We start from the raw sequence: 286035 nt of genomic DNA on the forward strand, positions 1-286035 counted from the left end.
GTTGTACTGAAGCAACAAATGTGAAATTCCTGGAGATGATGTTTGGTGCTGGGAGACTGACATTGCCACTAGGACCTTTTCCAGGGCTCCAGCCTCATTAGAGACTTTCTATTCCTCTTTTTCTCCCCAGTCCCTCATTTCCTTGAACACTGGAGACTGCTGTATCACTATGGCTGGTAGCACTCCTTATATGCCTTTTTTTTTGCTTTCTAATGGAGATGTTGTAAGCTTGTGTAATCTTTGTGCCCCGGGCAGGTTGACACAGTTGTGGTTTGCAAATGAAAGAAGGCTAGAAACTTTCATTCTTTGCTGTTGTTAGTCACAAGGCTATGGCACAGTCACCCTGTTTAGATTGTGCCCTATGAAGTTTGGCAGAGGTGCTCAGAGAGTGATTTCTGGTTTACTGCAGAATATACTGAAGTCCTATTTTATTTTCCTCTTATCTTTTATGCAGGTTCCCAGTTTCTTCTTTCCACAGAAACCACAGCTACCATTATTCTTTGCCTAAAAAGAAATCCCCAGCCAGTCATGAAACAGATTGAAATCTGGGAGTGGCCATACATTGGTGTCAGATTCAATGCACATCCTTTTCATTGGCATTAAATTTGGGATCACGTGGAGCTGATTTTCACAGACTGAGGGCAGGGTATGAACATGCATGTGCAATCACAGGATTTATCCTTCAGTCAGTGGGAATACAAAGCCCATCCCCAGGCCATTATTCATTCGAAGTCCTGCCCTTTGATCCATTAATTAGGACCTACTTTTGGATGACTCTGAGTACATCTAAACTTTGGGTTACTTCAGTGGAAGCTAAGACTAAGGTTTCCAAGCACTGAGCACAAAAGAATAACAAGTAAACCTATCCCTGACCAGGTCTCATTGCTTGGTTGGTTCCCTGCTCAGAAGTGAGCTTGTCACCCAGCCTCAGAGTGGGTTGTCTTCTTGTCTTACTTGGTGAGACTGATGCAGAAGAGGGTTTCTGCTGCAGATTCCAGCCTGAGCAGCTCCTTCTTGGAATCACTCCTGAAAATGAATTTACAATTTCAAGACTACACCTGCACAGGAGATGCCTGTGGCAGTCAGTAGGGAATGTGGCTAATTAAATAGGAACAGATTTTCAAAGATTACTTCATCCAAGAAGCGAAAGCTAAATAATTATACGGAACAAGATGATTACCTGGAACAAGATGATAAAACTGCTAATGTTCCTGTTTATAATATGACTGTGAAGCTTCTCTGTTAAAGCTGAGATGCAATGTATTATAGTTTATTGTCTAATAATGCAGGAAATAATGCTGCCTGTATTCTGTGAGAATCATGTTTTTCTTCCAAATAAAATTCCACCTGGAACCAACCTATCCAAGTAACTCCCATGATTTTCCCTGGTTTATCCTCACCTGGGAGGAAGGAAGGCTTAAAAAGGGAAAATTATGGGTTTGCCTCATATATTAAATATATCTGGGAATTTTAGTAGATTTTGAAGGATTGGTCCCATCTTTACAGGAAGAAAAAAGAAACAAACCACATTTCTGCAAGATGGCAAATTGCAGTCAGAGGGTAGATCTGTGACCCTGTGCCTTCTCTTTTGTGTGATGAAAATGTGCTGATGTAATGGCCATAGCTATCCCTCTCTCCTGGATTTTGTTTTAAAAAGGAGAGCTTTGCCACTGTGTGCCTGCGGTCAAAAGCTACCGGAGATCTTTTGTTCACCATCAGCAGGGGCTGTGATTGCAGGGTGTGCCCAGTCCATGCATTCAGCCACTATACAAGCCAATACAGCAGTTAAAATGTTGATATTCATGCTGATTTAACTCCTCTGACCTCTCCACGGCTGAGTTCCAAGCCGTGTGCAGGCTCCTCTCTGCTATCCACCCAGCCTCTATGCATTTCTATTTATATTTACTCTTTTTCTATCTTTCTCTATTTCTTTAGAGAAACCTTAGATTCTGGAGAATAAAATACCAGCTCATGAGAGGTGCCAATGTGTCATAGCACAAGTATAGCTCAGTACAAGTGCTGTCTAAACTCAACCACAGTGCTCTCCATATTTTACTGACAACCCTTTGCAGGACATTAAATTACTGCTCATCTCAAAACCAATCCTTCCTCCTTTACTGTCTCTCACATCTTCCCTGAAGCCATTTATAATGATATCTGCAGGTGGGCTTCAAAAATTTCAAAGTATCTTGGCATCTGCCAGTCTAAGTGGCCTTGATGCTGTAGCTCCACACTCATGTGAAACCCCTCCTGAAGTGAACCTTGACAACGGGGATCAGCTCCACTGGGGTTTCAATACACCACTTATGTCTTTGGAAATTTTTTAATTTCTGTTAGACAGTTCATGTCTTGAGAGCTAAGAATGACTTGAAAAGGCTTCTTGGATCAGGACTTAAGGTTTTACCTGGAACAGTATCTCAGGATTGGGACTTGCATTTCCATATGGCCTTTAGTATGCCTGCATAAAATCTCCTGCAGACAGGGATCCTGAAGTCTCTATGTTATATGGCTGGGCAGCCTATTTCAAGTTTAAAAAAACACTTTGGTGAATAATGGCTCTGTTTCAGTTGCTGTTTCTTTTTAACCATTTATGCAATACCTCAAGCCAATTGGCAGGATTAATTGGTTAACAATGCTATATTAATTAATACCATAAAATTGCTTTCAAAGAAGGAAGAGCTAATTAACTACAAAGCATTAATACTCCAACTGTGAGAAAACCCAAGGGAAAAAATCTACAGTGTAATTAATAGAGAATACATTTTTCTTCCTGCCCTACAGTCTCCCCATAGTCACAGTCACTAATGACTTTCACTTGGCTTTCTGAAAGGTTTTCTGGTCTCTGTCAACCTATCCCACTCTTAAAAATATCCAGAGGTAATTTGTATTAATTTTTCTTTCTTGACCTTTTATTTCTGGCGATACCCTTGATGCAAGGTATGAACTCTACTCTTCCCATTCCTGCTGTGGAATACTTGTGAAGCAGGTTCTCTCTTACATGGAATGGCTGTGGTGGTTAAGATCCAATCTCCAGCCATCAGTAACACAGGCACGGCAGGAGAACAGGGCAAGCCGCAGCAACCCTTTCCATTCTATACTTTCCCTTCCTACTGTACATCCCACATTTTTCCTGTGAATATCAGATGACTCACTGATTTATTACAGCCTTTTTTTTCAATCTAGTTGGCAGTCAGTCTGCTTCAAACCACAGTGCATTTTATTTGTTTGCCATTCTCTAGTAACAATCCTCAAGAAAAAAGCCAAACAAACTGACAAATTATAGACAATTAAAGGGGAAAAAAATTAACAAATATGTGCTTGTTTCTATAAAGTTCCAGCTGCCTTGAGATGGAGTTTGAACTGAAAGCATACTGCCCTGCTTTTTGTGTTTAGACTTCAACAGAAACACTTGTGAAGGTGCCCCCAAGTGAAGAGCTGGGGAAGGGCACATGGACAATTCTCAGAATAAACATCACATATAGTGAAAATAGCTACCTTCTCCCTGTAAAAATATCTCCATGCTAGAGTCTGAGCTGAGCTAACTAATGGCATCCAGGAAACAAATGTTTACAAATGTCTAAACCAGAATTTATAAACACGCAATAGAAGTTTCAGTGAACTAGCCATCAAATCCTAAATCCTTTGTCCATATGAAAATGCTTAAACTACTACAGTATAACTGAAAGGGTAGAACAAACAAACTAATAAAAATTAACTGTAATACTGAAGCATTTCTGCAGCATACAGCTTATTTCCTGGTAAGAAACATTTTTATGCATCTGCAGCAGTGATTATGCCTAAGTATTCAGTTTAAGTAAAAAAAAAAAATAGACATTATTATGCATCTTCTAGCACTGCTTTCTTAGAGGAAAGCAGTTAGCACAACCCATACACACGAGCCAGGTGGTTCAGGTCTGAGTCCAACATGGAAATACAGTTGTGTGATGTTGCCAGGAGAGCGCTGTGTCATTAAAGAGTCTTGTTCCTTCAAAGGAGAGGTTAAATCAAGCTCCCTAATCTCTGGATGAATAATCTCATTATTTTCCTGAGAAAACATCTCACCAAGCAAATATAGTTGAGTCTTGCCCAGACATGTTTTCTATAGGTGGGAACTGGTAATACGTGGATGAGGGTGTGAAATGGCCCTTCTTGATGAAGTCTCTCCCCATTAATCATTACATGTCTCATACACGACAAAAAGTGTTGATGGAACAGGTTTAGACATTCTTTTGAGCTAAAATAAAACCCATGTCACACTAGTACAACTAACATTGGGTATTGTGCTTGTAGTTGTCTGGTATGATGCAATGGAAAATTGTGAATAAAATCCTGATGCACCGTCAGCTCTCATGAACTTTATCTGCAGGCAAGAGGGTGTCACAGAAACAGAGCAGCTCTCCAGGTCTTACCACAGACACCTCTCTGGGGAAGGAGGAGGAGAGGAAGACGAAGATTACCATTGTTCTAGGTGATTTTTCTCACAAAAGGGAGTTTGATCCGAAAGCTTTGTGTCTTTATTTTGTTTACCTAGGGTTGGATTTCCTTTAACACCTTCTGTGAGACTGTTTAATCCACATGGGCCAAATTCACCTGCCTGCCACCTGAGCTAAGCAACACACTGTGATCTCTGTCACTGAGCTAGCATTTCATGCAGTGGAAGGTTCCTGCCACCTCTTTTGAGAAGCTTCAGCACCTTTATTAATTGTTTTATGCTTTGAAATCTGGCAGGAAGAGAGCGATCAGCACAGAAAGTACCTCATTTTTCTTCTGTGAATTTCTCTTCAGGTATTGCCACAATGTAAATGATTGAAAATTTACTGTTTCTTCACTCCTGGAGGAATTGTTGAAAGAAAAAATATTGGCAGCACATCAAAATTGTAGCTGATCACAAATATTCTTAAGAGAGGGATTCATGTACCACCAATGCAGCTGTGAGAACCGATATGGCACTGGCAATGCTTGGAAATTGCCAGAGCAGATGGAACAGCAGGTCTGGGAAGGAAGAGCGAGCACAAACTTCTCCAGCCATCACCTGGTCGTGTTCCTTGCCTGAAAGACACACAGGATCCTCTAAACTATTTCGTCCCCCATACTCTCCTCACATTATTCCTTACCACATCCCATGGGTAAGAGTCTGCCACAGACTCTCCTGCCTGATACTATGTCCTTATCCATTTTTAGAGAATCTAGACCATTCTGTGGGTCAAAAAACCCCCAAACCACCTCCAGATCAGCCTGAAGCTCCTCACCCATTTCACTCTGGTTTGACTGGTTGTTGCCTGAGGGAAGAGCATTGCAATCTGGCACTTACTACTTATCCTGGCTGTCAGCCCAGCTGGCAGGTCATCCATAGCAGCCTCGGGAAAGAGCTAGAATAGGTTTGGGACTGGTGCCAGCTTTCCCCAGTAGGATCAGGGAGGTGGACATAGCCATGTTTTTGAAGTAACTGAAGGTGGAGCTGAGGGTCCCCTCCACTGGGCTGAACAACTGTCTGTGCAAGATAAGGAGTATCCACGGCTCACTGGGATGTTTGCATCTCCCATCTCGAGCTGTCTTGTCACACAGCTCACAAGGTACTGCTCTGCTCTCTGACAGGAGGAAGGCAGCTCTTGGAAATACCTTTGCCACGTAAAACCTCAGGGTGGCAGGTTCAAAAATCAAAACTTTGACAAATCTTTTTGTGATATTTCCTTACAATGCTGTTGTTACCACATACCATCACCAGTAAATTTATTTACTGGACTTCTTACAAAGTAGAAACAGGAAAATGGGTAGAAACACATCCAAAGCAAAGCAAGCCAGTGGGATAACAGAGTTCATCTGGATCTGTGGTGGTGGAAATGAAGTAATGGCTAGTACAAAAGCCATTACTCACTTTTTCTTCACAACTCACCTCCTGGGCTTCTCCAGCTTGTCAAGTTTAGTGCAGGTGCATACTTAATAGCTATGCCTGGAGCACATTCAGTTAAACATTTAAATTGGGACATATTTACGCAAAACCTTCTTACAATATTCACCCAATTTTAGGGCTGTTTTTCTATAATTATTATAAGGGGGAAAAAACAGATAGAAAAACCTATGTTGTGTGCAATGTTCAACATAGTTTTTAAAATGTGGGATTTGAGCCTAAGGAAGCAAGTGACATCTTTTGCTTCTCTTACATTTTTGTAGGATCTGCATGACTCAAGTTTGAATGCATGGCCAAAAAATAATGCAGACTGATGAGCCAAAGGTAATATCCCTGACTTACTGGCATAAAGCACCTTTTCCCTGCAGATACTCTACATTGTTTCATCATTTGGCTCTTTATTTTTAGCAGTTTCCAAAACTGATAAAATGTATATTGCTACAAACATTTTGGATGTACATTTTCAAGGCCTTATGACCATGAAGTCATGCTTGTGTGTGTCATTCTTTCCATTAGTGATGAGCTCAACATGTTGAGTTTATTTCTGAATCCAGATGGGCATTTGGAGCCTGTTTTTTCATCTAGATACATGATCAGATACATTTCCTGGCTAAATACATTTCTGTATATCTATTTTTTGAGTATTTGGAGAAAAATATTGTCAGCTTTGTGTTACTAATGAATGTGACAATCCATATTTCTTCTCACACTGGGGATAAAATAAAGTGCAACTGTAGTAAGTGAACTATAAGTGAAATCCCTATAATCTTCTGAAAACTTTAGTGGGCTATATATCTTTCTGGTTTCAGCATCTTTTTGCAGTTCCTTATTTTTTAGGTTGAGAAAGAAAGAGAAAGTGTTTTCTAGGCAATCTTTGTAGATGATTAATTGTTCAGGAGGAAATACACGGCAGGCACAGATACAAAGATTCAGATGGGAACATTGGTACATATTTGTACACTGTGTCCTGCTGGATAATTCTACCCTTTTGGGATGTGTTTAGTACAGACTGCTATATTGTGCTACAAAGTCACACTGAAGATGATATTTAGGAGTGTTGAGACTACACAGGCTCTGCTGCAAGAGCCCGGGCAGTCTCTTCATGCTTGTCCTTGAATCAAAAGTTGCAGTTCCTGAAGGTAAGAAAATGAAATGGATGTGGTATTTTCTCTGTATGTTATATACATGCCATCTAAGCTCCCTTTGCCCTCAGCTTCAAGATTTATTACTTGTGCAGAGTACTAGTTTCAGCTGCTGTGAAGATCAATGTTCTTGGTGAAGGGCTAGCTGGGGGCCCAGAATGGGTAGAGGGGGTTTTATGTGCACCACTGGCATCCAGCACACCAGCCTTCCAGGGATCATGGCAACATGAATCTGTAAAATGGGCATAATAATCCTAACGTGTCTCCAGTGTAGGAAGCTTAATTAGCAATTTTAAATGATCTTGAGATCCTCAGAGGGATGGTGCATATGCTAACAGAGGGTGTAATTTGGCACAAATGTATTATCACACCTACAACTCTATTACCATGTAGATATGCCAGGGCAAATAGAACAGCAAATGTCCCAAATGCTCTGGAGACAAATAACTCTGGAATTGTCCAAAGACCTCTAGCAGAAGGGAGGGATACACCTACTGAACACAGGCTTTATTATAGCACATACTGATATATCAGCAATCCACAACTTTTCATCCCTGTAGACAGACATCCACAATCACATTCTTTCTGGCAGCATAGAGATACACCTACAGTTCAAAATCTTTTGGGAACCCTTAGGGATATAGTCACAGCCACAACTTACTGGCAATGCACAAAAGATGTAACTATACTGTGCAGACTTTCTGGCAACACAGCTGCATCCCCAGAGCCTGGCTTTCTACAAGCAGTGATACACCAATCATACCACATCCCTCAAGGCAGAGAAATGATACAAACACCCCACATTGCAAAGGGAGATGCTTTTGAAAAACACGTAAAAAAAAAAATAGACTAGATAACAGGGGCTTTAATTGTTGCTTAAGTGCCAACAATGTCAGAGCTATCTGTGTGTGAAGTGAATGCTCAATGTTAATAAAATACATTCCAACTGAGCAGTCTGTATGTTCTGCTGAGCTGTACAAACCATGAGAGCTCTCTGCTCTTGTGGTTTGTGTTTCCACCATGAACCCATAATAATGAAAGTACTGACCCAGCAATCAGCGTTTTGAGTGCAGGCCCTGAGATTGCTCAGTTGGGTACAGTTTCCCTCTCTAGAAGAGAGCATGTAATGCAATTAATCCAGCTAGTGGTACACAGGGTGTTAGGGGATGGCCGCTCCTCCCTATGAACAAAACAGCTGGCGTTCAAGTATTTCCTTATTTCTGAGCTCTTGACTGTCACAGCTTATGATGTTCTTTGACACAGGGAAGACAAAAAGTAAGGGGAGAGTTATTTAATATTATACAGCAGATCCAGATTTGTTGTTATTTAGGATTATAGCTAGAATGAAATACGCTGGGATTTACTTTAATCTCCACAAGGGGCTAGGTCTGTTTGGAAATGTCAGTGTGTATGTTATAGTTGACCTACTGGGGATCACTTAGACCCAGGGCTTTTCTTATGGTTATTGTGCTGATGTTACACTAAAGAACTATTCAAAATGGGGTCCTAATTTCCAGGTGTTTTGCTGGCTGCAGCTGAGTTAGGTGGTGGGAATGTAAAGAAGTTTTTGGTTACCTTGTGGCTGCTCCTTTCAGGTGGGAGGCCAGCCAGGAGTGCTGGTGGCAAGTGGCTGCCAGACTGCTGTTTGTAATCTTGCTGAGTCCAGACTAGCCATGTCACTCCACCAGAACTATGTCCTTCAAGTATTCCAGGAATGAACAGAATACATCATCTCTGCCACTTTCACACTACCAAAGGAGGAGGAGAGTGGAGCCAGTACTCTCTATGCACAGGAGAAAATTATCAGAAGTCGTTATTAATGGCTTGACAAGTAATAAATAATGTCACTTAAATTTTGTCTGTCATATGGCAATAAAATACAGCCTATTGCCCTGTAGGATGTCACTACACGTGGGTCCTGAGGAAATCCAGGTAAGGATTTGGGGTTACTTGCTCAGGCTTGTCTCCAGGAGACATAGCTCACCCAGAGTGACTGCCTTCGCTCTAGCTCATTGCTATAGCCCAGTGGTCGACAGGCTGCACTGCACATGCTGGTGAGAATCACTTGGACTGGAGTGTGCCTTCAGGTGTAAGACTCTGGGTACAGGTGGTATGCACTTGTAATAGATGCTCATTCAACCTTCCTCTGTGGAATGAAAGGCAGGAAAAAGGCCCCATCCATAGGCATTGGAGAGCCACAGTGGCAGAAGAATTGCCCCATGGAACCTCCAGCTCTGGAGACTGAGAATTATGGAGATCTCTGTGGATAGGAGTCAAAGGTGTTGCTTTCCTCAAGAGCCTGCATAGACATATAGGGCTGAAACCATGAGATAAGCCCCTTCTAAGCATATTTGACAGGTTTGGGAAACGGGACTCGGTACAGCTGCTTCCAGCACTATAGCTTGTCTGTGAGGTGCTATATGAAGATGAAAATAGAGATGGATAAGAGAAGACGAGTGTGCACTTACAACACCTTATCTCGGGCCTTTACTCAGTTGTTTGCTGCAGCGTGGTTTGGTGGGGGGACTGACAGCATTTCTCGTGTGCTAGTGGTGCTGGTAAACTGCACTGTTCTGCTGTGTGATAAGACACTATGGACAGTGTTTACAAAAAGAAAATATAGTTCATATCGTTATGGAAAGCCTGTAAAAGAAGTTGCCAGCACAGCTTGTACTTAATGGTAGCGAGAACCAAAATGGACAATAAAAATAATAATAAAAAAATAAGTCTGGTATCTTGGACAGGAAATTGAAAACGAAATATTTCCAGTTTGTTGGGTTATGCCTAAGTACAGTACATCTTGCTAGGCTACGTCAGGCTCCATTCCTACTTCAAAGTTTACTTTGATCTTCCTTTATTTACATTAGCCTTTGCCACAGTATTCACAGAGAGTTTTCAATGACTGCTCCAACTCATATATTACACTCTGCTAAGCCAAGTTTTAAGTCAGTATTGTGACGGTGAACATTATCTGGAATAGCAATATAATACCCCCAGCAGTATAAAGTATTACTTATTCCTTTAGCACACATACACATCAGAATTTATACAACCTCAATTGTGGTTCCACATAATTAGGAACAGTTTCTGACAAAATCTCCCCAAAGTTTGAGAATGTTCCCTTATAGACCCAAGCCTTGTTCTCAATGTGCTTTTTCACAGGATGTGCTCCCTCAGAATGGTACATTGTGGTACATAGTGGTACATGAGCAAACGCAGAGAGAGGAACACAAACAATTGCACTAGGACAACCAGCCAAGTAAGGATCAAGCAAGAGCAACAAGTACAGTGATACAAACTGACTCTACAGCCCACCTATATGTACAGGGTTTTTACATTTTTTGTTTAAGTATAAGCAATTTACATGTTTGAGTACAACAGAAAATCAACCCCCAAACACGGAGTCTCTTTTGCGTCTCTTGGCCCTCCCTTGCCTGATGCCACGCGCCTGGACAGGCAGGATAATGGCTGGCTTGGTTGTTCCCATGGAAATCACAAGACAATGTGGCTTCTCCATATTTCTAAACATCCCAAGGATGAGGCAGGAAGTGTCAAAGCGTTAGTTCTTCGTTATTTCATTACATATAGTCAGGTCTATTTAGGAAGTGTCATAACAATAACATTGTAAAAGGTGTAATGATAAATTCAGTAGCATGCAAAATCCTAGATTTTCCCCCTCCTGTTGACTCTTGGCTGGGTAATTGCAAGGGTGATGCAGTGGACAGACTAGTGAGACGATCAAAGCATTAGGCCAAGAGTTTAGTTTTCATTAAGGCCACCTTAGACTCCTGTAGAGCCAAGGAATCCTAAACCAAGCAAGTATTCCAGCATTGACAGACAGTGTGAGAGCTCTATGAATTACTTTGAATGCAGATTTTGTTCTATAATTTACACTAGTCAGAAGGCTACAATAACTATATCATTCACATAGGGTGTGGAGTTGGAGTATGAATATTCCACCACATTTTCCAGAAGCCAGACAGTTGGTACAGAAGACATTATGCAAACACAAAGCTTCTCGCTCCCATTAGGAGTTTGTTGCAATCCATGTAGTGTTCCAAACTCGAATGTGCTTAGGAAAACACATAATTCCTAAGATTAAAAAATTTAGTTTTTCCTATGTGTCAATCTACCATGTTTCCATTGTCATTTAGAATAACAATAGGAAACAAAAAAACTCTACCGGCCACACTGAAGAGTTAAGGGAGGAAAACCAGTGTCACACCCTGTAACACAATCACAGTAGAATTCTTAGGAAAAGCTACTGTTTACCATAATGCCATTTTAAGAACAATCGTACTCTTACCGGTATCTGTTGTTGCAATAAGTCTGATACTGCATTTACATAACAGATTTTTTAAAAACAAAAATGGCACATTAATTACTGAAAAAGTATCAAGAAGTAATAAATCAGTAATAAGAAGTTTGGCAAAATATTTAGATGGTTGTATTTAAAAATGGAGCTGGAATTAGTAGTTTGTGGTCTGTTGATTTTTCACTTGATTGCATCATTTAAAATGGAATGTTAAACACTAAGCAATTATCATTTGATAATATGCAGGGTGTGCAAAGTGTTAAAGGAATGGATGGAAAATTAGAAATCCAGGAATTTAGATGTGACATTGGACCCAGTTCATTTTTCTGTAATTCTCTTGAATCTTCTGTGTCCTAATTTCTCTGTCTTTCAGTCTGAGAAAATACTGCATTCTTATCCTAATAAAACATTTTGAGATCACCATATACAATTTTATTCATAAATACAAACCATTCCAATTTTACATATAGAAAATGTAAACATTGACAACAGTCAATATTTTCAGTGAATACTGAAAAGTGGATTTTAACTTTTTGTCTCTAACAACATTGCTAGCACTGGCCTTGGAGCAATGATGACTATAAACAAAAGTTACACCCTTCCTGCTTTCCTCATATACCTTAGTGGATGGCATGGAGTTGGGAAAAAGGCCCTATTACAGAGAAGAGGTGTAAAACTGAAGTAGGACAAGGGATGACTACCGTATTCCAAACTGGAGGCAAAAGGGCAGCTGGACACCTTACTCTTTTTGCCACTGAAACCACTCATCTCCACCAATAAGGAAAATAAACAAGTGGAGAGATGCAGCTCATGTTGGATATTAAAAGTCTGTGTCTGCTGTGTTGTCCTCGGTTGACTGGTTATAAAATCAGCAGAGCAGCTAGAAGAAGAGACTGTAGGGGATATTGTCTGTGGGAAAGGAGACCACAAATCTGGCGGAGCACAGAGGCTCCACAAATTAAAGGTAGGATGTGCTCCTCAAGCTCAGATAGGAACATAAACACTGTGGACTTCAGGATTTCATATGCTTCCACTAATAAAATACATGGTGTTTTTTTCAGAACCCAAATCCAAACTCCATCAAGTTCATAAGAGTATGAATGAAATGTTTTTTATACTTCAAGGCATTATCTGCAGTGGTATTAAATTTTTGTAGGTCCATTCATCTCACTGAGAATCTGACCTAAAAGTTTTAATGTTCTCTCTATTTTTTTCCCAAACATTTGTTTAGGAAATGTCAACAGCATTATCAGACAAGGACTGGAAATGTCAGAAGGGGTCCATTAAACCTCACAATGACAAAAATTTCATTTTAGAAATACGTAAGTGGAAAAAAAATAATGACCATATCGTTCTCTTCAGGAGTGCATTATCAACCATAATAGGCAGGTAATCTCTTTTCCAAGATGTCTTTTTTCTAGAGTTTTTATTGAATTGAATGAAATTATATAGGTCCTGCTTGTATGATTTTTTTTCTCTTTCAAAACAAAAAAGCACTGTAATGGCCATGAAAATCGCATTGCTCTGTCAGGTCACCATCACCTGGAGGGCATTTCCATAGTAAGATCAAAGCTTTGCTGACCTGCCATGAAATCATCTTGGGGTGCACAACTGCAGAGCAACACCAGAGATGTTTTAAGAAAAGTATAAACCCTGTTATCCAGTCTGGGTGAAATGCCAGCCTGTTTGGATATCCCCATGCAGTCAGTCCGCCAGGGCATTTTCAGAGTAAACTTCAACTGGGGAAAGGTTTAGTCAGGGAAAATAGAAAGCCAACAATTCTTAAACAAAAAATTAAGTTTCAAGGATCTTTATCAGTGAAATGTCCAGCACCTTCTTGTGGCATTACCATTAATCCAGCCAATTGGTCTTTCTACTGTGAAAACTACTTAACTCTCGTTTTTTCTCCCCTGAAGAATGCTGATCATTATAAAGGAAGAGTACAGCTACAAATCCACTGACAAAAAGAAAGAGCCTAGGATATGGACCTGTTGAAGTGGGTCCAGAGGAAGGCCACAAAGATGCACAGAGGACTGGAGCACATCTTCTATGAAGGCAGGCCAAGTGAGTTGGGATTGTTCAGCCTGGAGAAGAGAAAGCTCCAGGAAGACCCTAGAGCACATTCCAGTACCTACAGGGGGCCTACAAGAATGATAGGGACAAATTTTTTAGCAGTGCCTGTTGTGATAAGACAAGGGGTAATGGTTTTAAATTGAAGGAGGATTGATTTAGATTAGCTATAAGAAAGAATTTTTTTAATAGTAAGAGTGGTAAAACAGGTTGCCCGGAGAGGTGGTAGATACCCTGTCCCTGGACACACTCGAGGCCAGGTTGGAGAGGGCTCAGAGCAACCTGATCTAGTTGAACATGTCCCTGTTCATGGCAGGATGACTTTTAAAGGTCCCTCCCAACCTAAACTATTCTGTGAATCTATGACTAGCAGTATTGCTAGAGATATGAGCTTCTCAAGTTCAGATGGGAACATAAACATTTCAACTCTTGTCATTACTGCTTGAGAAGTGCTTAAAAGCTAAAATTAGGGGATGCTTATAAAATGTCATTAGTCAGGCACGAGACGAGGTGACATCGCATACACCTAAAGCACGATGGGACAAAAGGTGGGAGTGCCCACACCCAGTGTGAAATTTTGCAGCACCTGCATTGCAGGCTTCCTGACAAGGCTGTGATCCGGGTCCTGCTTTCTCTTGTGCTACCAGCATCCAGAGGGGACTGGGAATCCAGCATTCCTTTAGAAATAGCCTGGGGAATAATACTCCTTCTGAAGGCCTGGCCAACATTTCTTTTTCCGTAAGATGGGATCGACTTCGTGCCTGCTGTTACTGAAATAGAGCTGCTGGCACGTTTGCTTACATAGCTAATGCATGACCAGTATATAAGTCATTGTTTGTAGAGTGCTACGCAAGATGTTCTGCATGAATGTGTATATAGAATCACATCATGCTTTCAGATAAGTTTAAAAAATGCTCCCATACAGCTTCACAGCTTCAGCTCAGAGTTAAATTGGGTCAAAGAATGGAAAGATTAATTTCCAGGAAGTTTTCAATTTTCTGGACTAATGCTTCTTTGTCTTACTTTGCTCAAATAACAAAACCACCCAGCTGAACTGCCTTGTTTTCTTCACATCTGTGTGTGAATTAAAATCCACTGTGAGGTGCTTGGTTCACAGTTGGGAGGATTTTATCCAATTGACAGGAAATTGTGGAAGTTCATCATTTCTTGGAAGCTGGTTTCTCTGTTTCTTCTATCCTACTGCTTCTTAGCCCAGAATTTACAAGCTTGCATCTAGGAAAAACATTTTATTTCACCCAGTCTTTGGCCTCTGCTGAGATTGATGAAACATTCCAACATTAAACAGCTCCTTTTGAATATGGTTGAATTATCATTACCAGATTCACTTCAGAGGTCACTCGATTCTTTGGTCTCCACCCAAAAGTAATATGCACTGGTGCAGCTCAGACATAATATCTGTTGAGGATCTGGCTAGAATTTTTTATTAGTGGTCAAAATGTACCACAAATATTGCTAATGCATAATGAACTTGTTTATTAGTATCCATGTGCTTTTTAAAACTTTTGCTTTAAATTTTGAAGCTCATCCAAATCACTTTTATGAAACCGTAAGTGGCAACCTCCCCAAAACAAACAAATCAAACTAACAACAAAAAAACAAACTAACAAAACAAAACCAAAAAAGCCTCACAAAAATAAGTTAAACAGAAAGTCATGATCATGTCTTGAATTAAAACGGTGGCAATCAAGTCCTTCTTATAACAACCACCTGCTCACATTAACCCCCAACTGCAGGGACTGTCCTTGCAGCTGGATGTAGCCCTGCAACCAGTTGTCGCACTTCTTGGTATGCCTTTCCTCAAAAATCAGGAATGTAATTTCAAAGGGAATTAAAACAGGGACTTATAGGCAGTTACTTCTGATAGTATCCTTCTCCCCTCTGAGACTGCATTCAGAGCCACAGAGGATGCCATCCCAGAGCCTGGGGACACAGAGGTCAGGGAACCTCTTATGAACTCTTTGTGACGTGCTCCTGTTCCAGCCACTGGATCATTTATCCAGATACTGGATAAATGCCTAAAAAGGCCTCTGAAGGGTTGATAATTTAGATCTAGAGTAATATTTTATTGTAACAGCCCTTTCAAGCAGGGAGTGAACACAGGTTCTCGAGGTTCATCTCAGCAGTGCTGGCACTTGTGGTCTGCTGCAGCTACTTCTTTAAAAAAGAATAAAAATAAAAATTGGGATAAACCCAGTTGTTGACCAAAGGTAAATGTATACCTACTTTTTTTTTTTCTGACAAAACAAAGTTAATAGATATTGAATCTCAGATGTACTTGATATTTAGTTTAGCTCTCAGTTTACTTGCTATTTAAGTGAGACTAAGGCTGCACTTTACTGTAAAACTTCAAATCCATGGCTAAGGTAACTCCTTCTTTGCCTTTCACAATAAATCAGACAAAGCAGAGCTCTGAAATAAGGCACATGACACATGATTTGTAGTCAGTGACCACTGCAAGATATTTTAAGTCACAAAGCAAGTGGATAAATTACCAGAAAAATGGAAATTTAGTTGGGAATGTATATTAACCAGATGGGTGCTAGCAAGACTTCCCTATGCTTCTATAAAAAATTTTTTCACAGATGTTTGATCTCTAGCTGAAGGGATTACTGAATAAATAGCAGATTTTTCCTTCTAACTGCAGCTTAGTGAATCATCGATAACATGTCAAAGTTGATGCACATCAACAAATTAACTTAATGTGTAAGTTGATGGGTGGGTTGTTTAGTTTTGGTATTTGCCGAATGGAATTCTAACCTGTCAGGAATAAAATACCATGAACTACAGTAATGGAATACATTGATGTGCATGAAAAAATATGGAAGAATTTTCAAAATTCATCATGGAAAATATTTTTCTGATTTAGGCTAAAAGAGCAGACTGTGGCTTTATTAACTTATGCGGGATAACTAAATGAATTCATACTCAGAAAATAATGCTAAAGCTAAAATTAATATATAATAGTGACAGAAAACCTAAATGAAAAAAAAGGTAATTGTTTTATTTGCAAAAATGTTAGAAAAAGGTGAAATATTCAGCAGTCAGTCATTGAAAGAAATGCCTCTGAATGTTTTGGATATGTTTTTAAACAGACACACTCTCTCACCGTTGCCTAACTGAAAATTTGACAAATGAAGACATGAGTTTTTAATGCAGGATTACTGAAAACTATTTTTTCGTATGGTGTTATTCAGCAGCTGCATTTACCTTTTAAAATTAAAATAAAGTCATGGAATTGTCTTTGACAACAAATTTCTGTAATACTGCTTCATATCCATTATCTGCCCAAACCCACAATTGTGCGCTAAGGGAACGGGATGTTTTCTTTGAGAATAGAAATACACCATTTCTGTTTGTCAGTTATGTCTCTCGGCTCTTCCTTGGATCAATGCTTGTCCCAGGATACTTCAGAAAGAGGGAATTATGTTTAATTTGACAAAGAATAGGCCCACATGACCTTACAACCAACCTTAATAGAAAATTGATATGTTTTCTTCCTGTGACATTGAAAGGATTAAGAGCTGAGATTGAATCCAACCCCCTCCCATTAATCCACTGGGAAAGCATAAGATCAGTATGAACACTGGCAGCTTGCTTGAGAAATTATTCTGCCATTGCCCTCTGTGCCTTAAATAATTTTCCACATCAGCAGCCACGGTGTGTGGCACGCCCACACTTCTGCAGGACGTCCTGCTGAGGGATGAGGTAGGTCCTGACTTCACAGGGTGCAGCATCTGTGTGGCTGAGAGGGCTGGCCATGGCAGCCTGCTGCCAGTTTCATCTTCTTAGCCTGGGAAAAAAAAAATCTGTTTTAAAATGTTTTTCTTTTGATTCCCACATCCCTGATTTACCAGGTGGCTGATTGAGGTGATGTAATGAAGGCGAGAATTCCTTTCTCCTCACCAGTGAGGGAACTCGAGCCCTCTGTACCCTCTGTCCCCTGGGAGCAGGTGGGGACCCCGCGCCCCTCTTGGCAGTCTGAGCAGTGTGGTACCCTTGTACTTGGGGTGCTACACAGTGACATTCTGACAACCCCCAAAGCCCTTTGGCTCATTAAGTGTTCCAGACTTCCATGCATCCCAGGTACGTGGTCTCCTTGTGCTTGCTGGTGATCCAGGTGGCCACGTGGGCTTGGCAGGTCTCTGTCTGCACTAGCAGATCCCCTCTGGCTCCTGAGGGAGGGCTCAGGCTGACAGCAGGCAAGAGTGACAGCTCTGCAGTCAGGGTGCATGTCACTGGCACTCTGCAGCCCTCTGTCCCCACAAGCTTAGTGCCCCCAATTCAGCCAGGCATGACCCCTCCAGGCCTGTGCCAAGGAGCAGCCCAGTGCTTCCCAGTATGACCCATCTCCTCACCACTGGTGCAAGGTGTGTCCTAATTTCTTGATAATATCTCATGGAAATCTTAATGCTAACATAGATGTTCTCATGTAGGACCTTGCTGACGGTGGAGTATTCTTGTGGGAATTTTCAAGTGGGAATTTGTTGATGGGGTAATGCTGTTGTGGCATTTTTCTTGTAGGAGTTTGTTGATGGTGGAGTGCTACTGTGGGAGTTTTCATGCAGGAATTTGTTGGTGGTGGAGCATTACTGTAGAAGGACTTCTGGATTTATTTTGAGGTGCAGTGTTGGAGAGGACAACAGTGGTTTGGTGTGAGTTTGTGGAAACAAGATTCTTGTAAGGGACTAGTAGGTGCAGCACAGAGGGCAGTCCTGAGGTTGCCTGTGCAGTGCAACGGAACTGGGAGTGGAAAGCTAATGCAGGTGCTTTTCCAAAAATGAAAGAATTGATACATGGCTGCCTGCTTGAGCCCCTTCCACTGGGGCTCAGGAAGGCCAGGTGGAGATGAAGCGTTTCCCCAGCAACTTGACTGCACCACTCTCTGTAAATTTAAAGTTCCAGAAATCTGAGAGAAAACATAAGATTTACAGAAAAATCTGTTTCTAAGGCATAACATCTATTAAACAGGCAATGAATTTTCCTCTGCATGGAGTGGATTTGGATAGAAGTGACACTGTTTAACTTTATTTCAAGAGAGAATTGCAAAAGATATTGAAGTTCATTTAAATAGAGGCCAGTATAAATTATCAAATAAGATCACTGCTTATAGTGCTATTATAATATAATTAAATAAAGTTCAGAAAGACTCTGGACTTAATTAAAAAAGAGGAAAGGCAACACAACTGTCAGCTTTGCAGTGAAAATGAAATAAAACCTGTTTTTCATGATGTAGGAGGGTTTTTTATTGTAATGCCTTGCCTATTAATTTACTGTGTATAATAGAGACTTAAAGTTCAAAGAAAATCTCACCTAAACCCAAAAGAAATCAAATAAAGCTGGTGTTAAACCTAAATTACACCCACCTGAGAGAAAGGTGGGGGCTTAATACTGGGGTGGAGAAGGCTACAGTCCAGAAGGGAGTTTTCTTTTGAAGAGGTGGGCTGTGATGGGGGTGTGGTTTGGGTAATAAAAGAGCAACACTCAAGGCTTGCCCTCTATTTAGGAGTAGAGGGCAGTGCAGAGGTAGAGGTGGTAAGAAACAAGGAGGATAAGGGTTCTATTCTCTTCAGGAGAGGTGGGATTTGTGGTTCAGAACAACTGCAGGTAGACTGAAGCTTGATGTTTAGACTAGAGATATGTTTCTCAGTCCAGGTCCAGCTGAGCCAGCTGCCCAGGCTCCCTTTGCACTGGGACCTGATCTGGAACCAGGACAGTGTGAAAGAGTAAAACTGTGCTTAGGAGTTTGCCTTATGATGAGAAATTTATACACAGGATAGTAAAGTAAAAAAAAAAAAGTCTTACTAGTGCATACAGGAGTTGTTTGAGCAGTGATTTTCTTCCATGTAGCAGAAAGAGAAACAGTAAAACAGATCTCCAAAGCTCAGGGGATTGCACAGTTGTATTCCAGGTTTTCTTGCAGCTGGAGTGCTTGTTGGCAAGAGGTTGACTGTTGAAAGGCATGGGAGGCACTGGGGGCTCTAGAAAACTCACAGACTTTGCAGGTAGCTGGGACATTGGCTACACGAGCGTGTGGAGAACAAGCAGGACGTTGCCACACAACTTGGACCAATTAAAAAACTCAAACCATAAGAACATTGTGGTCTGTTCAGAAGACAGATATTCTGGACTCCAAAGGAAGACACTGTACTCAGTTGGAGTACTGGTGCAAGTTTACTTCCCTACTTGGCCAGGATATGTCTGATTTCCCCAAATTAGTTTATTTGCACTGGGTTTCTTTTTCTCTATTTTTTCAGTCATCAAAAGACACACAGAAAGTAAATCTCTGTATGAGTCTACAGTGGGTGGTGGTAAGGGAGCTCCTATCTCTGTGGGAAGGGGAATAAGTGCAGCTGTGTGATCTTAGTACACCTGTATTGATTCTTTTAATCTTTCCCTAGTAAAAATAAAAGCTCAGCCTGCCACCTATAAAGATCATAAGAAAAACTGACCTTGATTTCTGGAGGGATTATAGGGTAATACCTGGAACAGCCTTGTACAGAGGCAAAAGAGCATTGCTGTCTTTGTTCCTTTTCTAACTCCAGACAAAAAGCGTTTTCTAGCCTTTGCTTGCAGAAGTTCAGCCTATATTCCCTGGGCTGAGGGAATGTGCTTCATCTACTGGTTTACATTTGTGTGCTGTAGGCTTTTATTCTGCTGGTGGTCTGTAAAACTCAGCATCTCTCATTTTAATCTGGTATAATGACTTGACATTTAAGTCACATTCCTCCTGTCCACAGAAACACAGCCGTAGAGTGCTCTTCCTGACAGGCCAGTGTTAGCAACAAAGTGCAAACAAATTCATTCTCTGGCTCTGAGCTGTAGTCAACTAGGACAAAGTAGTTAAAAAACGAAACTAAAGTTTTAGAGGTCTCCTATAACTAATTATTTCCAGCTACAGACTGCTCCTAGGGTGACACTGGAGGATGTTAAAGTTAATTAGAGGGTATTTTGGCTGTCTGCTCAAATTATATTTCTACATTCAGCTAGGTCAGAGTATCCAAGCAATAAAAATATCTTCTAAAAGTCATGATGGACTGCTCTTTCATTTTCACTACAGATATCTTTCAGAAATTACTTGAGCAAATTTTGTGGTGAGAGGTGTAGGTGGACACCTCAGGAAAGAGCAGCCAGGCCAGAGAGCAGCCTCAGGCCAGGACCCACTCCTTTTCCTGAACCAATGTGCTTCCACATAAGTCAAAAGCAGTCGCATGTTCCAGGTTTTCATTCTGTACTATATCTGATGCATAAACAAGCCTAAAATACCTCACAAAAAGCTTTGCCAAGGGAAGAATCATCTCTGCATCTGCTGCAGCTCCCCAAAGCTTGCAGCAGCAGGCATGTGGCAGCTTAGATTGCATGGAGAAAGGCTCCTCTGGAGAAAGCTCCTGGATCCATCACAAGGCAATGGATGTTTCTTCCTTTTTTGTTTATTTAATATTCATTTTTCTTTATTTAATATTCTTATTTTGCTCCTGTCATCCTGAAAATGAAAAGCCCATGATGTTGTTTTGTATGATATTTCTTCCTTCCATTCTACAAATGCCCACAGGCACCTGCGTGAATACCCAAAGTTTTCTGTTGGGGTGTCCACTGGCAAAAAGCATTAAAGAATGTTGTTGCTATCTACTCTATTCAGATTTAAGGCTTTACATTGTTTGTGCAGGAGGTAAGTACCATCAGTGAAATTCACATCTGGGTGCAGCTCTACACACCATGAAAATCCAAGGGTATTTCTATCTGGATTGCAGGTTGAAGCTTTGATTTGAGAATGCATCACTGTTAATTCCCCACCTGCAGGCTGATCTCAGTGAACCAGATAGAGAATTTTTCCTGGATAGCCTCAGATCCTACAGTGAGAAAATAGTACAAAGAAACCTTTTATTTTCTAGAGCTACTGTATTCTCTCTGTCTAAATAAAACCAAACCAATAAATAAATACAAACCAATTAACACATTGACATTTTCTCTTCTGCTTTCAGATAAATCAGTTTACTCCTGCAATTAGTAAAAAACTGTTTCTGCAGTTGCGAACTGATTTCTTTAATAACATTAAATGCATACCAAAAATATAACTCAGTTGTTTCTGTCACTGAACTTGGTGTAATACCTATGCCCCAGGAAAAAAAAAAGAAGTGGATTAGAAAAGGACTTGAAAAATAAGAGACTGGGAAAAAGGAATGAGTTCTTAAATTACCAGTTCAGGCAGAAATGTTTAAGAGAAAAGGAAGGTATTTAATGAAGTAATAAATAATTCCTTTAACTGGCTAGAATAAAACTGGTACAGGAGCCTGGGTGTTCTGGATGTTGGCATATTTAACCACGTAATATTCTGTCTAAATAGGCTGTTCTTATAGTCCATCTGCAGAAATATCAGAAAGGGAAGGAGGACAACGTTAGATTAAGTTTTGTGGAGCCTGAGCATTATCTTCATTCAACTGTCATCGCTGATGTCCCCCCCCGTATCATCTTTCCCACTAGAAAAACTTCTCCCAGCCTGTTCTCTTTATATCTCATGCTTTCCTTTGCAGACCCACTCCAACTGCAGCTCTAGGCTCACACTCAACCCAAACCTGAAGCCTACACTAAAAATAACCATAATCTGAGGATTATCCTTCCACACATGGCAATGGTAATGGCAACTAGCCACTACCCAGGAAAAAGGTTTTTACAACCCAGTTGTCTCCACAGCCCACACTTCCCTTTTCGTGCGCCTTTCTAGTCCCACTGCAGCTGCAGCTCTCCATGCACTCTCTTTCTCTCAACCCTAAACCTAACTTTTATTTAGGTTGAGCCTGTAGAAAAGACTGCCATTTACTGTCCAGATGAAATATTTCTCATGGTATAGTCTTCTCTGCAGACTACACTTTAGTAACATCCCTTGTGACAGGATTTTATTAAATATTGGAGTTATGAGTGAACATCACACGTGCAAATCCTTGACTTCCTTAACTTTTTTATTTATGAGGAAATATTTATATTCAGTATGTTTAATCAGGCTGATATGGTTAGGCAGAATTTTCAAGAGAAGTAGCCTGAAAGTAGGTAACTCTTGAAGGTCTCTTTTTTGGGCAGATCACTAATTATTTGTATAGCAGAAACCTTCTTCCAAAGCATGAAATGCAAAATCACAGGAAGAAACAATATCTATATCAAAAATAGACTCACCAGCAAAGAGGAGGAAGAAGAAATGACTCCTGAACACACATGTTTCTGCAGAATACTTAATGATGAAGTTGAACTTCTAGGCAGAATTTGCATCCCAAATTTGCATTACCAAAACAAAACAAAAAAAATACTCCCAAAAATCTGGTGAGGTAAGATTCTGAACTTAGAGGGCTAAATGTGGAATAATACAGACATTTATTACCTTATCTTAGCTCTTTTATACTGGTCTGCTTGCATGGATCAGCAGGAACTCTGTCCCCAGTGCCTTTCTGTGAAAGACCCTGAGTAGGAAGAAGTAGCGGGGCACAGCCAGATGGGCTGAGGTGCTGATACTGGACCCCCATGGACATGAGTTACAAGTTCCCACATGAGGTTATCAAACACTCACTGTGTAATAAAATGGATCCCTCCTTTGCCATACCTAAATATTTTGCTTAACTGATTCTACTGGGCACAGATTTTCAAAGGAGTTGCATTTGATTTCTCCAAGGTAAAACATGGCCTGCATGAAGCAAAGTTTTCTATCAGTTCACTGCTGAATTTTCTTTCTTCTCAATATGAACAAGGAAAAGTAGTCCAACAGTATTCCTTTTACATAACTTCTTCATCAACAGGATGCCATATCCCACAAGAGGTACTAATTTATTTATTTAAATAAATCTTGCAATGAGTAATGGAGGTAGGTGAAAGCACTTCCAATGGGCAACGTTCTCCTTTAGCTGAAACTGGACCTTCTGAGGAAACTACATTGAAGCAAGCCATTTTATTTCAGCAGTCAACTTAATTAGATTTATTTATGCACATACCTTTAGAAATTTTATGAGATGTAGACTTCTAAATCTCTGCACTGTTGAAAGGACTTTTATCTTCATTGTCCAGAAGAAAAACTACATTCATGTGTTAAAATAGCAAGTTACAGTTTGACTTTTCTGCTGTTTTATGTTGAGTGTTTACTACCAGGAAGTTATTGTGCAATAACAAATCCCTTGAGTTTTTATTACAACTCAGAGTTACTAAAATTCCAACTGTAAGCTGTGTAGGGGTACTTTCCAGGGGACAACAAGCCAGCGAGGAATAAGACACCTGTGGTTTTGTAGGCATGATTTTGGTTATGATATTAATAACACCTTCCATTTTGTGAGGCGCAGGGGAGGTGCTGCTGCCCTTGCCATCCAAGTGCTGCTGTGGCCAGAGGAGAATGCACAGGGACTGTGACTTTCCCCATCAGCTTTGAGAAGCAGCTTTCAAACTGGTCCAGGCACTCTATTATCTTAGTACAGGCTTGGCCCATTTCTCTTCAAATAAGTGAGAATTTTTGACCTTTATTGAAAAGGAATCAGGACCTTTGAGGTCATGGATCAATGTGGGATCAACAAGGTAAAGTGATGTGCTTTTTAAGAGAAGATGTAGCTCAAGCACTTTAAAAGTAAAGCACCTGGACTCAGAAATGCCAGAATTAAGGCTCTGTGCGCAGCTCCCATTCTCCTTTACATGTGTGCATTGCAATCAGACCTATACAATGATATTCTGCTTTCTCCAGGACAGACTTGTTCTCTCAGATGTACAGGACAGACAGAGAATATGGCAGGAATGTGTTTGGGGTGAGTTGGTTTCTGTAGAATCTTGCTTACCTCACACATGAAGGTTGTTTGGCAGATGATGAGTCATGAGATATGGGGAGAATTGTGCTTGCAAGTCTTGGCTGTGATCTTAATTGTGGCATTTCCAGGTATCTGGTGTTTGGTTATTTGTGTAGAGCAATAACAAACAAACTCAGCTTGATCTTGATGCTGTTGCTTGCATACTTTTTGAAAGAAAACTGAGCTCTCACATATTTAACTCTATGACACTGGTGTGGAATGACAACGGTGACTCCTGGATTCATTTATTAGATTTCTTGGGCTGTTGAGTTCAAGCACTCAGCAAACGAATAAGCTGTTACCTTTTTACTTCATACAACCTTTAGAGGGAGAACTTACACTTCCCAGAGAGTATATATTTTGAAGACTCATGTCTGAATTTACTGCTGTTTAAACAAAAAATTCAGAGGAGCCAATTAAATGCCTTTTATAGAGTGATCTTTATACAGAGTTAAGCATACAGACAATTTCCTTTGGAAATTAGTGTGGTCAAACAGACAAAAATTAAATTCAAGATTTATTTCCTATGCTATGGAACTGAATCTGCAGGACTTAACTGCCACAGGATCCTAGATCAGGATCTGTAGGTTTGCTTAACACTTTAACTACCTGTTAAATTATCATAATTGAAGGAGTTGAAGTTTAAAAAGCTTCCAGAAACCTCAGCCAGTTTTTTCATTGTTTTCTTGCTTTTTCCCCACTCCCAAGGTGGCAGATGTGTGATAAAAGCTGAAGGAAGAGAAGGTCATGGAGATATCCTGATAAAGAGAGTAAAAGCACAGTACTGATGAAATAGCTTCTAGCTTAAAAAGCAGATATTCAATAGGTTTAAGTGGTTGTATCAGAATCTAATCATAGAATTCAGTTGTGCACAGCAACAGCACAAGGAGCAATGTCCGTAAACTAAAACACAAGAAGTTCCACCTCAACATGAGGAAGAACTTCTTTACACTGAGGGTAGCAGAGCACTGGAACAAGCTGCCCAGGGAGGTTGTGGAGTCTCCCTCTCTGGAAAAATTCAAAACCCATCTGGACACATTTCTGTCTCACCTGCTCCAGGTGACCCTTCCTTAGCAGGGGGTTGGACTAGATGATCTCCAGAGGTCCTTTCCAACCCTAACTGATTCTGTGAATTCAGTATGATTCTAAAACTTAAAAAATATCTATAGTCCAGCATTCCATTTTTCTGAAAATCTCACTAAATGTTAGAAACATTAGGTGATTTAAAAAGATGCTTGGCAGGAATATTGTTGGCATTAGCAGAATGATAGATTTTAGGTTAATTGCCATCCCAAAGATAGTTGTAAAACTATTCAAATTCTCCCAAAAACCTGAGCCAAGAAAGACTGAACATGGACAATATTAACCTGAAAAATGAAAACTCGGAAAATTCCTAGCTGACTAGACCCAGAGGTTGAAATTAGTGCTGGGCAACTAATCTCTGGGCCAGTGCAGATACCACAAAACCCTGGCAGAACTAGGTCACGGTGTCCAGAGACCTTATCTAGGATATCTGCTGCCCTCTAACAGTAATATGTAGGAATCACATATTGTGTTTTACTAGTAAATGGGAAAACACAGGATCAGATCCTGTTCTGAGCTGCCGACCCTCCCGTCTCGTGCAACTGCAGAAGTGTGTGCTGCTTCTGTTTCGCTGTAGCTTTATCAGACAACCTGTGTGCAGCTTTTGCCTATCAGACATCACTCCTTTGATTTTAATCAGCTATCAGAAACATAAAAGGACTATCAGCAGAAGCACAGTTTGGAGTCTTCTCCCCAGCGCCATCACATTTTAAAACCAAACCAAAACCAATCCTTCTAGGGAGCAAAGGGTCTTTTGGGTTGATTTTTTTGTATTCCCTCCTTCAGTGGCTCTGTCTCCTATGCACAAAGTCTGATTGCTACTGAGTGAAATGCAGTTTTATTTATTAAAAAAATAATTCCAAACTAAATTTCAGAGGCATGTAATCTCCCTGAACCTGTGAAAAACAATGTAGAGGCTAAGGTATGAATGTCTGTGCTACAGCACCTGGGATATCTTCTCCCTAGAACTACATGGATGATACACAGAAAGACTTAACGCCATTTTTGAGATGAGATTGTGAAGAGGGGGTTGTATTAGCTACTCGGTTTGCTTCCACTTCATGAATGTAATACTCTGATTGACTCTTGAAAGGGCAACAGCATAAATAGAAACACAGGAAATAAAATTTTCTTCCTGAAACCTATACAAGTACAGTAGCATGAGAAGGGAGTTAGGGCTTTTTTATTATTTGAAATTAGTATAATAGGTATATTCAAACAAGATCATCTTGAAATGTTTGTTTAAAATGCCAATTTAGAAAGCCATTTATGTAAGTACTGTAATTGCACTGTTGTTCTGCATGATAAACACACACTGTTCTGTGCAGGAAGTTTGAAAGGGTGAAGAGAAACTCTTTCCCTGCCAACCTAATTTCTTTTGAGAATTTATTTTTCATGCTGTGTAGGTCTCCAAATCTGAAGGAGAAGTCTAGCTAAAATAATGAAGCTGAACAAGACTGTCATCCAGTATTTCAGTTCCAGTTTTAGAAACTAAGCAGCTAATGCTAATGGGATTAACTGTTAGCCCACTGGCACACTCGGTGCTTGTGACACTGGCCAATCTAACGAGCCCATGGCACTATGAAGTTAAATAAATTACATAGAGCTTAAAGCTAGCAGCTGCTCTGTCTGCCTTCTTTATCTAGAGGTTATTTATTCCTCTCAGGAGGCACAAATCATGCAATTTTCATAGTTATAGCTGAGATCTGGACTCCTAACCGTTTCATCCAGCTCAGCAATACTCATCTGCTTGCTTTGTGCATTCAGCACGTCATCTCAGAGACATTTATGGATGTCCCCTTTCCTCGTGTCTTCTAACAAAGAAAGAACTACTTTGGTCTCTCTACTTTTCTGGAGTTACATATAGGAACAAGGAAAGTTAGTAATATCCTACTGAAGTGAACAGATGATGACAGGAGGTAAATTGGTCATATCTTAACAGGCATTAATTCTCTGTGATGATATAAACAGATTGGTTATCCACTGATGCTCCTAACTGAGGATTTAAAGGGCAAATTACTGTTGCTTAGCATTTGAGGAAACATGTCCGCACATCTCTAAATATACCTTAATAAATGGCACTCTGATTCTGAAGTTATTCACTACCTTGGTTTGGTGAGAAGGTGATAGAGAAAGCACTGCAACAGAAATGTTGTGTCCACAGTCTTAATCCAATTTGCAAGTCCAGTCACACTGATCACATCCACAGTATTCACAATAATAGCTGGTGCCAATTGCTTTTCTGCTCTGGCCACAAATAACCACTGCTATGGATTAAAGAGTCAAGAGGACTAGCAAAACATTTTCCTTTCTAAAATATCCATGAGGGTCTCCTCAGAAGCTCACTATAGATTTCTAACTTTCTGTGCATGTGTGGATAAGCCCCTCGCTACATGAATAATTCATAGGAATAAAGCTTATTCTTAGTGTGATAAGGGAAATTCAGTTGTTCCTGCTGATGGAGTGTTTCTCCATGAAAAAAGGAAGTAATTTAGAGATCAGTGCAGAAACATGAAAGAGAAATTACAGACAATATTGTGTATCTGTGTGCATCTCTAGGATATGCTTTCTTTAGTTAGTTTACTTATGATCTCCTCTCTTACTTTTCCTTCACAGTTCTGAATGTGTGAAGTAATAAAATCAACATGCTAAAGAAAGAATAGTAGTTTGCAGGCTTCAGTTTTGCGGAAACTTTTCAGATACTACTACTATCCTGATCTCAGCTGGAAAGGGCTGCATGGCTTACAAACAAAAAATAGTAGTTCTCAAAAAATCACTGAAGTGCACTGCTGAGATGCACTGCTGAGCTCTCCTGTTTTGAAGCTGTGGATGAAAACCAGATGTAATGCCTGTACAGCTTACTCTGGCACAGATGAGGTTGAGATTTGTCTCTGTGTATAGGAAAACATGTCTGATGACTGCTGACCAGATATATTTAAAAACCCACACTATATAAATGTTTTTGTTTGGGGTCTGCTTTTTACTCAGTCCCAGCCTACTTACACCTATGTAGAGTGGATCTGCAACCATACATATTCTCATTTACTGTACAGTTCATGTAATCATTTAAGTTACTGCAGAAAATAACTCAATTCAGCTCTTACAGGTCTTTAACTAGAGTCACCATTTAGGCTGATAGTTGATAGGGAATCCCACTTTTATCATGACCATAGAAACAGTCTTGAGTTTTATAAAAGGGAAGTTAGTTGCATACAGAGACTTAGGATAATTTCTTCTTCCTGATATTGCCCTTCATGATAGATGAAAGCAGATGCAAAGAAATTAAGTGTCTTGCATAAGCTGTGATTAATCAATTGACATTAGAAACAAAACCTGCCATTCACTCAAAAATCTTGTCTGGACACAAATACTAAGAGTAAAGATAACACAAACAGCCTGTGAAATTAGGGACATCAAAAACATGTATAGACAGTACATACGTAGTATTCCAACATCCCTAGGAAATTATATAGGAATACCTTTCCCTGCCCTAAAGGGTTTCACTAGAGAAACATGTGGCAATAAGCTGAAATACCCAAAGAAGATTAAAAGAATCCACTACTTGGAATAAGAAATTTTCTCTTGCTCCAGGGAATTATGACAGTACCTGGAAACAGCAGGGTGTGGATGAATGTAGCTTGATCTGTTCTGTAACAATAGCCTCTGCTGCCCCATATCAAGCTGACTTGCATACCCCTGTGGTTTGACAGCTCCAGCCCCCTTTCTGCTTGCACTCCAGTGATGATTTTCCTACAAGCATTTGTGAGTGGCAATTAGCTCTCTAGCCAGCTGTTATGTTACATGGCATTTGTGCTACATTATTCATAAAACTTTTGCACAAACCCAATATTGTACACACAAAGTTTAGGGAAGCATTTCCCCAGCTTCTTATGAATACCTGGATAAAGACCAATGGTCCTTTTTTCTTCTGGTGATGGCCATATGACCTATGATAGCATGATTTTCATTTATTAACTATGCCTTACTATTTAGTATACATTACTTCCTTCTTTAAAGGGAAACCAAGGGAAAACAAAACAACCAAAACTGAACAAAATTCCCATGCCAATTAAGTAACTAGTCACAAATCAGAAACATATTGAAGGGATGTTAGAGAACAAGCTCTAGATCAAAAATTATTCATCTAAACAATTTCTCAAGTACTCAGAAATCAGGCAAGGTTTGCAAACAGCTTGAAAACTGAAGAACTCAGTAAAAATTTCACTGGATAAGATTTTTGCAGGGAATGCTTTGACTACTGAAAGGTATCCCATTAGATTCACAACACATTCTAAATTTCTCAGCCCTTCAGCCAGATCTATCAGCCCTAAATCCCCCAGATGGCAGTCTGAACTCATCCTCTGAGGTGACAGATTTGCTCTGCTGACATTCAGGTTTTGTCTCATTAGGGATCATGAAGATTAGGCATCCTTTCTTCTCTACAACTCTCCCTGATATTTCTCTCAGATCTATGACATCAAAGTCTCACTGAAATGAATAAAGACACTGAAAAGATGAACTTCAAATACAGAAAATGAGTGGGGTTTTTCTTGACTGATAGCATGGTAGCAAAGCAGGAATGATACAGCATCTATGGGTTTGTCAGCTGCATTCCTAACAATACCAAAACCAAAAGAGAAGTCCCTAACTTTTAAGAACCTCTTTAGAAAGGTCTAGCTTACATGCTGAAATACCAAATACATACAAATATATAATATTTTACTGAAACAAGCAATTATTTTTTTAAAAAGTACTTCAGAGATACGAACTACATAAGAAATCTGTCCAATTGGATTCTGTCACTGAATAAGCCTATGAGATTTAACTATCTTGTTTTATTTAAAACTCTAGGTAATATCTGAAAGTTGTCCGAAAATATATATGTGAACTAAGATTTCTAACAATCTCTTGCAGACATCTAAAAGCAGGAGATAAATAGAAAAAATGATTGACTGATACGAACTACCTGCAAAGCTGTGTTGGTGCAAAACAGTCACCTTTACTTATTTCTCTCAGCCTTTGTTATCAGTGTTCTGAACACCAGGAGAGTGTTGAGTTTGTTCAGATTTATTTGCAAATTAATTGTAACAAAGAGTTATTGGCTTGTAAGTTTTCCAGTCTAAATATTCAATATTGAAATTCTCATTTGTATGGATTCATCATAACTAGACCAGAAGTTCAGTGAGGTGCACATATGTTATATGACTGGGGAGGGTTTGACCAGTAGCATCACAGTATAGTACAGGGGTTTTTTTGACAGTGTTCTTCAATATTTGCATACTTTTTTCTAAGAATACTTCAGCCTATGAAATAGTTTGCTGGAATATTCATAAAAAGTGAACATAGATGGGAATAAGTACTATTGCAGTCAATTAAGGACAAAACATTATAATGCTCAGAAAAACTTGCATAGTTTTTGCTTGGCCTTTGTATGTCTGGAATAATGATGTAAGATATCAAGCCAAATAGCCAATGCGCTTTTTCATGGAATGCTATGATCCAGATTCTGAGGTCTGGGAACTCAGGCAATAAAAAAGAATGAGATTTGGCCATGTTTGGTTAGCACAGAACGTCCTAGTGGAAGAAAAATTATTTATGGGTTGTGCATGAATGCTTAGTGACATTGTTAGGGTTACAAAAAACATATGGTGAGTCCCCAGTAATGATCTGAGGCTGCTGCGAGCTTGATGTCATCCAAGTCCGGGTGGCTCAAGGAGTCAACGGAAGTAGCAATTTCCCAGGACAAAAAAACTGAACTACTAAATTCCCGCACCTTTCCTTCCATACTCTTTATCTCCTAGTGTATCTCTTATGGCTGTGAGGTTGTGTTTAAATCAGGACCAATGAAAGGCGGAGGCGGAAGGTTCTGTGGCAACACTTTTTGTTCACTTCTTTCTATTATGGTAGTGTCCTTGAAGATCCCTAGATTTGAGCTTTGCTAGGTGATGTACAACCAGAGACACAGTGCTTGACCTGAAGAACACCTAATTCTCTATTTATTTCTTCCACTTTGGCCATATATCATTTGCTCTTTGCTTCCAAAATGCCCTTTTCTGTTTGGACACTCTCTGTTCTCTAATGCAAATCACAGCTGCCTTTTATTTTTTTTCCTTTCTCCTGCCTGTTCTTCAGCTGTATCTTGTCTTTATTAAAACTAATTTAGTTAATTCTTCATTTTCAAACCAGGCTATGGTCCTTGGTCCACAGTTGCTTAGCAACAGCTCCCCTTCACATGCAGAGACATAAGGGCAGGCAGGGATACCAGCCTGCAAGTCTGGTCCAGAAAGGTGAGAAAAAACAGGAGCAAGGCAGATTATCTCCCTCTGAGCTTTGATGCTGCACATCATACTGCTATGAACTGGCAGATACGTCAGAGGGCAAGGTTTGCTTTCATTTCCAGAACTGGTTTTTCAAATAATAAATCCTGTCTCAGTATAGGATGGGAGTGAAGTACACACAACAGAGTATGTTCTGATTGCGTGTATACATGATCTGAAACATTCTATTATTAAACATTAGACACAGATTATAATTAATCAAATCCCAACAATAACAACTTTACATGAGCCTGAAGTGTATTAAGGAGGAACATGAGTAACTTTCTTATGCAGAATTTAGGGGGCTAAGTGCTACAATATCAAACCAGGATGTCTGGCATTTTCAAGACCGATATGAACAACTTGTGGTACAGATCTTGTCTCCCAAGACTAACTTCCAAAAATGCAGATGAAACTGTGGAAGAAAATTTTGAGGGCTTTCACCATTCTCTCTAAGTACTTGTGCAGGAATATGTTTCTCTTTTTAAACTGTGTTTAAGTGACATCATTAGGTGAAAATCAAGAAATGCAAAAGATAAGGCTCTGAGAGGGCAGCATTAATCACAAATACTCAATGATTAAAAGAGATCCAGGTTATCTTAAAAATCTTATTACTTAACATAAACCTGTAATATGAGTCTAGGATTCAGGTTATTTAGAGATTGAGTGAAAGTATTCTTGTAGTTGAAGGCCAGGGTAGTAAACGCATCTTTCCAGAGAGCTTTGTGAATAAAATCTTAAGAATAGTCAGGTTGAGACTCTAATGTTCATGCCTTCCACATTACCTCAAGTTGCAAAGAATGAATTTAGAGCAAGGTTCAGCCAGAATTTTTTTAAGCCTTACAGGCTGTTGTAAATAAATTTCAGCTGGAGCTGCCTGCAGTGGCCCACCTCAGTATGCAGAGAGGAAAAATGTTGCTTAAATCCAGGCTTAATACATGAGAGAATGACCACATGAGACATGCTGTCTGTCCCACCACATCTTCACCCCTATCCTGCCTTTGGTGTGAGACAGAACTTCCAGTCCTGGGACAAAATGGATGGAATTTCTCCAGTAGGTTGTTTTGGCTCTGAAATTAAGGTTTAAAATTCCTTTTCTATATGCAAGAAGTGTAATATATAGGAAAACTGAACTATCAAGTGCATCTTTCCATCCTCTGTTCTTCAAATACAACCTTTACTAAATTTCATAAAATGTCCGTGACAGCAATAATGAATCCTCATGCTCCTAGTCCTGCCCCCATTCTACCTTGTGCACATGTAGGAGCTCAGAACAAAGAATTCAATGCCTTGTCCACCAACAAGTCTGTTACAGATATCTTATGAGAGAATATTTTTGTGACAGCTATTTTTATTTTTTTATTTCTGTACATATTGAAGTTGCCTATATATTCGTAAAAATATACCTTTAGAAATTTATACTAAGATATAAATATATAATTGAAGCTGAGCATATATTGAAGCTTTGTGAATCACAGATACTTGGCACATGTGAGACAGACAGGACTTAGGCACATAACAATGCAGTTCTATGCTTAGCTGTGATTAGACAGCAGTGAAAGGCTTGGTATAGGCATGGATGTTTGACTGAGATTCTCTGTATTCTCTCTGTTCTCTGCATTTGATTAAATGCTGATTAATTCTTGCTTCCTCCCTGTGAGTACTAATCGTATTACCCAGATGCTACTTACGCATGTATTTGATAAGGTGTTTGTTTGTATTAGGTTGACATTAGGATACAGATGTGTCTGTTTTAACTATTACTAAATTGCTGGTTTCATTTTCACTTATCAAAGATCAAATGTGGGACTCTCCCTATGACAGAATAATCACATTCATGTATGCTACCTAGCATTAATGATTGACATCTGAAGATCATCACTGATGATGAAGAAGGCAAAGTTTTACTCTCATTACTCCACAGATCATAGAATCATAAGATAGTCTGGGGCTGGAAGGGACCTTAAGGATGATTTAGTTTCAAACCCTCCTTCTATATGCAGGAACACCTTGCACCAGATTGGGTTGTTCAGAGACATGCTCAAAACCTATCCTTGAACACTTCCATTGATGGGGCATCCACAGTTGCTCTGGGAAACCTGTCAGTGCCTCATCACCCTCACAGTCAAGAATTTCTTCCTAATATCTAATCTAAATCTACCCACTTTTGCTTGAAAGTCATTCCCCCTCGTCCTATCACTACTTGCCCATGTTAGAATTCTGTCTCCAGCGTTCTTTAGGGTCCTCTTCTTGCTGGATGAGAGTGTGCAGGCCCCCAGGGCAGGCAGCAGTGCCTGGCTCCCAGCACTGCCTGCTGAGACCTCCCAGGAAAACACCAGATGTTACATCGCAGCCTCTTTGGGAAGTTCGCTGCCACTCTGCTCTCTGCAGCTGTGTACCACCAACTCCACCCCCAAACACATACAACCAAGGAACATGGCTAATGCAGGAAGCATGTGTGTGTTTGGGTGTGGAGGAGCCAATCATGTTACAGACAGGGTGGCCGAGCAGTGAAGTGCAAGCCCAAAAAGCCGAGTGTGCCCAAGCAGCGTGACCCTTCCTGTACAAAGTGCAGTGAAACAAAGATGCAGCACAGTCCACTCTGGCCACATCAGCCACAGCAACACCCTGACAGGATCCATGCCTTTCTGTCTATGAGATCTACTGATGTTCTGGGCTGACAGTGACAAGTGCAGTTGTGGTGGCCAGTGTGCCTGGCCAGGGACATATTGCAATTGAATGCTGTAGGCAGAGAAGGATGCTCCCACTCTCAATCACACAGGCCATTCTCCATGCCATTCTGTGGCAGGAAACCAGGGGGAAAAGAATTTCTTTTAGGTGCAGCACTCAATCAAACCAGAGCAACAATCAGCAGTTTGTGCCTGTGCAACTGGCTCCTCAATCCCCCCTTCTCTCCATTTCCCACGCTTATACTCTCCTCTCGTCTTTCTTGACTCCTCCCTTTCCCTACCCTTGTCTCCTCCCAACTAAAGAGCCAGCCTCTGTGATTTTTTCCCCCTGGTTCCCAAGTTTGGCCCACCTGTCAACAGATTTGGTGTTGCAAGTGCTGATAGCCGGCTCACCTTGGCCTTCCGTGGCATTACTGATGGGGTTTCCTGGCTCCTGCTGTTCCTGCCACGTTCCTCTCCCCAGAATGACCCCAACTCTTCCTTCAAGTATCTGTGAAGTGTGACCACCTTGCACATCACTCCACATTAGCTACACATGACATTTGGCTCTTCCTTAGGACACTGTGACTCCTGTCAGGAGGCAGGAATTTTGGTTGGCATACCCAGGAGTTTCCCAGGTCTCTCCCATGAGCCAAGACTTACAGCACAGCCAAATAACAAGCTTGTGTGCCCTAATGCTGCACCACCCCCCAGAGATGTCTGTGAGTGGCCTTGTTTTTTCCTATCCTCTTCCTAGCCTTGCTTGATGTGCCACTTTCCTCCATCCCATTGTGGATCAGAGCACTCTCCTCTCTGGCCACGCTCAGTTGCAGCCCTTGGGAGAAACTCGGTCCCTTTGTGCCCCAATGCTTCATTTTGCAGGTGCCGAGCATGGAAGTCTATCCCTTGCCCAGGGGGTGGAATTGGAGCAAAAACATGGTTAACCGTGAACACAGGTAACTTTAATTCAACAACTAAGTCAACTTCACTGTTTGCCTGCAGGCAGAAGAAGGGTGTGGGCAGGACAGAGCAGGCTTTTGACACTGAGGCTGCCTTGGGATCAGCAGGCATTGTCCCAGCAGGAAAGGGTTGTGGTGTGCTGCAGCCTGCACTGGATCCTATCTGTCCTGCTGCTCAAGGAGTACTTCCATATGGGCTTGCAGCCATCTCAGCCAGCATCCAATTGTAGAAGTACTGAGTGGAGGTGTAGATTCCAGGCTGCTTTGGTCTTGCGCAGCCTCTTCCCCAGCTGGTCACTCCAACAACCCAGTAGTAGTCAGCGATGTTGTCTTTGCACATGAGAGGACCACCACTGTCCCCCTGCAGTGGAGCAGAGAGGATTAAGGTCATGTTGGGTGGCCCCGGTCAGCACTGGGGCTGTCTCCTTCTCTCTCACAGCTGAGCTGTATTCCCAGCAGAGCAAGGTGCCAGGGATGTATTCACAGCACACCAAGGTGCTGGAGCATCCAGAACCTTGACTGTGAGTGGGTTGGGGTCCTGCAAGGTAGGGCTCTCTCTCATGTCTGCACAGTGATTCTGGATGTGCAAAGGATGGATGTTGCAGGATTGGCATCTGGACCCCAGGCCTGCCAAGAGGACTAGATGGACTTTCGGGGCAGAGTGACAGACCTCTGGTGGCACTGAGCAAGGACACATGGATGGAGAATGGGAGGGCAGCCCCAACAGCACTGTGGACATGGGGCTGGGAGAGTGACGGACTGGCTGGTCAAGGCCCACCCAGGGGCTGTGTTTGGGCAGTGCTGATCAGGCTGCCTGTGCTGCTGGGGGCCGAGTGGCTCATCACACACTCCTTCCTACCTGGCAGGTGTCGATGATGCCCTGTGGATAACCAGCACACACGTTGGAGCTGTGGATTTTCCCCGCATACCACTGGCTGCTGTTGCAGAGCTTGAGATCGATGAGGTGGACCTGGGCCTCCTGCAGGAGATCGCTTGTTCTTGAAGCTGTGAGCACAGAAAGGAATGAGCACTCAGCAGCTCCTTGCCACTTCTCCTGCTCTGCCTGAGGCTGATTCCCATGACTAGGGCTTGGCTTGGCCTCTGGAGAGGCACTGGAGTGCTGTGTCCCTGCTGTGTGACTTTGGGTGCAAGCCAGGCCCATTTGTCCAGAGGCATCTGTCCTACAGCGGGACTCTGGCTTTGGCCTCTGCTGTCAGGAAGCCCAACCTGTCTCCCCAGGGTGCTGAGACTGCCCTCAGAACATGAGTCCTTCTTGGGAACTCACCTCTTGCAGTGGTGGCACCCCAGCCAGCGACAAAGCAGTAGACCAGGTCTGACACTCTCAGTGTCGGGTCAGGCACACAGGCCAGCTGGATGTAGGGGCTGCACTGGACAGGATGGTCCAGTTCCAGCATGGCGATGTCGTTCTTCATGTTGTCTTTATTATAGTATTGGTGAAGGCGCAGCTGCTTAACGTAGCGGACTTGTGCCCCAGGGCCTGGTTGAGTCAATTGGGTGGCCCCGATCACCACGTACACCAGGCTGATGTTGCTGGAAGGCAGAAGCAGAGAAAGGGGTTAGAGGGAGCAGAGCCAGCACTTGCCAGCCTTCAGTGCTATGGGGCACTGACTGCCCTAGTATGCCTTGGGCTGTGGGAATGGTGAGCTGGGGCTGCTAAGAAGCAGTGGCATGAGACCAGCCTTCTCCTGAGCCCAGTCTCTCAGCTGGGCTCACTGCAAGCAGAGGGGATGGGAGTAAGACATGGTGCTGGTGACAGGGCACCTGCTGGTGTTGTAAGGATACCCCCGTTCCCTGCTCCTCCTTACGTGACAGCGTCAAAGCAGTGGGCTGCCGTGAGGACCCATTGCGGGTGGACGAGGGACCCTCCGCACAAATGCCCCGTGTCTGGTATCCACTCATGCTGGAGGCTGACGAGCCAGGGCCAGGATGCTTCGTGGGCACCTGTGCCACCCACGACGCGTGTCATGCCATAGTAGCCGTATTGATAAGCGCTGGCACCGTAGTCATAACCTATGGCTCGGAGCCCACACATCGATCTGTAAGCAGAAAGTCATTACTGTGCTGCTCTGTGCTGCTGATCAGGCTGAAGATCAGCTGTCTGCCCTCCCCACCAGCATGGACAGCAGGCCCGCAGAGCCCATGGGGTGTGTGTCTGTCTGTGTCAGCACCTGGCTTCTGGCAAGGAACTGTGGCTCCCCCATGGGTTTTGGGAAGCTGGGGCATAGCCATAGGGGACAACGGGCCTGCTCCCATGGCCCCTCCTAAGCATCGCCCAAGCTCCCTCCCACAGCGTGAGGCCACTTACCCACAGTTGTCCCATGTGCCGTGCGCAAGCCCGCACGTGGCCAGCAGGACGAGGAGGCAGAGCCAACTCATGGCTGCCAGAGGCACGTGTCAGCTGCAAGAAGTGAGGGCTCCTTGCACCAGCACAGCTGCAGACGCAGTGCCCGCAGCAGCCGCGTTGCCTGTGAAGGCCTCGTCCCCGGGGCTGATGTCACAGCGTGGTGGGTTCTGTGTTCTGAGCATGGGGATGGGGGCAGGAGCAACATAGAATCACAGAACCATAGCATGGTTTGGGTGGGAAGGGTCCTTCCGGATCATGTAGTTCTGACCCCCGTGCTACAGGTGGGGAGGGATTCCTTGCACTAGACCCGATTGCTCAAGGCCTGGCTCCAAACCTGTCCTTGAAGCCTTCCGGGCAGAGGGCATCTGCAGCTGCTCTGGGCAATCTGTGCCAGTACTGCACCACCCTCACACTCAAGAATTTCTTCTTTATATGTGAATTAAATTCACCATCAGACATTTTGAAGCCATTCCCCCTCGTCCTATCAATAGTAGCTCTTGGAAGAATTCCGTCTCCAGATTTCTTTGATGCCTCTTCTTGCACAATGAGGCTTTGCAGACCCTGGGGTGGGCAGCTGTTGCGGAACACATTCTGGGCAGGCAGCTCAGTGTGCAGCTGTAGATTGAGCGCTAGGTGGCAGGAGCCCGAGACAAGAGCCTGTGAACTGCCAACTCTTTGCACAGTGAAGGGCACGGGGACCTGTGGTGCCGTCCAGGTGAATGGACATTGAGAGGCAGCAGGAGCCAATAGCTCAGGAGGGAGAACTGAGATTTTGGTGTGCTTAGACTGTGAGAGGATAAAAGCTCAGTGGTTCCTTTGATACGGTTCCCTCCTTGGAGGCACCAGTTTGAGCTGCTTCTATGTTACTGCATCATGAATAAATGGCTTTATGGAATGGGACATCTCTAACTCTGCTAAGAAAACCTGGTGGCCAATCACTACAGAGGCCTGGTCTCACTGTGTGAGAGTGGGGTGTGTAGGGAATCAAATGGGGCACCCATTGGCTCACTGGAACTGCCCATGACTCCTGAATGGTCCAACATTCCTCACCAATTTGCCATCCCAGATGGCAGCCTTGGTCACTACCTCGGGAGCCTCCCTTCTCTAAACATGCAGCTGACGGCAGCGGGGGAGTACAGCTGGAATCTTTGGAGCAGGGAGGAGCCAAAGGGTGAACGAAAAAATTCCCGGAGCGGATTCTGCATGCATTATAAGGGTGGATTTGAGTCTCTCCATTGGTGTGGCATTTTGTGCAGATTTGGTGAAATTATTGGTAGTGGGTCAAGAACGGGTGTGCAGCCCGGTTGGAGTAAGGCACACATTGAGGAGCTGTGTAGGCCCCTGTAAGGTGCAAGGTGACAGGGCTCGAGTCTCTCGTATGACACAAAAGGGTTGTGGAGACCTGCATGGGGAGAGACTTGTGTCCCTCATGCCGAGCAGGGCATGTGGAGTCTCTCGTACAGTGCAAGGGGAGGTAGGGTCCCTTGGCACATACAGAAAGGGAGCTGAAGTGCCTTTTTAGCATGTAAAAAGGGGTTTCAAGTCCCTCGTTCCCTTTGACATGATGGGAATTATCCCCGGCGTAGATAAGGGGACGTCCTTGGCCAAGGTTGTGCAAAACTGGGAGAAGTTGTTATGTAGAGCAGAATTTTGGAAGGACCGCGCAATAACAATGTGCCAGGGGGATTGGCCAGCTAGACCCTGGTCTGCTAGCTCCTCAGGATAATGACCAACACCAAACTTTCACAACACACTTGCACTTAGTGTCTTTGTAGAGCAGGCAGCCCCTCACATCAGGAAATACTTTAAGAAGCATTTGCCAGGCTGGTAGGGACCAGTAGAGGTGTGGGACAGTTGGTCTCAGCACAGCTCATATTTATTAAAACTAAGGGAAGAGTGCCACCCAGCACGAGACAGGACCCTATTGCCCTGGGAGCCAAGAAAAGTATCCAGAAGCAGAGAGACCAAAGTCAACCTTCACTTGCCTTCACCTGGAAAAGGCAGCAACTGCCTCAGACATGTCTACACCGAGGCTTTACTGGATCCACTACCAATTCCACTTTTTTTTTTTGTTTATAAAATGTAACGGGTTGATTTTAATGGTCTAAACTTACAGGGCAAATTTGTGCAGTATATAGATGACTTGTTAATTATTAGGTTGCGATAAGAAGTTTCTTTCCCATCCTGTGAGGATTATGTGCAGCATGCAGTCAAACCACAGCAACAACCAGCAGTTTGTGCCTGTGCAACTGGCTCCTCAATCCCCCCTTCTCTCCATTTCCCACGCTTATACTCTCATCTTTCTTGACTCCTCCCTTTCCCTACCCTTGTCTCCTCCCAACTAAAGAGCCAACCTCTGTGATTTTTTCCCCCTGGCTCCCAAGTTTGGCCCACCTGTCAACAGATTTGGTGTTGCAAGTGCTGATAGCCGGCTCACCTTGGCCTTCCGTGGCATTACTGATGGGGTTTCCTGGCTCCTGCTGTTCCTGCCACGTTCCTCTCCCCAGAATGACCCCAACTCTTCCTTCGAGTATCTGTGAAGTGTGACCACCTTGCACATCACTCCACATTAGCTACACATGACATTTGGCTCTTCCTTAGGACACTGTGACTCCTGTCAGGAGGCAGGAATTTTGGTTGGCATACCCAGGAGTTTCCCAGGTCTCTCCCATGAGCCAAGACTTACACCACAGCCAAATAACAAGCTTGTGTGCCCTAATGCTGCACCACCCCCCAGAGATGTCTGTGAGTGGCCTTGTTTTTTCCTATCCTCTTCCTAGCCTTGCTTGATGTGCCACTTTCCTCCATCCCATTGTGGATCAGAGCACTCTCCTCTCTGGCCACGCTCAGTTGCAGCCCTTGGGAGAAACTCGGTCCCTTTGTGCCCCAATGCTTCATTTTGCAGGTGCCGAGCATGGAAGTCTATCCCTTGCCCAGGGGGTGGAATTGGAGCAAAAACATGGTTAACCGTGAACACAGGTAACTTTATTTCAACAAGTAAATCAACTTCAATGTTTGCCTGCAGGCAGAAGAAGGGTGTGGGCAGGACAGAGCAGGCTTTTGACACTGAGGCTGCCTTGGGATCAGCAGGCATTTTCCCAGCAGGAAAGGGTTGTGGTGCACTGCAGCCTGCACTGGATCCTGTCTGTCCTGCTGCTCAAGGTGTACTTCCATATGGGCTTGCAGCCATCTCAGCCAGCATCCAATTGTAGAAGTACTGAGTGGAGGTGTAGATTCCAGGCTGCTTTGGTCTTGCGCAGCCTCTTCCCCAGCTGGTCACTCCAACAACCCAGTAGTAGTCAGCGATGTTGTCTTTGCACATGAGAGGACCACCACTGTCCCCCTGCAGTGGAGCAGAGAGGATTAAGGTCATGTTGGGTGGCCCCGGTCAGCACTGGGGCTGTCTCCTTCTCTCTCACAGCTGAGCTGTATTCCCAGCAGAGCAAGGTGCCAGGGATGTATTCACAGCACACCAAGGTGCTGGAGCATCCAGAACCTTGACTGTGAGTGGGTTGGGGTCCTGCAAGGTAGGGCTCTCTCTCATGTCTGCACAGTGATTCTGGATGTGCAAAGGATGGATGTTGCAGGATTGGCATCTGGACCCCAGGCCTGCCAAGAGGACTAGATGGACTTTCGGGGCAGAGTGACAGACCTCTGGTGGCACTGAGCAAGGACACATGGATGGAGAATGGGAGGGCAGCCCCAACAGCAGTGTGGACATGGGGCTGGGAGAGTGACGGACTGGCTGGTCAAGGCCCACCCAGGGGCTGTGTTTGGGCAGTGCTGATCAGGCTGCCTGTGCTGCTGGGGGCCGAGTGGCTCATCACACACTCCTTCCTACCTGGCAGGTGTCGATGATGCCCTGTGGATAACCAGCACACACGTTGGAGCTGTGGATTTTCCCCGCATACCACTGGCTGCTGTTGCAGAGCTTGAGATCGATGAGGTGGACCTGGGCCTCCTGCAGGAGATCGCTTGTTCTTGAAGCTGTGAGCACAGAAAGGAATGAGCACTCAGCAGCTCCTTGCCACTTCTCCTGCTCTGCCTGAGGCTGATTCCCATGACTAGGGCTTGGCTTGGCCTCTGGAGAGGCACTGGAGTGCTGTGTCCCTGCTGTGTGACTTTGGGTGCAAGCCAGGCCCATTTGTCCAGAGGCATCTGTCCTACAGCGGGACTCTGGCTTTGGCCTCTGCTGTCAGGAAGCCCAACCTGTCTCCCCAGGGTGCTGAGACTGCCCTCAGAACATGAGTCCTTCTTGGGAACTCACCTCTTGCAGTGGTGGCACCCCAGCCAGCGACAAAGCAGTAGACCAGGTCTGACACTCTCAGTGTCGGGTCAGGCACACAGGCCAGCTGGATGTAGGGGCTGCACTGGACAGGATGGTCCAGTTCCAGCATGGCGATGTCGTTCTTCATGTTGTCTTTATTATAGTATTGGTGAAGGCGCAGCTGCTTAACGTAGCGGACTTGTGCCCCAGGGCCTGGTTGAGTCAATTGGGTGGCCCCGATCACCACGTACACCAGGCTGATGTTGCTGGAAGGCAGAAGCAGAGAAAGGGGTTAGAGGGAGCAGAGCCAGCACTTGCCAGCCTTCAGTGCTATGGGGCACTGACTGCCCTAGTATGCCTTGGGCTGTGGGAATGGTGAGCTGGGGCTGCTAAGAAGCAGTGGCATGAGACCAGCCTTCTCCTGAGCCCAGTCTCTCAGCTGGGCTCACTGCAAGCAAAGGGGATGGGAGTAAGACGTGGTGCTGGTGACAGGGCACCTGCTGGTGTTGTAAGGATACCCCCGTTCCCTGCTCCTCCTTACGTGACAGCGTCAAAGCAGTGGGCTGCCGTGAGGACCCATTGCGGGTGGACGAGGGACCCTCCGCACAAATGCCCCGTGTCTGGTATCCACTCATGCTGGAGGCTGACGAGCCAGGGCCAGGATGCTTCGTGGGCACCTGTGCCACCCACGACGCGTGTCATGCCATAGTAGCCGTATTGATAAGCGCTGGCACCGTAGTCATAACCTATGGCTCGGAGCCCACACATCGATCTGTAAGCAGAAAGTCATTACTGTGCTGCTCTGTGCTGCTGATCAGGCTGAAGATCAGCTGTCTGCCCTCCCCACCAGCATGGACAGCAGGCCCGCAGAGCCCACGGGGTGTGTGTCTGTCTGTGTCAGCACCTGGCTTCTGGCAAGGAACTGTGGCTCCCCCATGGGTTTTGGGAAGCTGGGGCATAGCCATAGGGGACAACGGGCCTGCTCCCATGGCCCCTCCTAAGCATCGCCCAAGCTCCCTCCCACAGCGTGAGGCCACTTACCCACAGTTGTCCCATGTGCCGTGCGCAAGCCCGCACGTGGCCAGCAGGACAAGGAGGCAGAGCCAATTCATGGCTCTCAGAGGCACGTGTCAGCTGCAAGAAGTGAGGGCTCCTTGCACCAGCACAGCTGCAGACGCAGTGCCCGCAGCAGCCGCGTTGCCTGTGAAGGCCTCGTCCCCGGGGCTGATGTCACAGCGTGGTGGGTTCTGTGTTCTGAGCATGGGGATGGGGGCAGGAGCAACATAGAATCACAGAACCATAGAATGGTTTGGGTGGGAAGTGTCCTTCCGGATCATGTAGTTCTGACCCCCGTGCTACAGGTGGGGAGGGATTCCTTGCACTAGACCAGGTTGTTCAAGGCCTGGCTCCAAACCTGTCCTTGAAGCCTTCCATGCAGAGGGCATCTGCAGCTGCTCTGGGCAATCTGTGCCAGTACTGCACCACCCTCACACTCAAGAATTTCTTCCTAATACATGATCTAAACCATTTTGAAGCCATTCCCCCTTGTCCTATCACTACTTGCCCTCGTAAGAATTCAACCTCCAGCTTGAGCTGCTTCTGTGTTAGTGTATCATGAATAAATGGCTTTATGGAATGGGACATCTCTAACTCTGCTAAGAAAACCTGGGAGTCAATCACTACAGAAGCCTGGTCTCACTGTGTGAGAGTGGGGTGTGTAGGGAATCAAATGGGGCACCCATTGGCTCACTGGAACTGCCCATGACTCCTGAATGGTCCAACATTCCTCACCAATTTGCCATCCCAGATGGCAGCCTTGGTCACTACCTCGGGAGCCTCCCTTCTCTAAACATGCAGCTGACGGCAGCGGGGGAGTACAGCTGGAATCTTTGGAGCAGGGAGGAGCCAAAGGGTGAACGAAAAAATTCCCTGAGCGGATTCTGCATGCATTATAAGGGTGGATTTGAGTCTCTCCATTGGTGTGGCATTTTGTGCAGATTTGGTGAAATTATTGGTAGTGGGTCAAGAACGGGTGTGCAGCCCGGTTGGAGTAAGGCACACATTGAGGAGCTGTGTAGGCCCCTGTAAGGTGCAAGGTGACGGGGCTCAAGTCTCTCGTATGACACAAAAGGGTTGTGGAGACCTGCATGGGGAGAGACTTGTGTCCCTCATGCCGAGCAGGGCATGTGGAGTCTCTCATACAGTGCAAGGGGAGGTAGGGTCCCTTGGCACATACAGAAAGGGAGCTGAAGTGCCTTTTTAGCATGTAAAAAGGGGTTTCAAGTCCCTCGTTCCCTTTGACATGATGGGAATTATCCTCGGCGCAGAAAAGGGGACGTCCTTGGCCAAGGTTGTGCAAAACTGGGAGAAGTTGTTATGTAGAGCAGAATTTTGGAAGGACCGTGCAATAACAATGTGCCAGGGGGATTGGCCAGCTAGACCCTGGTCTGCTAGCTCCTCAGGATAATGACCAACACCGAACTTTCACAACACACTTGCACTTAGTGTCTTTGTAGAGCAGGCAGCCCCTCACATCAGGAAATACTTTAAGAAGCATTTGCCAGGCTGGTAGGGACCAGTAGAGGTGTGGGACAGTTGGTCTCAGCACAGCTCATATTTATTAAAACTAAGGGAAGAGTGCCACCCAGCACGAGACAGGACCCTATTGCCCTGGGAGCCAAGAAAAGTATCCAGAAGCAGAGAGACCAAAGTCAACCTTCGCTTGCCTTCACCTGGAAAAGGCAGCAACTGCCTCAGACATGTCTACACCGAGGCTTTACTGGATCCACTACCAATTCCACTTTTTTTTTGTTTATAAAATGTAACGGGTTGATTTTAATGGTCTAAACTTACAGGGCAAATTTGTGCAGTAATTAGATGACTTGTTAATTATTAGGTTGCAATAAGAAGTTTCTTTCCCATCCTGTGAGGATTATGTGCAGCATGCAGTCAAACCACAGCAACAACCAGCAGTTTGTGCCTGTGCAACTGGCTCCTCAATCTCCCCTTCTCTCCATTTCCCATGCTTATACTCTCATCTTTCTTGACTCCTCCCTTTCCCTACCCTTGTCTCCTCCCAACTAAAGAGCCAACCTCTGTGATTTTTTCCCCCTGGCTCCCAAGTTTGGCCCACCTGTCAACAGATTTGGTGTTGCAAGTGCTGATAACTGGCTCACCTTGGCCTTCCGTGGCATTACTGATGGGGTTTCCTGGCTCCTGCTGTTCCTGCCACGTTCCTCTCCCCAGAATGACCCCAACTCTTCCTTCGAGTATCTGTGAAGTGTGACCACCTTGCACATCACTCCACATTAGCTACACATGGCTCTTCCTTAGGACACTGTGACTCCTGTCAGGAGGCAGGAATTTTGGTTGGCATACCCAGGAGTTTCCCAGGTCTCTCCCATGAGCCAAGACTTACATCACAGCCAAATAACAAGCTTGTTATGCCCTAATGCTGCATCACCCCCCAGAGATGTCTGTGAGTGGCCTTGTTTTTTCCTATCCTCTTCCTAGCCTTGCTTGGTGTGCCACTTTCCTCCATCCCATTGTGGATCAGAGCACTCTCCTCTCTGGCCACGCTCAGTTGCAGCCCTTGGGAGAAACTCGGTCCCTTTGTGCCCCAATGCTTCATTTTGCAGGTGCCGAGCATGGAAGTCTATCCCTTGCCCAGGGCGTGGAATTGGAGCAAAAACATGGTTAACTGTGAACACAGGTAACTTTATTTCAACAACTAAATCAACTTCACTGTTTGCCTGCAGGCAGAAGAAGGGTGTGGGCAGGACAGAGCAGGCTTTTGACACTGAGGCTGCCTTGGGATCAGCAGGCATTGTCCCAGCAGGAAAGGGTTGTGGTGCGCTGCAGCCTGCACTGGATCCTGTCTGTCCTGCTGCTCAAGGAGCACTTCCATATGGGCTTGCAGCCATCTCAGCCAGCATCCAATTGTAGAAGTACTGAGTGGAGGTGTAGATTCCAGGCTGCTTTGGTCTTGCGCAGCCTCTTCCCCAGCTGGTCACTCCAACAACCCAGTAGTAGTCAGCGATGTTGTCTTTGCACATGAGAGGACCACCACTGTCCCCCTGCAGTGGAGCAGAGAGGATTAAGGTCATGTTGGGTGGCCCCGGTCAGCACTGGGGCTGTCTCCTTCTCTCTCACAGCTGAGCTGTATTCCCAGCAGAGCAAGGTGCCAGGGATGTATTCACAGCACACCAAGGTGCTGGAGCATCCAGAACCTTGACTGTGAGTGGGTTGGGGTCCTGCAAGGTAGGGCTCTCTCTCATGTCTGCACAGTGATTCTGGATGTGCAAAGGATGGATGTTGCAGGATTGGCATCTGGACCCCAGGCCTGCCAAGAGGACTGGATGGACTTTCAGGGCAGAGCGACAGACCTCTGGGGGCACTGAGCAAGGACACATGGATGGAGAATGGGAGGGCAGCCCCAACAGCAGTGTGGACACGGGGCTGGGAGAGTGACGGACTAGCTGGTGAAGGCCCACCCAGGGCTGTGTTTGGGCAGTGCTGAACAGGCTACCTGTGTTGCTGGGAGCCGAGTGGCTCATCACACACTCCTTCCTACCTGGCAGGTGTCGATGATGCCCTGTGGATAACCAGCACACACGTTGGAGCTGTGGATTTTCCCCGCATACCACTGGCTGCTGTTGCAGAGCTTGAGATCGATGAGGTGGACCTGGGCCTCCTGCAGGAGATCGCTTGTTCTTGAAGCTGTGAGCACAGAAAGGAATGAGCACTCAGCAGCTCCTTGCCATTTCTCCTGCCCTGCCTGAGGCTGATTCCCATCGCTAGGGCTTGGTTTGGCCTCTGGAGAGGCACTGGAGTGCTGTGTCCCTGCTGTGTGACTTTGGGCGCATGCCAGGCCCATTTGTCCAGAGGCATCTGTCCTGCAGCAGGACTCTGGCTTTGGCCTCTGCTGTCAGGAAGCCCAACCCGTCTCCCCAGGTTGCTGAGACTGCCCTCAGAACATGAGTCCTTCTTGGGAACTCACCTCTTGCAGTGGTGGCACCCCAGCCAGCGACAAAGCAGTAGACCAGGTCTGACACTCTCAGTGTCGGGTCGGGCACACAGGCCAGCTGGATGTAGGGGCTGCACTGGACAGGATGGTCCAGTTCCAGCATGGCGATGTCGTTCTTCATGTTGACTTTATTATAGTATTGGTGAAGGCGCAGCTGCTTAACGTAGCGGACTTGTGCCCCAGGGCCTGGTTGAGTCAATTGGGTGGCCCCGATCACCACGTACACCAGGCTGATGTTGCTGGAAGGCAGAAGCAGAGAAAGGGGTGAGAGGGAGCAGAGTCATGCACTGCAGCAGCCCAGCACTTGTCAGCCTTCAGTGTTATGGGGCACTGACTGCCCTAGTATGCCTTGGGCTGTGGGAATGGTGAGCTGGGGCTGCTAAGAAGCAGTGGTATGAGACCAGCCTTCTCCTGAGCCCAGTCTCTCAGCTGGACTCACTGCAAGCAAAGGGGATGGGAGTAAGACATGGTGCCGGTGACAGGGCACCTGCTGGTGTTGTGAGGATACCCCCGTTCCCTGCTCCTCCTTACGTGACATCGTCAAAGCAGTGGGCTGCCGTGAGGACCCATTGCGGGTGGACGAGGGACCCTCCGCACAAATGCCCCGTGTCTGGTATCCACTCATGCTGGAGGCTGACGAGCCAGGGCCAGGATGCTTCGTGGGCACCTGTGCCACCCACGACGCGTGTCATGCCATAGTAGCCGTATTGATAAGCGCTGGCACCGTAGTCATAACCTATGGCTCGGAGCCCACACATCGATCTGTAAGCAGAAAGTCATTACTGTCCTGCTCTGTGCTGCTGATCAGGCTGAAGCTCAGCTGTCTGCCCTCCCCACCAGCATGGACGGCAGGCCCGCAGAGCCCATGGGGTGTGTGTCTGTCTGTGTCAGCACCTGGCTGCTGGCAAGGCACTGTGGCTCCCCCATGGGTTTTGGGAAGCTGGGGCATAGCCACAGGGGACAACGGGCCTGCTCCCATGGCCCCTCCTAAGCATCGCCCAAGCTCCCTCCCACAGCGTGAGGCCACTTACCCACAGTTGTCCCATGTGCCGTGCGCAAGCCCGCACGTGGCCAGCAGGACGAGGAGGCAGAGCCAATTCATGGCTCTCAGAGGCACGTGTCAGCTGCAAGAAGTGAGGGCTCCTTGCTCCAGCACAGCTGCAGACGCAGTGCCCGCAGCAGCCGCGTTGGCCGTGAAGGCCTCGTCCCCGGGGCTGATGTCACAGCGTGGTGGGTTCTGTGTTCCGGGTACTTGGGCTTTTGGCGTGGGGGTGGGGGCAGGAGCAACATAGAATCGTAGAACCATAGAATGGTTTGTGCTGGAAGGGACATTAGGAATCATGTAGTTCTGACCCCCGTGCTACAGGTGGGGAGGGATTCCTTGCATTAGACCAGGTTGTTCAAGGCCTGGCTCCAAACCTGTCCTTAAGCCTTCAATGCAGAGGGCATCTGCAGCTGCTCTGGGCAATCTGTGCCAGTACTGCACCACCCTCACAGTCGAGAATTTCCTTCTAATATGTGATCTAAACCTACCCTCTGACATTTTGAAGCCATTCCCCCTTGTCCTATCACTACTTGCCCTCGTAAGAATTCTACCTCCAGCTTGAGCTGCTTCTGTGTTAGTGCATTGTGAATAAGTGGCTTTATGGAATGGGACATCTCTAACTCTGCTAAGAAAACCTGGGAGTCAATCACTACAGAAGCCTGGTCTCACTGTGTGAGAGTGGGGTGTGTAGGGAATCAAACGGGGTACCCATTGGCTCACTGGAGCTGCCCATGACTCCTGAATGGTCAGACTGAAGTTTCCTCACCAGTTTGGCAGCCTAGATAGGAGCCTTCGTCACTACCTTGGGAGCCTCCCTTCTCTAAACATGCAGCTGATGGCAGCAGGCACATTCAACTGGGATTTTTAAAGCAGGGAGGAGCCAAAGGGTGAGTGTTAAAATTCCCTGAGCAGATTCTGCCTGCATTTTAATGGTGGATTTTGAGTCTCTCTATTGGTGCGGCATTTTGTGCAGATTTAGTGAAATTATTGGTAGTGGGTCAAGAACGGGTGTGCAGCCCGGTTGGAGTAAGGCACACATTGAGGAGCTGTGTAGGCCCCTGTAAGGTGCAAGGTGACGGGGCTCAAGTCTCTTGTATGACACAGAAGGGTTGTGGAGACCTGTATGGGGAGAGACTTTGTCCCTCATGCTGAGCAGGGCATGTGGAGTCTCTCGTACAGTTCAAAGGGTGTGTCATAGGTTTACTTCTTCTAAAAAGAATCAAGCAGGGAATTTTTTCTTTACCCTGCCTCTCTGTAAAAGAAAGATGTCGAACAGAGGGAGGGGGAAGGGGTAATTGACCCACATAAAAAAACTAACTAGGTGGCCTGCATTCCAAGGGGATGGCCCTCTCTAAGTTTGTGGGAAGGGCTGATGAGTTTTTTTCTTCTCTCCTCGGAAACGGAGGTGCTTCACTTTTGCCTCGACTCAGGCAAGGTGTATGCTGGAAAGGCTCCAAGGTCGTTTTGTTCTCGGCCTAGTCATCTGGCTGTTTTCTGGCCCCGCCTTGCCTGCACCATGTTCTGCCCCCAGCCCAGATCTGCTCAGATATCCTGGGAGAGGCTTGACCTATCTGCAGAGGAACTTTTTGGGAGGAGGTCACCCTTTCCCTCCTCCGCTCCCTTGTTTGGCAGCAGTTTGTGCCCACTAAAAGGGGGAAATCCTGGCCACAGCCAGCAGCAGACAGCGTGAGTTTTTGTGGGAAGAAGCCCTTTTTTCCCCTTTTCCCCTCGCCTTCTCGGTGGTGGGGGGAAAATCTCCACTTTCGGCTTCTCCTGCACACCGGGGCCTCACGTGGCGACAGTCAGAGCCCAAAAGCGCCCCTGCCAACCACCACTGAGCAACTGCAGGCTCTGCTCCTCCAGTGATCCAGCAGTGCCCACTGCTGACTGTGGTTAGAATTGCACCAAAAAGCGGAAATGTACCGAACTGTTTCCTTTTGAAGGGGATTTTTGGGTACAGGATTTGTGTTGGTTTTTTTTGTGTTCTTTTGTTGTTCTGCCAATACACATATATCCTTTAATAAAGGGCTGTTATTTTTTTCTTTCTCCATACTTCCTCGATTGGAGCCTCTTAATTTCGGATTTACAATTGCTGAGAGAGAGGAGTTTGGTCTACATCATAACTCATCCTTCATAGCAAAACAGTTCAGTCTTATTAAACTGAGACACTATCTCTGCTTGGTGTGCCACTTTCCTCCATCCCATTGTGGATCAGAGCACTCTCCTCTCTGGCCACGCTCAGTTGCAGCCCTTGGGAGAAACTTGGTCCCTTTGTGCCCCAATGCTTCATTTTGCAGGTGCCGAGCATGGAAGTCTATCCCTTGCCCAGGGGGTGGAATTGGAGCAAAAACATGGTTAACCGTGAACACAGGTAACTTTATTTCAACAACTAAGTCAACTTCACTGTTTGCCTGCAGGCAGCAGAAGGGTGTGGGCAGGACAGAGCAGGCTTTTGACACTGAGGCTGCCTTGGGATCAGCAGGCATTGTCCCAGCAGGAAAGGGTTGTGGTGCGCTGCAGCCTGCACTGGATCCTGTCTGTCCTGCTGCTCAAGAAGCACCACCATATGGGTTCAGGCCCAACTGGACCAGGATCCAGTCGTAGAAATACTGAGTGGAGGTGTAGACTCCAGGCTGCCTTACTCTCGCGCAGCCTCTTCCCCAGCTGGTCACTCCAACTATCCAGAAATAGTCAGCGTTGCTGTCTTGGCACATGAGAGGACCACCGCTGTCCCCCTGCAGCAGAGCAGAGAGGATTAGGGTCATGTTGGGTGGCCCCGGTCAGTACTGGGGCCGTCTCCTCTCTCATAGTTCCTGCCAGAGGTATATTCTCGGCAAAGTAAGGTGCTGGAGCCTCCAGAACCTTGGCTGTGAGCAGGTTGGGGTCCTGCAAGGTAGGGCGCTCTCACCTCTGCAGAATGATTCTGGACACGTGGAGGACAGAGGTTCCACCTGAACCTCTGGGCTGCCAAGAGTACTCAATGGACTTTCTGGGACAATGGGGGCACTGAGCAAGGACACATGGATGGAGAATGGGAGGGCAGCCCCAACAGCAGCGTGGACACGGGGCTGAGAGAGTGACTGACTGGCCGGTCAAGGCCCACCCGGGGCTGTGTTCGGGCAGTGCTGACCGGGCTGCCTGTGTTGCTGGGGGCTCATCACACACTCCTTCCTACCTGGCAGGTGTCAATCTTGCCCTCTGGGTAACCAGCACACACATTGTGGATGTGGATTTTCCCAGCGTACCATCGGCTGCTGTTGCAGAGCTTGAGATCGATGAGGTGGACCTTGGCTTCCTGCAGGAGATCACTTGATTTTTGAGCTGTTAGCACAGAAAGGAATGAACACTCAGCAGCTCCTTAGCAGTTCTCCTGCCCTGCCTGGGGCTGATTCCCTGTCCCTAGAGCTTGGTTTTGCCTCTGGAGTCCTGTGTCCCTGCTGTGTGACTTGCAGGCCAAGCCCATTTGTCCAGAGGCATCTGTCCTGCAGCAGGACAGAGGCTGCTTTGGCCTCTACTGCTGGGAAGCCCAACCTGTCTCCCCAGAGTGCTGAGCTTGCTCTCAGGATATGAGTTCTTCTTGGGAACTCACCCCTTGCAGCAGTGGAACCCCAGCCAGCGACATAGCAGTTTTCCAGCTCTGACACTGGCTGCATGGGGTCAGGCACACAGCCCATCTGAATGTAGCGGTTGCACTGGACAGGCTTGTTCAGTTCCAGCAAAGCGATGTCATTGCTCATGTCATCTCTATTATAAGATTCGTGAACCCGCAGCTGCTTAATCCGGCGCAATACTGCCCATCGGCCTGGCTTAGTCAGCTGGGTGGCCCCAATCACCAAGTACAACACGCTTATATTTCTGGAAGATAGATGAAGAGAGAGGTGAGAGGGAGTAGATCCAGGTGCTGCAGCAGCCCAGCACTTGCCAGCCTTCAGTGCTATGGAGGGTGGGACTGCCCTAGTATGCCTTAGGCTGTGGGAATGGTGAGCTGGGGGCTGCTAGGAAGCAGTGGCATGAGACCAGCCTTCTCTTGAGCAGCATCTCAGTTGGGCTCTACAGAGCCCAGGCAATGGGCATACTGCAAGGAAAGGGGATGGGAGTAAGGCATGGTGCTGCTGACAGGGCACCTGCTGGTGTTGTGGAGATATCCCCAATTCCTGCTCCTCCTTACCTGACATCATCAAAGCAGTGAGCTGCTGTGAGGACCCACTCTGCGCTGATGAGGGACCCTCCACACAGATGCCTTGTGCCTGGTATCCTGGGATGCTTGATGCTGATGAGCCAGGGCCAGGCCCCTTCCTTGGCACCTGTGCCACCCACAACACGTGTTTCTTCAAAATAATCAGCCAAGTGCTCATAGTCATACACCGCTGGTCGGAGCCCACAGATTCCTCTGTAAGCAGAAAGTCATTACTGTCCTGCTCTGTGCTGCTGCTCAGGCTGAAGTTCAGCCATCTGCCCTCCCCACCAGCTGTTTCATGGACAGCAGGCTCGTGAAGCCCATGGGGGTGTGTGTCTGTTTGTGTCAGCACCTGGCTGCTGGCAAGGAACTGAGGCTCCCCCATGGGTTTTGGGAAGCTGGGGCATAGCCACAGGGGTACAAGCGGGCCCAGCCCCCTCCAGGGACCCCCCTAAGCATCACCCAAGCTCCCTTCCAGAGCATGGGGCCACTTACCCGCAATTTTCCCATGAGCTGTGCGCAAACCCGCACGTGGCCAGCAGGATGAGGAGGCAGAGCCAACTCATGGCTGCCAGAGGCACGTGTCAGCTGCAAGAAGTGAGGGCTCCTTGCACCAGCACAGCTGCAGACTCAGTGCCCACAGCAGCCGTGTTGCCCGCAAAGGCCTCGTCCCTGAGGCTGATGTCACAGCGTGGTGGGTTCTGTGTTCTGGGCACTGGGGCCTCTGGCGTGGGGACGGGGGCAGGAGCAACAGAGAATGGTTTGGACTGGAAAAGACCTTAAGGATCATCTACTTCTTATCCCCACTTTCATGGGCAGGGACACCCTGGACAATAGAGCCTGGCTCCAAGCCTGGCTCCAAACCTGTCCTTGAAGCCTTCCAGGGCGGGAGCATCCATAGCTGCTCTGGGCAACTTGTGTCGGTGCCTCACCATCCTCATGGTCAAGAATTTCTTCCTACTATCTAATGTAAACCTACTAAACTTACTTGCTAAATTATTCATTGCCTTATTTTATGCTTTAATTGGTATCTTGGCAGTTTTCTAACTTGACTTCTTTGTGTACAGCAAACCAGGCGGGGATATGACAGTCTTACACTGTGCACTTGTCTCTAAAGAAGAAGATTTTCATAATGTGATGAAAGCTTCACTAAAGAATGATAAAACTGGTTGTTAATTTAATTACTTGCATATTCTTTATTTATTCACTTGAGATTACTAGTGACTGTGCATGTTACGGGTCTAAAATGGCATGAAATATGTTTTTCCTCACAGGCTTTACATGTTCAAATCTTCAGTGTCATTATCCATTCCTTATAACAGTGTCTCAACCTTTCCTACACCGTGACCTTGTTTTTGAATAACATAATTCCCATTGTTCCATAGCTTCTGATTTTATGCCCAATCAGAAAAACAGCATTCAGCAACTCTGTATTGAATAGCCACAGGATTATTCATCTGTTTAAATTCAAGTCTAACCTGTGTATTGCCTGACAACCCAATCCAGCATGAAGCTTCTCTTATTAAAAATCTGTTCAGTCTTAGAAGGTATTTAAATACCATCCAGAAGACCTAGACGACAAACCAAACTTGCAGAAGGACTTGAACCACTTGCTCAATCATTTCTGCTTTTAACTTCTCAAGACACACGTTATTTTTTCCATCACCATCATCATAGCTAGGCTTTGCAAACAAAGATTTGGGAAGGACTCTACACACATTTGCTACAAGTGTGCTGGTGGCTAAAGAGGCCAATGTGAGACAGACAAGTCTGGTTGCAAAAGGCACAGCAGAAGGACTCCTTGGATGGTATCCAAGGACACACATTGTTATCTATGAAACAAAAGACTCCTGTGTGAAAACAAGAAACTGAATTTTTATATTTATAGATATATAATAAAAAATAGCAAAAATAAATATATATATATATAAATATATATGAAATTTCATGGTCGACTAGGATCCATTTAAAAATTTGCCAAGTCTTGTGTACAGGGAAATTTGTGTTTCTTTGGGGCCCGGAAAACATTCCTTGGTGTTCTTCCCACACATGCTTTTTTTTTCCTCCTTGTCCTGTGGGAAGGTTTTTGAGGCTGAGGATCAGCTGTCAGCACTGTACTGATGTCACTCCACAACAAATCTCACTCATCATAATCACTGCTGCCACTCAGATGCCTCAGCATCCAGAGGAGGAATAGAAATTGGTTGGCAATAAAACCATAAAACCTCTTTGTATTTGCAAGAGCAATTAAGTTTGAAAGAAACCCTGTTCTCACTACCCACTGGAGGTGTTACCTATTCTTCACAGTAACATGGGTGTTTGGGGCCCTGCTAGTTCACCATTAGACCTGGATGGTGAAATCCGGCTGAGGGAGGTGGGATTGTTTACCCCGAAGAGGAGGAGGCTCAGGGGTGACCTTTTGCTCTCTACAAGTGCCTGAAGGGAGGGTGTAGCCAGGTGGCTGGTCGGTCTCTTCTCCCAGGGAAGTAGAGACAGGATGAGAGGATATAGCCTCAAGCTGTGCCAGAGGAGGTTTAGGTTGGACATTAGGAGGAATTCCTTCACAAGAAAGGGTTCATTAGACATTGGGTTGAACTGCCCAGGGAGGTGCTGGAGTCACGTCCCTGGAGATGCCTAAGGAAAGACTGGACGTGGCACTTGGTGCCGTGGTCTAGTTGACACGGCAATGCTGGGTCGGAGGTTAGCCTCGATGATCTCAGAGGTCTTTTCCAATCTAACTGACTCCATGAAACCCTACCAGCGCTTCTCGTTAAACCCCACTGCCTTCCCCTTTAAGTCCCACAGCACCTCCCGGTAAATCCCGGTCCCGCCCCCGCCCCTCATTGACCGCCCCCTTCGCCCCGCCCACAGCTGCCGGCGCCACGTGACAGCTCCCGCGGCGCATGCGCCGTGCGCGGGTCCGCGCCGGGCCTGAGGGAAGTCGTGGACGGTTTCCGGGTTGGGCGGTGGCGCCGGGATCGGGATCAGGATCAGGGATCATGTCCTGCACCCTCGTCCCCTTCGGCCACTTCCAGGACCTGGAGGCGGCCCGCGACTTCCTGTGCCCGCACCGCCGCCCGGGCAGCGCCGCGGCCGGCAGGGATAGCGGTGAGTGCGCCCCGAGGTGCGGGGCCGCGGGGGCCCGGCCTGGCGGGGCGCGAGTGGCGGGGCCGCCCCCGCGGGGCTCAGGGCAGCGGGGCAGGCTCGACCCTCCCGCGGGACTGGCCTCGCGCCGGTCGTGGCCGGGCGTGTATGACGGCGAGGCCGGTGCCGGCTGCACCCCCTCGTCCCCGCTCTCTGAACCCCCCGCCCGCTCCCGGGTGACCGCGGTAGCCCCGAGCGCTCGGGGTCGTTACCGTGGTAAAGGCCCTTAAAGGGCGGGTGTCCCGCCACAGCTGCCACATCTTCACCTGCAAGGTCAGGTTTTCCTGATGTCCAGAAGCTTCAGGTGTCAGTCCTTACCTTGTGGTGTGAAGTTCTCTGGCCGGTGACCCCGCATGCCTCAAACTTCGAGGTGAAAGTTGTAGGTGTCTGAAGATGCTCTTAATAAAGAATCACAGAGCCACACGTTGTGCACGCAAGGTTGTCTAATAATGCATAATACACTTAAAGTATGCTAAGGGTTTAGTTTGGCAGCTTAAATTTAAAGGGAACAAATCTTACAGCAACTACAGTCTGGAGCTGTGGACCAGGTTTCCATTGTGTGAGGCAGGGCACAGCAAAGGCTGAGCTGCCCAGCACAGAAGCTGTGTGTTCTCAGCAGATCCATGCCCAGGATAGACAGTACAGGGAATGGAAACAGTGTTTCTTGTATGGTGTTACTGCCATACTGCGTTAACTGTGTACATATATGTGTGTGTGTATGTGTATATATAAAAACTGTATATGCAAACTGTTTCTGGAAACAGTATGGAAAGAGAGTGTTCAAAATGGTTAATGAGGATGCTCGTAGAAGTCCTCACAGCTGTAAACAGCTTTCAGAGAAAGCAGTAAGGTGCTTATATAAAAAGCTTAAAATGTCTATGGGGAAATTAAAAGAGGGGGAGATCATAGGATGGTTTGTGTTGGAAGTGACCTTTAATCTAGTCCAATCCCACTACCATGGGCACGGACACCCTCCACTAGACCAGGCTGCTCAAAGCCCCATCCAGCCTTGAACACTTCCAGGGATGGGACATCCACAGCTTCTGTGGGCAACCTGTTCCAGTGCCTTATCTTCTTTGTTACAAAATTTCTTCCTAATATGCAATATAAATACACTCTCTTCCAGTTTAATACTGTTGGCGCCTGTCCTGTCAAAAAGATGATACAACAATTGTAAAAAAAGTTTAAAAGGATACTATATGTTCAGCTACTTAATTTTGCCACTAAAACTTCTCTGTGCAAAAGTTTTGGCAGAAAACAGTTTTCTGCTGCTACTTGTGCTTGTTCATTGACTCTGATATTTCTCTGAAAAATCCATACAGGTTCCATATGGCTTTTCTTTTAGTATCTGTATCTAAAGGAGGGATTCTGGAACTGGAAGGTTCTTGTTAGTGTCTTGAATTCTGAAGATAAAAGCAAAGGATTGTTATGGGTTTGTGTTTCTAAAAGTATGTGCTGAAAGAAATTAAAATATATCTCTCATATTTGGTGGTATGTGTGAAAGACATTTTTATAAAATGTCTTTTGGATACTTTTGTTGGATTGGATTTGTCAAATGGCAGCTGTAAAAGGGGAAAATATTTAGTATGTTGTAAAACTGCCTGAGCTGGCAGAAACAGTGATAGAAGCAAAGATGCATGTTCCAAAATGTGCTATTCTGATATTTTAATGAGTGGGCTATATTCTGGACTGTTTTTATATTTGCTCCTTCAGTCATTGAGACAGAGTGTTCTTCAAAATACTGCTCATTTAGATTCATTGACATTTTTTGGATTTGTGCCTGGGATTTTTTGATACCACAGCTGTTTTCATGGTTTGGGATAAATGAGCATAAATACCAGCAAGCGAGAGTTCCCGAAGTGGCTTAGACACAGGATTATAACTTAGTAATTTTGAAGCAGAAATTCTTAGTGCATTTGTCCATGACAGGGAGAAGTGCTGCTACAACTTGCAGAGGTATCTTAACTTAGAAGTAAATAAATTGTGGAGGTATCCTAAGTTAGAAAAGGCTGGGTTTGGCTGTGTGGAACTGGAGCTTGTTTTCCCATTAGGCTCGTTCCTTCAGTTCTGCTTTGCTGCTGCTTTGTGTCCCAACCAGGTGAGCAGCTGAGCTAAAGGGTTGCTTTGTAACTCGGGCTGAGATGGGAGGGTCTGGATCCTGCAGTTACTGCCTGTCTGGTGGTCTTGCACCCTCAGTTCTTGCTCTGATTAGAAATACTTAATTCAGTTTTTCATTCTCTCTTTCTTTACCTTTCCCCCCCCACTAATCTGTTCATTTTTCTTAGTAAGCAAGTGTCTAGTTGCATGGCAGTCCAAAATTGCTCCCTTTTCTCTTGGATGATTGTTGTGTACCTTAACTGTTCTGTTGTTCACAAGGAAGGGCTCTTTGCTGTAAATAAAGTTTAAATGAGGTAGTGTGAGAACATGTGACAAATCGCTGCTTCTCATGTTGTGCACCAAGGAAAGAAAAAAATTTTGTCCAAGCAAATTCTTCATGGTTTTGTTTGTGGTTTTTAAGTGCATATTGCACTTCTATGGCAGAGAGAACTAAGGCAAATATTTTTAACTAAGCGAGATATAAATAAATGGTTTTTAGTAGGGAATACTTCAGTTAAAACTGTTCCATTGACAGAACATACTGTTTTAAAACAGTAGTTTAATAAAGTTGCATGTTTAAAAACTTGAATTTTCATCTCCTTTTGTATTTTTACTCTCTAGGAGGAAAACCTAAGGAGTAGTTTGTTTTTACTGATAAGTTCAACAAAGAAAATACGTTCATTTTCTATGAAATGCAACTTTTGTCCTAAACTGGGTTTATTTGCACATAACCAATAATATAAATATCAGTAAACACATGTCAAAGTTATAAGTTTGTTTTTTTTTATTTCAATCTGGAGGATTAGCACTTTTTATTTACTTCCTTTTTTTTTTTTTGAAGTTACACTACCTTTGTATGGAAACTCTTACTGGTATTTGAAAGTTGTAGTTAAAGGAAAAATGCTGGCTACCTTAAGGAAATAAATGTATATTAAATATTTTTGTCTAACAAAACGCATTTCAGTTAACACTTTTTTTTTCTTGAGTCATAACTAAATGTTTTAGGTGTTTAGTGGAACTTTCAAAAGCCCCTGTCAGGTTTTGAATAACAAATGCTTTTGAAAAGGTGCCTCTGGAATCTTCAGTATGTGGGGTTTAGGGTTTTTACTGGGAACTGAAGGCCTTGTCTTTTTTGTTTTCTTAGTTATAGATCAAAGAAGGTTTTTATGCTGTTTTAACTTTGGCTGTTTTTTCATTCTAACAGAACTAACCACAATATTTTCTGTGAGTGTACTTGCTACAAAAAAAAATATTAACCTGATTAAAGTAAAAGCATTTTTGCAGTAACATTTTAAATGAAGAGAACTTGCTTGCTTCTGAAAATGGAAGCAGTATCCACTTCTAAACCAAATTAAATTTAATCAAATTTTTAGCTTAGATGTCTTTAATATGAATAAAAAAGCTGTATCTTCTCACCTAGTTGTATTTAACATAGCAGCATAATTCATTTATTTATAAGTTAATCTAGGTTGTCTATTTCAAATGTAATTTGAAAAGGCTAAATAAAGTGCTGCATATATTAAAAATCCAGATGTAGGTAACTGAAAAACAGATCTGTATTTCTATTCTAAGGGAACTTGAGGTTTTTTTCCCTTGCTTTGAACAGGTAAACATTAAAACACATTCAGCAGGAGAAAAAGATAATGGAAAGCATCCTATCAACTACAACTTCACTGAATCTTTTCCTGTAGCCACACAGTTTGTCTAGTTTGTGTAAAGGATATACTTGTCTGGTAAACTGGGGAGGAAAATAAAGGTGCCCTCCTCCTTTGAACCTTGTGTAAAGTTAGTTCTGCAGGTACCTGTTCCTTGCTCAGTCAGGAAACTGGAAGGAAGGGTTCATGTGCTTCTGATTCAATCATGTGTTAAAACTGTTAGTCATGCAATGCTGAAATAACCTGAGAAATGTTTTTAGGCTGCTTGAGGTGACCATTCATGTACAATAAAAAAGTAGCTGTATTCTGCTTCACAGCACATATTAGAATAACAGGTGCTGGGGTGGATCTTACCTCACATGGCTTAAATAAATAAACCCAGTAATACAGAGTAAGTTGGTTAAAGGTGCTTCATATGGATTTGCCATATCTTTATTCTCTAGAAAAAAAAATTGCTTTGAATGCTTTTTCATATTTTAGTGAACAGGACTAAAAAAGCATGAGAATTTAAGATTCTTGGAAAAAGTAAATGCTGCTAATAAGGCACAAATCCTCTGTGGATCCTGAGCCTAGTGGTACCTAAGTGGCTTTGAAAACTGCTGCTTCAAATGTGCAAATACTGAGAGTAGGAAGTATTTGCATCATATTTAATTTGACAGCTTGCTGTGTTGAAGATGTTTTGGGATGCCTGTTGGCTAGATCAGAAAACAGCTGTAACAGTTAACTCCATTATACAGCTGTCTATAATAAGGCATACATGTGAACAAAAAAGTCCATCTTATTTGCAAGATGTAATAGAGCTTTGCAGGCATAACAATTTTAGCATTTAGAAATTAATGGATATTTAACTGAAAAGAGCAGAAAACAGAGCAATAAAGACAGATAACATTTTCTATAATCTTTATAAATTGAGGAATTTAACTGCAATTTATTTGGAGTAATGTGTGTCTCTGTTCCTTCAGTAGACTCTCAGCTTGAACTGTGTTTCGGAACATTTGATAGGCTTGATGACAGCAACTCAGTGACATAACCAGGTAGGACTGCTGCTAGATATGACTTGGAGGTGTTAAGGCAAAACAAAACAAATCAGTACTTTCTTGATGTTTTTAGTTCCCAGGTGTTTTTATCTCCCATTACCTAAATGAAATTAATAAGGAAAAAAGCCAGCAAAACCAAACTTGACCTTGGGGATTCCTAAGCAATGATACCTGTATCTATGATAGCGACTCTGTGCTTATTCAGGGGAAGAAAAAAATTGACCCCCTGATTTGGGGGGTTACTCAGTTATGAGGTGTCACTTTGCTGCTTCTTTTTTTGGTAGAAATGATGACTTAAGCCTGTAAGAGAAACTCTTTTCCAAAATCCTGCCCTGTTACGTTGACACCATCGTACTCTTCAGCCCAGTTCCTCTAAACAATGTGTTTGGAGTTGTGCTTGTACACTTGGCCTTATCTGGATCAGCTAATTTAATTCAGAAATATGGAAGGCCAGGCTTTTTATTTCTGAGTTGCCAACAAGGTTACAAAGAAAAAATTACATTACAAAGTCAAATTCTAGATTGCATTTAGCGATAGAGTTGCTCTGAACTGTTTCTATATCAATCTTATTGAATTTGGTATATTCTCATATTAGACTGTTGTGACAAGATCTTTTCTATTGCCTCATTAATCAGATCCTCCCTCTCCAGATGGTATTATGTACATTTAAGATTCCTTTCTTTCAGTTTTCATGTAAAATATCATAAAAATATGCGCTCTGCCTGAATTGTGTTACATCTGTAATTGTTAATACATTCTCAGATGCGGGGAAGACTAAATGACATGCTCTCAGTATAGATGACAGAATGGTGTCAGAGTGCTTCATCCAAATTATCTTCTCACCTAAGTTTTTCAATTCTTTAACACCTCTTTTACTGGATAGACTTTCTTCATTCTTGCTGTAACTTCAAGGTGTTACTTGCATCTGAAGAAAAGCCGAAACACTATGTAGGTAATCTATTCCATTTGTTTCCTCTGTGCTTTTTCCCCCCCTCTACGGCATGTCGAACTTTGCTGCTGGAGTTAAGTTACAACTGTAAGCCATGGAACTTTGCAGCATTTATTTAAGAAATCTGTGTAGTACCTGGATTATTTTTAACTTCATCATCTCTTATTCTGTTGAAAGCAATTGTGACCACCTTAAAGAGGAAAAAATGCTCAAGTGGTTCTCTTTGAGATTAGAGAGCTAACTTAGTTTGAGTGGTTTGGGTTTTTTTTTTTCCACTTACGAATGTCTGAAGTGATAAGAGAAAACAAATGTAATACTAGTCTCAAAAGAGGCAAAATAGCCTAATATATTTGTCAGTCCCCACAGTGGAGGAGGTTTGGGAATAAACAGCCTGTGATTACTGAACAGCAAGAAGATTCTAAACTATTTCTAAAATTCCTTGACCTGGAAAGAAAAGAAACTGTTTCTATTTCTTCATTAATTATGCAATGCAACAGTATCAGAATTGTAGTAAATGTACATAGAACAAAAAAATCTGCAACTCTTGCACTTAAGCAATCTTTTCTTGAGCTATTACCTATTGTTTTTTTATATTCTTAAAGCATGGATGGGAAACAAACTGGAAGATCATAAATCCAACAAACTACACACTTCTAAGTGCATATGTCCAAGCACGTCTTCTGATAACCTGCTCTGTAGAGCTGGAACATAGATGTGAGGGCAGGAGGAAAAGGCTTCTGCTGCCTACCCCAGAACTTCTTGCTCTGGAAGGGAGGACAGTGGCAATTTTCTGTGCTCAGATTTATATTCTGTAATCTGGGGAGAAAATGTTAGACTGAGTGAAATCATCTTTCATCTTGAGTTTGACCTGTAAAATGCCAGTTAGACCTCGTTGGTCTAGATCTGTTCCTATTGTTTCTCTGTCCTCTGTCCTTGTCTTTTAAGCAAAACATGCTTAGTAGAAATTGTTCTTGTGGGTATTAAGTTTATGATAAACATGCTTGAAATGAATTTTCTTCTGGATTAACGTGAGTGTTGCACATGTGCAGTGTTTAAACCAACTGTGAAGTTTCAAATGTGCTGCTGGAGTTTTAATGCTGTATGCTTCAAATTAAAGGATTAAGTGATTCTTGTAGACCCAGTAGAATGGACTTTTATTTTTACAATCTCTGCAGTAAAGCAAAATCTGGAATATTGCTACTGCTTTATCCCAGTAAGGAGAACTGTTTATAAGACATCTGCTACTAGTAAGAGGTAGAGATGAAATGGAAATACAGATTTGTGCAGGAAAGTTTAATTTTTTAAATTTTTTTTTTCCCCAGTGGGGAACTGGAAAAATGGACATGTTGCAAGTGAAGAATTGTTTAGGGCTTGTTTAAGTATTGATTTCTAGATAACATGTTACATTCCACAATTTCTAGTTAAGATCTGTAATGTTACTAAAGGAAATGGTGGGGTATTTCTTAATCTTCATTGTATCAGAACTTGGACCCTGTGCCATCTCTCACTTGACTGACTTTATCAATCGCTGGTGGATGGGGAAGTCTCTGCAAGCTGACAGTGTCTATGGAATATTTTGTAATTCATTGGCACAGGTGAATAACTGTGTGCTTTGAGTTCCCGTATGACAGTGTGTCCTCTGTGCCTTCTCTGTCCATTGTTCCAGAGATAGTTGTCTGTTGTTTAATACCTTGCTTCAGTAGCCATTGCATAGGTGAAGTATCTAAATAACATGAGTAAGAAATCAGTTGTAATTTCATTTCTTCTTAAAAAAAGAAACAATATATGGAAAGCCTGGATGCAAAGGCTTGAGAAATACATACGAAAGCGCATGCAGGGGCAATCTATACGATGTGGAGGATGGACATGAAGGAGGAAACTTGTAAACCCTGGTAAGCTGGAGGAGGTGCTGGCTTTGCAGAGCAGGTCACAGCTCCAAAAGATCTCTGCAGTTTTGTCAGTAGAACGGTGACTCACCGTTACGTAATTTTTCCATGTTTTTTGGCTGACTTAGTATCACCCGAGGAAGATGACAACCACCGTGAAAGTGCAGCTGTTCTCAAAGAGGCAGCCAGAGTTCTCGCAGATGAAGTTTGCTGTAGTGGGTGTTCAGTCTCAGAACTGAAGTGGCTGATGTTTCTTGGGAATGCTGGTCTGCTCTGTGCCATAGGGCCAGCATTGGCACCCCGACTGTGTTCCTTGGATATGGTTGTGTTTCTCTCTGGACTGTGGCACGCTGACAGATTTCTTTCCTTCGTGAGTTTTATAGGAAGAAGATTTTCTTGCCTTCTGAGATAATAAAATGCAAACACTAGCAGAGTTTTATTAGGTATCTTAAACCAAACATTGAAGTTAGCTACTGTTTTCTTCTTGTGGTTTATATTCAACAGTATCTGCCATAATTCTCATTTATATGTTTATATTTTTACACTGGAAAATTTTCAACCTCAAGTACAGGATGAGACCGTGACCCTTGGAAGCTTGTTGCTTATATAGCTACGCCTGAAATAACCACGCAGTTATTTCTGTATTGATGATGATGCAGTAAAACTGTCTGACTCACCCATTTTGTAAATGATACAGACTTTTTAATTTTACAAAGATTGTTCTTGGAGTGGGCATTTTGTCTTCTACTATCTTGTGAAATACTGTCTTGCTGTTCTCAACAGCGTTGGTAAAAAGTTTGTTTCTTAAGCTAAAATATTTTTTTCAAAGATTTTTTTCAAAGATTTTTGTCTTCATTAGTCATACAAAAGTTTTAAAATCTGCCTATAAAAGACATTCATTCTACTGTACACTATTTTGTTTTTCCTTGCTTGGTGGTAAAGGAACTAGAGTTTTTAAACCAAATAAGATTGGAGTGACCTTGATACAAGCCTTATTGTCTGTACTGTTTGACCGTCCAAAATGGTAAAATCTTGCTTGTTTAAAACTAAATTTAAACTAATTTGAGACACATTTAAACTTCTTAAGGTCAAATTAGCCATGACAACAGCTGATGGAAAAACTTGAAAGAAATCCTTGGAAAACTCTTGAAGTCTTACTGGTGTTACTGCTTCCATAGTGCATGCTGGATGGAAGTCAGTCCGTGGCCTTTCTACTGGACTGCAGTGATGCTTGTTGATTTATTGAGGGTCCCAATAATGGTGGTGTTTGAGAATTGTGTATCTGCTACTACTAAATGCCAGTGGCTGTTAAATTCACATCAAGTTCTGTATTTTTAGGTGAAAAAATTTCAGATTTTTTATAAGGCTTCTACGTTCACTCTTGTAAGACAACTGAGAAAGTAGACCTGTCTCTATGAATCTCTTTTCTGAGGTGTTTGAGGTATTTTGTAAGGTTGTCATTTCTGAGGTTTCTGAATGGCATAATTGAAACTGATTAATTTTCCTCTGTGTTGTCTTGCTAAGACTTGAGTAGCCAAGAACCTTGTGCTTGTTTTCTTCTCAGAGGCCATACCTTGAGTTTTTGCTTTGCTTTGGTGGTGGGATCTGCATTATTCTGGGCTCAGATGTTTTGTGGTCACGGATGAATTTCCGTGTACAATCATTCCCTTGTAAAATGAACTTATGTTGCTGTTGGCTGGTCCTGTAATTGACTTAAACCAAATGAAAATCCACATTATGAAAAGGAAAGTACTATACTTAAGTATAGAAATACTATCTCTCATGAAATGATACATTTGTGGTTCTTGTAGTGTGTTACAGGTTCTCTTAGTAAAGCATCTGGGGGCATGAGGGGTTGGAGGGAGCCTGTTGTCCCTTCTCCCTTTGTAGCTGCCTAATATGTACAAGATGGGGCTCTTCTTGTCTTTGGAGTAGTAGAAATTAGATAAATCAAGCTAAAGCTTAGATTTTTCAGTGAGGCTTTAGGTCTCTATACCTGCTGGAGAGAGTTTTTGTCAAGTGGACACTTGGGCTTCCCCTTTGCCCTCACTCTTCACTTCAGCTTACAACATAAAACTACAAATAGATCTTGGCTCTCTTGAAATGTCTGAAAATTGAGAAAACACAAATTTAATGGAATAATTTTTTCTAGTGAAGTGCAGAAAGGCCCTGTTGAAGGATCAGTGATGTGTTGTCCCAAGCACTGTTTGCTGTAAGTGTCAGAAATGGAAGTAAATAACATACAGAGAAATAAGACAGCCCTTTGTACCACTTTAGTGTTCCTTCTGTAGAACTCATTTAGTATCTGCTATAAACAAAGTTATAATGCATTGGTGAGGAAAGAAAAATGACCACCAGCAATCATCTCAATTGTGATTTGTTTTGGTTTGGTTTGGTTTTTTGCCTATGCTGTATGCATGTTACAAATCTTTTTTCACTTTAAGCAGGCAAATCAACAAGCTGGGAAGATGGTGGCTGGGGAGCCTGGGATGAAGCAGAGTTACAAGAACCTGTAAGTTCATCTAAATGAGTTTTCATTGCTAACTTGCCTATTCTAGAAAACGTTCCGCAGTTTGTGTGTGTGATTTTCTATCACCTAGGCAAGAAGCATCTTGACCTGTGTTTTAAGTTTGACTGCTTTTTTATCCCTTGCTCCTGTAATTGTTTCTAAATATAGCTTGGATGTTACCTATTGTGATATTCTTGTGTTCTGTAGGCTTTTTTCTCAATAGAGTATACACACATCTTTCTGTGCTGCTGCAGCTGGGGGCATCTCTTTTGTCCTATAGCTAGCCAGAGGCAGTAGGGCATGGCAGTGAAGTTGTAATAATCTCTCATGAATTAATAAAAATCAAAAGCTACTCAATCGGGAACCGCTGGCACAGACATCTTCCTAAAGATCATGTAATACTCTTTTTATGTTGTCATATGGGGATGGTGTCACAGGAGGGATTAAGCTACATATGTGGAACAACATAGTTGCTCTTTAAAGGGGGAAAGCATTCTTCTGCCCAACTAGTTCAGCTAAGAGCAGCATGGCTAGTCTGTGAATTGCTTGTAAGACTGAGACTTCTAGCTACCAGCTGACTTGAGATGTTAAAGAAGCTGTCTTTGTGGAAATCCTTTGCAGCTGAATGAGTCATCTCAACAGAATTGTTTGATTAAATCCCTCTAAGAGCTCATGGGGTAGACTGAGGAATCCAGACCTCACTGTGCTAACAAAATGCTCTTATCTGCTGTCATCATGTCAGTGGGCAGGAATTATGCCTAAGGAGTTGGGCAGTATCCTTGTGACTGCTTATTTCAGCAGGGAAACAGATATTTCAGCTGAGGTGACAAGTTGAAATGAGCACGGTGTTGCTCAGGGATGAATCGCTGACACTGATGTCGGGAATGACAGGAGTATAAAAAGTTTTAAATAGGATTGTTACTCAATTCCTCTATAATTGGCATGAAATTAGTGTGTTTCTCAGGCCACATCTTTGTTAGATGTGCTGTAATGTGTATAACTCTCTGAATGAGGAGAACAAATGCTTGTTTTTTTCTACTTCATGTTGTAATTCGATAGAAGCAGCAGGTGCTGCTAAATCGAAATCGTTTAAATTTCTGCTCTTTAATTGTCACACTCTTCCAACAGGTAGTTCACATCCTTCTTGCTAAACGTGTTTTTCTCTAAAGTCACTAGTGATTCCAGGTCAAACTCTTCAGAAGGAGTTTGCTGTCATACACAACAAACAGGTTGTTCTGGGTAGGAGCATATAAATACGTGAGTCTCTGTGTCTGAACACACAGAAAAATGACTGCGTGAGTCTAGCACAGAGTTGAGAATTATAAGTATAATATAACAATGACTTCCCTTGTTAATGCCTATAATACTTAATTTGTATTATAGTTGGCAAAAAAAGTAATTGTTTTTTGGAATTGCTTGTCCCCTGACAAGTATCTCTTTCATGGAACATAACTTCTGAGAAGGTATTGAAAGTGGAAAAAAGTTTTGGTTTTTTTCCATAAGGTGTTCTTTTGTGGAACTGATTTGCTGTGTTGTACGAATGATGATGTTGATGTCTTTTCTTAAATGCTGATTTTAATCATTCTGTTTTTCACCTTTAAGTAATTTGTTTTGACAAGTTCAGTGCTTTTCTTGTTTTAACCCTCAGCTTATTTTTGTCACTAATATGAGGTGGCCATGTTTTATGTCTTTAGATTTCAGGTTCTTTGTTTATGTTTACAGATAACTTGAAATTTTCTGTCTGAAATACAATTTTAATTCCTTTTAATCTTTCAACAAACCTTTCATTTCTGTTTCTTTTTCCTCAGTTTGAAAATCATGCCATTAAAAATTAGTACCAGGCTTTTCTTTGGCTTTTGCTTGTGTGTTTTTGCGCATAATGCATTTATCTCTGTCAGGAGGAGTTAAAGTTGTCATGAGTATCTCAGAAAACTTCACTGCCTTTTTGTAAAGTCTTGAAAAATGCCAGTAAATAGGGAGTAATTGTTGCTATAGAACTTGACATCCATCAGCAGACAAATATGACATGACAATAGGTTCTCCTCTTGCACAAATTGAGAGTGTGAACAAAGGTAGTTAGCAGAATGTTTCAAGTGTGCTAATGTAGACTTTATGATGCATATACAGAGTATTGCTCTGTGCACAATGACCATTTTTATGATACAACCTTATGAAAGGAACTAGATACAATGAATAGCTGATTAAGAGCATGATATGCAATTTATTCTTGCAGTTTGGTGTTTATTTTTCTACTGGGATTAAATTTGTGTGTTTTCAAGCAGGTGCAACTTTATTATAAGAGAATAAATAGTACAGATCAGAAAATGATTGCACTGGAGTTGTTGGGTTTTTTATTTGTGCTTAGCTGCTTTGAAATACTAGAGGATGGAGTAATGTTTTGGAGAGAAGGACATAGGATTGAATGTGTGGCTATGGAAATGGAGTGTGTGGACAAGGGAAAGTGTGTTGCTGGTATCGGGTAAGGGATGGATCTAAGGATCAACTCTGAGACCTTGCAGCACTTCACTCAAAACCTGTTACTGCCTGCCTTTGAACTGTGGTTAGCAGGAGCTACTATGTTACATGAGCAAATATTTGGCTTGTTGCTCCCAGGAAAAAAGATGCAATTTTTTGCTTTTATACATGAGGATGGTATCTAAGTTTTTACTTACTCATCATTGTACCATTAAAACTTGGCACCACTTGGTTGGGATTTGTTTCATTGTGAAGTTACTTTGTGGAAAGGCACCTGATACATGTTACCATGAGGCCTTAGTGTGAATACCAGCTTAATTACATTCTTCCTATGTGCATGTGTTTACTTAATGCTGGTCAGTGTGTGAGCTTGGATAAATTGTTCATTTTGAGTATGGATTGTAATGAGAATAACTCAAGAGATTCTCTCCAGTCTTTAATCGATAACTGTAAAACTTTAGATCTCATTTTCCTAGTGTCTCTTTGAAAGGAGAAGATTTTGAAGAGTAGAGCTAGTGATGAATACTTCTTTGTTTTCTGTTTTGTAAACACACAGAATTAGTGCAGGATTGATGCTTTTCTCATGACTTCATGCAAGGTGGAGTTGTGTGATGTGATAAATAATAGTCCATTTAGTGCTGCTATGGAGGGCAAGCCAAGTTGTTGTCATGAGTCTTGCAAGTTCTTCTGTGTTTAAAAATTATTGCATTCATTGACTAAAGCTTTACCTGTAGGAAGAAGAGGAATCTAATTCCAAGAACCAGAGAAATTACTGGCTTCAGGACTGTGTGTTGTCCTTGTCACCAACAAATGACCTGATGGTAATAGCTAATGAACAGAAAGCAGTCTTTCTAGTGCGTAAGTATACCTACTGCTAACTATGTGTTCTAGTACACTTTATAGGAACCAGGGCAAGATTTGTTTCCCCCACCCCCATCTGCTTATCCCCCAAGTCATGACTTCAGGAATTTTGGAGTGTTTTATAGTGCACATCATGCATTTTCTAGGTATTGATTGGCAAGTAAGTTGATTTGTTTTTGCTTCTCAGCTATATTTTGACCAAGAACTTTTTCATCATGTATATTCATTTGCACTATAACTACCCAGTTGTTTGAGATGCTTAAAGATATTGACATTAATTTTGCTAAATAAGAAAAACAAAACTTTTGTGTTAGTTTTAGCCATTAAGAAATACTTGACCTTATTTTAATTTTCCCTTGGAAAACATGGCCCACCTGAGCCAGTGTCACTTGGAGGAGGGAATATTACTGTGAATTGCTTTTGAGATTTCCACCTTTGATAGAAAATTCTTCTCCATGTTGAACAATGGGTGGCTTTATATTTTACTCCAAAGTAGGGCTCTGGGAACTTTTAAAGGTACCTCCAGCTACTGTTTACATATGTGCTGTTGTCTGGGGTGCTGGTGCTATTAACAGCTGCATTTGGTGGCACGTGAGCGCGATGAAGAGAAACCTCCTGGTAAGGGGAATATTAAACCAAAAAACTGGCTGTTGAAGCTCAGAGTTGCATAATTGGTGAGATTGCATGGAGTTGTCATGCTGCATTGTCATTCCCTGCAAAGTTGTGTGTTCCAAGCCTGATGTAGACTAGTTGCTAATTTGTCACCAAAAATGAAAAGATAGCGGTACTACTTATAACGTTCTTATTGCATCAAGCACAAAGAAGTGATTTAACTCACTTTGCTGGAGAACTGCCTCTGCTGAACTGCACAGTGGCAGCTGTACCACACAGTGGCAGAAGTGTCCCCATGTGTCAGGTTCTTTAGAAAAGTCACTAAGAATGTCTTGTTGCTTTTATGATTTTCAGGGTCTGTAATTGGTACTTAATCTAAGTGTGGTAGGATGTATTGTACAAAAGAGAAGGATTGTGAAATGCAAAACATTACAGTTTTATGGATGGTGTCTTTATTCTTAATGGCAGCTAAATGGAAGCACAGTGACAAGGGGAAAGAGGAAATGCAATATGCTGTTGGCTGGAGTGGCTCTCTGAATGTTGAAGAAGGGTAGGTGTTGAAATGCAGCTGTGATTAAAATGTTCTTTTCATGTTTAGTAATTAGTAAAATGCTTTGTACTTGTGCTTTTTTTCTTTTTTTTTTTTTTTTTTGTCTGAGTGCATTTGTGGTCTTATGTATTTTATTGTTGGAAACCTACATAAAGTAACCTGGGTGATCAGAAAAACTGTGTGCAAGGGTCACTCATGCATTGTGTGATGTCTCAGGACAGGTTCATACAAATTAAAAGAAATGTTCTCTGTGCAGATCAGTGTATTTGTGTATACTTTAGGCATTTTAATAAATCTGGGTTATCATGCTTTCTGTAAGTTCTTGTTCTAGTAGGAGATAAAAAAAGAGTATCCTTTTTGAAAAATCTACTTTTATAGTAGAGAAGAAATTTTGTTGGGGGTGTTGCAAATGGAAATGTATGAAGTTGTTTTAGAAATACTTCTCTTCATTTTCAAAACCTCAAGGAATTTTAAAGTCATCTCTCTGATCAAGAAATGGGTTTGGGCTGTAAGTCATTGGAAAATTTGCTTTGATCATGTGTTTGGTATTTATACAATATTTTTGCTCAATCTCTCTTCAAACAACCAGAAAGACCTTTTCTTGAATGTCCATATGGAAGAAGATTTTGTACTTTGTTATTAAGTTTGCAGCCTTGAGTTGCTGTTTGCCTTTGAATGTGCTCCCTGTTGGCTTCAACCCTCTGTTGTGCTGCAGGAGGTGTTGACTTAATCAGCTTCTCTCCAATCTGTAAAAATCCTAACCCTTTTATAAAACTGCTGCTGCTACACATTTGAACTGTTATGTATGTGCATCTTTGAATTTGTGGGTTTTTTTCCTCCCATGTTACCACTGCAATTACCCTGACATCTTTTGTTAAAAAAAAAAAAAGAAAAGAAATTCTGTTTGAGAGTTTGTTTCTCACTGCTGTTACAGCCCTGAGGGACACTTCCATTCAGAACAGATAGCTCTCTATAGATAAGTGCAGTTATATTCACTACATTTTGATTTGGTTTTATTTATTATTCTGTGGAAGTGTAAATATGTCAATTACTGTCAGGTTGTCAGAAGACTTGACTTTTTTTGGTTGATTTTGTTTTTTTTTTTCTTTCCTTAAAGTTGTCTACAACGTTCTGTGGTGGCTAAGCTTTGCTATTGGTAGATGAGATTTCACCAAGATAAATAATGTTGCTTTGAGGATGTAATGGAATTGCATCTCAAACTTGCATTTGGAAAGCTTTCTCTAATTGTCTAGCCTGCTTATCCTTGGGGATTGGAGGTGACCTGAAATGCAAATAATAAACAGTAATGTGGGCATTTATGCTTTAAATGCTGTTTGGGGTGCCATCTTGAATGTATATGTTGTTTCATAAAACCTTTGTACTGCTTCTGTTTCCCCAGACAGTGTAAAACTTTATACCATGGTAACAAGTAAATCTGCTTGCCTTCTGCATGCTTTGCCTGTCGTGCATTGAGCATGCTTGGTTATTGCATTATCTGGGAAGATCATATTAGCTCTTCTAATGCTCTCAAATTATAAGGCAGTGAAATGCCTAATTGCATAATGTATTAAAAAAATTTATTTTGGTAAGTATGGTTCCACTGGATTTTTTTTTTTTTAAATGGTTGTTCTTGGTATATCATTATAGATCAGAAAAAGTTATTTACCCTTAGGTACATGAAATTTAACTGGAATCTGCTGAACAGGACTGACAGAATAATAACTCTGTGATTTATGAAAGACATCATTAGCAAGGTTGTAATTAGCACTCATGCAATCTACTTGGGCATTCTTGAACTTGAACTTGAAAATGTCTTTAAAATGGACTTTTTTTTGCTTCTTACTATGAATATATATGATGTGCTGCATTAATGTATTATTAAATAATTAAAACGCTGACTTGGCAAGATGTCTTGTGTAGAGCAAAATTGCAAAACTGGAGAAAAACTCATTAATTTTATCTTTCTGTTTCTAGTGAATGTGTGAGTAGTGTACTGTGTATTCCACTGGCAAGTCAGAAGAGGTAAGGATTGACATGCATATGCATCACTCATCTCTTTACATTACACTTTTATACCCAGATAGCTTAGAACAGTTTTTAACTTCCAGTCTGTCTTTGTGAAACAGGAGTTCCACAGGCCGCCCTGACTGGACCTGCATTGTGGTTGGCTTCACCTCTGGCTATGTTCGTTTTTACACCGAGGTATGTTCCTCAGCATGGCAGGCCACGGGCAAGATGGTGTCATAAACGTCTGTGTATTTTAAACTTTAGTTTCTGCAGGTAGTGCTTTTGGCCTTCCCTAAGGAAAAGGGCAGAAACGTTCATGCTTATTATTCTTTCTCTCCTAGAGTGGAGTACTGCTTCTTGCACAGCTTTTGAATGAAGATCCTGTCCTACAGCTAAAGTGCAGAACCTATGAAATTCCCAGACATCCTGGTGTCACAGAACAGGTTTTGTCAGATTATTTCAAAAGCGAAGTGGCAGTGTTATGGGGTATGGAAGGGAGTCTTCTCTGTGAATCCTCTGTGTCCTTTACCAGTTTTTGATGGGATGGACAGTTCCTTAGAACAGGAGACTCTTGATTTCTTGTTCTGTGAAGTATCCATGCCTGTATAGTTTGAGGATTCAGAATGTCTTTATTTTTTGGAGTCTTTTTCTCTGTAATAGCCTTGCAAAGGAATCCTTCATTCGTTTTCTGTTTATTCATCTGTGAGCACAAAGTACAATAATGCATTGATGGAGGGAGAAAATGTTACGTGACAGGTGCCAAGAGCTATGTGTACTCATTCATAAGAACTTATCTTAATTATTTCACAGAGAAGATGGCTGAAAATTAAAAAATATTTATAGGACTAGGAACCTGCATGTCACTCTGAGTATTTCCTGCAGAGAAGGTTCTGCAGAGCTCAGGCTATTTAGTAAAGAATGCAGCTTTCTTTTGCCCTTGGCTGAATTGGCTTGCTTTATGCAGAAAATTAATGAAGTTACAGAAATTTCCAAGTTTGCTTTGTAGAAATGCTCGTGTGACTTAGCGTGGCGTTTTTGGGATCAGTTTTAAAATACAGAAGCATTAAGGAATTTGAGTCTTCAGTTTGTATCAGCAGGTTAGCATCTACATGCCCAAGTGGTAATTCAGTGGCTAGTCCACTTTCAGAATTTGGCTCTTGCATTCTAGAGGAACCTGTTTTTCTGTGGCCTTCACAAGCTGCTGTAACTTATGCGTTTACTTCCTAAGCCGTAAAATATATTAAGCAAACAAGTTATTAAAAGAAGATAAAAATATAAAACTATGTGCCTAAATAATTTTTTGGACAGTTTAATACTGACTTCCAGTAGTTTTGCCTTAGTCTGTTGCCTGTGGCTTGTTAGATATTAACTCTCTGGATGTAATCCTCATCTTTGTGTAGTTAATAGTATGAAATGCCAGAAAATAAACTGTTCCAACAGTAACAGTGATCTGTTTTTTGTCTCTGTTCTCTTATTTTTTTCCACAGAATGAAGAGCTAAGTATCTTGTACCCAGCAGCAATTGTGACAATTGATGGTTTTAGCCTCTTTCAGTCCCTTCGTGCGTGTCGCAATCAGGTAGCAAGAGGTACGTTTAAGGGGAGGTGTTTATTTTTGACTCTGTGAATAGTACCTTATGGTATATGAAGTTTACTTAGGTTAAATATCAAATCAAGGTGGAATTTAGGTCTTCCTTGCTTGTCCATCTACTGTTGACACCTACTGCATACAGGAAAGTTTTGTCCTTTACCGAAAGAGTTGTCCGAGTAGTATTGACTGCCTTGTACATGCTCACCATAACACTGTACGCTGTTTCTGGCTGGGATAGAGTTCATGTTCTTTTTAGTTACTTGTATGGGGCTGAGTTTTGAATTTGTGATGAAAACAGCACTGATAGCATGCCAATGTTTTAGCTATTGAGGAGTAGCACTTACGCAGTGTCAAGCCTTTTTTTGTTTCTTACACTACCCTGACAGTGGGGTTCACCAGAAACTGGGAGGGGACACAGCTGGGACAGCTGATCCCAACTGACCAAAGAGATATCCTGTACTATATGATGATATGTCAGATAATAAGAGCTGGGAGAAGGAGAAAGGGAGAACCTTCAGGGCTATAGCATTTGACTTCCCAAGTAACTGTTATGTGTGATGAAACCCTGCTTTCCTGGAAATGACTAAATACCTGTTTGCTTATGGGAAGTAGTAAAGAAAATTAATTATTTTGCTTTATTTGCATGCTGTCCTTATCTCAGCTCCCAAGCGTTCTCCCTTTTGCTCTTCTGACTCTTCCTCATCCCCATAGGAGGAAGTGAACAAGTGGCTGTGTGATGCTTAGCTGCCCACTGACATTAACCCACAGCAAACTGCTAAGGTGCTTCTTAGCATGTCATGGTGCTGATTTCATTGTCAGTGGAATGCTCTTTAAGTAAGGATTTTATTGGAAGTGATAATGCTGTGATGATTTCAGTAAAGGTCACTGCTCTTTGTGTTCGTGTCTAAGAGCTTTGGATACCTGGTTTGATTGTGCAGACTTTGATCCTGTTCCTTTAGCACAGTCCCTGTTCGTACTCTAATTTGGAAACAAGGTCAGTTTTCAAGCATGAGAGGAGAACTATGTGACAGTACAGTGTGGTAGATGGCACAGGTATGGTGCTGTTACAATTCTGCATGATAAATCCTTACACAAGTGCTGTTGCTGAATTGTTCTCCTGAATTTCCTGATGGTTGTTCTCATTGAACTTCAAATTTGTGAGATTCTTGTTTCCCCTCCAGCAAGTCACATCAGCGGACAATCATGAGGGTGAGCATGGGTGGGAAACACAATGGATCAGCCAGCTTGACAGCTGTCCTGAACTGTTTGGGCAGCAACACCCTTAAACTAAGGCTTGAGTCTTGTCTAGAAGGGATGAGTGATAAAGAACTGAGAAACGTGGCTGTGGTGAAAGAGCTCTTCTCTGAACCACATGGGGATGGCCAGTAGGAATGGATTGCTCCCTTTTTCTTTCAGTTCAGGGCAAAGTGGCATGAAATGAAGCTAGGTGATAGTAAATTGAAAATAAAAAGTTGGCATGTTTATGCAGTGTGAGGTAAATTGTGGAATTCTTTGCCTGAGGTTGATGTGGATGCTAAAGGTGCGCTTGAGCTCAGAGGGAAATTGCCAAATTAGTGAAGAAAGCTGTGGAGGTTACTGAGTGCTTAGAGCTTGCTTCTTTTTGTCTTCAGAAGCTGTTTTAGAGGAAGCATCAAATATATGTCCTTATTCTAATATTCTTCCCTAGACATCTGGTTTTAGCCTTTCTCAGATCCTGATCTGCCCTGCTAAATTGTTCCCTGGGTCTATCTAATAATGCGTGTCCTTAATGGAAAGCTAGTGCTTCCATGAAAATATGAGAGAAGACAAAACTCTTGAAAATCAGAAATTTAAAACCTGATATTCTGTGAATCATACAACAAATGCAAAAGAAAACAGACTGTAATGAGAAATACCCACCCATCTACTTTAACAACCAAGACACGCTCTGCTCTTTCAGTGAGAGATCACCATTTGCAGGGAAGCACTTACAGCTTGTTGCAATATCTGCAGCTGGAGTGCCGTATCTTCCTTCATTCTTGATCATCAGTGCTTGTGGTAATAGGTATTTTGAAAGTTTCAGTCATTCATTTAGTTTTACCACTGTTGTTACCGCTCACTGTTACACATCTAATGAATGTGCTGACTTTGCAAGTACGTGGGCAAAGGAGTTTGCACTTAAACATGCCCAGACCACAGAATTAAATTGTAGTTGCTTTTTAAAATTGTACAGAATATTATACCATAAATAACTCATGAAACAAAGCGCTCTGCAAGTATGAGATATAGTTGTGATGGAATATCACGTGCAGTTCTATTCAGTTATTTTTTTAAATATTTTAATTTCATGGAAGCAAATATTTCAAAAGGCCATTTTCGCTCAGCGGGTGTTTAAATGTATGTGAATTTAAAACTAGGTTATTTTTTGACTTCAGATTGCATCAGGGTTTTCCCTCTCTGTTATGCTATTCCTTTGTCTTTGACTCAGTAGAAATTTTTTTGTGTTTTGTCAACTTTTGTCAGCTGCAGCATCTGGCAATGAGAATGTTCAGCCTCCACCATTAGCTTATAAGAAGTGGGGTTTGCAAGATGTGGATACGATTGTTGACCATGCTAGTATTGGTAAGCATTTCTGTTTAATTTCCAGTATTTAAATAAATGAAATTAATGCTTTCATACTGTTAAATTTGGGTTGAGAGCACTTAGTGGTACTGGTTGGATAGGAGTAAATAGTGAGAGAAGGCTGTCATAGTGAATGATCTCATTAACCATTATAAAAAATACATTTTACTTTCTTTTCTAGTCTGACTGAGCCTTCCCTCTCCACTTGAGGGGAGAAAGGATGTTACAGCTGTAACTGTCTTGTCCTTTTGTTGTTTGGTAAGAAGCAGCTGAGAGAAACTAGATCCAGATGCATTTATTGCCATTTCTGTGAGGTCAAAGAACCATCTGGCAGGCAGGTTAAGACTGGTAGGGGTCTTTCCTGAGTCTAACACACAAAGAAAATAAAATTTGAGATTGTTCCTTTCCAAAAAATTCAAATTGACTTTTAGGCTCTCAAAGACTTTTACCCCTCAGCCTAGGTTCTTGTCAGAGGCAAATCTGAGGGACAGTAAGCTTCATTTCTCTTCCATGCTTTCTACAAAAGCAGGTAAGAGGTCAGAAGGCTGCTATCAAAACAGCTGAAGTGAATTTGGTACATGTATTTTTGCTGCTGAACTCTCCTGATTTTTTTGATTTTTTTTTTTCCCCCTGAACAAATGAACTGTGCTTCATAATTAACCTAAGTACATAAGTTATTTCTGATGTGTTCTTTGGAATTTCTGTGGTTAAAGCTGTTTCTCCACCCTTCCCCCTGAATGTTGGCTGGTCAGTCCAGAAGGCAGGAATGTATTTAGGCTTCTATAGCAATTGCATGCCTTTGTTCTGGAAGTATAAGACATTCACTTTAATGTTTTTGTTAGGCATCATGACACTGTGTCCTTTTGATCAAATGAAGACTGCCTCCAATATAGGAGGATATAATGCAACCATAAAAAACAGCCCACCTGCTATGTCTCAGTATGTTACTGTTGGAGCCAATCCTTTCACTGGTTTCTTTTTTGCCCTGGAGGTATGTACTACAAAGCTGACTTGCTGAAACTTTGAATAATTAATCCTTCTTTTTTCTGTATGACTATTTCTGAAGTATTCTTATGCTCATTTTATGCTGACATTTCCCCTTCTTGTTCTTCTAAAACTGGAATGATTTGGAGTGGATATGATAGTAATGTCTGCTAATGAGAATTTTTATTTTCTATCCTAAAATGAATGTGATAGTCAAGTAACTTAATTTTTAAAAAAATTTTACTTTATTGCCATTTAAGTGACTTAAATTTTTTTGAAAAATTAAGTTGATATTGTGTAAACATGCATCTGAAGAATTTTTTGAGGTCTTTGACCTTTGATCGTGTACACACGTGGCCTGAGTATACTGTAGTGATTTCTTGTAGAAGAAAACTGAAATTTATGCTTAACCTGTGGCACATTTACACCATCTTCTGTTGTATTGGAGGAAAAGGATGTCAGTGTAGCTGTGTCTTGTACATTCAGACCCTATGTGTGTGCTGTCCTTATCAGGATCGAAAGTTGATTGACCATGCTAGAATTGGAATTCAGATTTTTGTACTTGCTTTTCCAATATGTTTATGAAAAAACTGCTTATATAGATATTTGCAAGGATGCCAAAGCCATGCACCAGCTAACTCTCCATGATAAATCATACACAGGGTTTTTTTAACTTCTGTTGCAGACAAACATACTGAGCTACCAAGTGACTTGCAGGAGGATTTTGAAATGGTAAAGAGATGTCAGAATGGCTTTTCTGGGGGCAATGAATTAAAATTTTGCAGAGTCTTAAAGCTATGCTTTCTGAGCTGAAAGTCCATAGGAGGCCTGAAAAACTATTCTGCAGTTGAGTTCAGTGTAAGAACTATTTCTTGGCTTTCTAAAGGCTTTGTTCCTTCATTTCAGGGTGGCTCGCAGCTGACTGTTTCTTGACTTTCTAAGCACTTCATTCCTTTCTTTCAGGGTAGCTCACAGCCACTGCTGTCTCATGTTGCCTTAGCAGTTGCAAGTAAACTGACTTCAGCATTGTTTAATGCTGCCAGGTAATAAAATAAATTACCTTTTTTTGCTTGTTTTAGTAATAACTGCATAATAGTTTGAGGATTTTTAGGACCACTGGTGTAATCCTGCTTATGTGGTTTTCTATTGCAAGTGGCTGGCTTGGTTGGAAGAGTAAACATGAAGAAGAACCTGTCCAAAAACAGAAACCAAAAGTGGAACCTGCAACCCCATTGGCAGTGAGGTAAGTTGGCTTTTTTCAGTCTCAGTTGCTTTAGATCTTGTATGTTTTTATGTATTTGAATGATTTTGAAAAGTGAATAATTGCTGAATATGTTTATTTTTCTTGACTTGAAGCAGTGATGATAGTTTGCAGGTCATTTGTTTTAAACTTTGTTTCATTTCAGTTTATTGTTCTGGACAAATGATTTCTCATATCTTTCACTTCTGATGCATGGACTCATTGCTACTGTACAAGAACAGTGTGCACAGTTTAATGACAGTATAAGTACACAAATATCATTCCTGAAGTTTATCACCAAAGTGTTTCAAAGAAGCCACATGAAATATTTGCTGATTATGATAGTTTAATGCCCCTCACAAAAACTAGCAGGTATCCCGTTTCCCTGTTGATTGTGGAGAGAGGAGAATGGGAACAACAGACTGTAACCTAATGTTGTCAAGAAAGCTGATAAAAGACTAAATTAATTCCTGATGGTTCTCCCTTGTTTTTTTTAAGTATTCTCAAGACTCTTGAGCAGTAAGAGAGGGCATATAGAATAACCCAGTGCTCTGAGATCCTTGCCTGACAGTGCATGACAAGACCATCACTTATCCTAGTTTCTGAACTTTGATTTTTCAGTAGGACTTAGACAGATCTGTAATATATCCTGGTAGGCAACACAAGAACTCTTTTTATAATTATCTCTTAATTTTACCAGTACCTTATGTTACCTTAAAAAAAGAAATTTTAGTCCTTATAAGAAAATCTGTTAACTATTTCTGAAGAAAAAGAGGTATCTAGTGGTTTTGCTTGCTTATTGTTTTTATTTTTTAGGTTTGGACTTCCAGATTCCCGTCGCCATGGTGAAAGAATATGTCTTTCCCCGTGTAACACTTTAGCAGCAGTAACAGATGAATTTGGAAGGGTTATTTTACTGGATGTTACAAGAGGACTCGCAGTTCGCATGTGGAAAGGTATGATGGTGTATATTAGTGTAGCAAATAATACTCCTGAAAACACTGTGGCTTCTTAGGTTCAGACTTTAAATGTCAAGAATTTTAATAGGTTGCATTATTACAAACCCAAGTCAGGTGTAATATAAAGTCTATAAGGGTATTATTGTAAATTCCTGAAATACTTATATGGCCTATAGTTTCTGTTTGTATTATATAGATTTTTCTTAATTTTTTATCTTCACAGACTGTTTCTCAAGAGAAAGGTTTTAACATAACGATTTTTTGGAAGAGCTTTAACTCTGTTGTCCAAGGTTCTTTATTTTGATAAGATCTAGTACCCTATTTATTTCTGCTGAGAAAGTAAACATTTTGAAAAATGGGTAAGAAGGTATACAGCTTGTTAGATTGAGCAAGAAAGGAGTCCTTAAACTCTTCTAAATTGAGGGCTCTTTGAATGTTAAGCTCTCAAATTTTGATTATATCTAATGCCACTACATTTTTTATTTCCTCTGTAGAATCACAATTTTGAAGCTTTTTATGAGGTGGAAAATAAGTTTTAAGAATAGATGGAAAATCTCTAGCTCTTTTCTCTCTCTTCCACATAACCAATTCAGAAGATTAGTGGTCATGAATATAGTAGCTACTTCAGTGACATATTGGCAGTGTCATAGCTGGAGTAATCGTGTTTCCCTTGTGCATTTTTCTCTTATATTTTGAAGCTTATTAGTTATAATCTATGCTTTCTGATATTTTCTGGTGTTTTTTCTTTGTTACTGAGAGCTTCATGTTATCTAGGTAGTACTGTTAGACTCCCAAGGTTTATTTGATAGTTGGATACATATTTAGAATTTGCCAGCCTTTCCCCAGTGAGGTTGTTGAGATGTGAAGTAGCTGCTTCTTTTCTAAGCAAAACTGTCTGCTGAATTAAATGTTTTGGATCATACCTTTTGTCATGAATTGAGTTGTGAATACTTGTCAACCTTCTCAGTATAATATATCTTGTTATAAACTTGGTTTATACATTAGTATTTCTCTTGTGGTTTAGAGTCTTCAGTTCTACTTGCTAAACCATTACATGGTTCAGTGATGTCATTATAACATCTCTGCCTTTTTTGTCTAGGATGATTTTATGTGGCAGAGAGAGAAGATGAGTATTTTTGTCTCTGTAAAAATGCATTTTAATGATGAAAACAGATGAATAAAAACTTATCCTATTTAATAGGTTATGCAGTGTATAAATTGGTGTACGCTAATGAACTTCTATTTTCTCTTACCAAGGATACAGAGATGCAGAAGTTGGTTGGATACAGACTGTAGAGGACCTTCAGGAGAGGGAAAGTGAGAAGATGGATTCTTCTCCTTTTGGAAATGCACAGGGTCCAAGCAGGGTAGCTCAGTTCCTTGTGATCTATGCTCCAAGGAGAGGCATTCTGGAAGTGTGGAGCACGCAGCAAGGGCCTCGAGTTGGAGCCTTCAATGTGGGGAAATATTGTAGGTAAGAAACAGGTGGTAGCAGGCTGTGCTGCAAGTGATATGGGGATATGGTAGAAGTGCCAGCGGTGCTGGCAGGCACCTTTGTGCTGCCCACAGTATTTCTACTGAATGCAGCTTGGTGTTGTTTTATAGAAGGAGACTTTGACTTATTTTATCACTCTACAGTCTTTCCTTAAGAACATGTTTAGCCATTGCTAAACCTTAGCTTTATAAAACTTGTTGCCTTTTTATCTAGTGTATGAAAGGGGAAGGTTGATAATTTTGTTCTTCTCCTTAAAGGCCATTTTTTTTCATTTCAGGTTGCTGTATCCTGGTTATAAAATAATGGGTCTAAACAATGTGACCAGTCAGGGATGGCAGCCCCAGACTTACCAGATATGCCTTGTTGATCCAGTCTCTGGAAGTGTGAAAACTGTCCATGTACCTTTCCATTTAGCACTGAGGTAAGGACTTTCTGAGCCCTATATAACTAAATTAATTTCATTATTGTTTTTGGAAACGGTATTTTATTTAGAGAGAGCAATTCTGTTTTTGGTTTTCAAGTTGAATAGTACTCTGTAATAGTCCAATTGATTTGTATGTATTAACTTGATTTTCATTAATATGGTTACCTTAAAATAGCATAAATAATTAAAAAAATACAAGTCTTTTGAATCATTCCCTTTAATTCTCTTCACTCATACAATTAAAATTCTTGTCCTTCAGTGATAAAAAGAGTGAGCGAGCAAAGGATATGCATCTGGTGAAGAAATTAAATGCTCTACTCAAAGCTAAAACCTCAGATCCAGGTAGGTTCTTTTGTGTAGTTTCTTAAGATTATATGTTATCAAATGCTGCTTGGGTTATCTATCCTGTAAGTGTACAAACACGGGGTGATTGTGGTGCATTCTGACAGGTGTATGTGCTGTGGTTACAGGATTCAGGTAGCTTGTTTTTTGTTTGTTTCTTTGTTTTGTTTTTGGTTTTGTTTTGTTTTGTATTTTATAATAAGTTACCAGATTAAATTTGTCTCATACCAGAATCCAGTATAAGCCTTGTGTGCCATGTAAATCTTGTGCCACGGTTAAACACTACTTTGGGTGCTTGCATAAAACACATTCTATTTCCAATTCTCTGTGCTTTGTAATCTAGTTCAGCATTTGAGTCTAGATATCCTTCTTCCTCTAAGTAATACATATTTCTTACAAAAGACAGACTTGGAGTAAGAGATGTCACTGAGCTGTTATTTTGTTTCATTTTCCCCAAGCTTGGCAACTTCTTCATCTTGATAGCATGAAGGCATGTGCATGTTAACTGTGGTGCAGGTTGACTTGGTCTTCATAAGGCATTTGAGAAAGATGAATTGAAGTTGTGATTATGTCTTTGTTTGCAGATTTAATTGAAGCTGAAGCAAAGGAATTAATACTTGATATCAAATACCCTGCTACAAAAAAACAGGTGAACATATAGAAGCCAGTATACTTTAATATTAGAAAAAATACTGCATTATCAGATTAGAGTGCTAAATCTTTTTAAATGGTTCAAAATCATTCATTTTTTCCCTAAAGCTACTTGAGGCAAATAATTGACATGTTTGAGGTTTGGTTGTTTTTTTCGGGGTTGTTTTTTTACAACATGTTGGCTGGAATTAATTTTGACTTATGATTTCCCCAAGGCATCTTCCATGATAAAAGTCAAAATAATAAAAAAAGGACAGACCTTTCTGTATTATGTGTGAAGGCAACATACAGATGAAAAACTATAGTCCAAGCTATTGTTGGCTTAATTTATACTTTTTTATGGTAAAATTAAGTAAATTTTTAATTCTGTTGAATGTCTGCTTAACAGGCTTTGGAAAGTATATTGACAAGTGAACGTGTGCCACTTTCATCTCTCACAAACATCACTCAGACATTAATGGATAATTTAAAAAAACAGGGTAGGTGGATATTTATTTTGCAAATATGGAGAGGCATTTGCACTTTGTCTGCAGTGCTGTAAGACTACTGTAGAACTGTTCTGTTCCACAGGGAGACCAGACTTGGTCTGCTTAGTTTTGCTGCTAGATATCACAGGCTGTTGCTTTCACGTGCATTTTTTTAAATGCAGACTGCAAATAGCTTGCTAGGAAGTATGCTTTGCTATGCTTGCTATGTGCCTAGTAACTTGTGATTATATTTAAAAACAAACAAACAACAACAACTGGGCTGGTCCAGTAAAAACTTCCTCCAGAAAAAAGCTTTCACAGGCTTTTACCTGTGGATGTTTCAGTTTATTCTTTCTCCAAGGAAGGAAGTAAGGATTTGGTACATTGGATTTGTGAATTTTAATGTAGTGGAAGCACAAAATCCTTATCACTGAGAATCTGAGCTGTGATCAGATGCCTAGTATTTTTTTTTTTTTTGTAAACTTTGCTGAAGTTTATAAAATACTACATGTTTTGCTAGAGATTTCAGAGCCTGTGTCAGGAAATGGCATTACCAATTCAAAATCTTGTTGCTAAAATTCTGCAAGATTGTTTCTTTGAAATTCTGCAGTTGGATCTTTCTAAATTGGGTGAAACTTCTTTGTGCTTGAGGTGACCCCATTTTGGAAACCCAACTGAGTATTGAGGATTAGAGTGGAGAAGCATGTGCCTGCCACTTCCTTTGCATGTGCTGGACCTTCTCAGCAATAGAAGCCTGCTGCCTTTTGTTGTTGTTGTTATCATTGGATTCATATTGTTTTGGTAGAGGATGAGTCTTTAGCAACAGGAGTCAAGAAGTCCCTACCACTGTTGTGTGCAAGTACTGAATAAATCATTTGTCCCTTCTCCTGCCTGAGTGAGACTCACAATGTGTTTTTGTGGTTTCTAACCCTTAAAGAAATCTTTCCTTCATTTATATCCGTGGTAGGGTTTTTTACAGTTTTCTTGAAGAAGATAGAGGGAATTGAGAGCTTCACACATGCAGTTCTCTACCTAATTTTGGTTTGGCATTCTAAATTGCTAGCATTATCCATTTCTGTTAGAACTCTTAAAAAACCCAAACTAAAAGGGAAACATGCCCTTTAACACTGAAGAGAGATTGACAGAGCTGTGTACTTCCTGAGGCCTGCCTGTTTGTGTATTTTTCATCATTAAGCTCCTGTTGTCATACATAGCAGTATTTCCCAGCAGTCACAATAAAGAACAAACTTGACTGATGTTCCAGCCTTCTAATTTCATAAGCATATATCTCCACTTCTGTCTAGTAGGTGAAAGATAAAGCAAAGCAGGTGCTGGGCTCTGTGAATACTGTGGTGTGAAGACAAGTTTAAGTGACTGTGTGACAAGCTCTATATGTTCCTCTTTTGTTTGTAGGATTTTTAATAGCAGTGTGTCAAAAGTGTTTAAGGGTTCCTAGGGTGAAAATCATGTCTAGAAGCAGTGTCAGGTGAAAATGATATATTCAGAGGTATCTTTTGTATAGAAAGGTCCTTTTAGGATCTATCCAAAATGCTCTGTTAAATAAATAAGTTGGAACAGAGGTTTTGACATTGTGTTGGTGTTAGTGTCGTATATTCTGGTTGCTTTAATTCTTACTGGAATTTGAATGTCAATAGATAATGAAGTTTCTGAGTCAAAGATTGTCAAAATACAAAAACCTGAGATTTCATCTTGCTGAGATGAAATTTAATTCATGTCAGTAGGTACCTAAATTTCTTCTGATGCAAGAAATATGCTTACAGTGTTGGCAGAATGAATAAAAGACTATAGGTTGTTGTTCTTGGTAAAAGGAAATAGGAACTGTATTTCAATTTTTGACAATCTCTGGTTTGGCCTTAACCCAGGAAAAGACAGTAGATTTGCCTTGGTTCAGTTCCACATTGTCAGCCTCCTTCAGTTTAAAAATGAGCCTGATATCTTTCTCCAATACCTCTTGTAAAAAGAATTCTTGTTTTATACTGCTGTGAAGGGAATATAATCATTGCAAGCAGCAGTGCATCAAAAAATTACCCTGAGAGACAGAAATCCTCTGAATCTCAGTATGTTTCACTACTCCAGGCTATATATTCAAGTTCAAATGCAGTTTTGTTTCTCCTCAGAGCTGGAGTGTGTGGATGAAGGACTGCTGCAGTTCTGTGCAAACAAGTTAAAGCTGTTACATCTTTATGAACTAATTAGCAAACTAAATTCCCAAAGCGTACAGAAAGATACTTCACCTTCAGATAATGTAAGTAAATTGAAAATTCAGTTGTCTTATAAAATCAAGTGATGATTTAAGCATAAAATTATGTTTTCAAGGCCTCGGGTAAAATAAATAGGTAAACAAGTTACCCATTTTTGTGGTCTGGGACTTTTAATGAAATAATGGTTTATTATACCTTCCCTCCATCCTTGTAAAAATGTCTAGTAATTCATCTACCTACTGTTCTTTGGGAGTCACATGAAGTTGAGATAGAAATTAAAGTAGAACCAGGGTCTCCTGTTTTCAGTCCTTTATCGAAAGTACATAGCGTATTCTTGGTTTTGGAGGGATATTCTGGGTCCAGTAGAAGTTAAAAATTTTGATATTTGTTTTTGTAACAGCATAATTTGACTTGCTTTTGATATAATTTGTAAAGCTGCTTATACATTTATAAAAGCCATACCGGTATTATATAGGCTTTTTTGCTTGATGGGCAATTGTTATACCATAAGCATGATCTAAAAATGGGAAATATATCTGCTCTAGTCCTTAAAAAGGAAGCTAGACAAAGGTCTTCATTTGAGCTATGTGAATAACTGCTTTGGAGATTATTCCATCATTTTGGACCTTTTGAAAGACCTTTTTAATGTTCAAGATGAAATATTTTGACTTCTGCCTTTTTTAGTTTTTACTATGTTTTGAAAACCATCCATTTGTGTAAGTCTTGTGATGTGGCATTTTTTTTGGCTTTTGCTTTTAAGGACTTGGCTAAACTGCTTCGGCTTGAAGAAAAAGATTTTCATAGGCTCGAAACTTTACTGGAGAACTACAAGAAAGAAAATACTCAAACCACTGTACAGTTTTCTGATGAGAAGGATGACATACTGTCTGTGAAAATGTTCTTGGAATATTTGGAATATGAAAAGGATGTGATTAATGTGAAAAGTATGGAAGACAGAGAATATGTGGCTTTAGGTAAGAGGTGTTGAACTGTTTGTCAAATTACTCAGACTGATTATAATCTAAGATTCTATAAATATCTTAGCCTTAATTCGGGGGCCTTCAGCCTGTCTTGCCCTGAAGAAGTATGTAACAGTGCCTGTCACTTTGCCATGAAATCCAGAAACCTTTACTTCCCCTGGAGGGTACTGAGCAGTGTTGAACAGAGAACGATTGTGATTCACCTGGAGGAGAAGGGGAAGGTGGAGGAAGTCATTTCCCCCTGGATGGGCTCTTGGAGGAGAAAAGGTGTAATTGCGAAGAGCTTCCGCTGGATGGCTCCCGAGGGACAGAGATGCTGAGGACAAATACCATTGAGTGTCATGACCAGGGATCTTACTGCGTCGCTGTAGCCTGAACCCAGCTCCCAGAAGTGACAAACAGCACAGCAGTGAACATGTACAGCAATTAACGTGTTGCATAAAAAGCAACTCTGAGAGCAAATACATCAGCATTGTGACCACTGACTATTAAACTAGTATAACAAATTGCTTATAACAAATTTATTTTAACATGCTCTGGTCAGATCTGTCATCATGTCAACCCTTTGTGCCCCATGTTGGGCATCAGAAAAGACTGTTGTGGTTTAACCTGGTGGGCAGGTGAACACCGCAGGTGAACACTCCCCCTTCCCCTTCACAGTAGGGCGAAGGAGAGAATTGGGAAAAAATCCCAAGAAGCAAAATTTGTGGGTTAAGATAAAGACAGTTTAATAGGACAGAAAAGGAAGTGAAAGTAATAATAATGATGATCATAAAAGAATTATAGTATACAAAACAAGTGATCCACAATGCTCACCACCTGCTGACAGATACCTAGGAGCCCCCAGCCACCTTTCCCCCTGGTTTATGTACTTAAAATTATGTCATATGGTATGGAATATCCCTGTGGCCAGTTCAGCCAGCTGTCCTGGCTGTGTCTCCTCCCAGTTGTTTTGCTCCCCAGCCTGCTCACCGGAGGGGTGAGCAGTGGTGCCAGAAGCTGAAAAGTCCTTAAATTAGTGTAAATAATACCTAACAACAGCTAAACCATCAGTGTGTTAGCAACATTGTTCTCATCCTAAATCCAAAACACAGCACTGTATCAGCTACTAGGAAGAAAACCAACTCCATCCCAGCTGAAACCAGGAGATACAAACAGTACAATAACCTTTGTTTTGTTATAAATCCTGCTACTGCAGGAGTCATGGAAAGTAGAACACTTGTGTCCTGTATAACGAACCTTCTTATCCACTAAGGGTAAACCATCAGGGTATCTTGGATGTAACTTAGTCCTTTGTATTGCACTCAGTGTGATCTGATCAATAGATCATCTTTCACATAAGTGTGAGGGGAAAGACTGTGACTTTAGATGCCATTTATAATGTCAACTGATTTTTTGCTTCAGGCAGCTTTTTCTTCTGGAAGTGTTTGTGTGGGGAGAGTTCCATAGAGGAAATGTGTGATGCATTGGAATCAGCAGGTTTTACTCCACAAACCTTGTTGGTAAGATACTTATTGTGTCATTTAAAACTTTGAATTAGTATTTTGAAAACAAAACATTGAAAAGAAAAATTCTGCATGTTGATTCTTGGAATAATGTTGTGTTCAGGCTGTGTTCAAATCCTCCCACATTCAGTTCTTTAGTTGCTCATATTTGTATTTCTCAGCTAAGAGATACCAAAAAAAAAGAAAAGAAAATTCTCTAGTAGAAAATGTTGGAATGTCTAGAATATGCATTTAGAACTGCAAGTGTTATAAAATTTTGCTGAACATTTCTTCTACAAAGAAGCAAAAATTATGAGAGTAGGTAATTTCAGGGACTAATTAATTTGTTAGAATTCCTTTTTGCAAGCAAATAAGGAAATTTAAAAGAAAAGTAAATTTTTCAGAATCATTAGTAGTGTTCAGACAATCATCTTTATCTTTCATCCACATGTAATTGTAGTTTTGTGCTACTTTATCTCCATCCACTACTTAATGATGGAAATGTTTATTTCAGTATTATTTGCCCATGTTAAGGTTTTCAGCTGTAACAATAAGAACTACTAATGTTTGCCAAGTTGAGCCTTTAAAAGAGAATGTTTTCTAGGATATCTTTCTAAATTAAAACTAGAGATGGTATTGTTTAATCTCAAAGTCTGTCACAGTGTGCCTTATGCAGTATATTTTTAACTTCCTGTGTTAATATAATGGTTCATGGATGTAACATTTATGCTCTGTAACACAAAATTTGTTTGAGAAAGTGTTTGCATTAGGTATATTACAATATTAGACTTTCATTCTATTGCTTTAATTCCATATTCTCTCTTCTTACAGTCACTCCTTCTCAATTTATGGCTTTCTAAGGAAAAAGATATTCTAGACAAACCAGATTCTGTCAGTTGCCTTCACACAATGCTGTCACTTCTGAGCAAAATGAAAGGTGAGCTGTGCCTTTGGAATACCTAAATGCAACTGTTACTATTATTAGAAATCTACTACTCTGACTAGCCTGTATTATCAGTTAGGGTTTTTCTGCCTCACAAATTATGTACCAGAACTAAGTGCTGCATGTTTATGGACTAACTAAAAATACAGTAAAAATCTGAAGAGTGCCACAGTTAAAGGCCTGTTTCATGCCTTGTATTTTCACTCAACACTAAGTTGACACAACTTCTATTTGGCACCAGAGGGCAGCTGTCCAGCTCACTTTCCTCACATTTTTGGGATGTATAGTCCTGTCTCTACTTGGTGCTGACTGACTTTCAGATGTTCTTGAGACACTGTTATTCTAGCAGCATTTGTATATTAAACATCTCTAACTCGAGGAGTACTCTGTAAAGTCAGTTTGCCATTGTTGGGGGTAGGTTGTACATATAAATGAATATTGATTCTCCTACCTCACACAGAGCTGCTATGGGTAAGTCTGTGCCAGGTTCCCTTATATATACTTCACCATAGGGGCACCATTATCAGTTTGACACTGAAAGCATGAATAAGCTGCTGCTGCTGTCTGAATAAATTAATGCTGCTGAACATGAGGCAGGCTGAAGAGAGAGAGTTTGAGTGCACGTAATGTGGTATCTTGAAATCACAAAAGAAGCTGTCTACATTGTGAAGTGCCTTTTTGTACTATTCCTTAGATCTAGTAAGCATACAGCAGGTTTGCTATCTAGTGATCTAGATCTACTGTCTGTTTCCTACAGATGAATTTTGGAGAATGAGTGATTCGCATTCCATTTTCAATTGAAGTAGAATGTAGAAATTGTACAATGTAGAAATTTTGTGCTACATATATAAAAATGATAATGTAGAGTAATTGGAAACATGTAAAAAAATAATAATGTAGAATGATTGGAAATTGCTCCTAATACAAGCTGTATTAATTAGTACTGGTTTCAGGGTTGGTTGCTACTGTACTAGTTTTGACACCTAGTGATCCAAGTTGTTTCCTGCTCTCCCTTTCCCTTCAGTCGCTATAGATGAGTCATGGGACACTCAGTCGGTTTCCCCCTGGTGGCAGCAAATGCGCACGGCCTGTGTTCAGTCTGAAAATAACGCAGCTGCCTTGCTGTCTGCTCACGTTGGACACTCTGTAACTGCACAGATAATCGACAGTGTGACAGAGAAAAAGGTGAGTCGCCTGGGACCTGCTCCTTCTATTTTATTTAATATATCAGTTCCGTGCAAATTGTTGTCTTTGTAATAGAAGAACATCCTCAGCGTTCGTTTGTTGCCATTCTAACATGGGCACAACCATGCCATCCTGCAAGCCTGAAAATTTGCATTTGAACTTAAAGAATACTATGCTGAGGTGAATTAATGATATATTGAAATAATTGACAAAACATATTTAAATATGTGATGGAAACTGTACATTGAGTTTTTCTTGTGATAGCAAAGGATGCTGACAATCTTAAAACCTACACAGCTTCCACATAAATTTAAGTGCACTGAACTTTGGGTGGTAAACCTGTTTTAACACGTTCATGTGATTTTTTTTTTCTGTGATTTTATTTTTTTAAGCATATTGTTTAATTTTTATAGGACTTATGTTACTATCCCTTCTTAAGGTGATGGGTGTTTGGTTTTCTTGGCAATAAATATCTTCACAAAGTTGTGATTAAGACTGTGAAACTGCACAGCGTTGCAATTCAAGATGGAAAATGTTAGTCCATTTCTAAACAGTATTGGGCATATGTGTGTTTTACTACAGATTATATGGGGCTTAGCTGATATGCAGTCTTGTAAATAGAACCTTGGTTTGGTTTGGAAGAGACCTTAAAGATCATTTGGTTTCAACCCCAAATGATGCTGTGGGCTAATGGACACTTTCCATTAGCCCAGGTTGCTGAGAGCCCCATCCAACCTGGCTTTGAACCCTTGCAGGGATGGGACATCCACAGCTTCTCTGGGCAACCTGTGCCAGTGCCTCTACACCCTCACAGTAAAGAATTTTTAGTATGGTGGTAGGATGTGGAAATATAGGTGGATTATTCATACATGTAGCAAAGGTGTATAGAGTGAAGGATTTAAAAGGAAATATTTTTTGAAGGGATTCTAAGCCACTTTTTGACTAAATAGAAAATTATAAAGGGAAGATGATCTTTTAGATTGTTTTATTCCCTTAGGCTTTTATTTAAGGATCTGTGCATCTTTTGAGAAGTGCGAGATGTTCATTTATCTTTGCATAGCAGTTAATGCATATTTTGAACTAAATTATTCTTTAAAAAGCAGTAAGCCTTGGGCTATAGCCCAAGTTATAATTTTTTTGTAAACAAAACTGTGCTGCTTTAAGTGAACAGACCTAAATCAGTTCATATGTTCTGTTAGTTTTCCCAAATAGTTGTAGGTTCAGACACGGAATCCTGGGAAGCACTTTCCCTTGATACTGAATATTGGAAGCTTCTGCTGAAACAGTTAGAGGATTGTCTGATACTTCAAACACTACTGCACAGCAAAGTGACCAAAAGGACAAAGAGAGTTTCATCACTCCAGACTGAGCCTTTGGGCAGGCTGTCTGTAAAGAAATTGCTTGAAGCTGGAAAAGGTACATTTTTTTTTTCTCTTGGAGACATTGTTAATTGTCTTTCTAATAGACTTCTGAGCCATCCTTACCTGTGTAATGATGTACACTGCACTGGAAATTGTTCTACTGGCTACCATTCTTAATTAAAAAAACAATGCACATGGTGTAGAATAGTGCTTTAAAGTTGTAAAAATGTATGACTTTAAAGTTCTTAAAATGGTAGAGTTATCCTTATGTAATTAAAGGTAGTAGTTAAAATTCCTGTGTTTTTTCTTGCCCTTAGATTCTGAATCATAATCTGCAATACATTGGCTATACCTCATACTTTTTTTTTTCTTCTTTTTTTAATATCTTAGGAGGTATTGCTGACACTGTAGCAAAGTGGGTTTTTAAGCAAGGCTTCAGTCCTCTTGTACTGAATTTGGCTCAATACAAAACCAATACAGATAGTACTGAAGAATCTGTGGAAATGCATAATAACCTTTTTCTTGAGGAACCAGAAGCAGATGCAGGCTTGGAAACAATCCTAGGTAAGAAAAATAGCATGAATTTTCCAATTATAAATTTCTGCCAGAGGTGTTTCAGTTGCTGCTTTGTAGCAGAAATTACAGTGGAAAGAAGTCTCTCTTCTAACTTCAGATTTTCTTCTTCTAGAGCTGCTGCAAGTTGCATATCAGCAATTTCCGTGTAGTCTTGAAGTGGATGTACTCCATGCACATTGCTCTTGGGAATATGTAGTGCAGTGGAATAAGGACCCAGAGGTAAAAAAAATTCATTTGCACAGAGTAATGAGTTCATAAAAACATGAATTGCATGAACTGACTTTGAAAGCAGTTACTAGTTATGATTTTTCTGTTGTAAGTGGTAAGCAGAAACTGAATTGAGAAGATGAATGTAGGTCCTGAGGCTGAATGGCACCTCACAATGCCAGGACTATCAGACTCTCAAAAGTGGAAGTGTGGAAACTGGGTAAAAGAAAGTAAGCAGCTTGAAAAAGGATTTTGACTGTATTTTGTGCAAGTGTGGAACAGTTTAGGTACTGTAAAATAGTGGTGAACTTTTTCTCCATTCTAGATATGCTGAAAGAGATCACAGAATACTAAATTTTTTAGACTAGAATCCATTCTATTTAAGGAGGAGAGGGATTTCTTGAATGTTCTTGGATTCCCTGGCCACTGCTGGGAATTGTCATAAAAGATAAAAATTTTTTCCTTTTCTGCTCCTGTCCTATAGTTTCTCTAATGGAAAACGTTGTCCTAAGTTCAGATGATATTAAAACTGAAATCAGCACTCCTTAGATCTGTGCAACATAACTTCCTGTAAAATAGAACTTACTCCATCATAACAAAATCGAGAAAATTTAATCTATCAAAAGGGAATTTTGTATATGAAAAATGACTGTAGTCATTGGAGGTGCCTTTCAGCAAAGAGTGTGTTAGCAGTACATATATTAAAAAAAAAAAAACCAACAAAGAAAAACCCTAAAATTACAATACTGAAACAAACTTTGCCATGTGCACATGGCATTTGTCAGATACGGGTAGAGAAAGTTGCAATATCAGTAAAAGTTACAACTTTTATAACTCTCAAAATAGTAGCTGTAGGATAATCTACCTGGACCCTTTAAGAATTAATAATTTACATTTCAAACAAGTTTTGAATAATGTAATGATTTGTTCTTTTACCTTTTTTTTTTACATAAGGAAGCATGTTTTCTCACAAGGTCTATAGATCATCTCAGATGCATCATTAATGCTCACGTTCAGCATGGTAAGTACAAAATTATTATTAATAATTAATTAACCTTTGTTGAAACTGTAAAATGAAAGAATGGATGTTTGTTGACTAGGGTAAATGTATGCAGTACATAGTAGTGATGGCCATTTTGCCTTAAAAAAAAACAAAGCACCCCAAAACTTTCTGCTGGCATTCAAGCTTTTGTTTTTCACAATGAGTTTCCATCAGAACTGCGAAAATAAGTTGGTTAGCTAGTCAATATGTTTAACTAAAAACATTTTAAAATAAAATTGCTTTGAAATGATTTTTTATTTGTATTTAAATAGTGAAACATGTCAATTGCAGTAATTATTTTTCATATATCTTTTTATACCCTGTTTTAATGAATGCGATGACCATTTTCTTTTTTTTGTAGACTATGTGTGTATGCAAATGAGGTGCACTCTTTCTGTGTACCTACAGTGTTTAACCCAGTCTGCATAATACAATATTTTTAACCAATGATTCGTTGCACTTGTGACTGTATTTGATCACCAAGGGAGCCTCCTCCTGAGAAATCTAAATTCTAAGTATAAAGCAGTGAGGATAACTCACAAGTCCTTCTTGTTTCATTCACCATCTTGTAAGATCCCTTTTCTATTCATGTGGAGTTTAGAAGTGTGATTGTTCCAGGTATCGCTCTGATGATGTGGAATACATTCATAGTAAAAAGGCTTTCTTCAGCTACATATCTCATGGACAAGGTGAGTGCAGTATTGGGACAGTGTTTTTGAGGCTGTGCTTTTGTTTTTAGATGAAAAGTGAGACTAGTATTTATAAACAATTTTATAAACAATGTTTTGGTTTTTAAAAGTATTCGGAATATCATTCATTTAGCCATGGAAACCCCCACTGTTTATTTGCTTTATGTAGCTAACTCTTGAAATTGATGAGGAATGCATGTTTTAAAATACCAAATCTGTTGAATGATCAGCTCTAGGCAGCTGATCAACACTGGCTGATGTGTACTGAAACTTAAGTGCACTATTGGTTTGTAGTTGCTAAATGAGAAATATTTGTGAAACAGTTTTTGTTTCTGTTAGAAAACAACAAACAGCTTGAAGTGTTTTCTCTGTGCCTATTTCCTGTTAAGTTACTACCACGAAACTACCACAAGCAGCAAATTTTCCTAATCTTGGTCCAAGGTTTGCACATATAAGCTCTTATTCTGCAAAACACAGAACACTTGGTGGATGTTGTTGAGCACTTTTAACTATTGCTACTATTGTAATTCAGCTTTTGTTCTAGTATGTAGCTTGTTTACTTTGAATTTTAGCAGTCTTTTGTCCTTGCTAAATTTCAGTTTTTTCATGCTAATAACTAGGCAGTGGATCTGTTTACTGGAAGACAGTTTAGGAAGAGTAGTGCTAGTAAGTGATAGATCTGTTTAAATTGTTTGGGGAGAATCTCCCTGTTGCTTTGCCAGATGTGCAGCAGCAGCTGAGTGTTTTTCAGCACAAAAGTCAAGATGCAAAGAGAAGTGTTGACAATGATTAATTCTCAAGGTTTATGTTATCAAAGCAGTAGCACAGCTTCCAGAAAAATGGAGTTTCCGTATTTGTTGGCATTTAATCAGTCCCAAAATCGACAGCTGAAAGTTGTCTTGAATTCAGACTGTGAAACAGCATGATGGATCCCTTGAATTTGAGTTTAAATAGTCCCATAATTTGGGACCCTGGAATCTCACTTCAGCTGTTGTTCAGACTCTGCCATGATTTTGTAATCGTTGCTTTTATGTTGTGCTATGGAATAGAGAACTTCCACTTACCTGTATGAGCTTCATCCTGTGCAGCATTGTAGAAATTGGACCTCATAGTAACATTCCTAAACAGAATATGATTGAGGTGTCACTTCTGAAGAGTTCAGATGGGAAAAGCATGGAAACCATGTAATAACTTGCTTGTTAGATCTTATCCATGTCAGTGAATATGGTGGAGTGTTCACTCTTCCTTTCCTTTTCCCTTATTCCCTAGTGTTTCTTTCTAATATCACACTTGGTGTTACAGCTTTAGTTCTGTATTCTAGAAATCACTGGGAATGTCTTAGCTGTCTTTAAGATTTGGATGAGGACCTTGGGGCCTTATTTCTAATCCTGGGGTTTAAGAAGGATGAACTAAATATGGACATCAGTGTTGTTAATTTCTGTACAATCTGCATCAAATCTTTGGCTGAAAGCAAGATATGCGACATGCTGTAGTGAACTATTTTCTCATTTTGTATTAGGAAAATAGTAATAAAAGGTTAAAATGTGGGTAATAGATATTACAATGAAAATTACTTAGTTATGATGAAATTTTTTTTTTAAACAGGTTGGAAAAGCTCCAAAGGACAGATTATGCAGACGGGCAAGTAATACTACTTTTGCCTAAGTGGGGAGAAATAAATAGAAATCCCTAAATTTAATGCTGACAACTGATGTGATCAGGAAATAAAATTTACCAGATGGGATTACTTGATTCAGTCTTGGAGATACAGTACTGTAAATGGCTTCATTTAACTTTATTCCAATTTTTCATGTTACTTCTAATTCTTTGTTGTACTTCAGTGAGTATTTGTTTATATTTAAATATAACAGGTTAATAAACTGAGCCAAACTTTGTGTTTTATGTTAACAACTGTCTTCTCAAACATACAGAGCTAATAAAATCATGTTTCAATTCCAACTGAAACAATTTAAATCACACTGTTTGTTAACAGGATGTAGGTATGAGTGACACAGCGATGACAGCTTTCCTTGGCTGCTGTTCAGAACTTCTGCAAACTTTGCTGGAGGTAAGTTTTTATTTTTCCCATAGAAAGTCAGGAAATAATGGATTCACATTTGATTTTAAAGGCTATGGTTTTACCAACTTCAGTACCGTTCAGTTCAGACAAATATTAATGAACTTTTAGACGATAGGAAATTTTCATTTCAGTGCAGAGAACTTTGTGGTTAAAGCTGTGTCCTTTGGAGAGAAGGCCAGTATAGATAACATTTTGTGCATGACTGCTTTTCTGTGTTGCTCTGGCAGGCAGATGTTACTAGTGATGAAATGCAGGCTCCTGTCTTGGACACTGAAGATGCCTGGGTGTCAGTAGAAGGACCAGTATCCATAGTAGAACTCGCCCTGGAGCAGAAACGCATTCACTACCCACTAGTGGAACACCAGTTTGTGTTGTGTACTGTCTTATATGCCATCATGAGGTTTTCCCTGAAGAGTGTGAAGCCTCTGACGCTGTTTGATAGCAAGGTATGACTTTTGAAAGAATATATTTTCATATTGCTATCCTTCTTCTTGGTCTCTATAATATATGCTAGCTTTCACTCTTTAAACAGTTCATAATTTTATGAAAGATGCTTAGTCCACTGTGGTGCATTAATGAAGTTGTCACCGGAATTCAGAATGAGACGCAAAGTTGGTGTGTTTCCTTATGAATAAAAGATTTGTAGTGACCTTAGATGCATGAAGATCAGCTCTTTAATAACTAGCTGGCCTGAAAATACTGCATGTCAAGAACACTGGATGGCAGGTTTTTCTAGTTGCTTTGAGAAGTGCCAGATCAGTGAAAACACAAATATTTAAAGGTCAGAAATGTTATGTTAGTGTCACTGTTGTATCCATTATTGCTCATGATTATTTCAGAATTCTGAGCATCTCAAAGTGAGTAAGCAACTTGTCATTTAACCCATATAAACCACTTACAAAAAGTCACTGCACTTAAAATGCAGTATATCTACAGTCAGAGCTTGACCCTGATACAAAGCAGGTACCAGAAATTGAGCTTTCCTCCTCCTCCTAGCTTTACCACACTAGAATTTTAAGAAAATCTAAACACAGAGTACTTGTGTACAATGTCATTTAATTCCTGCTGGGGAGAAAATGATTTAATTCTATAAGACAGCATGGATTTCTTAATGATTTCCTGAAATTTAATAAATGCAGAATATTGCTCTCCTTTTGCCATAGGTTCTTGTTTGTCTGTAAACTGATGAATATCTGAGTCTGGTTGCCATTAGTCAAATTCCATTGGTTTTATACATTTTTCTTTTTGCTTATCTGTTAGCAGAAGGCATTTTACTACTTTTTGTCATTTAAAAATGCAAAATTGGGTCCTGTTCCTGTCCTACCTTTCTTTTGCACACAACTGTTATTCTCAGCCGCTGCCTTTTTTCCTTCACTTGACTCAAGATTTCCATTTGCTGTGTGAGCTTTCTGAGAGAATCTCTAACAGGTCTTTAGAGAATTTTGACTGATGGCTGAAAAGGTGGTTAAAAGTTTCAAAGACTGTTTACTACCTAATTTGTGATAGGGCAAGTCACTAACTAAACCTACACATTCAGTGCTGTCCTTTAACATAGCACTGGTACCAGTTTCCCTTCTGCCTGCAGTGGTGCAGAGCAGGACTTCCAGAGATATTTGGCATTGAGCATGTCACTGCTGGAGCACGGTGGGCTGGAACAAGGGCTACCATGTTCCTTCATTCAGGACTTTACCTGAAATTTGATTGATTTGTAGTTCAAATGACCTTACAATTAAGCAGTGCCAACTATACCAATAGGTAATACATAAAATGCATATTCCTATCAGCTATTTTGCATTTTTTCCTACTTGACATGTTGGTGTAAAGTCAGGGACTATGAAATATATCCAAATTTCAACTCCAGCTGGTATCAGCTACCTAATTTAGTAGGCAGGTGGTTTTAAGTTTGAAAGGAAATCCTTGACATGTTACGATTGCATGAACAGAAGTTTGGATTTTTCTTTGGCTTTAACTTACAGTACTAATTTTTGTCCTCAAAGCAAAACAGAAGATGCAGTGCAAATTAGTAAGTGGGCTGCTTAGTATTAGATCAAAATGGATTGTTTGTATTCCCCTGTATCCCTGAGGCCTGTCTCTGGTTCTCAATTTTAGGGTAAAAATGCATTTTTTAAAGACCTCACATCAATTCAGCTGCTACCTAGTGGGGATATGGATCCAAATGTGTTATCCATACGACAACAGGTAGGTGTAAGTTTTGCACTCTAAATTCTTAAACTTATAAAATTTCAAATAATACTGAAGTAACCTGCAATTTTTGCTTCCCAGTTCTTGCTCAAAGTTGTGAGTGCAGCGGTTCAAACACTGTGTTCATCACAAAAGGACAAAGAAGTCTCAGAAGAGGAATTGTTTCCTTTTGAAAAGGGGAAGAATTGGCCAACTTTGGCTGCAGACCTGGCTCAGTATCTTCAGATCTCTGAGGATCTGGTCAAAAGGCATTATGTCTGTGAACTGTATAGTTATGGGATGGATCATCTCGGTGAAGAGGTAATAGCAGCTTTTAGAGTTTTTAAATCAGTACAACATTATGTCATATATTCTGCTAAAATTACTTTTTCACTTACTTAAGATGCCTGGAAGGGTTAGGCAGGATTTATCAAGCTCGACAAATCCCCAGGCTGAAAAGTTAGAGACTGTAAAAGTATTTTTTTAAGACCAATAATTACCCAAATTTTTCCTTTCCCCCCAGTGAGAATCTGTGTATACATGGAAACATGTATACACATGTTAAGAGTGTATGGCTGGTCTAAACCAGCATGGCCTTTTTTATTTTATTATATTTGATAGTTTCAAGAATTTGCTTTTTTTTTGCCTGTAATCTCTTTTAGAAAAGAAAAAAAAAAAACTTAATACAAAAAACCCTCCCCTTCCTTGAAGGTAAAATCAAACAAGAGATTATATGGAAGTTAGGAATATGTTGCTGAACTGTAAAACAGATCTTGTGCTCATGCTAATCACTGTGTAAAGTACAGAGCAATTCTCTGCCTTTGTTTACCCTTCTGCTGCTCTGAGGCTCTGAATGTGCTTTGTTACAGTAACACAGCACAAGAAACAGTATCAAAAACTATTTGTCCTTTTAGTATTGAGCAACTCATTTTGATACCACTTTTCAGGCCTCCAGATGAGTGAGCTGTGTCATGCTGAAATGGTTTCTAGTGCCTTACATTTCTGTTTTCAGGCCTTTCTTCAGGTGGCTGACAAAGAAGTGCTTGCATCACAGCTGCTCATCCTGGCTGGGCAGAGGTTGGCCTTTGTTTTACTCCATGGGCAGACAAAGGAGGGCATGGAACTCCTCACTAGGCTTCCTCCAACACTCTGTACGTGGCTCAAAGCCATGGTAAGTTAAGCTCAATTTTGGAAAACAGGTTGATTTTTCAGAAGCTTCTGTTCATCAAGACAGAGATTACATCTCAATGGCTGTTTCTTAGTCATAGAAACAAGGATTTGTTCCCGATTTTCCTCATGCAAACTCTGTTTCAGGGAGGGTAAAGCAGTTTCATGGGTCAAAGCATCAGCTTAATTGTTTATAAACCTAAGCAATCCGTTTTGTGCAAGTTCTGGAAGGCTAATCTGCAAAATTACTCTAACGCTGCGTTTACTCTGTTATACAGGACCCCAAGGAACTTCAAAATGTAGAAGTGCCAATTGCAACAACAGCAAAGCTGGTTAACAAGGTCATCGAGCACCTGCCGGAGAACCACGGGCAGTACAGCCTGGCCCTGAACCTCATCGAGGCTGTGGAGGCCATCCCGTCCTGATCTGCTGCACAGGGACAGTGCATGGTTTTACACAAAGAGGCTGAACTTTACAGGGGAAACTTCCATGTAGCTCTTGTTAAGCAGTGAAAAGAACAAATGCTCCCCACCCCAGAATTTCGGAAGGTAATTTTAAATTGGAGTATATTTTAAATTCTGCACTAGTACGAATATGTTTAGTTCCTAGTACACTTGTCAGTATCTGAACTGCTTTGTTATTTATTTCTAACTTGAGTGCTTTATGCAGTTGTTTGAATTGGGTATATTTGACAGCAGTTTTAGTCTCTTAACAAAAGCACATCTTGTGAAATTCCGTATTTCATGCTGGCAGTAACTGCTGCTGTTTCAATGTTCCATGTATGATTTGTTTCTCAAAAGAAGCTTTAGAATTAGACCCAAGAAGAACTTCAGTCTCTGAAGTTACCATGTAAAGCCAATACTGCTTTTTCTGAAGCTAGAGCTGGTGTTGGGCTCATGCCTTGTAACTGCATTACATGTGAGAATGACAACTGCACTAGACATAGGATCAAATGTGCTGGGGCCTCATACAAAGGGAGAACAGCCTGGGAAGGAGAATCCAATTCTGCAGACATGAATATGGACTCATCTTTTAGTCTGGATCTCCCAGTATTGTCTCTAGGCTGCTGGGCTTCAGCTAAAACTGGATTTATATCCCTCTCCATTATTATTAAGCTCTGCTGAGTTTAAGTAGGTCAAGGAATGTCTTACTGTAAGATTGTTCCTCCATCCTATCACTGTAGAAGACGTAGTATTGCTATCCATCTCTGCACATGTTAACTTGTAGTCAAAAATGCTTGAAAAGTTGATCCAACTTCTCTGAAGATCTGTAGTACTGAGTACTTTAGCCTTAAATAAACACTTTTATTGACGGTACCTACAGGGAACCACATAGTGAGCATCTTCACTATTGGAGTAGAATTGAACATGATTATTTTGCATCAGTTACTGTTCACTGTCTGCCTGAAGGAAGCCAGGAGAGAAAAATGAAATTGGTGTAAACTGGCTTTGTCTTGAAGTCAGCTGAAGTTAACAGCTCTGTCTTGTAACCTGCTCCTCTTGCATTATGTGTAAGAAACATTCGTAATATTCTGCCTTGCTGGAGACAGAATTTAGAATTTGGTCTTTTTCCTTCTGAAGTATGTGCTGCTGTCATCTAAGGATTAGACTTCCCCCCACAAAAAAGGTTATGCAGGTGGCTTGTTCCATACAGCCTCCTTCATCTGTTCCACATCCCCACTTCCTATCCCTGCACTCCTGATGGCAGCTTCTTAATTTAATACCAAATGTTTGACTTCCTGCAGATGGAGCAAAGAATAGCAGGAATTCCAGTAAAAGTAAGTGCCAGCCCTGGTCTATGTTCCGTGTACTTCTCTACTGACTTCCATAACTGAGGGTAAAACAGCTGTAAGGGAGAAATGGGAGATGGCAATATTGTACAGGTGACTTGACCACCTTGCCTGGCAGCACTTCATACTTAGGCAGAAAGGAGAAGGCTTGAGATTTGGTCATCATGGAACCCGAGGAGAACCAGAAGTGCTTCTTAGCTGCATTACATTCCTTGATTCTGGTACAGCTGTGTAAAGGATTTTACTGTAACTGAGTATCACATCAGAGCTGACACACTACGCCAGTCAAATCTGTAATGTATTGTAAGTAATACTCTGTATATAGTGCTATTTTGTGTCTAATTTGCTGTGGATTTGTGTAAATTGATTAAATAAAATTTGAGATTTCATTGTGGTTTTTTCCTTCTTTTTTGGGAATGGTGGTCATCACTTTTTCCTCTGCTTTTACAAGAGTACACACTCCAGTGTAATGGGGTTCTCTGGGGTTCTGCAGAACTACTAGCTGACAGTATAAAAGTTATACAAGAGCTAGTTTATGGGGGAGTTTCACTTAAATGGAAGTGCTAAGAACAAGTAAATCAGTCAGTTATTTTTAACCACCCTTTTTATTAAGCTGGAAAGTGATATACACAAGTAGGTGTGTGTATATATATACACATATATATATATACACATAAGGTTCCCCAAAATACATGATACTTCTGCTCAGGCTGGGGCTCAAGCATCTGGTTCTACAGGTTTCAGTATGCAGACCTGCTGGTTAGCCATTGCTATGTTAGACTTCCATACTCAGGACTTGGGAGCAGCTTGAGCACAGACATTTTGTCTTCATGTGCTCCCTTTTCCAGCAAGGACGTTCAGGCACCGTGGGCAGGGAGTGCTTGAGGAGTCGGAAGTGTATTTCCTGCAGCGAGGACATTTGGCTTTGGCAATTGGTCGGGCTATAACTTTATAGGAAGATTGTTCACAGATGTCACCACCTGTTAAAAGAAGTGTTATTGCTGAGAGAGAGGCTGTAGCTGTAGGTAAAACTCAGCTATATATATAATGTGAACAGCAAGTATGTTGTAGTGCAGGAAAGAACCACCTGCTTAGTGCTGTAGCCTGTCTGGAATAGTTCTCTTACCTTCCAAGTTAATCAGAAAGGTCCCTTTGGTGATGTTTGCATCTGCAGGTGTTTCTTTGGGTAGCTCGCTCAGCAGGGTTGTCTGGGAAGCCATCATTATCTCATTCAGCTGTGAATCAGTAGAAGTTTCTTCAGCCTGCAGTGCCTAGAGAAGAGAGGGAACATAACATTCAGACTTGCAACCTGTTTTTGTTCCTTCTGCTAGAAGATGTTAAAGCAAAAATCAATTGCTATGTATGTGATTGCAGCAGCTGTCAGAGCCTTGTCAGGGAGAGAGCACAAGTTTGTTTACACACGTGTCTAAATATGTGTATATCTATAGTTCTGTAAAGTCCAGCACCCAAACTGGCATCTACCCCTGCAAACTCTAAGATGTTCCATTCTATAAAACAAATGCAAAACCATGGTTCCTACTCGAGTGGATGATTTGAACCAAGAGTCTAATTTCTTTACTCCTGCCAGGAGCAGGAGTACAGACTTGAACTGCAGTGTAAAGGTTCTCTCTGCAGTTTACTTTGGCCCTCACATCAAGAAAGCAGATGACTTTGGAGGAACACTGGCACTAGCACAGGTGCTTTAAGGAGGCCAGTCACTAGTGGTGTAGCCCAGGGGTCAATATGGGGTCCAGTACTTTCTAATCTATTCACTAATAAGCTGGGTGCTGGGGCAGAGCACACCCTCAGCAAGTCTGCTGCTGACAGTGCTTCAAGGAGGGGCTGACACACCAGCTGGCTGTGCTGTCAATCAGAGGAACTTCAGTGGGATGGAGAAACCGGCTGGCAATCTCATCGAGCTCTGCCCCAGCTGGCTGGAAAGCTGGTGGCTACACAGCTGACCATGAGCCAGCATTCTGCTCTCCCAACGGGGAAGGCTTAGCAGCATTCCACAGTAGGATGCTGCATTAGAAAGAGCACTGCCAGCAGGTTGAAGATGATCCTTCTCCAAGAAAACACAAACCCACTTTTTACTGTGTGGGTGGTCAAACACTGGCACAGGTAGGCCAGAGTGGCAGTGGTGTCTCCATCCTCGGAAGTATTCAAAACCCAACTAGACACAGTCCTGGGCAACTTGTTCTAACTAAGCCTGCCTGAGCAAGGGGCTCGGGCTTTACAGGCTCCAGCAGTCCCTTCCAACCTCAACTCTTCTGTGGATTTCTGGCAAGTAAAAAGCAGAAGAAAGTTTACAGAAATTAGTATTTTTCACACAGACAACACTATTCTTAGTTGCATTTTTTACCTCCATTAATTCAAACAGCAATCCAGGCTCAATTACAATGATGACTTCATATTCCAAAGCATTCTTGCCAGAGATGGACCCAAGGAAAGAGTCTCTCATTGCACAAGCACCTTCTATTGCTTCCTCAATGCCAGGCTTCTTCCATGCTGAGCTTGCATTAATCCAGCCGGTACGAAACACACCCTCTGAGTCTTGAAAGCAAAATAAAGGAATTCTTAGTTTATTCTTTCTATTCGAGTGTCTATTAAATGAATAAAAAAGAATGGCACATCTCTGCATTTGCATTTCTTTTAACTCTGCAATTAAACAGTGCACTAAAAAAAAGAACTCTGTAGATATTGTATGTGCTTTACCTTTCTTATAAGGGATGTGCTGGAAAACCTCCTCTGCCAAGTGAGGAAGGATTGGTGCAAAGGACCGGACCACTACATCTAAAGCCTCTGCTAGCACGGTTTGACACGAGCGACGCTTGGGATCTTTTGCTTCTTCACAATAGAGCCTGCAAGACAGCCATGAAACTGGGAAAGTATTCCTGTGTTCATGTCACTGTTCCTGCTCAAGAGCCACACTTCCAGGATAGCCATGAGAGTACAGAAGTCTGACCCTAAGAAAAGCTTCTCTTAAGAGCCCTTCCTAGGCGAGCACAGTGGGCTACAGACAGGACCATCTGCATATACAGCCACATTGTCACAGGAAAGGCCACTTTGTACCTGTTAATTTGTACAGAGAGAATCTGTCATCAGGGAGTTGAGCCTGCAGCTGTCAGCCCTTTGTTCTGGTTCAACTGTAAAACTTGGCATTAGGGATTTTTTTTTATCTCCCCCCTCTACCACCCTTTACTCACATTCTGGCAACTAAAGACCAGTATAACCCCCCATCTCCTACCAACATGAAACAGCCCTTTCAAATTTACAAAGGTATCTGTCACACCCTTGGGATTTTTTGCTGATTGAAAAAAAAAAAGATAAATGCATTCAGTTGTCCAGGTAAATGCTAAAAGCCCTTCCCCCTACCTTCCCAAGTTCAGATGTACACCCTTCTGTGGAGAAATACAGATCCAAGATTATCTTCAAATATTTATTTGGTTTTAAATGTGCATGTTTGATTACCTTTTAAAGCCATCAGTACCCCCAGTGGACAGAACACTGAAGCACAATGATGACAAACAGCTGAGAGCAGCTGAGCTTTCACGGGGAGCTGGAGTGCACTAGGGCACAATCTCAGAGGTTCTCTGAGATACCTGTAGTCACTCAGCATTCACCTGCAATGTTACTACCTCCATCTCAAACCCATTAACGTGTTTTCTCCCTTTTGAAGGCAGCAGGAAGGAAATTACCTGTCTTTGATTACGCTGAAATAGAAGTTAGACAAGTTTCTGGAACAGAATGCTTGCAGTAATCGGACAACTTTGCTAAACTCATATTCTTTGTATGCGTCTGTAACCTGGGAGAGGAAGCAGAGGCCGGTAAGAACAGCGTATCAGTTTCCATCACATGGCACATAATGACAGCCCCTGATAAACCCAAACTTAGAGAAACTGTAATCAGTAACACAAAGTCTGGGAGAACCTTTTCTTTGAAAGGTTGTTGGAGAGGAAAAACAATATTAGTTCAGTTAATGATTAGGCCAAAGAAATAATTTCAATTTGAATTTGAGGGGAGCGAACCAGGGGAACCCCAGGAATTATGCCCATAGTTTCAGCAGAATGGTTCTGAGTGACAGAAGTGACAAATTTCTGGACTACAGCAGATTTGCAAAGCTCTAGAATTCTTTGGATTTGGCTTTTTATATCCTTTTTTAGCTATTTCTAGAGACTTCTAATTTGACACCTTGGGCAGGGGTGGGGAGTGGAAAAAACCGGTTGATGTCAAAACCAAGTTAAGAATGTTAAAACAAAGCCTTCCTCAAAAGCTGAAATGGGCTTGAAGAGAGCACACACTGCATCTAAGAATCCTCTGTGGTTGTAATCTGCCTACTTGACACATAATCTACTTACAGACTTAAAAGAGTTTTCCCTAGAGGTTCTAACCAATGAAAAACAGTACACACACATTTATCTAAACACAATTTACCCCCACCTTGTTGCCGTACTCATGCAATAAATGCAGCATGTACTGATCTACTATGTACATCTCTGAAGGGGGGATGGAATCAGTCTCTGGATTGAAGCCTTCCAGGTTTCCCAGCATGAAGCGCAGTGTATTCCGGAGCTAGGAACAACCCAGAAAAATTAAACACTATTGGTCTGCACTTCAGATGAAAAGCAAAATGCTCATATTCTATGAAGAATTAACTATAATTGGTTACTTTTCAAAATGACTGAATAGTTACAAAAGCATGATGGAGAACATATGCCAAAAGGACCTACAGAAGAATAAAGACTGGCTGTTACCAAAACGTGCTGCAAAAATCAGTCCTTTTCTTAGTACACTCTTTGATCCACAGATGTGAGAAGCAGTAGTACCTCCCTAAATGAGTTTGGAAACGTTTCCTTCAGTCTAAAGCCTGAAAAGCTTTGCAGCCACTACAAAGAGGGCCTGTCATTAGAGTGATCAGCGTTAGCATAGGTGGCTCTTACCTTGTTGATGTCATCTCTGGCAGCATTAAGTACCACGGGCCCAATCAGCACCTCCGTAAAAACGTTGGATTCTGCCACCCACCAGCGGAGAACATCAGCACCATAGGGAGGATCCTTGGTGTGATCCTAAGGATGGACAGAAAGGCACACAACTGCTGGGGGTCCTGCAGCCTGGTGAGCAGTGCTGTGAGCTGCAGAGCCATGGAGTATCTCCAGCTGTAAGGGACCCAGAGGGATCACCAAGTCTAATTCCCTGCTCCTCACAGGGCTACCTGAAACTGTGTACGTGTGCCCAGAAGGTCACTGTGTTTGGAAGCCTTCACCCTCTTTTTGCAGGATTTACTGTTCAGCAGGACTACAATAGATACTTGCAGCAGTCTGTGTTCAGGCAATGCTGGAACCCGGGTGAGTTGAGATAAACTCACCTGCAGCCTTGAAATTCTTCAAATGCTTATCATTAAAATAGCAACATTAATATCTAAAACTATATACTTTTTTCTTCCCCTTCAGACTGTTTTCAACTCTGAAAATGGATTCTGCCCTTTTCAAAAGAATAGGAGCAATTGTGTGTTTTAATGAATCAGATAAGTCTTTGCAAGGATTGATTCTTTTGTCAAGAGAGTTGCAAAATCTGCTTTGCAGCCTCAGATGGAGCAACAGCAGGACTGGAGGGGGGGTGGGGGGGAAAATCGGAGCATCTCCTGCAGTGCAACATTCCTGACCATGGAATGAAGTTTCCAGAGTCAGTAACAGTCTAGGTTGAGAGCAGACAGATTGCTGGGGTGCAACTGCTACATCTGACAGCTCTACTGCCAGGACCATCTTGTAGGTTTCAGTTTGAAAGCAAAGGTCAATTGTTTTAATTTTTTTTTAAATGTCCTCCCCCCCATTACTCCATCAACAGCATTGCCAGGTGTATTGGGTTTCTGTGGCCATGTAAAAAGGAACCATTCTACACCCTCTGCATAATTTTCTTTTCTTTTAGCATTTTCTCTCAGCAGAGAACAAAGATGTGGGGGTTTTGGCACTTCAGCTGAAGCAAAACAACTCAAGGTTTTCACTCCAGCCAAACAAACTGCAGTGTAGCCAAAGCCTTTTGAAGATCCTTACAGAGTTCTGCTACGAGACAGCTGTTTAGAGACAACCAAGCCACAGGACAGCTGCAGAATCTGGTTGTGAAAAACTGTAACTAGTGATTCTAAGAACTCAAAGAGTTTCACTTACTTCGCCTCCATTGATAACGACATCAGGGTCAACCACATTGCCAACAGATTTAGACATCTTCTCCCCTTTTTCACCAAGAGTAAATCCATGAACTACCAGAGTCCTGAAGAAAAGACTTCAGTGAAAACCAAATCCCAGTGAAATTCTGTGTTCAGAATAGATTTCTACTGAGGATATTCCTAAGTCGAAACATACAGAAACCCTGTATTTCAGTAAGCCTGAGGCTCCATCCCTGGAGTTCAACCAACCATGAATACACTGTACTACCTTCCAGGTACTGCAAACAACTTTATTTTTCTCATTTAATATTGCCGTGCAAGCAACAGATTGTTTAGATATCCAGGACACATGGATTTCAGATTTATTAAAGACTAAAGTATTATTTACTTGGTAAGCCAACACTTTTCCCAAAATTGTGCAGCCTTCTTGCCACTGATCCGCATTACCCTTCCCTATGCTCTTCATCTTCCAGGGGACAAACTGTATTCCACAGCTCCAGCAGGAGATTAACACACAGTCATTCCAAATCCCCTACAGCCTAACATTAAATTCACAAGTCAAGGATTTTAGGAGACTTTCACACTGCAATTCCCACAAGAATCCCTTTGATTACGGGACTGGGAGAGATGGCAAAAAAACAGACTTGTATTTGATAATGTAATACCTAAAGGACTGAGAAATAAAATATCTATTAAAATTATGATGGAAAAAAATTAAAGAGTAAATTCCTTCCAATCTAATCTGAAAAAACTTTATACTAAAAATATAAGAACATAAATCAGATGCTAAGTAATGGTTTGATGTCTCTTGTTTATATACTGCTGTGCACACTACCAAAAGCCTGATACTCAATGAAAGGAGTAACAATGTGTTTGTAATCCACACACTTACTTGTACGGTGCCTTCTTCCTTACTGCCACACTAGTTAATAGAGAGGATTGAAACCAACCTCCCAGTTGGTCTTTTCCTTCAAGGTAGGTATCTGCTCTTTGCTCTGCACCTTTAAAAGCAGAAAATTTTGTTTGAAATATTAGCCTGTATCTTCAAACAATTAATACACAAAATGTGATTAGTATCATTTATTCTGCTGTTTAAACTCAGTGGATAAGTCACTTTCATAAATGGTGTGTGGTTACTGAACCGTGATACAAGGGATTAATTAATGTCACATTTTTAAAACAAAAAACAAGACCCACCTCTCCCCCAAAACCAAAATAATAAAGTACGAAAACAAGCTATCACACTCAGAGTGCTTCATAAGGAGTTCAAAAAATACTTTCCAAGTACTCCTAAACGAAGTGAAGGACCCAAGAAAAGATCACATACTTTGGAATTAATAAAAATCTATGCCACAATCCAAAACTTCACAGTTTGGAATTACTCAGGACACAAACCACAGCGGTAAAGTGCTTGACCAGCCTGTGTAAGGCACAGCTATTTAGAGGGGACCAGAGAGCTTTGGCAGTGACCGCAGCTCACCTGTGACAGAACTTCTATTTCTGGTCACTGGTGTTCCAGGAAAATTAAAAGTTTCAGGAAAGGGTTGGGACAACATGGGAAACAAGAAAGCCTGTTGGGAGACACAGGCATCTGGAGGAGCCTGGTTTGTTTAGCTTATCCGGGTGAAGGCTGAGTGGAAATATTATTCACTATAAATACACACACATAAAAAATAGGAATGCTAGGGAAGAACATCTGGATCTAATGAGTGCTGTTGGCATCAGAGAAAAAGGGGCTACGAGGCACACAGGCTGGGTATTAGCTGACTCCATACCAAAACCAGAAGAACAAACCCAGCTATCCCCCAGGGTTGAGAGAGGACAGCAAAGTTTAAATGGCTTTACTGGTGGAATTGAGTCACTGTACAAAAAGGTACAAGACTTGTTGACTCAAGAAGTCTCTCCTTGTCCTAAGAAATCCCAGACAGGTCACCAGAGTGAGAACAGAATAACTTAAAACACAGCAGAACATGCAAGTCAAAGCCTACAAATGTGCAAAACCATACACATATTTGTCAGGAATTTAGTTTTGATTCCAAGTATTCAACCAAAAGTCTCTCTACTCAGTTTTTATCTACTAGCTCCTTTTATCCTCTTCCTAGGACCCCTGAGACAACTCTTCTTTCTGCTGCTGACACACTTAATTTATTTGTTTAACTTAATGGAAGTTTCGATATTTAGATCCATCCTGCAATAAAAGGAAGTTCAACATTACAAAGGTCAAGGCCATACAGAGCCAGTTAGCACAGGAAAAATGTGTGGGTGGATGTTATGGTTTTTAGCACATTTGCTTATTCATTCAACAAAATCTACAAAGAGTTTGGGTTTTAAAAGTAGAATAAGTAAGGATTGGCCTTTATATTAAAAGACTGCAAAAATACTCGTGGGGACAAGATAAAAGAGAATGTTTGTGGTAAGGAAAACAGTAACATTGGAAAATCTGTAAAAATGTGTTCATTATTTACATCTAGTTTGCTAGCCACTGGTTTTAGAGAGGAGAACTTTTCATGGAAATGCCAGTAGTTACAACTTAGAGAAGAGTTTAAACAAACTGATTACAAACAACAACCTGTATTGGTCTTTTCTGACAGAAACCTGTACATCTGACAAGCTGGCTACTGTAGCTTGCAAAGTTAATGGAGGCCTGAACATTTTATCTCTGTAACACACGAACATGGGGTTTGCATATACAAAGCCTGCCTTTTAAATAGCTCCCCCACCTCAGTTTCATTAAAGTTGAGATTTTATATATAAATTAATTCACTGCCCTTTTTTTTTTTTGTAAATGGAAGAGTATGTCCAACAACCCTGAAGAGACTTTCCAGTTGTTTATTTTACACTGAGGTGTAGTACATAGGTCATTAAAGGGAATTAGAATTTATGATCCTTCTGGTTTGGATTTCAAGATTCCATATCTTTGATCTTACAGACTTTGACTTTTAGATTAAATGTATTTTATTTTAATGCCAGGAATGAACCAGCTAAGATAAATTCAATGCTCTCAGTCAGCACAAAAGTTTAAACACTTAGATAGGCAAGCTGTAAAATAATCACATTCATTCAGTTAAATATTAGCCAATAAGATAGGGAAAAAAAGTTATGATGTTGAAAACTACATAATTGTGATATAAAACTATGGGTAAGAAGCTGTGTGACTTTTACCAATGGCAAATCAGATCGCAATGGAGTCCAGTGTGCATTTTATATGAAATATTTTAAAAAATAATCATCTCAGGGTTGTAGTGCAGATGGCACTCTGTCCATGAGGAAAACGTCAAGACCCGTAAGGGAATTTTAAGATAGAAAAGAGTTCTCTAACATGGATGCTCTAAAAACAGCCACTGAAATAAGCACTATCGAAAGGCTGAACTTCAAAGCAAAAGAGCAACAAAAAAAGTCCTGGGCATCATGGCACTGAGTATTCAAAATTAGCACATGCTTTTGAACAAAGTTGCTTTTACCACACTTTGTTTTTGGAGGTAGTGGATTAACACTCTTCTACCTCACAGCAGCATTGTGAAAATGAATTTATTCATGTATGAGGCATTTGGACTTAAATTTTAACACTGCATAAAACAGTTTTTCAAAAAAAATATTTGAGGCATGTGTAGCAAGAAACAAACAGAATTAGCAGGTACAACTAATAAACTGAGTGAAAACAGTGTTAGGCAAACAGAGCATTAAGAAAGCAAAACTTCAGGAGCAGTGGGTTTTTCAGAGCATGTTGCACTTGTGGATCTGCTCTCAGTGGTGCCAGCAAGCAGCATTTATTTCACACATAATCTAGTTATAACTAAAATTTTGTGTTTGTGACTGTGGGAGCCAAATCTTTGATCTTAGTAAATCACACCTTCCTACCTGCCATACTGCTGATGTAGAACGGTTTGGTTAACTTGTCTTTTAGCTAGAAGTGATACCTTAGACACACCTAGACTGAAAAAAGGAAGCCAATCATAATTTACCAAAACAAGAGCAACCTTAAGTCATTTCCATCAGAACTATGTAAAGTCTCTCGTAGGAAGTGCAGCAGGGCAAGCATTAGAAATATGACTGTGCACGCAACCTACGATTTAGGTCGCTGAGCTTGCTGTCCCTGAGCAGCAATTCCTTTAACCTCACATAGCAAAATCTCTCTCTCTTCTTCCTGTTCTTCACCCCCTTCCCAACCTGCCATATTTTCTGACAGCAACTTGTGTGGCCATCAGCTAAAGGGATGAATTTTGTCACAGCCGCATCTCATTTAGTAAGCTCGGACACAGCTGGTTCAAGTGCAGTGAAAACTCAGGCCCAAGTTCCCCGAGTCACAGACACATTGGAAATAATGACTTATTTTTGCAAGTTGGAACTGACAGGGAAATCTGTAACACCTTTAATTCCTGCTGGTGACTAACAGATCATTGATTTATAATTTTCAATAACTTGGGTTCAGGGTAGAGTGAAACAAATAATAGTCTCAGTTTTAGCCATCTCTTATATCCTCCAGTTGCTCTCAGTGACTCATGTGCTGCAGAAGAACCACTGCCCCACAACCCTGGCATCAGAGGCAGCAACACCCGCTGTTATCGCTGACCTCCTACTGCAAAATTAACAGGCAACAAGTACAGGGAGCATGACAGCTTCCATATACCTCTGTGCTTCCCTGAGTTTTAGCCATGGAAAGTTCTTCTTCCCGTTATGACATTCTCTACTCTAATTTTGGATTTCTCCATGAATTTCATCCATTTTTCTCCAAGAGTACTTTGGAGAAGAATACCATCAGTTAGCCTGCTCACAAGCCTTGCAGATTACTTTCATTGACATTGGAAGAAGTTCTGCAAAAAGTTTTAAAAGCTGGAGCATATCGGGAAACAGAAGTCAAAACTATTAATTCAACAACTTCTCTTGCAAAGTGCATTTTTCGTAAAGGGTAAATTAAAACAATAATTTGATATGAATCACTGAGACTGTACTTCTACTTCTGGCAGTGGCTGGGAGCCTCAATTACATAGAAAAAGGTAACGCAACTTTTGTGTCATTTATGAAGATAAAAAGGGTTACAAGGCCACACTGCTTGTCAGTCAGATCCCTGGCTTTTGAACCAGTGGGGCCACCCATTCAAGTCAGACGGCAAAAGAAGATGCACCACGTTCCAGCAAATTTCATGGAAAGATAGGACTAGGTAGAGAAGAGGAACTTGTAATGATTTCCACGAAAGAAGTCTGCACTGTGAAAGACCCAGCATTTCTTAGACACTATAGAATCAACAGGGGAGCCTTACACAAATTAACAGTGAATCAAGAAGTCTCGATTCTGCTGTTCCTTATTAAAAGATGTCTTTCCTTTACACAGGATAAGAGGTAACTTTTGCAGGCTGAGGTGTTAAGCCCTTGAAGGACACGAGTGTGTAACTGTGCATAAAATACCACCACTTTGTTTTACCTTTCGAAATCAAATCTGAAACATTTTAAACTTCAATATATGTAAAGGTCTTCTAGAAAATTAATGTTTGCTGATGGTACTGTCGCCTGACCACGTTGCTAAGAAATAAAGCCTCTGGTACTAACGTGTTTTATAATTCAACAAGATTGTTATCACGCAATTGTGTACAGAGGGTTTAAAGTCCAACAGACTTGATGTATGGGACCAGACTCCTCCTCTGGAAAGGACTCCTGACTCTGGACTATCCTCCAGGCAAACGGTGTATATTTTATGTACTTTTGGACAAATATATATCTGCTACCTGCTGAGTAGCAACTACCGGTGGTAGGAGCTATAAACAGCTTGTAGCAAGTATAAATATTATAAGCCACAATATACTACTTCAGTTACTGAAAGTAATCAAAAGTGAAAAAGCACACCTACACTTTTAAATTATAAAACTTGGACTCAGCAGCTGATCTCAATCTTGTCCTGCTTCAAATAGCACACACGAGCACAAACTGAAACATGTTACCTGAAAACGATTTAAGAGTTACCAACTAGCAGCAAAATATCTTTTGTGTCATGAAACATCTACACTCCAAAAAAGTATGTTCTGATCAGAAGATACACTGTATGCCACATAGCAGAATCGTTCAGAGTAGAATATTAAAAAAATCTCAACTTTAATTACTCTGAAAATGAGTTTGCCAACATTAAATCCTTATCTTTACAAGCAAAAGCAGCTTTACAAGAAGTCACCACCAGTCTGCTGCTGGCATAATTTGTCTCAGTTTTGCTGACACCAACACTGTCACACAAAACAGTTGTATTTTGTTCTCCGAGTATTTTTAAAGAAAGATCAACATATTAATTCTGTACCTTCCAAAACATGAGCCCAGGAAGTTCCACTGTCAAACCAGATGTCTAGGACATCCTGTCCCTTGACATAATCCGAAACATCATGACCACCAGCCTATTGAGAGAACAATTATTAAAGAAAGCAAATGGAATACTCCGTATCATCAATGCTTTTCAAAGCTAGAAAAAAAAGCAAATTTGGTTTCTGGACCAGTTTGTACAGGCTCTGCTACCAACCTTGAGTGAACATAAAATAATTTAGATAATTATTCCTAATAGTTTTCAGATAACTACTGATAAAAACCCAAAATAAGGCAAGGAAAAATTACAAATAAAAACCTCAAACAGCAGAGTAACACCATAGTTTGCATGCTAGCTTAAGTACGCAATTGTTAAAGTACAATAAAACATCAGGAAGAACTTAATAAAAATTCTAATGTATTTTGATGACAAAGATTTAATACATATTTGGGCTCATAATTTGGTTACTTAGGATGTCACCCAGGAAGGTGTTATGTTTGTCACCCAGGAATGAGGACCTGAACTAAAGGGAGGGGAATGGAGATGTCTGCCCTGAATTAACAGCACAGATCCGACTGCATGTATTCTGCCACACTCAGATCTTACTTTCTGAATATTCTTTTCACAGGACACCTTCTCATGGGGGCACAAGACTGAAAAGGATCATGGGAATATATGAAGGTTTTCCATTATTTCCCATCACTCAGCTGTCTCGAGCACCTTCTGTGTTTGAAGTCGAAAGATTACCTTTGCTACAGCCTCTTTTGAGAGTAGTTGTTCAATAGGAAGGGTCCACCACGCATCTGTCCCTTGCTGCTCCACTACTTTGATGACATCTGTGATAGTTTCACTGGGTTAGAAGGAAGAGGGGATTATGAATTGATGAGTTCATTGTATCTTTCTACAAGTATCCCAGACCCAAAGCAGTGAGACCAATACAGAGACCAAACTATTGGAACCTGTGATTTTCCAGCTTCTAATCCAGACAAGACTCCAGAGCTTTCTGCCTGCATTAAAAAGACTTCCAAGTTTTGTCTTCCACGATGGGTAGAGTTGTGTAAAACATACAGAAACCCACATGGATTCTAAACATCTTTTTCTGCAAATACTCAATAATCAGGTACTCAGAAAAGATGCCAGCAGCTTGAAAACTTTTAAAATCCATTTCACTTGCTATTCACCTTGAATTTAAAGAAACTGCATAACTATTTCCCCTTAAAATATCCGCTCTTTTTGACAACACGCTGGATAAAGACACCTCGAGAACTCATGGGGGAATGAAGTTACAAAATGTACATATATATTAGACTTCCAGTTGCCTGGATGCCCCCTTTTTAGCAATACATATTTTAAATTATAAAATATATATATAAAAATGTATTAATCCCAATAATGTAAGAAACTGAAACCTCTGTACCCAGCAGAGGGGTGATAACAAGCAACCATTCACTGTACACTCTGAAGGCAATCTAGGAGTTCGTATCACATAGCACCAGCCAGGACAAAGGTCCTTAAATAAACAAATACTACGGAAATAAGAAAAATAAAAAACCTAACTAAGCATTTTTTCTGATGTGAACAGATAAGGCAGCCACAAGGCATGCAGTTCTGCACACTATTTATGACACATTCAATCCCTGTCCCCAGCAGGTAAGGCTATGGGGGATTGATTTTTAATATCGCTTAATGCCAAGTCTAGACATAAATTAGGTATCTTAGAAAAAACAAAAGAAACCCCACACACTTTGTTTTGGTGACTCACAGAGCACTTACTGAAGAGATGATTTTTAAGACATCTGCTGTGTTTAAGGAGTACAGCAGATCATCATGACCTGTCAACTTCCAACTAAACCCGCTGTGTTACTCAAGGCACCAGAGTTTTGTTTATAACTCGAGAAATGAAGATTTAATCACTTAAGTAACTTCTTGACACAGTATTGTGAAAGGGGGAAAAGTAAAATAATGGTCTGGCATAACCATCTCGAAAACAAAAAGGCAGATGATCCTCTTTAGTCATCACTTGGTTTTGTATTTGGACCTCAGCACAATATTTTTTCTGCTCTGTTAAAAAGCTGAGCTCCATCACTAAAACATTTAGTGGACTCTTACACAAAGAGTTAAAGAAAGAAAATCCATGTTCTCCAAGAAGCTGTAGAACAAATCATTTCATACAAGAGGTGCAACAGCAAAAAGAAAATGCAGTTTTGCTCTCAACTGCTCGAATTGCAATGATAAAACAACGATTTTATATTAATCAATCACCAGTTAATCAATTTACTTCTCAAAGTAAATTCCTGTAGAACATTCCAGCAGGTTTTCTGGAGAGTAAACCCCACTACCCAGTAACATTCACACATCAACAGCCAGCTAGCACACCACCACAGTTCTTACCCTTTCAGACCAGAATGGATATCATTCACCTTCCAGTTTAATGATGACAGGACAATTTTTGGCTTGGTAATATATCTGCTAACATTTATCTCAGTAAAATAACACTGAGGAGCTCCAGTTCCTAATGGTATTGTTTCTTTTTAGAAATATTTGCACAGAGGCCTATTTGCCTGTACTGTCAGTAGTGAGAGTGTTACTTCTCCACAACAAAAGCAAACACCACCACCAGTCCCGGTAGATTCCTGGCAGATAGCTGACATGTAATCCTCAGGTCCTGCTTCCTTCACACTAAACCTTCAAATTTAGAAAGCTCTCAGGAAAAAAAACCAAAACAAATAAGTCAAGGAGAAGTTTGTTTGTCTCAGCCTGGACTAAACTATCCCACTGAATTTCTCTCTCTCTCTTACAGGGTCAGTACCTCACTTTACACCCAGACCTTCAGTGGCGACGCAAACCATAGCCCCTGGGAACGTTTTAGAAAGAGTAATACAGAACAGTTATTTTTCATTCCTTGCCAATGTTTTTGATTCTTTTCAAATTCACTACCAGTGAAAGAAAGATGGAGAGGGACATTTTACAAGAGCATGTAGTGACAGGACAAAGGGAGATGGATTCAAACTGAAAGAGAGTAGGTTTAGATCAGATATTAGGAAAAAATTCTTTATTTTTTTATACACTTTAGTGAGGGTAGTGAGATACTTGAACAGGTTGCCCAGAGAAGCTGTGGATGCCCCATTCCTGGCAGTGTTCAAGGACAAACTGGATGGAGCTCTGAACAAAATGGTCTAGTGGAAGATGCCCCTGCTCATGGCACAGGGTTGGAATGACCTTTAAGATGATCTTTAAGTTCCTTCCAACCTAAACCGTTCTATGAGTGTATTTTTAAATACAATTATAGAAAACCAGTTGTCTTCAAATGAGTATTTTAAGAGCTCTCTCCACAGTCTCAGTGCCTTCCTGTTAATGGCCAAGACTTACCCATGGAACTCTGCAGCAGAAGACAAGAGTAGCTAAATTAAAAAGAAGATGATTTACCCTAAAATGTGTTTATTACCACATAAAATGTACATGTCTGTTGAGTGATTCATGGAAGACATAATCCAGTGCTCAGCTAATTACTCTGGCCTCACTTAGAGTCAGAAAAATTTTCTAATTAGGAGTCATACCCACAAATATTATGGAAAAACTACCAGCATGCCCCATAAACCAAGCAGAAAATTCAAACAGGAACTAAGCTTGTCTACCACATATCTTTTTTGTATTGCAAATATGCTTCAGTGGAGGGACATAAACTCTAGGGATGAATTCATTTTCAACCTATGCATTTTTAAAGCATTCAACAAGTATTTCATTATATCAGTGTTTGAAGGGATTTTTAAAAGGTGATAAATCCAGCTACAGACCAAAACTAGCAGCTTCCTTGGACAACATGTAGAAACATACTCTTAACAAACAAATTTTTTTCCAGCAACTGTTTGGATTCAGTTTGATCACAGCAGGAATTTCAGTTTGTCAGATATTCTAAACTTTCAGTAAAGTAGATACAGCCTGAAGTGCCACCAATTTCCTGACATTGCAACTGTTAGTGTAATGACACCTCTCCTCAGTGGAAGAGAAATGATTAAGGTCATGTCTATCACATAAATATTTTGAGAAATTAAGAAAGGGTGGGGCAACATGAAAGACTGTGTCAGTGCAAACTGCATTACCTGTAGTGAAGGTGAACTGTTCTCCTTTCCACTGGAAGTGAGGGGGGGGCAGGAGAAGAAGGAAATAAAACCTTGCTATTGCTCACCCTTGGGAAACCATCATAAAACGACTGCCTTCGTTTACAGTGAGGATTGCCAATGTCACACAAGAGTTGTCTACCCATTACCACAAAACATATTAGGGACTAACCTTTTATCAAGTGTATCGTTACACAATGCAAAGACTTACACCATTAATTTATGAAGAGCAGAATGTTTTTCAAGACGCATTTTCATGACACATGAACCAACAGACTCATTATGCTACAGATAAAAGTTTTCAGATAACTAAAAGAAGGTCAGATTTGTGTTATCAATCACTTATAAGAAATAAAGGGTCAATGACTGTTATTACAGTATACAATTTGTTATTGACCAATATTCTCAAAATTCTATCACAGTTTCAAATCAACTTTAAAAAAAAACCCAAACATTTTAGCAGTACAAGTTTTTTTATTATATAGTCTTTCCCTAGAGAATATAAGTGAACATTAACAGGTAATTATTTTATAAGAGGAGATAGTACCTTTTCAACAAACCTTTTTTCTTCCTACAGTTTGAAAAACCCAAGACATGCAAACATAGCCTCTGCCCTTCCGTTTCTACTCTTGTCCCAAGATCCTTATGATTACCTTTTACCACAAAAGAGAGAAATCACAATTTTTAAGGTATCTGTGCTGTGAGGAGAAGGATTTTTGCAAAGTACTTCTCCCTAAGTCGCAAGTGAAAACCACCTTTCTCAAATAACTACTCATCACTTTATAATCTGCAGGCTTCAATGTGAGCATGATAATTCCCCGAGTTAGCAATAAACAGCATTGTAAAACTTTGCCCTGTATTCACGCGCTATCTACAAGAACTTGCATTACGTGTCACTGCTACGTTTTCACAGTGAAACCCCTACGGCAATTCACGCTACCACGACAGCAGCCAATCACTCTGGAGTCTGATATTGATTATGCTGAACACTTATTTAATCTCTTAACAGAAATTAGGCAGCATTAAGATATAGTCAGGAGGAGAAGAATACAGCAGCTGATGTTCTCTCAATCTCTTTTCAAACAGCAGCAAAGGGGAAAAGTTATCTTCTGCTTTATGTGAACATCGATACTGCACCAGTAAGTATTTAGGTAAGTTGCTATTGCTTACAATTCACTGAAATGTCTTAACATTTTAAAAAGAAAATTAGAGCACAGGGTGGATCTACTTCAAAAACATGCTGGGGGTTCCTTTGTCAGAAATTCAAGTTACTTTTTAATCAAAGTCACAGGGAGGCTGACAGAAGTTCTCAGGCATCAGAATAATCTTTGCAATAGTACTATTTATTACCAGCATCTGAATAGTGAATTTGTAAAGAAGTTACTGCATGAGGTCAGATTAAAGTATGTATCTCATATACTGCTCTGAGCTACTACTAGAAATACAATTCTCTCATTTTAGTTTTGGAGTTCTTTCTTCTCTTCCATGAGTTACAGAATTTCCTAGAATCAGAATGCTTTCTCTTGAAATGTTGAGATGTTGAAAGCTGACAAACAGTATAACCATCTATTTGTGCATGTACTCTATTTAAAGTCTTTTTTCTCCACCTTTGCAGAAAAACTACACAAAATCTCACCTCTGTATTCTTACTGAAAATGGCAATAATGAAAAAAAGTTCTCTCTTTCACTTAAGATTTTTCTAATAGTAATTTTAAAATCCCTGATCACAATATGATGCATTATAGGCTACAGAAAGACTTTAATCATCACCGGTATATTAAATTTGTAACCACAGACAACAGTGTCATCGAATCAAATGTCTTTTAGAGCTATGAGGGGTCACAGCAGGAAAAAAGAAGACTCACGGAGATCCTGCATCCAACTTGTTGAATGCAAGATTACAACCTACCTCTTGGCTTTTAAGTTAGAAAGACTGAATTGTTGGTGTGAGAACAATACTCTGTTAGAGAAAGCAGTTCCATCTTGAAAGATGAGCTTTCTCCAACTTTTCACGTGACAAATTCAGGGGCAACTCTCACAGAGGGAAACAGTGGTTTATTCTAGAGGCTTTTTTTTTTTTCTTTTTAAAAGTCTTTTTACAGGTGATAAATAAATAAGATCACTCCAGATCGACCATTGGTGCTCTCATATGTAACAGTAACTCCATGTGGACTACACTGACTTCCAGTGGAGATGCTGTTACTTTTGATAGCCACTGAAAAACTACAGAGCAGCTGCTACTGGGAACATGTTTATCCAGCATTCAGGTTAAAAACAGCTTTTGTTTTGAAATGTAAGTTGTTTACTCTTGTTTTAATTATTCACACCATCTGAATATGAAACTTCTTGAGTGTTGAGAAATATTTCAGCAACCTGTTGTGATAGGATTTTCAAAAGATAATGCAAATGCAACAGAAGATTGAGGCTTAGCTGTTTATTTCAATAAGAACTGGTGTCCAGGAAAATGACCTATGAATTGACAGACTGTCTTCTAAATTTGCCTGTCACTTCTATAGGCCAATATTCTGAGCACTTTTCCTACTCTGGTTACAAAAGTCTCCTATGGTTAACTTTAAATATTAAATTACTGTTTTACTCTAGTCTTTAAAATTTTTACCTAGCGTAAGTTAAGTTAGAAGTAAAGAGTACTGGCTATAAATGAGCATCTGAAGCTGTCAGTCAAACAAAATAAATCTCTTTTCAAGCATAATGGATATGTCTGTTTTTTTCCTTAATGTGTGTCTTTTATTCCCCAGATCAATTCTACCCGAACATGCCATACTGTCCCTTTGTTCCTTCAGGTACATGTGTGACTGCTGGGCCACTACCTACACAGAAAGGTCAAGGTGTTAAACTACTGCAGAGTTTATCACAACAAAATGCCCAGATTGCCACATTTCACACAGCTCCAGCAATAATCACACCCAGCTCAAGCACTTACAAAAGGCATGTTCTTTAATAGAGGTCACTGGCTTTCACGGTAATTTTACTACAACCTAAAGGAATTCCCATGCATTCCTCCTTCCAAATGCCTTCTGTACCCGGCTGGGTCACCTCCTCAATGTTCTGAAGAAGCTATTGCTTCGTGGTGCCCTTCACATTTGACTGATAACTGCTAAACTGGTTTTCATTACACTCTTATTTTCTTGTTAAGCCACATTTTTAACCATCTTAAGCAACACATACACACACTCAAGCCTACTCTTCAGGTAGAATACAATAAGTATTCCTCAGAAATGGTAATTTTTTTATACAGACACACACTTTTTAACATGGTAACAATTTTTGCAGGTAAAGTGATTTTACATCCCTTGAAGTCTCCATCCCTTTATTTATTTCCTGATGTGTGTCAGCATTATTCAGGTACTATAAACGACTATGGCCATTGTGGTCTTTTCTCACAGTTACTGCCTCTGGTGAAAGAGCCAAAGTACATCTCTGTGCACCTACACACCCAGTCACACTAGGTGAAGCTAAGGACTAACTGTTTAAAGTCCATTCCCAGCTCTCCACACCCTAAGCCTCACCTACTACTATACTTGCGTGCTCAGTACAGTCTCTGAGAAACATGCTGGACTCTTGCAGTCCATTTATTCAATATCAGAATAAAAAAAGTTCTGCAACACTATTTAAGTTTATCTCCAGCTATGCAATCTTATTACCCAGAACGAATCTGCACAAAAGGCTGTAAGGTTGAGGTGTATAAAACTGAGTTACACTAGCATATCTCAAGGCAGGAAACAATTATGGAAATAATCAATGAATGTGAAACTCCACAGTACAACTTTTATGAAATCACCTCTTAGAGGCATTCACAACTGCAAAGGAGTAGAAGCAGAACTCTATTACTCCTTAAAGGACAGAAAAGGATCATATTTCATTGAGTTTTCTTGTTTTAAAGCCTAGCCTGGATTTCCTCTGCATTACGTTGTCTGGAATTCCTGAAATGCAATGTTTGCAATATCTGGGTACTATTAACCAAAAGACGGCAGAACCAGGCTAACATGTGAAGCTTTAGACATACCAAATCATACAGCTAAAGGTCATTTACTTACAGTTGAGACTGGCTCTTCAAAACCACTCTCATTTTACTTTGAAACAAAGTGCAGTCATTTATTCTGCAACCAATGTGATTATGGTTATTCCACTTCAGTTATCTCATTGCACTTACTCACCTGTAAAAACCTACTTTGACACAGTACCTGTACTGTTCAATTTACAGTGCTACAATTACAGTTGCAATCTATTGTAACTACTATTTGATTTCACTGCTTGCTCAAATGTAAAGGCCAGTCATGACTGCCAGCTAACTTAACTTGAAGATGAGGGATGAAAGCGGCAATTAATCTCAAGGGGACTTTTCAGGTAACTTAAGTATCTAAGTAAATTGATTCCTTTTACATACAAGTCACCTCCAGCAACAAGTTTCTGACTGTTCTAATTTATAGCTAAATTAGTTCTGTGTATAAACAACTACAAGTAAAAGAACATATTTATACTTAAAATAGTAGGAAGTTTATAACATCATGGAACTGCAGCACAACAGACAGTGCTCCTTCTATAATTTCTCAGTGTATACAGCTAGACAGATACCTGTTTATCAAGCATTCTCCCGTGTTCTTCTGATAAAAAACAGGAATCGGGACACCCCAACATCTTTGCCGTGATATGCACCAAAATGTCCTTCTGTCCAGCATTTCAAGCATCCTGTTCACTGCAGATGTAGGAATAACTTTCACTTTTTTCAGCACGTCCTATAAAGCAGACGGTGAACTGTTGAACACACTTCAGCATTCACACAAACACTGTTTATGCTGCCAGTAAAAAACAGTACAGGTCTATGCTCCCACTCCCAGTATTAAATAACATGTTCTCAGGCAACTGTCATGTTTACTTTGTTTACTTCACTGCTTGCTGCTCTTCAATTTGAACACTGTATATACTGTACATTTCCCCAACCAAAATCCAAAGCTTTTCTGCCAACTCTGATTCTCTAGCAGACACATCCTGAAGTGAGTTAAGAATGGCATCAGTAACTCTATCTAAAATTTTTTTGTGCTGTTATTTGCTTTGAAATCCCACCTTGATACATACAGCCTGTAGTACTGAGTGTGGGCTACCACTCACTCCCAGCCCTGCTGAGTAACCATCACGCTTTCATTCTAGATAAAGATGAATATGGAATATGCACCTCGTGCCCTAATTAGAATGAAATCACTGTTACCCAAGACAGCCTAAGGTGCTGGTCTAAATTTTCTGTGTGGATGTACATAATATCAAAGAGCACTGCATATTTAAAAAAATATTGTTTTAAGTTATTTAAAATAGGACTGTGACAAAATTAACAGGGGAGCAAACAAAGATGTCTGGCCACACAAGGCTATCGTAACAAAAAAGATAATTTTGATAGTGATAAACTTGTCTCCTGATTTAATCCCTTGAAACATTGTCTTTTTAAAGATATTTTGTGGGAAAAAAATCAGTACCTCTAAGAAACCTATACATCTGTAAAAACAATGAGCAAATATGCCAGTCAATGAATCTACCCTGGATTATATCAATATTGACAAAAAAACTTGATACTATCCATAACTTTTACAAATAACCAACACTTTTCAACTAGTGTTCATAAAACCTAGAGAAGAACATATTCTGGAGTGAGCTACAGCAAGATTGTTTTGCTGATGTCAAACAGAATCAGTTGTCTTGAAATGTCCCATAAGAAATTAAAATTACGTACCTGTGCTGCAGCCTTCACATTTGCTGTGTTTACAAACCACTGCTTGCTGGCCCGAATGATCATTGGCTTTTTAGTCCTCCAGTCATAGGGGTAACTGTGCACATACTTCTCCTCTTTCAACAAACTCCCGGCTGCTTGAAGCATCCGAATGACTGAGAGAAAAAAGTGAGGCAAGATTAAAATCCAGTTTGAACATAGGGCTACTGTTAACCTCAACTCAGTCAGTTCCATAATCAACACACAGCAAGAAGGACCTGTACCTCATCCATGTTCAAAATGCGTTCAGTTTATATGAACCCTCAATATATACCTGCAGGACTGTACCTGACAAAGTAACAAGTGGTCAAACATCAAATACTCACCAGCTTCATTCCCCTCTTCGAGGACATTCTTGTTTTTAAGTTCAGGACCTGCAGCTTCAGTAAAAAATCCACTTTCATCCACAAGGCAATCCTAAAAATAAATATATTAATCATGTCAATAAAATATCATATGGTAATTAATTATCATTTCGTATTCAAATGCCAGTTAAATACTCTACTGAGTAACTCCTTTTATGACAAATAACAAAATATTTGGGTACACTTCAGATTTAGTGAACTGCAGTTTAGTAATTTATCAGGCAAGTGAATTTCATGTGTCAGAAGAAATGAGCACCACTGCATTTGCAGATATACAACTGTCTTACATCAAGTCACTGGTATTTCAATGACTTTTCAAATTAACAGTGAAAAATAAAAAACAAACCTAAACCCTCTCATATCCTGCATCTTCATCTCAACCAATCACAAACTGACCATGCATAACTGAGCTACATTTATGCATGTGTTTAAAACAAGCTTTGCTAAAAAAGAATAGCAATAATGACCTACAAAACTGGTGATTTACTTGTCTGCATGTAGCAGACAATTCTGAGTAGTGAGAATCAGTATCTGAGAATTATTGTCTGCGTTATCCTTTAAAAAGCAAAACCACATAAAGAGCAGAAAAATCTGATTCTGTTCTACCACTCCCCTGCAAGCTTTAACTAGGAGAAGAAAAACTTCATCCTTTTATCCTGATACACACTTCTTTAGTCTCGCATTCCTGCAGGTCATTAGTGATACACTTCCATGAATGCTTCAAAACATTTTCAAGTTTTAGGCACAAATTACAACAATCATTTTAGAGGCACACAATCAAACAGTTGCAGGAAATCAAGAGCTGAAAAAATAGACTACCGTGGGTAGCTGATGGTGGGAAGCTACACCATAGTCTTCCATTCCATGAGCTGGGGCTGTATGCACTAATCCTGTTCCTTTCGCCATTGTCACATGATTTGCAGGTAACAAAGGAGAGATTTTGCCAGGAATTGTGGGATGAGCATAAGAACCCTCTACCAAATCTGTACCTGAAAAATAAAAAAACAGAAGATAAAATTGGGCGACAAATTCACGCATTCAGCTTCTTTTATCAGAGAACAGAAAAAGAAAACTGATCAGCAAGTGTATGCACAGGATACTCTTCAGATGTGCTATTTCTTTGTCTGGTCTGTGGGTCCCTGTCCAAATGCTTTCAAATTCTCTGCGGTCCTCATTCTGTGCAGAGTTGTTTTTTGAAGAACAAGCTTTTCTTCTACCTTAGACAGTGGTATTCCTTGAGTAGTGCCATTCCACCTAGAAACACTCCACACACTCCCATTCCTTGGGAACCACTATCTGAGTGTTCTGGAACAGATCTCCATATTCATTTAGTAGGCTAAAAACCATGAATTTGGGATTTACTCCTAGTTTTGCCCCTATGTATTAATATTATCATGAACAATTCATTTAAATTCTCCAAATTACATACTAATAAAGAGACTACAGCAAAAATGAAGCTAGGGACAATTTAAGGTTAAAGAAACGCTGAAGAAATCTTAGTATTGAAGACTTGCTGAAAGTCAAGAATCACAGAGCTTGAGGAATGCTTCCTATGACAAATGGCCTTCACCAAATGCTTTCCTCCTAGAAGGAACATGTTTAGGAACTGCTGTCAGACACTTAGGTATACAAAACCAGAAAGGTAAAAAATATAATTCATTACTGAATATATGGGAAGATAAAAAGAAGAGGTTCCAATATGAAATTTCTTTTTAAGAAGGTTCGACTCCATTGTTGTATGTTATGTGCAAATCATACGATTCAAGAAGGTGGAAGCTATGAGAAAAAACACCTCCAGGTAATTTTATCATTAGGTAAAAACAAGATTTCCTCTATAAAGAAGACATGGAAAGACACCAAAGCAACCTTAAAAGTCATGGAAACAGACTTCTCACCTCCTTCGGATATGCATATTTCCAGCACTGGATCACTGATAAAAGCAAATGAATAAAGCTCACAAATGACGCTAAATCCCAACTCATGACACCGAATCCCAAGTCTGCTATTAAGAAATATCACTGTGCAGTTTGTTAGGATGCCAAGTCAACTGTTTTAGTTTGTCCAGACAGACAACAGCCACCTATGATACTGCAATAGTCATACTTGTAATTAGTCCCTTGTTCTCATCCGCAGTGGATGGGAAGACAAACTGCATTCAGTGTAAATAAGATTTTCATACTGAATGGACTTTCATTTCATGTTTCATTTTTCCAAGCATGAATACAGATTTTAAAATTAATTTGACATCTACAGACAAAAATTTTTGCTACAATACACTAAAAGTAAATCTGACAGACTACTACTCTTCTTTGTATTATTTTAGTAGAGCATGTCCTTAAATTATAAACAAACTTACTAATACATCAAAACTAAAGCAGTTTTCAGAAACCTACCAGGAGGTTTCCAAGCAACTTAAGATTAACAATATTAAAACCTACCTTTACACGTTGATATAACCTCAAACTGCGTGTCCAGAACAGCAGCTGTAGATTCAACTCTATCTGCAGCAAGAATGAAGTGTTCTCCAGTAGTTTTACATTTCACAATTGAGTATCTGCAATGCAAACATGCATTTGTGATACTAAATAAAGAAACACCACAAAGCTACTGATTTCTGAAATGCTTCATCTCTTTAAAAGACACACAAGTACGTTTTACATGTCCAATTCACTTGTAAATCTCCAAAGAGTTTCAAGGTAACTTTGCATCGTGAAGTAAAAAAAAATTAAGCAGAAATTAATATACTAATAGATATAGAACAAAGCTCACAATTGTGTCACTTAAAAAACAAACAAAAAAACCACAAAGCAAACCAAACCAAACAAAACACAAAAAAGATGGTTTAAGTAAACTGTAATGGTAGTCCAGAACATTTTAGCTTTGCTGCTAAATATCAGTAAGACTGACACAGATCACTGAACTAAGTTAAAGACACCTACGCTGAATCTGGCATGTAACAAACTGCTTGATTGGCTGGCACAGTCCAGGGTTGCGTGGTCCAGACTAGCACACTAGCAGGGGATGATCCATCTACAGATGTAAATTAGAAGTACTTTACTCACAATTAGAACAAAAATAAAAGCTGTCAGTCTTTAAATCCATCAAGAAGTCATACCTATCACAGAACTCAGCTTAGGCGGCGACTTTAACAGCGGGAATTTCATGTACACAGACCGACTGACGTGCTGCTCATTGTACTCGAGCTCTGCCTCAGCCAAGGCTGTTCTGGGTAGATATCAAACAAAAGTTAACACACTGGAACACGAAAAGCTATCAATATCCTTGCTAAAATATTGAAGACAAAACAGTAAGTTGATCCTTACTTTGCTGAAGGGGACCAGAATACAGGTTTATAGTCCTGATAAATGAAACCCTGAAGAGGAAAGGAAGGGGAAGAAAGAAAGTCAGGAGAATCAAAACTCAGGACAAATCAAAACACACTTCAACAGAAGTTCAACATACCTTATCATACATTTTATAGAAGACTCTCAGCTGGTTTGCTTCGTACTTTGGATCAAATGTAAGGTAGCAGTTGGCCCAATCTGCCATTACACCCCAACGAATGAAGGCGGATTTCTGTTTCTCAATTGCTCTTTCTGCGAATTCTCTGGCTGAAGGGAATAGTTCCATTAAGCACGTAGTTTAGCCCACTAAGATCAATAAAATACCGTTTAAAATACCCTATTGATGTTCTTCAGCAAAGTCAGAGCTGAACATAGTGAAACTATGCAGTAACTGTTATGGTTCAAAACAAACATTTCAGACTAGTTGTAACAAAATGGCTGCAGAGTAAAGAGATTCAGGAGTGCCACTTTGAATACAACATGGATATTAAGCACATGTCTTCAGAATATAAACTTAACTTTTAAGAAAAAGGGGAAAAATAAGTATATTTTGTTATGAAAATAATTCTCAAAACACATCCTCAACATAAAATAGTGTGAAAGTTAACTCCCTCTGTTGATGCTGATCCAAAATTTTCAAAGTAACAGGCATCTGAAGATAAGTTTGCCCATTTCAGTACCGCAATTTCAAACTAAAGCAGTTTAAATTGCTCACTACAAATAGCTTTGCAGCTGAACGATGATGTGTTTCAACACATATGGTACTTGAAATTATTTCTTCAAAACAGTTTCCATATAATGCTCCATACAGACTTTCTCCAAAGGGATCCCCCCTATAGTTTTGCAGCATTGTTAAAAACACAGTCAATAAATATATTCCTACCTATGATACTGAGCCAAGCTGTCCTGATGGAACCTTTTACATGCATCTTTTTAGCTCCTAATCAAATTCAGCCTTCAAAAACCAAAAGAATGTTGATCTGATAAATACCAGCTTCCTGCCACTGCACAGTTAATCAAAACAGACATCCAAATTCTCTCCCCTCCTTTTGTTTTTTTAAACCCAGGGTCAATGCTCTGCATGTCCATTACAGCAGCAAACTAAGCCTGTTCAATTATCCCACTTCACAGGATTCCAGTGTACTCTATCTGCTTGGCAAACACATACAGTGATCACAGAAAATGTCACCAATAGCTAATAGAAAAGCCCACAATAAAGTAAAAATGTTATTTATAAAGCATAAAATACAAAACACGAGTAGGACATACTAACACTTAAGCCAGCTTTTCCCACAAAGATACTGCAGAGAGCAGTTCATTTACCTCTCTGCCGAATTTCCATCGGTGAAAGATTTTCAGCTCCTTTGACTTCTGACAATGCCTTCAACTCAATTGGCAATCCATGGCAATCCCACCCTGGCACATAATGTACTTTATAACCTCTCATCACGTGGAAGCGATTAGTGATGTCTTTCAAAATCTGAAAAGCCACAAGGGTCTGTTATCACTTTAGCTCCCCCATGTGGAAGAGCTACATTTGTGATCGAGATCCTCCTGTTTAAAAAATACAAATATCAAAGGCTCCATGATAAACTTACATGTAAGACCAGAAGAGTTATGCATTCCCCATTCCTGGGAGTGTTCAAGGCCAGGCTAGACGAGCCTTTGAGCAAGCTGTTCTAGTGGAATGCGTCTCTTCCCATGGTAGAGGGTTTGGAATGAGGTGATCTTTAAGGTCCCTTCCAACCCAAACCATTGTATGATTCCAAGACCATGCATTTGTGATTTTTCTTGCCCATCATTTTGTATATTGGCAGAACCTCAGAAGACCTCTGATCAAAGGAATTCACAACCAGAGTAACTGAGAGATGCAGTTTATACACTTGCAAGACTTGAACAAATCCTACTCACTCTCATTTTTAAATTGAGCTGGATCTACAGCACTGGCCTAGTGCATTTTGCTGCAGCCCAGGCTTTGGTACTGTAAGAAGCCATGGGTGACATTTTAGTCTTTCCCACTTTGCAGCCAATGTAATATTGTTCTTCTCAGGACTGAATCTAAAAGTATCCAAAAGTATTTAGGAATAGCATTTCAAAGCTGAAATTTATTTTTCAAAGTCATCAGCATTTAATCATTGTGGTTCCATGGATCTAAATACTCAGATAAAATACAATAAAGGCGACAGAACAAACTTGCAAAACACTCAAAAGAAAAAAAGAACAGCAAGGCACAGCTCAATCGTGCATTACAGCAACATCATTACACGTACACATATAGAAATGTACGTTCCCTCATGTGTGTATGTGTGGTAAGTTCAATACACAAATAAGTTGTGCATTTAATATTACTTAGGAATAAACAACCGGCTGGACTTTCTCTAAGAAGCTGTTCTGTTCTGACTGAAATGTTCAGCCTCATAAATGAGCACTGAGCACGTGGTATTTATAGCATGGTAGGGTATCCCTGTCACCAGGGCACCACATGGAATCTACATAATCACATTGTTTTAAAAGCCCCATCTACCAAAACCCCAAACATTTTACAGTGTTACTGATTTAAACGTGAATGGAGAACACGGAGCACACGACAATAAGTGTTTACCACTTCAGAACAGTAGAGTACGAACGAGTAAATATTTACTTTGTTTAACGCATGGCCAACGTGAGGGTCTCCGTTGGCATACGGTGGTCCGTCGTGCAGACAAAACTCCTGCTTCGCTTTCCTTTGCCTTTGCCACGAGTACAGCTCTGAAAAACCACATTTCTGTGGAGACAACAAGAAAAAACACCAAAATCGCCACAGGTCTTTGCACTTCCGAAACTTCCAAAAATCCAAATCTGGATTTTGGCTAGACAGCAAAATGCGCAACAAAAGCAGGCGGGCAAAACAAACTTCTCCACAAGAGAAGACATCAGTGGTTTAAAAGCATCTAAAAGCCTGAGGAAGGTGAAATATTAGGTCTGAGTTCAATACCCTGGCACTGCGCTATAAGGAGGGTCGCTACTCTTTCTCCAAAGAAAACTGTAGCAAAGCTGTGGCTCTCTGAACCACAAATACCTCAACACCCCGAACCTTCCCACCCTCAGGCGGCGGGGCCAGGCAAGAGCCCGCACACGAACCTTCGCCGCCACCCCGCCTTCCTGCCGGGCCGGGGCTCGCTCGCACCCCCGGGGCAGCCCCACGGCCCTCCCGGCACAGCCCCACGGCCCCCCGGGACCCGCACCTCAGGGACCCCGCCCCGCCCCGGCCGCACCTGCTGCGTCTCCAGCTCGGTCTCGGGCTGCAGCCGCCCCGGGAGCTGCGCGGGGAAGCGGCTGCGCGGCAGCAGCACCGTGTCCCGGTACCGGGAGTCCTCCCGGGTCTCGGCCGCGGCCTCCGAGGCGGCGGCGCGGCCCCATCTCCGGGCGGCCCCGGCCCGGGCCCGGCACAGCGGCGGCGCCCGCCAGGCCCGAAACATCCTCAGCGCCGCTTCCGCCTGCGCGACGGGCCGCGGGCCGGGACACACCGCGCAGGAGGGCGGGAGGGCGGCAGGGCGGCGACTCGGGGTTCCACAGGGGCCGGGCCAGCGCTCCGGGCCCGCCCGGAGCCGGAAGACTTGGGGCGTTCCCAGGTGTGTCTGTGAGGGCGGCGAGTTCTTTCCGAAGGAGCCGGCGCGGAGGCCGCGTTGCGGGGCCGGGACTTGGGTCCGTCCTTGGCAAGGCGGGGGTCGGGAAGCTTGGAGCGCCCCACGCGCTGCTGGAGAGCGGCGACGGAGGAGATCCAGGGAAAAGCGAGACTGGAGACGGTGAGTTGGCTGCTGCACTAGCAGAGCTGCTCCTGCCACCCACGACCACCCGCGATGTGCCCTGCCCCGCTCCGCTGGATGCACTGGAGAGCCCCGCTCAGTGCTCAGGAATTCCAGCTGCGCTGCAGGCAGTGCACCACGGGGAATACCGATGGCAAGAGAATCAGAACAGGCTTTTTTTTTTTTTTTTTTTTTTTTAAGTACAAATTCAAAAGGCCTCTGAGCCGAAAACCTCAATGTTACCCGATTGGTGAAATGAGGTAACACAGCCCTTTCCCACCTGGAAGTCTGTAGGTGAACCGCAGAGGGAGCCAGGTATTCACACTCCCGAGTCCTAGCCTGCGTCTGCCGGGTAAACATTGTTTCCTGACATAATGGAGAGTTTATATTCTGCTCAATGTGTGCCGAAGTTTATTGTAAAGAAATAGGGACCTCTGGTCACTTGGGTGTTGAAGAGTTCCGAGCAAGAAGTTGTGGCTTAGCACTTGCCTTTAAAGACAACGCTCTGTGTGATGTCCACTTTCTCCTTTCATCGGGCAAAATCATAAATTTGGAAAATGGAAATTTGCATAAAAGGGGCTGAGATAGCAATATCAACAAATCCATTATGTGTGCTTTGATAAATTAATTGTAGCCAGCCTCTAATACTTACAGACATCAAAATTGAAAAGTGGAAGAGAAGCTGGAGAACTCATTTATTTTGATAGCTAGCAAATCAGGCTGATTTGTTGAGGCCATTCAATAATTTGGTTGCTAGGCCAGGAGAAAGGAGGGATAGTCTTTGGAGGACAAGGTGTGTTTTGACAATTATATGCGAATTTAACTTGAGGGACAGTTGCTGTGCAGTCTTTGTACATTGTACAGTTTTCTAGGAGTCGAACTATTTCTGTCCAAAGCAAGCAATGTATTCTTGAATGTCTTGTGGAAGTATACATTAGACATTGCCCTCATCAGAAAGAATGTGCCATAAACTTAAAAGTCAACTAGGTAATTTGATATCAAAAAGCTACAGAGGTGAAAAACTTACAGCCAACTAGCACACACACTTATCTAACCAAAAAGGTCCAACGCACCAGAAGATGTGCCATGCAGGAGATGCAGCCCTGTAAAAATTTAAGACACCTTTTGCAGTAATAACATACTTTGCAATTCAATAATTAGTTACTTTGTATTGCTGAGGAGGGAATGTTGAACCTCCCATTTCAGTTTCTTTTAATAGATTTTGTTTTTTCATAACAATATTTTAACTTTTAAGGTTTACCTAGAGATTTCGGGTTCACCACAGAAAGTATATTTGTTTGCCTTAGGAATGGCCAAGAAAAATGTGCCCAAGAAACATCTTGGGTCAAGCTTCAAGAGTGTAAGATGGTATTCTGTATTGCTTTCTGAGTCTTTTGAAACTTTATGCAAATATTAAATAAATCTAGTCTTTAAAAAAATTAAGTTTTAATCTCATTTTATGAAGCAGGATCAAATGTACAGTAAAAAGTCAAATGACTAATGAGAAGCTGAGCCTAAAATGTTAATTATCTTCTTCTGAGCTCAATTCTTTAATCCAAACATCCCATCTAATATGCTATTTTATTTCTCAGAAATACTCATATTCCAGATAGTATGGATTGAACTACATTCCATTTTTCTTCCTGGTAACTTCTTTCACGTGATAGTATAGACTTAAAATAGTGTCTCTCTGCTCATGTGCTATGACACATATTTGCTCTACAACTTCCAACTGTTTGGGAGCAGCTTTTTGCCACAGGTGGCATTTCCAAAATTTCCTCTGTAACCATTGCTACCAGGCCAAGATAGCCCAGCTGTGCACTTTGGGTATGGACCTTGGCTATTCTACAGAACTCCAGAGCACTTTGCTCCTATCCCGGAGCAGTAAATAATAATTAACATTAGCAACTGTGCTTTTTGAGTGTACTTACACAATCACTCTACTCCTTCAGCTTCAGAGACCTTCTGACTTTAGAGATAGAGGTACAATGTTTCTAAAGTGCTCAAGAAGTTCTTAAATCAGCTAAATTTGGGATTTTGATACCTCTGACATTGCCTTTGCTGTGAATAGCCATGAACTTGGTTTCTCAAGGAAGAAAGGAAAGGTGGTATGTAATGACCTGTTGCCACTTACGCAGTGCTTGCTGTAATTGCTGCAAATACTGATTGTGATATTGGTGAAATGATTGTTATATTACACTTCCCAGGTAATATATCTTCTGTGTGGTGATTAGTGAGTTCCTCTATGTTTTGTTCTGGCTCTGTGCTCAAGTGTTTGCTTGGAAGTGTGTCACACATGTGAGCCCCACTCAAAAAACATGTTATCTACACAGATGGAAAAAACTGATAAGAAAACATAAAAGGCAATTAGCTTTGCATTTTGAAGAATACAGTGTAGTTATCCATACATTTTTTTTCCTGGGGCACAAAAAAAGCTGGGAGGAATGCTAGCCTTTCCAAGAGTGATACTTACTCTTCATTTTGGGAACTGAAGGCACAGTGAATTGCACTGGTGCGTGCTGGGGAACAGATGTAGAAGACAACATGATAGGGAGAATGACAGGTCATGCAGTATTGAGGGAGGAAGAAAGATGTAAATAGATTTCCTTAGAGAAATCAGGAGAAGTTAAAGAAATACAGAAAGAATGGTAAAATTCAATGAACAGACTTTCACATACAAGTTTGCAGTATCTGCATATCATTAACCTATTTTTTGTCCACAATTGGGCCATCTACAAAAGCCTGTATATTTTATATTTAAACAAAGGAAAATAATAGGTGAAGTTGCTCATGTCATCCTCTCTGGCAGCCTTGTGCTTGAATCTGGGCACAAACCATCGCTGTATGTTCAGTTCTGAGAAAACGAACTTATGTTCAAAATGTACGAAAAATGAGTACCGTGTGTTGACTGTGCTTTTTCTTAATATTTATGATAGAGTTTCTGCTGCTGTTCTTTTTAATGACAGATTTTATTTTAGTGAGAACTAGGTTCACTATCAGACAGAACATGGATATTTGCAAAATCTTGTTTAAAATAGCTTTATAATCCTGTGTTTGTTAATTAATTAATTTTTAAAAAAGCCAAAGCTCACTTCGTTACTACTCACATTGGCAGCTACCTGCTTTCCCCTTTCTTATCAGTTTAAGCTGTATCTTTTTGGAATGTTATGTAAAATATTTTACTTTTTGTCTTCTCGTGAAGAGAGAAATGTACAAGTTTGCTCTTTGTTTCTTTTCAGCCCTTAGGATGGCCTCCCCAGCTCTGCTCATGCGTGTGGTCGCCTCTGCGTATTCTGTGGCAGAAAAAGCTGCAACAATTGTTAGAAGTGTAATGTCTACAGGAGACCTGGGGATAGTGGAGAAGGTATTGCTTTTACTTTGTTCCAATTTCTCTTGTTAATGCTGAGTTAGATACAGGTCAAAGTGGTATTTTTGAAAATCAGCAACTGGGGAAGGGAATACAGTCCTCACCCCTCTGAGACAAGAAATATTCCTTGTTAAAGGATTAAAAGAGCACCAGAGAAGTGTATTTTGACCAGCATTTCTAAAGAATGTTCAGACACTTAAAAGAAACACCATAATTTTGTCCTGATTTCCCTCACAAAACACAAGCTCTGGATAGCACGTCAAAATTCATAATAATGCATATTTCCTGTTAGTTTCTATACCTATGTTCTAACACCTTAGTACAGCATAAAATACTGTGCCCTTGATGAATTTTGGATTAGAATAAATCAGTGTTTATTTCCTAAAACAAAGAAGAACCTTAGATTTTATCATAAATCACAGTTTTCAAAATGAAATCAGAGCTTCAAATTTAATTCTAACTAGAAAAAAGAAATTAAATTACAATCATCTACATGAAGTTCTTAATTTGCTGTAAATTAGTAAGTTGCACCGATGAGCCAAGATCTTTGTTTTGATTACAGTACTAGAATAGATGGAATTAACTTCTGAAGTTTATTCTAGATTTACAGGTATGTCACAAGATTATGGACCTCATTAAATATCTTTATTAGTTTTGGTCTTTACATTGAAGTAATTGCTGATATTTACATTATTCAAACGTGATCAAAACTAACAGGTGATATTGGTTCTAAATGAGACATTATATATACTTTTAATTTTTTTTAAATGAATACTACACACAGAAAATTAGATCAAAACCAATGACCAACAGAAGAGGTTCCTGTTTGAGGGACTAGAGATCTTGAAACCACTGCAAGCTTCTTGTCAAAGGTGGCTGCTGAAGAAAGAGGAAGAATGCAAGAGAGAGAACCTGTATGTGCCTTTGCTTTGCAGTCTGGAGGGAAGAGATGCACAACAGAGAGTGCTGCTTCTCATCATTCATCCTCTTTCTGCAGCCAGCAAACATCAAAACCAATTCGACCTGGCCCTATTGGAAGCTTTAGAACATCTAGGAAGGCAATGTTCCACCTTTTCCCTCAATACAGTGACCTCCCATCCATTTATCTAGTGAGGAAAACAGTTCAAGGACAGCTGAATTTTTAGCTAGCTCCTCTCCTTCCTTTCCTTAATATCCAGAATTTTCTTTCCCTCAGTCAGCTTTAAGCTCTGTATTTATATTGCTTCTCTTTGTAGCACTTGCACTTTTTTTTCCCCCCCAGTTGGTAGGTAGACACCTTGTCCAGCCATTGTCACATTATTGATGGCTGTTTTGTAGAACTACTTTATCCTGGTTTATTAGGTTGATGTCCTGGAATGAAGGACATTCTCTGCAGTAAACCTGATCTTTCCGAGTCTAAGCTCAGGACCAATTTCAATCAAATTTATTAGGGGATGAGAAGGAAATGTCAAAGAAAAATATCAAATTTTGCAAAAATTAGCAATTGGGTAATGGACAGACTAGGATTTGAGTATGCAAAAATTAACCCATAACATGATTCCAAACGGAATATTCCATTCCTATGGCTAACTTCCATAGCTGGATAAAACACTTTTCATGTTGTCAGCAAATAAGATACAAGCAGATAAAATAAAACTTTTGTTTGATTCAATTAAGATGCAAATCTTGGATGAACTTTGTCTTTCTTGATGCCAGTGCTAACAAAATTATTTTTTATTAGGATGCTATCTCTGGACCTAAAAGGCTTCTCCATTCATAGATACATGAAGATTAAGGCGAAAAATTGTTAATAAATGACCCACTTTCACTATTTAGCAGATTATCAATATTTAAGAAATTAGTGTAACCCACGTGGCAACGTGTTTGGCTACGTCCTATCTTTTGGGAAGGCTGGCACTCATTGTTTTATATCATCTTGAGACACCAAATCCACTGTTTCTTCTCAAGTATTTTTTGATGGAAAAAATGTATGGATGTTACTGACCAGCTAAATTTCCCTGGTTATCTTCTGGCCTTCCGTGGTCTTTTTGTGCTAGACTAAGGAACCATTCACTAATTAGAGGTTTATACATCATAATTGTTCCTGTTACATTTTTTTAAACAAACTAGATTAATTGGACCTTTAAATGACCTTTGATTAACACTTCCCCTATATTTCTCCTCTTTCCTAATTTTCCACGTCCGTCCAGTTAGCCTTAGAATAATGATTTTTTCCCGTTAACATCTTCATTTTTGCCTTTCCCTCTTCATATGTTGTATCTGGGTTTGTACTTGTATTGATTCATTCTGTACATAGGGTAGTATTTGCACAAATACGTAGTGAGTACAATTGCATGAGAAGAACACAGCAGTAAATGTTGTTCTAATGTCATACCAGTCTGTCTTAGCTCTGGGGTACACAGGGAAACTCTGCTCCTTGCAAATTTTAGCCTGCCTCTCACAAAAATCACTTACTAGGTTGACGATTAATCAAATAAAACTTCTTTTTCATTACAAGGTAGATATTCAGAGTGCTGTATGGGCTACTGTGCTGGTATGGTGTATTTTTTTCATACACAAATTCCTATCCATCCTTGGACAGGCTGGACCCAATGACTTGCAGACCAAAGCTGACCGACTTGTACAAATGAGCATTTGTGCTTCCCTGGCACGGAAGTTTCCCAAGGTGACAATCATAGGAGAAGAAGTAAGTACCTGGTTTATGCTAACAGTATGTATTTCACTAAGTGTTAGTATTTCATACTAACAGTTTATCTTGCTCTCAGTTGCACTGGAATTTACTTTGGCAGGGTTTAGGAAACCTTCTGTTTTAATTAAAAACAACCCAAACAAACAAATTTCCATCCCATTTCACCTTTTCAATTCATTAGCTTTGTCAAGCTGCAAGCAAATACACAGTTCTAAAGCAAATTGAGGTGAGTCCAACACCTTTCTTTAATAATTCTAAGAATTCTTTTGTTAGGATCTGCCCACTGATGATGTAACTGAGGAATTAATTGAAGATGGGCACTGTGAAGAAATACTGAAGAAACCTTGTCCTGCTCAGTACACAGGAATTAAAGAGGAAGAGGTAATACGATAATGTTACTCATATGTTACTGATTTTAGCTAAGAGTGTGTTAATAAAAAAAATTGTGTCAATGTTTCTTTTTCACTTGAAAACTGAAATGTAGTTATGAGAATCACATCTCCAGAACTGGAAATGCTGCATGTCTCTTTGTACAGTAATGGGAAATAGAAATTTGCTTCTTACAGTTTGTGATTCCAATTCATTTGGAAAGAATCTAGTTTGGACATAATGAAGTAATCTCATTTCCATGTTCAGTTTAATCCTTCATACTTCAATTAAGAGATTTGCTGAGACATTCTTGTCAATTTTTAAGCTTTTGTTTTTGGTATAAAATACTATTATAGGCTTCAGTCATATAATAATGTTAAAACTTTGGATGTCTTTATTTCCTTACTGCCATAAAGAAATAAAAGCACTAAAGTAAAATATATACTTTGCGTGATAATTGACATGATTTGTATTTGTTAATTTTATCCTTACTTTTTAATTCTTAAAGCTTGTAATATGGGTTGATCCCCTGGATGGAACCAAGGAGTACACTGAAGGTTGGATTCTCTTTTATTTCTGCTGATTAAAAAAATAGCAATGCAATAAAGTAGCATATACATGTAGATAATTTTATCATAGCAGTTACAATATTGTTTCATAAGGCTGATGTTTCTGTGCTTTCTGAGCACTATAGAATTTTTTTAATCCTTCCTTTCAGTTCTAACCAGGACTGAATATTTCTGATGGGCTGCTGAGTGGTTATCATTTCAGGGTGCAAAGAGCTGCTTTTGACTCCTGGCAGGTTAAGTTTTTAGTTAAATTTACAATTTTGCAAATACTTCGAATTGAAGGACTAAATCTCCCCTTCACACAGGAATATGCTGAATTTTATTTCATCCTCCTCTTCAAACAATCCAAATGCCACAGCTGTATTTGTAGCCTTTTCAAAATGAAACAAACATCTTCCCACAAATCACAGTTCACTTATGGGAAGAAACTGTTTTCGGCAAAGCCTAATTTGTCTCCATAGAAATAGACCTTAAAATGAAAGGGAAAAAAATCCCCCAACCCCAAAAACCAGTAGGATGAAACCTCACTCTAGCCTCCTACTGCAACCTTTAGTTGACTAATGTGAAATTTTTTAGGCAGAGTTTTTTCCCCTTTTCAGCAAAAGAGATATACAACTGCCAACAAATTGCTGGTTTCGAAAATCACTAAAGAATTCCCACCACAGTTATAGAAGAATGTCATCATAGACTGCTATTTAGTTGCAACTTTAAACTTCTTTCTCATTATATGATAATTATAAGGTAGTTCTATTAAGAGAACTCTATCTGGGACATTTTTTAGACCTCAAGACTAAATTACTAAAAAAATCAACCAACTTATTACACCTGAAAATTGTGATTAGTATTGGAATTTTTAAGATACCCCTCTGTGCATCAATTCATGGACTTTTACTGGAAGTTTATTTTTTTATATATATACTTTGTCTTTTTAAACATAACAACATTCATAATATTTCTGTACAGGTCTCCTTGACCACGTAACAGTTCTTATTGGAATTGCGTATGGAGGCAAAGCAATAGCAGGAGTTATTAACCAGCCATATTACAACTATGAGGTATTAAATTGTTGGTTTATTTAAAAGCATTAAGTGGTTTCTAACTGTTCCTTCTAAGCCATTTCGGTTAGGACACTTTCAACTCAAAAAATGGCGTGTAGTTGAGTTAAAGTTGTAATATAAGGTGTTGGGTTTTTTATTAAATATATACAATTTTAAATGTTGGTTTCCAGGAACTGAATGTCAGAGACCTACTAACAGCCATACTGAATCCTAAGGCTTGTGCAATCCACTAATACAGTATATATTGCATACATGCTGTACATGCTACTACAGTATATGTAAAGTACATACTGTAAAACAAGTACAGATCACTGGTTTTGCAGTCTTTGCTAGAAATTTTTTAGCAATCGGTCCATTTGTGATGTGTCATAACTGCTATAAAGCTGCAGCCCTAAATAAACCAAGCTGACAGCTGGGTTAGAGTGTATCATGCCGGGTTTCAGGTGTTAAGTACAGGATGGCCAGCCTACTGGTATTTACACATTTGGAGATTATTTCAGTATTATCCAGGGGGAGAGGGGAAGCTCATGATGCAGCTTGATTAATTTAACTTACTGGAGTTTAAAGAAAAAGGTCTTGAGCGGATGTAATGCCTATCATGTTCTATGGGGTATGTATCACAAAATATTTAAGATTACAAGATATTTTTAGTTGCAGATTGTGCCTGAAGTACAGAAATACACAAATATTAATCTGTCAGTCACTGGAGTTAGGATGTCATGCACCAGCATAACCTTACAGATAAGAAAAGGGTAAATGATGTTATTGCCGTAGAGGGAAAGAGAGCCAGTTTCTCACTCCAGGCCCTAAAGCAGGTTTTTTAAAGTGTCATTGTTTAAGTATATAACCCAGTGTTAATACTATACTCCCTGAAATGCAAAGATGCCTCTAGGTATTCCTTTCGCTTTGTGGTCTAAATGCTGATCACTGTGATTAACCATCACCTGGACCTGTGTACCTTTTTTGCAGGCAGGAGCTGGTGCTGTGTTGGGCAGGACGATCTGGGGAGTCCTGGGCATAGGTGCCTTTGGATTTCAGCTCACAGAAGCACCTGCTGGCAAACACATCATCGTTACCACCCGTTCCCACAGCAGTGCCCTGGTAAATGAGTGCATCAGTGCCTTGAACCCAGACACTGTCATCAGAGCTGGAGGAGCAGGAAACAAGGTATGAAAACTCAAAATCTCCTGTTTTTACTGGAAAGTGGCACCTTTGGAAAAAAAAGAGACTTTTTACAGAAATCATTTGCTTACTTGCATGAATGTACAGGAGACTTCCTCCTCCTTCCCCAGCACAACTCCTTCTAGCATTCAGTCTGCTGTGAGGTAGACAGAATTTGTGCAGGTGTATCTGTAACAGTGGCTGTGCTGGTCATGGCTGAGGTCTGTCTTCCCCAGTATTCTGTTTCTAGGGGTGAAAATAAAAAGTTGTAAGACCAGGATGACTAAATGGGAATTCAATTTAATCACAATTATTAGTCATGTCCTCCAGTTCATGTTAATACAGTTTTCGTTCCAACTATCTAGCAGCACATATGAAAGGATAAAAATACAAGCACACAGTGGTATTTTTTGCAAAACTTCTCTGCATACTCTTTTACTACCAGTTTTAAAGCTTCCTTTTGTCATAGCTGTCAAAACCAGACCTTCTGATCTCTCTTCTCCAATATGTGCAAGGCCCAAAATGGCACTAACACAACAAGTAGACAGTTTCCACTTTATTTTTTTAGTACTTGCACAAGAAGGGAATTTGTTTCTGAAATTAAGAGCAGATTTTCATCCTCTAGAGTGTATTTACAACAATCAAAAATATTGAATTGAGTATGGTAACTCAGTATAGCTTTCCAAAGCTTAATACAATTTCTTGTAATATCAAAGGAAATGGCTGATGTTCCTTTTCTGACTGTAAGTACATAGAATAAGTGGATTTAAACCCTGTTTCCTGGTGTTATTTCTACCCGTTTCTAAATGCCTAGATCCTTTCCAATGATTGCCATGCTCTATTCATAATAGGTCATTCAACTTATAGAAGGCAAGGCATCTGCTTATGTATTTGCCAGCCCTGGGTGCAAGAAATGGGATACGTGTGCACCTGAAGCTATTCTACGTGCTGTGGGAGGTAAGTTAATAGCATTCAAAATTCCAAGATAAGTGAAATTGCATCAATTTTAAGTTATTTATACTTTTCATAGGAAAAAAAAAGAATTCCAAACGTGTTTTTTGAAAGAAAAATGACAATATGTATGTATTTTTTAATAGTTATGACTCACTAGGAGCTTTGAGCCCTCTGAAATCGACAGTAATGCCAATGGGTCAAGCACATTATGCTCTGAAAAGCATGACATGATCTCTTTTGCTCTGGACTAATAGAGTCAACAACTATCAAATAATCAACAAAGCCAATTCCAAAATTTTGAGTATATTAATTTTAATATTTTCAAAACAAATGGCTTTTTTTTTCCTGTTGGCTACTCTCTCACAGTAAAATCCTGCTGCCCTACTAACTGGATATAGTAGTTTATTATTAGTAACATATTATGTAATATGTGGACATTGAATCATTCAAAACAACAAAAATAGGTCAAATCATGTTGTTCCTCAGATATACAAACTCCACAATTGAGTAAAATTAGTGGCCTCCAGACAACATAAGCCACTTCACCTATCTAGGTGTACGGGGTTGAGAAGCTATGAAAAGTCTCACTGGCAAAGATTTGAAGTATATTATTATTTTTTTTTCTGCTGTTCACATTGATAGACCTTTTACCGCTATGTGCTAAAATTACGAGGTTTTATCTCCTCAATTCTGTCAAGCAATGGTAACAGGCTTCGTAATGGCACTATTTAACTCTATTTAACTACAACTATTTAACTCTGCAGCCTCTGGAGTTGATAACTGGGATAGCTTTACACAGGTTAGCTCAAGCACAAAGCAGCCCAACCAGTCTGGAGCAGCACAGTGCTGTATTTAGCCTCCTTGTTAAGGAGGTATCTCCTGGTTAAAATTTTGTGTCAAGATCTCCATTGTTCTTGCCAACTGGTTTCTAGAAACTCATTCAAAACCAACTGGTGTGTTTCTATATTATGTTACAGTTGTATAGACATACCCTGGCTTTTACTTGAACTGAGGATTTTTCTTTCCTTCTTGTCAATGGCCAATGTAAAAGCTAGTCAGGAAGCGTTTTAAGTAATCCATGAGAGAAAAATATTGTTTTCCTTTTTCTGAGACACAAGGAATTTAAGTATCGTTGAAAAAAAAAAACAACAAACCACTAGTTATTTGATTTCAGTCAATAAAAAACCCGTTGTGGTTAAACTGGAAGCAAAGACACTTCACATCTGAAGACAGGTGTGTGTTCACCAAGGACTGCTTCTTTAGTTATATCAGTTGAACTAATAAATTCTCTCTTCCCAACTCTTTTTTGCTGGAATATATTTTTTTCTTTCTTTCCTTTTTTTTTTTTTTTTATTTGCAGGCAAGATAACTGATATCCGTGGAAATTCATTTCAGTATAACAAGGAAGTGAAACACATGAATTCAGCTGGGGTCCTCGCCACTTTGAGAAATTATGACTATTATGCCAGTCGTATTCCTAACACTGTGAAAGAGTCTCTAGTGCCTTAAAGCAGGGAAGCATCTTCACTTGGCCTGGAAGGCTGAGAAAGTGAACTTGGGGAAAAAGAAAGAAAGAAAGAAGATAACTGAGCTTGAAATCTTGTTTTATAGAATCTGAACTGAATTCTTTTATTAAGGTGTTCAGTAATTTCAAAATTACAGAGAATCCGTAAGTAAATGTTGGATCAGATTGTTTTGCTGTTTTTAGCAGGCAACTTTAAAATGGTCACATTTCTTCAATAGCTATATTCTGTATTCACTGGGAGTTTTCATTCTTCATGGCTGTGCATGATATACTGTAAATCATAACACTGCAGACCAAAAATCATCTAAAAATTCTGGGCACAAAATCACGTTAGTCATTCACCGGATCTTGCTCAATGTTTTTTGTTGTATGTAGCCAATACAGGTTATTGTGTTAAATACAAATGGACTAAGGATTTGCCTGGATGGATTAGCTCATTTGTTATAAAGTTGCCAGTTTGATTCTTAGAAGTGAATCCTTGAATTTTTCAATCTGCACTCAGTTTTGGGATGGCTGAAATTGTTATTTGTGGTGGGTTGGGTTGTCTGAGTTTTGCAGGAGGCAGGACACAGTCCATCTAGGCCTTCAACATCCCAAATAGGGGTTCCTGGGTCATTGGATCCATTGAGCATCAGTGAAGCGTTAATACAGCAGGATTCAGGACACCTCAGGTGAGGAAAACCCAAGGAAAAGGTGACAGGGGGAAGAGTTCCAAGCACCTCTCTGATTTGAAATGCCCCTGTCAGGGTTTATGCCATTGCAGTCTTTGGGCGCTTTGGGCATCCTAGTTCACTTTGACATACATGGGGATAACAGAAATTGCAGAACTTAAAATTTGTCATGTCCAAATTTTGAGATAAACAGGTGCCTTTCCAACAGCCCCAGGAGTTGAAGAACCTGACAGTACCACTTGCCCTCCCTGTGAAACATAGGCATGTTAGGGGAGGAGAAAGAAGAAGGACAATATCACAAAAAATTAACTTAAAAATTGGAGAGCCTGTTTCAGTCAGCTTTCCCATAGGTATGGGTGTTAGAAAAGCAGGATTCAACTGCTCAGTCCACTTGAACACAAAAGAGAACAAGTATTAAACTACATACAACTAGCTAAAATTGGCAACCTTAGCCAAAACAGGTGAAGTCTCTTCAAGATGAATTTGGAATTCTGGAGTTAGGATCTTGAACCCCTGAGGCCTCTATGCCCTTTGTTTTCTCCAGATTTTGTGCCCCAAGTCTCTTACTCTCAAATTAAGGAGTCTTAGGGCCTCCCTTTCCCTACCAATGTGACGCGCACTGAGGCATGCCATGAAGAGATGCCAGTTTCAACAGACAACACATAGTTTTGCTTTTCCTTCTGTCCTCAGTGTGGAGAAAAGAGTGGCATATGTCAGGTTCTCGGCATGTGGTGTCAGGGAGGGTGCCTGAACACAGCTGCTCGCTTGCGTAAAGACTGAATCCCTAAGCTCCTCTCCCACGTGGTTTTTTTTGCCATTACCTGTGCTGACACCATAAATGTTAAAGTAGCCTGCAGGCTGCACTGCACCCTTTCTTCCTCTCTGCCCCTCTTCATCCACACAAAACATCTTTAAACTAGCACTTCAAGGTACAAAAGTTATGTTTTTTCATACAGAAGAAAATTTCAAATTTCAGTTTTCAGCAGTATGCTCAAGTTACTTCTTTCTCCTTTCATCACACAAGATGTTTAACAACTCTAATTTACTTAAGAGTCCTTAGATTATATCCTTTCCTCACCACAGGATAACATCAATCTGACTTCACTGGCTGAAAGCTGGCTCTGTTTCCAGCAAGCAGGAACACCTTGACACCAAAAGATATGAACACGGCAACTCTTGCTAAGGTGTTCCCAGTCTCTCCATGTGCACACATGGAACAGGATCTAAGGAAGGTCTTTCCTTAGTGAGGTCATCTTAGCATAACATTTAGATAAATTAGCAAGATTAGGATTTACCTCATTCTATCATGACACTGGATTAAAGCCACATATATAGGAATGATGCATGCTTCTAATCCTTTGATCTAAAGCCTACCTTCCTTCTCTTTCCTCAAGTGCATGACTGGTAAGAGCAGGCAAGACAGATTCAGCCTGCTTTAATTAGAACCTTCTTCATGTTTTGGTCCATTACAAGTTTAGTCATTCCACATATTGATTGTGACTGAAGCTTGAGCCATATAGCAAGTACAAGATTAATCTCATTTCACTGCTTCAGTTTTACATAATTTTCACCTTTATTTTATACGGGATTCTTTGTTATGCATGCTTTAGCTTTCCCATCAAAATCTGCATGTGAATTTGCAAAACACATTCAGATAAAATGTTAGAACAACTTAGACACCGCAAAGCCTGCCTTAATAATTCTTTCCATGTAATCATTAAAGTACTAAGTACAGAACCCAGTTAGTAATCTTCATCTATGTATCTATATCCTTATTTTCATCTGAAACTTGTAATAGGTTTGAAAATCTCTTCAGCATAAGCCTGTTTCTAATTCTGCTGTAATTTCTGTTTCTGCTCTCCCTGAATGGGAGTAGAACATACATAGCATACAACAGCTTCTGCATGATGTGTAAAGACACTTATGTATGGATACACTTTCTATGCTTACAGAAACTGTAAAACTGCTAACACAGGAGAATATTAAGTAACTTTGAGATTAAAGCCAGCAGCACGAATCAATCATAAAACCCAGCACCTAAAGTGCAGTCATGCTCTGTCTGTACCACTGCATCCACTGCACAAAAAGCACCGGTCCACCAGTCAAGCATTTGATAATTTCTCTGCTAGCACATTAGGTGCTACAGTAACAACTATAAAATTGACCGGGGGGGGAGGGGGGGGGGAGAAATCACAGTGACACTGCATTGTCCTTGCAACAAAGTGAACTTGAGTCAGTCTCCTGTGAAAAACCGGTGACACAGCATTTTTGTAATTCGTTCCAAGACTCCAGAGGATGGTTGGGCGCTGGAACAGGCTCCCCAGGGAAGTGGTCACAGCACCAAGCCTCCCAGAGTTCAAGAAGCATTTGGACACTGCTGTCAGGCACATGGTCTGATTCTTGGGGCTGTGCTGTGCAGGGCCAGGAGATGGACCCGGTGATCCTTGTGGGTCCCTTCCCAGTCGGGATATTCTATGACTCATCTGACCCGCTGCAAAATCTGCACGTTTGTCAGGAGTTTAACAAATAACATCCTACCAAAACAGACGTGTCTGTACGTGTTGTGCTGTTCGTTTGTACCATCATACACAGAAAAGGGGTAGAAGGCATCTCCACGGCTACTGCCACACATCCGACTAAGAGCTTTTGCAGCAGCTCCCGCAAAGCCCTCGGGAAGGCTCAGCTATGAGAAGGGAAGCGCCGGCTCCTGGTCCCGCTGAGGCGCAGCCTCCTCACGGCACCCATCCCGGACGGCTTCCCGGGGCCGGGAAAGCGCCCTGCACCGCCCACTCGTCACCTCCCGCCCGGCTCCGACCTCTCCGCCTCCTCCCGGCGGACTTCGGGACAAATCACGTTCCCTCCCCTCCCGCTCCGCTGTCTCTGTGGCTTCTCCCGACGGAAGTGACGGTCCATCCCCCGCCCCGGGGCGGGTCCTGCCGGGCCGCCGTGCCCGGGCCGGCCCTCGCCGAGGTGGCAGCGCTGCGCGCCCCGCCCCGCTCCCTGCCCTGGTTCCGGCGGCGACGGCGGGAATGGCGGCGCTGAGCCTCACCGTGGACGCGGGGAGCCCCCCGCTCGGTAAGTGCGGCCCGGACCTCGCTTCCCGCCCCCCTCTCCCCCCCCCCCCCCAAATCCTCAGTCTCCCGGGAGATCCGGCGGGCTCCGTCCCCTCTCCCTCCCTCCCTCCCTCCCGTGCCCGCCGTGTTGCATCATGCGGCGCCGCTTGTCCCCGCGTGCGGAGGCGGGCACGGGGCCCCGTGCCCGCCCTTGCCATCGCTCCCGTCCTTCCCGTTCCCTCCCGTCCTTCGCGGGGCCGTGTGCCCGCTGCGGCCCTGGCACGGCCGGGCGAGGCAGCGGGTCCCCGGCGCCTCTCGGTGTCCGCTCGGGCAGCGGTGACAGCGGCCGGCACTTGCCAGAACTCGGTCACGGACAGAGCCCTCGAGTGACTTGGCGCGTTGGGGCTGGATTTTAAGGCAGCCCTGGTTCGGACTGCGTGCTTGTGAGCTCTGCTTGGTTGCTGCTATCTTTTATTTTCAGTTTTTAATCTGTTGCTAAAATTCGGCTTGTCTGGGGAGCTGGTTCAAAGTTGCGCTGTGAAATCCGGGCTCTTTCAGTTGCTCGCTCACTGCCCTTCGAGGTTATTTTGCCTTTAAAAATATGAAAGCCTCCTTCATTGCACTTTCAGCCATCTGGAAACAGCATTTTGTATGTGTTACATACCATTTCTCCATTTTGTTACAGCTATTCAAAATAAATTTTCTTCCCATTCTTCGTCATAGTTTATTGATTTCTTTTTCACGTTCTCAAATGCTAGTTGGGAATGTTATTCCCAGAGTTTAATACAACTTGCATGACTACTGATTTAAGGTACAATAACATACAACTTTTAAATAAAATTTCTTCTGATATTTGTTTATAATGGTTTGCCAGAAAATGATGCAATATGGGTTATGATTAACATCAGGTTTAGGGGCTTTGGAGACTTCTTTTCTTGTCATAGCTGGTGAGTAGCACTAGAGATTTAATTCAGGAGATTGCGTGATTGTGTCAGAAATATTAAATGTTACAGATGAACACTGGGGTAAACATTTGTATCAAGAAGACAATCTTGCTCATCCTACTCATCCCTACTTCATACAATTCTTCACGTCTGCTGTGCTCTGGGAGAAGTGTAGTACCTTTTAATGTCATTAGTATTAATTACATAGCTTGGTGCACGTAATACTTGTAATTTTCAAAGCATTTCCGTGCATGTTATTAAAATACTTACATGTCTTCCAAATGTATTGCATAAGGGATGTCATCCTGAATTTCGCAGATGGATAACTGAGGGATGGGAAGAAGAACCTTGACTTACTGTTAATGCCAGAAGAAGGGTTTTCAGCTGAGCACAGGTGAGAGCTAGGGAATTCCTAGCTCCAGTGGTTTGTATTTAGGCCAGTGTATTAATAGCTTCCAGTATCATCTGCCTTGGGTAGTTCGTGCGTTGTTCTAGGGAAGATAAAGTGAACAGCACACCATGAAGGCTGTAACAGGTTAGATGCCTTTCAAGACCAAGAGTATAGTCCTTTATCTAGTTTCATTTAAGTAATATTTGCCTATGCAAAAGCTTGCTCTCTTTGTACGTGCTTCTGAGCAAAGTTGAAGAACACAAGCTCCTCTACTTATGCTCAGCAGGCTGAATCTGGACCAGAGCCAATCCAGAAATACAGCCAAGTTAGCTCAGTGCTTTGTTTGAGCTGCTGTGTTGTGCTGTGTTGTGCTAGAGATTAGAGCAGGTTTGTATCAAGCCACTTTGAATGTGGGCAGAGCTGTCTTCCAATCAGCGATGTAGCCTAAAAACTTGGATAAATATTTTCTTTCTGGAGACCATTTTTTACTGTCACTGCTGAACTACTTATTCTGAGAATCCTGTGTCAGCTTCCTGCACTTTCACATAGATAGAGTTTATTGGTTTTGAATAGCTAATCTTTTCATAAACTTTAATTCAGGTTAAAAATAGTTTCATTCTCTTTCAGAAAGTACTGATATGTTCAGTAATTCATCTCCATTGTTGCATGTGTCAGGGCTGGGATGGAGTGCATTAGTAATACCGTTCAATAATTAAAAGCATTTTGTTTAGCATCTCTACATATATTGGAGGACAATATATGTAATTTTTACAATACCCTTAGGAAGCAAATTGTATTGCTGCTGACACTTGCTGAGCTCACTGCAGATCACTGTGTGCTGGACATTGTCAGCCGTAAGGCTTGCCAAGAAGGAGAAGCCTCTTGCATATAAGACTGAACATTGATTTTTTCCTCTGGGCAGTCTTACCTGAAGGAGTCAGTTCAGTCATCAGGTCCTATTAGAGAAGAAATGTAGCTGCTTGGGTATTGCTGTGAAAGGTATCTTCCCTGGAAGGAAGTTCAGTATCTTTTTCTCTTGTTCTTTTTAAAGGAGCTCTGCTGACAGTGGAGCATGTGAAGAATGATGTTGACATTTCAGTGGAAGAAGGCAAAGAAACCATCCTCCGTGTGTCCGAGTAAGTGACTTTGCATCTCTCCTTCTAGCTTTGGGTCAGCAGTTTTAAAAGTCACATGGTTTTAACATTGACAGTAACCTTTTGAAGTAGGTGGAAGAGAAAAAATACAGTTTTATTCATCACTGCATTACTGTTGTCTCTTTGTAGCGTGGGCAAAACATTTACAGTATATTCTAAACTAGAGCTTTATGGCAAAAGCTCTTGTATTCTTATTTTCAAGCACTTACATATAATCATTTATGCTACACCAGTCACTATTGTTTAGGACTTTTTGTGATGCCATGGATTATCAAAAGCAAGGCCATTTTATATTAGGTAAGATCGGTATACAAGATTTCTTGGACTTCTGTGTGTGTGGTGGACTGGATTTAAAATGTTTATATGACATTATTTTAGGCTCACTGCTACAAATATAAGTGAAGGCATGATGTTATCTCAGAAAAGTGCTAATTAACTGTGCTGTGCTATCCAGTGTATCCCATCTGTATCCTGTAGAAAGGATATTGGAAATTTTTGTAGTAATCTATTGTCTGTCCTTCTAAAAATACTCTGCCATTGGAATGATTAATTTCAGATTTAGGGTGCGAAGATGGTCTTTCCAGTCTGAGTAAGATTAAATGCATATCAGAAATACAGGACTAACACTGTTAGTTTTGGGAAGCTGCATTGTCACATTAGATTCCACATCAGATAGGACATCTGGATATATCAAGAGGAGATATCCTGCTACTTGAAGTACCACTGACATATCAGTGGAAATCTCTGACCTCTAGTATCTACAGTAAGGAGCATATTTGTACCCATAAACATTGCAGTTGTAACTGAAAGCATACTAACACTATGATGAATTTGGAATTAGTGATTATAAATGTAGTTTTTTAATATTGATTAGTTTTTGAGAGATTGGGGGGGCAAATCTGTTGTTCAAAGACTTGCTGACAAACTCTCATTTTGTGAGCTATTTCAGTAGAAGATCCTGTTAAAGCCATCAGTGCACCATAAACTGGTATACCTGCATGTCTGTAGAATGGCTATAAAAGCAACATATTTCATGTTGTGCTGTGGAGTTCCCGACTCGATCCTCGTACGTTAACGCCAGCTGAGCATTTCCACTGTCTTCTAACCCTAGGGAAAGAGCTTGTCACTGTGTGCATCAATGCAAAGAATTGAAGCACAGGAAGACTCACAGTCTTCAGTCATGGTTGTTTTACAGGTTGCAAATATTTTTTTCTGTTTAAAATGTTAGACCTGAACTCAGATATGAGTTCTTACTATAATCTGATATTACATGTTGTCTTTTGCTGTGCCTAGTGATGGCATTGAATTCGTGATTTTTGAATTAAAGCAAGAGAACTGTGACGGGTTGTATTGGGACTTAATTGGTACAGCTTTAATAATTTTCGGTGTGTGTCATGCACATGTGGGATACAGCTTACATAACAGAGAGTTAATTGGATATTTTTCAGTTGCATGAGAAAGTTTTCCCAAAAGTAGCATTAGTCAGGTTTTGGTTTCATTTTACTTAGTTTAGGCAGTGTATGGATGTCTATACCAAAAAATATGCATATATAGTGTACAATCCTTTGACACGTGGGAATTATCTTGGAATATTATAAATTTATAAACTTGGCTTTGAAATAATATTTTATTAAATAATTTTGTATTGCAATGCTTTCTTCCTACTGCATTGCAAAAATACTTCTTTTGGCTGTAATGGAACTTGTCAGAAATGTAAAGCAAATGCTCTTCTGCACTTTGGCCCCACAAGGATAATGTCTAGAGTCATGGTTCCATCAGATGGAAATTTTTGTCTGTTAGTGTCCTTTCAGCCCTGGTGTTGGATTATGTTCAAAAAGTTATTCCAAACCTCAATATGGCATTAATTTTCTCTTGCTTGGTTGTACAATAATTTTAAAAATTGATTCTCTATTTTAAAGTCTGTTAAAAGTGTATCTCTAACGTGGGAAGCATCAGCTGAACTCATATCTCAACTAATGCTTTTGGTAAATGGATTTCATGGCATCAGTTCTGCTGAAGCTATCTTGTTTTGGCATGACTTGAAAATCACTTGGGATGTTTCAGATTTTGTTTTTTTCTTTTCCAGGAATACATTAGTTCTAATGGCTTGACTTGAAATAAAAAAAAGAACATTTTATTTGTGATTCTTCTAGGTTCTATTTTTGAAACTTAGTTAAAATCTGGTAACAAACTTTTCAGCTAACTAACTGAAACTTAGCTGTCAGGTAGTTAGCTGAAAAGTTGACTTTTGATGATAAATCAAAAGTTAACTTTTGATGATATTTTGAGATGATAAATTTTATTTTAAAGGTCATTTTTGAAGCCTTAGCTTCAAAATTTCATATAGTAATAGCTCCTAAGCAAACCACTCAGCTACTTAGCAGTCTGCACTAGCTGGTGGCTTTTTGGAGTGTTTTAGTGTACCTGCCTCTTGTCAGATTACAAACTGCAGTACAGCTTTTCTGTTTTGTGTTGGGAGCAATTACTTGTAGGTAGATGAATCCAACCATTCTGCAATGCTTTTTACAAATTAATTCAATGGAGATTTATTACAATTGGAAATTGTTTGTGCTTTGCTTTGTGTTTCCTTTTTTTTCCTCCCCCTTCTCCCACCTTTTCTTTTACTTCTTGAATATCTGCCCTGGTATTTAATTATGTGGCCTTTTGTGTCACTTTGAAGAGACACTCTTTGCCTGTAACATTACGTTGTCCATGTTCATTCTTCCTTACTTAGCCCTGGAGTTAGCAGGCACTAGCTGCAAAGAGCCTTTTATAACTTTTCCAAAGAGGCCAATTAGCCCCGTTTGGGTGGAAGTATTTTTTTTCCTGAAGAAAATAAACAACTTCTAGAACAAGTAAGATTTTACTCAGAGTAACATTGTCCCATTTCATACACTTATTCAATTTTGCTTGGATAATCATGGGTTTTTGTTTTGGTATGAACTACTGAAAACAATAAAAATACATTTCACAGACTTCTCAAGTGCAAATGTACTGAAAATGTTTTGTTTTCCTCAGTTTGAAAAAGCTTCATTAAAATCTGATAGCAGTGTCAAATTATAATAGGACATACTTTGTGTAAGTTGAACACCCTACTGTGGCTTTTGTTTTTGGTTATGTTTTATGAGTCTTCTATGTACTGGATCCTGGATGCTTGAAAAGCTAGAAGAAGAAAAAAAAAGGCAAAAAATCCCTCTCCACAATGGACTATATTCCTTAGGTTTTAATGCAGTTAACCTAATGAGACTGACTGATCCATCTGTACTAAAAATGGAACTCATTCTAATTGTTAATATATCAAGAAGTCTTCTGTATAATTTTGAGAACTTTAATTGATTTTTGCAAGGTTTGAGGGCTACCAAAAATTCTTTTGATTTTATAAAGGATGCAGGGATGCAGTAGGTATAAAAGGAAGTGCAGGACAGTGACAGAACAGAGTTGTAACCTTGGTTGGAAAAGTTGGAGTGTAGCATTCAATCCATTAAATTGAGTAAATGTTCAGAAGAATACTTAGAGGAACTCCTTTTGTTGATGTCAATGCTGATTTAGAAGCAATTGGAGCTCTGTTTTTCAATCTACACCTACACAAGACTGTAGAGATGAGTGTTATCTGGAGAACTGATGACTGTAATACCTCTTTCTTCCAAAGCTCTTTAGTAAATACAAATATATCTTAGATGAAGTGGAAGCTAGATTTCTGACAGTATGCAGCTTTTTTTAATACTGTATGTAAGGTAGAAAAGGAAGATGAAAACATAGAAGTATGCTCTTTGGAAAGCCTTTTTTCTCCAGATCTATTTCAAATTTTCATAAGAAGAACAGGAAAAACAAATTCAAACTTAGTCTTTTATATGGAGAAGACAGGGTAAAAAGAAGAAATATAGTCAGGCAAGCTTGTTCATCAAGGGATGGTCTCAATGAAGTATGAATTGAGTGAGTAAAAAAATTAAGAGGATTTTTCTTTCCCTGAATCTAGCCCTTAAAACCACAGTGAAGACTTCAGAATTCTTCTATAAATTGTCTAGGAATCCTCTTCAAAGTCACCCTTCTTCTATGAAAAGAAAACAAATATTGATTAGCTCCTTATATTCTGGAAAATACATTGCTCAGGTTATGCTGTCAGAACGTGGAGCGAGTGTTTTGTTATTTGAAAGAATAATAGAGAGTTTTATTTTCTTTATTTCTGTCTATGTTTAGGAGCTTATTGTTCCATCTGGTGATAGAAAAACAAGGACTTATTTATTCTTTTGCTAGGTTTATTCAATATTTTTTTTTTTTATGCTGGTGACCTGGTACCTGTCGGTTCACCCAGAAGTTATTTTGTGTTTGCTTTACACGTGTTTAAGCTATGTGTGTACAATTAAAGTTGAAGTGGAGGTAGTAATTTAATAAACCTATATCTTGCCTCTTCCTTTTTTTAGGCATGTTTCATTTACTGATGTGAATTCGATAGCTCGGTATCTGGCTAGAGTTGCTGCATCTGCCGGGTTGTATGGCTCAAATCTGTTGGAACACACTGAGGTGAGAAGGAATCATAGAATGGTTTGAGCTGGAAGGGACCTTAAATATCATCTAGTTCCAACTCCCTGCTATTGGCAGGGACACCTTCCACTAGACCAGGTTGTTCAAAGCCCCATCCAACCTGGCCTTGAATCACACCCCTCTCTCTTGGTTTTTTTTTACCTTTTTTCTCTCTTGGCCTGCATTCAAAGTTGGGGGGAGAATTGTTTTTGGGTCAGTTGTTTTTGAATTTGTATCTGTTGTTCTGCATTTTACTGTCAGAATGAGGTTCCAACTCTGTGGGTTGCTGAGGGGTTTGTTTTGCTAAGCTTTCTCCTTCTTACAAAGAAGAGTAAAAAGCCTGAGCTTTGAGAGGGTTGCCCTTTCCCACCCCTGCAATAACAACTCCTAAGCTGAGAGTTCACTAAGGTAAGATAATTCAAGTTGGAAGGTGATAGATGTGATTTTCCTTCCTCACTTTTGTCAGTTCTGTTGCCATCAGTTGCTACCTTGTAACACTTCAGTGTAACACCAAGGAACACCTTGTGAAACTGAAATGCTGAAGTCCTTTTTGATGTATTTGACGAACAAAACCCTGAATCCAGTTTGGTCCTGAGTCTGCCTCTGAATAATCAACCAATTTAAGTTGGTAAATGAAACTAACAAATTGAAATTTATTGTGTCTGAAACTGGGGAAGGAATTGAAGGACTTGATTCAGGTCTTTTCTAGAACTACTTGAAACTAGTGGTAATCACTCTTCAGCCCTTATAGCTGGTCTCAAGGGAAGCGTTGTCTTAGTATTTTGCTTTTAAGGCATTTAAAAGGTTGTAGGTTATCTTGTAGCTATTTAGGTACAAACCTCTAGTTTTTAACTTAAGCCCAATCCTCGGCAAACACACTTTAAAGATTGGTGTTGCTGATAAAATGGTTCTTTTTGCTTTGTGTCTTTCAAAAATAAAAGCTGTACTTTGAGAAGATGCATTTGTGGTGTATGTATTTTGGAGCATAACTGCAAATGATTGAACTGAATTCTGTGGTGGTTGTAATTACATCTGTGCCTGCCACGTTGCCTTGAATGTTGGAAAGCTTCCCGTTGCAGTTTACGGAACACTTCCACATGAAATAGGGCCAGAGGACTAGAAGAGACACTTAGTCTCTTACAGGGTTGAGGGATGCAATTTATAGAGAGGGCTACACTATTACCCAATCTAATTCTTAAAATTTTGTTTGTTTGTTTATGTATGACGATATAGGAGAAGACTGCTTTGCATGGAGAAAGGGGTGGGACGTGGCAAAGGAGGGATTCAATTGCTTCAAGTCTGAAAGGAGATGAGGAAGAGAAGATAGGGACTGAGGGGAAAGTGCTATACTTAACCAGTAACAGTACCAGGAAGATCAAATAAGTCACAAATATGGTATCTGAATAGTTAAAGGATAAGGATGATTATTATATGCTCTATGTGATAATTAAATACCTAAGAACTGCTGATTATTTTACCAATGGGAGTAACTTCAATAAAGTTGGTATTTTCAGCAGCTTGAATTCGTGCTGGAGGAAGAAATTAAGTTTAATCATTTAGTATTATTCTGGATGAATTTTTCAGTACAATTTTTTTTAAGCATTCTTTCAACATATATTATGATGCATTATCTGATATATTTAATCCTAATGATCCTGTTAATATTTTCTGTTCAACTATTAAATGGATTGTATGTTATTTCAGTTGTCTAACGAGCTTAATTCTCATTCCTTTAGTAACTTGAGCTATCTTTTGTCCCTTCAACCTAGATTGACCATTGGCTGGAGTTCAGTGCCACAAAGTTATCTGCTGCCAGCCAGTTTCTTTCAGCAGTCCAAGAGCTCAACCACTGTCTGTCCCTAAGAACCTACTTGGTCGGGAACTCCCTGAGCCTTGCAGACTTGTGTGTCTGGGCTGTACTAAAAGGTATCAGTACATGTCCTCTGTTTCATTGGTTTGCAATCAGTGTATAACAGGAATCTCCAAATTTCCTTTTTTTATGGATGCTAGTAGTACCTCTTAGCTGTATGAGAGGCTATATACTATCACATCCACTACTTTCACCTGTGCCTCACTAGTGATGGCAATAGTATAGCTTAGAAACCCTAGATTTTTTTTTTAAAATCATTGTTATATTTGGAAATTTATGAGATGTAATCCCTAGGTGGTTTTTTTTTAACCTCTTTTGTGTTAACTGTAAGAGTGTCTTTTATTGCCTGTTGCCTAAGTATGAAAATGTGCCATGTAAAATTATATACATGGACCTTTCCATGATATTATCTTAGTAGAGGAAATTTCTTTGGTCTACTTTGAATTATTAGAAGAGGTATATGTTACTCTGTGAAATAGCCTTTGAAGGTTAAAAGAAGCTTTGATGATCTCTTTTTATGGGTTTAGTTTTTATATTCTCTTAGCTCTATGTCTAAAGGTGATAGGTGACAATCCACCATGCAGTATAAGCAAATTCCTGTTGGAAGTAAAGTGCATAATCAAGATTAAAAGCTAGTGGCTTTTGGTATTTTTTCAAAGTTGCTGCTCTTGAGAGAAATCTGAAGGAAATGTCCTTTTTTTCTCTCCGTTTCCCGATCTGAATCTTTCTAATGAAGTTGTGTTCCTTGAAAATTAGGTTGTGGGAATACAGCCCCTCAAAAATAAAGGAGAGTATTGATGCAAGCTTCACTTATGATAAAACTTAGAAAATATCAAATGTAGACACAAGAGAGGGATATCCTGTATTTCTGCCTTGAAATAAAGTTGTTACTAATTTTGAAATGGATAACACAAAGAAAAATGTATATTCACCATTCCCTCTCACGTTTTGCCTTGATGAATCCAAGAAAGAATGCAGTATGTTTTGGGTTTGGAGGGAGTTTGTTTATTTAATTTTCTTTAGAATGGCTTGTGTCCCTTTGACTAAATATGTCTTCAGAAGAGAGAGTAAGTAGATTATTTAAAATCATAATTTTTTTTTAGCCTTAAAAAACTGCTATTGGTAATCATTTTATTTTTATAATTTAGCAGTTTGAATTTTTTTTTTTCTAACAGATAATAATGTATGGCAAGAGCAATTACAGCAAAACAAAGCTCCTGTGCATGCAAAGCGATGGTTCAGCTTCCTTGAGGTACAGCATGCTTTTCGGTCAGTAGGAGCCAAGTGGGCTGCTGGTACACCAAAGGTTAAAATGGTAAGGTTTACTGAGGTCCTCTGGAGAGAGTAGCTTTATTTTTGTGGATACACCGCAAGAAAACTTTATTTTGTTATTTTAAGTTAGAGAATTAAAAATTAAAAGGAACCAGTTGTGCAATAAACTAAACTTTTGTAAGCTCTTGTTTACAGCTACAGCTGTCACTTTCAAATTTAGAAAGGGATGAATGGTGTACTCCAGTGCTTAAGTGGAATCATGAAAATTTGGCACCTCTTCTTTTAATCAGCACTGCTCTTTAGATGTATTGTTTCCTTTTTCCAAAGAGCGTTTGAGGTCCTGATTGACCTGCAAAGATTGCACTCTTCAGTTGATTGAAATTGTTGATCATGTTCAGGTTAAGAACACTGAGATATAAAAATTTGGATTGCAACTATTTTCTTTTATGGAATAAATTAGACAACTTGGTGGGACTTTTCAGTCCTCGATCAGACTGAAAGACAGAATAACTTAAAACTCCAGAATTGATCTGGTTTTGGTGTGCTATGAGTAATGTCAAAGTTGTGAATAGATGAATTTGGGGTCCAGTATGGCAGCTTTTTCTTGTCTGGTTTGAAAGGAGGCATTGATACAGAAGCTATTATCTAGAGTTTTTTATCTGATTATATAGCTAATGCAATCTGTAATTATATCTCTTTTTAAGGCAACAGAAAAAGAAAAGAAAGCGGATGTTGGGAAGTTTGTTGAACTTCCTGGTGCAGAGATGGGAAAGGTCATTGTAAGGTTCCCTCCTGAAGCGAGTGGGTAAGAAACATGAATACTTTGAGATGGTTCTATTTGTGTTTTGTCTTAAAAAAAAAAGGTGTGCTTTGGTGAGGAGGTTAATCAGCCTATGAGACAAGGTTGTCAAGCCAAATGAGTGTTTAAAGCTTTGTCTGCATTAGAGCTGTGTGTTCACTTCTCCTCTATACTTCATTGCACTGTTGCCTGAACTTGGAATAGGAAGATTAGTTGCCAGCAGGTAACGTGGTTCTGCACAGCAGTGGGATGAGGAGAAGCCGGAGGATGACATTTACATGGATGATGGTGGTGTGTGCACTGCCAGGAGCTGTGATGTGTGCATACAGGCTTTGTGAGTTGGGTCAAAGGGCTCTGTGCTTTTCAAGGAAGCTTAGATTTGAGAAGGGAAAGATGTGTGGGATGGCCTTCCTTGGGGAACCTTGACACCAGGTAGAGGCCCAGGGGTCTAGACTGTGTGGAATACCAAAGCACAAGCCCCTTAAAGATCACATAGAGGAGATGTGATGAGCCAATGTAATAAATTCATTTTTCAGCCAGTGTTTTATTTCCTGTTTCTTTTTGGAATTGCCTGATGACCTGTAAAATTTCCATGATTACATTCCTTCATTAAACTGGCTGTTCAGCATCATGTGACTTCTGTACCTGTGTATCTTACTCTATTAGTCCAGTATAAAGTGTTACTCAAATATTATAAATTATGTATTATTTACGTGTATGTGTAGAAAATACTGTTCTCAACTTACTTTAGTAGTTTTCAGTGTCTTAATTCTGGTGTTTTATTTAAAACACTGTTCTTCAGGAACACATCACTTTTTTTTTTTTTTTTTTGGAAAGTGATTTTCATTTTGTGGATTTGAGGATTTATATTTAGTTGAAAATGTCAGTACCTTTATAGCTTATGTTAAAAATACACTGCAACCACCATTTCAGAAAATTCCATTCTTCTGAAATTGGGTAGGTTCAGATTATCTGGTAGCTGCGACTGGGTATCATCAGCAGTTGGTTTAAGTTAGTCTGTAAAATTTGAGATAATTGCAGTCCAGTTTTTCTATCCATAGTGACACTCTAATTTACAGATTTAGATAGTTTTAACACTTAACTACTAAGTTTATGGTAGAAGAAACATAATATGCTTTCATAAATGTATAGTATTTCAACAAATGTCCTAGGTTGGCTCTTTCTGTTACACTTAGGTATTGCTTTCCATTCTTTCTCATTCTCTCACAAAAAAAAAAGAAATCTAGCTGAATGATAGCTAGTGTATACATTTATTTTTTATTTCCTTTTTAGATATTTGCATATTGGTCATGCCAAAGCTGCCCTGCTAAATCAGCACTACCAGGTTAATTTTAAAGGAAAACTTATTATGAGATTTGATGACACAAATCCAGAAAAAGAGAAAGAAGACTTTGAGAAGGTATGATAAGACAGCAGAGAAATCCATTCACTGTGCAGCTAATTCAGGGGTAAATGGCATGCAGATCTACTGTTGCACACTTCTTTTGCAGCAATACGGTTTTACAGTATCGGTATTACATTGAAGTCTTATGCTTGGAAGACATTGCTGTCAACTTTACCTTAAGAAGCTTAAAGGCCTTTTACTGATAGCTAAGATATTTCTTCCCTTTCTCAAATGTTTATTTTACGGTATGTAGTTGTGCAACTCTTGCAGTACACTGTTGTTTTCATTGCATAGTCACTCCTTAGTGTGTAATAAGTAATTTGCTTCAGCTTTCATCTCCTTTTCTTGTCCTGCCTCCTTTAAGTCTGATCTCATGTAATTATAGGCTGTGAATGAATGATAAGTGCGTGACTCTCTTTTCTTTCATGCTTATTCTTATGGCTTATCCTTCCTAGGCAGTGGAGCATTAGAAGCATCACATCTGACATGAAGAGAATAAAGATTTAAGAAAACTTGCTTTCCCGAATGTTACAGTGTACAATTTCACACTTTGCAGGTTATTCTTGAAGACGTTGCAATGCTGCACATCAAACCAGATCAATTTACATATACCTCAGACCACTTTGAAACAATAATGAAATATGCTGAGAAGCTTATTCAAGAAGGGAAGGCATATGTGGATGATACTCCTGCAGAACAAATGAAAGCAGAGCGTGAGCAGAGAATGGAATCTAAACACAGAAATAACTGTAAGATATTTTAAGCGTCAGTCTTGCCTTGTTGTCTTTTTGATTTGGCATCAAAACTTGATTTTTATTAACAAATATGAATATGACGACTAATTGCATAGGTTTAAGGTCCTTACAGGAACTTGTAAGCATTTAGTTCTTTGTTCTGCAAGGCTGGAATAAGTGTATATTTAGACAGGTTCAGCAGACTTGCATATGTATGAGTTCATCACCATTTATTACCGCTTAAAAAATTCAACATGTGAAGTGCACGAAGATGAATTCCAGTATCTAAAGAGGGGGGTGACGTTGATTTTTTTGTTACTGCAGTAATAAAATGTGGTTCTATGCTTTCTTTTTGTTGTTCTTAGGTGTTAATAAAAATCTACAAATGTGGGAAGAAATGAAAAAGGGAACAGAATACGGACAAACTTGTTGTCTACGAGCAAAAATAGATATGAGTAGTAATAATGGATGTATGAGGGATCCAACTCTTTATCGTTGTAAAAACCAGCCTCACCCTCGTACTGGAAGTACCTACAAGTATGTCACTTCCTCCTTGTGTAGCTAGTAACTTGCTCTTTTCAGGGCATTTTTCTTTCCTCAGTAAGCTTCTTTTAATACTTGGAACCTGCTAGCATTTTTCCATCCGAATGTGTAAGGAGTCTCCTGACTTTCTGAAACTTCTGCAAATGACTTTTAAAGCCTGTGAGTTGACCGTCATTGTCAGCAGTGAATATTGTTTCAGTTTTGGTCGATAAATACCATAAAATGTATGCAGTGGAGAACTTTGAGTGAAAGTACGATGGCCGTGTCTTGGACAACAAAGCTGTTTGCTCTAGCTCTCAGAGCTTAAACAGAATTATGGCAATTTTACATTGCTACGATTTTATGTTGCTGCAAAACATCCTTGATCTACTTAACTGGATGGCTGCTTCCACTTTCACAGCAACTGCTGTCTCTGTGCAGAATGAATTTTTGCTACATTGTGCATTGAAATCAGCCTACTAAATTGGTCAAGGATATGGTTCAAACCATATCCTTTATGGTTTGAAACCTCTGTTTCCAACTATACAACTCCATTTTTGGAAACACTGATTTAATGTTCTTATAATAGTAAAACTGTTTGTGGGTAGGGGTTTGTTTTTAAGCATGAAAGCTTTGCTCATTATTTGATCTATTAATGATTCCTTTTGATATTTAAGGAGAAAACCCTATAAGTCAACATCTTTTGTGTTTGAAAAGAACAGTAGCAGTGTAGGGTTGGTTTTTTTAGGCTTGAATATTAAGGCTGTGATCAGTTAATTTCTTTAAGACTTTCTTTGTTTTAAAAATACCCTTTGAATTTTTTTGTGGAAAATTCATTGTGTATGTGTTATTTTAGTCTTGATTTGAAAGTTTTCGGGATCATATGTTTGTAAATATTTGTAATACATGAATATAAATTATACTTAGTTTAAATGTTTACATGGGAGGAAAGTGTTTTGTTCTTCTGCCCTGCTAATTAAAGGTCTTTTTTTCTCAGAGTTTATCCCACATATGACTTTGCCTGCCCTATTGTTGATAGTATTGAAGGTGTCACACATGCATTGAGAACAACTGAATACCATGACAGAGATGAACAATTCTACTGGATCATCGAGGCACTGGGGATAAGGAAACCATATATATGGGAGTATAGCAGGCTAAACCTCAACAACACTGTGCTCTCTAAGAGAAAGCTTACGTGGTTTGTCAACGAAGGGCTTGTGGATGGATGGTATGTTACATGTCTCTAGTTCAACATTATTCCCTAAGGTACTTGTGACTGACACATGCATTTTCGCTTTTGGACAGCATGAGTGAATATTTAAACAATATTTAAGAACATGGATTAATTTCAGTGGCTTCTGCATGAACAGTGTTTCTGTTTTCTACTCTGCAGTAACTGTGTGCGTACATATTCATGTCTTGTAATAAACATGAAGTAGCTTATTTTTGGACTCTGGCTTTTGCTGCAGGTGCCACTTACACATTTTCCACTCTGAGTCATTGGATGCATTCCTAAGTAACGTCAGAAGAAGGCCCGGATTGAAGAACTTCCGGTCCTATCCATCTCATCAAATCCATCCTACTTCCCTCCCACCTGCCCTCCCCCTCCTTCTTTCTGTTAATTTTTTCATGTTATTTTGTTTATGCTTGGTGGCCTGGTAGCCTCAGGATTTACCTAGAAAGGATGAACTGTGGGTTTACGCTTCTGCAAGTAGTTCAGAGTCCAAAGGGGTTCCTTTGTCCGTTCCCACAATGAGCTAGCTGTGGGACCACACCATCTGAAGTCATCTTGTAGTACAGGACTCAGCATTATCCATGGATTTCTTCAAAGTTGGCCAGCTGCTGGTAGTGCTTTTCCTGAGCTGGTGTTAGGTGATTCTGTGCTCAGCCCATGAGAGCATCATTTTACACAATTTCCTAGGCTACCTGGTTGTCATGCTCACATGTGCCAAGTGTGCTCTTTTTTTTGGTTGGTTCTATTTGTCAATTGTGTTGGAAGCATAGATTCCTACCTTATGTATGGAACCCCTCTGCTGAAGCCAAATTTATCCTTTTCCCCCCCTGCATTTTCTTTTTTCCTAGAGGTATAGCTGGTCTTATGATGACCTTTCCTTCACTAAGCTTCCCTGTTTTAGGTCCTCAGCGAGGTTTGATTTGTTTTCCCACCAACTCATGTGTTACATTTCAGATTAGGTATTTTTATTTATTTCTTGCATTAGAGAAAAAAAATCATAGAATTCTGTCATGTTATCAAGAGATAACATTGTCATGGTCACTCACCTGTTTCTGGTTTCTCTTGAGCAAGAAAGAATCAAACCCTGTTGTTTCAGGTTCCATTATTCAGTTGCCGTTGGAGAAGAAGTAATGGGATAGGGATATAACTTTTGCCTTGCCCATTTTTGAGAGACTTAAGATTTCACAGATATAGGAAAGGAGCCACTTCACTGATGGATGGCTTCCCTTCCTGAGGTGAAGTAGAAGAAAACCTGCGCAGTACATTTTGTATGGATAAGAGCTCAGTCTTTTCAGTTAGATCTTCTCATCTAGCTCTTAGTTCACTGAGAAAAATACACTGAAGCTGCACCTTTTGTGCGTGGCAGTATTATTTAAGTTTTTTTATCAGTGTAAGTAATAGGTAGAATTTAGCATGTGACACTAATGCAACATTTTTCTACTAGGGATGACCCAAGATTTCCCACTGTACGTGGTGTCTTAAGAAGAGGCATGACAGTTGAAGGGCTAAAACAGTTTATTGCTGCTCAGGTGGGTGTTCTCTTCTGATTCTTTGAATCTCCCTTGATAAGGACAAGCTTTTGTGAAGCTTGTCACTAGGATATTTCTTTTTATGAAGGTTTGCTCCTTTTATGTGTACTGCTTCAACAATGGCAAAATGGACTTGGAGGTTTCTTACTTCAAAAAGTGATTATTTGGCAGCTTAAGATACCTTTCTAAACTGTTTTGATTAAAGCAAATCCTAGAGGGTTTGTAGTTTAAAGGACTTTGTTTTAAATGAATCTAAGAGCTAGAATATTTATATTAATGTGTTGGTTTGGTTTTTTTCCCAGGGCTCCTCTCGATCTGTTGTGAATATGGAGTGGGATAAAATTTGGTCCTTTAATAAAAAGGTATGTGCTTACTTGAATTTGATGCTACTCCCGATATCCTCTTTCTGGGATATGTAGAGAATCCGGCGTTCATTGGAGTGCTTATCACAACAAGTAGCAGTTGCAGTCTGTTGCATCATTTGGCACACTTTCAGGAAAATGGAATGTCCCCACCCCTTTCTAACCTGAAGAAGCACTAATCTTATTGATTGTCCTATGCCAATACTTACTTGCCTTAGTACAGGAAAAGATAACGATATTTGCTGTAAATCTGATATGAAACCTGCATTTCATTTTTCTGCTTTCAAGCTGCGAGCTATCTGTAAGAAGGTATTACTTAATGCTTTTTACCTTAGCATATAGCTTACAGTGCTGTAAGCATACATAGCATAAGCCATCATTTTGCAGCTTCATAGCACAGTCACGTTTGCTTGTATAACAGGAGCTCTACAAACCCACTGAAAATGCATTATTCCTAAGATTTAATTGGAATTGCCCATTTATGGTTTGACTTATTTGTTAACGTGAACACAAATCTTAATCGAATCGATCCACGTTGGCCGCGTTTCCTTTCTGTGGCAAAAGGACTAACGCGCTGCATATCCTGCCTGTGGAGATAAAGCCAGCACTGCTGAAGTTTCTGACTGGATGTCAAATCAGGAATATTGCATCTTGACATGATTAGTCGCTTTTTGGCAGCGGATGCTTGGACACTATAATAAGGCGAATTGTTTCAATGCGGATTGCATATTTTGTGTGATTGTGGAAACACCTGTTATTTTGCATTGGGATTCCTGCTTGGTTTTGCTTAGATAGTAACCAAATCCGTTCATTTAATAGTTTTTGCTTGTCTGGCATGTGTCTTGTATTTCTTCATATATTTTGCATTTTATCTGCTACATACACATAGGTTTATGAATTGGTTCTTTCTGTTGCTGCATAAATACATTTATGGTAACGACTGGTTTGGGGGGAAAAACCCACAATGAACTTCAGGGCTCTTTTTTTTTTAATTGGCTTTTAAACTGAGTTTCTTAGACTCAGCCCCTTGGACAGCACCATAACTTATTAACCAATTTCATTTACATATGTTTTTGCAATCTGCAATATGAACAAAAACAATTAGTTGCTTACAGGTTGCTGAGCTCAAAGACTTCATCAGTGTGAGAGCTCATATTTTATATGTGACACTACTGCCTTTTTAGCATTAGTCATCTGAGGAAGGATTGTGAGTTTTAATAAGTAAAATAAAGAGCCTGGTAATATCACTATAAAATTCAGTCGTTTAATTATCAAAATTATGATATTAAAATTACATAGCACACCTACATTTTGAGATACACACACAAGTGTTTTTTTAAAGTGTGCATCAAACATTTAGGAGTCTGACATCAGTGACTACTAACTTACAAATATGTGACTTCTTTAAAGTGTATCATCATGTCACCTTACTTGCTAATGTCAAGTAATTAGATGCTAAATATTTTTTCAAAAATATAGAAAAATATATAACTGTAGTTTTTCACTTGAGCAGGAATAAACTAAGGGGAAAAAAAGTCACTTCATATTAATAAAAGCAGGTGTTTTCCTTTGTATTAGTTTCCAGTTAAACTGATAGATCTCTGATACTGCTTTTGACCTTAGAGGACTGTTTTACTTGAATTGGGTATATAAGTGCTTTTGAGCCAATACTGGCAAACCAGTATTTCAGGTATGAAGAGTGCTGTGAAAAACTACAGCAGCTGAGTTTGACAAAAGGCAGTAAAAATCCAGGAAGACATTTAAGTGGCACCTTTTTCTTGCCAATCTCATGTTTTAGAAATCCTAATGAAGTCAATGTTACGGTGTTGCCTTATTATAGTATCTAATGTGTCTGTATTAAAATTGCAGACTTAATTGGTGCTTCCTCTATAGCCAAGTCTGTCCCAGATTCTGCTGGAGTACTGACCTGGAAAATAAGTATGGGATCAGGTCTGATGCTGCTGGAAAAAGAACAAACTCCACTGATAAATTACTGCTTTAAATTCAACTACCTAGAGAGAAAGTGTTCCAGATGTAATAGCCTATGTGTGTAGTAAAACTATATCAAAGCATATTTTGATGTCTTCCCTATGAGGCAGTGGGTCATAGTTTTGGTTACTTCAGGTGTCAGTAGTACCCAATTCATAGTTTTTACTCAGAGTATTTTAGTAAAGATTGGAAACTGTGAAGTATTACCACTGTTCTCACTATTCTATAACTTTGGATGAGAGTGATATTAAAGCAAACTTTAAAAAAATGCAGTAACATAAAGAATACCAGTTAATATTCCTTTTTTTGTGGTTAATGTTTTGTACAGCATCTTATTTCTCTGTCAATGTCATATATTCATGATCCACCTCATTTGTTTTCTGTAGGTTATAGACCCAGTAGCACCTCGGTACACTGCTTTACTGAAAGATGCAGTGGTCCCAGTAAATATTCCTGAAGCTCAAGAGGAGATGAAAGAAGTGGCTAAACATCCAAAGGTTCTTGCTTTACTCTCTTAATATTCTGGTATTGCAGATCAGTAAGTTGTAAGTTTGGAAGTACCTTGGCTTGGAGCAGTCAGCAAGGAGAGTCCTGCTTTTACCTTATTCAGACAAGCATGAGATAAACCCAAGGTGTTCTTTTTTTTCCTTAGAATTGTCAAAAACTGGGCAACAAATAAATGTGTTCATTCTTTTAAGATCATGTAGGAAACTGCTTTTGTAAATATGGAGAATGCACACAAAAGGTGCATTGAAAGGCCTCTCTGGGAGTTTTCAGAAGAGTTGAGACATTACAAGTCTGAAGTGCTGCTCAGACTTTTTATTGTTTGATACTATTTTTCACAGAGAAGTTTAAATATAAAATCTTATTCAAGCTTTATGGATATACTACAGTAGACACTGCTTATCCATAACAGTGAGGAATGCAAGAGATGTTTTTTAAATAATTCATAAAATTAGACTTATGTGAAGAAGTGATATATTGGCTTGTTAATTCTACTGTCTCTGGGTTTTGTTTTAATAAGACTTTTACATTTGTATAGCAAATAGTTATTATCAAAGGCTAAGAACTTGCAAATTTGTTACTCTTAGTATCCAGTGAACAGAATAATAATCCGGAAGAAGGGGAGTATGTTACAGATACAATTCTTTTTTGCACTACAATTAACAAAGATGCTTTCCTTTGAGTGTAGCATGTCAAATTGTACTTAGACTTCACTGAAAGCATCTCTTAATTATATATGCACTTACATACACTTACACGGAGAAACAAGTGAATATTGCTGAGGCTTTCCTTTGTTTCTTTGTTTTGATTTTGTTGCTCCAAGTGTTCCTGTAGCCATTTCTTGTAACTGACAGTGGACATCTAGTTTCCCCTCTTCCCCATGGGTGATAACAAGGAAACAGGTTTTGAGCAGGTGCAAGTGAGAACTGCACCTTGAGTTGACCCTTGAGTGACTCTTCAAGGGTCAAAAAGTCTGAAGTTTGGTCAGATGCAAGCTAGCCTATTAAAACTTTGATATTAATAATAAATGCTGCCTCCGGTATATAATGAAATAAATACTGACCAGAAGAAACAAATTGCAAACTCTTGACCAGGTGACAAAGTCCGAACTCACAACTGTCTGCCTTTAAAAAAAAAAGTTTGTCTTGATTGTTGAGATGCTTTAAAGCTGAATATTTTTTAATGTTATAAGTGATATAGTTCTGGTTTCTGTCTTTAAAAATATATGGAAGAAGCTGGAAGAAGCTCCATGTGTATTTCCATATTAATTGTATAAAAAAACAAAAGTGAGAGTTATGAAATTAGTTTTGAAGGGAATTTGCATAGCAAAATGGAAGCATGAGAAAACCTTTGTTTTTACCTGTGAGATCTTAAAGATGTATAGACCTTATGGAAAAGGGATATGCTATCAGTGGTGCTGGAGCTAGTATTTGATAGAAGATAGGATTTTTTCTAGTGTACTGTCAGAGGAATGCATGCAACACCTGTGAACAAGAAACTAGAGAGTTGTGGAAGAATACTGTAGCTCTGCATTACTTTTATTGTCCATCTTCTATCTTCATCTGTCTCCTATCATAAATAAAAGTGTTCTAGCATTGCATTAGCTTTAGTCAGCTTATATAATAACAATCTATCCTTTGAAATTAAATCATCATTCACAGAATGCCGATGTTGGGTTGAAACCTGTGTGGTACAGCTCCAGAGTCCTGATCGAGGGCGCAGATGCAGAGACCCTGACAGAGGGAGAGGTTGTTACATTCATAAATTGGGGCAATATTATCATCACCAAATTAAACAGGTAACCTGATTAGTGGGAGATGAAATTAAATTTTTATTTACAGCTTTTTGTTGATTTTTCTTTTAATAGGAAGCTTATAACAATAAAATATTAATGGTTGCTCATATATGTCCATCCCATGATTCTGTATATAGATCTCTGCTTTGAAATATGCCACAAAGCTGCATTTTAGCATAAAGTGTATTTTACTGCAGATTCAAGTCTGAAATCACCAGTCAGCCCTGATACTGCATGTCCCTCTCATTTCCGTGGTAATATTTCCACCGTGAAACAGTTTTTTCAGACAGAAAAAAACCATCCGGAATTTTAACAACTTTTACCCTGTAACAAATCCTGCTTTTGCATACTAAGGAACCAAACCTGTCAGTGTCAGTTGCAGAGCTGTTGAGGTGCTGAAGGAGACGTTAATGTCATCACAGCATCCTTGAAATGGTTATGTTGAGACAGTGGCAGAGTGGGGTGAGTTGGGATGTTGAACATAAATATGTAAAGATTTTTTCCTGTGCTTTTCACTCTATATTGATATTTAAGAAAACAAAACTAAAGGAAAACTTCAGGAGTGAATACACTCTTTCATTTTCAACATCTCACTTCAAAAATGAACTCTGAACCTTGTTTTTCAGTGAATCTATTCACTGAAATCTGTAGCATTGAATCAGAACTGATCGTTTAGGCTTTCCTCTTATTACTGTTTTCCTGTAGAAATTCAAGTGGAAAAATTGTGTCCATCAATGCCAAGTTGAATTTGGATAATAAGGACTTCAAAAAAACAACTAAGATAACTTGGTTAGCAGAAACTCCACGTGCACCCCTCATCCCAACTGTCTGTGTTAATTATGAGCATCTGATCACTAAACCAGTTTTAGGCAAGGATGAAGACTTCAAGCAATATATCAACCGAAATAGCAAGGTAAGTTATCTTTCTGTCCCCTTTAATTCCACAAACCTTGGTGTTTGGTGGTTTTTTGGTTTTTTTTTAAACGTTCAGTGTTTCTAGTTGGATTAATTTGTCAAGCAAGTAAATCATGTGCTGGTGTATCTAGTTTCCGTTTAACCTCTCATAATTTCAAAATTAAAATTTGACTCGCATTTTCTCAAGTGTTACCTGACTTTCACACCTCTGGGACCAATAGTTTGAGTTTTTGTCTTGATACATTCTTATGATGTGGCATTTTCTTGCTAGTACTTGTTCAGCTGCCCTTGGAGTTAACTGACATTTTAGTACTTCCAAAATGAGAAAACCACTACTATCCTTCTACAGCTCTGCTGTTTTTTGTGCTCTGTTAGACATGGACTGATTTGTTTTAACACTTACAGCAAGAAGAACTGATGTTGGGTGATCCTTGCCTTAGAGACTTAAAAAAAGGAGACATCATCCAACTTCAGAGGAGAGGATTCTTTATTTGTGATCAGCCCTATGAGCCAGTGAGGTAAGCTACCTAAGAATGGCCTAAACAGACATCATAGAATTTGCTTTAGCTTGCTGTGTTTTAGTGTTTTCACACGCACATTGGCAAGAGTAATGTTGTCTGCAAATATTTTCCCCCTCACCATGACCTTTCTGTGGAGTATTTCTGTGGACAGGCTTTTGGCTTGTATGTTCCTGCCTTTTCAAACTGTCTTAAGCCAAGTACATGGCACTTTTGGTGCACCCCACCTAACTTTGACTTCCTTGTGATTTGAAGTACAAGAATTAAGGAACAGTGCTACAGAACAAAACAGGCATTTTCCCAATTAGAGCATGCACATAGTATTGTACACTTCTTTAGCAAGCTATCAAACATCTACACTGCAAGTAATAACATAAGCATATATATTAATATTATAAAATAAAATGGTACATAAGAGGAATCAGTGCAGATCCCCATTTATGTAACTTTGGGTAACTACAGTTGTGTACAAAGGTAAACTTAAAGTTGTGCGTGAGCATCTCCTAGGAAGAGTAGAACATATGTTTCAATAAAGGTTAATGTGTACGTTGTATTTCCTTTATTGTTGTGTTTTCTATAAATCCTCTTATAGTCCCTACAGCTGTAAGGATGCTCCGTGCATTTTGATTTACATCCCTGATGGACACACTAAGGAAATGCCAACATCTGGGTCAAAAGAGAAGGCCAAAGCTGAAACTGCAAAGAAAGAGGTAAACTTGTGGTTTAGAAAAGTGCCATAAAATGTATTACTGTACATCTATTTCTGTACCAGATTATCATGCTGAATACTTGGCTTTCTTTTTCTTTTTTTTTTTTTTTCAAGGCTAGTTCAGCTATAAAAGGAAAATCTGCTCCACTTGTTGGTCACACCTCTACTCCAACCTGTAGTGTATCTGAAGGTCACCTGATCATTTACAACAGAGTGTCTGCACAGGGTGATATAGTTCGTGACTTGAAAGCTAAGAAGGCAGCAAAGGAAGATATTGATAAAGCTGTGAAACAATTGCTGGCCTTGAAAGCAGAATACAAAGAAAAGACAGGCCAGGAGTATAAGCCTGGAAATCCTCCAGTGTCCATACCTGCACAGTCGTCAAAGCTTGAGACCTCTGGTACCCTGGACAGTAAAGCTCTGTATGATAAAGTAGCAGCACAAGGAGAAGTGGTCCGAAAACTGAAAGCTGAGAAAGCATCTAAGGTGGCTGATTTTTTTTGGTCTGGGTTTCCATAGCCCATAGTTCTCTGTTTGTGGAAGTGAACGGGTGCTTGTGGATCCAGGTTTTCATAGTGATCATTGTTTGGACTGGGCTCTGTTCTGTCAAGACTCATGTTTTCCAATACTTACTTCTTCAGTTAGATTTGTATGACAGTTTGTGTTAATATTCATAAAGATACACGTGAGTTTCCCTATTTCTTAGACTGCTGTTCTGAAATATGGACAGGATTCATCCCACAGCATGAGTTGATTAAGTATCCAGATCTGGTCCTTGGAGTTAAAATGCCCTGCAACATTTATTTGTTTATTTAACTCAGTATGGTCAAGTCATGTGACTTCATAGGATTGACTTGTTGCTATTTGGACCTTAAAAAACCAAAGCCCCAAAATCAGAAAGGAAAAGAAAGGTCCAAATACTACAAATATTTTTGAGACATCTTCCCCTCTGGAATGGAGCATAGAAAATGTAGCTATTAGCTGTGTTCTTTCTATTCTTTCTAATGCAGAAGAAGAAAAGGTAGAAAATAACACACTGTGCCTGGTGGTTGAATAATGTTAATAGTAGTGTCTTGGTGACACCATAAAATCTAAATAAATGGGAAGATCTAAACTAATTTATTGTTATAATTTTACTTAGGACAGTGAAGGCTGTATATTACATAGTTGGAATTACTTTATTAAAATAGGAAAGTAGTAGGGAAAACTTCTCTGAACAACTCTACTAAATAGTTAAGAAAATGGAATAGGTGTGCATAAACTGCATGTCTTTTCATGAAAGTTTTTATGCTACACTTGAGAGTCTTATGTCTCTATATCTTTCTTCCTCCCTCTTTCTGCCCCTTCCTTTCTCTTTCAGGATGAGATAGGTGCTGCTGTGGAAGTCCTTTTATCCCTAAAGGCAGCATATAAACAGCAGACAGGCCAGGAGTACAAACCTGGAAACCCACCTGTGGTCTTTGTCCCTCCTCAGCCTTCTCCTGTTTCTACTCTTCCGTCCCCATGTCCAGTAGACAGCAAGTCTCTGTACAACAAAGTAGCTGAACAAGGCGAAGTGGTCCGCAGGCTGAAATCGGAGAAAGCCTCAAAGGTGTACTAGCTGTGGATACTTCTGAGTGCAACAGTATCTTCAGTTTAGGCTAAAACCTAACTGCAAGTTTTGTGAAACTCCAGGAGCAAAATATAAACAAGTTCTGTGAAGTACTTTCCCAAGTTCTCCTGAGCTGATGATATGGCTGACTGCATGAGTTCTGTGATAGTGCATGGAAAATAAGTAACTTCTTTTTTTAGTGATACATGATAAGTGAAGCAGAAGAAAGGCAGTAACTTAAAAAAGACTGTAACTCGAAGCCAGAATGGTGATAATAAATTAGGGACTTATTTGATTGTGACCAAAGAACCATTCTTTATTCAGAGTCTGAGTATTTGCTGCCATTCTCCAGTGTACAACTCATGGACTGCTGTAACTGGAGGGGTCTAAGCCACCTAAATGGGAGGCTTTCAAGGGCACAGAAATCAGCCCCTACATATACTGCCTGGTTCAGTCCTTTGATGTACAACTTGTAGGTGTTCTGCCTAAAAAGTTTTACCACAAAACTCAATAATGGCAACTTATACTAGCAAGATAGCTCTAGAAGTTTTATTACAACAGCTGTGTTAGTGCCATTCTGGTAAAGACTGTGTTAGCTATTGTATTATGTCTCTCTTATTTCTACCTTTATCTGCAACTGCTGTTTTTTCTTTCTTGCTTCAGGAAAAAATAGATGAGGCTGTGAAAATTCTTTTAAGCCTAAAAGCAGAATATAAACAAAAGACAGGTCAAGAGTACAAGCCTGGAAATCCACCTTCAGCTCCTCCTTGTATATCTTCTACTGCACTTCCATCTTCTGTATGCTGCAGTAACTTGGCAACCTGTAGCTTAGTGGATGGGAAAGCACTTTATGATAATGTAGCTCAACAAGGGGAAGTGGTACGCAGGCTCAAAGCAGAGAAAGCTTCCAAGGTATAATAGTAATGTGAGAGTAAGCAATTGTAATTCTTACCACATTTCGCCACTGGAGGGAAATCTTTCACCAAATGATGTTCGAACTCCCCTGTGTCCAGGTCATGCGTGGTCTGATAAGGCCAAACAAGACTATGCTGATGTTGGATACTTTCTTGACTCTGAGGTGTAGAAAGTCAAGCTTAACCTCTCATGTCTAGATGAATAGGCACAAGCATGGCAGATGCCAACCTTGCAGAACTTTTTAATGTATTTTACTTTTTCTTGCTATATTTGAGACAAGTGACTAAAAAAGTATCTAGTGCGCTGCAACAATAGCGAGACTGTTCTAAACTTCACAAAACATCATCAGTGATGATTTGTTGTCTTGCTTTGGTTTTGTTGTGTTTTTTTAAAGATCTTTTTTGAAAGAGGTTTTTGTATTTTTAATGTAAGTTCTGCTGCAATTTTTAACAGGCTATACTGGCCGTATGGGCTGTGGGAATATTCTGATACAATGTGACAGCTCTCAAAAACACTCCTATTGCTTGGGGAAGAGTTCTCCACTTATTATAAAACACTGTTTATTGCTAGGTGGAAATTTTATTTTCATAGCCTGAAAATCAATGCTTCTTGTCAGTTCTCTTTAATTCTCACCAATACATCTTGCTGTTTCTCCCCCATATAGGACCAAATAGATGAAGCAGTAAAACTCCTCCTCTCTCTAAAAGCTGACTACAAGGAAAAGACTGGGCAGGAGTACAAGCCAGGACATCCACCAGCAGCTCAAGGGGCTTTGCCTCAGGCACCAAACACAGTACCCAGTGGTCCAGACACTCCCGAAGCTAAAGCCCTTTTTAGCAAAGTAGCTCTTCAAGGAGATGAAGTTAGGAAATTAAAAGCAGAAAAAGCAGATAAGGTAAGAACATACATACTGTAATACAAGAATGTAATATATGTATTTAAATCTAAAAGTGTATTTGAAATTCAGCGTGATTATGGGAAGTAGAAATGTACATTTAGAATAGGTAGCATTTGAATTATGAGATCTGAAACATACTTTTAAAATCAGTCCTCTCAGATGTAGTCCTTAAAATGTTAACACATGGAAGTTAAGTACTGGCTTTTGCAGATTTTTACCTCAACACTCTGTAAATGTCCATGATGCCATATATAGTTTGGTTTTTTGGTGGGCTAGAGCCATGTTATTCCTGTGATTTCTCTATAAATTTCTTTTTTTTTCTTTTTTTTTTTTCCTCTGCAAGGAAAAGATAGATGTAGCTGTTAAGGAACTTCTTCAGTTGAAGGCCCAGTATAAGTCTGTTGCAGGAGTTGACTATAAACCAGTTTCTGCTAGTGGTGTAGATGACAAAGACAAGAAGAAGAAAGAGAAAGAGAACAAGTCCGAAAAGCAGAGTAAGCAACAGAAGCAAAATGATGGCCCTAAAAAAGAACCTTTGCAAGGACAGAGTGGTAATGAGCGTTCCTCAGATGGATCAGGAGAGGGTCAAGGCCCCAAGAAACAAACAAGGTAAAGATGCAGTCTTAAATCTTATTTGATAGAAACTTCAACTGTTTACCTCTATTCAGATTTAGAGTTTCACAGGTGTCTCATTTCACTGAAAAATGTGGACATCTGCAAAATAACTGTGTTCATAGTTAGGATTAAGCCAAAAGCAAGTTACCAAAGTTTATTTAGTGTCAGCTGTGCCTCAGCATCCTATACTGTTACTGTCATTGAGAACTTGCTGTGCTTCATTATTTGCTTCTACAAATGTGCTGCTGTGTCTTGCTCAGTATAATCCCTGGCGAAAAAACACAAACCCTTGTACCAGGGTTTTCAGAATATTTTTTGTCAGGACCTTGAAAAGTATAGCCCAACCCAGAGCAAGGCACTGCTGGTGGTGGTGGTGGAACTTTTCAGTGATGATTGCTTTGCATTCCCTCTCCTGCTTCCATCCTGAAAGTTTAGAGGTCTTTCTACAGCATATATTATGTATCACTATGTATTTCCTGTTTCATATACATAAATCACATATTAGAGGCAGAGACGTGGTTATTTTGTATAGAAATTATGCCAGAAAAATATATTTTTCACCCTTAAAACTTCTCTGTTTGTAGAAATATTGAAACTTTACTTCTACTACTGTCATTTGAGTTTGGTGAGTTTAACCTTCTTTAGCGTCTTGTAGTTTTTTGATTGTAGTGTCAGTTTTCTATCTTGAACAGTGTGACTGATATTCACATGAATGGTAAATTCAAGTTGCATATCTTCCTGAAAGTGTAGCCACTGTCTAGGTAAGAAGTTTTAAAATAAGGAGTAAAACAGCTTACACACAGGTCTGGTTAGTCTTAAGTTCTTACTGGAGGAGATTGGATTTTTTAATGCATCATTGTGAGATTCTTTGATACAACCACGGTGAGAATTAGAAGGGTTCAAGCAGTAGTAAAGAAACTATTTTTTATTAAATATTCTTGTTAGCCAAGGTAAGGAAACACTAACAATTCCTCTCACCAAAAGTTAGCTTTATAAAATAAAACTAAAATATTCTGGTTCATGGCCCTCTTTTTCTGACCCTCCTCCACCCTACACCTGCTTCCCCCCCAAAAAAAAAAGGATTAGGATAAATTTCACTGGTAAATGCTGTACAACACAAATCTGGTTCTTTTCTAATACCATAGGTTGGGTCTAGAAGTTAAAAAAGAAGAAAATCTTTCAGAGTGGTTCTCTCAGGTAAGTGCATATCAGTTTAATTATTTAATTCTGTTATAAATCAAGGTCTGTTTTGAATTTATATCTTATATTTATGGTTTTGGGTTGTTGTTTTTTTTTAAGACACAGCAAAGTACTTTCCCTTTTGTATGTCTTACATTGCTATCATGGTCTAAATAGAAGTGCCTGGATTAAAGAGCTGAATAAATTTAGGAAGCTGTAAAAAGGAAGAGTCAACCACCCCACTCCATATATATAATAAATATATATGATTTTCTTAATTCATACCTGAATTCCTCTTCCCATTAAGAGTGTAAAACTTCAGTGAAGTGATAGGAATTTCACAGACTTGGGAGTTTTATTTCAGCTCAAGGTGATGCATAATAAAAGTTAGAATCTGTTGATACTGAATGAGTTTTCTGGCTTGTGAGATTCAAAACAACTGGAGTAGAAATGATTAGTTTAGATTAGTCTGCTTAGGAGAGATTGTAACTAGGTATCAGTGGTCTGTACATTGTCTCTCAGTAGTATAATTTTTGCACAAGGAATAAAAATCTCTTCAGACATGAGTTAGAGACATTTCTTACGAAAGTGCAGTTTTTTGGTTCCTGGAAATTAGCTTTAGTCTCTTACTTGGATTCAAAAAATTCAGGTTTAGTTAAGTGTTTACATTATTCAGATCTATTATTAAACTTAATGTTCCTGATTAACTTTCTCTAGATAATACAAGCATCTTAAAGTATGTCTTAGTTGCTCACTTTCTGAGCACAAATACTTTTGAATAGCAGACTTCTCTTAAACTGCATGCCACACACTTGAATTACTGAGCGTTCTTTGTATAAACTGAAACTTCAGTATCCAAATGATCTTTTGAAAGGTGATCACAAAAGCAGAGATGATTGAATACTATGATGTGAGTGGCTGTTATGTTCTTCGTCCTTGGGCTCATGCTATTTGGGAAGCTATCAGAGACTTCTTCGATGCAGAGATCAAGAAACTTGGAGTGGAAAACTGTTACTTCCCCATGTTTGTGTCCCAGGCTGCCTTAGAGACAGAGAAGTCTCATATTTCTGACTTTGCTCCTGAGGTATGCTTTAAAAATTTGTTTTAATCTGACTGTAAGAAAACCCAGCCACCTAGTCTGCAGCTGAATATGAAAGTTGGGTTTGGGTTTTGTTTTTTTTTTTTTCTTTCTTTCTTTTAGGTTGCTTGGGTCACAAGATCTGGGAAAACAGAACTGGCTGAACCAATTGCTATACGTCCCACTAGTGAAACAGGTAGGCCTCTTTTCATGTAGTTTGGCTGTAAAGAGAGCAGTTACAGGTATAGCGTAGCTGATAGACAAGAGTCCCTTTTGAAAAGTGGAAAACCCCATTTTTTTAGAATGTTTTCTGTAATTCCTTATAAAAATTTCCTCATTTTCCTGCTGCTTACAGGAACTCTCACAACTATACATTCCCTTAAATAGACTTATTAAGGAAATGCACAGTTTGGGAATTTTTTTCATTAATATCCTGGAGACTGACTTGCTTTGTCTGAAAAATGTATTTGCTTTTTGGTTTAGAGTATAAGAAAAATTCTTCAACTGATAATTCTCTCCAGTTTTGCATATATTTTGACTATAGTTGTGAAACGAGCCTTTACTAAAATGTCCTCTGAGTAATTTAAGGAAGCATTTTAAAACCTGAGGCTGGATGACTTCCTACTTGAGTCAGGTCTAGTAAGGCATCCTGAAATCGTGAGGTCAGTGAATTCCTATTTGTGAACTCAGATGTATTTACATATTATAAGCCAGTGACTCAAAATTGGTGTCATTAAATAATAAGCTTGGGGTTGTACTTTAACCAGCAGCAAGGAAGCAATTTTGCAGAGACTCAGGATGGAAGTGAAAGTACTCCTTTGAAAATATTATGTATTAGGACAAAAAATGTGTTTTAAAGGAAATTAAACATAAAAACATAGTTCTCAAGAGCAGAGGGTGTTAAGTTTGCATGTATTAAAAGGAAAGGTTTGACATAAATGTCTGGGTTGTGCAGAGACTCAAAGCTGCTTTCTTTTTACAGTCATGTATCCTTCCTATGCCAAGTGGGTGCAGTCACACAGGGATCTTCCTATCAAGCTGAATCAGTGGTGCAGTGTTGTGGTATGTGTGCACACGATTCCTGGGTATCATTATTATGGTTATGTTATCGTAAGTACACTGTAAGAGAATTATTTTATGTGGACTTGGTATGGTGATACTGATCACAGCACATAGTTCAAGACAAAAGTGTTAATGTGCTTTATATGATTTGTTTTTCTCACTGTTTCTAATAAAACATTGTTTATCAATGTATACTGTTGATTATATTAAGTAGAAATCTGTGAATAGTTGACTTTTTATCTTTATTGAGAACTTTCTAGCACTTGCTTATAATCATTATTTTTAACAACAATTTGACACTTCAGTGTTAATCATAGTGTTCAATTTTTTTTATTTCTGCCCCTCCAGCGTTGGGAGTTCAAACATCCCCAACCCTTCCTTCGCACTCGTGAGTTCCTTTGGCAAGAGGGTCATACAGCATTTGCAACATATGAAGAAGCAGCAGAGGAGGTAAAAAACAATGCACTGGTGCTTTTGCTTTCAGGAAATTACCTTACTCCATAGCAACACAAACAGATCTTTTACTGTGACCACATAGAAATCTCTCTTCTTTTCTTTGGACCCCTTGTGAAAAATGCAAAGTATACTCGAACCCATTTTTTTCTCAAATGTAACCCATGTCTGAAACTTTAGTCTCTACAAACAATATGGGGATTTTGAAGAGTGATATAGAGAGTGCTTTCCTTAAAAATTATTTTCCTTAAAAATGAATTTTTCTTAAAAATCTAAATAATGCATTCACATGTCAAGTGCTGGAAGTTTTAACATTTTCTTTGCCCACAAGACAGCTGTTTCATTGAGTGTCATGACATATCTTTATTTAGCAGATGTTCAGACTCTTAGGTGAAAACTAGAAGTCAGTATAACCATTGGACTGGCATTTCTGCTGTGACTCTTCTTGAAGTTTTCTATCATGATTTATAGTTGTCGCTATTTGATTCATAGAAAATAACATCCAAATATTAAAGTAATTGATTAGTTTTTAAATACAGTCTTGAGAAAATGTTAAATTTTTAAGATTTCAGACTCTGTCATGTAAAACTATTTCATGATGTAACAAATGCAAAATACTGAGTAATTCTTAAGAGAGTACATTCATCATAGGTGTTGCAGATACTTGAGCTGTATGCTCAAGTGTATGAAGATCTCCTAGCAATACCTGTTGTGAAAGGAAGGAAGACAGAGAAGGAGAAATTTGCTGGGGGTGATTATACAACCACTTTAGAGGCATTTATATCTGCCAGTGGAAGAGCTATCCAGGTATTTATCTATTAAAATAATTTTTTTTCAATGAACACAGGAAGGTGAAAGATTTAAACCGATGCTTGATAGACTTAACTTTCCATTGAGTAGAATTTTCTGTGTGCATCTGTTTTAGGGAGCAACATCACATCACCTAGGACAGAATTTCTCAAAGATGTTTGAAATTGTATTTGAAGATCCCAAGAAACCAGGAGAAAAACAGTTTGCTTATCAGAATTCCTGGGGCCTTACAACTCGAACTATCGGTGTAATGACAATGATTCATGGAGATAACATGGGATTGGTACTCCCACCTCGTGTAGCCTGTATTCAGGTGTGTAAAAATGCCTTAAACTACCATTTTGTTTCCTTTCTTGTCTTGTAATTCAGGAGCATTTCATATTGAGCAGCTGGAAGACTTAACATGGGATAGGAGCTGATTACAGAGTGTGCTGTATAAAGTTTAATACAAATCATCAGGGAACTTGCAGTGAACAAGTCCCCTTTGATAGTCCATCCATTTAAAATAATGTTATCTGTATTGTTTGTATGAAAAGGGAAATGCATCCTTTATTTCTGAGAACTTGAAGGAAATTACTGGAATATAGGGCCACAATATTGGTTTTAATTTTTTCTAATAACTAGGAGCTAATTTTTTTATGAAGTAAAGTACATGTCATGTTTTCTTGCAGGTTGTGATTATTCCCTGTGGCATCACAAATTCCCTTTCTGAAGAGGACAGAGGGGCTCTGTTGAAGAAATGTAATGAGTATTGTAGTAGGCTGCTTAGTGTTAAAATTCGTGTCCGGGCTGATTTACGAGACAACTACTCACCTGGTTGGAAGTTCAACCACTGGGAACTTAAGGTACATTTCTTTCCAGGAGGTGTTTTGAAGCCTATGTATGGGGTATATATACAAGATATGTTACATGTGCCTTGTATTCTGTAGGCAGATATTTTCTCTAAATGAAGAATTACTGCCTGATAATCAGTGATCACTTTCATTAATAAATGAAGAAAAGATATTTTCTGAGACTTGTTCTGTTTGTGAGGATTTACATGTCAGTAAATTAATATTATAAATTACTTGCATGTTTAAAAATTTATACTAGTACTTAAGTGTCTCCAGGCTCACAGCAGTGCCTTCTGTGCACACAGTGGAGCAGAGAAGACAGACCTGGACAGCATCAACAAAGAAAGGAGCAATTTTTTATTTTTTTTTCAAAATTGCCATGTTCCCCTCATATAGCAGTTGAGAGGAAAAGTTCTGCTTCTTCAAATATAAGAGGCTTTTATAAAACAAAATTAGTGACCAGAATGAAACAGTGGTAGTAATGGTAATTAGAAATTGAATGATGTGTTGTGATGTTATGGGATATTGTATTTTTGTTCTGAATTTAAAGTTAGTTTCGATATATTAATTTTTAGTGTAAGAGGATTGAAGCTAACCAAGTTGTTCAAAGTTCCCATTTTGTCCAACTCTCTTCCCTTGATGTAGCTTATTTTTTTTTTAAAGGGATTTCTAATACCATGAATCCATGTTGGAAGACTTTATAAATTAAATTAGGTTTATCAGAGAGGCATGGTATGGGGCAAACTTGATGTTTTTTATAAAATCTACTAATGTGTCCAACATGATACATAAACTGCATCTTCACGCTCATTGCAGGCACAGTACACTCATTTTATTGAGTGTATAAGAATTTCATAAGGTAAGAAACACAAAGGTGCTGGAATAAAAAGTACAGGAATTAACTGGAAAATATTTTGCCTTATGTACTTTTCAGCTTAACAGATTTCTAATGTTACTTCCTAAAAGAACCAAGTTATTGGTACTTCGTTTATAATGTCTGGTATTAGTTCTGTTACTTTCTTTGGAAATTTTCCTGAGAGATCATTAGGCATTCTTCTTTCACTGGAAAGTACCTAATACTTTCCTGTAAGTTTTAATTATGGAGACAGCTTTTTGTGTGTCATAAATTAGAATGTTCTGTTTAAATTGCTGTTTAATAACAGTTCTGAATGGCTTTTTATATAGCTTTGTAGTAGGAGTAGATACCTCACCCTTCAAATAGATTTTACTACATCATTCACCTTTTTAACATAAATAAGGTGGGAGGGCAGGGGAAGTATAGGGAATCATTTGGAAGCTGTGAACTTGAAGCAAATGCAAAGCACACACAGAAAGCTTGGGTACAGGTTTTGATTCTCCTGTTCACCTCTTGAATAGTTTTAACTTATAAGTTTACTGATTCAATTTCCCCTGGGTAGGGCAGGAAGAATCCCCCAAAATGTATTTGCATTTACTTTCTTCGTTTTCTGTGAAGAAATGTGTACAGGTTGCAATACATGTTAGGATATAGAGACAGTAAGTTATACTCAGTGGACTCTTTACTTATTAGTAAAATGGAGACTCTTTTTATCTGATGGTATCTGGGAGATGAGAAATTACGTGGTTCTATCACCAAAGTTTATGAAGCATAAAAGCTTTGCTAAGGTAGTTATCTGTTTGTAGTCAAAGGTTCTATGCAAATAATGTTGATATTAGGGCTATTGCTATTTGCTGTTAATACAGTTGAAAGTGGTCTGTGAAAACAGAATTGAAATGTATTACTGGATGAGCAAGAACATAATTACTATAAAAGACTTAACAGTTCAGACTTCATAAACCTGATTTGCAATATCTGGGATAACTGTCTTAGGGCACCATCAGTTGTGTTTCAGTATTACTTTAATGTTGGCACGAATGCAGTCTCGAAGGTAGTGAAGCAAGGTAATGCACAAGTGAAGAGAGTGTGGATGGGAAAGAGAAAAATTACATAAAAGCTGTGGAATACATGGTAATTTATTTTTTTTCCAGAGAAACTTAAATGTGTAAAATGATTCCATGTTAAGACTGGTCTTAAAAAACCAAACAAAATATTACTCACACAGAGAGAGAGAGAGAAAATGAACTCTCCTGAATATTAGTTCTTCATCATAACTTCTGATTTTTTTTTCATGAAGGGTGTTCCAGTCAGGGTTGAAGTGGGACCACGAGACATGAAGAGCCAACAGTTTGTAGCTGTTAGAAGAGACACAGGACAGAAGCTGACCTTGTCTGAACATGAAGCAGAAGATAAACTGAAGCAGATTTTGGAGGAGATCCATGCTAACCTTTACAACAGGTAAATTGAGAGGTACAGTGAGTGGCTATGCTAATCACAGATGCACTTTACCTGTCAGAAGAATTTCTGATGTTGTTGGTTTATCTGTGAAGACAGACAGGTTAGGCACTTCTTTCTGTTTGTGACATATAATTTTTCTGCCTCTTAAACTTCTTCACATACAGTGATAGAAGTTTCCTGTTGTTCTCATGAACTTATTTTAAAAAATACTTCTGTGAATTCATGTGAAGTATTAATAAACACATACACCATAAATAGTTCATGGAACAGTGTTGTCCCAGTGAAGTGTCTGGAGTACAAGTCTTATGAGGAGCAGCTGAGGGAGCTGGGGGTGTTCAGCCTGGAGAAAAGGAGGCTCAGGGGAGACCTCATCACTCTCTACAACTCCCTGAAAGGAGGTTGTAGCTGGGTGTGGGTCAGGCTCTTCTACCAGCTGACAAGTGATAGGATAAGAGGAAATAGTCTCAAGTTGAACTGGAGGAGGTTTAGAATGAATGTTGGGAAAGTTTCTCCACTGAAAAGGTGGTCAAGCATTGGAACAGCATGCCCAGCAAAGTAATGGAATCACCGTTCATGGTAGTGTCCAAGAAACTTCAGTAGTTGAAGTTCTGTGTTCAAAAGTGTATTTTAAGACTCTATTGACTTCCATAGGATTGTTTTCTTGTAAGCAATGAAATGCTTTTGGAACTGTTATTTGCCCTTACTGCGTATGCCAGAATCCCTCACTTCTGTCTCTGCAAATTGTTGTTCATAGCTGCACTGAAAAGAACAGGGTGCTGATGCACATTTTCTTCTGTGGTTATCAAAGTTGTTTACAGGCAGAATATTTTTACCTAGTTAAAAACCATTTTGTGATTTAGATTTAGAACATAATTTAAAAAGAAAAGTGTACCTCTGTGATATTTATTTCTATCTACATCTGGTTAGTGTTGAACTGACATGCACAACAGTGTGAATTAACATGGTGAAAAGTGCAGCAGCTTGGAGAATACTCCATCAGCAATTAATCAAAATTTTAGCACTTTGGGAAGCAGTAGAAAGACATAAACTGATTAGGAAGACTCTGATGAATCTATAATTGTTCTTGTAACTTTTTGTTTTGACTGACTCTGAAAACTTAATTTGGCCAGTGACATTATGTGCATGAATCTGCCCTGACTCAATTTTTTTTGCCTTTTCTTAGAGCCTCTGAGGACCTAAAAAGTCATATGGTGGTGGCCGATAATATGGAGGACTTTCAAAAAGAGCTTGATTCAGGAAAGGTAAGGAAATCTACTACTTCTAATGCTGTGCCTCCACACACTTTGTATCCCTTACAAATAATCAGGGGCTAGAAATTTCAAAGCTTATATATAAATGCTACTGTCATTTTTATGGGACTCCCCCCTTACAAGCGGGTGAAGCCTCTCCTGTAAAGCTGCACAAAAATAAATTACCTTTACCAAAATTTGTGATACATGCTACTTTCTTCTCTTGCTAAAATATGGTATTTACTGAATACAGTGTTCGCGTTACCACCGTTCAAAATGTAGTCCTGTGCCAGAGGTGACAGGGGGTCTTGAAGTGACTTACAGTGTTGCAATTTGGTAATTTGCATATAAAATGTGATGTTTTTATCAGAATGTGCTTTTCAGAGGGATTGATGTAGACATTTTATTTGGGTTACAATAACCTTACTGTCATTATTCTAATTCCAACAGTGGCAAAACACTTATTAAGTCTCATAATAAAGTCCAAGTAAGAGTTTAAAGTACGATCTATTTACGTCAAAGAGGTTTTACCTTTATGACCCCTGAGTAGAAGCCATTGGGTTCATTAAGAGTTACTGCAAGTCAGAAACCTCCTTGGGATGATAGTAAGAATAACCCATCATGTGGATGGTTGAACTTTACTGATCTAGACATCTGTGGGAAAGTACTGAAGTTTAGATGAGAGGTGAAGTCTTTAGTACAGAATTGAGCTACTGTTTCTTTTTCAGGGATGCACTGACAGAATTTTTTAACCCTGAAATTCTGTCACAGACCAACTTGTGAAATTGTTGATGTATTTAAAGTGTTCAAGTGGTAGGATCCCCAGCATAAGTCATTAAGGTTGTGTATTTTATAAAGTGAGATCGGGGGTTTTGTTTACCAGTTAGATCTACTCTGAAAATTTCTGATGAAAAATGCATGAGTGCCAAGAATTCACAAGTACTTATTCCTGGTTAGGCTTGACCTTCCGTCACACTATTTTCTTACATTTCTATTGCCCTTAAATTCAATTTAGAACAAGATTTAAAGGAATAATGATGAACTTCAGAGGAGGGGCTGATTTAGCATGCTTATGAAGCCAAGGATACAGATGTCTTAAATGTCATTCTGTGCATAGGTGCTATAATAGTAGTACTGCCTTATTTTCCTCCACAAAACTAAACACAAGTCTTTAGTCTTTATTTAACAAATAATTGTGCTCTGCAGAGATGTTTAGCTAGTATTACCGCTCTCATGTGTCATGATTTCAAGATGTGTCATCACATATCTTTCATCTCTGAATTAAACAAGCACTCTGAAACGATGATTGACTGCCTTCAAATATTTTTACTTTCCAAGTTGGATACTCTGACCATTATGGTCCTTGGGTTATACAAGTTTATTATAATCAGCATATCTGAATTGAAGAAAATTGAAAAGATATGTCATTTTGTGTTTGTTTCACTCTCGACCTATATATGTTATATGAACAAAATTTATAGCACTCTGTTAACACTAGCTACTGTTTAATAGGAAAATTTGTAAGCTGACATGCCCCTGTTTAATTCCTGTTGCTGTTTTTCCCTTAGTGGAGTTGCAGACTCTTAGCTCTTTAAAAATGAGGACTGTTTCTGTGTTCTTTTAAGTTTCGTGCAAAGTCAATTGAAACTCAAAGGGTAATTACACAGATATTTAAGCAATTTCATTTCACTAACAAAAGATTAATGCAAGAACAGTGTAGTAGAGTGGTAATAGTTCCCTTTTTCAGTTGCAAGAAAGGGAAGCTATAAAGTGAAGTCTATTAATAAAGGTGTATACACCAGTTAATGGCAAATTGAGAATTTTGCAGTAAGAATGTAAATTTGGTGAAAGACATAGTGAATAAACCTTATTCACAGTTTGGATAGAATTAAAATGAGATTCTGAAGACTGAATTTAGTATCTGGTGTTACCCTCAGCTATCAGCATTACTTGAGTGTTCAAACGTGTGTAGGGGGTGTCTTTTTAACAATAATGCTACTTCTTAGTAGCAAACTGAATTTTCTCTCTGAAAGTCCATTAAAAATGAAAAAAAAAATCAGTAAAACTGAATATAACGGTTGGGAAAAGAGATTTGCTACAATAGCTAAGAGTATTACTAAGAGGAGTGTATAACATTAGCATTTCAACTTTACTTTCTTGATTTTCCTCAATTAAACTAACTGAAGGAAACAGCAGGAAACCACCCCCACACTCCCAAGAAAAATGTGCTGTTGGCAATTCTGTTTTCTTAAAATACGTACATATAAAATTGTCTTGCTCAGAAAAAAATGAAAATTCATAGAAATGGAATTAAAATGGAAACTTTGTTAGGATGGCACTGTCTTGCGGTGTGTAAGCGAACATTTGTTCTGCAGTTTGAAAATATGAAACTTTTCCTAAACAAAAGAAATGGAACATTTCAGGGGAAAACTGTTTATACTTTCCTCAGAAGGAAGATGTATTGGGTTAAAAAAAATCGATTTAAATTTAAATGCTACTTTGGGTTTGTGTATGTTTTTCCATGCTGCACTAGGAGGGATGACTGTGCTTATCTATTTCTTTGATGAAAAAGAGCTATTAAAATTTAGTTGTAACAATTGGAACTTTTCCCAATTTGAGTGTATATGAGATCTGAAGGTTTAGGAATCTTCCAGAGACAAAGATGATTTTTTTTAGATGTATAACTGTTGGATTTTTTTTCTCCCCTCCTCTCTTCCCTTCAGATTGTACAAATCCCTTTTTGTGGGGAAATTGAGTGCGAGGATTGGATCAAGAAGACCACTGCCAGGTAAAATATAAGTGTAACTGAACTGGAAAGTATCTACCAAGATCAAAATCAGGATGTTTTGATTATAAAACAGGAATGCAAAGTGCCTCTGGGTGTAACACATACAGTTCTCGGCTTTGACTGTTACTTTCCTGCATAATTCAATATGTTTACTTCCCTTGGTTCTGGAACTTTCAAATTAATTACTGTGATTTTAAGATTTTATGTATAATACACCTTATTGCACCTTTATTTTTCAATAAAAGTATTTATTTATGAATATACTTTTATTTCAGGGATCAAGATCTTGAGCCTGGTGCCCCTTCCATGGGAGCAAAAAGCCTCTGCATACCTTTCCAGCCTCTCCGTGAACTCCAGCGTGGAGAAAGATGTGTGTGCGGCAAAAACCCTGCCAAGTTTTACACCCTATTTGGTCGTAGTTACTAAATTATTAGAGAAAGAACCTTCCTCTTTATCTGTGAATTGAACTTTTTTTAATAAGACTGAAATAGCCCCTTAAACTTTAATCGGTTTTGTGACTTTTTACATAATTCAAAGACAAAGCCATAAACCATAACCCCCCACCCCAATTGTCAATCTTAGGCTAGCAGTAATTCACAGACTTTTCTGTAAACATCTCTAATAATAAACATGTATTGTGAGCTGTAATATGCTGTGGTGGTTTTTGCTGTGTTGCTCGGGGGGAAGGAATAGGTACCATTTGCTCATGTCTTTTTTCTGTTTTGGTACATGTGGTTTTTTGTACATTGAGAAAATTCCTGAAAGATTGGAGAGAATGTCATAAACACTACAGTTCAGTTTAGCATGCTACGTCTACTTTATAGGAAAAAATCTTTTAACTTTGCCTTCAGATCTTTCAATTTTCATAGAGACTTGCTGCTAACCTGTAGGTATGGTAAATACTACCCTTTTTGCAAACTCCTTCTGGAGTCAGGTGTTTCAAGGAATATTTTCATAGAAACATAGAATGGTTTGGGTTGGAAGGGACCTTAAAAATCATCTAGTTCTAGCCCACCTGCCCTGGGTGGGGACACCTTCCATTAGACCAGGTTACTCAGAACCCCATCCAGCCTGGTCTTGAACACCTCTGGGAATGGGGAGTCCAGGACTTCTCTGGGCAACCCGTTCCAGTGCCTCACCACCTTCATAGTAAAGAATTTCTTCCTAATATCTAATCTGAACCTACCCTATTTCAGTTTAAAGCCATTCCCTCTTGTCCTATCACTACCTGCTCATGTAAAATGTCCCTCTCCAGCTTTGTTGTAGGCTCCCTTGGGGTACTGAAAGATACTTTGAGGTCTATCTGCAGACTTGTCTTCTCCAAGCTGAACAACCCCAATTCTCTCAACCTGTCCTCACAGGAGAGGTACTCCAGCCCTCTGAGCATTTTTGTGGCCTTCTCTTGACTCTCTCCATGTCGGTCTTTTGTTGGGGACCCCAGAGCTGGATGCAGTACTCCAGGTGGGATCTCGCAAGAGCAGATGTAGAGGGGAGAATCACCTCCCAAATTTTCACCCCATTGTAAAACAAGTTTGAAAGGCTTTCTTAGATTAAATACCACATTTTTAGCATGATGCAGGTGGATGCCATTTCTTCCAGATATTTTGCAAAGCTTGTTTCTCTTATTTTATAAACTGGCCCTTATAGCTGTCTGAGAGTGACACTGCAAAGGCAGAGGTAATGCAGAGAGAGATATTTTCCATGCTAAATATTTTAGGCTGTGATTGTGTCTACAGCATTTCATAAAATCTTCTTTGCTTTTCCTGTACTTGCTAAGTGTTGCTTTAGCAGAGGAGGCTGGATGTCACAGAGTTATGAAATTATTTTAAAAATAACATTGCTTCCACTTTGGGCACAAGATTGGCTTTAAAAAAAAAAAAAAGATAGCCCTGGCACAAAATAACTTTTGGAAGACATATGCATAATATATTAGGGTTTTTTCTCCTATATGGTTTTAAGGCTGTCTATATAAACCCCTTTCCCTGAAAATTGTTGAGTAAAAACCTGGCAATTAGAAAGTTGGACTAGTAAGATCCTCCCCCAACTCTTACTGGGACAATACTCAGTGGCTGCCTGTTCCAAACCCCTACTTTTATGTAGTAGCCATAGACTGAAGCATACAGGAGACTTACAGAATGCTATTCCCAGATCTTCACCCCCCTCTGCTTTTCAAAAGCATGCAAAATATTTGCTTTTGCCCAGATTCCTGTGGTCAGCCTTCCTGGTCGAAATTTTGAACATTAAATTTGAACCAGTGGCCTGTCCAGTTTAGGATCATGCACCTTGTGATAATACCCCAATTTTCCCACAGAAAAGTACAAAAATGGTTAAATATTTCAGATCAGCTTGATCAGAGCGCTTGAACACTTAGAAATTCTCTGTAATATTCCTTATGTGATGGTTAGTCTTGAAGAGTTTGCTTCAGTTGCATCTTAAGATCAGTGCACGCATTCATCTTTGGTTTCAGTTGACAAACCAGAGGAGTGGCCCTAAAGGGCTATTCTATTGTGGTGGAGGTCTCTCCTGGGATGCTGCCTCTAATGCTGGCTGGGATTGTACTTTGAGAAAGAGGGTGAATAGTAACACCAGAGTGATGTTTTCACAGCCTGAAATGACGGGTAAGAGTAGCCTTTAGAGGGATTGCCATGGCAGCTCTCTAGTGCTGGGGAAGGGGAAAGGCAGCAACCCTCAGCTTCAATGTCTGCAGGTGTAAGAGACAGGAGTGTACCAAGGTTTTTTGACAGAGCAAACCAGATTTCTAAGAGTAGATGGGCTCTTTCAGCTCCCATTGAAATGCTCTAGAACACCCATATTTTTAAAATGAGTGGAAGCTGTTAAAGCTCAGAACAAAAGAAAGGCAAAACTAAATGCAGCCTCTAACAGTGCTGCAGCCTTATCACTTTGAACAAACAACCAGCCTTCAACCAGTTGATCAAATTCATGAGTAAACATGTTGACACACTGTTCTTAGAAGTGAGTTGCTCTGAACCTACAGATGGGTTGGTTTGAAGCCAGAGATTTCACGGAAGGCCAGCCTTTGTTTTTTCTTTTGTTTTTCCCTTACTTTTCCCAAACATGTTTCTTCCTGGCCATAGTAAGTGCCTGGAATGTGGATGACTCAAGTGCAGATCTCCCTGTGATTATCTTCCACAGGGAGGCTAATGTTTGCCTGGGAGAGATAATGTTCATGTCAAGTATCCTTTCAACCAAAGCACAATCTGAGTTATTTGTGAAGCATTATAGAAAAAAACTTTCAGACTCTTAATAGGTTGTCTGTTAGAAAAATAGGTGTATGAATTGGAATAATACACCACTGTTGATTAAATAATACTGTTTTATGTTAATAATTGAATTGCAAATTTCGTGATGTTCCTTAGTTCTTGTATATTGATAAATTTGGGTTGAATAGTAAGGGGGAATGTAAGGGAACTGCCTTAACATGGTGTTAGCAGCTCCTTATTAAAAAATAGAGCACAGGTGAGCAAAGGAAGTGCTTCATTTAGCTCTTGTTTTGGTAATCTCAACCTTGTGTAAGGCAGGAATTTCGAGACCTCTGAACTTTGACCTTTGACTGTTCCCATTGAAAGGAGAATAACTTGAAAAAAAATTCTCACTTTTCATGCTCTGTAGTTAAGATAATAAAATAAATAGTTAAACATCACTTTAATACAAGAAGGAAAAAACTACCATAGAAATAGCTGGAATAGAAGTAGTAACACAGGTGGGACACGATGAAGAGGAATAAATACCAGTTTTCAATTTTATAATTAGTTCTACTAATTCACCCTTCCAGGGTTAATAATGGTGTTCTTAAAGTGAAGGGGAGGGAAACCTCCAAGTTGCAGCTGCACTGTGTAGGTAGACAAATGACTAGATGTTAAAAAATTACATGTATTGACAGTCAAGGCTTCTAACAAACTGGACTTTAAACATAAATATTTTGGCAGTTGAAACCCTGTGAGCAAAAACCCAGATGAAAATTGGGGGTGGGTGTTTGAGTTTTTAATGTAAAGTTAATTCACCTTGGGAAGTGTGAGGTCAGCAGGGACAGTTGGTTAGCTCAGGTTATCAGTATTATTATCTTATCTCTCCAGGGCTGTACTGCATGTAATTTTCTTCCGTTTTGACTGTGTATGTATGTACAAAGATGGGCATTTTAAACAAAAAGCTGGACCACAAGCTTTTCAGGAAGGCACGTGGTCTTATGGCCCATATTGCCTAGTGTGCTACAGATTTTCTTCGCTGCAGTTTCTGAGTATGTGTTAACTATCAGGAGCTCAAGAGACACTACAATGAGGGACAAAAAATGTTACTGCTTCAGGATATTACTCTGTTCCAGAAATGGCACAAAGTACAAGCAAGGACTTCAGCAGCTCTTATTTCCCCCTTAATTTCTGGTTGTGCTTTCCCCAACTCTGACTTTTCTGTGTAAGCCTATGAGGCTTACTTTGGGATTTTGAGATAGGCAGGGTTTTCTAAATGGGAAATAAACAATGTGGTTTATTGTTAAGCCTCAGCTTCCATGTGTACTGGCTGTTTGTTTAGCAAATAGCCTCCAAATTTTCTCCATTTCCATGGGCAATGTTAAAACATGACAAAGAACAAGAAGTTGAATAGTTGTTGTACTAGGTTGCTAAAATGAAAGATGAATTCAGTTGTCTTTGAAGCTTGCTCTATGTGTGACATCTTCAGTGACTCTCACAGGTTTAGCATGTTCTTACAAATAATGTCCACTCAACATGGATTTAAAATGTCTTCTTACATAGGTATGTAGTAAGATTTTTTTTCAGTATTAAAATTACTGCCAACAGAAATGGCAGAAACAAACATGAGAGGAGAGTTTTGTGCAAAAGAGAGGCCTTGTCTAACCACTTAAAATTCTGAGCCACCTTCTTATGCTCTCGGCCTTATTCAGTTTTTTAGGACACTGCCACTGAGTAGAGTAGCAAGTGCTGGTGCTCCCAGTAGTCTCCCTTGGCTCATTTTTGGTTTTGTAGGAAAAAAAGCCTCCTGAGGGTGGAACACCTGCAGGACTGGAGCCCTCAGGCTGCCTTCACATGACAAATCTTGCTAAAGTGCCCTTTAAACTGATTTATTGCTTTACTGCTTCCTATAAAAGTGGCTCCCACATGTGAGCAGCACTGACAGATAAAGGGCAGAATCACAGGCAGTGAGTTGCTCCTCACGCAGCTCTGTCTTGCTGAACCTGGGAGTGAGGGGAAGAGAGCAGCAGAAATGGGCCGCTACTCGGGCCGGAGCATAAGGCTCATCGCCATGTGTGTGCTGAGCCTTGTCATTTTTGCTGTTGAGATCTCCGTAGCCTACGTGGGCAATTCTCTTTCCTTAGCCTCAGATGCCTTTACTGTTCTCTCTCACCTGATCTCCATGATCATCGGTTTGTTCGGCGTCAGGTTCAGCCGCATCAAGTGGCACAAGGCCAGCACTTTCGGCTTCAGCCGAGCGGACGTGCTGGGAGCTTTTGGCAACTCTGTTTTTGCCACTGCTCTGATGTTCAGCGTCTTCGTTGAGGCTATCAAGAGGTTTATCAATCCTCAGAAGACAGAGAAAGTACTGCTCGTCCTCATTATCGGGGTTTCAGGTCTACTCCTCAATGTGTTAAACTACGTTATCTTCATGGACTGCTGTTATTGTCGTGCACCCCGCGGAGACACTGAAACAGGTAAATAGCCTCATGCGGTTGCTCAGCGTTCCCAGCCCTCTACAGTTCTGCTTAATGACTCTTATAAAGACTGTTTACTGCTTCTCTGAGATGGGCATGTAAAACATAGTTTTCTTCATTCTTTTGTTAGCGAGGGTAGTGGATTTTGTGCCTGAACCCATGCATGTTTCCAGTTACCACCATATGTGCTTATCAGTAAGTAACGTGCAAGCAGTGTATGTATTGTCTTTCTAAAGTGTACAGTGATCTGCAGGAGAAATTTTCTCCCTAATCCACTGGCTGGCCAAACAAGGGACAAAACATACTGCCACCCTGAGGAGATACTTGTTATGAAATACCTAATCCTGAAATATCAGTCATCCACAGTCTCCACTCTCAATATTTTAGTAATTCTGCTATAAATTTTGTCAAAGATGTGGTTATCTTTGAGCAGTGTTCACAGTTTGTATGAGATAAGAGAATAGGTAAGGGCAAGAGAAGAGTCTCAGCCTTCCTTGGTTTGGGAATATGTTGTGAGACTATCTGGATGCTGACTGAAAAAACGGAGCTGAAGTATTCTTTGCTGATGTTTGTTAACCTGTGCTTGGGAAAGCATGCAGAGGAAAAACAGGTTCTCTGCTACATAAATCTTTTACAGAAGGTTCTGTTTGATGCACAGAGGTTTGGCCTTTTAGTTTATTTGTCCTAGCATAGGAATTTAAAATTTCTTCATTTGGGAGGAGAGATGGGGACTGTTTTTCTCATTCCTGCAGCAGCTATTTCACTTTCTTTGATGCATGATACATGCGAGTTCTTTTTCTCTCTCTGTATGTTTTTATATACACATACAAACATATTTCTTAAAAATAGTAATATTTCAGTTGAGATAAGAGCCAGATATTTGCAAAGTGTTACCTGGATGTGCTGTGGGGAAAGCTGAGAGACCCCACCTGAAAAAGCAGCTTGTTATATGCTGTTATATACTGCTCTAGCTGAGGTAAGTCCTATGTTTGACTTCCAGGCTTTGGAATTAGAAATTAAAAAACTGATAGTTTATATTTTAGTGTTTAATTTGTTTTGTGTAGGTCTTAAATTGGAAAATGTTTCTGTTCATTATTAAAGGCATCTGCAGATCATATTGAAGCTTTAACTTTGCTGGTGTATAACATTAAACCCAGATGCATAACCGATTTTGGTGCCTGTGTGTTTAGATGCCCAACTGTTTAACACTTGAGCTACTCTTAGACTAAATTTGTGGCGATATGTAATTAGCTGAGGGATTTAATAGGCTTTTGTGTTGGGAACTGTCAGCAATTCCTGACAAAGTCTCTGTTTATGGTGACTTCTTGGAAGACAGCTTCTGAAATTGTGCTTCTAGGTGAAGTCAGGGAGGAGGAACACATCAGCACTTATAAGGAAATTAATTGAAATTAATGGCAACTGTGCAGCTAAATGATATTCTCACTGAATTTCCAGGATCCTACTCCTAATAAATCTCTGGGACAACACAGCCATCCCTCTCTGTCCAATAGACTTTTGTCCAAATACCTGGTAATTCCACTTTGCTTTCAACTGAATTTAAGTTGCATGAACCAAGGATGAATTTCGTACCATCCCATAAATATAGTGTGTAGATTAGCTGGTGGTTTTACCTCTCTGTTTCTGGTATGATGAAACTTCCCTGTTTGCAGTAGTGCCTACAGGTAAGATAATGCCATTTTATACTGTAGAGGGAATGCTCCTTTCTTCTGGACTTAATTTTCTAATTCCCACTTCGGTAAAATTTCACATTTATTTCCTCTAATTCTCTCTAATTCTCTCTAATTCTCACATGCTCTACATATATATTATGTATTAAAAAACGTGGAAAAAAGGGATTCCATATCTCTCTTATGAGGATATGTATATGAGGAAAATATGCTCTTTCCTGGAGATGGAAGTCAAGGCAAATTTTCTAGCTTGTCAGCAGCAGAAATTCAAGCAGATGGGCATGGTCTCTGAATCCTGCTGATGCAGTCCAGCTGTCCACGGGCAATACCTTTAGTGACACCTGAGGAGTCTCCTCACATGGTTCACTGAAACGTAAAGATTTTTAGAGTAGCCCTCTACCTCCTAGGCTTTCTAGGGAAAGGGGACAATTGCCTTCGTATCTCTGTTCCCCAAGTAGGAATAGATTTAAACAGCCCTCTCTTCTCTTGTATGTTATTGTCTGAAAAACACAAAGCAAAAAAGAAATAGAGCGGTTCAGTTGTCTAGTGCTGTATTGTGGGTATTGAGGGCAGCAGGAGCATCTAAATCCACTGAAACAAATTCTTCCTCCTGTATTAATGCCACAATTAATCACCACAGCCAATGGTTCATCTCATTTCTGTTGCATGGTCTGCCATCAGGGATGGAAAATTAGCTGGTGGGTTTCCTGGATGCTGCTGACAGCAGTGGCAGAGTGAGATGTGCCTACAGCGAGCCTTGGTAGTCAGGTCTGAATACTGAGTGAGGTGTTTACAGGTGCCAAACCAGCTCTCCATCCTTTTCCCTTGTTCTACATCTGTACTCCTCATTTAATTCATTGCAACATCCACACCTCAGGGGCTCATCTTAGTACAAATATTCTTGTTAAGTAAGTTTTTCCAAGTTACCATCTCTACTTACCCAGACAGAGCCAGTTCCCTCCTCCACCCATTGACTAGGCTTGTTTTGCCTCTCATCCCTTACTCTTCTGTCCCTCACCCTTCTCTTTTTCTGGTCCTTGTTAGCCTTTTCCTCTGTGTCCTACTTCCTATCTTCATCTGCTGCCATTCCCTTTTGTCTCTCTCTCTGTTGTGCAAATTCCTGTCTGTCCCCTCTGCCAGCTGTAAGCACCTGTGTCTTCCCACCTGATTGAATTAAGGTCTCTCTGTCCCGTAGGTCCATCTTTGCACTTGATTCAGACAAGTGCAGTTCCCCACACTATGTTAGGACTAGGAGGAGAGGTCAGCAAGAGCACAGGGAGGACGTGCCCCTGTTCTTTCTTTTGATGCTGACCCAGAGCAAGTTACTACAGGTATAACAATATTTCTACTGTCTCTAAAGGAACTGCTGTGTAGAGGTACTTGAGCCAGCTGGGCCATCCGTGGCAGAGGCCATCATAGACTAGCTATTGCTTTGACTTGAAATCCAGGAAATACTTGTAAAAACAGGGAAAAATTAAAGCTTCCCCAGGAAACTTTTCCTAGGAGTTAAAATCCACAAAAGACTTTTCTTGCTGCAGGAAATGACAGAGCAACTTTAGCCAGAGTTTTCTGACAATTTCGAAATCTTGTATCTTATGCAGAAAGTTTTGACACAAAGGTGAAGAATATGGCAAAGTAATTAGCAGCTGAAAAAAAATTATGCTCTTATAATAAATACCAGACAATTTTAATACTGGCCATGCCCTTTCTAGTTAGTCATAAAAATACAGAAGCCTGTTTTACTGCACACAGTGATCCAATTACTCTTGTTCATGTAGGTCAGTGTAACTGTCTCTTCTACTCATTTATACACAGTTTTAAACTGTTAGAGGGATTGCAGTTTGGAAAGCACCGCGTTAGTCTGATTATAATAATTCTCTGTTGTTTGTCTTGAGAAAATTAATAAAGATTTAACATGAACAAAACATTTGTTCTGTCGTTTTGTGATCTGTACAGGGAGGTGGGGGGAAGTAGGAAATAAAAATGTCACCCAGCCCAACCCATCTGACACTAAGTCATCCATAAAATGTCCGAGACCTGTGAGAAACAGCTCTCATCTTCTCATGAGGGACCTCATGGTCTTTGCACAGCTCACAATTCAGTAAATAAAACATGTTCTGTGTTAGCAGCCGAATGGCTTGCTTTTATGTTCCCCTTTGTACAATTTAGCGGGTATGTGTGTGAGCTTTTTGCGTGGTAACACTGCTGGATCTTGGTTCTCCTATCTCAGTGTGCACCAGCAGCCTACCTCTCAGATAAGAGGTGGCATGTAAGCTAGCAGCCACTTAAATGCAGAACACACCTTCTTTCTCCTTCTGGACCTATGCAGAGTGAGTTTGTTTATTCTGAGGCTTGCTGTGAGGCGTATCTTTTTTTTTCCAGGCTTTTGTAATTAGGAGAGATTTTGGGGTATACATGTGTGAATGAAGAGAGGCACTAGCCTTAAATACCTAGGTGACTTGGGAAGGCTGCATTGAAGTTATATTCTGAACTAGATTTTCACAGCTGTTGTTGCAAACATACTGATCCCAGGGGAAGTGAGGACATTTACAGGCCAAAATAAGTGGATAAATGGTTGCTTAACCTGCATCTTAATGCCATAGAGCTTCCCAGTGGAGACCTAGTGAGCTAAAGTGTGCAGGTATCAAAAAGCAATTTTAAATGTAGTGATGCTCTCCAGTTGAACAGACCCAACAACCTATAGTGCAGATGGCAAAAATGGTCTGGGAATTAGAGTTCCAGAATAGAGGGTTTCAGTTTCTGAGGTTGTCAGTGTGATCATTAAGTTCACCCACATTTAAGAAGAAAAAAAGTTCCCTGATTGGAACAGGTTTGTCTTTCAAGTGCACTGCTGAAAGGGTGACAGACTTTGCCAGTCTGATGACCCAGAGGCCTTTGTAAGGAATGAGAAGGAACACCTGTAATGCCAGACTCTGTCCTACTGTGTTTTTCACACCTGAAAAGCCTAAAAGCATATCCTCAAGATCAGCATTACTCTGTGCTGCCTCTGTTTTGAGTCTATCTTCACCAGATTGATACTATTTTTCCCTGAAAGCACTAGCTCTTCAGTAAACTCTTCATGTCAATTCATCCTCTGACTGCATTCATACAGATGATTGTCAAATGTGCAGCACCAGAGTTTACCAAGAGACAGTTGCTTCACTCACACAGTGCATCCTCATCCTCAGGATTTATGCGCCTGGGTAGTGCACTGTGGCATCCAACACCTAAATGCTTGACAACATAGTATGCACAAATGAAGGGATGTATGCTTTATGTGTCTATTTCCATAAATCCCAGAGGTGTTAATGTGTTGTCATGTAGGTAACCAAAGCCTACTATAACTAAATACTTAGATTATATGACTTTGAGTTCTACAGCACTGCCAAATGTAGTCCTCTCAAATTGAGTAAAAAGGCCAAGAGGCACTCTCAAAGTAATTTTAAGTGTTTATCAAATACCTAAGACTGAACACAAATTTTCTGAAGGTCTTCTTTAGTTTAATAGGGTGGCAAATAATCCTCACCAAATTTTTCTAAAGCTTTTCTGAGCAGCTACTGAAAAGGCAACTAGGTGTGCGTTAATCTATATTCAGTGAAGTTCTAACACAAAACCTTTAAAAAGACAAGGTAAGAGACTGTGAAAGTTTATTTAGTAACATGCTTCTCTAAATTTTCTTCAGATCCGTTTTGAATGCTCTTAAAAGAAACCTTCAAAGATAATCCAAGGATTAGTTTCCAACGAGAAAGTTTTGCATCAAAGCAAGTAAAAGCAAATGTTTTAGGGCTACTTTTTGGGCAAAATGGAAAATGCCGAATGAAAAACTTAAATCCATGAGTAAAGCAAGCAAAGCATCCCTGGATGGTTGATGCAAGAGCATAAAGGTAAGGTTAAACCTTCTGAACCTAGATTCCAACAGTACTAGTGCTGCTGAACTTTGGGTATCTGCATTCGCTCTCAACCTTGAACCAATTTCATAGCAAAGGAATAGACAGACTGTCTGTTACATCACAGTATCTGTGGTGAGCTGTAAGGAAATAAAAGGACTGTAAGATAACTGAGTTCAAAGTCATAAACAGTTTCAATACAATCGGGTTTTTAAGGTTGACATGTTTTATAAGTTAACTGCAATTGTTTTATTTGGATGGCTGTTCTGCAGATAGTTTGATACAGACACAAGTTTGGTATCAGATTCAGTCTAGAAATGCTGCCGGAATAGAAAAGGAATTTTTTGCAGTAGGGTTCAATGCAATTTACAATGATGAAATCGGTGAGTGGCTTTCTCTTCTTCATGTTCTTTGCAATGTGCTGTGCTACCTCCCAGTAGAAAAAGGTTATATGGAGATTATATATATAAACACATAAATTTATATGAGAAACATAACAGAACCACACTTTTAAAAAAAGTGAATTGTCAAGTATTTGAAATATTTCAAGAAGTATTATCCAGGTGCTAGAGCAGATAATGACTGGATGTGTCTTAAAGTATGCAAAAATATCCAGTATGCTGGATATGAAGAGCAGGGAATGGTGGTTTAGAACTAAAAAACTGAACAACTATCTTAAAATAGGAAAAAAATATAACAAATAAAACAGAAGACATTCCAGGGTAGAAACTAAATAATCCCACAGGGTCCTAATTTCAGATTGACCTACCACTGTATTCAAGCCAACTTTAGAAATCCATGAAAAATACGTTCTCCGTGTCCAACCACTGGTACAATACTTCTCCCCCAGGACAGTTTCAGGACTGTCATGAAAAGTCATAGCTGTGATTAAAAATCCAGGGACATTCATCTCTGTACTCTGCCAAGGGCACTGATAAAGCTTTCATCCAGACTGCTGAGGTCTTGCTGGAGAGCTACCTTTTAGGTTTCTGGTCCCAGCAGACCTGATGATTTCCCAGCTGTTTCACCCTTCAGTGAAACTTCATCTTCCTCTTGCAGGTGTGAGAGGGAGATACAAATAAAATGAGAAAGCAACGAGGAACAAACCATCTGCAAACAGAATACTCTCACACTAACCCCCTTCCACAACAAGGTCTGTTGGTCAGTATTTATTTTGTGATTCATTTTGTGATCAAATTTATCTGTAGCAGAAGCCAACCACATGGTTTCCATTTAGATTTGCTATGAATTTGGCCCAGCATTCCTAATTTAGAGAAAGAAACTTCATAGTAGCCTTCAGGGCTGTCACCAGGTCTTCTCGGAATGAAGCTGAAAGGTCCTCTCACAGCCACCCATTGCATTTCAAGCCATGAACTGAATGTCATGTGCCCAGGGTCAGCCTCAGCTTTTTAGTGCAAATGTAATATTTTCCTCCCTAGTCTTAAAGAGGCATAACTCCTTTATCACATATGGCAACGTGTGGGCGTTGGTTTCTTTCATTCTTTAGTTTCTTCCAGGTCATTTCTGAAATGTCTTTTGTAAGTAATTTTTATGATGGGTCAAAAAGTAATCTCTGTCAGGACTTTGATAAGAAGGATGAAGAGTGATCTCTCTTAATGGTACCATTTATACTTAGTTCCTTATTTTTATGATTCTTTTTGCTATTCAAATTCTACAGCAGCACGAGGCTATGAGTGATTTATTTTCATTCAGTAGTAGAAGAAAATTACCATCATTACTGCTGTTACTATTGTCACATCTCATAATTATAGAGATATCCTACTGGTAATGGCTTCTCTGGAAGGAACTAAATAGATTTTTACCTGTCATCTTGAAAATTAATATCTTAAGGAGGGCATGACACAAGCCTGCAAAACCAAGAGTGGCATAGGGTGAGTAGTCATTGAATGTTTGTCCCATTCTCTGAAACAAGAACAAGAAAACATTAGGTGAAACTAGCAGGATTCAGGTTCAAAACAAGGAGAAAGAGGTGACAGGCTGATATAGTTGGGGCTGTTCAGCCTGGAGAAGAGAAGGCTCCAGAGAGACTTTAAAACACCTTTTCAATATCTAAAAGAGAGCTGGAGAGGGACTTTTTATAAGGCCATGTAGTGATAGGACAAGGAGTAATGGGTAGAAACTGAAAGAGGATATGTTTGTATTAGAGAAATTCTTGACTGTGAGGGTAGTGAGATACTGGAACAGGTTGCCCAGAGATGTTGCGGATCCCCCATCCTTGGAAGGGTTCCCAGCCAGGTTGGATGGGGCTTTGAGAAACCTGATTTAGTGGAAGATGTCCCTGCTCGTGGTAGGGGGGTTCCAAACTAAACCATCCTATGATTCTTCACACCATGAGAGTGATATGAGGAACTTGTTGCTAATTAATGTTGAAGTCTACATCAGTGTGTGAAAGGCTAGACTTGCAGATGAATGAAAAATCCACTGAGGGCTACGAAACATCTAGCTCAGAAACTCATTTGAGCAGAAAATACTTGAAGGATAAAAGAGTATTAAGAGGAAGTATTATATATACTCACCCTGCTTTTACTGTTACCTAAGCATCCCCTTACGGCCAGGTGGGGACAACCTCTTGGCCAATGGCTAGGTGCTAAAAATTGGTACGCTGAGTACTCTGAAAGCTTGGCACACAGAGATCTTGAAGGTTATAGGACTGCTTTGCATCTTTGGGATTCAGAAGGAAAGTTGTCTTGTTTGTAATAATTTTATGAGTTTTTAAGAATTTTACCAACTCCTGTTCCTGATCGGGATGAGGAAACTGTAGCTTTTCTAGCAGTATTGTAGCTGAAACTAGAGTTGGCAAATAGTTCAGAAAACTAAGGTCTTGGACAACCTTTTCTGATCCTCTTAAGAGGAATTTCTTCAACTCAGCATAGTTAGAAACAGAGAGCCTGGGATATTTAGGTTGATTGTTTTGTTTAATAGTATGTAGCTTGTTCAGATAATCTCAGTTCTGGATGAGAAAGTGTAACTGTAACATTATATTGTTGAATGTCTGCAGTCAGTGTAAAACACAGAAGGATACCAAGCACACTGCAAAACAAACATAAACATGGTTCCTTTTTAAAAGGATTTGAGAACAAATCTTCTGATACTGCGAGTGGATTGGTACAAGCAGAACAGCAGTGCCCAGAAAGGGGGAAGAGCCCGAGTGAAAACACTGGTTACAGGGTTGGTGACTCCAACATGAAGAATTATGACTTTTTTTTGGATTATGTGGAAGAAGATCAAGGTGAAAAATAGCTACTGGGATAACATACACTTTATTCTGAAGATTAACCAAATTTAATTATTCTTGTTATTGAAAACAACAACTTCTTGAATGAGAATAATTACCTTTGATCACTTGACAGTTTTAGGAGTCTTTTGTCCTGAAGTGATTGTGATACCTGGATGAAGAGGGACAGGGAGGCTTGTATGCAGAATGGGGCAAGCAAAAGATTTGATGTCCAAGAGGCTTCTAAGCAGCCATAGTGCAAAGGGAAAGGCCCCTGAACGAATAAAGAACTGAAGATGTCCTGCTTTTGACTGGGATAGTTCATTTTCTTTATAGCAACTGCATTTTGGATTAATATTTGAAGAGTGTTGATAACACATTGCTGTTTTAGTTGTTGCTAAGTGGTGCTTACTCTAAGTCAAGGACTTTCCAGTTTCCCATGCTCTGCCAGCAAGGAGAAGCACAAGAAGCTGTGAGGGAGCACAGTCAGGACAGCTGACCCAAACTTACCAGAGATATTCCATACCACAGAGAGTCATGCTCAGTACATATTCTTGGGGGGGTTGGTCAGGAGCTGCCAATCACTGGTCTTTTGGGGTTTATTAATCTCTCTTTAAAAAAAAAAAAACAAAACCACACAACAATTATTCTTTTTAATAGTATTAGTATTATATATTACTTTGTGTCAATTATTACATTGTTCCTATCTCAACCCATAAGGTTTTTTTCTGATTCTCCTCCCCATCCCTCTGGGGGCAGGGGAGAGTGAGCAAGGAGATGCATGGCACTTAGTTGCCAGCTGGGCTTTAACTATGACAGAAGATGAGAAACAGAAAGCAGGAGAGAATGACCAGTTCCATAAAAACATACACTAGATATTCAGAAGACAAAAGCGATTCAAATGTGTTACAGTACTGGGAAAGGAGTAAAGGAGGCAGTCAGACTTTTGCTGTGCCTCTGTATGAATCTATGGCTGCCCTGGGTTTTGAAGACAGTGCAGGTTTGGTTCCCTCATCTCCAAAATGTGTGGATGAGAACTGGAAATAATTCAGAGGTGGACCCATTGCCTAACTCAGCACAAATATTGCTCTGTTTGTGTGTCAGTGTGTGGCTTTCAGACTGATGCTGTATCATAAGAAGCAGATTGAGACGTGTGAGCTTGACAGAAGGAATAAACTGGCGGATCAGCAGATAAAGCTTCAGAGTTGAAGCTCTGAATGTGTACTGCTTCTGACATCTTTAGAGAGTTAGATGTATTTGTGTTCAATGTCAGAGGATTTACCCTTATTTGCTGAAAATACCTTTAACACTATTTCTTCAAAATAACTGATATTTTTATGTTTTGAAGTGAGTTCAGAACTATGAGTTGTTATTTTTTTTTTCCCAAAGAGCATTGATGCATATTTTGTGCAGGAGGATTAATGATGTTTCAGCTTATAAGTCAGTATTATCAGTCTTCCTAAAATAAGAACCACTGGAAATTCTTTTCAGTTCTATGCAGGTGCAATGATCTCGGCCTCAGAGAATTCTCTTTTTTTCATTGTAAGTGACATGCCCGAGGCAGAATTTTCTATCATTAATTATAGTAAAGAAGATATAGACCATCATTTAAAAATTTATATCTGATTATTTGACTTCCTATAACTCATATTTTTCTTCTCTTTGTTCCGCCTTTGTCATACTCTTTTTCATTTGGCACAACCATTAAAAATCTCTTATCTTGTTGGCTGTAATTATAGAGCTGAAATGTGTGTTGATGTAAGTTACTCTATCTGTTTCTATGACTATGTTTATCTTTATGGTAAGGTTCATTTCAATACACTTATTTTTATGCATTTGTTAGTTTGAATATTGCAGGGTATTGAATATATGAAGGGCATGCACAAGGATCTCTTGTTAACTGGGAATTGTGTGTATTAATTCATTGGAGGGATAATTATCCTCTGAATGGCTACTCAAACCCACTCCAGAGGTTAAGATAAATCTTGAGTTCTGTGCAAGACAGGCTTTGGTTGTGTGCACAGAATTAGGTGAAATGGAGAGGCCTCATTCAAAAGGTGTATTCAAGCAACTGCTCAAACTCAATTAATAGCAGTAACAATGCAATAACTTCAGAGTTAGAAAAAAGAGGAAATTCCTGAAGTCTGAAAGGAAAGGAGGTCCCAGCTGACTGGGGCAACATCAAACTGGCAACCTGTCATTAGTGGGGTTCTGCAGGGCTCTGTCTTGGGCCCTGTGCTCTTCAACATCTTCAAAAATGACTTGAAACCAGGATTGGAAGGAATACTAAGCAAGTTTGCAGACGACACAAAACTGGGAGGAGCCGTTGATGCCCTCGAAGGCAGGGAGGCCAGATTCTGCACCTGGGATTCGGAATGAGATGCAGGAAAACAGAGCATTGGAAAGGGACGTGGGGGTCCTGGTCGATGGCAAGTTGCATATGAGTCAGCAGTGCTGTGGCAGCCAGAAGGGCCAACTCTGTCCTGGGGGGCATCAGGCAAAGCATCGCCAGCTGGTTGAGGGAGGTCTTTGTCCTGCTCTGCTCTGCACTGGGGCAGCCTCACCTTGAATATTGTGGCAGTTTTGGACACCCAGGATAAGAAAGATATTAAGCCCTTAGAGAGCGTCCAAAGGAGGGCAACGAAGATGGTGAAGGGCCTTGAGGGGAAGCCGTACGAGGAGTGGCTGAGGTCACTTGATCTGTTCTGCCTGGAGAAGAGGAGACTGAGGGGAGACCTCATTGCAGTTAAAACTTCCTCGTGAGGGGAAGACGAGGGACAGGCACTGATCCCTTCTCTCTGGTGACCAGTGACAGGACCCAAGGGAATGGCCTGAAGTTGTGTCAGGGGAGGTTTAGGTTGTATATTAGAAAAATGTTCTTCCCCCAGAGGGTGGTTGGGCACTGGAACAGGCTCCCCAGGGCAGTGGTCACAGCATCAAGCCTGTCAGAGTTCAAGAAGCATTTGGACCATATTCTCAGGCACATGGTGTGACTCTTGAGGATGGTGCTGTGCAGGGCTAAGAGCTGGACTTGGAGGTTCTTGTGGGTCCCTTCCAACTCAGTATATTCTGTGTGATTCTGTGAATTTCTGGTTGCAGAACCTTTGGTAGGTGGGACAATATAGTGTTCCCTGGCCTTGCTGGTTTATAATCTGATAGTCATGGGTGCTTTCTCAAGTGGTAAAACGTATGATGTGATGCATAAGTATGAATTGCAGCTGCTGAAGTCATACTTCTGTACTGGTGTGCCTCAGGCATAGCTGAAATACTCCAAACTCTCCCAGGATACCATTTTAAGGACATAATTTTCTTTAGGTCTTATGTATTCTATGTATCTATTCATTATTTTTGGATCCAGTTCTCCTATTGAGAACTCCATAGTTGAGGATGACTTAATTTCCCATCACCTCCTTTGATTATTCAGTTGTTCCCATCAACCTTGAAATGCTGTATTAGTAGTCCAGGTCTGTCCTTTTCTATTTGCAAGCAGGGCTGTCACTTTCTCAAGAACTGTTTTAACAACGACAAGAAAAAATCTAAATCTAATACAAATACAAGATAGAGGTTTACTTGCTTATTATGCTTCTTGTAGACTATCCTGTAGGTTAAAAAATGCATGAAATTATTTTTCTCATAGGTTGATGATAAATTTTTGCACAATAAGGAGCTATTTTCATAGAATCATAGAACGACTGGAAGGGTAGGAAGGGACCTTAAAGATCATCTAGTCCCAACCCCTTGCCATGTGCAGGGACACCTTCCACTAGAACAGGTTGCTCAAGACCTTATCCAATCTGGCCTTGAACACTGACAGGGTTGGGGCATCCACAACCTCTCTGAGCAACCTATTCCAGCATCTCACCACCTTCCCAGTAAACAATTTCTTCCTAATACTTAACCTAAATTTCCCATCTTTCAATTTGTACGCATTACTCCTGGTCCTATTACTACAGTTCCTGACAAAGGGTCCCTCTCCCGCTTCCCTTGTAGGCCCCTTCAGGTACTGGAAGGTTGCTGTGAGGTCTCCAGACAACCTCTCGTTCTCCGGGCTGAACAGCCTCAACTTTCTCAGCTTGTCTTTGTAGGGGAGGTGCTCCAGTCCCCTAATCAACTTGGTGGCCCACCTGAGGACTTGCTCCAACAGTTCCATGTCCTTCTTATGTTGCGGGCACCAAAACTGTACACACTACTGCAGGTGGGGTCTCAAAAGAGCAGAAGGGGAGAATCACCTTCTTCAATCTTCTGGCCACGCTCCTTTTGATGCAACCCAGGACTCGATTGGGTTTTTGACACACCTTTTTAAAGGCTGGTGGCCGGAAATGAGCTGGCTCAGTAGATGGCACTCTGTCCTTTGATTTGGCACTGAAGCCACCAATAAAGCACCAAAGGAGCATAATTATTGGATCCATCACTGGGACTTCACCGTCTCTGGATGGTGGGAGCGCAGGCAGGGCAGCACTGAGTGACTTTGCCCACCCGACAGGGCCCTTCGCCAGTCACCGCGCCAGCTCCGCGCCTGCCCGCGGCCCATCTCTTTTTCCTATTTATTCCGTGTCTGGCTGATTTCGTGCCCCCCGCGGCAGCTCCCGAGGCCCGGCGGGGCCGGGGCGGGGCCGGGGCGGTGCCGTGTGGCGGGGCCGGGCCGCGGGCGGGCCCGTGTGCGGTGGCGCGGCCCGGGCCGCCCGCACTTATTGCGGGCCGGCGGCGGCGGCGATGTCCCGGCGGTAGCGCGGAGCGGGACCCGCGGGCAGCGCACCACCGCCATGGGGCGGTACTCGGGGAAGACGTGCCGCCTCATCTTCATGCTGGTGCTCACTGTCGGCTTCTTCGTGGCCGAGCTGGTGTCCGGCTACCTGGGCAACTCCATCGCGCTGGTGTCCGACTCCTTCAACATGCTCTCGGACCTCATTTCCCTCTGCGTGGGGCTCTCCACGGGGCGCATCGCCCGCCGCAGCCGCCGCGGGCCCCGCGCCACCTACGGCTACAGCCGCGCCGAGGCGGTGGGAGCCCTCAGCAACGCCGTCTTCCTCACCGCCCTCTGCTTCACCATCCTCGTGGACTCCGTCCTGCGCCTCGCCCGGCCCGAGCCCATCGACGACGCCCAGCTGGTGCTTATCGTCGGCACCCTCGGCCTCGCCGTCAACGTCGTGGGGCTCCTCGTCTTTCAGGACTGGGGCGCCTGCTGCCGCCGCCGCCCGCCCGCCCCGCCGCCCGCCGCCGCTGAGCTCCGGGATGTGCCCGGGGGCACGCCGGAGGGGGAGGCGGCTGAAGCAGGTGCCTTTCGGCTGCATCTTCGCCTTTCTCTCGTGTCCCTCACCTCTCCGCATCCCTCACCCCCCGCTTCTGCATCCCTCCCCATTCCATCCCTCCATCTCGTTTGCCCTCGGGACTCGCCGAGCTGTTGGACCCATCCTCTGGGCCCTTTCAGAGCCCCAGAGCCACCCGTGGGCCCTGTGGGGTTTCACTAAGCTCATTCAGACACCCGCCGCCTCTTTCACCTTGTACTTTACACTGGCCTGCTGGGCGTCTCCGCGGGATGGGGGAAGGAGGCGTTGCTCAGAGGGCTGCATAGGAAATGTTTTGGCTTGGTTGTTTTCTTCTTGTCATCTTTGAAAGAAGTTGGTTTTGAGAAGGTTGATGTTTTTTCTGTTTGTAGAACTTATACACAACACAGCGTTTCTTCTTTGAATGCAGGTGATTCACCAAATGACCAAAAAAGCCCTGAAGAGGGGTCTGAGAAGAAAAAAGAGAAAAAGTCTGAAGCCTTGAACATCAGAGGTATGGCATGGGAATATACTGCTAATGTTATATTAGCTTAAAACACTTTATGGTTTGCATTTCAGATTCCTCCCCCCCCTTCCCAAATTATCAGTAAGAAAGGGAGCAAAAGCCCAGGACTCTTCTATGTAATTGGATCTGGTTATCTTCAGCAGAAAGGTTTTGGTTGTATGAGATAGTAGAGGTAGTAACAAAATAGTGTCATGCCGATTTGTCTCTGAGTGTGCTCACATTTTGATTTTTATTCTTTAGAAGAGTGCAGCCAAACATTTTGGAAAGGATACAAACCCTATTGCACTAAGCTCAAGTCAGTAGAGGCTTTACAGGAAGGTAACGCAGGTAGCTATGAGGAGCATCTTTGAGTGTCACAGCTGTAGTAGGTGAGCAGTTTTCAACTTTAAAATGCTTTTCAGCAGAAAACAGAATTTCTTTTAAATTCCAAGATTGATAATGTTTTGCTGTCAGCACAAGGAAAAAAGTTCCGAAAATGGTGCTGCAGCACCGTGTTTTTCCAGGTCCTTGAACTGTGAACCCATTCCTGGAAAAGTCTGGGACAGGATCAGCCGTCTTATGTTGTAATTTGGCAGGTCTCTGGGAATCTGTGGAGCGAAATACTATAGCTACTTCTAGGAATAAATTACCCACGTGTCACTCCCTGTCTGTGTAGGTGTTTCTATGTATACATGTCTATATAGGTACTCTGAGCAGAGCCAAATGCAGATGTCTTTGAATATATGAAACATTGAGTTTGTCCCCAGGGAAAGGGCTGTCAGAAACCTGACAGGATAGTAGTTCAGGCTTCTTATGGTCATGTATCAACATCTGATATTCCTCCAAGGTTGTGTAAATTTGCATTGTGTGAATTCTGCTTAAGAGATCGACGTGGCAGTCAGGCACCTGGGTTTGCTGGGGTTTTTTTAGTGTGTGTGTGTGTGTGTGTGTGTCTGTCTACCTGTCTTTCAAAAGTGTTTTCAGAGCTACAGAATGCATCTATAAGGCAAGATGCTTTGGAAAATCAAACCATGTGCTAGAGCCACAACACTTGCCTGGATGTCTAGAAATCGGTGTCACTGAATATTATGGCATTATAATGGTAAGATTATTGCAGCAGAATAAGCAAACTTATTCTGGGGATGAGGAGAGAAGGATAAGAAATTCCTTTAGAGAAGGCCTTGCTTGCCTGAACCACAGTGCCTGGGTATAATGATGCTGGAAACTTTCAAAAATGTCTGAAGGATAAGGATATTTTAAAACAGTTGTTTTAAAATAGCTGTCATCTTTCATTTTTAAAAAGAGAAATTTTTGTAAGTAATACTTTGATATGTAGTTTTTACGAAATCAGTCTTTATTGTCCTTACAAATATTCATTGCTTCTGTAACCAATGCTACAGATATGTGTCTTTAAAATTCTGATTCAACATTTATGTTTTTCTTTTGAAGTTAGTTACATAGCTATACTTAGTTTATAATCACTTGGCAAAAAATTCTTATGTTGTAGAATTGGAGCCTCCCTGAAAAACATGGCTGGACAAAATGGATTGTTAGAGGAATGGCTTCCTTGATTTTAGAAGTGGTAGGAACAGGAATCCACAAATTCTGCCTGACAGGATTAATTATTGCAGTGTGAAATTATTCCTTTTACTTCTTGAGCATATGCAGGGTAATTCAGACTTTCCAACACAAGCTGTTGGAAACTGTGATCTTACCATGCTTAACATACCACTATTAATACTTTATTTAGTAAAAATTAATCTTCATTTCTAGCTTATAATTGTAGCTTTTGGGGTTTGATAGGGAAATGGGTTCATTTCTGCCTAGGCCCTCATTATTGATGTATTACCAGGGTGTACATATTATTGACATTATTAGTGTAACATAAGCATTTTCCAAATTCTGTATTCTCAGCTAATAATTCCTCAAAATTCTGACATACTTACTTTTTTCTTAACTCAAAAGAAGACTTTCTGAAACATTTTCCTGTTCTTTATAAACTGTTCTCTTTGGTTAGTTGCCTTGGCAATTGCATCCTGCCTGTCCCTCTTGCTAGTGCAATAGTTGATAGCCCATGCTGAATTGAGATTATTTGTAAATGAAAAGAAAACACTGCAACACTGTTAGGAGGAGTAAAACCCTGTGGAAGTCTGCCAAATGGGGCAGAACATGCCTGACTCTAGCAGAAAGAGTCGGACTCACTAGAAGCTTGTACTTTCTTATCTGACCCAAGTGATTTGGAGGAACTCCAGAGGTTGTTGCCTCGCACAAATCAAGGTGTGTGTGTCCAGAACTGTGAAGAAACAGCAGCACAGGCACAATTCTAGGGCTAATCCAGTATCCAGCATCACCGAAGAGTCCAAACTCTTTGCTGTGTTGTTAATGAGTTTTGGGGGGAGTTTTTTACAGCTTCTCTAGCCCAAAGAAGGGATTAAATGGCAGTGAAACACTTCAAAGTACATGTCATGGGGGTGTTAAAAGGTGATTGTTCATTTTATTCTCTCATAGGTCTCAAATAAGAAGTATTGACAAAGAAATTAACTTCATATATAGAGAAATGCCCTGAACTAGGCATGGGTTGGAATGAAATCTGAGTCTGAATAGTAAAGACTGACAAAAGTGGAGTGGTTTGAGTAGTGATGGGAAGAGGGAAGTTTATGTAAAGTAATAAAAAGACAAAGAAGAAAAAGAGACTTCTTGGATTTTTGTAACTTCATAGCAAGAAAACTACTTTGGTCATTGTAGTTTAAAGGGCAGCTAAACTTGTGCTACTAAAGAGCCTGTTTTGTGTCTTTGCCTTTTGTGCAAAACAGTATTTAAAGATGTAAAAAGAGGCACCTAGCATTCCTCTCCATTTAGAGTAGTCCAGGCACATACTAAACCATGTGACTGATCTCAAACCAGAGTCTGATTTTTGCTGAGTCTGAGTAGTGTTGGTGTACAAGATTTAATATGACTGGTAATCAAGCTTGTTCTGAAAACTGGAGTTTGAGGGTATTCAGAGCCACAAGGCTGGACTTAGATTTTACTTAGGTAGTTTTTTAGATTTCAGGAGTGTCATAGAAACTGATGGGGGAGAATAACTGTTACTGGGGGTTATCTGTGGCTCTCTCAGCTTCCAGGGTAGAACTGATAGATTTAGTCATCAATTTTTAATTGAGATTTAATGTGCCAGAATCTCTTAAAAATTTGCAGGCATTGAAGCAAACACATTTTATGTTACCATGGCATTGCAGTTGGACAGAAGTTGCTGGCCTACCCTACATGTTTAATAAGGCATCCTACTTAAATAGCTATGCTTCAGATTTAGTGTTTCCCTTGCTGTTTTTTCCTGAAAGTGGTTACTGAAAACTTTGGTTATGATATTAATGCCTGGAATTTTGCATTCTTCATGTCAACTAGAACATACTTGAAAAATGCAGGAGTGTTTCCCCCCTACCCCCTAAAAAGCCCAAAACAAAGCAAAGAAACCAAAACCACCCCACTAATGGAAATTGTGCCATTTGTTTCAGGTGTTCTTTTGCATGTTATGGGAGATGCACTTGGATCTGTGGTCGTGGTAGTTACTGCTACTATCTTCTATGTACGTCCTCTGGGGGATGCTGCGTGTAATTGGCAGTGCTACATTGATCCAAGCTTGACAATAGTTATGGTGATCATCATCTTGTCTTCTGCATTCCCACTTATCAAGGAGACCTCAACTATTTTGTTGCAGATGGTCCCCAAAGGTGTTAATATACAAGTACTGAGTAAGTCAAGTTTGTTGTTGAAATGCTGTTAATTTTAATGATATATTTCAATGCATATGTTATTTGTGGAATGACAGGTTTGGATTATTTACTCATAATAGCTCCAAATGCTCAAGAACTGTGAGAAATAGTCACATGCCTGTGTCCTAGCAACATGACTCAAATCTCTCTGGATTAGTTAAAGCATGCATTTTGAGAATGTGGTACTCCAACAATACATCAAAAATACCAGGTCTTGAGCTGTTAATGCTTTGTATGGGTTGTTTGTGAAAGAAACGACATTGAGTTACAATATTTCCCAACCCTGTAGTGGCTTCTTCCTAAAGGCTTCCAAAACAGCTGAGAAATTTCCATTAAGGTTGGTTTATTTTGTAACTCTAAGGTGCTGTTCACACTGGTCAATTGTGGGGTAGCACTAGGTATTTCTGAAATTCCATCATGCTCAGGATGGAAAGAAAGCAGAAGATATGGGGTCTTGATGGAGGAATTGGTGCTCTAACATTTCCTGTATGAACAGTTGGTAAATGGTAAATTGCCTGAGGAAAGGGTGAACCCAAAAGGAGAGGTGGCCTGTTCATGCAGTCATCTGGAGGCTGAACTGAAGGCAGCTGGGAGTAAACATGTTTTATCAAGTATATCTCTTCTAAAATGATAGTTTGGATACTGCTGCTTTTGGATGGGGTGCCAAATGGGACAGTGGATAATTAGCCAGTACACCAAAGCCTCTAATACCTTTTTCTTATGTCTTCCAGCTGACAGACTAGCTCGTGTACCAGGAGTTAGCAGCCTTCATGAGGTACATGTTTGGGAGCTTGCAAGTGGGAAGAATATTGCCACTCTTCATGTCAAGTGCCAAACCCCTGCCAATTACCAAGACGCTGCTTACAAAATACGGGAGATTTTCCATGAAGCAGGGGTCCATTCTGTGACCATCCAGCCAGAGTATGTTGACCACAAGACCTCCCAGCTACTGTGCAGCTCGCCCTGCATCTCAAAAGCTTGTGACCCTCAGCTGTGCTGCAGTCAGAGGGAGCCCCCCCGGGCTAAAACTAATGGCTACACAGAGAAAAACAACAGTTACATTTCTGCAGGGCACAAAGACAATGGTTCAAGTAAAAGTGACATTGAAATCCCAATCGAAGACCCGGCAGCAGAGGACAGCCTGAAAAATTGTGACATTTCTGATGACAAATCACAGGCGAGCAGTACACGGTTTTAGGCAGCTCCCTCTAGTCTGCATCATGTTTTCACAGAACAAACGTATCATGCCTGTGAATGGGGTCATTGGTGGTTGTAGCTGAAGTTGGTGTGGCAAAAAGATTTCTGTGCTTTAGCTGTAAACCAAAATACACCTAAAAACCCCTTGTATCTGAAATAAGGATTAAGATTTCCACCAAGGCTGTTGCATTCATCTAAGATTTTTCTGATACAGCCTTACCCAGTTTGCCACCAAAATAAGGGTGAATTCCTGTTCTTAGAGTGGATGGAGTGTCTTGCTCGCTGTCTGCACTGATGTTTGCAGTTCATGGCCAGTGGCACTGGGAATGAAACTCTGGCCTTTCCTGCTGAAGTGAGCTGTTTCTTCAAAGCACCGAGGCCAGTTAATGATTGTATTGGGCTGAAGTACTGTATATTTATGAAGGACTTCAGTAAAGATGCTTTGCTGGTCCTTAAACCCCATTTTTTCATGTTTTACAGTAACACTTGTGCTCCTGGCCAGTGGGGTTTGTGAATGAAATTAAGTGTGTCTAAGGGGAAGCACTCAGGAATTTTGACTTGCATTGTTTTCTTGATTGACTCCTGTATTTAGGGACAGAGCAGAAGCTGGTCTTGCTTCTCTAATAGTAATACTGGAGTCCCAGCCTAATTACAGATGAGTGTGCTCATGACTGCTTATCATGAAAGCAAATAAATACCTACTGATGTTGTCTGCACTGATTCTAGCAAATGGAAATGTAGGCAGTCATCCAATTCACTTTTATCTTGTTCACCATTATGATTGTACAACTCAGTCTTTTTAAATATTTTTTTCCTTCTGACAACAGAAGTTTTAAGAACCATGGTCTTACTTTATCACTGTGTGGGATGATTGCATTATCTTTAACACTGAGTGTCTGTTGTCATTCATGCTGAATAAATAAGCTAATGTGTTTATTATAAACAGTTAAAATTCTGCAATTCTATTATTAAGACATAATTTATTAATTAAGACATAATTGTATTAATTAAGGAAGTACCTTTAAGTCTTGTATGCAGTATTATCACTTAGAGGGAGCTTTAAAAAAAAAATTAAACCAGGGAATTGTTCCTAGTTTAGTCTTAATTATTTCTTGTTGTCTGCCTTTAAAGGTCTGAGCCCTCCCCTCTGCCCTGCCCTTCCTCCCCCTGCCCAAAGGTGTATCTCGAAGTGAATTTAGTGAAGCAGTTCATTGTCTTTTTGCTGCTTGTTCTTTTCTGAAGGCATGCAGGGGTCCTCTAAGGAAAACAAGGTGATGTGCTCTGTCACCAGTGTTGGGTTTAGGTCAGGTGTGCTCTCCATGTTTCTGGGAGAGGAGATCCACTACCTAATCCACACTGAGTGTAGTGCTCAGCCTCCCTGGCCGTTCAGGTCGGATCCAGAAGCTTTCAAATACACTTTGCTTCAAAAGCAGCCTTTCAATGGTCTGTGTGGCCTGGACAGGCTATTTTATCCATTTATTCATGGGGACACCTTTATAAAATAGTGCTGTCTTTACCTCAGCGACACCTTAACAGAAAGAGCAAATTGATTTCATACCTGGGCTGGGACAATACCGGGACCTCCCTGTAAGGCTGGTTTAGAAGCAGCCAACTTCACATTAATAAAGATGATTGCATTAATTCAATGAATATTAAAACACACAGCAGGATATTTTGCTGCTTGGAAAATAGTATTTACTGAAGCAGTGTTTGCAGTCTAAATAGCACATTTCTAGATTTGTAGTTACCTGTCCCTTTTGAACAGATTCTTGGGTGAATTAATATGTTTCAGAGCCTTTTATTATAGATTTTTATTATATAAATTAACATTTGTTAATATAATTAAAAGCTTGATCCTCTGACCTGTTTGCTTCCGTTGGCAGCAGCAGGATCCTGCTTGGCAGTTATTGCACGAATTAATGTAAATCAGGAAACATTGTAAGAATTGCTCTGTCTTTTAAAAGCATGTGGCATAAAGTAAGACAGCCCTTTCTTCTGTTCTTTTTTTTTTCCTTCTTTTCATCTATGATGGTGTTTAAATGATGAGGTTTAGATGTAAATAACAAATACATTTATATGGTTTCTGAGAACCAGAATGGAAAGCTCCTAAAATAACAACAAAGTCTAAGGAGAAGTTACTTCCAGATATCCTCTAAAACAAGCACTCTTTCATAATTATGCATTTGTGTCTTAAATCAGGTAATTTTTAAAATATATATATATTTTATTAAATGTTTGAAAACTGGAATGGCAGTATTTACTCTGGGATTAAAAAAACCTTGTATGTGTGATGTTGGAGCATTTGACAAAATGGACCATCTTTATTCTTCTAGTATTTGTTAAAACCATGGTTATGTATTTTCTAAACTTTTGAAAGTGTTGAAGTCTGAAAATACAATGAAGTAACATTCTTAGGCTTTTTTTTTTTCTTGTCTGATTGAATGGACTGTAATTGTTGCCTGTGAATAAATGGGAAAATACCAGGGATTATACAAATCTTCAGGTCTAGAAAACAAGCAGATTTTAAATTTGCTTTATTAGTTAAGCAAGCAAAACCAACAGAGTTATGTTATTTATGAGATGAACATTGCTTTTTTTTTTTTTGTGTAGGTTTCTGACCACATCTTTGCCTTCATTTGAGTCCCACAACAAAATATTTTTCTCGTCTCTTCTAAGTGTGTCACAACTAGGCTGTACTGGGTGGCCCCTCTCTAATTCTATAGAAGACTTAATTCCCGTGTGTATGTTGTATTGGCTTATTTCCCTTCAGTTCTTGGCATATCTCTTCTCATTCTCTTGGAGTAGTCTTCCCTCATTTTGAAATACAGTATATTTCAGTATCTGCCTGTATCTATGGGCAGTAGTTTTACATTCAGTTTTGTAATCCACTGCATTGTCATAAAATCTCTGTTCTGGCCTCTTTAGCTTAATTGCTTTATTTCCCTCCCTGATTGATTGCGCTACTGTGTCCTCTTCAAGTACTGCCTTACAATTGTCTCGTTATGGCATCTGGGTTCTCTTGCAGTGGTTGTCCGTTTCTGCCCATCACTGCCTGTAGCAAAGGAAATCTGCTTAAATTATGTTTGACTTTCAACTGATTGTCCAGCTAATGTGACCCTCTGACCCATAACCAGTCATACCTGTGACCTAGTTGTATGACAGCGAAACATTCGGTAACCTTACCAGATCGCTCTGGAGTAAAAGTGAAATCTGGAATAAGTTAACATGACACTGAATGCAAAAGCAAAAGCAGTTTATGGGCCTTCATCAGTTGTGTGCCTTTTTCTAAAGTGAATCAATTCTTTGTCACCTTTTCATATGTGCCAAAAGTGCCGATTTGATTGTTAATTTTTCCTTCTTTCGTAACTCTCTGAATGCAGGTCTTGCCTTTGTTCTTCAGTGTAAAGAAAAATAACTGCTGCAATTTTTAGGAGTATTGCTTTTGTCTTGCCAAGTTTTTAGTTGACTTCATTTTCCTTGTGTTCTTTTCAATACTTACTCCGACTCATAGTTCTGTGGTTTTTTCCTATTAATGTTTTTCTTATTTTGTTTCCTCAATAAAAGCAGGATGGTTTTGCTAGCCCTCTGGTCATGGTGGTGTACTTATAATACAGTTTAAGAATACCTCTTTTATGCACTGGTTAAATTTCTGCACTCCATTCTATTCAAATTCACCCTCTTTCTGGTTTTCCTATGTGACACACCTTACCATTGCAAACCACTTTTTGACCTTTAGTTTTTCCTGTTCTTTCCCTCTTCCATTCCTGATTAATAACACTTATTGTCCTGAATACTCCCTTTTATTCTGAACTTTGAAGGGAATATGCCAGCACCTGAATTTTCCCCAAAGTGAAGTTTACCACCCAAGGTCTATGGATGGCTTGATGTGAGCTATTATGTGAGCTATAAGGACTATTTTGTATCCTGTGATCTGTGTAGAATTGTTGTCTGAGTAGTAGTCGTCCTGAGATGTGAACATATGCATTTATATATACTTAAATTCTTTATAAACACTCTACCTGAATCAACTTTCTAAAAAGGTTGGTTTCTAAACCTGGGAAGGTATAGTGAAATCATGGGGGTTCACTGGTCATTCATTAATATCCTGGGGGAAAGCTTGGATCGCTAATTAGAAAATAGGTAGAAGATCATTCAAAAGCTATGAACATTCCTGTAAGTTCTCTTTACTCTGCTGTACAGTGGAAGCACTTTCTATGTTAAATACTTTATTTGAACAGTGACACCTTGTTGCGAGGATGTTGCTGTACAAAATTGTTACATTTATGGAGTTATGTTGCTTAAAAGTTTCCTCCAGTTTTTCTGTTCATTATATGACTTAATGTGCCAAGATGTAATTTCCGTGATTACTGAATCAATGAATTGTAAATCTCACTATGGTTTTATTAACCATTAGTGAAAAATTTAAAGTTTTATGTATAGCTATATTTTTTTCAAAATGAATTTTGAATGTCTTGTAAATAAAGTGTATTTTTAAATAAACCTGTTGTTCTAAGCTTGATGTATATTAGTAATACGGAACTTGTGTCAGTTTGGATAATTTTAAGACCTTTGTATGAGTGAAGTCTGTTCTCAATGTGTGAGCTTGTTAACGATGCAAATTTTTGTATGTATTTAGAAGAAATGGGAACCAACACTCAAAAGCTTTTCTTCTGTGAACAGCCTTGCATTTCTTATTTTTGGAGTGAATTTAGAGTCCATAACTCTGAGGTAGCAGACAAGGATCTTGGCTGCATCTGGGTGAGCTCTTTGCAGATGCAGGGGGGGTGTCTTCCTACTTGGCGCTGCTGGGTTTTGCCTGCTCCTTTGGTGTTCTTAGCATCAATATCAAGTATCTACCACCTGCGGTTCTAGGCCGTGTTTGATTCTCCAGTTGTTCATGTACCTACTTATTTCGTTAATCATAGAATGCCTTATCCAACCTGGCCTTGAATACTGCCAGGGTTAGAGCATGCACAACCTCCCTAGGCAAACTATTCCAGCATCTAACCATCCTCACAGTAAATAATTTCTTCCTAATATCTAACCTAAATTGCCCCTTTTTCAATTTGTACTCATTATTCCTTGTCCTATTACTACAGTTCCTGACAAAGAGTCCCTCTCTGGCTTTCTTCTAGTCCCCCTTCAGATACTGGAAGGTTACTGTGAGGTCTCCACACAACTTCCCGTTCTCCAGGATGAACCTTTCTCAACCTGTCTTCAAAGGGAGGTGCTCCAGTCCTCTCATCAACTTTGTGGTTCCCCTCAGAACGTGCTCCAACAGTTTCATGTCCTTTTTATATTGGGGGCATCGGAACTGTACACTGCAGGTGGGGTCTCACAAGAGCAGAGTAGAGGTGGAGAATCATGTCCTTCGACCTTCTGGCCACATTCCCTTTGATGCAACCCAGGATTCCATTAGCTTTCTGGGCTGCAAATGCACATTGCCAGCTCACGTTGAGTTTTTCATCAATCACTATCTCCAAGTCTTCCTCCACAGGGCTGCTCTCAATCATTTCTCCACTCAACCTGTAGGTGTGTCTGGGATTGCCACGACCCAGGTGTAGGACCTTGCACTTTGCTTTGTTGAACTTCGTGAGGTTTGCATCAGTCCACCTATCAAGCCCATCAAGGTCCCTCTGGATGCCATCCCTTCCCTCCAGTGTGTTGACCACACCACAAAGCTTGGTGTCGTCAGCAAATTTGCTCAGTGTGCCCACTGAGATGTGTGCATTTTGCCAGCAAAGATGTTGAATAGTATTAGCCCCAGTACTGATCCCTGAGGGACACCACTTCTCACTGGTCTCCATGTGGACAATGAGGCATTGACCACAACTCTTTGTGTGCAGCCATCCAGCCAGTTCTTTCTCCACCACGTGGTCCATCCATCAAATCCGTGTCTCTTCAACTTGGAGACAAGGATTTTGTGTGGGACAGCATCAAATGCTTTGCATAAGTTCAGGTAGACAGTGACAGTTGCTCTGCCCCTATCCACCAATACTGTAGTCTTGTCGTAGAAGGTCACCAAATTTCTCAGGCATGATTTCTCCTTTAAAAAGACGTTATCTGTTACCAGTCACCTCTTTGTTTTCTATGTACCTTAGCACAATTTCCAGGAGAATCTGCTCCATGATCTTGCCTGGCACAGAGGCGGGACTGACTGGTCTGTAGTTCCCCAGGTTTTCCACTTCCCCCTTTTTAAAAATACTTCCCTTTTTCCAGTCATCAGGGACTTCACCTGACTGCCATGATTTTTCAAATATGATGGATAGTGGCTTAGCAACTTTGTCTGCCAGCTCCCTCTGGTCCCATGGATGAATCTCATCAGGTCCCATGGACTTGTGCATATTCAGGTTCCTTAGATGATCTTGAAACTGATCCTCTCCTACTGTGGGCTTAGGGTCTTCATTCTCCCAGCCCCTGCATTTGCCTTTCTCAACTTGGGCAGTATGACCAGAGCACTTGCCATTGAAGACTGAGGCATAGATGTCATTGAGAACCTCAGTCTTCTCTTTGTCTAGGATAGCCAGGTCTCTCATTTCTTTCTGAAGAGTGAAGACAAGCTGAAAAGGTAAAAAAAATTTTGAACAGAAAATGAATGTTGGAGGTTTAACCTAACCATTATTGGTTGTACGTGAAAATGATTGCAGCAACACTGCACAAGTGATCCTGAGGTTGCTTTTCACAGATATAAGATCACTCTGATCAATAAATGTTGAAAAACCACCATCCTAGGACGTGAAAAAAAAGGGCTGATAGATTTGGAGTGTGCGGTTTTGATCCTGACATCTACAGCAGTTTCCCTGCTGCACAGACTGGTGTAAGACATTTGGAATTCAAGGACTTCTCTACACAGAAGCCCTTATTTTGTATCTGGGTTCTTCTGGAGCAGAAGGTATTTTCCACATTAGAGGGCTGCTACCGTTTTGGTACTTACCTACCTTCCAAGAAGCCACAGAAATAGCATGAGTTTGGGATGGAATGTGGTAGGTTGGGCTTTTAAAAATAGCTTCTTAAAAAAAAAAATTCTACAATCTGTATGACTTCTTATGCATCCAATATTTATGTATGCAAAATGCTAATGAATTCAAGTTGTAATTATTTGCAATTACAGTTTTCTGGGTTTCCAAATGTGCAGTTTTAAACCCACACACTTCTGTAAGAATATTTTAAGTGACTGCTGTGGATTCTCCACAAATGGGTGCCTGTCTTTCTGCTGATGGCAAGTGCTTTCTGATTTGGTGGAGACCTTGTTCTGATCCAAAGCTGTAGAAAGAAATGGGGCATTAACAATGATCACAGATGGAGGATGAAGGGTAAGTTGTATTCCCTGGCAAATTTAGAATACAGTTAGGATGAAGTTAGCAAATGTTCCAGTTAGGGCAAGGTGGAGGTTCAGTAAAATTGAGAGTATGGAATGTGCAATGAAATGACAAGGGAAGTTAATGAGGTGTTCATCAGGGATGAGTAAGCCTCTGTCTCTTCAGGGACCTAAGCTTTGCCCTCTGATGCAAGTGTGGAATTTATTATTGAGTCCTAGTGATATTTTACAGACAGAGGGTTATTTTCTTATGAAATTGTAGCTGGAAAGGCATAATTGCAATGCTTACCACCAGCTTTCTAGAGAAGTCACTAGAGCAGCCCTGTTAGTCTGTGGGTTGAACTTGTTTTTGCTTAAAGTAACATTGGCTGTCTGATGAAAGAAGCACGTATCTTGGTCAATAGAGATAGTAGACACCTGAATAACCATGAATTGTTATCAAGTACTCATATATTAGCGAATTAATTATACCTGGGAACATTCTCAGCCACACAGACCAGGCGGCTGGAAGAGCTTTCATCTATGCTAGTGAAATGCTGTCTACTTCAGAAGACAGTGGCTCTGTGCTGATGGCCAGCTGAGATTAGGTCCTTGACTCTGGACTGTGCCTCATGGCAGTAATTACTATGGGCTATGGAATGCCTGAACACCTTACTAATACAGATGATCATGGTTCATCCCCAGTCATAGTTTAATTTACCAATACTGATGAGGCCCTTTGTCCCTGAGCTTCTGTTTTGCGAGGTAGAAGTACCTACAGATAGAAAAGGAAATGAAGATGGTGGTAGTTTCTTAGGACCTAGATTTGAAAAGTTTCCTCTTTTTCCCTAGCTATATGGTGCTGCATCAGCGTACAGGGTGAGCTGGGAGGGGAAAGGCTACCTGAATCAGCAGTGCAGTCGGCAGATAACGCTATCACCGCAGCTGCTTGCATGGCTCTGGAAGCAAACAATGCAAGGCAAGTGACACGTTCGATATGGCATTCCACTTCTCTTTACATCCTTCCAGTCCTAGTACATTTTTTTTTTTCCAGCATTCACTCGTGTTTAATAAAGTTCTCCATCTGTTTTTAACCAGATATCGTCGACCACCCTATGGTGAGGAGATGGAAACAAAACTACAGTAAGGGGCTCCAGGGTAAGTATGGGAAAATAACCTGGTGATGACGTTATACAAGTCATTGACTTGACAACAGTAAGTCCACAGCCTAGTGTACAGATAGTTTTGTAAGTAAAGGATTGCATAGTTCAAGAGGTAGAAAGCAACCCCTTTTTAAATATACAACTTAAAAATCAATCTTGTAAAAAACATCAGATGTGGATGAGCTGATAACCCAAGTTTTAGATCAGGGTGGACAATCAGCAGTGGGAATTCAGCACAGTGAATGCCATGATTTCCTGCAGAGCAGCACTTGCTTTAATTAGCTATTTCTTTCTAGAGTTCACATATGAAGTAGGGATGATACCTTTCTGCACATCCCAGTTTCCTTTGACTGAATTGTTCACAGAAAGTGTTTTCTTCTGGCTGAGCTTTAAGTGCCCAGCAATGTGCAGGGTCTACCCTGTGACAAAACACACACCAGCAGCACAATACCTGCAACCCTTTTGATGGCTGGTGCACACTTCAAACAAGTACACACAAATGATTTTGGGAATGTTGCCATCCGGGGAGCACCTTTCTACTCATGAACATCTCCAGTGTGTAATTTCTAAGAGTGTGAGTGTTCAGTGAGCCCTAAATTGTCTGGATGTAGCTTGATAAGTCATACCAGAGGGAGAAAACCACAACCCCCATGGCCTTTGCGTGGTGCTCAGAGGAGCTGCTCCCCAGCTCTCACTGAGGAGGAAGAGGGTTCCGCTTCTCCCTCAGAACCACACCAGCTCTGGGGGAGAAGACCTGTGGTGGAGCATCTGCTCCACATCTGAGCCTGTGCTGTGGCAAAGGGGCATTGTGCATCCCCCAGGACAAACAATTTCAGCTGTTGTCTGGGAAGGATTTGCTGGACTTTCAGAGAGGGAAGAGTGGAAACCTGTGCAACTCTCTCAGTGGCCCCTACAAACCCTGTTCTCTGAGTGCCAGCTGTACTTTCAAGCATAGCTTCTGAGTCCATCTAGAAGTGGGCAGTGGTGTATGCATCTTCTTTGTGCCTGCTACTGCTGATGCTTTTTACTTGAAGGGAAGGGACTTACTCAGATATGTATTGAGGCTTTTTTACAATTTCCCTTGATTTCCATTGTCTCCAGACGAGAGCCTTTTCATTTTTCTTCAGTAACTCCTATTTGCCTCTGCCCTTTCGTATCCAAAATACTAATCTGATCTTAACCAATCAGCTCCTTACACTCACAGTGACAGCAAGTCCAGCTTCCCCTGAAAGTAACACTGGCTCAGCTTTTATGCTAATATGCTGGCGCTGTACATCTGCACTGAAAAGAAAGAAGAAAGCAAAAGCAGAGATCCCAAGTTTCTCCTAAGGGCTCTGAAGGTCTGCAAGTGATGAAATGGATTATGCTTCCTCCTGGTTGTAAGGCAGGGTACTGCTCTTCCATGAAGTAAACTGATATTTTTGGGTTAGTGGTTGGGCTGACACAAAGGCTATCCAAAAATCTTGCCTTCAGTAGACTGAGCATCACTGTTCCTTGTGCTTCTTTGTCAGCCCAAGAAGGAAGGTATTTGGCTCCTGATGAAGGAACACGGGAGCAAACTATCTGCTGGTAGAAGGAAGTGCAAGTGCGTTGGCTAGAAGGAAGTTCTGGCTATTTTCACCAGCTGTAAATTTGTCTCTGTGCTCCATTCTTCTCCACGTGGCAGGGAACTGGGCTACCAGCACAGCAAGATGGGGTTACACAGCGACTCAGTGGTCACCGTAACAGGATGAAAATTTATTTTTCTGGCTCCAGGGGCCATGGAGCAGTAAGGCAATGACCCTCTCCTGCTGGCAGTGGTGCTTGTTTCTGTACATTTATATATATTATTTCTGGCAGAAGTCAAAGGCTTCTACAAATTATTTTATATTTGCAACCCCCCAACTAACACTGATGTTAAGTTTCCTTCTGAAAGACAAATACTGTCTCTTCTAAGCACTTTGTGTCCTGGCCAAAGAATAATCATGTGAGGCAGCAGCAATGGGAGACTGAGGGGAACAAAGAGGAGCCTGGCTCACAGAGCTCTTTCAAAGTAGTCGTTCACTTGGCCAAAGAGTTCGGCAGCGTGCCTGTGCCTTCTTTGAATCCAGCATCTCTGTACAGCCCCACGCCTGCGCTGCGTGGGCAAGGGTAACCTTCTTTGTATGGGACACACACACACAGAGCAAAAACATTCTGGGCAAACGTGGCCTCAGGACAAGGATCCATAAGGAAGAGGGGCATGGAGTCTCTCGTAGGATGAAGGATGTTTCCACAGAAAATGCCAGCAGCAGGTCTGATGAAGTGGAGGAATGTCTTCTGCTCAATGCACATACATGTATATGCATGTGTTTATTTTTACAGGCACACACGTGTGTGCACACACACACATGATACTGACTATATATGACCATATTTATTACCACTCAGCAAATGCAAGGTTTTGCTTTAGGCACAGTTTGCTACACTGCTAGCTGGGTATCCCTGATATCTTCTATCTGGTGTATCCTTCCTGCTTATCGCTTTGAAATTGGACCGATTCAGTATGTTAGGATTGCAGAATTGCCCTTGAAATAGCTGTGTGTCTGCCGGGAAGAAACTGCCAGCATCTAGGGTCAGGTTTTCATGTGTATTGGGTGTGTTTCCTGTATCATTACTGAAGACTGCTGTGTGGATCCCAGCTGTGTGAGGCTTCTAGGTACTGAAGCTGTGTAAAAGGCAGAGGCATGATAAGTGGACTTTTGTTGTCCTGGAGTTCATGCTGATTTTCCCTGCTGTGGTTGATCTCGGTACAGAGGAGCACAAAGGTGGTCTTTAAATGTAAGCTAGACATGCACAGGGAGAAAAGAAGAGGGCATAGATAGCCAAATACAGCCAAAACCCTTGGAAAAGTCCTCTTGCTTTTTTATTCAGTGGGCAGTTGCTACTGCAGTATGTTTTTTGGCTGGCAACAACAGCCACAATCCAACAGCTCTTATCACCCCTCCTCAAGCATGCTGGGTCCTGCTCCACCCTGACTCTGTCTGGCCCCTCCAATCCCTTTGATTATTTTCCTTCTGCTTGTTCTTCTCAGATGCTTTCTCCCTTGTCACCCAGCACCCCCCTAATCTCCTTTCTTCCTTGCCTGTTTGTTCATGGTTGCTAATCTCTCCCTCGCCAGCATGCTGCTGGCCAACTTGTGCTTGCTGTCCTTCTGCTTGGAGTCCTCCTTAGCTTGGTTGTGGAAAAAATTGCACAAGGAGGCATTCAGAGTGACCAGGTCTAGGTCTTGAAAGAGCAGCCTGCTTGAAAACTACTACCCGTAGAAAACTACAACCTGCTCTTTACAGAACTGCTGCTCAATTTTATATCTAGACCTAGAGGTTGAATATACAGTGCTGAGCAATTTTCTCTTTTCTATTGAAAACCGTCAAGTGGTGTGTTAGAAGTTAGAAAGTTTTAAGATGTGAAAACTCAGCTTAGTTGCTGTGGCTATGGTGAAGTGTTTCTTCACACTACTACTACTACTACTACTATTACTACTACTACTACTACTACTACTACTACTACTACTGCTACCAACAACATGAAAAGGAAAGGCTATAGTGACTAATTTCAAGAAATTTAGAGAGGAAGACCAATACAAGGATACCCTGTAATATTACTTCTTGAGGAAATACTTGTGAACCCTCAGATCTTTTGTGTGAAACCATGTAAAATAATGGGTATGGGAAGCATCTGGCTAGACCATTTTCCACAGCCTCCTTCAGGGTCACACAGTGACTCCAAGACAAAGCTCCCTTCAGCTGCTAAATACTCTCCTTTTGGCAAAGACCACAGATAACCTCAAGACCCTGAGATCCTGCCCATCCACAACACTGGCAAACCACTCGATTTTTAAACCATTTTTTTTGTCTTGTTTGAGACCAGGCTGGCTAGACTGCAGCCAGGTGGGGCTGCCATGAGGCTCACCTGTGCTCAGTCCATTTCTTTCTGCCTTTGCCACTTTGGTCTGCTGCCTCCCCACAGCAGTGCTTGGAGAAATCCAGAGCATCTTCTGATGCTTGATTTTTCTCAAGACACTGAGAGCATTTTAGAGCACCTGGGATGAGCACAAAGTCAAGAAGGATGCACCTACATGTTTCTCTTGTTCTCGATTTATTGTTTGAGGTGGCAAAGAGAAAAGGGTGTTTTGGGTTCAGTTACAATAGAGATTTATACGTGCTCTTTACTCAGCACTGTGTGCTTTAGCATAAACCTCCTGACCCCTGGGGAACTGATGCTGTCATGATAACCAGCAGACATTATGAGTTAATGCCTATAATAACCTTTCACATGGTAAAAGATTTCCAGGGTTTACAGCTTTGAACCTGTTATCCTATACTTGATTAATGCAACTGTATTTACAAAAGTGATTACAAGGGCACTTCTCTGGAGATAGGCAACTTTTCTTGTATGAATGATTAAACAATTCTGACTAATTTGACTGCTGTTATACATTTAAAGGAAAGAAGTCTAGCAGATCTTGAGCAAAGATTCCGGGCACTTTACCTTTTAATCAGATTAATTAAAAATGAAGTTCAGCTGATTTGCAAGACTGGTGATTCCACCTTTGCTGAGACCATGGGCATTGCACGATGTGGGAACTGAATCTCATGAACCTCCACCATGATACCCACCACTGCTGTTTGTTTTTCCTGGCTAAACCAATGCCTCTGTCCTCTCAATTTTTTTCTTTTTAATCCCCTCCTCTTTTGGGCTTTCAGTGATAAGACTATGTTAATAAGGTCGAATTTTGTTTGCCCAGCTGGGCATTGTAAATAAACTCTGAAGTCTTATTTGACCCCATACTAAGGGGTATATGTTTAAAAATGTTAATCTATATAGAAATAGTCTAAAGTTTATTGCTCTAAAAATTACTAATTTTTCCTTTCTTAGGAGAGCACCTGAGAACAAAAGTCAGAGCCCTGTTTTACCAGATGTATTAGAAACATAAAATGAGTGCCACTTCTGAGCCTGAAGAGTTTAAAATGTAGACCAAATTCTCAATCTTCTTATTGATTTTGGAAATTTTTTATGTGAGTTTTGCTTTTAATGATGTTTGGTGTGAGTAGCCAAGGTAGCTACGGTAAAAGGGGTGTCAGGACCATGTGTTACTGTTGTTTTCTGGTTGCTTTGTCTTGACCTCAGATTTAGTGATGCTGAGTCCGGTTATGAGTTAGTACATTGGTATTTATGCATGTAGGTCTATTTTAATTGGTGATCTCATTGATTTCAGTGGTTCTATAAGTAGCTTAGGCTTAGCAATGTGGCTAAGAAGTTAATGAATCTATTCTTCAGCTCTGAAAGGAGCACCCAGACTGGCTCCCAGTCCTGGTACCTGTGCCAAGCTTTGTGCTTCACCTGTGGATTCAAAAAGGAAATTATTTGGTCCCTGATCACAGGCCTGTGGCAGTCAGGGGTAGATACCCTTCTGTAGATCTTGGGTTGGCAATATAATTCAATTAATGTTTTTCAAGAAATATTTCATGAAGTCCTACATAAAAAAAACCCCCACATTACTTCTATGGAAATCATGCTGAATTGCAGTTATCTGGGAGCACAGTTCTATACTATCATGAATTTTATTATCTGCCTGGAGCAGTTCCCTTGTTTCTTATCTGCTTACCACCCTGTGCAGCCAGAAATCTGCTTTGTGTGTGCCATACACAGAACAACTTAAGCATCTGTTTTAATCTATGTAGGTTCCTTAATTAGAAAGTAATGAACTATTTAGCTTTCTGAAAGCATACATTTCCTCTTTATGCTGCCCAGGGACCTTCTGGGTCAGACTCCGGGTTTTGGAGTGCACAGTCAGGGCTGGGAATCCCAGTGCTGCTGGAAGCTTTTGACAGGCCTTGAGCTCTCTAGTCATAGAATGGGTTTCAGTAGGACTGCAGAAACTGTACCAGGAGTGCAACTGTACCAAAGCTGAAGAGCTCCTTCAAACATAAGATGAAAGAGAAACCTTAAAATAGAAATCATGGCAAATATCTGAGTATTCGTTTCTCTTCTTTAATATCATTTGTTGAAGATGAGCCTGTTGAGACAAGTCCTTGTGTAAGAGTAGTGCTGGGAGAGTATTTTTTGAAGACTGTAGTGTTTCTAAACAATGAAAATCTTTGCTACTCCTCTTTTCTAGCACAGGACAGGCTGGTACAGAGAGTCCTGCTGTGTGTTGCCTCCAAGGAGTCAGCCAGATTCTTCCCGTGTGGGTCGACTTGATCAACACAAGGACAGGTTGCCCTCTGGAAAGCTGAACTTCTTCACACCAAGAGGGATTTTGGGAGATGGCAAGAACTTACAGACTACTGGCATTTGAAAGCTCCTGTTGGACTTACTTTCCTGATCAGAAGCTGTTCAGTGATAAGAGAATCATACATTTACATGGTAATTCCCTATTGGTCTTGCATGGAACTTAAAAATCATGACTCTGATGAGCTACCCTGTACAGTTTCAGTCAGACACTTGCATCTCAGAATGAAATAAGGTAACTTATTGTAAACTGAATCACATTTAGTTTTTATTCAGCGGAAAAAATCAGAATGAGTTATGATATCACTGTTATCTTACTGAAGTCTTTGGTTGCATATGCATCTGTCTGGGCCTGATGCAATTAAGCAGGGTCCAACTCAGTGCTTGTTTTAGAGACTTTAAAAGCAACCTGCTTAGACTTTGGGTTTATTTATGAGGAATGGAAGGTGAATGTTATCTCTTGTCCCCATCCCCCATCTATACGCAAAATCCCCCAAGGGAAGGTGAGATGTCAGTAAAACAGAGAAATTATATGGAAATTCATACTAAATGGTGGGAACAGTGAGGGCTAAGTTAGACTTCTTCACTTTAGACTTGAAGATCAGCATGATCTCTGGAGCCATGATGTAAGAGCCTGGCTCTGTGTTGCTCTCTTTGCCTTGATATAAGCTAGAGATGCAAGCCCGATACTTGTACTGAGTTAAATCTTTCACTTGCAGTGGTTTCATATTAATGTTGCAAATGGAATTAATCCTAGTTCATGATGGAATAGATCACGGGACAGTCTGTTCCATGGTACCTTAAATTCTCAGTAAGAAGTCTAATCTGAAGAGCAATAGATTTAAAATCCTAGTAAGCTTACTAGGCACTGGATCATGGTCAAAGTTAAAGTTTATGATAACTCGTGGACTTTTGGTATCAACAAAGGGTTTGTTCTTGAGTCAGTAATAATTAATAATACTGATTCATAGAAGAAACACAAAGTGGTGGTCAAAGGTGAGTTGAATCATGCTGCCATTGAAGCTCCATTTTGCTACTGATCCATGCCTTCCTAAACTGGAAGAAATAATGATTTCTGTAAAGAATGGCTTCAGGATAATCTACATTTTTTAAACTAGCAGTGCTTTCAAACAAAAGTGTCCTGCACTTGTTTAAACCAGCATTTTCTCTTCTCACTGCCAGTCCTAAATACATTTGTGGTTCTCTGTCCTTATATATTCATTGCACACAGACTGAGACTGGTAATGCTACACTGTTGAGTACCACGGCTGTTCCTCCAGTGCTGCACAGGAGGAGATGTGGCGTGGAGCAGGTTGTGAGGTACCCGGAATCATGCAAGCTGCTGCCCCTCTGCCGGGAGGGCATGGGCTCATAGTATTACCTCCTTCATTTTCATCTCTTTATTTGAGATGTTGCAGGCCAAATTGTCACCTATGTCACATTGTCATCTGCAGTACTTCAGCTTCAGGTAAGCGCCCCCTGCAGATGCAGAGTCAGGTCTTTGCTAACACTGGTTGAATTCAGTCTGTTGAAGATCCAAGTTCATTGAGGTCCTATATACAGGGAGTCACACGTCACTGTCTCTGGGATCAGGAGGCAGCTTTATGGTTTTTTTGGTGTGGGAGAGATGTTTTGCTGGACTCTTGACTCATCCTTTTGTTCAAGTCAGTATTGGAGAGGATATTTGTTCAAAGCACGGGCAGGTTAATGTGTGCTAGAACCCCCGCCCAAAACAGCAGCACCTATGTGTGCTCAGTACAAACAATCTCAAAGCAATAAACCCAAATGTTTCAAAATGTTGTTAGATAAAAGCAGATGAATCAGCACAGGGAAGGAAACTGGTGCTGGTTGAATGTAGGCTGACTGGCACTTCGTCTCGTAGTATTCCTCATATAAGGAAATTATAACAAATAAATTGGTGACCTTAGGGCCAGCCTTCAAGTGAAGTATGAAGCAAAGCCTAAAGAAGTATGTAAACGAAGATCTTTTCACTGTACTGATGTTAACTTTGCTTTCCCCCAAAACATGATTTAAAAACCTATTTAGTGAAATTTCTTCAGAAGAAATATCCTTTAGGGCGTTAATTTGCAGTATTATATACAATACCTCATATTTGTCTAGCAAGCAGAAGTCTACAAGATTACTTAATAACATATTTAATAAACCACTGTGGTTATTAGTGGGCAATGCTGAAAACACGTGGTGTTAAAACATTCCTTATTGAAAGCAAAGCAAAGCTGCAATTACCTTGCATGAACACAACAATTTTCAAGTCTGAAAATCGAAGAAACTGATCAGCTGAGGTGATCATTGTTAAATTAGATTTCTGTTACAAAGAGGATAGCCTGAAGGAACACATTTTCTTTTCGCTGTAGGGGATAGGATTTTTTCAGTTATCTTCCTGTTTACCACTAAACTCTGTGAGTGTGAAGTTAAAGCATTTTCAAGATACATTTCTGCGTGATGTCATTAAAGTCCGGGAGATATAAACAGTCCTCGGAAGGCTATTTTATATTTTATTGCAGCAGATCCTTGTTGGTAGAGGTAGATTTTTTTCTTTACAGTCATTATTTTCCATATTCTAATTTCAGACAAGGCAGGAGGTTTTTATTTAGTGTCTACCTTGGGACACTAACAGTCTGCCCAAGGTGAGTTGTTTAGCAAAAGATTAAACATGTCTGATGGGACATACTTTGTGGTGATGGAGGTGAGACCAATGTGCAGGGAAGATTGGACAAAAAAAGAGCTTCCAGTGGAAGTTAGAGTTATTCCACAGTAAAAGTGGTAAAATATTCCAAGTCATAGAATCACAGAATCATAGAACATCTCGAGTTGGAAGGGACCACAAGGATCATTCAACTCCTGGCCCTGCACAAGACTGCCCCTGCAAGCATTGTCCAAACACCTCTTGAACTCTGGTAGGGTTGGTGCCATGACCACTTCCCTGGAGAGCCTGTTCCAATGCCCAACCATCTTCTGGCTGAGGAACCTTTTCCTAATATCTAACCTAAACCTTCCCTGACACATCTTCATGCCATTTCCTTGGCTCCTGTCACTGGTCACCAGAGAGAAGAGATCAGTAACTGCAGTATATTGCAGTATATAAGCCTATACAACCCCTGTACTATAGGTTTAGGTATAAGTCTAGAAAGCAGGACAGAGCAGAGGAAAAAAAATTCAGGGTCTGGGAACTACTTAAGGAAGTTAAAGGCTATCTCACTTCCTTTCGTCTGAAACCTTTCTTTCAAAAGCTTTTTGATTTTTTTTTTTCTGAACATTCCTCTGCTTTTGGACTGCCTGCCTCTGAGGTGGGAGAAAACTTGGCCATTTCAAAAGGCCAAACACAACTATAAGTTAAAAAATAAACCAGAAAAACCCATCACCCCAAACCTAGTCCCTTTAATTACAGGTACTTCAAAAATGTAATCTTGCAGTCTGTTGAAATTAATTTTTAGCCATTTCTTCCCCTATATGCATGACAGTCCTGGTTTCTTTTCTGTTCTAGAAAACAGTAGATTAATTGTTATCATCACTGCATGCTACCAACAGTAGGCACAGTGTTAACAATGCCTGTGACAGAAGCATCCACCAGCATTTTTGACATTTAAGACATTTTAATAGCAGTGAATGATCTAGAAAGTATAGAGAAGTTCACCTAGGATAATTAACAGTTTGAACCCAATGACTCTCATAGCTGTAACAGGCAAGCATTTTCTATTGCCCTTTCTCTTCTTTAAGGGATATATCTGATTTTCTTTGCAGATGATTGAAGTATTACTTGCCAGTCATAAAATATGACCTCTTTTCCCTGCAAGGAATGGAATGTCCCGGACACAAGTTACATGCACCTTCTGATTTCAGGACAGGCCAATGCTGCTGAGTTTCCCCTGGAGGCTGGGAGAGCCGTCATTTAGCTCTTCTTTCTCCTACTGCAGGACGGTTCCCTTCGTTAAATTTCTCTAGTGCAGTATCAGGGCCAGTTTCAAGTGGAAGTGATTTCCCTTGCAGAAAGCATTCCTTACTTTAGCAGATAAATGCTGAGAAAGGATGGAAAACTAGCTTACTGTAGCCAGGATTTGCAGCTAGAAGTCAATGTTGCAGAGTCTTAAAAAAAAAAACAAGGAAAAGTTACTGTTCGCTGAAGAAGACCAATAAAACAGAGGAAGAATGAGATACTTTCTACCAAATAGCAAGACGTCATGACAAAACCTCTTCCTGCACAGCAGTTTCAATCAAATCCATGATGCAGCTACTGGAGCCAATTTGTGCAAGTTATTGGAGCAATCTGGTGGCAATGAGTTTGCTGCTTTGCTATCAGCCTTTCCTAGTAGCTGTTGGGTTCACCTTATGGTTTGAGTTCACATCTGAGGTGATTAACAACCCTTTAAGAATTTGCTCTTTGTATGTGAAAATAGATTGTATACTCTGAACTCTCTTAATCTCTGGATGCTATAAATCCTTGTATGTCCTTGACACACGTTTCTTTTGCAAATAAGGCCCATTCAGTGCTCACCCTGAGCAAAGGCACCAGCCTCTGCGCTATCTGTGTCTACAGGCTCTTTTTGTCTTCCTAGGACAGAGATCACCTCTGATGCACTGGCAACATCCATTCAACCCATTCCAGCCTCCCATTTGTGTCATTCCCCAATTCCCTGAATGAGATCAACCTCCCCCTTTACAGACAAACAAGAAACCATTTGCCGAGGGTCAATCTCAGTCCTCACAACTAGTCTATTCATCTCATTTTACAGCTCCTGAAAAATCAAAAATAGTAGCAAAGTAACTCGCAGATTTTTTGAAGTGTCTGGTGTTTCACAGCACTCAGAGAAAACCCATCCTTGGGATGAGTTTTTTCTGCCTTCAATTTCTTTTTTTTTTTTATCTCTTTTGTTGACCTAATTTTTTATAGGGTTTTTTTTGTTGTTTTTTCGAGATAATATACGCTTTGTTAGAAGTTTGGGTTGTTGCATGCTTGGGTATGTTGAAAGTGTGGTTCTTAGGGGATAAAGGCTGCCTTACATTAGAAAGAGAGCAGATGGAGGAAAAAGGCAGGGCCTCTGTCCCATGGATCAGTGAGGAAACTGGTGCTGAGTGAGCTCAAGCTTTGCTAAAGACCACAGCTGTATGCACTATGCTGCTGGCAGCAGGACCTCTCAGCTTCCTTCCCTGTCTGGGATGTCTCAGGGGCTGTGGACAGGGAAGGGATGCAAAGGATGTATGTATGTACAACATTTGGACTGAAAGATCTCTTGGGTTGAAAGGGTACATAGTTACAGAGGAGGGGGAGAGGATCCCTTAGCCTCCAGGATATGTAGATGTGGCACCTAGGGAGAAGGTTTAGTGGTGGACTTGGCAGTGTTAGGTTTACAGTTGAACTTAATGATCTGAAAGATCTTTTCCAACCTAAATGATTCCATGATATGCTTATTCAGCTTTTTCAATTGGTTTTGTCCCCCTATCAGGAGCACTAGAAACCTCCTTTCTCCAAAATGAAAGCTGAAGTCACCCATGAGTTCATCAGGTTAATAAACCTCTGCAACAACATGAGACTTGCTATGATTCAGTGCCTGCTGGTGGCACTGAGGTTTGTACAAGCTCACAGGCCAGCCCAGCTCCCTCAGTGGGGTGCATGGGGAGGGCGGTGGGTGTGTGCTCCAAGGGCGCAGTGCTGCCTGCACCTGGAAGTGCATAAGATCCCGTAAGGGTGGTTTAATCTCCAAGTCGGGTAAGTGAGCTGTTGCTGAAACATAACTACCCTACAACAGCACAAAGGCATATAGGTGCTCGCAATGGCGTGATTTGACTGACAGGGTTGCGGATGCTGCTGAAGTAGTTTGCCTGCTGTGCAGCTGAGCCCTGTGGAAATGAACCCTCTAGTGGACACTTGGAAAATTAACCGGTGGTGTTGCTTGGCAGTGCGGGAAGCCTAACGAGGGAATGAATGAAAAAGTTGCCCAGTACTGGGAGGGAAAAAAAGAGAAAACAATGAAAGAGACAGCCATATTTTCTTAAACTTTACAATTGAATAAGATTTTGAGGTAGTTGTTAGGAGAAGTGATAAACATCAACAAAATGCTCATTCAGTGACTTTGCAAAACTTTTTAAAACAGTATTATTTAGATTTTTTTCCATCAAAATAATGAGATTGTTTTTTACATGTTATCATCTCCTTGGGAGATACTTATGCATTTAATCCCCTTGTAAGAGAAAAAGAATCAGTTATTTATGAAGTACCTTATGAATGATCAGGGGAAAAACCCAAAACTGTTGTGATTTCTTCCTCAAGGAGAAGGCATAAATTTTTTTATTGAAACAATTTTTGTTTTCTCAATCTTTTTCAGGAGATTTCAAAAAAACTTCCAAGAGATTTGAACAATTTACAGCCAAGAAACAAAGCCAGGTTTTGTGCTCTAACAAGCATTGCAGGCACTACCTGCTTCTGGGCCAGAGCCATCATGTGCCTCTCGTTACTGTCATTACTCATAGCACCTCTAGTTACAAGCAGGGCATAAAACATCGAGTTTGCTGGATCCTCTAATGCAGAGGTATGCACTGAAGTCTGTGTGTGTTCTGCCTGGGCATGGAAATGTGTGAAGTATCTTGGCAGTGTCTGTTGGAGGTCTGAGGTGTCTGTTGCCTTTAGCTGCCTTGAAGAAATAATTTGTAATGAACACTTTCTTGTTGCTGTTACTGTGACAAACCTTTGCAGAATAGGCTGTGGCCCCCCTGCACCAAGCTCCTCTCCGTATGACCTGGTGGTCTATCACTCTATGCTTTCCTGTAGGATCAATGTGGTAACCCTGTGTTGCACTAAGTGCTCTCTTGTGCAAGTACAAATCTGACTTTGGAATAAACCTTCAGGTGACCCTATGCCACCCCTGGATCACAGCTCCAGTTGCTGGACTATATCATATCTCACTGGAAGAAGGGACAGCAACCATGGTGATAGTGGATCAAGGGTTGGACTTGATGATCTCAGAGGTCCTTTCCAACCCGGCTGATTCTATGATTCTATGACAGCTGTAGACAGGAGTGACACTACTGAAATCTGGTTCCTTTGGGGTTTGTGCTCTATCTCCTTTCAACCTCTCCTATGTCTTACTCCAGTGCTTCCCTTTCCAGGTACTCCATCACATGGCTGCTCTTTGCCTTCCACTCACTGGGGTGTCCTGAGCAAACAGTGGAGCCTGCTCTGCCAGGTGAGCCACAAAATCCACACCTTTCCTGACCCAATGCAAGTTCCTGTCTCAACCTGTTGGGGTGCCTGGCCAAGGGCAGACCTCTTGAGCTGTACTTCTCTGAGGCACGCAGCCACATCACCAACAGCTCTTTTCAAGGTGAAAGTTTAAAATGTTTTTATTTTCAAACGTGTCTGTTTTCACACTTTTCTTGAGATGTGAGAAGGCAGGGTCAGGCAGACAGTGCCAATTTCATTCTTCTGTGCATGGCTACACAGAAGGTCTGTGCTGATAAGTTGTGCCACTCATGAATCGTGTTTGTCCATGCTGCTGCTCTGTGAAGCTTTGGCAGAGACTGTGAGACTAAATCTGTATTATCTGGGGGACAAAATAGCAATGCTCTTTCTTTTATATTCCCAAAATATAAGTTTTAGATGAAAATTAGTGTGTATTGGAGGCAGAAAGATAGAAAAAATGAAAGACATGGGGGCAGAAAAGAAAGACGGCACCTTCAGGCTGAGTGGTGACTTGGTGCCACTACAGAGTCTTGTGTGCCCTGAAATTATAAAGCAATTTCAAAAAGGGAGAGGAATAACATGGTTTTAGGTAACAGTGGAACTGGTTCTACCCTTGTGGGTAGAATGGAGAATTCCACCGTTACGCATTGCTTATTAAATGCTTCAGAATAGAGATGTTCTAAGCTTTGACAACTGTTGTAACTTCCCTTGATGTCACATGTGAAGTTAATATCTTGTGGCATTTTTAGTTTGGCTTTAAATTGTGCCTGAGCTAAAGGAGTTTGTCGTGTTCGTGGTTTGCTTCACAATATTATGAAGTCATCAAAATGTATGGAACCAACTCTTTATGAGTATTAATCACAGAATGTTTGGATCACTTACGAAAACTACAGTTGCATAAAGATACAAGTCTCTGTGGAAAAATACTTTGAAAAGAACTACTGAAGTATTCCATCAAGCTTATACTTCAACACACTGGTAAAACTCATGAATGCAGTTACAGTGAGTGACGCTTGTGAAGTTCCTCACTTATTTTTGTAGAGAGGATTTTTTTTTAAAGAGTTGGGATTTTTTCCTCTTCTAGTCTGTAGATTTTCCCAAGGTGCAGTGGAAACAAAGGGCTTCTCATGACTCTTTTAACTGTACTTCCTGGGAATTATTTTTCCAGAGATTGTGCTGAATTCATCTGCTCACAGAAATCCTGTAAAGAATACTCCATGTCACAGACAGCAAAACAACGTGAGTTCAGGCAGCAGTGAGTCTTACATCTGGGCAGAATCACAGCTGACCTCTCTATCTCTGGTCAGGGGCATCTTGCAGTGATTCTTTGAAGTAGAACATAGCTTGCAGGTAGAGCATGTTGTTGGTTTTGTCCTTTGCTGTGTGTGGACACCTTATTGTTGTATGTGGTTGTTCCATTAATAAATGTGAAAGTTTAGCAGCAACCTTTTACTGGGAAGAACTGGATCAGATTCTTACAGAATTCATTTGCGAAATTAGTTCTGTATTTGGGACTCAAACTCAGGTAAATTAAAACCTAGTGCCCCATCTTGGACAGGTAAAGGAAATAGTAAAGTTTGCAATGCACTGCCTGCTTGTCTGAAGATTTCTAAAATTTGACTTCCATACAATCTGTTTTTGCAAACTTCAGTGGCCTTCTAGTATCTGAAGGGAGCCTACAAGAAAGATGGACAGAGACTATTTACAAGAGCACGTAGTGACAAGAAAAGGGAAAATGGATTTAAACTGAAAGAGAGTAGTTTTAGATTAAGTATGAGGAAAAAAGTCTTTACTGTGAGGGTGGTGAGGCACTGGAACAGGTTTTCAAGAGAAGTTGTGGATGCCCCATCCCTGGAAGTGTTCAAGGCCAGGTTGGATGGGGCTCTGAGCAACGTGGTCTAGTGGAGGGTGTGCCCGACTAGGGACAGGGGATTGGAACTAGATGACCTTTGAAGTTCCTTCCAACTCAAACCACTGCAGTGTTAATTGCCCTAATGTGCTATGCAGTCCTAAGTAATCAGCATTAGTATGTTAATTAATGTAATGACATGTTTGTGCTATGGAATAGGTTATATGGGCTAATGACGCCTAAACTCTGTTTTTGATTGTTTTGAGTTGTATATAGAGAACAAGAAGTGAAAGCAATTTATGCAATTATGTAGATCGTCTAAGAGATCCGACCTGACAGACCATGGATTTCAGGGGAGTGCTGTTATATGCCTCAAATGTACTCCTAGGCAGGCAGTTGACTCCAACAATCCAAAGAACCCATAGACCACCCCGAAATACATCACCCACAGGGTTTCCCTGATGTTGAGAGTTTTTGTTGGGTCACTGTTTTTATTTTTTTTAATTATAGGTTATACCCTGGCAGTGAACTAGGGGTACAATCTAACCTTGCAATTGGCAATTACAAAACTTTCTAAAATCATGTCAACAATGTGCTCATCGCATGCTCCCAAGATTGCCATAAAGTGGAGCTGATGGGTGAATTTTTTATGCACTGGTAATGTTTTGGTTCTAAGTAAAAAAATACGCTTAGTTCCACATCTATCTATCTATCTGTCTATCTATCTATCTATCTGTCTATCTATCTATCTAATCTATAAGAATTCCTGAAATATTCTCATTGAACAAGACTGTTTCTTTCCAAGGTTGAGGATGAAAACCTGTAATGCATTTCTGAGTACAGGTAACAATTCAGTCTTTGAAGGTTTTATTGCACTCCTATGACCAGGGTATTGCAAGAAACAGATTCAAAAATAGCAGTCTTAAGACAGGGCAGTTTGGCAGGGCAGTTTGGCAGAGCAGCTCTGTGGGTAGCTGAAAGAACTCCAGGGAACAGACTCAATTTGGGCTAAGTTTTAGCTGAGTAAGGCATGACTAATAGGATTTTTTAAAAAAGCATTTTTAGAGTCTGTTGAAACCATCTATTTCCCTTGAAGGAAATCAAACATTAGCAAGTTTTTCACTAATTCTAAACTAAAGCTCACGGTGTCACATTTAGCCTGGGTGGTGTGAACCTGCCTGCTATTCACTTTGGAAAACTTTCTGGGATTTAATAATCATCAGTGAATTGAACTACTTAGGTCATTAAGCATTCATCTGTTCTGCCATCCCAGTGTAAAACTAGGTACCTGCTTTTCATGTCAGCTGGGGTGAGAATGTTGGAAAGCAGGATAGAGAATTAATTGGAAAATTAGCATAGATTGAATTTCACTTGTGTGAGCTGTAAGTGACTTGGATAGGAAGGCTGGAAGTGTGTACGGAGGGATGCAGCAACCTGGAGAGTGGGCATGGGCTACAAATGCATGGGGGCAGTAGGATATTTTGGAATGTGATGCCTCTTGAGATGGAGAACAGGTGGAATTCATGCCATGGTGGTACATGGCATTATTAAGTCTTTTTTTTTTTTTTTTTTTTTTTTTTTCTCTCCAGTGGCTTTGTATTTTGGTGCTAGGCATAATGCAGAGGATGACTTCCACTGAGTCCAAGTGTGATTTAGCAGATTATTGATTAAGGGTGTGAATGTATTGGTTTACTTGATTTAGACTTCTCAGTAGGGTCTGTAGGGATAGGACAAGGAGGAATGGTTTTAAATGGAAACAGGGTAGATTCAGAGCAGATATAAGGGAGAGACTCTTCACTGTGCGGGTGGTGAGGCACTGGAATAGGTTGCCCAAAGAAGCTGGGGATGTCCCATCCCTGTCCTGGAGGGGTGGAGAGAAGCACCAAGCTGGGCAGGTGAGGTGTTTCCAAAGGGTGCAGGCCCAGCATCTCTGATACCCCAGGGAGGGCAAGGGCTCGGCCCAGAGCTGCCCACAGAGCACAGCTGGCAGACAGGAGGTGTCTGGGGCACAGAGGGCCATCACAGCACAGCTGAGGTCCTTTCCCTGGGGAGGAAGGACACCAGAGCTGGGGTCTGCTCTGCGGAAAGCTGGTGGGGCCCCACCGGGACAGAGTGGGGAAGGATTGGCTGGGGGGCTGGGCGGGAGGTAACGAGCCAGGAGAGGTGCCGGGGCTGGGTGCAACCAGCTCAGCTGTGAGAGCCTTTGGCTTCCCTCAGCCCCAAAGGATTTGGTAGTTGGGGTTTGCTTGTGTTTGACAGATGTCACGACTCAAGGTCTCAGTATTTCCACCTCCCTCCCCTACATTTTCCTCTTTAATTATTTTTTGTAAATTCATTCTGACACAGTTTTAGAAAGTAAAGTGCACCTCAGGTTCCGGTGTGTCAAAATTGGACCGGAAGAATGGAAACATGCAAGAGCACTGACAGCCACACTGCAAAGTGCAATCCCTCTTTGCTGCTGGGGAAAGGGGGAAGTTGCATACAGGAGCAGTGTCAGTGATGTAAAACAGCAACAGTCTTCTCACAAATGATTAATATAGGAGGAATTTATCTTGAGTACAATGAAGCAGCAATGTCTGCTAGGAGTTTTCAACAAATACTGGAACCTTACTAAACTTTTTTTCCTGTCTGCTTCCTAGTCTTGATGTGCCAGTCTCCTCCATCTCATGGTGGCTTTGAGTACCCTTCTCTCTGGCCAGGCCCAGTTGCACCCCTTTGGAATGACTCTGTACTTTTGTGCCCGCCTGTCTGACTTAAGGCTCATTTTGCATGTGCTGAGCATGGAAGTCCTTGCTTTTCCCAAGAGACAGAGTTGGACTGAAAACATGATTAACTGTGAACATAGGTAACTTTATTTCAACAACTAAGTCAACTTCAGTGTTTGCCTGCACACAGAAGAGGAGTGTAGGCAGGACAGAGTAGGCTTTTGACACTGAGGTGGCCTTTGGATCAGCAGACATTGCACCATCAGGAAATGGTCATGGTGTACTGCAGCTCACACTGGATCCTCTCTGTCCTGCTGCTCAAGTTGTGTTTTCCCCAAAGATCTCCTTGAGGAGATCCTTCGCCTGAGTAAAGAATTTCACTAGCTCATCGGCTGAATATGGGCAGGAGCTAACCTGGTCTGATGATGTTGGCTTTGGCTTCGGCAGTGGCTTTGGCTTCTCTGAGGCCGGTGGTTTTGTCCATGGCGGCTGTGCGGCAGTTGGTCTCGTCCATGGAGGCTGTGCAGCGGTTGGTCTTGTCAATGGTGGCTGTGTGGCAGGTGGTCTTGTCAATGGTGGCTGTGTGGCAGGTGGTCTTGTCCATGGTGGCTTTGTGGTGGGTGGTCTTGTCCATGGCGGCTGTGCGGCGGTTGGTCTTGTCCATGGCGGCTGTGCGGCGGTTGGTCTCGTCCATGGCGGCTGTGCGGCGGTTGGTCTCGTCCATGGCGGCTGTGTGACAGGTGGTCTTGTCCATGGCGGCTGTGCGGCAGTTGGTCTTGTCCATGGTGGTTGCGTGCCAGGTGGTCTCATCCATGGATACTGAGTGGGTTGTGGGGCAGTTGGAAAATGACCCCAAGTCTGTGCTGCTAGAGAAGCCCTTCTATATGGGCTTGCAGCCATCTCAGCCAGCATCCAATTGTAGAAGTACTGAGTGGAGGTGTAGATTCCAGGCTGCTTTGGTCTTGCGCAGCCTCTTCCCCAGCTGGTCACTCCAACAACCCAGTAGTAGTCAGCGATGTTGTCTTTGCACATGAGAGGACCACCACTGTCCCCCTGCAGTGGAGCAGAGAGGATTAAGGTCATGTTGGGTGGCCCCGGTCAGCACTGGGGCTGTCTCCTTCTCTCTCACAGCTGAGCTGTATTCCCAGCAGAGCAAGGTGCCAGGGATGTATTCACAGCACACAAAGTGACTGTGAGTGGGTTGGGGTCCTGCAAGGTAGGGCTCTCTCTCATGTCTGCACAGTGATTCTGGATGTGCAAAGGATGGATGTTGCAGGGTTGGCATCTGGACCCTAGGCCTGCCTGGATGGACTTTCTGGGCAGAGTGACAGACCTCTGGGGGCACTGAGCAAGGACACATGGATGGAGAATGGGAGGGCAGCCCCAACAGCAGTGTGGACGTGGGGCTGGGAGAGTGACGGACTGGCTGGTCAAGGCCCACCCAGGGCTGTGTTCGGGCAGTGCTTATCGGGCTGCCTGTGCTGCTGGGGGCCGAGTGGCTCATCACACACTCCTTCCTACCTGGCAGGTGTCGATGATGCCCTGTGGATAACCAGCACACACGTTGGAGCTGTGGATTTTCCCCGCATACCACTGGCTGCTGTTGCAGAGCTTGAGATCGATGAGGTGGACCTGGGCCTCCTGCAGGAGATCGCTTGTTCTTGAAGCTGTGAGCACAGAAAGGAATGAGCACTCAGCAGCTCCTTGCCATTTCTCCTGCCCTGCCTGAGGCTGATTCCCATCGCTAGGGCTTGGCTTGGCCTCTGGAGAGGCACTGGAGTGCTGTGTCCCTGCTGTGTGACTTTGGGTGAAAGCCAGGCCCATTTGTCCAGAGGCATCCGTCCTGCAGCGGGACTCTGGCTTTGGCCTCTGCTGTCAGGAAGCCCAACCCGTCACCCCAGGGTGCTGAGACTGCCCTCAGAACAGGAGTCCTTCTTGGGAACTCACCTCTTGCAGTGGTGGCACCCCATCCAGCGACAAAGCAGTAGACCAGGTCTGACACTCTCAGTGTCGGGTCGGGCACACAGGCCAGCTGGATGTAGGGGCTGCACTGGACAGGATGGTCCAGTTCCAGCAAGGCGATGTCGTTCTTCATGTTGTCTTTATTATAGTATTGGTGAAGGCGCAGCTGCTTAACGTAGCGGACTTGTGCCCCAGGGCCTGGTTGAGTCAATTGGGTGGCCCCGATCACCACGTACACCAGGCTGATGTTGCTGGAAGGCAGAAGCAGAGAAAGGGGTGAGAGGGAGCAGAGCCATGCACTGCAGCAGCCCAGCACTTGCCAGCCTTCAGTGCTATGGGGCACTGACTGCCCTAGTATGCCTTGGGCTGTGGGAATGGTGAGTTGGGGCTGCTAAGAAGCAGTGGCATGAGACCAGCCTTCTCCCGAGCCCAGTCTCTCAGCTGGGCTCACTGCAAGCAAAGGGGATGGGAGTAAGACATGGTGCCGGTGATAGGGCACCTGCTGGTGTTGTGAGGATACCCCCCTTCCCTGCTCCTCCTTACGTGACAGCGTCAAAGCAGTGGGCTGCCGTGAGGACCCATTGCGGGTGGACGAGGGACCCTCCGCACAAATGCCCCGTGTCTGGTATCCACTCATGCTGGAGGCTGACGAGCCAGGGCCAGGATGCTTCGTGGGCACCTGTGCCACCCACGACGCGTGTCATGCCATAGTAGCCGTATTGATAAGCGCTGGCGCCGTAGTCATAACCTATGGCTCGGAGCCCACACATCGATCTGTAAGCAGAAAGTCATTACTGTGCTGCTCTGTGCTGCTGCTCAGGCTGAAGCTCAGCTGTCTGCCCTCCCCACCAGCATGGACGGCAGGCCCGCAGAGCCCACAGGGTGTGTGTGTGTGTCAGCACCTGGCTGCTGGCAAGGAACTGTAGCTCCCCCATGGGTTTTGGGAAGCTGTGACATAGCCACAGGGGACAACGGGCCCACTCCTGCAGCCCCTCCTAAGCATCGCCCAAGCTCCCTCCCACAGCTTGGGGCCACTTACCCACAGTTGTCCCACGTGCCGTGCGCAAGCCCGCACGTGGCCAGCAGGACGAGGAGGCAGAGCCAACTCATGGCTCTCAGAGGCACGTGTCAGCTGCAAGAAGTGAGGGCTCCACGGCCTGTGTTGCCCGTGAAGGCCTCGTCCCCAGGGCTGATGTCACAGCGTGGTGGGTTCTGTGTTCTGGGCACTGGGGCCTCTGGTGTGGGGGTGGGGGCAGGAGCAACATAGAATCGTAGAACCATGGAATGGATTGGGCTGGAAGGGACCTTAAGGACCATCTAGTTCCAACCCCTGCTGCCTTGCGCAGGGACACCTAGAGCAGCTTGCTCCAAGCTTGGCTCGAAGGCTGTCCTTGAACACTTCCAGGGATGGGGCATCCCCAGCTGCTCTGGGAAACCTGTGTCAGTGCCTCACCACCCTCATAGTCAAGAACTTCTTCCTAATGTCTAATCTAAGCCTACACTCTTTCACTTGAAAGTCATTCCCCCTTGTCCTATCACTACTTGCCCTTGTAAGATGTCTCTCTCCAGCATTCTTTAGGCCCCTATTCTTGAGGGATGAGGGTGTGCAGGCCCCAGGGCAGGCAGCAGTGCCTGGCTCCCAGCACTGCCTGCTGAGAGCTCCCAGGAAAACACCAGATGTTACATCGCAGCCTCTTTGGGAAGTTCACTGCCACTCTGCTCTCTGCAGCTGTGTACCACCAACTCCACCCCCAAACACATACAGCCAAGGAACATGGCTAATGCAGGAAGCATGTGTGTGTTTGGGTGTGGAGGAGCCAATCATGTTACAGACAGGGTGGCCGAGCAGTGAAGTGCAAGCCCAAAAAGCCGAGTGTGCCCAAGCAGCGTGACCCTTCCTGTACAAAGTGCAGTGAAACAAAGATGCAGCACAGTCCACTCTGGCCACATCAGCCACAGCAACACCCTCTGACAGGCTCCATCCTCCTCATCCTGGACTGGCAGCTGCAAAGAGTACAGCGGCACCTTCACCCCCCTGCAGAGAGAGAGGGGATTGGGCCTGTAGCAGTCTTCCCTGTCAGTATCTCAACAACAGACAGGCTGGCTCCCCTGAGCCTAAACATCAAGGAGTAAACACAGAATAATTTTGGTAAAACTCCGTAGTTACATGTATGGAAATGTCTTATTCTCTTGTTGTCCAGACACAACTTTAGTTTGTCACACCAGGGTAATGAATATTTAAGAGGAAATATAAAATTAAAATTAATTTAATTTAAAAATTGTCATATTATTTTAACTAAAGTATTCCATTTCAATCTCCACTTCAAGAACTTCATTTTCCAAGATTTCATGTGTGTCCAGGTAATCACAGCCAAAAATTACAACAGAGGGGACTGTGTAAGGAAACACATCTGTTTCCTCTTCTGACAGCATAGCCCCTTGTCAAGAGCAAGCAACTGGCCGTGGACTCCAGAAAGCCCCCACGCCCTCTCCCCTGATGTGACCAGAGGTGATTCTCTGTGGCATTACTGATGGCTGAGGGAAAACCACTTCCAGAGCCATACCTGGGCTGGAGTGTCCTGTTATTTTTCCACTGACACAGTGTCAGTTTCTGAGGCTCACTCTTAGTGTAAGATACCTGCTAGTGAGAGGCCTTTGGAGAATAAGGCTGAGAAGGATCAGGGTTGCAAGAAACATGGTCTCATAAGATTAATCATAGTGTGAATGGATTTGATGTTTAACATTAGAAAGAGAAGACAGAAGATAGCTGTGAGAGGACCTTTCAATATGGATGAGAATGCTCTTTAAAAGAAGGAGAAATTACCATTTGCACCTCATAATGCAGAAAACAGGAAGCTTGCACATCTTGGCCATCTTATGAAAATACATGGGTACTCTCTAAGTAGAGAGCTGAAGAAAAGCACTTCTTCATTTACTGAAATTTAACATTTTAAAATAATTTTCCTGGGGGAATGTGTGTGTAAAGATTTCACCTGTCTATTTTTTTTTTCAGAGCTAATAAGCAAATATCACAGAGTAATTTCATGCAGATTCTGCATGTGAAGTGTTGTAGTCTGCCTTTTGGAGGCAATAGGCATAGATCCTCAGAATGTGCCTTTTATGAATTAACTAATAGATTTATAGAATGAACTAAAGCTAGAGGGAGTGTAATCATTGGACTATCTCTAGCCTCAGCCCACTAAGTTTTTGTGTTTTCCTGACTCACTGAATAAGAGTGGATATCTTGACATTCAAGGGTCTGTTGAGTATCTGAGCAGTCTCCTCTATATCTCAAGCAGAGTAGTTCTGGTCAATATCCCAATATCTCAGCCACAACTTCATCCCTTCATAAGAGTAAAAAGGTAGCCTCTGTTAAGGAAAGAATGCAAGAATAGGAAAATATGTTTCAACAGAGAGGACTTCAAGCTATGAGACCGGAGCAGTTCAATTATGGCATTCACCATTGCCTGGTGCACTGTTTTGGTCATACAGAATTCTTCAAGTCCTGACGTATCAGTAAGAACACTTGACCTATCAGGAAAAACCAAGAATGGCTTCTAAATTTGCTTTTGTGATTATGTATCTGACTGGGAGGAACCAATGATAAAAAGCTATTTTGGCTTTTAAAGTCAAGGCTAATTGCTCCTGAGAGTAGATTCAAGAGCCGTTCGCAGGATACCACTGGAATAGCTGCCCAAGGTAAACGTTTACTCTAAGCATTGATACGCACACAGGTAAACCCAGATGGCCAAACCATGACTAAGGTATTAAAGAAAAGTTTATTCCAAAGTCAGACACCCTAAATACACTGCTAAAATCATGCAGTGGGTGAAAGAGTGCAGCAGCAGGCCTGTTCTGGTGCTTTTATAACAATACCTTTTGCATATGCATCACTTCAAGGCTGTGTTCTCCCCTGTGCTTTTACGATATCCCTCTCTCCCAGCAGGGACCTCAACTGTGTCTATGAGAAAGTGTTATCTCCTACATCTCAAAAAAAGGCAGAGGAGAAGCATCAGTAGGTGTAATAAATGGGATTTTCCCACACTGATCTTTCCCAGGCCTAGCATTGCCAGCTGCAAAAGTCTCTTGAGCAAAAACAACTCTAAAAAAAACTTATCTCTTTTCTTCTCACCAATCTTCCATTTTCAGCCCCTTCGTTCCCATATTTATGTTTTGGACATTTAGTTTTTGAAAGAAGCTTCTGACATACCAAAGATGAAAGAGGATCCTGCAGCCAAAAGCAGCCCAAATTGCAGCAATGGCCTCTTTATTTTCAGCAGAGAACACTTTGCCACCCAACTGAAAATCTGGAGTGTATTTGGATGTCTCTTTTCAACCATGATTGGGCAGACGTTCATAAAGGAGACAGCTACATAAGAACACTTCCTCTCCTGAATTTTAGAACTGTGCCCAAGAAAGTGCCAAATTCACATGACTCCAGTCATCTGTCTAAACATATTAAAACTTCCTAAATTACATTCTTGGAAGCTCAGGAAAGTTGTGAATACTCAATATTGTAACTCTTCACCTATTGCCCATGGAGACTGTTATTCTACACTCATACTTTGACACAAAAGATAAGTGGAGAGCATTCCCAGGTCACTTAAGAAACGTTTCAGCTGCAGACACATAACTCTGTAGGTTGATGGGCATTTTTATATTTATGGTGTTAAAGTGATCACATGTGGGATTTTTTTTCCCACTTTTTCTTTGGGACAGTATAAATAGTATTTAGTGAGTGGTAGCAATACTGAATAATATTTGTAACCCTGGATCATGTGAGCTCTCTTTCTGTATGTGCTCTGATATTATTGATATGAGTAGACTTTTACTATAAAATTAGTTGTGTTTTTTGTTGCAGAGTTTGCTTTCTTTCATGTAATATTTGCTTAAGGTTATTGCAAATATGTTTCTTGGAAACAGTTTTATGTCTATGTTATCTTTCAAATTCTGGAAAATTTCGTGCTACCCAGGTTGCATAAGATGGTATGTTCTTCAGTTATTTTGGGGAGACAACATCAAATCTTAGCTGACTTCCTGATATCTTCACTTTTTGGATGTGGATGTTTGAAGAGCAGCTGTGAATGCAACTGTTTCAAAGATTCACCATGGAAATTTAAGAAAAAATAAAAATCTGTCCTAATAGATTGTAATGAACAATCTGCTGTTTATTTAGTTTGATGTTGACAAGTTAGCTTAATTTCTTAGCTGGAAGCGTCCAAGAAAATGTAAATCATTTTGAATGAGGAGAATTGTTTGCAAGTTACACTTCTAAATATTTCTATAGGTGACTGTGTTTTTTTTCCAGTGATTTTCTTCTACAGATGGAGTCATGAAGTGTAGGTATGGTAAAACATTTTAAGATTTCACGTGGCTTTTTATTTTGAGAAATGCTGAGTTTGGTGAGTTGTAATAGGGATGATACTGACCTAAACAGAGTAACTGACTACATTGCTGGGGTGATACGTCAGGATCTTCACTGCTCTTAAAGTACATCAGAATTCTCAGCATGGGTTTGTCAGAAAACTTTGAGAACAATGCTGGGTCTTCCAGACTTCCAGAAACTTATCTGGGAACCCTCACTTGGTATTTGTGGTTTCATCCTCCAAAGGAGCAAACAGAATTTCTGCTCAGAACATATTGGCCTTGACTTTTGGCAGCGCTTTATGTTTGGGACACACCTCAATTAGCTCACCTCTGGAGCTTTCTGAGGAAATGGGGTGAGAGAGGAGAAAAAAAGCCTAATTGTTTTTCTTCTCATAGGCAAAATATTTTTTTTTCTTTACACACAGAAAAAGAGATGCTGGAAATTTCTATTTTTTAGAAAAATCTTAAGTGGTTGAATTTTTACTCCATATTGGAACTGGATTGTCTTCAATGTAAAGCATTTTCCAATGAGTTCCAACTGTCTGTAAGCATAGAATGGCTGGGAAAAGCTACGTTACATGTCATATGTATTCATAAGATCGGTTACTGCTGTTTTCTGTTAAACTACATCCTTCAAATGTTAAAATACATCAAGAAAAGAAATGATTTACTACACAGCTGATCACACTGATTTGCCAGGTATGACCACACTTGTTTTTTGTTGCATGGCAAGATAACACAGATGTGTAACACAGATAACACAGGTCACTGCTAATTCTGATGTGTGTAGCACGATGTTACTCTGCATGATGCACAACGTGAGGCTCAGGCATTCCAAGAGGCACATGATGATATTTTAATGGGAAAAAACTTAATTGCCAACTAAATTATGAACATAGCTTTCCCTAGAAATATGACTGTATTGAGTACAGTTCAGGAAACTGCGATCCTTAGTGTATTTTTATAGGACAATCCGGTGCGGTTGTGACAAGCCTAAAGTCAAAGATTCAGTCTGCTTGATGTTAGCGTGGGAAGCTCTGCATGATTTCCTGCCATCTATAGCTTCAGTTCTTCAGGTTCATCCTTATTGCAGCTGAGCAATATTATTCTGTGCTGTCTAATATTGCTCATATACTGCATAAAGAGCCTGTAATACAGTCTTAGTAGAAACAGGCTTTGTGTTTGCATTAGTCAGGTGATGTATAGTGTCTTTATTCATAATGTGCCAATGTAAGGTGAGGGATGCATAAACTAGTCTGCTCTTGTACTGAAGAACAATTGTCACCATTCTTATTGTCCCTGCCATAGGTAAAGAAACGTACAGATTTGACTTGAGCTATAAGGAATAAATTTTGAATGTTAAGCATAGCATTCTATGGTGCGAATTAAAAAGCGAGGGATAAAAAGTAATAAATCGTTAATGGGAGGGCAATTACTGTGGGAAGCTTCTCTGGAAACTGGAAAACATGGCTTGTTGGTGATTCTTCTGTTGGGGTTTGGAGAAATCAAGAGTATAGTAAGAGTGTGTGTGTATGTATAAAGGGTATTTCTTCACAGTCTTGAGGTGAGGAAGTAGAAGAAAATCAAAATGAGACAGAAATGGACAGAATTGTTACAGAAATGAGAAATTTCCTATGCTGGTTTGTTCTGAGCAAGTGAAATGTATTTCACACTTTTGTGTTGAGTTTGGAACAATTTGTATCTTCCTCATACTTTCATTTTTACATGATCAATATTTATGATGGGATTTTGCTATTTGTTTCATAAAATGCATATTTAAAGTATACGTCAGTAATAATGGAAAAAATATTTTTAAAGCATAGGTGTGCATATAAAGTCCATTTAAAGTGTAGGTGTTGAGTATTTTATTCAGCTTGCTGGTTTTATCCACATATGAATACGTGTATGCATACATATGTAAAAGGTTAATGGATTGTCTGGATTTTCCAATATCACACTGTAAAGTTTCAAGCATATTTTAAGGCTCAGCATGTCTCTCACATTCTGTCCCAAAGCCATAGAGACGTCTTTGTCCAAAGATGTGTACACATTTATGGAGGGTGTGAAGTTTTTTACAATTTCCTTGGCAACCTAACAATATTTACATCACCACAATTTTCTTATGCAATAAACATTTGCTGTTCAGCTGGCTAGGACATCCCTGATCTGTTCCTTTGAGCTGTGTGACTGGGATAACCCAGGTTTTTGAACTGGGTTATCTATTGTTTTCTGGGCATACGCATGGACAAAGGACCTGTTGGGTCCTGTAAATATGTTTGGTTTTTTGTCTCATAGAAATGCAAGCAAGAATTCTTTGTGGTCCCATAAAAATTTTGTCAGGGGTGCTTATAAGAAACAGGGAAGATTTCCCTGGCAAAGTACTAATTCTGTGGCTTTTCTTGCTGCTATTTCAAATTTCCTGAAGAAATCTTCCCAAGTCCTTCGAAGTCTTTTTCCTCATTTGCTGTGAGCTGGTTCAGTTCTTCGCTCATGCAGCTTTTCTGCTTTTCAGAGTTAGCTCTTTGAAATCCAGAAGATGTTGCTGGCATTTGTAACTAATCATGGCACATAATCATAGTACGTAATCAAAAGAGGGTACCCATGTCAAAGGAGGGAATTCTTGTTCAGCTTGCACAAGAATAGATATGTGCATTTGAAAGAGCCTTTCAGGTGTGAGTGCACCAAGGCTGTAAAATTTCTCTTCTACCTTATTCAGGATCCAGACTGGATCCTGCTGGTGCAGGACTCACCTTCCTCCTCTGCAGGAGGGTACTTCTATTTGTAGTCTCCAGTGGAAACGGGAGACATTAGGGAGGCCTGGAATGTAAATAAATAAATGAAAACCCCCCAATAAAATATAATAACAATAACAACAATGACGATGGATTATTATTCTTAGAAAAAAAGGATTTGTTTAGAAATTGGAAAATTACTAGTCAGTGGAGAACTTACTTTTGAGTTTCCTCAAAAGCTAACCCTCCTTTCTTTGGGTTGGGAATGCTGTTTATTTTATTTGAATGTTGTTTATTTTATTTTAAATGTTTCATGTAAGCCTGAATTGTAATGTAGATAAGAGCTCTAGAAATTCATAGTTCTGCTGTGGGCGTTAGCTTGTCCCTTTATGGATATGTGTTATTGACCACACAGTACCATGGCCTTCAACTTCTGTATCGGATTTTTTCCTGATCTGGGTACCAGCAGCAGGACCGAAGAAAATAGCATGAAGCTGTGTCAGGGGCAGTTTAGATTAGGTGTTAGGAAAAGGTTCTTCATCCAGAGAGTGATTGAGCACTAGAACAGGCTCCCCAGGGAAGGGGTCAGAGCACCAAGCCTGACAGAGTTCAAGAAGCGTTTGGCACATGGCGTGATTGTTGGGGCTGTTCTGTGCAGGGCCAGGAGCTGGACTTCGATGGTGCTTGTGGATTCCTTCCAACTAAGGATATTCCGTGATTCTATGATTCTGTAATCACCTATGCTCTGAAGGAAAAGGCAGTAAATTATGCTTTCTGGATGGAAAATTTTTCATTTTCTGAGACACACAAGAGGCTGAGGGGTACCTCAGCTGGCAGAGTAATGATACTGGGGATTGCAGGACGCCACATGCACACCAGTACGAGATGACATTCGCAGAGGAGGGTGGGCTGCAGCGTCTGCCGAGGCCAGCGGGCCGAGCGGGAGCGGCCGCGGGAGGGCGGCAGAGCCTCAGGAACGGAGCGGAGCCGCTGCCCCGTCCTGCTGCGGCTCCAGAGCTGCTGTGCCTGCCACGTATTTGGAAAACAAATCCTGCAACAACACGAGCTAGTCAGAGGGGTCAGCATGTCTCACAGTCATAATAGCAGACGAACGCTATTATGAACGCAGACTCGCTTCAGCTCTTACTTCCATGGGTCATTCTTTAATTATTTGTAGTGTGTCCGTCCAGATTAGACAGTAAGGTCCTTGGGGTAGGGACTTGTCTAAACGATGTATTGCTATGCACACCTATGACACTGTGCAAATAATTAACTGCTGTAATTATCGTGCTTGTAAAGCACCCTCACTTGACATTGCTACTGGGCAGTCACTGTCATTTAAATATGACTGTCAACCGGACTAGGACCTTGAGTTTAAAACTGGAGGGAGGCTAAGCCCTGATTCACTAACATGGTCTATTGCTTTTAAGTGTTTGTAGAAATAAACCAAAATTTTACCCATTAAAGTTTTCCTTAAGTGCTTCCTGGGTGAGAATGACCAAACTGCCTGGAGACTAATGCTCTCCAATGGAGAGCATCTGGGAGAACCAGGTTCTAGCCCTTGCTCCACTAAATATTTAAACAAGAAGGAAATGCATTAGTAAGGGATCTTGTGAGATCTTGGCAAGTTTTTAATCTATTTCATCATCTTTCAAGATGTTCATCAGTAGCAGATGAGGTTTCTAGGGGCCATGGCCTTCCACAGAGGTTTACCTCCCTCCATGTACTGTCATGATGCTCAGTGTATGGAACTGGACATCTTGGCTTTCAGGAATAGTCCAAATTGGAAGCCATGAAAGATCTGTGTCTCACCTGGCTCTAGAAGAGCTGCTTGGGGTGTTCTCTGTCCCTCTTCCTGGCTCCCAAAGTGATGCAGTCTGCCTGAATATACATAGAGCTTGCCAGAGCTGTATGCTTCCTACCAGACAGAATAAACATATGAGGAACAAATGCTTTTCTTTCACAGACAAGGACAGGTGAAAGATCACAAAGTCTTAAGGAAGGAGATTAAAGCAACCAAGAAGCACTACGAAAGCTCTGCTCCTACTACCTGAGTTTTTGAGGTACGCTGGGAGCTTCTTCAGTACATTGCCTTCCCAATACTGGCAGCTCTGCAGAAGAGCCAGCTCTCGTTCAAAGGGGTTGTTTTTGCAGTACAGGAGTCCTGAGCTCTTGCAGGGAGATAACAGAGGACTGCTGGTTGGTAAAGATTGCTGTCAACAGAGTAAATGTGCAAAAGTAACTTTATACCTAGAATGTGCAGGGATCAAACAGGATTAACATTGCAGAAAACTAACACAGGCATGTGTGTGCTTGTGTGTGTAAAGCTTCATCTCATGATTTCAGGGAAAGAGTGGTGTTTGCTCCAGAAATCACACTGGCGCCAGCAGGAGCTGGTCTGGCTGCATCAGGGTTACAGTTAACAGCTTGAAACCAGCACCTAAAGCAGTGGTCAAGCTACTGATCTGAAGGGGGTAATTTAGGGCTGCTGATCCCACTGCTTCCTCAGTTATTTGCTTTCTTTATCTCCAGTGGCTAATGCAACACCCAACCGGCCCCTAAAAGGTCACTCTCGTTGCAGCTGAGCACCTCAAATGCCTAACTGCAGTATTGGGCTCCTTTTACTTCTTTCCTTCATGCATTTTACCTTTTTGGCTATGCACTGAGGTACCTTCAAAAGGGGGAATAGACTAGGATCACATCTGGTTTATTCACTGCTCTGTGCTGAGACTCATACCCCTCTTGGTTTGAAGGGGCCCTAGGCATGTGCCTTAGTGCCCTTTCACTACCTGGAGCTTGGCATGAGCATTTTTTGCACCACAGGTCCAGCAGAGGGTCTATTCTGGCACCAAGAAGACCATGCCCTACACTTTAGATAGGAACTTAGATGCTACATCAGTCATCCTGCATCTACACGATGCTCTACTGACAATTTCAGGCTGAAGAGATCATGTGTGTATATAGGCACTTAATTCAAAAAGGAGGCCAGTGAGCCTGTTTTTGCACATTGGTACCAAACAGGCTTTGTAACATGGCGTGCTCAAGCTTTTCAGCTCTCCTGGGAAGCAGGTTGGTGTTACTCCCATTTTAAAAACGAAGGCTTATTGACTTTCTCTCAAGGGCTGCAGTAGAACACAGATATGCAGAGAACAGAGTTGTGTGCTGTCCTCAGGCTGCGCTGCCCCACTTTGGCATTCCCTCTGTGTCAAGGCCAGAGGCCAAGCTCTGCAGCTCTCCCAAGCACATCTGCAGTGCTATTGAATTCAACAGCATCAAACACTCAGGAGAGCAGAATTTGGTCTCAAATATGCAAAAGATTTAAATGGGTGATTTGACACACCATGACAAGAGAGGGACTTCTGAAGAGTAACAAAAGGTTGTGAAATTGCTAAGGGATTAAGTTGTTTGAATCATTGTTCCAGCTTTATTAAAAAAAGGTATAAATTCATTTCAGTTCTTAGCGGATTTCAAGCTGCCAATTTCTGAGCTTTCACAGCCTTTGATGTGATTCCAGCTTTCTATGATGTAAGTGGATTATTTTTTCCTTAATTCTGAAGAGGCCATTTCCCTCCCAGCCCCCTCCAGAAAAATGTCGCAACAATCAGACTCTAACCAAATACTGATTTTTGGTTAATTGTGGATGTTAACCCACTCTCTGCAGTGGTCTATTTTTCATATACTTTTCAAGACTTGAGTAGAAGGGGAAGATACCAGTGGTAAACCACTATTTTAAATAACAATGATCCTAAAACACACAATAGGCCATGCACTTCAGTTCCAAACTGCATACATAAAGAACAGTTAATCCATCCTTTAAATACAGCCAAGTTTGGGGTGGAATATGGCAACTTTTTAGCATACAGAGCAGCAAAACACAATTTAAGCTGCAGCATGAGGAATAGTTTATCCAACAAAAAGCAAAAGGGAAATGTAGACAGGAAGAATGCAATTATATACCTGGACTTAATCCAAGACACCTGAGCTGACATTTCTGGTCTAGCTGAAACAGCCCCAGAATCCTTAAATCAGGGCAAACAGTCATGACTGTGCACCTTGTGCAGTGGCAGAGACTTCCAGTGGTACCAGGGTGCTTCCCGCTGACGTGGATAAGCTGGATCACTGCAGGTTCAGAGGAAGACATCTGCCTATTGAATTATCAGTGTAACAGCCTGTACATTTCTTGCATAGTAATACTTCTGAAATACACTATGTGAAAATTGCTGAAATCACTGCTCAGACAAGTGTGGCTGAAGATATTAATGTATATTTGGGTCCAAAAATAATACAGCTTTTAAAAGAGGATTGCAATGGCAAACTTGGTATTTTATCCCTTACAGACAGGTTGTACTTCCTTATGGGGCATGCACACCTTTTAAGTCACAGTGGTAAACAATGTCCTGAAGAATCTGGGGGAGATCCAGGAGCAGGAAGATGAAGAAAGCTTCCTATGGGTGCTAAGGAAGAATGACCATTCTGTGATGGGGCTACGGGGATGTGGACATACATCCCTTTTCGGTGACTGTCACGCGCTGCAATGTATCGTACCTCGAGCAGGAACTTGGCTATTGTCCAATGTAAAGAGTGGTTTTATTTTGCAATGCAGCGTAATCCTATAAATTAAACTCTTAGAGTAGACCGTCTCATTTTCCTTGCATAGCACTGTGTACTATCATGGTAGAGATGTGGAGAATTTGGGGAAATGATCCACTGGCTTCTCCAGTATGGGCTTGCTTGCAGGTGTGCTGAAGATCATCTGATGCTGCTTTGGAAGTTTTTATTTTTACAGTCTTCTGTGCTATAACCGGCATCTTTAGGCTTTCTGAATTAATTACAGTGTTGCTCTCAGAAGCAAAACAGTGGTTTGTAAATTTGTATGTTTAGATCTTTTAAATGCCTTATCAGAAGGTTTTAATGAGCAATCATAACCAGTCTCATTACTTGAGACCCACTAGTGATTCTTCCTTGATTGCTTTACTCTTTGTTAGTAGAATTCAATACACGGGCTGTGAAACTGATACTGCTGTGATAAATATATACCTAATTTTGGGGTGGCTATGAATTTGTTGTAAGGAAAATGTTTTCTCTGCATAAGACTTAAATGAAAGAGCTCAAACATTGAACAGATAGAAATTAATTTGTATATTCCAGACCTAAATTTTACAGGCAATTGAAATCAGAAATTTTGTGCTAACTATGTGTTCTGCAGTTACCTTCAGGACGTTTTCCCTTGGGAAGAAAGCTTGTTTATTCTATCCTCCATTATGCACTAGATGGCACTGTTTCATAGCTTGTGGACCTGTTGCTTAATGTGCAAGTGAGTTTATTACTGTGGGAGGAAAGTTAGTGCTAAGATAGTTGCTACATTGGAAATACTGATAAACAAACCCACCATCTTTCACAGGATCTGATTGCTGTCGTTTAATATTCACACTGGCTCAAAGCAAAATACCGAAACAACACTTGGTTAGGGATTTTGGCCTGGAATCTGGAAACAAGGCCCACAGCTTTACATTACACCAACTAAACCAAAATCAACTGACATTTTAGGAGGTTTATGTGGATTTTGAATCCTTGAAAGCTCCTGGTCTGAGCAGTCCTGGAAGCCATGCAGGAGCATCATGCCAGAGACAAGGGAACCTTATAGGCATGCATCTATACACCGTATACACTCAGACACTAACTCACTATTGTCACCAGGCCCTGGATTTGGCCTAAAATACACAGCATAAACATGCTCTGCCCGACTTAGTAACTTCATCACTCTCATCTGTAAAATGAGGATTTCTCCTTTTTTCCCCTCTTATTGGATTAAGCTGTAAATCATAGCTACGCTCAAGTTTCTCTATTTTTGGCTGGGGCCTCAAGGCTGCTATTACTATGAATAATGCTATGTCTTCATAATGTATTACGGTCCCAAAATAGCAATGACTATATAGGAAACTGTGTCCCAGGATAATACCAGTACGGTTTTTACAGTCCAAGTGGATATTAATTTGAGTAATATTAAGGTTCCCCTTGCAAAACAGCAGACACTGGTTGTTTAAATTTGGTTGTTACACTCTATATACCTGAACACAGAATAAGTCTGAGTTGCTCATTACTCTGTTGCACACACTTACTGCTAATGTCACTTATGGGATTGTGAGAGGATGAGAGTAAGATCCAGCTATTTGATTTTTTTCCTATGACACAAAAAATCTTTTGGTGTCTCTGGTTTGCCAGTTCACATTCATTTGCAGTCCTAGGGTTTGAAACTGGCAGTCCACCAGTGATGGACAAAGGCAGTAACCCAGTGAAACACCAAAGCACTCCTGAGAGCCAGTTTGCAAGCATTTTTGGGAATGTCAAATCTGTCTTCTCTCTCACAAAAGCATTTCAACTTGGTTTTGTTCACTAGGTGGCACAAATGCATAAGAGATTGATTTGGAAAAGTTTTCTCTGCAATTTTACTGTTGATGTTCTAAAATGCATCCAGGGTAATTTTGAACATGTTTCAAGAGTGATTTAGGCTCCAGAGTTCATTTTTGAAGAAAGACCCACAGTGATATGTTCACTGGGGACAAGCCAGTGCACCAAGCCTCAGTCATGTGAGCAATGTTTCTTCCAGTGCCTTGACACAACCAGCTGCATTCATATCCTCCAGGATGAACTGGTTGTATGAAAGACCCTCCTTCCCTTCTTGGTCTTTTCCCAGGTTACAGAACGAGGGGAAGAAAAATTTTTACTAGACCAACACTAGCGTAAAGGTACTAATACATAATTTTTTTAATCAGAGAGGCAAAATGCTTAGTAAAAACTTTAAATTTTCTCAGCTTTTATATTCTCATCCACTTTTAAAAATATAATGCATGCTCATATTAAGTTATTGGGACTTTATCTCCCACCCCTGACACATTCAGGAGTAGAATTTTTAGGAAGGTGCATTTCTTGACCCTTCTTTTCTTGAGTGAAAACTTCAAAATAGAAAATAACCATCTAAAAAGAAAGAGAAATTTAGTTTTCCAGTTTCAGTGAGGAAGTTGGATGCACTAGGGAGCTAAATTTATTATTATAATAAGTTTTTTTAAAAATTAAAATGTTCAATACTGAAAAAATTCCCATAAATTCTGATCATGGAGGAAAAAAGTAAAGAAAGACCTAGCTGGGCAGCAGAAAAGGTGTAAACTGGACAGTATATTTTAAGAAATACTGGTAGATAAAACAGATGGTAGCCATGTCCTTCATCACCTAAGGTTTGGCTGGACAGAGGACGGAGAGGCAAAGCCAGTAGCATAGTGATGGGTGCTGACCTGTTTTCCTCCTATCCTCCTGTCATGCCACTTGTCTCTGAGCTGGAAGGATTGAACTGAGATGGGAGCTTAAAGGATTTTATTTGAGGTTCCTTTTCTGGCTTGTCAGCACAGGTGGTCTTCTTACATGTGCTTTTAGAAAGTGCTGGCATAAATCCCAGAAGAGATGTGTCCTCTACTCCTTTCTCTAAGGCTCTATTTTGCTGCTTAAGATTTTCACATTTTGACCAAATCGCTATTTTCCAAATATGACTTTTTCTTTGTTTGACATATATTCATATATATGTATATATTCTGGCTTCATAAATTCTTTCTGTTAAGGAATAATCAACTCTTCAGTTTCTCTCCTGATCTCCGCTGCTTAACTCTGAAGATAATAGAAATGATGTGATTTTAAGGTCAAGGGTGAGTATGAGACCTGCCGACTGATGAGGTTTGTGCTGTGCATAAAGAGAGAGCAGGCAGTGGGAGAAAGCCACCACAACCATTGAAATGCAAGCAGAATACTGAAGGTAGGGAGGGCTCAGGCTCTGAAAGTGAGTAACTTAAACATTTTCTTTCCAAACATCTGTAAATTGTTAGTCTGATTTATTTTGAATTAAAAATCTTTTTTAGCAGACTGACAGCTTATTTTAATTTTCAGCCATTAGATTCTCAGATGCTTGAATTTCGTGCTGCACCATTGCCTTTGATGCTGGAGAAAGGTGCCCCTGCTCGTCAGGTATACTTGGGTCCTTTACCAAAGAATACTGGTTTCTTTCTTCCTCTGTGGACAATACCCTCTTACCAGTTGGATAAACTCCTTGGCACAGCATACTACCCCTCTTGAAAGTCTGATACTGTTTTCAGTCCTGTTGGAAACAGCACTAGTCTCACTTCCTAGGCCAGTCAGATGAAGCAGTGTCTTGGTTTAAAATGATGTTGGCAAACACTATAAAAAATATGAGATGTCAATGTCTCTGCATGGAAAAAGCCAACATAAAAGAGTTCAAGACTTAAAGCACCCCTCGCCCCACTCTTTCCCGTCCACTGTTGTAATTTTGCTTTTGTTGCAGTGGTTATTGATTGTTCAGTGAAATTACTTATTCTCTCCCTCTAGAAATCCAAAACTCAGCTCATAAAGACCTCTAACTCATGAAGTTACCTCTAATTTCAAAAAGAATTATAGAAGAAAGAAAATGTATTAGATTATATCTCTGTTGTTCACTTTGGTTGCTAATACTGACTAGATTTCAAACAAATGCCTGTGATTCTGAGCTTGGTGCTCTGACAACTGAAATAGCTGGATTTGATATATTTTTAAAAAATCTACAGCTGAGTACTACTTCTAGGTAGTTCAGATCTGTGCCGTGTCATGACCCTTCTAGGAAACACATCTAATCCTTAAACTTGGTAAAAATTTAAATCTAGATTTAAATATACTCATTTCCACCTGAAATCATATGAGGTAAAAGAAGAGTTAAATGTTTCTACAGGTGATCATGTTCAGCACCAGGTGATCCATCTATGTGTAAAGTTCAAATTCAAATTCTGATATGGCTGAATTTTCTTTTTTTTTTCGGCCCACATCATAGGATTTAGTATTATTATATCCAACCTATAAAATTCTTCCTCGGCAAATCTTCTAGGATTGCTTGAAGGCAGTAGCACATTCAGCAGAGCTTTGCATGAGTGAGTTATTTTGGCAGGTCCCAGAATTTACTGATCTCACATAAAAGTCTGACCACCCTACAACTGAACCCAGTATGGGTTGTGGCAATGACACTGCAGGGTGTTTCATTTTTTATGATTCCTCTTCGTAGTATCACAAAGGTCTTTATGGCAATGACAAGTTTTCTGGTCTGCTAATCATGGCCAACAGATAGTAAACACACCTCCCAATAGATGACTTGATCTCTGAATGGTGTTATGTTTGGACTTTATAGTAATAAGCACACATTAATGTTTCTAGATTCAGGTCTCCATTCTGCAGACTTCCCTAAATGCTTGAACTTGTAAGCAATGTGGGCACTGTGTTTACCTGAGTTTCATCAGGAATAGTATGATGATCATCTTCCTGTGTCTGGGGAAGTATTTGGTTAATGTGTAAGAGAGAAAAAAGTCTCCTTCAATCTGTGCCCATCTTCTTTGAACATTTGACAAAATATATGCTGACAGATTTCTGAGCAATACTCCAAGGCAATGGGTATCCCAATGCTTTCCCAGACCTCCCTCTGTTCTCCCTTGTTGTGACAGGTCCTAAGCCATAGAACTAATGAAATACTTCTACCTAATATAAATATAGCAAGTCTAGGATAAACCCAACAGAAATCCATGCAAAAAATCCAGTAACAGAAACCTGCAAACAGAGATTGAAAAAGTGTCTACATGTTTAAATTCCTAATTCCCATTTATACAATGTTTTTAGGGGTCCTTAACATCAAAGGATTCTGAGAAATTGCTGTTCATGGAAAGTATTTAATGACTAGATATGTAACAAATGCTATAGGACCCCTTGTCTAGCACGAAAAATTTAGGTCTGGATAACTGTAGTCACCTCTTTTGTACAGAAGTTGGACTGAATATTTTGGATCATCAAGTTTTGCCGTGTTATTTTCATTATTCCCCCTGCCCCAAGCTATTGCAGTAGTTTTTTGTTTGCTTGCTTGGTTGTTTTGTTTTGTTTTGTTTTTTCTTTTTATCTAACCTTTCTGGAAGCTCAGAGTTTCAGAGTTTGACTTTTGCACAGCTATGGGTGAGTGTGATATCGATATGAGTCAGGTAATGGAGCTCTATAAGCTACCAGCTGTTTCATGAATCCATACCTCTGCAGTAACTGGTGAAGGAAAAGAACCTCATTAAATAAGAGGGAATCTAAGAAGTTTCTCAGGGATCATGCGTGACTTTCCCACATGTTGAGCAGCTGACTCTTCCTTCCTATCGTCCTCCCATTAACCATTCCCGAGTAATGGTCTCACTGGCCTCTGATGCATTGACAAGATTGTATAACTTAAGAGCTTAGGGAAACCCTAAGTTTCTGCAGTTTCTTCTTCCAGCTTAACTAATGGCTTGTGAAGTTGGAAATCCATGCCTTGAGTGTGATGGATTTTGTTTGGAGATTGATCCCAGTGGATAATTGTTTTTAAAGAGTTCCTAGAGATCAGACATGTCCAGGGAAACCTATTTAAAGCAATGCTCATCTTTACATTCAGAGTCAACACAGAGATGTGAGAAAGAATTCTTACATGATAAAAAGACTCATGTATATTAAACTATCTCTGCACAGTCATGCTGAATGATTTTCAAAGCTTTCTTCTTCCTCTTTTTTTTTTCTTTTCTTTTTTTTTTTTAATTCATACATCATTCTTTGAGCTGTCTTTGCAAGCTGTCTTTCCCATGGCACTTGGCCAAGAAAGAGGACACAGGGCTAGCCTATAATGGAAATCCCGGAGGAAAAGGTCAGTCATTCTCAACCCACAAAAGAAGACTTATCAATCAGTTGTCAGACTATGAGGCCAGAGTGTCCAATGTTAAAGAATTCTGAAATAGATCATCATAAACACCACACAGATCTTCTGTAGCAAGTGCATGGAGGATGTGGGAGGGAATGATCTAGCTGTTCCTTCAGATCTGAGAGAAAGTGTCATCCTTCAAAAACCTTTTGACAAAGTGTCTTGCAATTTCAGCAAAAACAGTACACAAAGACAATTGCCAGCAGGGCTAGGAATTTCAGATCAGCAAAGAGAGGGAATGCATGGGGACTATAGAGAATAAGGAATGCAACTAAAGGGTTTTAGAAGAGCTATCCTTAATCTCCTCTATGCTGCTAATTGTTTAAATAACTGCTTTTCCAGTAGATTTTTTTTTTCCGTGTATATGTTCACAATCTCACTACCAGTTGCACAAATCAAAAAGTGTCTGGGAGCATACGTATGAAGCGGTAGTTACAGCCAGAAATTCCCAAAAGGTATTGGCACACCAAGGCTAGTGCATAGTATGTAGGACTTTAATACAAGCTGGGTAACTGAAATCTAAGATCCAAACAATAATGTGAATAATTAACTCTGGTGAGGTTCACATCTGTATCTGAAATGTTCCAGCTGCCCTATCCATGTGTACAAGAGGCTGAACCATAATGCTGGATCCAAGGAGACGTATTCTGGGAAAATTCAAGGCAACATGTAATCTTCCTACTGGCAACCATTGCCTTAAAGAGAACAAAGAAAACTGCAGATGTGAACTCTGGGAGCATTATGGGCATTCGTGATTTTAATATGGACTCTATGTGTACAGTTCTTTTTAAAGAAAATAATTAGAGAATGGAGAAACCTAAGTCAGATGGGGTTAGATAGGTCCTGTAGTATACATTGCTCTGTTGAGGGCAGTTGGCCCCAAATTTGTTTTATGTATATATATATATATATGTGGAACAGAGGCCTGTTGGCTGGAGTCAGGCCTTACATGACTTCATTCAGGATGCCATTTCCTGGGTTCATTAGGGATTATTTTAGTCTTGTAACACCTAATATTAGTTTGGGTTTAGACAGCAAATACAAAGCTGATGCTAGCTTAGGTTCTGGTCTCATTTTGTTAAAGTATCTGTTAATGGTCAAAGTAGAAGGGTCCGGGTTAATCCGAGGATGGACTCAAGATACTGCCAGTCTTGAATCTGGACACATATTTAAAAGCTCTAGTGTGAGGTGGGTGGAGGGGTACTTGGACCATTATAAATATTTCAAGATGATGAATAAACAAAGAATAGATATTTTGATTTCATTCCATTTCTGTTATCAGCTGCCAATTTCTTTACAGTCCCCACCCTAATTTTAAAGGCTAAAGCCAGACTGCAGAACCATTGTAAATCTCCTCCTGACATTCTCAGCTATGACAATTATTAGACTGAATCAGTTTGCATTGCTGACCCACATCATCCTCTTTGGCTGCAGCTGAAAGTGTCCCCTAGTCACTGCTCATTCAGGTAACATACTCTTGAAATGAGCAACAGATCTGACTGCCTCTTGTAGCTGAAAGGCACTGTCCTGCACAGGAACATTTGATGAAGAAGGAAATCTACTTGAGGACCATGTTGTGCTGAGCTGTAGTGTGCTGAGGTGTGCTTCTTCCTCACCTCCAGTGCTGCTTTGGGATGATCAGCAATGGCCATCCTGTCATGGAAAACTCCACAAGGTGTTTCTTACTAATATCATCACTGCCTAAGCCACTAGTGAAATTGTAGGCAGTGTTCTTGCTAGTAAAGCATTCATGTGCCCTCCTGGAGAGGAACCATACCCAAAAATCTGATGCAAAAGAGAGAGAGAGAAAGAATAGAAAGGAAATGGGGAACACAAGAAGTTTTCATGAGTGTTTTGGATTTCTGGGCTGTATCTTCGAGCATGCCTCTGAGCTGATTTGCAGGCAGAGAGAAGCCTGTTCTCTGAAGCAGCCAGATGTGAGCCAGCTGTAAACTGGGAGTGCTGTGGCTGCGTTAGGGCCGTGCTGAACCTGGGGTAGTCTGAACCTGGTTCTCAGCAGGGCTTGTGTTCACTGCTGGGCTAACCGCGATGGTATGATTTCACGTTTGAAACTGTCAGACTTGGAGAGCACAAGCAGAGTCACTTCAGCCCGGAAAACAAGATACCAGTATGTCCTTGTAAGAAAAGCTGGCAATCTTTCTCCCACTGTCAGTGCTGAATTTATTGCTCTGTCACACATTAATGCAGAATGACATGCTGCTCTTTCTTACATCCATGGGTGTCCAGGGCAAGTATGAAGATCATCCATGAGTGAAAAGTAGCATTACACTCAAAATTTTGTTCTGCAGGAAGAAAATATCTTGTCTGTAATGTCAAATGTTATTTGCGTGACTGAATTGCTATCATTATAATTAATGAATAATTAATTATTAGTCCAGATCTAAACACTAAAGGAAAGGAAAATAGAGTACAATTCTAGAAATTAGCTCATCAGCAATGCAGTTAAAATTGCTGTATGCACACTCCTTTGCACGTTCCCTCACCCTGCCCTTTGGCTCACTGGCTTCTGTCTAGAAAAGGAGTTAGGGTTTCATCAGTGTCCTAAGTTCTAAACACATAGGGCTATGTAGGTGGTATTGAAGGCCTTTTCCTTTTACTCTAGGGTACATTTGAGACTATTTTTAGATTTTTTTTTTCTAGCATATATTAACACTAGAGGTTTTTTTCATTAGTCTGCATCTCCAGATTACACCCAGATTTGTTGTTTGGAGTACATCTATTAAAGACTTGGTTTTGTTCACTTTATTCACCTAAATAGCAGTTTTATACATTAATTGAGTCAGCAGTTCTTTAATTAGTGAGATAGTTGCATCCCCAGAGCCACCAGTGCTGTCTTGTGGCCTCTCTCTTGTTATCCCTCACCTGTACTCATCTACACTGTGACCTGTGTCCTCACCCTCAAGCTTTCTGCTGCCATACCTTGCCTTTACACCTAAATTATCTTTTCTTGACAATATTTAAGTTAACTTCATTCATTAGTACAGAAAAGCTGTTTATTACAACTGGATCTATAAAAATGATGGCTGGACAACATAATTAACCAAAGATAAGTGAAATAAAACAGATAAAACAATTGCTACCTGGTCATTAAAAAGTTACTTTTACAAGGGAATAAAGCTAAAGAAAGCACTAGGCAGGCTGAGACAAGTCCAGATAAGGCTTGCAGAATCAGTATGAAGCCTGTGGTCTCTTACTAGCCATAGCAATACTCTATTTACTGAGTTTTGATGGACTGATAGTACTTCTAATTGCACCTTGCAGGTCTTTGTCCAGCTTTGATGAAGTGGGAGCTTCAGTTACCTGATAGCTGACTCCTCTGCTTTCTTCTGAAGGATCCCTGCATTTCCATGAGGGTACTCCAGCCCTCCATAACCTCCTGGTCTATGAGGCATGTGATGGCTCAGGGGAATATGAGAATTTAGGCTTTCTTGTTTCAAAACATTCACTTCTTGTGAACAGTAATGAATTGATTGATATTTGTTGTTAGCAGCAAAAGACTTTTTACAAACTCCTCATTCTGTAAGTTAAGGGACATTTTTCAGATGCAGGCACACATGTAATTGGCATAGAGCACTGGAGAATTGTGTCCAGGTTGTATACAAACCTATAAATGTGTAGGAATCAGGTTTTCCATCTTAAGGCACATATTATATCATTGTGTAGGAAAAAAGCAGGATCTGTGTGTGTAGTTTGTTTTATTTTATTTAACTTTATTTTATTTTAATTTAATTTTTTTTGTTTGCTAGATGTTTTGAGAGGACACCTGATTAGTTTGCACAATCCCTAGGAAATATCCTACTTTCACAAGAAAAGGGTAACATGTGATAGCCTCTGCATGCTCCAGTTGGGAGGGTACCACTTTTCTTCTTTCTCTTGTTTCTTTCTCAGGTGTATGGCTATTTTTCATATTCAGGACAGTTCCATATCTCTGCTCAGTCAGGCACTCAACCATTTTGCCTAATTATATCTGATGTTTTACTCATAGTATTACGCTCTTCTTCAGAGGAAATGAAAAGCAGATTGTCTCCTTGGCAGCAAAGAATAACAAATGTGCTGCATTGAATAGCTGTTAGATGAAAAAGGGCCACAATCTGCCTCCGTGCCAACCAGTGCCAAAGACACTCTGACAGACAGGAGGCTGCTCTGAGAACTACTCCCTGCTCCTTTGACATCTGAAAGTGCTCTGAAGTAAAGCTAAGATTACTTTGCAGAGATGGAATTGTGTATATCTGACTAGGCAGAGGATATTGAAAAATTTCCAGCGGAATTTTAAAATTTGTTTCAGTGAAGTTTCATTAAAAATAAAATAAAATTATCTTGTGCTTCAATAAGGTTGAAAGATAGCATCTCATTATCTGAACATGGGGGTTTTTTGGGTTGTTTTTGAAGTCAAATTTTATTCGTGTATTGGAATTCTTACTTTTAAAAAAATAATGATTCCCTCCCTGTGAAAACAAATAAATATACATATATATATATACAAATAAAAATGTATTAAAAAAGGAAAATTAAATTAAATATCTTGGCTTCCAAAGCAGGATATTTTAGTGGACCTGAATTTATTACTTCTTGTTGCTGGACATTTTGCCTCACAGAAGTGTTATGGACTTTGTCTTTTTTAATGCTTGGTACAATTCTCCCTGCCCTTCTGAACTGAGATGCTAGAATTTGGCTAGTTTTGTGATTGTAACAATATCTATGCCATCTATATACATTACTTACACATTTCATAAGTTATTTCAGATTCCTTTAATTCATTTTACTAAGAAGATTTTTAATAAGAATGTGCATTAAACTAGGGAAATATTTCTGACTTTTTATAGAGGAGGCACAAGCCCAACATTTGATTTACCTTCTTTAATATTTGCAGAGATTGAATATTAGATCAGAGTCAACAAAATGGAAGAATGAGAAGAAAAACTATCACAAAAAGTACTTAACTTTCTGTAATTCCATCCTGTTCCATTCCATCCTATACTGACTATCAGGCTGACTATCAGGAATGAGAGGTCTCAGTGCCCTGGGGGACTTCCAGGACTTTTTGTTGTGGGGAGAATCAAACATCAGGAAGCCAGAAGTCCTTCACTGGTCCTCAGCATAACAATTCTAATCTAAAAATCCTTTGGTAGAATGGATTTGAAAAAATCTTTTGAACAGCTCTTGCCACGAGGTGCATTAGACAACCCATTTTTCTGGTATTGCTACTTTTCTTCTTCCAGCGTTACCAAATTTCAGTGAGAAACGTGAAATGTGAAACTCATGATTGCATGTTCTGCTGGTTATGCTGCCGAAACAGATAGTTTTCACGTGACTTGTCATGCAGTTCTGCTCGCAGCAGGATCTGTTTGACACCTTCATAGCATCTGTTAGGAATCACATTTCACATTTTAAAGAATCTATAATGATAATTTGTAGTGGGTAAGCTTCTGTGGAATTAGCATAATTACGCCAGGAGGTGTGGGGTCTCCATTCAATCCCATTCCAAATGATTTCTCACTTTCCAAATCACTGTAATCATGCTGAGTTTCAAGAATATGTAGTTCTTGGTCAATCTGTAATGGGTGGGATTTTTTCCAGTTTTGATTCTTTGTGTTAAGCATCTTACCTAGTTGATTTTAGCTGCTATGCCGGTTGACTACTCCAGACAGGATTGTCCACATCTGTCTAATTTTCCCATCTTATTTCCTAACTACAAATGTCTGCTTTTTAATTTTTATTTGACAATTGAGCCATTTCATTACTGCCTCTGCGCAGACAGACTTTCTTCTGCTTTTTGCCTGAAGGTTGAATGTGGAACTATCTTGCATCTTCCCTTTCACTTAGACAAATTCTAGCCTTCCATCATTACATTATACCACTGTGCAAATGAGAGGCTCATAAATATTGTCTATCCTTCCCTTGCCAACCAGAAAGCTTCATCAAATATATCTTATTCATGTTACTGTTATCAGCCAGAGAGGCTCAGTCTCCAGTTAGATCATGAATTTCAGCTTTGAGTCATCATTACTACTAAGTCTTGTTAGAAATACGGGACAGAAATGTGTTTTTGTTTGTATGTGCAAAAAAATGCTGGGTTATTTTCTAGAAACGGAAAACAGAGATCAAAACAGAAAACATATGACGAAGATTCTCCAAGCTTTTTTCAGCATCCTTTTGGTTGTGACATACTGCTGCAGTGCTTGGGTTACCTCTGAGCCAGGCTCCTCTGACCTTGGCTATCTCGTCAAGACAAGCATTGATGAGAATGCCTTCTGATTGCCAACCTCACCTCTGAGAGGTGGACACCAAAGTGCATCATGGCAAAATAAAGCCTGGCTTAAATGCTACCTTGGAGGAAGAGGGACAGCTGTGATATTTGGCTCTTAAGGGGCTGGGACGGCAACTCAGAATTAAAATATCTTTTGTTCCTAATGGTTTTATTGAAAAGTTGTCTTCTACGTCTTTCACATTTTCTGCCTGGCTCTACTGCTGATGTCACGACTCTGGAGGCCTAAAAGACTGCCCTTTCAGAATAAGGAGCTTAAATTTCCATCTCTTCATATATTCTGGGTTTTCTAGATGAGTTGTCAAGTTGTGTAAAGAGACTGAGACTGTGGAAGTGCTGTTAATTCCTTTTCCTCTCCGACTGTTCTGTTACCTCTCCAACTCCTGAATAGCAGGACCAAGTTCACTGCTGCAAAGGGACACAGGGTCTCCAAGCACCTGGATGGACATGACAGTACAGGGACCTGACAGGACAGAGCTAGGTTTTGCCACTATTCTACAGTATGTTAATGGTAAGGAGAATAGTCCCCATAATGCTGGAGAGAGTAGCTACGTTGTGGAAAGAAAAAACAGTGATTAGGTCTGGAGATTTTATAGTGTAAAGTTTGTGTCCTATAAGAAATGATTGCTTCTCCTCCACAAAGTCTGTTCTAAGACCATCTTGGGACAGCTGGTGAGACTTTCTGACTTTTAAGCAAAGGATATGGGATGGAGTGAAAATGAAAATAACACTGGAGTCTTAATTACAAAGAACAAAGTGTAGGACACTCCAGACTTTTTTCTTTGCGTGCTTGTAATTATTAACCTTGTTTGAAAGAGCAGCAGTAGGGTCTCATTCTTGAGTTCTATTTCATCTTTTCTTTTGTCTTGTTTTTTGTGTTATTTTTTCAAGTTATTTTTTTAATGCAGTTAATCCATTTTAGAAAACAGACTGTTGAACAATGCTTTTTATTGTTTCACACAGCTCCTGCCTTCCTACCAGCTCAAGTCATGTTGACATATTCACACAGTTGAAGTTGGCATTTTGACACGTGTACACAGCATTTTCATCTGATTCCTGGGGATGACTGCAATACCTGAGGTTTCTTGTAACACCCTGAAAAGCCTCTGGCTTTGTGCAAGGCTGCATTCCTAAACAGTATACCAACTGTTTCAGCCAATGTTTACTTTGAAAGAGAACTTTTCAATATCAAAAGTAAAACAACCTTCCTACATTCCACAAAGGTAGATAGTATTTGCCATTTAAAAAAATAGTGCAGTAATAGTAATAATAATGATAATAATGATAGATGAAATTGTTATTTCAGGGAAAGAGTCATAATTGCAGCTGAATCATGGCTGTGGGCTGACGAACAGATAAGCACAATGTGTTTTGCTGTGTCAGGCGTGTGGTTAAGAACACATCTTCTTGCTTTGCCCTCTATGAAAACAGGAGTGGTGAGGATATATTTCACCTATATTGGAGAACTACCTAATATATTCAGCTTCAGGGGAAGACTGGCTATAATAGAACAAATTTTTAGTCCAGACCCCTCGAGCAATGACCTAAGTTTATTGACTTATCAGCAAAGGATTCAGCCCAGTACATCTGAAATATACATTTCTTACTGATAACCCTCCAAGGCTGAGTTGACTTCAAGCTGTAAGAGAAGTGACTATTCCACTGTTGCCAGTGCACCTAATTGTGTACTCACACTCATGCCTATCCCATGCTTTGGCAATAGCAATCCTGCAGCAAGATAATCTGGTTAAACAACCTGTTTCTAAATTTTATTTTATTTTATTTTTTAGCAGAGCTCCCATTCTTCTAGCTCAGCTGATTGATCTAGCTGATTGCAGGGCCACACTGTTGCTGGAATTTGTACAGAGAAGTCAACAAGGATTCTCATGGGGTAAAGGCAAGGCACTCCTTTTGAAGGCACCTCACAGATGGGCTTAAGAAATTTGTGAAAATTCTCTATTAGTGCACAGTTGCAGACTGGGACCTTGCTCTTGCTGAAATGAGCAGTAAAAATCTGTGTGGTAGAACAGGGCTCTTAACTGAATAAATCTGATGATGCTACACTAAAATGTCTTTGTCATCTGTGTAAAATGCATGTATTGTGGGGTTGAGGAGAACAAGAAACAGACACAACTCGTTTATTTTATTATACAATTACAGTTCACAATGCTGAGGGATTAAATCAATTATGGATAATATACATTCTGGAAATTAAAGCATGTGGCATATGGATCATGTGGAATGCCCTCATGAGCTGGGGAACCAGAAGTCAGGTGGGAATGGAGGAAACATCTTTCAGTATTTGTAAAATTCTAATCTTCAAAAGCGTGGGTTACTAAGAGTGGCATGCTCAAGCAAGAACAGTGATCACTGGAAAAATGGTATCAGTAAAGATGATTTTAAATTCAAGGTTTAATGTGTTATTTACCTAAACTTAAAAACGTGCTTTTATTTTTAAAGATTTCTCTCATGGACTGTCAACTATTCATTTTGGGAACGAAGAAGAAATCTTTCCAAAGCCGTATGAGGATATATTAGTTTTATCCAGGGTGAACATGACATAAGCACAGTTCCCTGCAAGAATGACCCTACTTATTTGTCTCCTACTCAGCAGTTTATCTGTTTTTATAGTGATCCAAATAGGGGATCAAATGATCCAAAAAGGGGAGGAGGGCCGATCCATTTGTTTTCTTCCCACACAAGATGCATTTCAAATGCTTTGCACTTTCACAAACATTGTGCAATTAATCTCATTCAAAGGCGTACAGCCCACAATATTTAGTCCTGACAACTGTGCCGACATGAAGAAAGAAGTTGCAGCTTTGTTGTTCTGAATCACTTCATGAAGACCAGCCAATGCAAACAGATTTTATTTGGGTGTAAGGCTTTTTATGGTATTATTGCCAAGACAGCTTCATGCTCAATTAAAAGCAAAACATGATGAAGCCCTAAACCTTTTAGCAATTCCAGATCTGCTAATGATGTCAGATTGGGCAGTTCCCCACCAAGGAGACATCATTTATTACAGAGGCTGACATCAGTGAGAGACGATGGTCTGCTGTCAAAGCTCTTTACTGGAACACAGGAGAACTAAACCCTGTTTTCACCTTCCATGTGCAACCTTTGTGTGACCTTGGTGAAACCACTCTTCTCTGACTTGACATCATGGTACTCAGGGAGTTTATGACATACTCATGTGCTGGATGGTAGCTTCTGAAAAGAGTGGTTTAAGTGCAGTGTGGGAAGCTTGTCATCATTAGTAATGTGCTTTTGCAATTTAGAAGGTAGTTTAATTCTGGGTTGTAAGTTTGAGTAAAATTTCACTGACTGTAGTGTACTGAAATGTATCAAATTCCTCATACACGGTGAAGCAAGACCACCAGGATCAAGCAGACACATGCCAGTTGCCTGGAACCTTCCATTTCTTCTCTAGTACTAGTTTGCCTTCACCTAGGGAATTTGAACAGGAAGTCTTGAAAGTGAGTCTCAGTGCCAAATTGTCATTTTGACAGCAATCTAACAACGGTCTCAGACTGCCATCAATTTAAAGTTTTCAGGCACTGTAACTGGTAAAATTGGGAAACTGTAGTTGATGGCAATCAAAATCAGGAAGAGGGACAGTCTTTTTCTGAACTTTTTTTATGTGATGCTGGAGAGTGCGTTTCATGACTGTAAGGTACCTGTTATGTCAATAGATATGTGTCCCAACAGGAGTGCTTGCTTCCACAACTGCTTTTGATAGCCAAGCCAATTTTTTCCTTAGAAATGGTAAAGTCTTCTGCCAAATGACTGTCTGAACAATTATATTTGAACTGAAAAATGGAAGGAAAAAACCCCAACATTATGTCAGGTCAACCTGAAATAAAAGACTTGCAGTTCTTTTGGTGAGATCAGCTCTCATCCATCACACTTTTGTAATTAGATATTTGTTCAATTCAAAGTAAAATGCATCAAAAGAGACATTCTTTCAGTGAAAATAAATGTAGGTAAATTTGACCTCAAAATGTTGCTTTGGTATAGAAAATGGATTCACTCAATTTTTTGTCTTTTCTAAAATTATTACTTTTTTGGCTGTTTTCGTGATAGTAAGGGAAACTCAGAAATTTCAGGAGGCAACCTCTTGTGAAATCATAGTCTAATTTTCCAAGAAGAAGAGAATGAGAAGAACACATGATAACAGCAGGGAAGTTGTGCTCTCCCAGAACTTAATAACATTATGCACTTGGGTGAATATCTGTATTCATGTTCAGCAGTAACCTTTTTTACAAAGAAAAATCCCACCAAACCAGTAGAAACAGTATTTTATATAAGATTGAGACTACTGAAGAGTAGGAAATATGGGGCATTAGTCCCAGTTCAGGGAAGTATGTGAGGCTGTTTTTTGCTCAATGGCAGAGCTCATTTTTAATTGGAGCTCTCTGGAAGTTTTTGTTTGGTGTTTTTTTGTTTTTTTGTTTTGTTTTTCCCCCAAACTGTATGTAGATTTTCCCCTTTTGAAAAGACTCTCTTAAATTTCCAGAGTGCTGTCAAATTTCCAGACAGCAATGGCCAAACTACTGCAGTTCCTGACTGCAGTGCACGCAAGCCTTGATGTTAGTGAGATGCACAAACTGATGAGTGCTTTTTTCATGGCTTGTGAGGAAGATGAACAAGCAACTATCTGTGTATAGTCCCTTCCCCATCAAAGAATGAGCTGGTCTTCCCACCATTTCAGATAGTCTTTTTATGCTACTACTGACAGAGTAAATTATCAAAGTCAGTAGATGACAGGTCTAAAAACAGCAACCCAAAATGTACTAGTGTGGAAGCCAAATATTGTCTTCCTATTGGAAAGCAGACTTTTTTTGTCGTACTTGACAAAGAAGGGAGCTTTTCAAATGGATGACTTCTGTCATTTTTATATGATGTGTTGAAAGCAAGAATTTATATAAATGCTGACTTGTCTTCCCAAGACAAGTGCCTGATAGTAGAGTAGCCTGCTATCCACTTTTATTGCTCTGTGTAACATTAATTGACATTAAGTTCCATCCAGGGAAGAGGCAAAAGAGTGTCTCAGAACTTGCAGGTTGTAGACTCTTTTACACCATCGGTTAGATGCTGAACCATGCTGGCATTGATTGTTTGACAGACTTATCAAATGGACTTTACGGTCTCTGTTTAGCTATCAACATTCATGCCTTAGAAATCATGTCTAGGCTTGGCAGTGATAGTCAGGTTTGCCAGCAACCCCATGGTGTGGCTGAAGAGCAGGCAATGCATGCATCATACTTTGTTTTGGAGGTGCTCAGTCAGAGCCACAGACATTGTATGGTGGCTAGACAAGTGACGGATACTTGCAGAGCCACAACTTGCTGTAACTGCTCTGTATTTCACTGTGCAGGATGATTGCTCTGGCACCCTTTTTAGCCAAGAATTCGGAAGAATAAAATGGTGTTTCTGTATTGGCCTTACAGTCTGGATCAGAAGAACCTTACCAGCTATCACCTCTTACTAACATTAAGTTGCAGCAGCACAAAGATTGTGATGCTCGTGATCTGGTTTCTTTTTGTATGAAACCAAACTGGGAGACATTTGCATAAAATCATGTGGCTGCAAATGAACACTCAGTACCTGGGATCAGGCAACACTTAGCATGAGGAAACTGTGAATGTCGATCCTCAACAACAAGTGGTTTGCCCTACAAAGCTGCTACTATTGATTTGCATTACCTACCGTGAAAGTTGGGTGTACAACCCCAACTGAATTCAAATGGGACTAGAAAAACCTAATTCCTGCTTATGAGTTATCCTTCTACTGCCTCTGATGATGAGGAGGGGAAGTGCAGAACTAGAAGACTAGGTGCTGCAGGTGTGAATGAACAAAATAAAGCAACCACAACAAGCAGTTCCTTAGCCACATTCAGTGCAGTGTTTGCCACAGGTTCTGCTTCAACTCCAGCAAAATCATATATTTGCAAAAGTTAATGTGGGTCAGAGGATGAGAAAGATAAGTGAACCTAGTGACACACAGTGGGGAAGAAACTGGATGCCAAGTAGGAATGCAGTGTTTGGACAAGAAATGTTGCTATACTGAGCCAAAGGAAAAGGCTCAAGATCAATCATCCAGAAGACGAAAAGCTTTAAAGGCAGAAGAAATGCTAAAGTTAGCATGTGTGGCTTACTATAAATTGGGGTAATCTGAAACAGATATTCTCTGAAGAATACTTCCAATGTTTCCTGGCTCTTCTCCAGATACTTCAAAGCCTTGTTATCAGTGAATTGTGGTCCCAGTGTTAGGAAAGCTGGGCGATGTTCTAAGGAAATGTCAGCTTCAGATCACAGTTTCCTCTCATTTCTGTGAAGAGAGGTCAAATTAGCAAAGTGCTGCCCACACGCCGTCTCTGTCACAGCCCTCCGTGGTCCACCTTGTTAATGCTTCAGCTAATACTTGGGATAGCAAACAAAATTGCTTTGAAACAGTAGGCTATTGGATTTAGGAAGCGAAGTTTAAAATAATACCCCAGCAGTATGTGTTGCCAAAATTCTACAAAGCTGTAATGTTCATTAGATACATGCAGAACAATTAAGGGAAGTTTCTAATTCCCCTCCTCCACCTGAGTATCCTAAGCTAAGATCTCTTAGGGCATTGAGTAAACCTGTACCTTGCTATCCAGGTGCTAATTAATGCAAGGTTTGATCGGGTAATTTGGGTGAATGGAATCTTACTTCTGTTGTGTCCTCTATAGGCAGCAACACATGAAGTTTCCTCTTTTATCTAAACAGTACCCATGCTGCTCATCATGGCTTAGTTCTCTGTAATCTGAAGGGCAGAGTTAAAGATTTATTGTTTTATTTTATGTAAAGTGCCTTTCACAAATCCAGGTGCTGCTCATGGTAAAACATTGAGATTTCTTGATCTGTCAGGATTCAATCTTGTTACTTCAGAAACGGCTTTGCTAGTAGGCCACATCTAAGAGACCTTTAAGAGGTTAGATATTGCTGTCAACAAACTGTCTGAGATCATAAAACTGAATCACCTCAGTTTGGCTGTTGACTTTCAATGGAGTTTGATCTGATGTTTCTAGTGAAGATGGTTTACATTACCAGACTTTAGATTTATTTGTGATCACCCTCATACTTCAACCCAGGCCAAGAATATGCTGAATCCATGCATTGACACAGCACAACTCACTCTATCAGGAAAGGATCCATGGGAGGATCTGTAGCTATTGCTAACCACGTAAATGGTGGTGTGCAGACTCATCTTGGTCAAGTGAATCTGTAGATACGTTCCAGCTCCTCTACAACAAAACCTTTGAAGTGATGGATAGATAAATGCAATGCCATCCCCAGAGAAGAATCAAACTGAATGAGGTGGGAGCTGAATTTCCATAATTCCACATGTTATGAAAGCAGAGAAAAGCGAAGGAAATGTCATACACACACACACAGATATATATATATATATATATATAAAGTGCCCATTAAGGTCTTTTTAATGTTATATTCTGTGGCAGAAGAAGAAGAAAATATGTAATTAAAATCCATTCAATATGTTGATTTAAACTAACTCCAAAGACATAGGCTTTTGAAACACATGTGAAAGGAAATCAAAAGATGACAGTGTTTTGGATATGTTTATTTTTACTAGCTCTGGGAGTACTAATAACTGACAGACAGAATCATTTACTTCACCGATCATGAATGTAGCTGTAATAATAAGACAGATGACCCTTACAAAACCCTTGGTGAAATTCCACTCCCACAATGGTCTAGATCTTTAATGGTGTCTTCCCTCACAACACCAGGTGGGTACAGACCATCCTTGGGCAGGGTCATGCACACACATGTGCAGTTTAGGTACAGTATTGTATGTATCACAAATGTTTTGCCTTCATTACATAGTTCTAAACAGAGAAAGTACTTTCTATAAAAAGATGAAAATTGTGACACCATTGAGATGTGGGAGGGGGCTTGGACTAGGGAATTGGATTTTGGGGTTCTCAAACTATGGCATTCACCAATAATTCTTCAGAATCCCAGGCTAGATTCAGATGAGATATGAAAGACTACATTGGTAGCAAAACATCAGAAAAACCATGCAAGAGATGAGGAGAAAGATAGTTATGTATTACTCAGTTGGAATCATGAATCATGCTCAAGAGTGTCTCAAATATTCAATTCCCACATACCATCTTTCTGGAAGAAAGGATAGATGAAGTAAAAGATTACAAATGAGAGACATTAGACACTTTGTTTGCTGCACTAATAAAAACTGCTCAGAGGCTGAGCTGAATATACCATAAAGACCTATATGGAACCAGGTAGAATAAGAGTACAAAAGCTGGAGTAATTGGTAGAGGGAGAACACTGTGGATTTGGAAACACACAGTTAAAGCAACCTCTTTGTATTTTTTACTGCTAGTGGCAAGTTGGTGCTGGTTCTGGCCTTGTTTCCTACTTTTGGCTCACAGCTCCCACCTCTCATAGAACTGCACAAAGTAATTGCTGTGCCGAGCCAGCAATGGTGTTTCATGCATGATCTAAAGATTCATCTCTCTGAGATTAGGTTACTTGTCTTTCAAGGCTTGTTTTGCTTTTTTGATCACTCTTGTTATTTTAAAAGGCAAAAAAAGAGATCATGGCCAACTATGAGTACTAAATGACTTTCCAAAGGTTAACCTTTGTTCTCTTTGTAAGTCATTTATGAATAGCCAGCTATTCAGTTTGTTCAGTTATTGTGAGTCACTGCATTTCAGATTTGGAAGTTTGTCATGAACTATTTGCTCTGTGTTCAGGTAGTCTGACTAGTAGGGTATGACTAGTCTACAGTTTTGCTGACTGGAATGCTAATAAAAGGGAGGAAAGAATTCAGCATTTTTGGGATGACTGCTTTAACTCTCACAGGTGAAACCGTTTCTAAGCAAACAGCCACAAAAGTATTCACCAGACTTTCACTTCCAGAAAACAGTCGATTGCACTACAGGTCACTTATTTATAGATGTAGAAAACTCCTATAATATCTTCTGAGTGCTATAGGAGTGGTTCACTTTGAACCAGTGTTCAGATACCTCATTTGATGAGCCATCATCACATTTCACTGTGGGCAGAAGATGTTCTTTTTGTTTAAATGTATAGTGGTTGCAGTCTTATGAATATCTTATCCCTAGGGATTTGAGCTTCTTAGAAATAGAACTTCTTCCAAATCCATGCTCTCCTATTCCCAGAAACTCATCCAAAGAAGTAGATCTCATATAATTGAATAAATGTCTGTGTCTACGGAATAGATCCATGTTAGGCCAGATCTCAAATTTATCATAACAGTTCTACCCTGATTTGCAGCAGCATAAAAGAAAGTTCAGGGCTACACTGATGGAAACAGTTTTAGAAGAGAAGGATACCCACTGTCACAATGAAAAGCAGGCGGTTTGTTAGATTTAAAGTATATGGAGAGGGTAAACTCATGATTTTTCTGTCTTTCCTTTTTCATTTAACCCCAACAAAAGTGCAGCAGACAATAAACTTTTAATCTTTTTCCAGGTTTGATATGAAACTAAAAAAACCCTTCTGATTCTGAAAGAATTCAGATGTCAGGAGTGGCGGAGACGTCTCTTCTTGGGACTTTGCTGAAGGCTTGCTCCTTCTAAAGGCAACCCTGCTTGGCCCCATTTAAAGTTTCTAAAGCTCATTTTTCTTTTTTAAAATGCTTCTTCATTAGAGTATTAAGGGACTTACAATCTTTCTTGTCAGGGATGAGAATTGAGGGTAGTGCTGCTATGTCATCCAGACAGTGAAGCGCTCTCTGCAACTGCTGCAACTGAAGTAAAAACAGAAGAAATAATATTGGGACCACGCCGCAGGACTATTCCTTCAGGCTGACCCAGGAATTGTTGGATGTGGGCTGAGAGCAGTTACTGATTCCAACAGGCCCAGCTGTGTGCTAACTGATTAATGACATTCAGTTCTTAACAGTAATAAAGTACATCTTTCCTCATTGTTGTTACTGCAAAGGAGACCCTGGGTATAATTGTGCTGCTGCAGGCAGATATTAAAAAAAAACGCGTCTGAAAAGCAATGGATACGTTATCTCTGTGAGAAGCAGGGGCATCTCCCCTTGCCTCTCCCATCCTGGGGTCTGACCTTCCTTCCTCAGACCTGTCTTTAATGTCACTTAGAGTTACAAAGCACAGCACTGCTGGGAAAGGTCTGGATAGTCAGCCTGCCTCTCATCAAGGATGGGTCCTGAGAGCCTCTAAAGGACCCTGACTTCCTCTCTAATCTTTTGAAAAAGATAATGTGAAGAGGAGATGGTGACTGTGTATACACTTTAGGGAGGAGAGAGGAGAAACATTTCTAAGAAAAGAGTTAAGTAATTCTCTCAGTTAGCCTGATGTAACCTTCCACCAACTGGCTGTTTAGCTGGGACGATCCCTGCACACTCTGAAAGACACAATTTCCAATCTGATTTTCACAACCTCTCTGGGATATTGCAGACAACTTTCTTTCTCTTTTTCATTATCATGGCATTTAGGGAAATTTACCCAGAGCTAGTTTGCCTCAGATGTTGTGAAGTTAAAATGGTGAGAAAAAAGATTAAACTCAAGAAAATTCTGAATACTGGAGTTGTTCCAGCAACTATGACTACATAGTCTTTTATCTCCTGTATGTTTCATGATTTGCATCACCAACAGAAAATTATCTTTATGTTCAGTTTTAAGCAGAGAGAAGTAAATTAAAGAGATACACCATCCAAGTTTTACCCTTAAGATGATCAGAGGTTCTGTCTGTCAGAGACAACAGATGGGGCCAAATTAGAAGATAGGAACTTTTAAGTAAAGGAACAGTAGCACAAAGAATTCTGACAGGTCATTTTATAATTGAATCAGCAAGATTCATCTTAAAGGTATAATTTGCTTTGGATATTCCCTGGATGATGGAAGGCCAGTGATTCACAGTAGACAGGGCGTTGCTGGGTAGCCTATGAGAGGCAGAAGCTCTTATTTTTAGTGTTGCTCTGTTTGAGACCTTTTGCAAGCATATCTTTTCCATAGCTTCCTCCAGTTTCCCCTTCATCAAGTGGGGAAATCAGCTTTTTATCTGATTTTAAAAGCACTTTGAAATTTTATATGGGGTAAGGGTTACTCACAGGCTTTTTTTTTTTTATTATTTAGAAAAAAAAATCATAAGGCAGAAAGCCACCTTGTCCCTCAGACCCTTGTAGCTTTTGCCCTCTTTTTTGAGAATACCAGTGACTGAGACGAACTGTGACAATGCCTTTTGAAGTGAGAAGCCTGATTCCTACCATATCAGCTGAGAATCCCAAACACACTTAATAGGCTTTGGGCTCCTGAGTAGCCCAATGAAGCCAAGCACAATGTTGCTGTTATGGTAAAGCCAAGATTTTTGTGCAGTTTTTTTTCTTTAAACAGGACTGGAAAAACTGCAGGAAGAGCTTTTTCTTCTTTTGTCTCCTTTTTCAGTTCCAGACCAAGCCAGAGTCAGACCTTCATGAAAGTCCAGACACTTTTAAAAAAGTAATTGTTTGATTATGTGCATGTTTTTGTGTGTGGGGGGGTTACAGCACATACAATTAGTGTGACTCAGGCTCAGGGTCAAAAGTCTGGGTTGACTATGACTGGACTTCTAATTTCCTCCATAGTAAGTCACCCATCCTTTCTCTGAGTCATTCTTCAGCAGACAGCCTGAAGTTTAAAATTAGAAAGTAGAAACATACACCAAGAGAGATGACTGGGGAGAATATTGCAGGCACAGCCTGTTTAAGTTTCAAGAGCTGAGGTAGCAGCAGCTATGTCAAGGGGGTCCTCTTCTACTGTTTACAACAGATGCCCCTTGAATTAAGCTATTCATAAATCAGGCTGTAGAACATCTGCAAACATATATGGCATGAATGCATCATGAGCTGGTAAACACACCCATTGATGGTGTCAAACAATCCCTTTGTGCATACTTGCTACACAGGTCTTTTACAGAAGGAGCTCTTCAACAGTAGCAACAGCAGTGGCATTTGTTTTACACACAAGCCTTTTCAGAGAGTACAGCTTCCTTGCTAGAGGTCTTCAGCACTCAGCAGCAGGCAAAGGTTGCAAATGAGACTCTCACCAGATGTATTTGAAAGGAAAGCTGAAAACCTGAAGCATAGAGAAGTGATAGAGTAAGTAATTTATTCTCCTGACTCTCTAGTCTTTATAATGGAACACTGAATCCCTTTCAAAGACTGGCCCTGGAAGATGTTTATCAAAAATGAGACAATTTATCAGACTAGTGAGCTACCTACTCCTCTTGGTTATTTAAAATCTATTATGTTAAAATGCCTGCACTCAAAAGACAGGGCTGAATAAAGCTGAGATCACTGTGTACATGAATAAAAAGAGCACGCAATCTATCATCAATGCATTTGGAAGGAGTTGAGAGAGCCTATTCTGGTTGCATAGATCTCTCCCTTGTGTAACTCCCTTTGCACTCCAGTCTGAACCTCATGGTGTCCACACCCTGACCTCTTGTAATGGCCACCAGATTAATACATTTTTTAAAGTGCTATTTATATTATTGCAGGGTATGAGAGACTAATCAGATAGAAAAGGACAAACAGGTTGGATTGCAACATAGAAAGGATTGAGATGGTTGTCCATTAAAGTTAATATAGAATATCAGTTGGATCTTCCTCCTTTTCCATTGTCTAGGTCTTCAGTTTGAAGCAAAATCTTTAACTAAAATAAAGTAAAATATGAGCTCGTAAAGAGCTCATAGAATTGACACTCTTGGAATTCACTTTTTCCGTACAACAAACATAGGGAAATTATTGCCAGAAGAAGACCGATTCCTCTGTGTGAATGAGAAGAAACATCAATTCACTAAAACCAAAAAGGAAACAAACCTACTTGAAGTGTTTGATAAGTATTTAAGCTCTTAACATTTGAAATTGAAGATGTATTCTCTTTATATCTCAATTACTGTCTCTGTCAAAAGGGTAACTAATGCCATTTCACAGAAACTATAATAAACAGTTGCAACCCCCATAAAGATGTTCATATGTCATGGTGATAGACACAGGAGAAGATCCTTACATGTCTCATTGAAGGCAGCTGGTACTGTGTGTGTCTTCACTTCATGAAGAGCAGATTACTCCAAGGGCAAGGCCCTGACAGAAGGTGTTCTGTCTATCCTATATATCACCATAAAAATTCCAGGTATTAAACCAAAGTCACCAACATTTGCCAGAAAGTGGAAAGGAAAATGGGTAGAGCTTCCTGATAAGACCAGGTAACAAACACTCGCAGATTCTTCTTAAACATAACTTTCCCTCAGCCTCCTATCAGTCTAACTCCTGTATCTGAAAATAGATTGCATTTTCCTGAGGCAGAGTACATAAAAGCTAAGGAGGAACTAAATTGCCCCTGCATATAACTGTGTTCTGTAAGGGTCAGCCCTGGGGTTTGCTCCTAGTAAGAATCCCAAACTGAGGATGGGTTTCTGAAATCTTGACCTGTCTAACATCCCAGCATCTGAAAACTTGGTTCAGATAACTAGGGTTAGGCCAGGAAGGAGACAAATCCTAGATTAGGCTGAACAAGATAAAACTGATGAATTGCTGCTTTTATAGAGGAATAGAATTGTAATTTAAAGGTCTAGTCTTCGTTGTTGGAGTTTTCCTATACAGAATTGCAAACTAAATCCGTTTGTTTCCTTCAGATTTCCTATTGCAAAATCAACACTTAAACAGCCATTTGCTGCACCAAGTGTTTTCTAATGACAGTCCATGATTTCTTGAGAAACAGTGTGCAATTAGGAATGTACCTATCATATTTGCTTTGAAAAATTGTATAGTTGCATCGTAGAACTTCCAGAAGCATCTGGCAGCATGAATTGCTTGTCAAAGAAGCAGCGCAATAGAATGGAATATGGAGGAATGAGAGTGTGTAATTTTCACACTTACAAACAGTGGCTAATTTATTTCCCACAAGGAGGATTGATGTTTTGTGTTTCACTCAATGTCACTTAAAGTTGTTCGTAAGTCAAATAGCTCATGCAGCATTATACAGTAACAAAGCCAAAAATATTTTCATGCTTTTACATCTGATTTTTTTTTTCCGTATTTGTATGATAAATAAGATGGAAAATTGGAGCCAAGGAAGAAATTTCATTAAACTAATTGTGGTTTGAAAGTGCATTAGGTGCTCTCCAGAATGTCTTTCTGTCTTTTTCTGATAAAGATCAACTATTCATGTTTCGTTGAGTAGAAAAATGTTTTTAAGGGAAAGGAAAGAAAATTATGGAAAGAAATGAAAATATGCTTCTAAAACCCACAGCTTCTAAGGCACCTCAGTGACAATCTTGGTTTAAAAACCTGACTGAGCAACCTTTCAAGTATGGGTAAGTTTGGACTTACAGAAGTGTTTTTATTAAGTACTTATACTTGAGGTTCTTGAAACAGTATTTGTTGACTTTGTTGAAATGTTACAGGTTAACTTTCATTACCATGATTTTTTTTATATACAGCACAGTTGTGAATATAAATTAAGCTTTAAAGCATTGTAATGAAGCAGGAAATTATCCAGTGACAACTTCCCTAACTTGTCCATTGAAGACAATTGGGATAAAGATGAAGGGCAGTTTCACAGAGAAATGTAATTTGTGCTGAAAAAGAACGTCTGAATTAAATAACCTTCCACCTTCCGAAAACACTAAGATATTTCTTGAAGGTCCAGGAAAAGAAGCTTAACTATTATTTATTGAATCTGACAGCGAGCATCTTTGAAAGCTACACAGTGTGATTTGTAACCGCACTCACGGCTCCACTGTGCTTCCCTCAATGTGCAGGGATGCAATCTCCTGGGGCAGGCACAGCCTGCACCTCTGGGGTGATGCTCAGGGAGACTTGCAGCCTTGCAAGACTCCATAAGGGTGTTTGATGTAGATGCAACAGGCCTCCTTCCACAGTGGGGGACAGAGGTAGCAGCCTTTTGTCAACACTCAGGAGCATCCAGTCCCTTCTTAACTGCATCTACTACTGTATCTAAGGATCATGGAATTGATGCCTCTTGTATCTTGCTGCATAAGAGTTGCTGACTTAATAGTCAGCATTTCACTTCTTTTTATCAATTTTCACTTGCTCTTTATAACGCAGCATGTTTCATCAAGCTGTTCTAAGGCCTTGCAAGAACCTTACACTAGAAAGTTCCATCTGTTGCTGCTTTTACTCATCCAAACAGTGCACGTTTTTTTGCCTGAATGTTGCTGGAATCGCATCACAGAACCTGTTTTTAGCCAAAAGGATTAGTGTAGAGGCAAAATTTTCAGCAAGTATTTTGACACTGAAGTTAAACATGAATAATGTATGACCCACAATACTGTTTAAATAAGCTTAGGTAACATTTTCATTTTTCTTGCATGATTTTATTTAGTGACAGAGGAACTATAAGCTGGTTTCTACTATGAGACTTGTCTATTTCCTTTTGTTAGCCTTCATTTCACTGGGGGAAGAACTTGAGAGGTAATGTGAAACAAAGTTATAGGGAAAATATTTAGGATTTATAATTATTTATAATGCCAGCTGTCTGATACAAAAACTTTCTCACTATTTGCATATTATCTGCTAATCTGAATTTTACAATAAGCTATGCCATTTATCCCATGAAATAGCACTCTATGAGCAGTCAGAAAAAGGCACAGGAATCTTTGTCTTGCACAACTCCATGTGCAAGTTTCTTCTAAACATTTCCTGTAATGTTAGTGTAGACAGTAGAAGATGTAAAATTTAAGTGGTTTCTTATATTTTTCTGTTAACCATATATAATTAAGCTGGTTATAGACATTCTTGCTTCGAGATCCTGTGTAGTATTAAAAATATGTTTAGTGAAAATGAAAGTTATAAGGCCATGTAAAATAAAAAGAAAGGGGTCTTATAGCCTTTGGACAAAGGTAGATTATTTTTACTGACTGTTCTATACTCAGTACTGTCAATGTGAACTATTATCAATGATAATTCAAATAGTTCATCCTGTAGTCAACCTAAAAACTACAGGAACCCGAGGCTGCTACATTGAGAATGGTGAAACAAGACAAAAATGTGAGGAAGATTTCCTTCAGTAGTTTTTCTCATAGTTTTCAGAACTCTTAGAAAAATAGGCTTAATGTAAATGTATATAAACACATAAATTATATATGTGTATATGTATGCACTCCAGATAAATAAATATTCATTTCAAACTGAAGAGATAGAAATATGTATTTCTTTGCAAAGGGATAAAAAGGGAAAACCCTTTCTGTAAGGGATTTTATGCTGCTCTTTCCAGCAATACATCTAGGGACATTCTGAAGATAATTTTTATGTATGATCTTTCGAAAAATGAAGGAATAATCTGTGTCATATATCTGTGCAACGCAACAAGAAAAGACAACTTTGTGTAATTCAGCGCCAAGAAATCATTGGAAGATGTGGTCAGTACAGTTTTATGGCTTTTAGGTCACAGCGCTTCTTTCAGTTCATGCTGTTCCAACAATTCAACGCAAGTGCTGTCCATGCCCTGGATGGCTTTATTCAATTAAAGCTGCTTCCCAAGGTCTTGGGTCCCTGTGGTGGAATCACGCAGTGCAGACATGTACATCCGCTGAACTCGAGCTGTACTTGCTGCCAGCTCAGCAGCTTAAGGTCACTTAAGTACTTTCTAGGAGGAAGAAATCACTCCAAAGAATTATCTGCTGGCCTGGTTCCTTCAGACAGGAAAACTGCTAACTTTCTCAACACCCACGCTTCTGCCAGTGCTTTTGTACGCGTTGCTTTATCTTGTGTTTACATGTTGCTTCCCACTGGGTGCGAGTTATAATTTATATCTGTGTCCTGCCAGCAGATCTTAAGATGGCAAAGTTGATGGTCTGAGTGTCTCGCCTCACCCATGTGGGCATCTGGTAAGCAATAAAGCTATGAAGCAAGGCAGCATATAAAAAATTCCCTTTCTTCCCATTTAACATTTGGTTCCCTGAACAAGTGTAATTCTGGTTCCCTATGTAACTCCAACAAACATGAGCTAAGGTTATAATTGGACAAGATTAAATAAAAGAGCTGGAGGAGGATGTGTTGGCAAAATTGATATAGTTAGCTTCTTTTAGAGAAGAAGTATTCATACATTGCTTAGTTTGATATTAAATCTTGACCTAAAGAAACTTCAACCCTTAATTAAATCATCCATTCAAGAATTTAACATAACTTGAATGACACAGTTTGCAAGGACCTGAGTGGTACTACCTAGACAGCAATAAAAAGGTACACTATAGTACCCAGTAGTTCCTAAATAACTAATTTTGCCACATCATAAAATTCAGAGCAGAGCTCGTTAAGAACAATTTCATGGCCTTAGGTCTTATTAAAATGATGAAAACCAGAATGACCCATTGGCTGGATGATCAACTGCTACTCAAGCTCTGTGTCTTACAGACTTGGTGATAGAAAAGCAGATTTTCACGGGATCATCAAAAAACATTTTTGACCTAGGGTCAAATTTTAACTCTCTTCCACTTCCTGCTGAGATGCTGAGCTGTTCAAAACTGAAAATGTTGCCAACATTAAAAAAAAGCGCAAATTTATGCTCGTACTTTTCTGTCAACATTCTCAGAAATGGCTTAACTGTTTGTGGTCAAACTTAGCATAAACTGTTGTCTTAAGCAAAAGCCAAGTGGAGAAAACTGAATCCTAAAAAGATGAGAAAACTGAGTAACTGGAAGAAAAGCAACTGCTCAACCTTTTGAAATGAAAATGTTCAGATAGTGTGATTTCTGCTTTACCCCAGACAGACTGCCTAAATTCATACTTTTATCTACTGCTCCAGGTAAAAACAGTAATGGTGTCTGCTCTGCCCAGGCTGGGAGAGAGCTGGGACCATGCAGGCTATTGACAAGGCTGGTAGACTTAAGACTGGAGAAAAAAAGGTTAGTAGTCAGAGCTCAGTATCAGCTGGCAATGGCTAACCCAAATGCCAGACATATGACCAAGGGTTTGGCTGTGGCTTCATGCCCAAATTGCTCCAAGGACAGGAGAGATCTCTGAGTTCTGGTCAGCTGAAAGATAGTGTTTTTCTTCTGTCCTGCCACAGGATGACTCTGCTATTCCAGCCTATGATGTTTTAGCCTTTCTATTTAAGGTGAAAAACCTCAGAAACTGTATGTTTTCTTCAACATCTCTTAGTGTCTTCAGTCTCAGAGGATGAAGTTATTATTTATGTACATCAGCCCTTTGTTCTTTTTTAGGCTGCTGTAGTTTGTCTGAAATTACTCATTGGGTTCATGTCCCTGAAATTGGAGTAAGTTTTGTGGCATGATATCCACACTAAAGCACATCCCCATCTGGAGTTCAATCCAGCATAGTTTCTGAAAACTTGGGGCTTCCTGAGGGAAGGAGGTTGTGATAGGGAAGATGCCTAATCTTGATTATGCCTACTAAGACCCAGACTCCAAGATAGTCACAAAATATTGAAGTCTACCTCTCTCCTGAGATCCACAGGGAAATCAGTTGCTGAAATGAGCGATATTGATCTTACACAATGTGAACTCACTTGAGTAAAGCAAAGTACAGCTACACAAGTTTGTTACAGCACGTGGTGAGCCCTTTAAGAATTCATGTCTTAAAAATAAAGTTTTAGCTTTTAAAAAGGTGGTGATGATTAAACCTGGTGTTCTGTGTAAAATGGAGACATAATTTCTGCCTTTATATTTTCTGAGTCATCATTAATGAGTGGGTCTGTTCCTACTACGGTTCTGCAGAGAGTGTAGGAGCCCTGTCACTCCCAAATTTTTTTTAAATGATTTTTGAAGAAGTGCCAGTGTCTAGATAAAAATCTGTGTTGACACAGTGGTTGTTGAAGTGACTGTTTCTGAGGCAGTTGGACTGAGCAGTTTAAAAGCAAGACTTTTTTCAAGTAACATTCATTGAAATCACTACAGAACTGAGCAAAATTCCCTGTCTTGTTTTATACAGGATGCAGACTGAATGACCTAACGGGACTGATTTGCCTTAAAGTAGAATTAGTCATATTGCTTGTGTGAGTAAAATGAGCAGCAGCAGACACACCCATGGGTATCTGCATAATTTACTTTAAATCACTTTAGGCAGCCAAAGAATACGAGGTTCAGGACCACTTAAGTTTAGGGGTATAGTTTTCCGTAGATTGTCAGCGGGAAGAAGCACATTCCTCCAGAGGCACTACAGAGCACCTAGGTGAGCTTTTTAGAAATACAGTATTCTTCATCATCTCCAGAGTTTGTGTTTTAGACTACTAAAATAATAGCATTTTGATGTCTACAGTGGGTTTGGTGGCAGCATACAACTTGCTCATTGAAAGTGTAATAAATGATGGCAATCTCTGTTTTTACTTTCTCTTGATACTTTGAGTGAATGTTGTAAGAATGACAAACCTTGCACCTGACATTGTAAGGATGACAAACTTCACACCTGACATTTAATTTTGGTGTAATTTTAAGGGATGTACTGCTGTTATAGTCAGCAATAATATGGTGTAAAATATAATGCTGTCAAGTCTTCAGAGATATAAAATATTAAATATTCGTATCCCATGAAATTACAGATTTGAGGCAATTGTAGAGCACAGAAGTCTTGGATTTTTTAGTAATGGAAAGATACAGTGTATATTTGAAACAGTATGTAAGTACATTTGCTGTGTCAGCATTAGGATAAAATCTCTCCCCAAGGGGGAAAACTCATGGAAAAAAGGAGACCGTGAACATGTAATAGCAAACCAGACTAGGAGAAATGCATAAATATCAGACAGTAACTCTTCTTCCCAATGCCTTAGTCACAGTCCTTCATTGTGTTAAAAATGAGATACGTGAAGAATCATCTGGTGCTCTAAACAAGATTTTTGTACATTTTCTTGCATAATACCAAGAGTTAGTGGTAATGACTCATGAAGTTATTCAGCCCTTCCTAAAAGACCAAGTTTTCTTTGACTTCATGACCTCCCTTACAAGCAAATTCCACAAGATTTTTTCAGCATATGCCCATAAAGTAGTTGTGTCAGAATTTATTGCCATGTAATTCAGTAATAATCTCCTTGTTCTTCTAGTGAAAAAAACAGAGATGAAGAAAGGGGATCAGTTTTTGCTTTCTTTTATTCTATAGACCTTATAGACCAAGAGCCAGGTCTTTTTTTACATAGATATAACCTCACGGATAACAAAATATTTATAATTCGTCTTTGTTTGCTACCTTAAAGCTTTTCATCCTCTGAATATGAATTTTGTTCCAAAATGTGAATCAACACCCTTCCACACAATCTATTTTTGTCTTTTGATCTTTTTTTTATACCTTCATGAAAGAAGTGTGATTTTCAGAGAGCAATTGTACATACAGTGCTACAAGCAATAGGCTTGTAGCATATAAACTACCTGACTTCATGCTAGAGCATGAGTTAGCAGTGAGGACACTTGAAAGGCAGGAGGCATGACTCTGTCTCCAGCTCTTCCACTGACTTGTCTAACTGCTGCCAAGTTCTTCCATCTCAGTGTCTTTGTTTCTCCTCTCTCTGTTTTGTATTTTTGGTTAGATTTCAAATTATTTTCAGATGGGGGATTATCTCTTGCTTTGTTTGTGGAACGTCTAGCACAACACAGCTTCAATGCTGACTGCAGTCTCTGGGCACACCTTAACGTAAATATGAGGGAGGGAGAGCTTCATTCTTTCCAAGGTGCTTTTTTTGCTGTATGCAGACCAAACACAGAATGCAAAATCATAGCCTTTGATTACTAATGACCCCCCTTTTCCTTGACGTCTTCCCCTAGCTATTACCATGAGATTCTTTTTCTGTGAATTGACTTTTTGATTATGTCAGTTTTCCAGATCCTAATGAAAAGATTGGAGTGAGCTGGTTAGGTATTTAAGGCAGAGGTATGGTATAAGCAGATGTGAAGTGTAGGGCATGTCGAGCCTCTGCCATGCAGTATGATGTTGAGATCCATATGGCAAAGTCCAGAGCTACATGGGGACAGTGAAATGGTAACCTCTACAGCTTTTAAGTCAGTACTAGCTTTGCAGTCTTTGCAGGCTGTGGTGTATATGCACCTTTACTCTCCTTGGAATAGTTTCTATTCCAGGGATGCTAAAATCCCTGTACTTTCATGATGGAGAACTTATACCATTTACTTTGTTTTGCCCACACCTGCTTTATGCCAGCTGGCTGCCTTTCAAACTCTGCAGTGTCTATCTAGTATTGCAATCTCTTTGAGATTTTGTTCTTTGTTCTTAGCTAATCCATTGAAAAAATAAATCTCTTTTTTTTGTTCGTCTAGGTTTTTGTGTTTTGGGTTTTTTTGTTTATTAGTTGTGCTGATACAAATGAAATTTGGATGGCTTTTTTTTCTTTTTTTTTTTTTTTTCCCTCTCAACTGGAGACACACTTGGGCCTCCTTCTGTATTAGAAATGAAGTTTTGTTAGAAAACATGGATATTATATATAGTTATTTATAGGTATAAATGCACTCATTAAGTTATACTGGAAAACCATCCTCCATACCTAAGAATTAAGTTTTTCTGGTCTACCCTGCAAGGTGTAGTGTTGGTTGGAGTAGCCAAAGCAGTTGATATTGCTGACCCGTGGTCCCTTCTCCACTGCCATCATTGTGAGCCTCAGAGCTTTAGTGCTTTCTGTCCTGCTAGCACTGTGAGACTGACTTTGAGACAGTTTTATTCGTGGCCTTTCACTGTGCACAAAGGGTTTGGGGCATTTACCTCTTTTAGATGAATTTTATTTACCATAAATCTTTTCTGTTTCTCAGGACCAATGTCCTTCTGCAGAGTTCAACTGAATAAACAGACTTTTTTTAAGGGACAAAATCCGGACGGTCCTGGAGGAAACATATCCTGTGACACAACCCAGTAACAAAACCAAGGGAACAGTCATCCTTTGCCTTTCTTTAGTTTATTTATCCTTTATTTAATTACCAGAGTTTAACAAGGGAGTGATTTTGGCTGGAATATGAAAGCAGCTGAGCTCCACTTTACTAATTGTTCTGGCTTTGAGGTTGTTGGAAGATTTGGTCCACCCTAAAATAGCAGTCTTCCCCAATTTGTACTGTCCTGCTTACTCCACAGGAACAAACTGGAGAGTAGTGCACTGTTTATCCTGAGCTCTTTGAAATGTGAATCACTCCAGGACAGCCTCTCCCAGGCTAGACTAGGAAAGCTTATTATCACTGATTTACAAGCCTTTAGAGATCAAAATGGGCCAAACCAACATTTCCTCCCTTCTCATCTAAAACCACAACAGAGCATCTGTCTGCTTTTGAAAGTAAAAATTCTTTCCATAGTGATTTTATTCTTTTGCACTTCTACTGACAAATAATGTACTATTTTCTCCCTATTGTTTCAAAAGAACTTGTAATTAATGAGTTTTGGTGTTTTCTTTAA

At 40.5% G+C, this 286035-nt stretch overlaps 10 protein-coding genes and 2 long non-coding RNA genes across 18 annotated transcripts; 6 read left to right on the forward strand and 6 right to left on the reverse strand.

Annotated features, from left to right (window-relative positions):
• Positions 1-35270: 35270 nt before the first annotated feature.
• Positions 35271-37725, reverse strand: LOC113994811 (acrosin-like). The gene is made up of 5 exons (XM_027734237.2): positions 37616-37725; positions 37116-37346; positions 36575-36840; positions 36149-36294; positions 35271-35650 (listed from the first exon to the last, which is right to left on the reverse strand). Exons 1-5 carry the CDS (start codon positions 37684-37686, stop codon positions 35465-35467), a joined length of 900 nt encoding a protein of 299 aa, XP_027590038.2. The 5' UTR covers positions 37687-37725; the 3' UTR covers positions 35271-35464.
• Positions 37726-40617: 2892 nt separating this feature from the next.
• LOC113994810 (acrosin-like) lies at positions 40618-43108 on the reverse strand. The gene is made up of 5 exons (XM_027734236.2): positions 42963-43108; positions 42463-42693; positions 41922-42187; positions 41496-41641; positions 40618-40997 (listed from the first exon to the last, which is right to left on the reverse strand). The coding sequence occupies exons 1-5, from the start codon at positions 43031-43033 to the stop codon at positions 40812-40814; spliced, it is 900 nt and encodes a 299-aa protein (XP_027590037.1). The 5' UTR covers positions 43034-43108; the 3' UTR covers positions 40618-40811.
• Positions 43109-45617: 2509 nt separating this feature from the next.
• Positions 45618-48118, reverse strand: LOC113994817 (acrosin-like). The gene is made up of 5 exons (XM_027734254.2): positions 47979-48118; positions 47479-47709; positions 46921-47186; positions 46495-46640; positions 45618-45997 (listed from the first exon to the last, which is right to left on the reverse strand). The coding sequence occupies exons 1-5, from the start codon at positions 48047-48049 to the stop codon at positions 45812-45814; spliced, it is 900 nt and encodes a 299-aa protein (XP_027590055.2). The 5' UTR covers positions 48050-48118; the 3' UTR covers positions 45618-45811.
• Positions 48119-48152: 34 nt separating this feature from the next.
• LOC120322725 lies at positions 48153-53271 on the forward strand. Its single transcript, XR_005562588.1, has 3 exons — positions 48153-48879; positions 50290-50363; positions 53237-53271. It is a non-coding gene; the product is annotated as an uncharacterized LOC120322725 (long non-coding RNA).
• Positions 50348-52789, reverse strand: LOC113994818 (acrosin-like). The gene is made up of 5 exons (XM_027734255.2): positions 52665-52789; positions 52161-52382; positions 51582-51847; positions 51168-51313; positions 50348-50727 (listed from the first exon to the last, which is right to left on the reverse strand). The coding sequence occupies exons 1-5, from the start codon at positions 52733-52735 to the stop codon at positions 50542-50544; spliced, it is 891 nt and encodes a 296-aa protein (XP_027590056.1). The 5' UTR covers positions 52736-52789; the 3' UTR covers positions 50348-50541.
• A 1800-nt stretch (positions 53272-55071) lies between the features above and the next one.
• On the forward strand, positions 55072-100998 carry RAB3GAP2 (RAB3 GTPase activating non-catalytic protein subunit 2). Of its 3 annotated transcripts, none has more exons than XM_027734246.2 (35): positions 55072-55277; positions 65382-65449; positions 68656-68779; positions 69863-69944; positions 71919-71966; positions 72071-72146; positions 72293-72394; positions 73439-73538; positions 76043-76141; positions 76984-77132; positions 78089-78168; positions 78279-78368; positions 79182-79321; positions 80582-80798; positions 81097-81240; positions 81503-81585; positions 82170-82234; positions 82625-82715; positions 84842-84969; positions 85686-85899; positions 87310-87407; positions 88221-88326; positions 89357-89517; positions 90717-90933; positions 91269-91442; positions 91567-91673; positions 92616-92682; positions 93322-93392; positions 94998-95033; positions 95386-95460; positions 95700-95918; positions 97582-97671; positions 97756-97974; positions 98666-98824; positions 99099-100998. In XM_027734246.2, the coding sequence occupies exons 1-35, from the start codon at positions 55073-55075 to the stop codon at positions 99243-99245; spliced, it is 4251 nt and encodes a 1416-aa protein (XP_027590047.2). In that variant the 5' UTR covers position 55072; the 3' UTR covers positions 99246-100998. The 3 variants fall into 3 exon arrangements, with proteins under 3 accessions (XP_027590047.2, XP_027590049.2, XP_027590048.2); XM_027734248.2 differs by having other exon boundaries at positions 76049-76141; XM_027734247.2 differs by having other exon boundaries at positions 65385-65449.
• Positions 100999-101195: 197 nt separating this feature from the next.
• Positions 101196-130159, reverse strand: IARS2 (isoleucyl-tRNA synthetase 2, mitochondrial). The gene is made up of 23 exons (XM_027734249.2): positions 129909-130159; positions 129296-129418; positions 127978-128134; positions 126773-126921; positions 126634-126683; positions 126426-126535; positions 126250-126340; positions 125749-125864; positions 124130-124299; positions 123272-123362; positions 122910-123061; positions 121763-121923; positions 113799-113901; positions 113052-113145; positions 107665-107773; positions 106774-106876; positions 105550-105675; positions 105050-105181; positions 104308-104414; positions 103325-103470; positions 102972-103162; positions 101736-101880; positions 101196-101589 (listed from the first exon to the last, which is right to left on the reverse strand). Exons 1-23 carry the CDS (start codon positions 130110-130112, stop codon positions 101438-101440), a joined length of 2982 nt encoding a protein of 993 aa, XP_027590050.1. The 5' UTR covers positions 130113-130159; the 3' UTR covers positions 101196-101437.
• A 42-nt stretch (positions 130160-130201) lies between these two features.
• Positions 130202-142601, forward strand: BPNT1 (3'(2'), 5'-bisphosphate nucleotidase 1). Its single transcript, XM_027734256.2, has 9 exons — positions 130202-130439; positions 133679-133803; positions 136388-136492; positions 136769-136876; positions 137373-137421; positions 138397-138488; positions 139461-139658; positions 140504-140609; positions 141967-142601. The coding sequence occupies exons 2-9, from the start codon at positions 133687-133689 to the stop codon at positions 142113-142115; spliced, it is 924 nt and encodes a 307-aa protein (XP_027590057.1). The 5' UTR covers positions 130202-130439; positions 133679-133686; the 3' UTR covers positions 142116-142601.
• A 3170-nt stretch (positions 142602-145771) lies between these two features.
• On the forward strand, positions 145772-185459 carry EPRS1 (glutamyl-prolyl-tRNA synthetase 1). Of its 5 annotated transcripts, none has more exons than XM_027734239.2 (35): positions 145772-145877; positions 148242-148326; positions 152766-152865; positions 154635-154791; positions 155911-156050; positions 156712-156812; positions 158100-158226; positions 158768-158960; positions 159311-159482; positions 160465-160698; positions 162149-162233; positions 162536-162595; positions 162884-162904; positions 164971-165081; positions 166750-166886; positions 167589-167796; positions 168204-168316; positions 168909-169026; positions 169140-169511; positions 170386-170616; positions 171280-171528; positions 172196-172426; positions 172773-173038; positions 174190-174241; positions 175098-175307; positions 175425-175497; positions 176284-176363; positions 176712-176813; positions 177468-177623; positions 177742-177939; positions 178298-178471; positions 180613-180773; positions 181957-182035; positions 184747-184811; positions 185087-185459. In XM_027734239.2, exons 1-35 carry the CDS (start codon positions 145832-145834, stop codon positions 185235-185237), a joined length of 5058 nt encoding a protein of 1685 aa, XP_027590040.1. In that variant the 5' UTR covers positions 145772-145831; the 3' UTR covers positions 185238-185459. The 5 variants fall into 5 exon arrangements, with proteins under 5 accessions (XP_027590040.1, XP_027590041.1, XP_027590044.1 ...); XM_027734245.2 differs by lacking the exon at positions 145772-145877 and adding an exon at positions 147142-147193; XM_027734240.2 differs by lacking the exon at positions 162884-162904.
• Positions 185460-203991: 18532 nt separating this feature from the next.
• SLC30A10 (solute carrier family 30 member 10) lies at positions 203992-214560 on the forward strand. Its single transcript, XM_027734253.2, has 4 exons — positions 203992-204575; positions 204996-205079; positions 208583-208819; positions 209572-214560. Exons 1-4 carry the CDS (start codon positions 204065-204067, stop codon positions 210036-210038), a joined length of 1299 nt encoding a protein of 432 aa, XP_027590054.1. The 5' UTR covers positions 203992-204064; the 3' UTR covers positions 210039-214560.
• A 22062-nt stretch (positions 214561-236622) lies between these two features.
• Positions 236623-239625, reverse strand: LOC113994815 (acrosin-like). Its single transcript, XM_027734250.2, has 5 exons — positions 239500-239625; positions 239004-239234; positions 238446-238711; positions 238020-238165; positions 236623-237551 (listed from the first exon to the last, which is right to left on the reverse strand). The coding sequence occupies exons 1-5, from the start codon at positions 239568-239570 to the stop codon at positions 236817-236819; spliced, it is 1449 nt and encodes a 482-aa protein (XP_027590051.1). The 5' UTR covers positions 239571-239625; the 3' UTR covers positions 236623-236816.
• Positions 239626-248545: 8920 nt separating this feature from the next.
• LOC113994820 lies at positions 248546-251189 on the forward strand. Its single transcript, XR_003543217.2, has 3 exons — positions 248546-248622; positions 250014-250084; positions 250897-251189. It is a non-coding gene; the product is annotated as an uncharacterized LOC113994820 (long non-coding RNA).
• The last annotated feature ends 34846 nt before the right edge of the window (positions 251190-286035 follow it).

Source organism: Pipra filicauda, unplaced genomic scaffold (genome assembly GCF_003945595.2).
Source record: "Pipra filicauda isolate LSUMZ 115617 unplaced genomic scaffold, ASM394559v2 scaffold147_size4022426_pilon, whole genome shotgun sequence".
Lineage (NCBI taxonomy): Eukaryota > Metazoa > Chordata > Aves > Passeriformes > Pipridae > Pipra > Pipra filicauda.

Bases quoted from the DNA above. Each gene is read 5' to 3' on its own strand.
- LOC113994811 (XM_027734237.2), bottom strand. From the start codon at position 37,686: ATGAGTTGGCTCTGCCTCCTCGTCCTGCTGGCCACGTGCGGGCTTGCG. The intron at 36,841-37,115 runs GTAAGGAGGAGC...TCTGCCTTCCAG, and splicing joins CACTGCTTTGACGCTGTCAC to CAACATCAGCCTGGTGTACG. The intron at 35,651-36,148 runs GTAGGAAGGAGT...GCTCCACTGCAG, and splicing joins GCATCATCGACACCTGCCAG to GGGGACAGTGGTGGTCCTCT.
- LOC113994810 (XM_027734236.2), bottom strand. From the start codon at position 43,033: ATGAATTGGCTCTGCCTCCTTGTCCTGCTGGCCACGTGCGGGCTTGCG. The intron at 42,188-42,462 runs GTAAGGAGGAGC...TCTGCCTTCCAG, and splicing joins CACTGCTTTGACGCTGTCAC to CAACATCAGCCTGGTGTACG. The intron at 40,998-41,495 runs GTAGGAAGGAGT...GCTCCACTGCAG, and splicing joins GCATCATCGACACCTGCCAG to GGGGACAGTGGTGGTCCTCT.
- LOC113994817 (XM_027734254.2), bottom strand. From the start codon at position 48,049: ATGAATTGGCTCTGCCTCCTCGTCCTGCTGGCCACGTGCGGGCTTGCG. The intron at 46,641-46,920 runs GTGAGTTCCCAA...CTGTGCTCACAG, and splicing joins GGGTGCCACCACTGCAAGAG to CTTCAAGAACAAGCGATCTC. The intron at 45,998-46,494 runs GTAGGAAGGAGT...GCTCCACTGCAG, and splicing joins GCATCATCGACACCTGCCAG to GGGGACAGTGGTGGTCCTCT.
- LOC113994818 (XM_027734255.2), bottom strand. From the start codon at position 52,735: ATGAGTTGGCTCTGCCTCCTCATCCTGCTGGCCACGTGCGGGTTTGCG. The intron at 52,383-52,664 runs GTAAGTGGCCCC...TTCTGCTTACAG, and splicing joins AGCTCATGGGAAAATTGCGG to AGGAATCTGTGGGCTCCGAC. The intron at 51,314-51,581 runs GTGAGTTCCCAA...CTGTGCTAACAG, and splicing joins GGGTTCCACTGCTGCAAGGG to CTCAAAAATCAAGTGATCTC.
- RAB3GAP2 (XM_027734246.2), top strand. From the start codon at position 55,073: ATGCGCCGTGCGCGGGTCCGCGCCGGGCCTGAGGGAAGTCGTGGACGG. The intron at 55,278-65,381 runs GTGAGTGCGCCC...TTTCACTTTAAG, and splicing joins CGCGGCCGGCAGGGATAGCG to CAGGCAAATCAACAAGCTGG. The intron at 88,327-89,356 runs GTGAGCTGTGCC...CTTTCCCTTCAG, and splicing joins ACTTCTGAGCAAAATGAAAG to TCGCTATAGATGAGTCATGG.
- IARS2 (XM_027734249.2), bottom strand. From the start codon at position 130,112: ATGTTTCGGGCCTGGCGGGCGCCGCCGCTGTGCCGGGCCCGGGCCGGG. The intron at 123,062-123,271 runs GTGAGTATTTGA...TTTTTCTCTCAG, and splicing joins CGAAGAGGGGAATGAAGCTG to TCATTCGGATGCTTCAAGCA. The intron at 105,676-106,773 runs GTAAGTGAAACT...GTCCATCCTTAG, and splicing joins TCGTTATCAATGGAGGCGAA to GATCACACCAAGGATCCTCC.
- BPNT1 (XM_027734256.2), top strand. From the start codon at position 133,687: ATGGCCTCCCCAGCTCTGCTCATGCGTGTGGTCGCCTCTGCGTATTCT. The intron at 138,489-139,460 runs GTATTAAATTGT...CCTTTTTTGCAG, and splicing joins AGCCATATTACAACTATGAG to GCAGGAGCTGGTGCTGTGTT. The intron at 139,659-140,503 runs GTATGAAAACTC...TATTCATAATAG, and splicing joins CTGGAGGAGCAGGAAACAAG to GTCATTCAACTTATAGAAGG.
- EPRS1 (XM_027734239.2), top strand. From the start codon at position 145,832: ATGGCGGCGCTGAGCCTCACCGTGGACGCGGGGAGCCCCCCGCTCG. The intron at 152,866-154,634 runs GTGAGAAGGAAT...CCTTCAACCTAG, and splicing joins ATCTGTTGGAACACACTGAG to ATTGACCATTGGCTGGAGTT. The intron at 182,036-184,746 runs GTAAGGAAATCT...TCTTCCCTTCAG, and splicing joins AAGAGCTTGATTCAGGAAAG to ATTGTACAAATCCCTTTTTG.
- SLC30A10 (XM_027734253.2), top strand. From the start codon at position 204,065: ATGGGGCGGTACTCGGGGAAGACGTGCCGCCTCATCTTCATGCTGGTG. The intron at 204,576-204,995 runs GTGCCTTTCGGC...CTTTGAATGCAG, and splicing joins GGGGGAGGCGGCTGAAGCAG to GTGATTCACCAAATGACCAA. The intron at 205,080-208,582 runs GTATGGCATGGG...CATTTGTTTCAG, and splicing joins TGAAGCCTTGAACATCAGAG to GTGTTCTTTTGCATGTTATG.
- LOC113994815 (XM_027734250.2), bottom strand. From the start codon at position 239,570: ATGAGTTGGCTCTGCCTCCTCGTCCTGCTGGCCACGTGCGGGCTTGCG. The intron at 239,235-239,499 runs GTAAGTGGCCCC...TTCTGCTTACAG, and splicing joins GGCACGTGGGACAACTGTGG to ATCGATGTGTGGGCTCCGAG. The intron at 238,712-239,003 runs GTAAGGAGGAGC...TCTGCCTTCCAG, and splicing joins CACTGCTTTGACGCTGTCAC to CAACATCAGCCTGGTGTACG.